Raw genomic sequence first — 288358 nt, forward strand, 5'->3', positions numbered from 1 at the left:
CACATCTACTTCATGTGGATCTTAATCCTGTCCTCTGTAATAACTTTCATTTATACAACACCTTTAACATAGAAAAATGTCCAAAGGCAATTCACAGAAGCATAATCAAAAAATGTATGCCGAGACAAAGGAGTGGTAACCAAAGGCTTGGTCAAGGAGGTGGGCTTTATGGGCAGTGTTAAAGGAGGAGAGGGAGTTGGAGAACTAGATGGGTTTAGGAAAGTAGTTCCCCCACTTGGAGCCTTAGTGGATGAATAGCTACCAATGAACGGCAAACAGAAAGGGGAATGCACAAGAGGCAATAGTGTTGCCATTGCTGAATCCCCCAACATCAACATCCTGGGGGTTACCAATAACCAGAAACTTAACTGGACAAGCCATATAAATACTGTGGTAGGTCAGAGGCTGGGAATTCTGTGGCAAGTAATTCACCTCCTGACTCCCCAAAGCCTGTGCACCATCTACAAGGCACAAGTCTGGAGTGTAATGGAATATTCTCCATTTAACTGGATGAGTGCAACTCCATCAACACTTAAGGAGCTCAACACCATCCAGGACAAAGCTGCCTGCTTGTTCAGCACCCTATTCACCACCTTAAACATTCATTCCCTCCACCAACAGCACACAGTGGCAACGTGTACCTTCTGTAAGATCCACTGCAGCAACTCGCCAAGACTCCTTCGACAGCACCTTCCAAACCCATGACGTCTACCACCACCACCTGCAAACTCCCGTCCAAGTCACGCACCATCCTGACTTGAAACTATACCGCTGTTCCTTCACTGTTGCTGGGACAAATACCTGGAACTTCCTCCCTAACAGAACTGTGGCTGTACTTACACTACATGGACTGCAGCGGTTCAAGAAGGTGGCTCACCACCATCTTCTCGAGGGCAATTAGGGATGGGCAATAAAGACTGGCCTTGCCTGTGAAGCCTACATCCCATGAACGAATTAGGCAATAGGTCCTTGGTCTGGTCTATGTTTACCTATGAAAGAAAGCAACCGAGACCAGATCTTATAAAAGATTATAAAATACAACTTACATTTGTGCACCACCTTTAACATAGTAAAACCATCTCAAAGCACTTCACAGGTGTATTCACAAACAAAATGTGACACCAAGCCACAAGGAGATAAGAGCACAGATGACAAAAAGTTTGGTCAGAGTAGGGTTTGAGGTGCTTCTTAAATAAGGAGAAAAAGGCAGAGAGATATAGCAAGGAAATTCTAAAGTTTAGGGCCTACACAGCCACCAGAATTGGAGGAGCGCAGAGATCTCTGGTGGGAGTAAGGGTAGGGGTGGGAAGATAGGAGGTCGGCCAGGAGACCGTTGGAATAGTTAAGTCTAGAGGCAACAAAAGCATGACTGAAAGTTTCAGCAGCCGATAAGACAGGGGCAGAGTCAGGCAATGTTAGGAAAGCACAAAGTTAAATTCAGAATACTACTTCAAGGTAAGCCAGGGCATTGCTTCAAACTAGTGAAAGAAAATTCAGAGCTGGTGTTAGGAAGCATTTATTCACACAGAGTAATCAATAATTGGAATGGACTTCCAGCTAGAATAAAGGAGCAATAAAGTTTAAAGTTATTCAAGCGCCACCTGGTGGTCTGAGGGGAGAATTGTAATTTTCTTTTATTTATTTAGAGATACAGCACTGAAACAGGCCCTTTGGCCCGCTGAGTCTGTGCTGACCAACAACCACCCATTTATACTAATCCTACATTAATCCCATATTCCTACCACATCCCCACCTCTTAATTCCCCTACCACCTACCTATACTAGGGGCAATTTATAATGGCCAATTTACCTATCAACCTGCAAGTCTTTGGCTGTGGGAGGAAACCGGAGCACCCGGCGGAAACCTACGCAGTCACAGGGAGAACTTGCAAACTCCACACAGGCAGTACCCAGAATTGAACCCGGGTCGCTGGAGCTGTGAGGCTGCGGTGCTAACCACTGCACTGACCTTGATAGATGAGCAAGACAGACTCAATGATTTTCCTGGTTTGTATTTATTAGACAGCTTTGAGTATGAATGCAACATTTTTCGTGAGGTCAAGCATGTTCTTCCTACATCAATATGTTAAATTAGAAACAGTCAAGTTACAGCAAAACTTTTTTTCTGATTATAACTAACCTTTGGCCTTAGCATGAGGTCATTATAGTACAGCACAGAAGGAGGCCATTCAGCCCATCAAGTCTGCACTGGCTCTTTCAAAGAACAATCCAGTTAGTTTAATTTCCCCGCTCTTTCCCCATATCCCTGCAATTTTTTTTCTCTTTCAAGTATTTATCCAATTTCCTTTTGAAGGCATTTGAATCTGTATTCACCACCCTATCAGGCTATGCACTCTAAATCTTAACCATACATTGTGTGAAAAAGTTTATCATGTCACCTCAGGTTCTTTTGCCAATCACCTGAAATCAGTGCCCTCTTATTAGTGATTCTTCAGCCACTGGAAACAATTTTTCTTCATTTATTCGACCTTAACTCTTCATGATTTTAAGCATGATATTCAGCAAAGAATCTCCAACTTGGATATGATGAGCTCCACTTCAGAACTTCTTGTCTAATAATAATTTCTAATTTATAGCCACGTGTGACAGCTAGAATCATCGATTCCTACTGAGGAACAGCCTAAAGTTCATTATTTCTTTGCAAAGCCATTTGGGTTTGTACTTGGGGTCACTTCAGAGAGCCAAGTAAGAAATGACAGAAAAGTTTCACAAAACAAACTGTAGGCAAAAGTGCTTGGATGTTATGCCATTTTGCTAGCAGCCAATTTTGGATGACAAAATCACCCCACATCCCAAGTCTTCCCTCACAATATCAGCATGTAATTCCTATACAAAGAGAGGGTGAAGCAACATCCATTTAAATCAAGAAATTTTGAACAAGCGATTTTTCTTTCCATCAAGTAAGTTCTCTTAAAAGTTCTGCTTTTCTTTCTACTTGAATTTTTTTCCCCAACAATATGAAATAAACATTTCAAAATATTAAATTTTGGAGTATAATTTTAAGAATAACAGTAAGCTATTAAAATCAGTATTTTATTCAGGAAATAATTAGCACAAATTCATAATTGGATCAAATGGTTTGAGACATGCAATTCCGTTCTATCCTTCATCACAAACTCCATTTCCAATCAGCTCTCTTGCTGACAATAAGAGCTGTCAACATTGAAAAAAAACCCACTTCCAATGAGATTTACAATCAAAAACTGCATAGCTGAGGTGCTACTTTGTATCAAAAACTAACAGTTAACAGTGCATGTTATACAGGCACAGGGTTAGTCTTGTATCAACATATTTCTTTATTCTGGTCCAGTTTTCATTTCTTTCTCTTTTTCTTTAAATTTATCTTCCTCTCTTCATTCTTCAAATTCAGTTAAGAGTAGCTTTTCTTGTCATGGGGCTAAGGTAAAATTCAGTTGCATTTTTATTAATTCAAATATTTATGCAAGATGGTGTGTCAAAGCACTCCTCTCCCTGAGCTCCCTCTGGTGTTGCCTAATATTGAGGTAATTTGTAGTGAGCTTTGGGTTAAACAGAAAAACCTTGTCACTCTAGTTTGGATATTGACTATAACACCTGATCTATCTCTTAGCAAGGTGCTGGAATAAAAGAGAAAGGACAGTTTTGTTATGTGCTGAGTCCCTTTGGAGGTGATAGACCTTATTGCTGTATATTGCTTGCATTTTCTGTTTTTATAAACTCAGCTTAGCCCTCACAAATATATTGGAAATGCTATAAAACCACTGCAATGCACAATACCCTGATCGGATCTTTCCAGTAGACACAAGTGGGAATATATCAAGAAAGAAGTACAGTTGTCTCTGTAGTATTTCATGGAATAAATCATACAATTGACTCATGTTTGGTCGTGTATAACAACCAAACTGGCTGCTAAATGGCTTCCTGTCATTTCTGTAGTGCAGGGATTTTCTATCTTGGCAATCACAAAACGATCTACTCAGTTTCTGAATTGATGCTCACACTTTTCAAGCAGACAGCTACAGAAGTTATGAAAAGATAGGAATTCAAGCTATTCAGAATTTTCCAAGCAGCTGGGTAAAATATTTACAATAAAAACAAGAAATGCTGGAAATGCTCAGCAGGTCTGGCAGCATCTGTGGAGAGAGAAGCAGAGTTAACGTTTCAAGTCAGTGACCATTCTTCAGAACTAGCAGATATTAGAAATGTGAAAGGTTTTAAGCAAGCAAAGTAGGGGTGGGGCAAGAGATAACAAAGGAGAAGGTGTAGATTGGACAAGGCCACATAGGTCATGGAGCAAAGGCAAACAATATGTTAATGGTGTGTTCAAAGACAAAGCATTAGTACAGATCGGGTGTTAATGGACTGAAAACTGAACAGCCAGAGGCACAAACATGAAAAAAACAGTGGCTAGGCAAACTGAACAAACTAAGATAAAATAAAGAAAACACAACAAAAGGAAAAAAGAAAAAAGAACTAAAAATAAAAGTAAAATGGGCCCGTCAAACTCTGAAATGATTGAACTCAATGTTCAGTCCGGCAGGCTGTAGTGTGTCTAATCGGTAAATGAGATGCTGTTCCTCGAGCTTGCGTTGATGTTCACTGGAACACTGCAGCAATCCCAGGACAGAGATGTGAGCATGAGAGCAGAGGGAGTGTTGAAATGGCAAGCAATTGGAAGCTCGGGGTCATGCTTGGGTCCTAGTTATGCCTGTCTTTTTGTGGGATATGTCGAACATTCCTTGTACCAGTCCTACTCAGGCCCCCTTCCCCAACTCTTTTTCCAGTACATTGATGACTGTATTGGTGCTGTTTCCTGCTCCCGCCCTGAACTGGATAACTTTATCAACTTTGCTTCTAATTTCCACCCTTCTCTCACCTTTACATGGTCCATCTCCGACACTTCCCTTCACTTCCTCGATTTCTCTGTCTCCATCTTTAGAGACAGGCTGACTACTAATATCCATTAAAAGCCCACCAACTCCCACAGCTACCTCGACTATGCTTCCTCACACCCTGCCTCCTATAAGAACTCCATTCCATTCTCTCAGTTTTTCCGTCTCCGATGCATCTGCTCTGATGATGCTACCTTCCATGACAGCGCTTCTGATATGTCTTCCTTTTTCTTCAACCGAGGATTCCACCCCCGCCCCCCCCCCCACCCCACTGTGGCTGACAGGCCCCTCAACCATGTCCGGCCCATTTCCTGCACCTCTACCCTCACCCCTCCCTCCCAGAACTGCAACAGGGTTCCCCTTGTCCTCACTTTCCACCCCATCAGCCTCTATATCCAAAGGATCATCCTCCGCCATCTCCAGCATGATGCCACTACCAAATGCATCTTCCCCTCCCTTCCAGTCAGCATTCCGAAGGGATTGTTCCCTCTGCGACACCCTGGTCCACTCCTCCATTACCCCCACCACCTCATCCCTTTCCCATGACACCTTCCCCTGCAATCGCAGGAGGTGTAATACCTGTCCATTTACCTCCTCTCTCCTCACTATCCCAGGCCCCAAACACTCCTTTCAGGTGAAGCAGCAATTTACTTGTACTTTTTTCAATGTAGTATACTGTATTCGCTGCTCACAACGTGGTCACCTCTACAATGGGGAGACCAAATGCAGACTGGGTGACAGCTTTGTGGAATACCTCTGCTCAGTCCGAAAGCATGACCCCGTGCTTCCAGTTGCTTGCCATTTCAACACTCCCCCCTCCTCCCACCCACTCTCACATCTCTGTCCTAGGATTGTTACAGTGTTCCAGTGAACATCAGCGCAAGCTCGAGGTACAGCATCTCATTTACCGATTAGGCAGGCTACAGCCTGCCGGACTGAACATTGAGTTCAATCATTTCAGAGCATGACGGGTCCCTCATTTTACTTTTATTTTTAGTTCATCTTAGTTTGTTCAGTTTGCCTACCCACTTTTTTTTCATGTTTGTGCTTGTGGCTATTCAGTTTTCAGTCCATTAACACCCTATCTGTACCAATGTTTTGACTTTCAACACACCATTAACATATTATTTGCCTTTGCTCCATGACCTTCTGGTTGGTTATTCTCTGTGACCTTGTCCTATCTACTCCTCCTTTGTAATCTTTTACCTCACCCCTGCTTTACTTGCTTAAAACCGTTCACATTTCTAATATCTGCTAGTTCTGCTAGTACTATGGCACAGTGGCGCAGTGGGCAGTGGTTAGCACTGTAGCCTCACAGCTCCAGTGAACCAGGTTTGGTTCTGGGGACTGCCTGTGCGGAGTTTGCAAGTTCTCCCTGTGACCGCGTGGGTTTCCGCCGGGTGCTCCGGTTTCCTCCCACAGCCAAAGACTTGCATGTTGATAGGTAAATTGGCCATTGTAAATTGCACCTAGTGTAGGTATGTGATAGGGAATATGGGATTAACGTAGGATTAGTATAAATGGGTGGTTGTTGGTCAGAGAATTGGTGGGCCTGTTTCAGTGCTGTATCTCTCTATGACTCTAAGGGTCACTGACCTGAAACGTTAACTCTGCTTCTCTTTCCACAGATGCTGCCAGACCTGCTGAGTATTTCCAGCATTTCTTGTTTTTATTTCAGATTTCCAGCATCCGCAGTTATTTTGCTTTTATTAAAATATTTACAAACCCAGGTTTACTGTGAATCCCAACCTACCTCCCGCTAAATCTGTAGCACATCAGACAATGCGTGAAATTATCCTGTCCAATATCCAATCTCAACATAAGTGCATAAGTAACAAATTACGGAACATAGAACACATACACTGAAAAGCATCGGACAAGCAAATAGTGGCCTGCAATTTGCAGTTAGATTAGAGATACAGCACTGAAACAGGCCCTTCGGCCCACCGAGTCTGTGCCGAACATCAACCACCCATTTATACTAATCCTACACTAATCCCATATTCCTACCAAACATCCCCACCTGTCCCTGTATTTCCCTACCACCTACCTATACTAGTGACAATTTATAATGGCCAATTTACCTATCAACCTGCAAGTCTTTTGGCTTGTGGGAGGAAACTGGAGTACCCGGAGAAAACCCACGCAGACACAGGGAGAACTTGCAAACTCCACACAGGCAGTACCCGGAATCGAACCCGGGTCGCTGGAGCTGTGAGGCTGCGGTGCTAACCACTGCGCCGCCCCAGTTGTTCTGATGTTGAAACAGTCAGTGCTCGCTGTCTTTACTGGATAAAACTGACAGCAACCTCTGGTATTGCACATGTGTAGTTCAACACAGAAATCACTGATACCCTGCTCCTCCACAGGGTGCACTATTGCAGCCTTCATTGAAGCAATCAACACAGGATCACTGATTTACCGCGAATTTCAACTTTTAACACGCTATTCTTGCCGTAAAAACCAATTAAAATGTTAAGCCTTGTTTGTTCAATCAGGAGTAGCTGAGATTTTGAGAGTGTTCTAAGTTATAATTACTGCTGAACTACTTCTCTGGCCCTGCAAAATCTAATTCTACAAGTATGGAGTCTCATGACCTCTGAAGAACATTTAAACATTGCATGATTCTTAAAATATGATTTTTTATTTCTAAGTTTGATATTTTAGCTTCTCCCTGAATCCCATGTGTATATCCCAATGTTTACTTTGCTTTCTGTACAATGATTGAAATGTGTATATTTTATGCTTTTTACTATATGCTCTGCTGTCTGAGAGGTTCCTTCAATCTGATAGGCTGATCAGCCTGGCTGCTGCCTGCCTTGTTGCCTGGTGTCACAGATCCCCTATAAATGGTGCCAAATTCAGAATCAAGGAAATCTATGCTCCAGAGCCCACTAAATCTGCGTGGGCAGCTTTTTTCAAGGTCAGCAGTGACCACAAAATCCAGGCCACTGTCCCTACGCACTTCCACAATACATTCAACAATGTAAATGACACAGAAAATCATGAAATGTAATAATTAGTCTTATCCATTATAGCTGTGCATGCTGGGGATATAACTCAGCTGATAGGTTCAAGCTTTTCCACATACCAAATATGACCATAAATTCAAGTCATCCTATTTAGAAAGTATCAATTTGTTGATTGTGTAAACTTGTTAATTCATCATTTTAATAAATTACACTTATAACTCAAATTTGCCATGCTGCTTCGGATGGTGGTGGTGGTGGTGGGGGGGGGGGTTGGTGGGGGAGGTGTTAGCTGTAGAGGAAGTGAGGGATCTTGGAGTAAATGTCCACAGATCCCTGAAGATAGCAGGACAGGTCGATAAGGTGGTCAAGAAGGCATATGGCATCCTTTCCTTTATTCGCCGAGGTATAGAATATGAGAAGGGAGGTTTTACTGGAACTGAATAAATCATTAGTTAGGCCACAACTTGAGTACTGTGTGCAGTTCTGGTCACCTCATTAGAGGTATGCAAAGGAAACCCGACCCAAATCTGAATGCTGCACCTGGAAGGCCAACCCAACCGACCAGAACCTGACACATGCCATCGGATCCCGCCGGGGTCAGGTCGGGTAGCAGGCCTTTACCCATGTACTGATGTAAAGGCCTGCTACCCAATCCGACATCGAAGGGTCCGGAATTCGGGCTCACGTCGGGTTTCCTTTGCACACCTCTACACCTCATTACAGAAAGGATGTAATTGCACTAGACAGGGTACAAAGGAGATTTACGAGGATGTTGCTGGTACTGGAAAAATGCAACTATGAGGAAAGATAGGATAGGCTGGGGTTGTTCTCCTTGGAACAGAGGAGATTTGATTGAGATGTACAAAATTGTGAGGGGCCTGGATAGAGTGGATAGGAAGGGCCTATTTACCTTAGCTGAGGGGTCACTGACTGGGAGACACAGATTTAAAGTGATTGGTAGAAAGATTAGAGGGGTGATGAGGAAAAGTTATTTCACCCAGAGGGTGGTAGGGATCTGGAACTCGCTGCCTGTAAGGGTAACACAGGCAGAAACCCTCAACTCATTTAAAAGGTATCTGGATATGCACCTCAAGTGCCGTAACCTGCACGGCTATGGACCAAATGCTGGAAAGTGGGATTAGGCTGGGTGGCCCGTTGTTTGGATGGCGCAGACCTGATGGGCCAATTGGCCTCTTTCTGCGTCGTAAACTTTCTATGATTCTAAAATACGTACAGAGCTTAAACTTCAATTTTGAACAAATACTGTAGTAAGTTTAGATAGAAGATACTAAGTTTCTTTTCAATTTACTTTCACCTGTTGAATACTACATGCATTCACAATATCCATTTAACAACTCTCCCTCAAACATTTTTTTAAATGGCATCTTTCTTTCAGCCACTTTTCAGCATTTTATCCTGGGTAAGAGTGGGCAACGTAGTACAAGTATGGAAAATGATTTCAACTTTTAAAGAGGCAGAAAGCCAACTAAAGGAGCTTGTAGTAAAGGCCAAAAATCAAGTGGAAAGAAAATGGCGAGTGAACTTGGGCTCCCCTTCCTATACAGCACCTTTTTTTGTCCTATACCACTTAGTGGCTAGCGTCCTTCAAATACAGGCTGACAGGTGAAAGTTTACGTAGCAATTTCGCACTCTAAATGCTCACATAAAAAGCATGGCTCAAAAGTCATGACACAGGAAGTAATGCTAAAGTTGACAGGTGGTGTGTGCAACATCCAAAACTTAAATGGTATACAACTAAATGCTGACTATAATGCCCAATCTTTAAGAAAGCGGAAAACAAAATGCAGTGTCGTCATTTAATCCACGACAACCAGAACATGTTAGCCAAATTTAGACTGAGCAAAAATTAGCAATAAAGGGTAAGAATAAATATGTGTAAAATTCAATAGAATCTGAGAAAAAGAATAAAACTGGTAACATCAGAAAAACTTTGCAATTTTACTCAGTAATACTCTCCCACTTTTTGGCAGACATGAGAAAGCTGCAAGCATTTAATTGGAGGGAACAGTCATGTGGTTACCAGGGACTAATCAGGGTCACTAGAACAGGATACCAAAACAGAGCAAATAGTTTGCTGGAAAATGATGCTCCTTTTAAAAAAATTATGCATTTTATTACTTTATTGAAATACTTGAGATATACATGCATTGTAATTACAGTTCACAATGAATCAGTACTATGCTTTACAGGGGATCAACACACAACACACAAGTTTCACCCAGTCTTTTTATCATTATCTGTATCTATAGGTAGATATGGTAGAAACACTGCACATTTTTCTTAGTTGCATAGGATATTTAAAAAAAATCCATTTGTTGGCCAACAGCAAACATATAATTTTATATTGTCTAAATTTAATTGGTAATTTGTTTCTTCAACTCTACAAGCCATCAAAACTGCCTTCCAGTTCCAGTAAGTCTCCAAGAGGCAGCGATTCAAAACCTAAAGGATCTGCACTTGCAGGCATGAGACCACTGAACCTATCTGGTGTTGCTGGTGACAGATCAGGCTGCAGAACAGGATGGCTGGGGAAGAAAGCGTTTTCATAGCTTGTGGAGACAAATGGAAAAAGTTCTGAAGGAGAATGATATGTCTGAAAGATAAGATAGAATGCAAAAGTTAATTTATTTTGCATACAATTCTATAAATGCCACAGAGCAACAGGTCCTAAAAATTTACAATTAGGAAAACATTTTTAAAGTGACTTACTTGTAATATTCATGTTAGCCACCATTTTTGATTTGTTAATTAGAGGTCAAATTGAAAGTAGGTTTTCAATCAAGTGCTATAAAATGTTTAGGTACTTAATGTAAAAGTCTAGAACATAACAAGATCTCAAATGTGATAGTTCCTGGTAACAAAACCTGTAACAAAAATGGAACTACATATCAGTTATATCTGTAAAGAAGTCCAATTTTTAAGGTTATTACCCTTTGCCTATTGCTGGGTTCTATTTCAACCCTGGTGAAGTACAATAATCGTATGTGTCATAGAGAAATACAGCACCGAAACAGGCCCTTCAGCCCAACAAGTCCGCGCTGACCATCAACCACCCATTTTATACTAATCCTACATTAATCCCATTTTCCCTCTCACATCCCCACCTTCCCTCAATTCTCCTACCACCTATCTACCCTAGGGGCATTTTTTACAATGGCCAATTTACCTATCAAACCGCAAGTCTTTGACATGTGGGAGGAAACTGGAGCACCCAGAGGAAACCCATGCTGTCAAAGGGAGAACTTGTAAACTCCGCACAGGCAGTACCCAGAACCGAATCCGGGTCACTGGAGCTGTGAGGCTGCGGTGCTAGCCACTGCGCCGCCCTATGTGTGTTGTTTTAAAAATAAAATCACCTTACAGGAAACTGCACCATACAACTAGGCAGCCACAGAGTTGGCGTTGGCAAAAAAAAATGGAAGATACAATATACAGCGGTGGTTCTCAAAGTGTGGTCTGCGGATCACGAGTGATCTGTGAGGGTCCTCCATGTGGTCTGTGGGCTGGTCCAAAATGCAAGTCACTGACGCTCAACGCCACAGCCGAGACCATACGAGAGAACAGCACAGAACCCTCATTCCCATCACTTGCTTGATGTTACAACCAGACAAGTTCCTGCATGCGTGGCAGGAGTAGTCATAAATAAGAGCAACAACAGTGCAGTTTCATAAGCAAGATTTATGCTACTGTTACAACATACAACTGTGAGATCAGATCTTCAATACCTGTAGGACTGACAACAAAGAGGAGGAAGTGGCTGAATGTGGAGCCCGACATGAGACTGAAGCTCTCCAGCTTGGAATCAGAGATCATCTCATTGGCATCCCATCAAAAGCAGCATCATTCTTCCCATTAATCCTGATGGATTTTTTTTGCAGGGGCGAGTGAAAGCAGGTGGGTAGGACTAATAGGTGGTCCATGAAATCTCGCCCTGCTCAAGTGGTCCACACGGAAAGGTTTGAGAACCACTGGTCTACAGTGATAAAGTTCAAGTAAAAATAAAGGATATTATGTAGTTCTGGACTGATACAGTAATCTTTATTAAAGGGAATCTAGCAGTCATTTCATTTCTCTTTTACACCACAGCACTTTTTTCCACAAGGATCTAATATGAATTGCTTTCATCTCCAGATTTCCTGTGTTGGGTCAATAACAGTTTAACATTAAACCCTGGAAATGTGAAAAACTTATGCTACACAGAGTAACACATTGGCCCCAATGCTATATGACATTTAAACGATGAGTGGACCTGACTTCAAAATATATTCACAACTGATCCAAGTCCATTCACCTAACTCAGTATCCTACTTATGGAAAGGTCAATTTTAATATTGTATCTGCTCTATGTGAGGAAAGCTGATCTGTTTTGTAGTAGTGGAAAAGGTCAGGAGACATAGCTGTTGAGTGTGATGTGCATCAGTGACAGTTCAAAGTAAGAAATAAGTGCAAGATTGATATAGTAATCAAATGACAGAGAAAGGGAGGTAGCAGCAATTCAATAACAGCAATGGAAAATTGTGTCAGTCATGTTGCAGGTGGTACTTGGTCTCAGCTTGTTCTCTTTCACAGTATGGCATGTGGTGACACTGTAATTTAAAGAAAATACTGGGATGTGATTAGGAATGCCACAACCATTGCAGGGAAAAATTGTACTTACTGTTTCAAGGTGGGTGTCCTGGACAATATGGTGAGAAACTCGTCTTACCAGGTCAACAACAGATAGGCCTGACAGAGTACCACCATTTTCCTCTTTTACTTTATTAATACATGAATGAAATACATCTCTGTAAGACAAAAACAAAGGATGAAACTAATGAGATTACTGACTTGCAAGATTAAGTTTTAAAAATTACAGATCACTCATTAAATTATTATTCAACAAAAAAAATTGGTAAAACCACAACACAGTCACTGAATGTCTGTAGTTTCCAATATGATCCTCACTTTTTGTTCAAGGCTTACCGATATATTCACAAATTTGAGGGGAAACTATACCAAAAAGTGATTTCATTTTTTTTAAATCGTCGCTTTTGCTCATAAGACACAGTAACCCATTTAACAGTAATTGTAAACAAGTTATTTCAATTAGTGAAATGAATCATATTTAATAAAGATATAAGAAACACCAAGAACTAAAAATAATTAGTAAGTTTTTATTACTCTGTTTCTCAAAACATGCACATTCTGTAGCTGACAAGCATCTGACTTGAAAATTGTTGCTTTCAAGCTCGCTATTTGGAAGCCCACAAGCTTATTCCTGAGTCATGACTCATACATGCATAAATGTGGGTGTGAGCCTGCATGTTACTACTCTATCACATCGCTCATCAGCACTTCAACAGGTTATACCATCAAGACCTACTGGTAGCATTCCCACGAGAGTCAGAAGATGCAGGGCTAGAATCCCAGTAGAGTTTGGGATCTCTGCCTCATGAGGAAGATGACCATTCAACATTAAGTAAATATATTTTTACTGTAAGCACTAAAAATAATAAAAACTTACTTGCTTGTTGTAGGGAATGTGAAGAAAAGTTGTTCCATTACCGCATGATAGGAGGATCTTGGTTCTGCAAGTATAGATAACCCACCATCAATTAGTGAACTGCTGGCAGTGGATGCTCCACCAAGTGGCTTTGGAGTCTGTAAAGTCTGGAAGTCTTTACTGCTCTGTACAATTGCATGTGCAGGCCGTAAATGACTGAAGTTTTTGTTAAAGGATTTAGTTGTTGAACCAGAAGGCTCAAATAAGTGGTTTTGAAGATTCTCAGAAACATGTGATGTCCGTAATGTAGCGAGAGAAATATCTGGGATTATTAATGATTTTGCTTCAGTTGAGGCAACCGGCATTTCCAAACCACCACTGGCAAGCCGAAGAGATGTATCAGGAAATGACCTTTTCTGACCAGCCAACATCCTAAACTCTAGTTCAAGATCAGATTGGCTACGATCCAACTGATCAATGGCTGAACTAGGCTGCATAGTCAGTTGTGTTGAGTAACTGGGTGGCCAAACAGCTGACGTGCAAAAGTCTTTTTTTGTTCTCAGTGATGTTTTTGCATCAAGTCCTATATTCCTGGATCCTGGTGAAAACCAGCCAACATCAGCGGTATCGGAATTTCCAGCAAATGCAACATTCTGACCCATTTTAATTGTTACTGGAGGTGATGAAAGTCTTTGTTGATTTGCAGAATACTTTTGATGTTCAGATTTGTACTGAAATGGTGTTAAATTACAAGAACAAGCGGAAGATGCACTGTCACTATGTATTCCAGTCTCCTGTAACCAAGAGGCAGCCTAAAAAAAAAATACAATTATTAGTAAACTCCTGTATAATCCAGCATGTTGGGCACATCATCTGGTATGTTTTCATTGCAGATATATGTACAGGGGTAACTTATACACAATTATGCAATGTCCACAATCTGGACAAGGAGTGGCAATTAACCTGTTGGGAAAAATTCATGGGTGCAGTGGTGCGTGGAGTGGATAGGTGCATGGCAAAAGTTAGCCCGCAGTTAGCAGGGGTGCTAGACATGAAGCCTAGCAAAAGAGGATTAAATAGTTTAGGTTGGCACTTGTGAGGAGGCAACGATGGAAGCCTCAATGGGCTTTTTGGGGAATGCAAAGAGAAGCACAGAGGGTAGTTGTGGGCTTATTTAAGGGGGAAGTTCAAGCCTGGGATGGCAGCAAGAGAGTAGGATGGCAAAAGAGTAATCACGGTTGGGGTAGGGATGAGACGGGGGGGGGGGGGGGGGTGCGGTGGCTAAGTACTGAAGAAGGGAGATGGCATGACTGACTGACAGGAAAGAGAGCAGACAGGCGAGAAAGGCCCAAGAGAGAAAGAAAAAGGTCAAAGTAATGGACTCTGGTCCGGAGCGGCAGCCAAAACATATACCACACACACCCAAATCATAGAATCAAACAACGTTTAAGGGACAGGAAGAGGCCACTTGGCCCATCTTGTGTAATGGACAGAGATATAATTCAATATCTAAAACATAGCAGAGAATAGGAGAGACATGCCCTGGCAGTAAACAAGAGACCTTCCTTCTTGCTCCAGCTACCTTTTATCAGATGGAACTTAAATATTACCACAAAATGTTACAATATCTAATTAACTAACCTGTCCGCCCAAATGTACAAAACTTCAACAACCTCAATAAATGTAATAAACAAAGCAAGATTCAAGTTCAACAGAAGGTGTCCTTTCTTTTTAATTTAGTCTCCCTCAGTTGGTGCCAGCGATCACTGGTCTATCCTGATTCTTGGATGGTTTACTGGGTAATGTCACCAATCTCTGGTCTCTGCTGAGCCTTCAATGGTTTAATGACTATACAATATGTTGCATATGTACATTTCTGATTCTTTCCTGATCCAGTTATCATTTCCTTGGATTCTTGCACACTAACAGCATACTGAAACAATAATAATTCATCCTATGATTTGCTGGTCTATCAAATACTAAAAAGTGGAATATCCTTGCTGCTTTTCCCACATGGCTATACTATTGTATGTTAACGATACTTAATGAGGCATTATTTTTATTCACAAAGTAACAATTTTCTTTAAATCTCAGCATTAATCTGTGGCAGAGCAACAATCATTCCCAAAGTGGTACAGGAAATGAAACTATTCTACACTGCAGAGATAATATTAATCTAATCATTCCTGTACTATATCTTTTTCATTTTTCAAAACACATGCACTGACTGCACTTTAAACAAAACAATTAATTAAATACAAAACTTTACTGCCTACTCTAAAGCTATAGAGGAAGGAATCAAAGGTGGAGCATTTTTAATCTGCAGACCTGTGATGTGCCCATGCACCCGCCTGTCACTCTCAATTAATTTTGCTTACCCTGCCACTCCCAAACTACTGTTTGTGTGAATGATTTATTATACTTCATATTAACGGCAGAAGGACTCAATAGAATTTTTTTTTTTACTTGTTCATGGGATGTGGGCGTCGCTGGCTAGGCCAGCATTTATAGCCTATCCCTTATTGCTCACTGAAGGCATTTAAGAGACAACCACATTGCTGTGGGTCTGGAGTCACAGACCAGGTAAGGACGGCTGATTTCTTTCCCTAAAGGGCATTAGTAAACATTTGTGTCTAGCAACATTTTTTCTATTACATTTGCAAATTACACATTCATAAAACAGCAAGTTATACTTCTTCTTTGGCCTCCTTGTCTCGAGAGACAATGGGTAAGCGCCTGGAAGTGGTCAGTGGTTTGTGAAGCAGTGCCTGGAGTGACTATAAAGGCCAATTCTAGAGTGACAGACTCTTCCACAGGTGCTGCAGATAAAATTGGTTGTCGGGGCAGTTACACAGTTGGCTCTCTCCCTGCGCTTCTGTCTTTTTTCCTGCCAACTGCTAAGTCTCTTTGACTCGCCATACTTTAGCCCCGCCTTTATGGCTGCCCACCAGCTCTGGCGATCACTGGCAACTGACTCCCACGACTTGTGATTAATGTCACAGGACTTCATGTCGCGCTTGCAGACATCTTTAAAGCGGAGACATGGACGGCCGGTGGGTCTGATACCAGTGACGATCTCGCTGCACAATGTGTCCTTGGGGATCCTGCCATCTTCCATGCGGCTCACATGGCCAAGCCATCTCAAGCGCCGCTGGCTCAGTAGGGTGTATATGCTGAGGATGTTGGCTGCCTCGAGGACTTCTGTGTTGGAGATACAGTCCTGCCACCTGATGCCAAGAATTCTCCGGAGGCAGCAAAGATGGAATGAATTGAGACGTCGCTCTTGGCCGACATACGTTGTCCAGGCCTCGCTGCCGTAGAGCAAGGTACTGAGGACACTGAGCAAGTTATAACTGAGTAGAAAATTACAAGCAGGAAATAGTCATCAAACTTCCAATGCAAACCTATTATAAAAACAAAGCAGTTCGCTCTCAGCAAACAGCTACCACTATATAAAAAAAGAGAACCAATGAAATCACTCCAAGTTCTTTTTGAAAATCCTTTTGGAAGCTAGTTTGAATTCTCATAGCTGACAAATTGGTACTGGAGATGACAAAAGCAAAAATAAGTTTGAAGTTTTCCATTATAACAAAAGCACCCTTGCTGCATCACAACAAAAGCTTTCTGCTATTTTTTGAAGGTTATGTGTTGGAAAAAATAGAAACACAGCACATTTTCTCATCAAAACTGCAAAAATTAAACCAAATTGGTTGATTAGGGTCCTTGCAAAAAAGCAAAACCAAAGATTTTTTTTTGAGATAACTAGGCCAAATGTTTATGAAGTGTAATGTGCACATTTGCCAATAATCTTGTTATACAAAATGAGAAAAACACAGTTTTTCATTGCTGTGGCAATACTAATGAAGTCAAAGTTGACTTAATAATTAAAAACTTACATTGACTCGAGTTATTTGTTCTTGAATTCCTTTCATTCTTTTTTCCCACATGTCACAAATGGCAATGAATTCTGGAGAATTAACATTCCTTCAAAGATGCAATCAGAAACATATGATGAAACAACTATACCAATCTCCTTTAGAACTGTTAAAGTGGTCATAATTTCTCATTTAAAATGAAGGAAACAATATTACTTTTACACCCAGTAAGCACTGGCCTACTCTTGGCAAGGTAACTTGGATAACAAATGGTAATGCAACCAGACTGGAACAAGTTTAGAACAGTCAGATTCTTACGGGCATGATAACAATGCTGTGTGTGTACCATAGTATCATAGAATGGTTGCAACACAAACATTTGCCCTTAATATGTATTTAAGATAAAACTACTGCTTGCTTTTAATTCTACAGCATACTTGTAATGGCAAGGTTAAGCAATTTAAATTGTATTAAGAATCACTAATTTGTAGTGCTTTAATTAGTAATTTAAAAATAACTTTTGCTTTAAAAGCTTTATAGTCATCCATCAGGTTTGCAGAAAACTTAATATGTCTTGCATATGAATTGGAGATTATTTAAATTCCTGGAGTTTTAAATGTTACTGTTGTGCCAGTGAAAGGTATTTTTAGATCCAAAAACTGCCTGATTCAAGCAACAGAAAATAATACAATTCTTAAACCGTGTACCATCCTGCTTGAGAGAAACACAGAAGCAGAAAACACTCAACCATAGCAATACCATCATTCAAATACCTTCTTTCCAAAAACTTCTTGAAATACAAATAGAAGCTGAAAAGGTAGAAAATTTATCGAAAAGTTGTCCTGTGTGCATGGCCATTTCAAATATTTGTTTTAATGTATTTTGTAAATATTTCAACAAACATTTTATTTTATACAAGTTGTTACAAATTATGAAAAGACAGTAAAGTGTAAAACGCCTTTATTCGATTCCTAATTCGGACATTTAAGTTACTGTGAAAGAAATTCAGCCACTACACAGAGATAAGAATAGATGTCATCACAATGGGGGAGGAGGAATAAGGAAAATAACGACCAAGTGACACTTCTCCTTTCAGAAACGTGTGCCATTGCATTATTATTTTGGTGACGGATCCGCCAGGGGTTCTTTTTATACAAGGCCTTTTTCTCAACCACATCCTTAATTCTTAACCACACCAAACAGGATTAATGCGACAAGAACAAAGACAGCAATTTCCCTTGCACAATTAAATAAGTTGGGTGGAACCCATGATAAGACAAATTGTACATGGCTTGTGGAAAGAACAGATTTGAAAAGTTGCATACCCTTTTCTCACTTTACGTTTAATCAAATTGGTATCAGAAAGTTATACGAGAATGAAAGGTCTGCTCATCCCACTATCAAGTCCCAATTCAAGATTTCATCAATTAAAAAAAAACTTCCCCAAACATGTCTCTATTCTCAGTTGAATCATAATTTGATTCAATCTTGTGTTTAAACATCTTACCAAAGTCAGCATTAACCATACTAAGTGAGCGATGTCCCACGAGTCAACAATCAAGTTATGCCTAGCATTCAACATGTGACCTTTTTGCTTGTGGCATCCACTGATTCTCCGAGCACTTTTTTTTTTACATCGGATACACTGAAAACAGTGCAATCTGTATTGAACACTTACCGAGTCTTCTGTGTAGCGCAAAACTTTACATTTTCAACAGCCTCCTGAAGTAGGCGATTGAGAAAATATAATCTTGTGTATTTTTTCCATTCTTGAATCTGAGTCTATAGCAGGAAATGAATTAAAATATTGAAAAGGCAATTTTACTGCCTTTAATTCATAAAGAATATACCAGATATGTAATTACAAACAGAAATGGTATTCTTCTTCTTCCATTAGTGCAGACTCCATAAAACATTTATCCAGACTGATTACAACCTTTATATTAATATGACCAAACCATCCACTAGGAACGCTGTGACCCTCAGATATCTGCGCTCCTCTAATTCTGGCCTCTTAGGCATCCCGGAATTTAATTGCTCCACCATTGGTGGCTGCACCTTCAGATGCCTGGGCGCTAAGCTCTGGAATTCCCTCACTAAGCCTCTGTCTTTCTACCTGTTTTTTCCTTTAAGATGCTCTTTCAAATTGACCGCTTTGACTAATCTTCTGCTCATCTGCGCTAATATCTCCATTTTGTAGCTCGGTGTCAAAATTTGCTGCATAACACTCCTGCCTTGGGACATTTTATTACGTTAAATACACTATACAAGTTTTTGCTGATTTATCAAATACTGTATTCAGTCTCAATGCACAAAGATAGAATTGAGAAATTTCATTCTGCCATTAAGAATTTATAACGTTAGTTCCATAAATATATGTCTGCATTGAGGACCTGCAGAATTCCCCAATGTATTATAGACCTGAAAGGCATCAGTTAAGCTGCTATTAGGCATAGAAGTTAAGTGAAGACATGCAAGTGGCTCCAAATTTTTGTGCGCCCTTAGAAATATAATGATTTATACAATGTTGTAGTGACCTAACAGCACAGCAATCTGAGTGAGCCATGGAATGGAAAGGTTCAGGATTGATAACCTGTTCCATTGCATTTGCAAGTCTTAGCCACATTCATGTGGAAAGATTCAAAATGGAAGTCAGCCATTTTTTTGCCACCAGGCCACCCTTGAATGCACCTTGGTGATTTATTCTGAGCAGAATTGGTACAGGCTTCGGAGCAGCTGCAGACAATTGCTTAAGCTTGAGAAACCAGACCTGAGAAAAACTGGAGAATAGGCAAGGACAATAATTTCTTTGAGAAAAACTATTTAAAGTTATTTTAGGAGTGAGGGATGCGGATCATCATAGAAACAAAACTGACAGTCCACATGAAACAGTTCAGTTTATCAGGCCAGCAATGGGATCACACCCATACTTTAAATCTTCAAATACTAGCAGTTTAAAAAAAACATACACAACAGATAAATTATAAATGTACAAAAGTCTTTATACATATTTGATCTAAAATAAACCAAATTTCTCTAAGCAATGATAAGTAAAATGCAAGAAAAAAATCCTAGCATCAGATTTGATCAATTCTGACTTGTTTTTTGCCAGTTTCACTCAAATATAAATGAAAATGTAATTGATGTAATCTTTCCCAACAATAAGTACCTCAACAGAAAGCAGTCTGCTTGTTGACTCTCTACAATTTTCCTTCATCACGTGACAAATTTTCTGCAATTTCTTCTTGTCGTTGACATATTTTTCCCTGAAAACAATAATCATTCTGATGAAGAAAACCTCAAAATGGTTGGCTGCTTGTGTGTAGTAGTAACAGTGCCATATATAGTACAGCTCTATATAAGCATTTGACTTCAACTTCCAATATTAAAAAGCTTAAATCAATAATAATGTAGCAAGAAGCAGTGGAATACCTTCCTTCTTTTATTTTCTGAACTTCAGTATCATTTTCATGAATAGTCTTTTTGGACCTGAAAAGAAAAATCACATTTCATTTGACAGTTTCTTATATTATAATCTACCTCTTTGATCAAGCTTTTGGCCATCTGTCTAATATCTATTATCTCATGTGGCTGGGTGTCCAATTTTGCTTTCTAACATTCCTGTGAAGCGCCTTGGGAGGTTTTATGATGTTAAAGACATGAAAGACGCCATATAAATACAAGTTTTTGTTGTTCCCAATTCCCTTAATTTAAGTAAACTCTAAATAGAACTGGCTGCTGTTTTCATTGACAAAACTGAGGAAACACTTGTTAGCAGCAATTATTATACTTTGGTCAACAAAGATGAAAATGATCACTTTTTGAACATTTAACTAAATTTGATAGACTAAGTTCAAAATAAAAGATGAAACTAAAGCAAAAACACAAATCAGTGATCCACAATTTTGGAATAGATGTCAAAAACTAAAATAGATGAATAAAATCTAGTTGTCAGTTTATTTTTTTCCAAAATGTTTGTGGCTTTTCAAATTGCATGCAAAGTAAAACACTTTTATAACACCATGTTACGCCAATGTGTTGGTTGAATGATAACTTTCTTTGGTCCACTGACTAGAGATCTGAATTTAAACTTTTTTTGGAAGAAATTTAAAAAGAACATTTAAAACAGAATGACTGCGAGCAGCTTAAGATGATCACCTAGTTTGCAACACTGCGTCCTACACTGCAAAGGAATGTGAGGTGGGAGACGAAATGTCAGCATTTCCCAACAAGAACCAAAATCAAGAAGTGTTCTTTTGAGCAAGCAGAGAAATACTGCTAATTGCGATGCCTGAATCACTGAGTCACTGCCATGTGACAAGTCCCTCCCCATCTGTGGTTTTTAAGCTGGTCGTTTTGTCTGCAGCAGAGAAAAAGCAACTAGATTCTGACATGTGCAGACCCTAAGTGGGGGTCCCTCTCTCTTTCTCCATTCTAGTTGAAAGCTTTCAAATCCTGCTTGTTGACTGACCACCTTTTCATACTCCCACTACAATCAGAAACCCCATTGAAAGAAATTATCCGCAGCGCTATCTTCAAGAGACTCACTGAACCAGACATCTACCTCTTCAAACTAAAAGCCTCAGGACCACTGAATTCAGGTAGAAGCTAGCCGAATCACCAAATGCCGCAGACTATACCTTTTTTATGGACTCGAACTCAACCAATCTACCTTTTCCCACTCTGTAACCTATTTGTATGTGTGTAAACCTCGAGGGCTGAATTTTACTGGCCCCTCAACGCCGCGGGCCACATACTGGAAGGGGTTGGGGTGGGGGGGAGGGGGGGCGTGATTCACAAGGGTCTCACACTGAATTCTTAAAGGGAGGGGGGCATTACAGGGGTCACACTCTGCATACTGGAAGGGAGGAGTGGGGTGGGTGGAATACACAGGGGTATCACTTTGCATTCTTAAAGGGAGGGTGTCTGGCATTACTGGAGGGAAAGCTCTGATGGCATGAAAGGAGGTACTGTGTACCATCCCTCCGTTAACAGTGTGTGCTCTGTGTTTGTGAAGGACCAGACAATGGCACACTCGGCACCCTGTGTGTGGGGTGGGTGGCAAAAAGGGCAGGAGCATTAAAGGTTATATGGATGGTGGGGGCAACCGATTCAGCTGGTAGGATCTTGATGTGGTCATGTTGTGCCTCTCTGAGTGTTGGCCAAGATGGGCAATGCCACAGCACGCCACATGGGTTGATCCAGGAAAGTAGCTGATGTACCCATCAACACCAATCCCTGCCCTGTTAGGAACCTTTGAATACATGAAGGGTTCAACTTTACTTATCACACGGAAATAGGTATGGCTCATTCTACATTGTGTGATGCTCTGCTCGTGAGGATCCCTCTGCGCCTGAGGCAATATCAACAGGCAGGTGTGATCTACGTACAGGCCCCCGGTCGTGAGCAGCAGCCCCCAAGGTGAGCTCGCCATTACGACTGCCGTGCATCTACAGGCCCCACATGACATGCCATCAGATGTCAGAGCATCAGTGTCAGGACGGTGGGGACACATCTCTGTGCCCTGCTCAAGGATGACCTGCAGCCCATGGGCACCAGTGGACATCCCACGCCTCACAGTGGCAGCCGTTCTCAAGCCTGACGCCTCTGCAGCTTTTTAGGGGCCCACCAGAGACCTTTGTGGGGTCTCACAGTCAGCAGTGCACCGCTGCATCAGGGAGGTCAGCAATGCCCTGCACCAGAGGGCCAGTGAGTAGGTCAGCTTCAGGACGGACTCACACTGCCAGGCCCAGAGGGCCATTGGTTCTGACATCATTGCCAGAGAACCATCGGTTGCCACGGTCATGGACTGCACTCATGGCCGTCAGGCCTCCCGCCAGGCTATCACCTGCAAACATCACCATGAAAAGAGCCCTCTTAATCTAGGTGAAGCTGGTATGTGATCACCGCAGATGCTTGCTACGAATGTGTGACCACTTCTCAGACAACTGCCGTGACACCTGGGTCTTGCGCCGGTCCTGGTTGCCACCACTGTTCACTGAACTGGCTCAGATAGAGGGGTGGCATCTTGGAAATAAGGGCTATCCTTTGCAGACATGGCTCCCGACATCAGTGAGAGACCCCACCACTGCTGCAGAGGGGAGATACAATGCCAGCCACTGAGCTACATGAGCCACCATTGAGCAGGATATCTGCATGCTGAAAGAGTGCCTCCAATGCCTGTATGGATAGGGTGATGCCCTGTACTACGGGCCAAAAAGGCCAGCTCCTTTCTTTGCTGCTCTGCGCAACTACGCTCCCAATAGGGGACAGTCCTGGCATGATGAGGAGAGACGTCAACAGGATTCCTCCTCAGACTAGGAGGACGCTGAGGACCTACAACATGAAAGACACATGGGAGGGCAGATGGCACCCAGGCTCTCCACGCAGGGCTAGCAGTGAGCTCGGATGTGCGGAAGTGCTTATCAGACAAAGGTTGTCTGCTCCTTAGCAACCGACATGAGCTCTGCAAGCCACACATCACCCTCGCTCACCTGCTGTGCACCCGTCCGCATCTGCAGCATCCCTGTGTAAACCATTAGAGGCAGCAGCTGACTGAGCCAATGTCCATGTCACTGCATCCGTGGAGACGCTCATGAGTAATGGTGGCATGGCAATGATGTTATTGCATACGTTGGCTCTCCTGAAGGGCCAATGGTGTAAAAGGATGTGACATTGGTGCTACATGCTGGCACACATCATTCCTCACATGTTGGTGAGGAACATTTAGTGAAAGACCTAGTTACATTGCTGCAACACCTGTGCATTCCCATTTGTGTCAGTGAGGTCTCTGTAAACCTCAGCAATACCTTTTATGGTCTATTTAAGTCTCATGTCCTGGAATGTGCAAATTCAAGATTATTCACCCAGGTGCGGCATGCCTACAAGAAGGAATGTTACACTTGAGTGGAAGAGGATCGCAACTTCACAGGACACAGCAGGGTAAGTATGTGGCAGCAAAGCATAAAGTGCTGGGGTCACTCAGCAGGTCAGGCAGCATCTGTGGAGACAGAAGCAGAGTTAACTTTCAGGTCTGTGAACTTGGACATGTTATCTCTGCTTCTCTCTCCAGAGATGCTGCCTGACCTGCTGGATTTCTGCAGCACTTTCTGCTTTGCTGCCAGATTGACAGCAGCCACACACTTCAGCAGTCAGGTAAGGATTCTTTGACAGCTGTCAGGAAGCAGGTGCTGGGGCGCTTAAAATAGGGCCCGAGCACCTGTTGCACAGCTGTCAAAAACTCTCTCACTGCACTGAATGTCCCGCCTCTCCCATGTAATATGGGGAGGCTGGCTTGGCACCGTGATTCTAATGAGCCCCGTCATGTAATATCACGGGGCCGCTAAATTCGGACACCCTGGTGAGTTTAGAGTATAAAATTCAGCACCTAATGTGAGAGTGAAAGTTGGCGCATGTTTCTTATTTTTTATTAGTTCAGCTTCGGTAAACATAGAAAATAGGAGCAGGAGTAGGCCATTTGGCCCTTCGAGCCTGCTCCGCCATTCATTATGATCATGGCTGATCATCCAACTCAGTAGCCTGGTCCGGCTTTCGCCCCATACCCTTTGATCCCTTTAGACCCAAGAGCTATATCTAACTCCTTTTTGAAAACTTACAATGTTTTGGCCTCAACTGCTTTCTGTGGTAGTGAATTCCACAGGCTCACCACTCTCTGGGTGAAGAAATTTCTCATCAGTCCTGAAAGGTTTACCCAGTATCCTTAGACTATGACCCCTGGTTCTGGACTCCCCCACCATCGGGAACATCCTTCCTGCATCTACCCTATCAAGTCCTGTTAGAATTTTATAGGTTTCTATGAGATCCCTGCTCACTCTTCTGAATTTCAGTGAATATAATTCTAACCGACTCAATCTCTCCTCATATGCTAGTCCTGCCATCCCAGGAATTAGTCTGGTAAACCTTCGTTGCACTCCCTCTATAGCAAGAACATCCCTCCTCAGATAAGACCAAAACTGCACACAATATTCCAGGTGTGGCCTCACCAAGGCCCTGTATAACTGCAGCAAGACATCCCTGCTTCTGTACTCAAATCCTCTCGCTATGAAGGGCAACATACCATTTGCCTTTTTTACCGCCTGTCGCACCTGCATGCTTACTTTCAGCGACTGGTGTATGAGAACACCCCGCTCTTGCTGCATATTCCCCTCTCTCAGTTAATAGCCGTTCAGATAATAATCTGCCTTCCTGATTTTGCTGCCAAAGTGGATAACCTCACATTTATCCACATCTGCTATGCATTAGCCCACTCACTCAACTTGTCCAAATCCTGAGGCCTCTCTGAATCCTCCTCACAACTCACCCTCCCACCCAGTTTTGTGTCATCTGCAAATTTGGAGACATTACATTTAGTTCCCTCATCTAAATCATTAATGTATGATTAATTGTGAATAGCTGGGGTCCCAGCACTGATCCCTGCGGTACCCCACTAATCACTGCCTGCCATTCGGAAAAAGACCAATTTATCCCTACTCTTTGTTTCCTGTCTGCCAACTAATTTTCTATTCATCGTAATACACTACCCCCAATCCCATGCGCTTTAATTTTAAATGCTAACCTCTTATGTGGGACTTTGTCGAAAGCCTTCTGAAAGTCCAAATAAACCACATCCACTGGCTCCCCCTCATCAACTCTACCAGTTACATCCTCAAAGAATCCGAAGAATAGATTTGTCAAGCATGATTTCCCTTTTGTAAATCCATGCTGACTCTGTTCGATTCTACCACTGTTTTCCAAGTGCTTTGCTATAAAATCTTTGATAATGGACTCCAGAATTTTCCCCACTACTGACGTCAGGCTGACTGGTCTATAATTCCCTGCTTTCTCTCTACCTCCCTTTTTAAATAGTGGGTAACATTAGCTACCCTCCAATCTGTAGGAACTGTTGCAGAGTCTATAGAATCTTGGAAGATGACCACCAATGCATCCACTATTTCTAGGGCCACTTCCTTAATTACTCTGGTATGCATACCATCAGGCCCTGGGGATTTATCGGCCTTCAATCCCATCAATTTCCCCAACACCATTTCTCTACTAATACTGATTTCTTTCAGTTCCTCTCTCTCACTAAGCCCTGTGTTCCCCAACATTTCTGGTATGATATTTGTGTCCTCCTTTGTGAAGACAGAACCAAAGTATGCATTTAGTTGGTCAGCCATTCCTTTATTCCCCATCATAAATACCCTGTTTCTGACTGTAAGGGACCTAAATTTGGCTTCACCAATCTTTTTCTCTTCACATACCACAGAAACTTTTACAGTCAGTTTTTATGTTCCCCACAAGCTTGCTCTTGTACTCTATTTTCCCCTTCTTAATCAATCCATTGATCCTCCTTTGCTGAATTCTAAACTGCTCCCAATCCTCAGGTCTGTTGTTTCTCCTGGCAAATTTATATGCCTCTTCCTTGGATCTAATGCTATGTTTGGCTACCTTTCCCATTTTACTTAAACAATTGTTGCAGTTCATCCATGCACTCTTTAAATGTTTGCCATTGCCTATCCACCGTCATCCCTTTAAGTAACGTTTCCCAATCCGTCATGGCCAACTTGCGCCTCGTAGTTTCCTTTACTAAGATTCAGGACCCTTGTCTCAGAATCAACTACGTCACTCTCCATCTTGATGAAGAATTCTATCATATTAAGGTCGCTCGTCCCCAAGGGGTCTTGCACCACTAAACTGTCAATTATTCCCCTCTCGTTACACAATACCCAGTCTAGGATGGCCTGTTCTCTAGTTGGTTCCTCAACGTATTGGTCCAGAAAACCATCCCGTATACACTCCAAGAATTCCTCCTCTATGGTATTGTGACTAATTTGATTTGCCCAATCTATATGCAGATTAAAGGCACCCATAATTATAGATGTTTCTTTATCGCATGCATCTCTAATTTCCTGTTTAATGCCTAGGTACAATAAAGTTAACCTCTTTCTTTCTAAACTCAAGAAAACCTGTCCGATTGGTTCTTGTTATGATCATAGCAAGTAAGTAATCAAAAACCTACTGAATTGGCCAGTACATTCAATTTAAGAAAGAATTAAACCTGTTGTGGTCAAACAAGGAGTGGGAAAAGAGGGAACCCCTTCGACCCCTCCTCACTTGACCATGACAATTTACACTGCAGTTGAAGCTGCAATGAATCACAGAATCGTTATCGTGCAGAAGGAGGCTATTCAGCCCATCATGTCTGCACTGGCTCTCTGCAAGAGCAATTCCCCCCCTGTTCCATTCTCCCCGTAACCCTGCACAGTTGCCCTTTTCATATAACTGTCTAATTCCCTTTTGAATGCTTCAATTGAACCTGCCTCCAGTACGTTCTCAGGGACCGCATTCCAGACCTTAACCACTCGCTGCGTGAAAAAGTTTTTCCTCATGTCACTTTTACTTCTCTTACCAAATACTTTAAATCTGTGCCCTCTCATTCTTGATCCTTTCATGAGTGGGAACAGTTTCTCTCTGTCTACTCTGGCTAGACCGCTCATGATTTTGAATACCTCTATCAAATTACCTCTCAGCCTTCTCTTCTCCAAGGAAAACAGTCCTAACTTCTCCAATCGATCTTCATAACTGAAGTTCCTCATCCCTGGAACCATTCTCGTGAATCTGCACTCTCTCCAATGCCCTCACGTCTTTCCTAAAGTGCAGCACCTAGAACTGGATACATACTCCAGCTGAGGCTGAACTGGTGTCTTACACAAGTTCAGCATAACTTCCTTGCTCTTGAACTCCATGCCCCTATTAATAAAGCCCAGGATACTGTATGCATTATTGGCCGCTCTCTCAACCTGTCACCTTCAATGACTTATGCACATATACACCTAGGTCCCTCTGCTCCTGCAGCCCCTTTAGAATTGTACCCTTTATTTTATATTGTTCTTCCTACCAAAATGAATCACTTCACATTTCTCTGCATTGAACTTCATCTGTCACCTGTGTGCCCATTCCACCAACTTGTCTAGGCCCTTTTGAAGTTCTACACTACCCTCCTCACAGTTCACAATGCTTCCAAGTTTCGTATCATCTGCAAACTTTGAAATTGTGCCCGGAGTCAGAAACAACTGACTTTCCCACCTGAAGTAAACTGAATTCCATTCAAGGTCAGAAGTTGTAAGTTAAGCCATTCACACTGGGCACAAACCTTCCAATAAATAATTACTGCAACGGTATATAGAAAATCAATAAGCCTCTTAAGAGGTTTTACTGAAATATCGAACGCTGATAAGACCAGGTTCCTGAAGCCTGTCAGTTGACTCCAAAAAGGTTAAATGTTTTGTAAGTTGCACACATAAATCTGTTAATGTGGATAATGTCGTCAAATCCTAAACCCATGCTTTTCCACTGGGATTCATTTAAACAAGTTATCTCTGAAACTGTAACTACATTTTTGTTTAAAAAAACATCCTTCAGATATGGGTGTTGCTATCATTCATTGCCAAATTTTGTAACTCGGAGAAAGGAACACCAGTTTCTAGAATCCGGGGTTCTGAGGGGCTTCAGGAGAAATGTATTAGATATGCAAGTCTGTCATACCTTTCTAAATTATTCTTTGTAGATTTAAGTTCTTCTTGTAGTGCAATGAGTTCTTGCGATTGATATTTTCTTTGATCATGAAGTTTCTCTTTTTCAGCCTCTAACTGCATCTTTATTGTTGCAAGTTCATCCCTCAGTTTCTATTACAAAGAGAGTTAAAAAGTGAAAAATATTACTTTATTTTGTTATATTCTGCGACTATTCCCATTGTCCACCATCTTCCACCGATTATTCCATACACCCTGGAAAACCCTGAAAAACTAATAGTTAAGCCCTGCTTACAGAATTTTCAGAGCTAAAATCTGTACTTTACAGAAGCTCTCCAGTCTTATAGCTGAAATAATTCCTTCAACCTCAACTAAAATAATTTCCTACCAGTCATATACCCATTCCTCTAAAGACTGCAGGAACAATTTCAATATCCTTTCCAATATAACGAAAAAAACCTTGTCCCCAGCAAGACTCAAACATATCGTTCATTATTGTTTGCAATTCCCAGTCTCTCATCATCTTAGAATGAGGATTAATGAAAAATCTATACAGTTCTTAAAATATTAAGAGATGTAGATTGATTAACATATATAATGCACGAGGTACAATGCAGTATATACTAAGGGTAATATGGGACTATAAAGTGACTTGTGGTGCCAATTTGATGATGTGATGATGTGATTTTACGACCTACCTTTGCTATTTCTCCAGTAAAATTTCTTGCATCAAAAACCCTTTTAGCCTATCTGAACACTCAAAATTCTTGTCAGCCTTTTGCAACACTCTCCTTTAATTCTCCCGATTCCTTTAAACGTCACTTGTATGTTAATGTTCCACTCCTGCAACTATGGGGTCACTATACATGTTCAAATTTGCACTTGGTACTATGCCAATGATCTAATCTTGCCTTCTGTTGGAATCTGTCCAAAACTTGTTCCGAATCATTTTGTGTATAAACAGAACCAGCATTGGAAAACCTAGGCCTGAGTCCACAAAAGTCTTGTAGATCCAGATAAGAGCTATCATTATTTTAAAGAAAATTAGCATTCCAGAATCTATGCAAAATGATGTTATGAAATATTCCAGTCACATGTTTCAAGTTACTAGCGGGTAAGCCGAAGTTTCATATTTTTATAAAATACTCAACTTTGACAAGAGCACCAGCTTTTATAATGAAGTAACTGTACCTTCTCATTGAACACAAGCTGCTCATGCTTTCCTTTGAAGGTTTTGATTTCATGTTGAGTGTCAGCACAAAGTTTAACATACAATTTTTGTGACTTCTCACAGTTCTGCAAAAGGTGTATGTTCTCATGGTAAAGGTACAAAAAGGTTCTCTGCAAGACAAAAAACAGAATCGCATAATGTGCAACTGATATCATGTTCCGAATAAAGACAATTTGAAGCCCCTATTATGTCACTAGAATTGTTGCTTACATTTTACTTTTTACATGATCACAGAGTACAGAAATTTCATTCAACTAGGAATATCTACAACAGAATCATTGGATTTTAGTATACTGAAGACCACTTGGCCCACTACTTCTTGCTGGCTTTCCGAAAATGCTTTCCATTTTGTCCAATTCTGTTTTTATAATACCCTTTTTTCCTGCTGTGTGTTACCTAAATGACTAAAAAATGCAGAGAATAATGGATAAGACAATAACTTGATCGGACTCAGGATTTAGATACTCAAGAGTTGTTCACACAGTTTATGTTGTTAACTGCAACTCCTATATTGCAGCTTTACACTCACTCCAAGGTCATCATGCTAAGCTGTCAATTTATATATTTACAATACAGTCGTTAGTAAGAAACAATTTAAGCTTCTCGGCTACCAACATTTAAAAGCTTTTTAAATGTAAAATTGGCTTGGAAAGTTATAGTTCTGGTTAGACAAGGTTCTAGCTTCTGATGTTACCTCTTTGTTTTCAAAAGGTTTTATAGGATCAGTGAGTACTGCGGCATTACTGGTCTTTATGTTCTGTGAGAAGTAAAAGGAAAGAAAAGAATCAGCATATCTTCTATAATTTATACAATTGTGAGAATTGGCTATGTACGAGCAGTGTGTACTCTGGAAACAAAGTATCACAACGCACTTGAGGCACACAAAAGAGTAATGGAAGATGACGAAAATTTCCATACTGTATCCCATGATTTTCTAGACATGTTATCTGTTCAGCATGTACAATTCAAACCAAGTTTATTCTATCCATTTTTTATTAAAATGTTGTCAAATGCTGGCTTAAACCTATGACTATATGAAAACGGTACAGTTTTTCTTTTCTTAAGTTGAACTATTAAGTGCAGTACAATATAAAAAGTACAAGTCAGGTTACTGGCAGATTTTTCTGTCTACAATAGAATCTAGTTATAATGATTGGTTTGGCCAGGTCTCTATGCCATCACTAAATCAGAAGATGACAATTAACATAAAAATTCAGAGCGCTGCTGTGTTCAGGTAGAAGCTTGGATGCTGTTCCTGATGTCTGAATGTAACAGTGTATGAGGCCAAAGACATTATTAGGTCTGACTAAGAGTGGGTTTAGGAGGGACAGGGCAGGGTCATTTCTGCTGGCAGAATGAACATGTTCAGTAAGGGATCACCCAACTAGCACTTTTCCCCATTAAGGGAAAACTGGACCATTGGCAGCAAAATAGTTTAAAACTAATTTCTGGCTTAGTTTCCACACAAAATCAAAAAAGCTGCCAACACCAGGTTTAAATGGGAAGGATGTTGCCAGGCTGCACAAACAAAGCTTGCCATTTGTTACCCTTTACAAACATACATTTCCATAATGTACAAGTATCCAATACAAACAGCGGCACAATGGTTAGCACCGCAGCCTCACAGCTCCAGCGACCTGGGTTCAGTTCTGGGTCCTGCCTGTGCGGACTTTGCAAGTTCTCCCTGTGACCGCGTGGGTTTCTGCCAGGTGCTCCGGTTTCCTCCCACAGCCAAAGACTTGCAGGTTGATAGGTAAATTGGCAATTATAAATTGCCCCTAGTGTAGGTAGGTGGTAGGAGAATGGTGGGGATGTGGTAGGGAATATGGGATTAATGTCGGGTTAGTATAAATGGGTGGTTGTTGGTCGGCACAGACTCGGTGGGCTGAAGGTCCTGTTTCAGTGCTGTATCTCTAAATAAATAAATAAAAAATAAAGACTAGAATACTGTAAAATGATTCTTCATTTGAAACACAGGCAGCTTAACATTTAAAATTACTTAGAGCAGCAGGATATAAAACAACCTAACTGAATAGGGTAAAGTCCCACCTGGAGAAAAATAGAAATCAAAATTATCTGTTCTCATAGAATCATAGAAACTTACAGCACAGGAAGGGGCCATTCAGCCCATCATGCCTCCTAAAGAGTTGTTGTGCCGAGTCCTACATTGCAGCCTTTTGTCCGTAACCCTGTAAGTTTCTCATCCTCGAGTACCTATCCATCTCCTTTTGAAATGATTTATGAAGTCAGCTTCCACCACTTTTTCAGGTTGAGTGTTCCAGATCCTGACCACTCAATAAAAACATTTCTCCTCATCTCCCCTCTAGATTTCTTGGCAATGATATTAAATCCATGACCTCTGGTTGTTGACCCATTCAACAGAGACAATAATTTATCTTCAATCTATCAAAAGCTCTCATCATTATTGAAAACCTCTATAACCCCTTAACCTTTTCTGTGCCAAGGAGAACAGTTCTAACTTTTCCAAGCTCTCTTCATAACCCAAGTCCCTCAACCCTAGTAACATCCTGGCCTTTACATCTTTCCTAAATTCTGGTGCCCAGAATTGTCCACAATACTCCAGCCATAACCAGTAATTTATAAAGGTCTAGTATGATCTCTTTGTTTTTATATTCTATTCCTCCATATGTACATATATAAGTCCAAGAAACGCAAATGTTTTTAATCACCTTATCAACTTGCCTCACCACTTTTAAGGATTTATGTATATGAACATCAAGGCATCTCTGTTTATCTACACTTTTCAAAATCATCCCATTTATAGCATACTGTCCTTCCATTTAGTCCTCCCCAAAGTGCATTACTTCACAATTCTCTGCATCAAACTCTGTCCTGCTATACTTACCCATGTCACCAACTATGCCATCCTGAAGCCTATGACTATCCTCATCACTAATTACTACTTGTCAAGTTTCGTATCATCTGTAAACTTCATAATGCTGCTCTCTGCACCTGAGCCTAGGTCGTTTATAAAAAAATGAAAAGAGTAATGGACTCAAAACTGACCTTTAGGAAACAAAGGCATTCCATCTCCCAATCTGACAAACATCCATGCACTACCATCCTTTACTTCCTGAAAACTGAGCCAATCTTGTTTTTATACTGCCACTTTTCCTTATTTCAATAGGCTTCCATCTTTTTAATATGCCGCCTGAGTGGCACTTCGTTGAATGCATTCCAGAAGTCTATACATACATTTATTGCACTATCTTGATCAATCTTCTGTTACCTCATCAAAGAATTCAATCAAATTAGTCGGACACGATTAGCCTTAAACAAATCCATGCCAGTCCTCCTTGATTAACCCATGCCTTTCCAAATGAAAGTTTATTTTGACCCTGACAATGGTTTCCACTAAGTTCTTCACAGATGTGAGGCTAACTGGCCTGTAGTTTAATGTTTTATCTTTCTCCCCTTTCTCAAATAGTAGCATAACATTAGCAATCCTCCAGTCTCCGGCACTACGCTACAGAAAAAAGTTTTGCCAATCTTAGTCAATTCACCTCAGGAAGGGCAAGAAGCTAAACAAGGTGATAAATGTCTCTACAGAACCAAACTACCCACTGTAAAAACAGACCACAGATTGTTAAACAGATGAACAGAAAGAAGGTAACAACAATAAGAAGAATTGACTTACTGGAATCAGAACAATTCACCTACCTTACTGGCAACACTCTGTTCAAGTCCTCTGCTGATTTTTAAAGACCGTGACTTAGAGTGAGAATCATTTGAGCTTGCTTGTTCCTCTGCTAACAAGGCAGATTGTGGATAATTCATAGGAAAGCGAGATTTATACAGAAATAGATGGTCAGCAGATAGCCTAACATGTTCTTCGTCTTTGTTTTGTGATGTTCCATATACTTCAGTCTTGCATTTACTCTTTTTATTGGAATACGAATCCAAATTAATTGAGTAAATTTTATCTTGAAGAACATCTAAATATGTATTGGTATTTGAGTTTTGCACCTTTTCTTCTTTTGATGCCCAATGGTAATAATCTGCCATCTCGGAATTTACATAACTGTGCTCATTCAGTTTAGGTGTTGTCTCTTCCAAAAATCTGAAAAATCAAAAGTTATGAACATTTTCGGCTTAGTTCGATGTCCTTAGATATGTAACATTTCAAAGAATATGTGTAGATAACAAAGGTATGCCAATTCACTCTCCAGCTAAAGAGAAAATAAAATATCCTTACAAACAAAGAATTTTAGATATGAATTACCTTTGAAAAGGAGACTGGTTTTGTAGATAGTACCTACTAAATTTTACCTTCAAATGTTTGTTCTAGGTCTCTCTATAAAGTTCAATAAAGCTCTGCAATAAAATTAATCCAGGAGTTGCCTGCCAACCCGAAATTGCATGAGTTTCTGATATATTATACTCCTGTAACATTTTTGAAATGCTTTTCATTACAGCTAACAAAAATATCCACATGACCCCAACCTTCCAATTAAAGGATGGCATTGGAAGCCAAGCAGGATTACTTTCTTGGGAAGGTAAGCAGGAATAGGTATTGGAAATAAAACTGCTTTTGAAATGATTTTTGGATTCACTAAAGAGCGTCAGAGCCAGAGTGTGCAACAGCTTTTTGTCCATTTTGATACCCAGGGTCTGGTACTCCCAGACCAGATATAACATAGCTAAACATGCAGGAAAGCTACACTGCCTCTGCTTCCTTACAACAGTATCTCATACTGTACCCATTGCAAATTCTTTCATTTCCCATAACCACAATATTTTAATGAGATTAAGAGATTAATTTAATGGTAATTTGTGTTGTGGTATTGTGCCCATCCGTTTCTGCGTTACAACTCTCCAAGCTCATTTACTGTCATTACAGCCATTGGGAAGGGGATACTTCCATTTAAACAGAAGTGAAAGGATTTGCACCACCCAAACCCTCAAACTTTAACTGGGAAAGTGAGCAATACTGCGCAAAATGTCCCTATGTAGAGAGTCCCAGTAGATAGGATAGAAATCATTGTAAAACAAGCTCAAAATGGAAGCAATAATGATTAGTATTATTTTGGAAACGAAAACCTTCTTATGCTAACCTCTGACATTGTTCGACTCAGTGTCCACTATCTAGCTCAATTCTTCCTTACACTTTTCAGCCAAATTTAAACTAATCTCCCTGTCACGCTTTTCAGAAAGCTTCTAACAATTTTCAACATCGGCCATTGGTGGCGAGGGTAAAGAGTTGTGGAGTTAGTGGCGAACAATGTCACTTGCTGGATAACCAGATCAAAAACAGGAAACAGAGAGTAGTCACAGTCATATGGAAAAATGTTCAAGCTTGAAAGCAGTTATGGATTTCCATGGCATTGTTCATGGTAAGTCAAATGATATGCTGTTTTAGAATAGAAACAAGATAGCACGTAATGGACAATCTAATTTTCTACTAAGGTGGTACGTTGACAAGGTCTAATTTCTGAGATTAAGTATATCCCAAGGCCAGTAAGACAGCAATATCCAAGATAGAATCTATGAGCTGCTATCATCCAGCCAATGAAGCTCACTGAACAGTACAAATCTCTACTGCAGGAAAGGACAAGGTGAGGAAGTAGAAAAAAAAGGGAGGGAGGGAATACTATACCTCCCTTCAGCTGGCACAGTCAATGGGGTAGAAATTGGTTTGTGCTAACCTGCCAGTGTGAACTGAGCACAGGAAACTATCCCTTCACTGGAAAAGGTAATGCTGAGAGCCAATCAATATTTGGTCTGAAACCTCATTATAATAAGACGAGCGAGGTCTGTGGACACCTACTGCTGCAATACTGGAAGTGGTTTTCAGGTACATCCTGAGGTGGGGGAGTGATCGGGAGGGAGCACTGGCAGAGACCTGCAGTAGTACTAACTTGCGTGGAGAAGCACATCTGCTCCTCCTGGCTCCAGATTAAAAGTTATTTCTTTTTAAACTTACTGTTTTTATCCTTATCCTTTAATGGTTAAGGACATGCAGATCAGGTAATCCTGAATGGAGCAGGCTAGGTGCCTACTCCACTCAGGGCAAATGAGTTTCTGTGATGAGTCCTAAATCAGGCACGGTCATGTCATTCGCACACTCAAGAGGCCCAACAACTTGTTTCAGGCTGGTGTAAGGGACACCTCTACAGCATCAAACGTGTTTTTGATGCTGTTTGGCATGGGAGGTTGGCCCCCTAAACTGGAACTCTTCATCCTATTTTTTGCTCAGAACAAACAAGGACAAGGAGGTCCAAATTTACCCTTAATATCTCTTCCAAGTTATTTTTTTTTTAATCCCTGGGGGGATCATCTGCATTAAGTATAACCTCCTCACCTCCATTTTTAAATGGATTTTAATCATAACCATTAAGTTTTAAAATGGATATGACTAATGGGGACAGCTGTTCTTTTAGCAAGAGTTGTGTGTGACAATTTCTGTGATTAATGTGCTAATGTTGGAGGGCTATTTATTTGAGGATCAGCTACAGTCAGTTTATGGTTTCTATCGGAATATAAGGCCTCAGCATTTTCCGTTAAAATACTGGCACAGTTGATAAATATATCACAGGCTACTTCATTACAGTGAGTTGGATCTGATGTTCTTTGTTTTTTTGGCAAAATATTGACAAGAATTCATCAGTTTAGTATTCTTCCATATATTTCGCCAACCTCGACGACAAGGAATTAATTACACCACAGCAGAGATTTTTACCTACGTTTTGCCGAATGCCTTGTGTGATCTGAAAATAACAGACTAGCTATCCCATCTGGCAATGAATACGTTTCTTCAAAATAAACACTTGTAAAGATCACCATGACAATATTTAAAGTAAGCTGTAGTTGAACAGTACTAGTTTTAGTCTCTGCCATACCCATATAAAAGCAAATACCTCCAGACTGGTCAGCTTCCCATCCTCCATGAACTTCACGCCATCCAAAATCTGCTGCCTCTATCCCACGCACCCATCCTCTTTCCTGTCCTCACTAACCCGTATTGGTTCCAAGTCCTCAACACGACAAATTTATTTTCAGATTTAAATCCCATTGTGGTCTTATCCCTCCCCATTTCCAACTGCCCTAGCCCTAAAAACATAATCCCACACACCCCCTCACCCCTGAATTCTCTGTGCCTCTTGAGCATCCCCGAATTTAATCACTCCACTATTGGTGGCCATGCCTTCAGTTGCCTTGGCCCTAAGCTTGACAATTCTAGGCCATTCAGCCCAACAATGGTGGGGTGGAAAATTTTAGAGATATTAATCTATGACTGAGTGAATTAGCATTTGGAAAAATATGCATTAACAAATGAAAGCTAGCATGGATTTGTTAAAGGAAAATTATGTTTGACTAAGAACATGGGTTCTTTGACTAAGTAACAAAGAGAGTGGATGAGCTTATGCTGTTGATGTGTATATGTACTTTCAAAAGTCATTAAAAAAAACGCACAATAGACTGATTCGCAAAATTGAAGCCCCTGGGATTAAAGGGCCACAGCCTGCATGGATGCAAAATTGGCTAAAGAACAGAAAACAGAGAGTATTGATGAATGGTTGTTTTCAGACCGGAAGGAAGTATGCAGTGGTGTCCCCCATGGGTCGCTGTTGGGACCATTGATGTTTTTGATCTATATTAATGATCTGAACTTGGGTATGCAGGGCATAATGCCAATTGCAAATGACACTAAACTCAGAAATGTAGCGAACAGTGAGGAGGACAGGAACAGACGTCAGGAAGCCATTGTTTTGTTGCATTTCCTAGGCAGGATTGGGAGAGACAGCCCTTATAGACTGAATCTAGAGGAAGCATGGGAGCCCCTACGTCTGGAGCCCGCTCAATTGCACGAGTTGCTGGAAGGTGCTCGCTTAAAGGGAATCATCAATCACCCATAGAAGTGTCTTTGACTCTCTTGAGCCAGACCCACAAGGCAGTGGGTATGATTTGACCCATAGCTGAGACCTGGTTGATGCACGCCAGGGTGTGTCCACATGACAGTGGGCCTGTATATCACATCTCGAGTTCAGCCTTAGGGTGCTTAGTTGCCATGTGTCACCGTAAGGAGTCACTACAGGGGGACATAGACTGGTAAAATGGGCAGATGCATGGCAGATGAAATTTAATGCAGAGAAGTGTGAAGTGATTCATTTCCTTAGGAAGAATGAAGAGAGGCAATATAAAATAAAGTCAGGGACATAAGGGCAATTGTACACAAGCCTTAGGAAGCCAGAATAAGTTGAGATGGCTGTTTAAAATGGTGTATGGGATCTTTGGCTATATAAGTTGAGGCATAGAGTACAAAAGCTGGTGTATTTGGATTTCCGAAAGGTGTTTGATAAAGTGCCATATCAAAGGTTACTACACAAAATAAAAGCTCATGGTATAGAGGGCAACATATTAGCACGGATAGAGGATTGGTTAGCTGACAGAAAGCAGAGAGTAGGGATAAATGGGTCATTTTCAGGTTGGCAAGCTGTAACTAGTAGAGTGCTACAGGGATCAGTGCTGGGGCCTCAACTATTTACAATCTACATAAATGACTTGGATGAGGGGACCAATGTATGGTTGCTAAGTTTGCTGATGTCACAAAGTTAGGTAGGAGAGTATGTTGTGAAGAGGATATTAGGAGTCAGAAAAGGGATTTAGATAGGTTAAGTGAGTGGGCAAAAATTTGGCAGATGGAGTATAATATGGGAAAATGTGAACTTATCCACTTTGGCAGGAAGAGTAGAAAAGCAATATATTATTTAAATAGGGAGATTGCTGAACTTTGCGGTACAGAGGGATCTGGGTGTTCTGGTACATGAATGTTAGTATGCAGGTACAGCAGGTGATTGGGAACGCAAATGGAATGTTGTCATTTATTGCAAGGGGAATGGAATGTAAAAGTAAGGAGTACTGTGTACAGTTTTGGTCTCCTTACTTAAGAAAAGATATAATTGCATTGGAAGCAGTTCAGAGAAGGTTCATTTGACTTATTCCTGGGATGAAGGGGTTATCTTGTGAGAAAAGGTTGGATAGATGTAAAGTAATTGGTAAAAGAAGCAAAAGCGCCATGAGGAAAAACTTTTTCACGCAGCGAGTGATGAAGGTCTGGAATGCACTGCCTGAGAGTGTGGTGGAGGCAGGTTCAATTGAAGCATTCAAAAGGGAATTGGACTAATCTGAAAAGGAAGAATGTGCAGGGTTACAGGGAGAAGGTGGGAGAATGGCACTAAGTGAATTGCTCATTCGGAGAGCTGGTGCAGACATAATAGTCCGAATGGCCTCTTTTTGCGCTGTAACCATTCTGAGATTTTGTGAGGTTGGGCCTGTATCCTTTGTAAGGGGCAGGTCATGCCTCACAAGCCTTATTGAATTCTTTGAAGATGTGACAAAACACATTGATGAAGGAAGAGCAGTGGATGTGGTGTATATGGATTTTAGCAAGGCGTTTGATAAGGTTCCCCATGGTAGGCTCATTCAGAAAGTAAGGAGGCATGGGATTCAGGGAAAGTTGGCTGTCTGGATACAAAATTGGCTGGCCCATAGAAGTCAGAGGGTGGTAGTAGATGGAAAGTATTCAGTATGGAGCTCGGTGACCAGTGGTGTTCCACAAGGATCTGTTCTGGGACCTCTGCTCTGTGATTTTTATAAATGACTTGGATGAGGAAGTGGAAGGCTGGGTTAGCAAGTTTGCCAATGACACGAAGGTTGCTGGAGTTGTGGATAGTGTGGAAGGCTGTTGTAGGTTGCAACGGGACATTGACAGGATGCAGAGCTGGGCTGAGAAGTAGCAGATGGAGTTCAACCTGGAGAAGTGTGAAGTGATTCATTTTGGAAGGTCGAATTTGAATGCGGAATACAGGCTTAAAGACACAATTCTTGGTAGTGTGGAGGAACAGAGGGATCTTGGGGTCCATGTCCATAGATCGCTCAAAGTTGCCACCCAAGTTGATAGCGTTGTTAAGAAGGCATATAGTGTGTTGGCTTTCATTAACAGGGGGATTGAGTTTAAGAGCCGCGAGGTTATGCTGCAGCTCTATAAGGCCCTGGTTCGACCACACTTGGAATATTGTGTTCAGTTCTGGTCGCCTCATTATAGGAAGGATGTGGAAGCTTTAGAGAGGGTGCAGAGGAGATTTACCAGGATGCTGCCTGGACTGGAGGGCATGTCCTACGAAGAAAGATTGAGGGAGCTGAGGCTTTTCTCATTGGAGCGAAGAAGGATGAGAGGTGACTTGATAGAGGGGTACAAGATGATGAGAGGCATAGATAGAGTGGATAGCCAGAGACGTTTTCCCAGGGTGGAAAGGGCTATCACCAGGGGGCATAATTTTAAGGTGATTGGAGGAAGGTTTCGGGGAGATGTCAGAGGTAGGTTCTTTACACAGAGAGTGGTGGGTGCGTGGAATGCACTGCCAGCGGTGGTAGTAGAAGCAGATACATTAGGGGCATTTAAGCGACTCTTGGATAGGTACATGAATGATAGTAGAATGAAGGGTAGGTAGTTAGTTTGATCTTAGAGTAGGTTAAAGGTTCGGCACAACATCGTGGGCCGAAGGGCCTGTACTGTGCTGTACTGTTCTATGTTCTATGTTCTAAACTCTCTGCCTCTCTTTCCTCCTTTAAGACACTTGGTAAAATCTACCTCTTTGACCAAGCTTTTGGTCATCTGATCTAATATCTCCTAATGTGGCTCAGTGTCATATTTTGTTTTGTAATGCTCCTGCGAAGTGCCTTGGGATCTATTACGTTAAAGGTGCTTTATAATATAACTTGCTGTTGTTGTTCTGGTCTCTCGTGCAATCCCCTCCCTTTCTCTTTGCCACTAACAGCCCTGCCTTCAGCTGTTGAGATCCCTTCCCGTCCCCTCTCCCCATTTCCAACTCCATTTCCTCCTTTAAGGGCCTCTATAAAATCCACCTCTTCAACCAAGCTTTTTGCCATCGCTCCTAATTTCTCCTCCTTTTGTTTGGCATCCTTTTTGCTTTGATTACAACACTGTGGGACTTTCGCCTACATTAAAGGCACTACATAAATGCAAGTTGTCTTCAAAGAAGGAAATTTCAGGGTTCTTGATCCACGTAATCAATCTATTAATTTCAAATAAAATGTCAGAACAACATGCAACACTATCCTGCCACTATTCCAAAAAGAGCCGAGCTCACTGGCTTATTTTCTAAGTTCACTGCTAGTCAACAGCAGACTTATTGAAGTGACTATCATGGCTTGAAGACAATTAAAATTCTTACCTGCTTTTATCATTCTTCACCAACTCATTTGAAGCTCCTGTATTCTTCTAAATGGAAGTGGGGAAGAACAGGGATAAGTAAAATTAGAGTGGATTTTGGTCAATAACTTACATCAATTAAAACATTTAGCATTTTTACAGAAAGACAGCTACATACGCCTGTCAACATCTGAGAATCCCATGTAAGTTCAAGTGGAAGTTCTTTAAAAATCTGTTTTTAAAAATGTAACTATGTTTAGCCAAACCCTCATGAGCATACTCATAGAATTGCAGAATTATTACAGTGCAGAAGGAGGCCATTCGGCCCATCTTGTCTGTACCGGCTCTCCAAACGAGCATTTCACCTAATGCCACTCCCCCATATTCTTCCCGTGACTCTGCACACTCTTCCTTTTAACATAACTGTTGTCATGCAGGCCCCCACCTGCCAAGAATGAGGCACATTAATTTCGCCACATTAACATTGATTTTTAAACTGTTACTGAAGTAAAGAAAGAACTTGTTTTTAAAGAACACCAGAACCTTGCATAGTAACACAGTACTTGGAAAGGACAAAGGGGCCACTCCCTACTCCAATTTAATCCACAATGGACTTTTGATTACCAGATGCTGAGGGTGGAGGAGCTCACATTCCAGGTTGGCTGCTAAGATGGCCGAATACACAACCAGACGTGGTCACAACCCCCCCAGTCACATGATTAACCTGCTGGGCAACCTGAGTTTTTCAATATGAACTTGCCACAGAGCATTTGAACTCAGAAAGCTCTTTGCTCCTGGACTGAGAACATCTCTCTCCTGTCTGCTCCCGTCTCTTTCGCACGGAACCGAAAACCCATTGAAGACACATGAACCCCAAGAGAGAAAAGTCTCCTACAGTGAACAAGGTTTAAGAATACTGGGCTCCTATGAAAAGCAAGACTACCCACAATCAAGGACTCTACAGCAAGCTCGAAGCACAGTAACAAACCCCCTTCAGAGATTGCCTCAAACTTTTTCACTTTATTTTTCTTCTGCTCTTCTCTGTCCTTATTTGAATGTGCGTATCGCGTATGCATGCTAGCATGGGGCGCGGCGTGTATCCGTAGGCGTTAACCAAACTAGAGTTTAAGTTTTAATAAATTTCACTTTTCTTCTTTAAACCTAAGAAAGCCTGTTTGTGCTCATTTCTTTGCCTTATAATTGGAAAGCAGTGAACAAGGATTCACAAAAGGGGGAGCTCAAAGCACACTGTGTTTAAAAATTAAGTCCTGTTACAGTAAGACCAGGTGAAGGCTGAAAGAGACCCCTAGACACCTTTCTCACCTGGTTGTAATACTGTCTAATTCCCTTTTGAATGCCTCGATTGAACCTGCCTCCACCACACTCTCAGGCAGTCCATTCCAGACCTTAACCATAGGCTGCGTGAAAATTCTTCCTCATGTCGCTTTTGCTACTTTTATCAATTACTTTAAATCTGTGCTCCCTCGTTCTCATTCCTTTCTAAGTGGGAACAGTTTCTCCCTATCTACTCTCATGACACCTCATGATTTTGAATACCTTTATCAAATCTCCTCCAAGGAAAATAGTCCGAACTTCTCCAATCTATCTTTATAACTAAAGTTCTTCATCCCTGGAATCATTCTTGTGAATCTTTTCTGCACCCTTTTGAACACCTTCACATCCTTCCTAAAGCGCGCTGCCCAGAACTGGATGCAATACTCCAGCTGAGGCCAAACTAGTGTCTTATACAAGTTCAACTTAACTTCTTTGCACTTGTACTCTATGTCTCTATTAATACTAATATTAATACTGTAGTACTTCAGTTATAATCATCTCAAACACTTTTTTTTTCATTTTCTTCTTGTAAGCTACAACATGGATAGCCAATTTGATGTGTACAATAGAAACATAATAATTTCAGCCCAAATATACCACCATGTACAGACCTGATTCAGCTTTTAAGCAATTCAGTGGCAAGAGAATGTAGAGCAGAATTACTGTTACATTGAACACAAACTTACAATGCCTGCAGGAAAGAGCCAACAGTTTAAGCTAGAATAGAGATCCTTGGGACCAACTGTCACCAGTAACTATCTGACAGGAAATGAGATAAAGGGAAGCAGGAATGCAAGACAGAAAAGGGTTAATGGGGGAATGAGAGAAGGGAATGAAAGCAAGAGTGGCAGAGAGTATGAGAGTGAGGTAGCAAAAGGGGAAGTGAGAAAGGTGGTGAGGAAGATGAAGAATGGCTGAAAGATGTGGGATTAGACAAAAGCACACACACAAACATGCAGGGCTAGATTTTAAGAACTCGCCGCAAATGGCGCCCTGCCTGTGCGGGCCGCATGTCATCGAGCCGCTGCTCATTTAAATAGCTGGGGTGGCGTGGCCCGCTCCCCCCCACCCCCAACAAATCTCGTGGAGGGGGCAGGCTGTCCATCCCCACCAATGGCATCAGCTGCCTGCTTGCCATTTTTGAAGGGCAGCCAGCCCTGCCGCCCAATTAAAATTTTTTAAATCCTACCCCCCCCCACCCGCAAAATTCGATAAATAAATTTCTAACGCCCCTTTGTTACCACCCCCCATAACAATTACAAGAGCGATTTGCCTTTTCCCCAAAACACTTCTTACATCTGACCTTCCCCCCCCGCCCCCAAACTGCACAAAGTTTAAGATTCAACCCTTCCCACCATCCACCTACACCCATTACGTGTATTTGACCCCGTTTCCCCCCCCCCCACCCCACTCCCCTCCCGCACTGACAAACTTACCTCCTTCCCTCTCCCCACCAGTGTGGTGCCTCGTTTCCCCAGACAGGAATCTGAAGGCGTGGGAGTGCCGGCTGCCACGCCAAAGATTGTTGCAGGCCCTCAAGATCTCAGGTAAGTATATTTAAATTTATTAATTTTATTAACTTGAACATTTAAATTGTGGTGCCGTCACCCAGCAGCAGGGGGTGGGGGGGTCACTATGGAGCCTCGCCGCTGCCGGATTGGGCCAGGCCCTCCCAGTGTCAAGGTCTGTGGCGGACCTCACCTGGAGCCATCTTCAGGCGTACCCCACCCCCCACAACGGAACCGACACCTGGGGAAAAACAAAATTCAGCTTGCAATTTCTGGATAATAATTTAAAGGATAGATAAGGTATGTTTTAAACTGAAGGTTGAAAGTGATACCTGTGTATCAAAATTTGTTGCACAAGCCAGTGAAATTTGAAAAATGGGGAGCACAAAATAATACACCTGCACAAAGGACAAAAAGTGAAGAGATACTTTTTGTATCACCATTTATATCACTGCAGAAAAAGCATCGGTATAAAAAATAACAGGTTGAGAATTTTTACAAAAAATATTGCTCCACTATGTTACAGCAAGAAAATAATTTAATTTAAAACAAAATAGGAAAGATTGAAGGAATGCTATACACGAAAAAAACTATTACAGATAATGCCACCATTTTTTTCTGAGGATGCTACTTTATTTTGGAAAGCATTTTAACAGGTAACTTTCTCCTTCTGGTCTCCCAAGCCATTCTGCAATCAACAAATTCCAAGGTACCTAATAATGCCACTTTGAGTAAGCCATATGTGTGACTTAGCAAAAGGTCTCCCTCAGATTGTCCCATGCTCCCGCTGGGAGATCCTTTACCCTCATTCAATGTTTCACTACAATGTCTCCAGCGTTACCTCCCCTGTCTCCCATCCCCCAATTTGAGGTCTTTTCTCTGAAGGGAGCTGTTCAGCTATCACCAACTGCAGATGCATCAGTGTCGCCATCTGGATAGCAATCAGGAGGCATTCAAATTAGGGCAAGTGTTACATTTGTAGAGTTCCAACAGGAACATTTACTGTTGACTGCAGAGAGATGTGACTTAACAGTGGATAGAATGCTTGCCTGGCTTCTTCCTGTTAATCCATTTTAGCAAGGATTATACAGTGAGGAAGTAATTATCTTCCTAATTATTTTCCAATAGAACTAATTTTTTTTTACATTAAATACAGCTAAATTCTGTTTAGTCTAACTTGCAAGTAAGTATTTAAAATACCTTTGTGTTCCCTTCCTTTTCTCGGGCTCCAACTGTTTCATCCTGTTAGGGATTTATTTTTTTAAAAGTCAGTAAACTCAGAAGGAAAAAATAGACCAGATAAAGAAGATTAGTGTTCCAATAACAAGACATCTCAGACAGCATCTGAGCTCAAGTGTTGACTGAATCTGCATCAGTAAGTGTTCTAAAGCTGTACACCAATTGCAGAGAGAAAAAAATCCATCTGTATAAGGCGCAGAATTGGCATTGAGGCTTTTCTTATTTGTCAACAATTAATACTTATTATAACCTTCAAGTACATTTTATAATTCATGGGATTGGGCTAATATAGTAGCATGGATTGAGGAATGGTTAACAAACAGATTTATATTCAGTGCTCTAAGTGCACAATCTGATGCTAGAGTATATTAAATTATCCAAGATAGTAAGGGCTACCCTCAACCTTTATGAAAAATATTGCCTCTAACATACACATTGAATCCTCTGACATACCACAGGGGAGAGAAAAATCCCTTAACTGCATAATTCCTTTAACATGGTCTATAATTTGCACTTGAATGAATCAATATAATCTGCTTCCAGCGTCTATAGGGAGCCTGTTCCATGTACTGAAATAATGTTTCCACTGATTTGTTTTGAATTTACCCTGGCTTCAAGCACAGGCTCTGTCCTCTGGTTCGACAGTTTTGGACAAGGTGAAAAAGTCAGCCATGGTCTACATTATCTAGCTCCTTTAGAATCCTACAAACAGCAATATTACCTTTCAAGCATCTCCTTTCCAGTGAGAACATGCCCAATTTACATAATCACTCCTCATAATCCAGAGATACACTCAACCAAGCATCATGTGGTTCTAATGTTGCCTTCTGTGGCTAGATGTCAATTCTGGTCTGACTGCACTCCTGTGAAGCTCCTTGGGATGTTTTGCTACATTAAGGGCACTATATAAAAGGCAAATGGTTGTTGGTTGTTGAACTTCTTTCAAGGAATGAGGAAGATAATAAATGTATACTATCTAATAGTTTACAAAGGAATCTGCCAAACAGGTGCAGAAATTGACAGTGGGAGCTCTTAGTTCACACTTCTACGTTAACTTGGACACTTTCCTGCTATAATGCTCCATTGTCTTGAGTTGTCAGGAGAAGGCAATGTTTGATAAAAAAAATACTCAGATTGTTCCAGGTAACAGTTTTCAGAGGAATAATCTACATTGAACAATCAAGATGGCCACTGCACGAATAGAATGAGCACTCATTTTCTCTGGCGGGCGCTGCCGTGAAGGGAACAAGTGCAAAGAGATGCACTCAATTAGAAAAAGCTAGTGCTCAGTCGACATCAATTGATTTCTTTTTCTACTGGAAGAATTATGTTGTACCAGATAAAATGAAACTTGGATACAAATTTCGATTTAAAAAAAAACAGAATGAGCTAAGAACTGTCCATGCCAAGCAAGGCATGGTGGGTCAATCAGCAGAGCAGGAAATTCTATCTTATTTGATAGAATGAGGGCTAGAACTGTCACCATTTTGAGAAAGAAACTGAAGTTCACATAAACCAACGAGCTCAAAGAGTGATGATACAAATTTACTTGGAACTAAATTCAAACCTCAAGCAACTACAACCTGAATGATTGTGTTTTCTATGTGCGCTTCACATCACTGGGTGTTTTCCAGTTGCTATAAAATAGCAAACAGTTTGACATGTAATCCTGATTCAGTGACCTTTAAAAACAAGACAAAATTGTTGGCTCATTACATCCCTATTTTGCATAATTATGGTGCCCACATCAGTAAATGAAGTTCTTTGGGCTTTACACCTGCAAGGAGGTCACTCTGCTGCTGGGTAGGCACATACTGAATGTACAACACTGAAAGCCAGAATACCTACAAATCATATCTTCCTCAGCCAGAAGGTTGTTAAATTACTAAATTACTGTTTGTTAAAAGATGCCTGGATGTGCACCTGAAGTGCCATAACCTGCAGAACCAAACACTGGAAAGTGGGATTAGGCTGGGTGGCTCTTTTTTTTCTGGCTGCGTAGACACGATGGGCCAAGTGGCCTCTTTTCTGTGCTGTAAACCTCCTACGATTCTATGACTGTAATTCTCTGCATACATCTTGTGAATGGCCTGTGCTATGAGTGAGAACTACAAAACAAATGTACAAAGGAATCTTTTTAGCTAAGAGATCAATAGGCCTATTAGGAGCACGACTCCATTGTCCTGAAGCTTGAACCAGAATTTCAGTAGCCCCTTGTTCTAAATAATAGTTATAAATATCTATATAGACTCATCTACTCAAAATTAGGAAGATCAGCCGGGAATAGAGGATCCCCTTTTGTGGCCAGCCACTGTCTACTCGGAGATAAATTACCATGTACATACTTATCGAACTATCTAACTATACTAATCTTTGGAATATCTCTAGATGCATCCCCACTGAAGTGTTTTCCAGCATTGTGAAAGACAATAACTTGGAGTCACTGTAGCTGAGCAGGCTGCTGAAGCTGGGGCTCTCTTTCCCCCTGCCACTTTGCCAAGCGCCCTGCAGGGGATGCTTCGCCACTACAGTAAATCCTCTAGAATCCACAAGGAGTAATGTCTTCAGAGTAAAGCAACTTCCTTTGGTATTACATCTATCAAATTGGATACACAAGGGTCATCCAATGGCTTACTTGCATGCTTTGCTCATTCCTTTTGAGGGCATCAAAGGCAACATCTCCTTTCTAAGAATGGAAGCTCCATCATTCTTTCTGCAAATCTGGTGCTATCAAAGCTGGAACATATCCAATTTGTATCTAAAGAACTAACTTGCGTTTATATAGTACCCCATCATGGCCTCAGGATGTCAAAATGTGAATTTGAACCAACTGACCACATTTCAATAGTGCTGTTGTTATCTAGGCAAACAGAGCAGCCTCTTTGAATTTAACAAGTTCTACAAACAACAAATAAATGAATGGCCAAATAACTTGTTTTTGGTGATGAAGCAGGGAAAAATCATGGCCAGGGCACTGGAAGAGTTACTGCTGTTCTGTGAACAGTGACAAAGGGTTTTTTACACCCACCTGAACAGGCAGATGGTCCTCTGTTTAATATCTCATCTAAAAACAAAAGAGCACTCCCTCAACAACAACTTGTATTTGTATGGCACCTTTAACGCAATAAGATGTCCCAAGGCACTTCACAGAAGCACAAAATTTGACACTGAGCCACATAATAGAGCAATTAGGGAAGACAACCAAAAGTTAAAAGATGACCAAAAAGGGTCTTGGCATCTGAAGGCATAGCCACCAATAGTGGAGTGATTAAAATCGAGAATACTCAAGAGGCCAGATTTAGGAGTGCAGATATCTTGAAAGTTTGTGGAGCTGGAGGAAATTACAGAGATCGGGAGGGATTTGAAAATGAGGATGAGAATTTTTAAATCAGGAACTAATACAGGTCAGTGAGGACAGGAGTGATGGGTCAACGGGACTTAATGAGAGTTTGAACACGGGCAGCAGAATTCTGGATGCCCTCAAGTTCACACCGGCCAACAGTACATTGGCACACACAATACAATACACTGGCATGTCAACCGATATTGTGCACTCACATTGACTGAGATATGAACTCACAACTGTGACTCTAAAGCAAAAGTGCTATTAGAAAAGCTAAGCTGACTCCATGGAGGGAATATGCATGGTAACTGAGTGGAAAGAGATGCAGTGGTTTTTGTCAAGGTTCATCCCAAGCAGCTCTGTAACACAGGAGTCTGTGCTCTACGGGCTGTTCCCAGGGATGCACACTGAGACAATCATCAACTGCTGCTGGAGGACTATCAATTCGGTGAAAGACGCCCTTTGGTCTGCCCGAAACTTGCTGGTCTTCCAGCGCAAAGAGTTGTCCACGACCGAATGTTGCAGACTGGCACATTCCAAGGTCCAGGAGTACGTGCTGAGGGACGCACTAAAGCTTGGGGCAGCCGCAGCAAAGGCTCAATGGGGAAAGACCACAGTGTAAGGTCCCCCCACCAAGCTGAACGGAGGGGCTGGATCCATGGGAAACCCTTCGAACTGTATCGGGAAAATTTTGTGTGCTGTAAAATGTATGTGGCATGGCAAATGAAATGGAGGGGTTGTGAGGCAACTCATGATTGTATTGAAAGAAACTGATCTCCTTTGCACTATTTGTATTTTTTGACTTGGTGCTGTTTGAAACTGTTTGGTAATGTATTTTTTGACAGATTTTTATGAATAAAGTATATTTTGGAAAAAAAAACTGAGTGAATTGAAGTTGTCTGCTTGCAAACTGCATGCAGTTTGTCTGACCAAGAAGCCACACACTATTGAAGCATTATCTGTAACATTTCTCTAGCTGTTTAAACTTTCTCACTGAGGAAAGAGAAGGAAAGATAGAGAAACTTGAAATGCTCTTGCAATTAAAATATGGCAATATATTCACTATACCTTCAGATCACTGTGGTCAGGCTTTTTGTTTGAAATATCTATTTCAGAAAGAAAAGACTTCATCAGTTTGTCATGCTAACATTGCCCTGCATGTCCATACAGCCGAATTGTTAAATATTAATTGTACATTACTTTTCCTTTCAATTCATCATGGTTCATTTTTGTTTTACATTTAACATTTTTTCAAATTAACCTTTTGTCACACCAATCAGTTTTTAAAAAGGTGCTATATAATTCTTATGACAAATATTAAAACATAGGCTCTGAGAAATCTTGAATTGAGGCTCCTGAACAGCTTCTTTGTTCCAGAATCTCAAGTTGATAACCAAAGAAAATGCATAGTTCAATGCAAGTCTGCCCATTTGAACCAGGCGTTGCATGGCTTAAAGAGACAACTGGATGCCACTCAAAAAGCAGAAGTTACAGTGCTCCACATGGCCCCACAAAAAAAAAACTCTGGCCTGATAACCTATTCAAGCCCCATTTCTCAAACTCCACACTAGGCCTGACCGACTGGCTGGCTCAACAAGGGAGCCAGCTGATTTTCTGCCCTCCCACACCTGGCAAGCTGCAGCGGGGGCACCCATTTGACACTCGCAGCTCACTGGTGGGAATCAAATGAGGCATAAAACCAAAGTGATTCAGGCCTCCCGATGCCAGCATTGGAAAAGTCTGTTCCATTGTTTCTCACGCATTTCTTCATCATCTTAAATTTGTGCCTTGTGTTTCAATTTTGATGACCAGTGAAAACAATGTAACATTGTTCATCTCATCATAAGCTTCAACTTTAATGCACTACACCAAGCCAACACAACTTTCTCAGCCCCAGTGAAAAAAGGACCAACTTCTTAAATGCTAACTATAACTAATCACCTGTGGCACCATTCAAGTGAGCCAACCCTGCACCTTTTCCATACATAAAGATATATATAAAATACACACACACCACAAAGTCTCAGATAACTGATTTGGTTCTCAGATTGTCTTTCCATTAAGGTGACTTGGCTACAAAGTGCAAATTTCTCATGAACCAAGCAAGTTCTCCATTTTAAAAAAAACTTAGAAAAAGTCAATACAGAGTAATGACCATCAAAATTCTTACGGGGTTGTTCACATATATAACCGCAGTTAAACTTCTCACCAGTTTGATCCTGGAGGATGTTAGAAAGTAGTTTTCCTGGATTTTGATGCTTCCTTTCTTTTTTTCTGGTAACCTTCAAGTTAAAACTAAAAAAAAGAAATACAATCTATAAGAATTTGGAAGATAACTTATAATGTTCCTTCACTATGCATATACTGAGTGAGGTGTAGAATTGTTGTGAAAACCAAATGTTGACAAGTATTGTATAAAAGCTCAACAGCAGATTAAATCTGAACAAGTTTATGCTGTTTTAAAAGCCTTTACCCATCAATACTGCATAAAACAAGCTGATAAAATTTATCAGTTGTCAACACTGAAGTTTAGCTAATGCAATTTTCAGTGGAACTATAATCTTGTACTTGAATGAGCAATACTTTTATACAATCAAGTCTTATGAATTACACGTTAAGCTCAACTTAGAATCACAGAATTGTTACAGCAGAGGTGGCTATTTGGCCCATCATGTCCGCACCAACTCTCCGAAAGAGCAGTTTACCTAATATCACTCCCCTGCCTTCTCCCTGTAGCCCTGCACACTCTTCCTTTTCAGATAAGAATACAATTCCCTCTTGAATGCCTCAATTGAACCTGCCTCCACCACACTCTCAGGCAGTGCATTCCAGATCCGAACCACTCGCTGCTTGAAAAACGTTTTCCTCATGTCGCTATTGCTTCTTTGGCCAATTACCTTAAATCTGTGCCCTCTTGTTCTCGATCCTTCCACCAGTGGGAACAGTTTCTCCCTATCTACCCTGTCCAGACCCCTAATGATTTTGAACACCAGCATCAAATCTGCTTTCAACCTTCTCTTCTCCACAGCGGCACAGTGGCGCAGTGGTTAGCACCGCAGCCTCACAGCTCCAGGGACCCGGGTTCGATTCCGGGTACTGCCTGTGTGGAGTTTGCAAGTTCTCCCTGTGTCGCGCGTATCCATTGTCTCTCGAGATAAGGAGGCCCAAAAGAAAGAAAAGAAAGAAGTATAGGTAGGTGGTAGGGAAATATAGGGACAGGTGGGGATGTTTGGTAGGAATATGGGATTAGTGTAGGATTAGTATAAATGGGTGGTTGATGTTCGGCACAGACTCGGTGGGCCGAAGGGCCTGTTTCAGTGCTGTATCTCTAATCTAATCAAAGAAAACACTCCTAACTTCTCCAATCTATCCACGTAACTGGCCGAACCAGTATTTTTATTCATTCATTCATGGGATGTGGGCATCGCTGGCTAGGCCAGCATTTATTGCCCATCCCTAATTGCTCTTGAGAAGGTGGTGGTGATTTGCCTTCTTGAATCGCAGCAGTCCATGTGGGGCAGGTACACCCAAGTATTGTTAGGAAGGGAGTTCCAGGATTTTGACCCAGCGACAGTGAAGGAATGGCGGTATAGTTCCAAGACAGGATGGTGTGTGGTTTGGAGGGGAACTTTCAGGTGGTGGTGTTCCCATGTATTAGCTGCCCTTGTCCTTCTAGGTGGTAGAGGTCTTGGATTTGGAAGGTGCTGTCTCAGGATCTTTGATGCATTGGTGCAGTGTATCGTGTAGATGGCACACATTGCTGCCACTGTGCGTCGGTGGTGGAGAGAGTGAATGTTTGGGGATGGGGTGCCGATCAAGCAGGCTGCTTTGTCTTGGATGGCGTCGAGCTTATTGAGTGTTGTTGGAGCTGCATCCATCCAGGCAAGTGAAGAATAATCACACTCCTGACTTGTGCCTTGTAGATGGTGGATCGGCTTTGGGGAGTCAGGCAAGTTACTCGCCTCAGGATTCCTAGCCTCTGACTTACTCTATAGCCATGGTATTTATATGGCTACTCCAGTTCAGTTTCTAGTCAATGGTAACCTCCAAGATGTTGATAGTGGGGGATTCAGCGATCGTAATGCCAGTGAATGTCAAGAGGAGATGGCTAGATTCTCTCTTGTTGGAAGTAGTCATTGCCTGGCACTTGTGTGGCACGAACGTTACTTGCCACTTATCAGCCCAAGCCTGAATATTGTCCAGGTCTTGCTGCATTTCTACACAGACTGCTTCAGTATCTGAGTCGTCGCGAATCATCAGCGAACATCCCCACTTCTGACCTTATGATTGAAAAGAGGTCATTAATGAAGCAGCTGAAGATGGTTGGGCCGAGGACACCACCCTGAGGAACTCCTGCAGTGATGTCCTGGAGCTGAGATGATTGACTTCCAGCAACTACATCCATCTTCCTTTGTGCTAGGTATGACTCCAACCAGCGGAGAGTTTTTCCCCTGATTCCCATTGACTGCCGTTTTGCTAGGGCTCCTTGATGCCATACTTGGTCAAATGCTGCCTTGATGTCAAGGGCAGTAACTCTCACCTCACCACTGGAGTTCAGCTCTTTTGTCCATGTTTGGACCAAGGCTGTAATGAGGTCAGGAGCTGAGTGGCCCTGGAGGAACCCAAACTGAGTGTCACTGAGCAGGCTATTGCTAAGCAAGTGCTGCTTGAAAGCACAATCAACGACACCTTCCATCGCTTTACTGATGATTGAAAGTAGACTGATGGGGCAGTAATTGGCCAGGTTGGACCTTTCCTGCTTTTTGTGTATAGGACACACCTGGGCAATTTTCCACATTGCTGCGTAGATGCCAGTGTTGTAGCTATACTGGAACAGCTTGGCTAGGGGCTCGGCAGGCTCTGGGGCACAGGTCTTCAGTACTATTGCTAGAATGTTGTCAGGGCCCATAGCTTTTGCAGTATCCAGTGCCTTCAGTCATTCCTTGATATCACACGGAGTGAATCATATTGACTGAAGAATGGCATCTGTGATGCTGGGGACTTCAGGAGGAGGCAGAGATGGATCATCAGCTCGGCACTTCTGGCTCAAGATTGTTGCAAAATGCTTCAGCCTTATCTTTTGCACTGATGTCTTGGGCTTCCCATCATGGAGAATGGGGATATTTGCACAGCCACCCTCTCCAGTTAGTTGTTTAACTGTCAATCCATTCACGACTGGATGTGGCAGGACTGCAGAGATTAGATCTGATCCATCGGTTATGGGATTGCTTAGCTCTGTCTATTGCATGCTGCTTACGCAGTTTGGCACGCATGTAGTCCTGCGCTGTAGCTTCACCAGGGTGACACTTCATTTTGAGGTTTGCCTGGTGCTGCTCCTGGTATGCCCTCCTGCACTATTCATTGAACAAGGTTTGATGCCCCTGGCTTGATGGTAACGGTAGAGTGGGGGACATGCAGGGCCATGAGGTTACAGATTGTGTTTGAGTACAATTCTGCTGCTGATGATGACCCACAGCACCTCATGGATGCCCAGTTTTGCATTGCTAGATCTGTTCGAAATCTATCCCCTTTAGCACGGTGGCAGTGCCACACAACACGATGGAGAGTGTTCTCGATGTGAAGTCAGGACTTGATCGCCACAAGGACTGTGCAATGGTCACTCCTACTTGTCATGGACAGATGCATTTGCGGCAGGCAGATTGCTGAGGACGAGGTCAAGTATGTTTTCCCCCCTTGTTGGTTCCCTCACCACCTGCCGCAGACCCAGTCACGAAGCTATGTCCTTTAGGACTCGGCCAGGTTGTTCAGTAGTGGTGCTACCAAGCCACTCTTGGTGATGGACATTGAAGTCCCCCACCTAGAGTACATTCTGAGCCCTTGCCACCCTCAGTGCTTCTTCCAAGTGGTGTTGAGCATGGAGGAGTACTGATGTCAGCTGAGGGAGGGCAGTAAGTGGTAATCAGCTGCAGGTTTCATTGCCCATGTTTGACCTGATGTCATGAGACATCATGGGGTCCGGAGTCGATGTTGCAGACTCCCAGGGCACCTCCCTCCCGACTGTATACCACTGTGCCGCCACCTCTGCTGGGTCTGTCCTGCCGGTGGGACAGGACATACTCAGGGATGGTAATGGCGGTGTCTGGGACACTGTCTATATAAGTTTAACATAACTTCTTTGCTTTTATACTCTATGCCCTTATCTTCTCCCTGCTGCTCTCACATGCATTCAAGTCTTCAGAAGAAGGAATTTTCCTCCACACAAGATCAGATGGCAGGTTGTTCAACCTAGCCTGTCTTAGAACGAAGACCAAAGTACAGAAGGTCCTCATCAGGGAACTCCTCTTTGCTGACGATGCTGCATTAACATCCCACACAGGAGAGTGTCTGCAGAGACTCATCAACAGGATTGTGGCTGCCTGCAACGAATTTGGCCTAACCATCAGCCTCAAGAAAATGAACTTTTGTGTTCTGTGTCAGTGCGCCATTTTCCCACACTCTCTTGGCCAGTCTGGACATAGCAGCAGACGCCTTTCCCATGCGTTTGTTGATTTCTGCATCGAGAGATAGGTTACTGATGGCAGTTGAGCCTAGATAGGTGAACATCATGGGACAGGACGTCAGAAATGCTCCATCCATCAATATCGGCGACCACGCTCTGCAAGTGCTTCAAGAGTTCACCAATCTAGGCTCAACTATCACCAGTAACCTATCACTCGAAGCAGAAATCAACAAGCGCGTGGGAAAGGCGTCCGCTGCTAAGTCCAGACTGGCCAAGAAGTGTGGGAAAATGGCACACTGACACGGAACACAAATGTCCGAGTGCATCAAGCCTGTGTCCTCAGTACCTTGCTCTGCGGCAGCGAGGTTTGGACAATGTATGTCAGCCAAGAGTGACGTCTCAATTCATTCCATCTTCGCTGCCTCTGGAGAATCCTTGGCATCAGGTGGCAGGATCGTATCTCCAACACAGAAGTCCTCGAGGCGGCCAACATCCCCAGCATATACACCCTACTGAGCCAACGGCGCTTGAGATGGCTTGGCCATGTGAGCCGCATGGAAGATGGCAGGATCCCCAAGGACACATTGTACAGCGAGCTCGTCACTGGTATCAGACCCACCAGCCGTCCATGTCTCCGCTTGAAAGAGGTCTGCAAACGCGACATGAAGTCCTCTGACATTGACCACAAGTCGTGGGAGTCAGTTGCCAGTGATCGCCAGAGCTGGCGGACAGCCATAAAGACGGGGCTAAAGAGTGGCGAGTCGTAGAGACTTCGCAGTTGGCAGGAAGAAAGCGCAGGGAGACAGCCAACTGTGTAACAGCCCCGACAACCAATTTTATCTGCAACGCCTATGGAAGAGTCTGTCACTCTAGAATTGGCCTTTATAGTCACTCCAGGCGCTGCTTCACAAACCACTGACCACCTCTAGGCGCTTATCCATTGTCTCTCGAGACAAGGAGGCCAAAGAAGAAGGATGCTCTATTAACTGCACTCTCAACCTGTCCTGCCACCTTCAATTATTGATGCTCATATGCATCCAGGTCTCTGCTCCTGCAGCCCTTTTAGAATTGAATCCTTTATTTTATATTGTCTCTCCGCCTTTTTCTTACCAAAATAAATTATTTCACAATTCTCTGAATTAAAGTTCTTTTGCCTCTTGTCCGCCCATTCCACCAACAAATCCATGTCCTTTTGAAGTTCTATGCTACCCTTCTCACAGTTCACAATGTTTCCAAGTTTTGTATCATTTGCAAATTTTGAAATTGTGCTCTGTACACCTAGGTCAATGATATGTATCAGGAAGAGTAAGAGTCCTAACACCGACCCTTGGGGAACTCCACAACAAATCTTCCTCCAGTTCAAAAAACATCCATTAACCACTACTCTCTGTCACACAACCAATTTTGCATCCACGTTGCTACTGTCCCTTTATTCCACGAGCTATAATTTTGCTCACAAGTCTGTTGTGTGGCACTTTATCAAATGCTTTTTGGAAGTCTATGTACACCACATCAACAGTATTGCCCTGATCAATCTTCTATGTTAGCTCATCAAAAAACTCCAGCAACTTAGTTAAACACTATTTGCCCTTCACAAATCCGTGCTGGCTTTTTTCAATTAACCTGAATTTGTCCAAGTGACTATTAATTTTGTCCTGAATTATCAGTTCTAGAAGCTTCCCCACCACTGAGGTTGAATTGACTGGCCTGTAGTTGCTGGGCTTATCTTTACATCCTTTTTTGAACAAGGGTGTAACATTTGCGATTCTCCAGTCCTCTGGCACCATCCCTGAATCTAAGAAAGACTGGAAAATTATGGCCCGCGCCTCTGCAATTTCCACTCTTACTTCCCTCAGTACCTCTTCCGGTCCTGGTGTCTTGTCAACTTTAAGTGCAGCTCATCTATCTAATACCTCATCAATTTTAAACCCTTCAAGCATCTGAATTACCTCCTCTTTCACCCTGACCTGTGCAGCAGCATCTTCCTTGGTAAAGACATGCAAAATATTCATTTAATACCTCAGCCATGCCCCTTGCCTCCACGTGTAAATCCACTAAATCCACTTTTTGGTCCCTAATTGTCTCCACTCCTCCTTTTACCAGCGTTTAACAATTAATATGCTCATAGACGACTTTTGGGGCCCATTTTATATTAGCTGCCAGTCTCTTTTCATACTCTCGCTTTGCTTCTCCTGTATGCTTTTTCATTTCCCCTCTGAAGCTTTTGTATTCCGCTTGGTTGTCAGTTGTGTTATCCACCTGACATAAGCACACTTTTTTTCTTCTTCTTAATCTCTATCTCTTTTGTCATCCAGGGAGTTCTGGATTCATTTGCCCTACCTTTCCGCTTCACGGGAACATACCTTGACTGTGCCCGAACTATCTCTTATTTCAAGATAGCCCATTGTTCAGTTACCGTTTTGCCTGCTAACCTTTGATTCCAATTTGTCTGGGTCAAATCCATTCTTACCTCACTGAAGTTGGGTTTCCCCCAGTTCATTATTCTTACCCTGGGTTGTTCCCTGTCCTTTTCCATAGCTAACCTAAACCTTATGATACAATGATCACCATCCCCTGAATGTTCCCCTACCGACACTTGATCCACTTGGCCCACCTCATTCCCAAGAACTAGGTCCAGTAGTGCCTCCTTTTTTGTTGAACTGGAAACACACTGCAGAAAATTCTACTGAACACAAAACACCTCGGAACTCTTGCCCCTCTCTGCCCTTTACACTACTACTATCCCAGTCTATATTCAGATCATTAAAGTCCCCCATTGTAACCACTCTAATTCTTGCATCTCTTTGTCATTTCCTTGAAAATTTGTTCCTCTACATCTTTCCCACTGGTTGGTGGCCTATAGACTACATCAAGCAATGTAATTGCAACTTTTTGCTCCTCAGCTCCAAGCAACATATTCTGTCCTTGACCCCTCTGGGACATCCTCTCTCTCTAGCTCTGCAATGTTCTCCTTAATCAAAACTGCTACCCTCCCCTTTCCTAAACACCTTGTATCCAGGAATATTTAGTACCCAGTACTGCCCTTCTTTCAGTCAGGTTTCCGTTTTTGCCACATCATACTTCCACGTGGCTATCTGCGTCTGCAGCTCACCAACCTTATTTACCATGCTCCATACATTTAGCCTTTATAACTTTCCCTTTTATTCTGACCCCACGTAATAACTTACTATTTCCTACTCGAGTGCAATCTGCCCCTCTCAATTCTCTGTGCACCTTGGTGTTCCTTTTTGTATTGACTCTTGGTTCCCACACCCTTACCAAGTTAGTTTAAATCCTCCCCAGTAGCATCTGCAAATCATTCTGCAAGGAAATTTGTCCCAGCTCTGTTCAGGTGCAACCCATCCGGCCTGTACAGGTCCCATCTTCTCCAGAACTGGTTCCACTGTCCTTGGAATCTAAAGCTCTCCCTCCTGCACCGTCTTTCCAGCCAGACATTCATCTGTTCTATCCTCCTATTTCTATACTCACTTGCGTGTGGTACCAGGAGTAATCCGGAGATTACTACTTTTGAAGTTCTGCTTGCTAATTTTTTACATAGCTCCCTAAACTCTGCCCGCAGGACCACAACCCTCTTCCTATCTATGTGGACCACGACTGCTGGCAGTTCACCCTCCCCCTTCAGGATGCTATACAGCCATTTCGTGACATCCTTGAGCCTGGCACATCTACGGTTGCAGAAACACCTGGCTATTCCCCTAACAATCGAATTGCCTATCACTGTTGCTCTTCCAGTTTTCTTTGTGCTCCATGTGCAGCCGATCCAACACTGGTGCTATGGCCCTGGCTGCACTCCCCAGATGAACCATCACTTTCCTCAATATTCAGAACTGAATACCTGTTGGAGAGTGAGACGCACTCAGGGTTCTCCTGTACTACCTGCTCGTTTCTTCTTGGATGCCTGGCAGTTACCCATTCCCTATCTCCCTGCATACACTTAAGCTGCATGGGTGACATCTATAAACGTGCTATCCACGAAGCTCTCAACCTCATGGATGCGTCTCAGCAACACCAGCTGTTGCTCAAGTTCCAAAACCCAGAGCTCAAGCTGCTGCAACTGACGACACTTCTTGCACATATCATACCCAGGTGAGGGGAAGTGTCCTGGAGTTCCCACATAGCACAGGATGTGCACTCCAGAGGTGGAAGCTGCCCTGCCATTCCTCTATCTGTTTTGATAATAAACCTTGGTACTATGAATAAACCTTGCTACCACTAATGAATTCCCCAAACTATATTCAAAGTACATGAAAAATATTTGCAATGTAACGATGAAGTATTATATCGATTCATTTTTAAAAAGTCACAGTTGCACAAGATCAAATACAGAAGATTCTACGAAGTCAATGCTTCCATTATTATCATGAAAAGTCATAAAACAAAGGTTGGCACTTGAGAGCTTCACACAACCGCACTGTAAAGACAATTTTCCCCACTTGGATTCAGTAACGGATGTAGGTGGACAAGTGAACTTTTAGCTCAACTGTGGGGAGGAAAAACACCCAGCGATAAATTTGTACTTGAATTATGTCTGGGACAGGAACATGATTTGTCTAAAAGTAGGAAGTATCTGCAGCTACAAATGGAATGGTAGCAAGGGTGTGAAGCAATTTAGGAGTGTTGAATACCATCACAGTAAGAATTTTATATAAAATTGAAACCTATAGGCTTATTTTGTAGCGTGATTTTTCCTATAGAATATTAGTACTAATACATTAAATAAATAAGCCTAGTGATATTACTTGCTATTTCTTGGATATTCTTAGGTTTGGTTGAACAAAGATCTTGATTTCAATCAGACAACACCACCAATATCATTCACATATCCAACATGCAATACCAGTAACTTAAATAAAGTTTTACATTCCCAACCTCTCAGAAGTAGGATTTAGAAACTCTGATTGTCTCAATCTATATCAATTAAAGGAGAACAATGCTTCAATATAAGATAGACATGCTGGCAGAAGCTATTTAAAATATCTCTAAATTGAATATTTATATTTTTAATTCTGTTTACAAGATACCTGAACTGAAATAATTTTGTATCGATTCAAGACGAGTAATGAATGGCCCGAATTTTATAGCCCCCCCCCCCCCCCCCCAAAGGCCGGGGGGGGGGGGGGGGGGGGGTGGTGGTGGAGAAGTGGTCGGGGGTAGGCAAAATTGAGTGGGAGGCAGGGGGCTGGCTGTTCCCCATCCCCTCCCACCCGCTGCAATTTTGCACGGGGCAGCAGCGGCAACAGAGGGCTCACCCAGCCCAGGCCACTCAAGGCCCTTAAGTGGCCAATTAACTGTGGCGGGCCTCCTGACTGTGTACCCTGTGCCCCACGGAGGGCACCCCCAAAGCCCCAACTGCAAACCCACAAACACTCCGCTCTCCTCCCCACCCAACTAACCGACTGTCCTGGCCTTGCCAGGGCCTGGCCGATTGTCCCCGGTGAGGCCCTAAAAACTACCCAAGTTCCAGGATCGTCCTTCCTCTTGCCTCTGATGACTGGGTATAGACCCAGCAGTGGTCACTGCTCCCGGTGGGTTACTAGGGTGTAGTCAGGTTTGTGAATGGGGGTACCCATGGAGACAGTATTTCTGGTGTGTCAGCATAAACTACATTTTTTCTGTAATGATGGCACGTATGAAAAGTCAACTGAAAAGGTGGGATGACTGTATGCTGGGAAAACTGCAAGCACCCAAAAAATTTTTTATTTTTAAATCTGATTAATGACAGGAGTAGACTATTCAGTCCGTCAAGCCTGTTCCACTATTCAATGAGATACGGCTGATCTGTAACTTAATTCCACCATTCTGACTTGGTTCCATATCCTTTTATACCCTTGTCTCGCAAAAATATATTGCTCAGATTTAAAATTATGAATTGAACTGGCAAAGTGATGCTTTTTGTGGGAGAGTGTTCCACACTTCTATCATCCTTTGTGTGAAGTATTTCCTAAATGCTCTTCTGAATGACCTGGCTCTAATTTTAAGGTAAGTCTCCTTGTCCTAGACTCTCCCACAAGCTGAAAAAGTTTCTTCCTATCTACCTTATCAATTTCTTTCAATATGCTAAAAACCTCAATCACCCCATAACCTTCTATAGTCCAGGGAATACAAGCCGAGTTTATGTAATCTCTCTTCATAATCTAACTCTTGGAGCCCTAGGAATCTTCTGGTGAATCTGCGCTGCATTCCTTCCAAGGCCAAAATAAAATAAGATGCAGTGCCAAGAACTGTACACAATACTCTAGATGCGATCGAACTAAGGTTGTGAATAGCTGTAGCAAAACTTCTTCCGCTTTATATCCTAACTCTCAAACCTTTCATTCGCCTTTTTGATTATTTTTTGTACCTATTACAGTTTAGTGATCCATGGCCCTCTAAATCTCTTTGGAACGCCACAGTTTCTAGCTTTTTGCTGGTTTATAGAATACTCGGATCTATCCTTTATTGGTCCACACACTTATCTACATTGAAATGCATCTGCCAAGTTTTGTTCACTCACTTAATCAGTACCTTTGTCATTTTATGCTCCCATCTACATTACTCACTATATCATTAATATTTACGTCATTTATCAGAAATATATAGCTCTCTATTGTGTTATTGATGTCATTAATAAATATAGTGATTAGGTAAGCCCACAGCGCAGATCCTTGTGAGACACCACTAGTTATTTCCTTCCAATTCAATGTACATACCTGTATCCCTGTTCTCGGTTTCCTGCCATCTAACCAAGTCATAATTTGCCTTCAATTTCATGAGCTTTAATTTTAGCTAGTCTCTTATGTGGAATCTTATTGAATGTCTTCCGGAAGTCCATAAAAACTACATCCATCGGTGTTCCCCTCTCTATTACTTGAGTTACTTCCTCAAAAAATTCAGTTTGTTTTGTTAGACATGAACTATCCTTTACAAATCCGTGTTGGCTATCTCCAATCAGCTCAAATTTCTCTAAGTGCTCAGCTACTCTGCCCTTAAGTAAATATTCCAATAACTTCCCCAAACAGATGCATTTATAATTTCTTGTTTTTTCACTCTCACCTTTCTTAAATAATGGGAGTTACATTTCATATTTTCCAATCTAAAGGGACAATTCCTCAATCGACAGTGCTAAACCATTTGCAATCTATTCACCGACTTCCATTAAAACAGGGGTGGTAACCATCAGGTCCTGGGTATTTTTTTAGTTTTGTGCCATGATTTTTTTCTCGTACTATTTTCTTACTTATGTTAACTTTAGTGAATTCCAATCCATGATTCATTATTAGTTTCCCTGGAATATCAGGTATATTATCCTCTTCCTCTACTGTTTCTCCAGTCGCTGCCTGACCAACTGAGTATTTTCAGCATTTTCTGTATTTAATTCAGAGCTCCAGTAGCTGCAGTATTTTGTTTGTGTGATTATTCAACAAGTCTGCCATTTCCTTAGTTCCATTTGCAATATTAACCCCATCTGTTTTCAAAGGTCCACATTACCCTTGTACTTTCTTACGTATACCAGAATGGTTCCTGATTAGCCCAACAGTGGCTCACATTAAACAGACAGAACCTGCATCTACATGCTTTTTAATTCTTAGAACATAGGTGATGCTGGTGAGGCAGCAGTTGTTTGTCCGTAGTTGCCCTGAGAGTACTGACAGCCAACCACATAGTGTTAGGTTAGAGCCACATGTAGGCAGACCAGATAGGAATAGCAGGTTTGCTTCCCTGAAGACACTAGTAAATCAACTGGGCTTTTGGAAAAGCAGCAGTGTTCAGTCATTTTTTGGTGCCAGCCCACAAATTACCAGATTAATTGAATTCAATCAGTCTGCCATCGTGTGATTTGAACACTCAAACTCTGGCTGCCAGCCCAATACTATAACCACTAAGCCAAAATATTCTGCATTCCGTGGACCCATTTTTTAACCATTAACTCTCAATATAATATTAAAGTTATTGTTTTCGCAGCTAGCTTTTCAAGACATTAAACGGTGATAACTCTCATCACAGTGCCACTTACAGGCAAAACAGGTAGTCATTAAATACTGACACATTTGTTATGAGTTTTTTCATATCAGAGTCTGAAGTAGGAATTTTCAACATGATTTGAAATGGAATGCTGCAATGCAGGACAGCAATTTTAATATACAATTTGATGCCTGTACGAAAAATGTACATTCTTTCTGTATAGAATATGAAAGGAAACGGATAATTTCATAGTTCAACTACGTCAAGAAAAATGTCTTCTGTGAAGGGAAATTGGTCTTGAATAACTGAGAAGTGGCATGAATGCATATTTGAGTCAGACTGAAATTATGGAGCATTTTCCTTCAGATTACATCAATATGATAGATTGGCACTGCAGCACATCTGGTGGGCTGACGATATTTTTCTCATTCATACTTCCTTCTGTTTGGAGAACGTAGGCAGATAGAAAGCAAAGCTTTCATTCATTAAACTGGTGAAAATAAATAAAACTGCATCAGGCTAAACTGATGAACTTACCTGCTAGCAGACTGCTTAGTTTCTGGATTCTGGCTAGTTTTCTTTTCTTTTGGCTTTGAACATTCAATCTGCAACAGATTTGGAAAGAACATGTTAAGCAATGCTGTTAATTTAGACTGTTAGTTTATTCTCCTTACAAAGTTGGCAATACCACATTTTTTTATCCAGACATATCTAGTCGCAGACGTGAAAACTGAAAGGTTTTCCACTTCCATTCAAGAGGCTAGAAATTGGGGATCTGTAGGCCGCTCATTACAGGGAAGGGGGGGGGGCGGGGAGGGGGGGGGGGGGGTTGTGAAGAGAGAGGCAGAGAGAAAAAATAAAAAATTTTCAGGCATTGCACCACCTATCACATATAGTGAATGAATCACGTACAAATGAACGAGTCCACTATAAGCTGTGGCGATATTCTGTCGAGAAGGATTATCAATTGTAAGTGTCAACCCATCCATCATATTCTTTTAAGCTGGTTTGATTAAAGTCTTTTCTTTAAATGGTAAAACTTCAAATCATACTTCATTTATCGCAGTAACCAACTGCTCTGCAGCTGAAAATATTAAATGGAAGCTTGCAGCACCTATGGGTAAGAAAACTTAAAATACAACTTACTGTCTTTTGCCGAGAGTCCTGAAAAATGTCCACTTTCCAGATGCACCCCATGCAGTCTGGGGTAAGACAGTCTAAACCCAAAATCTCCTGCAACAGTTAAAAAAAAAAATCAGTTTTAAAAGTGGAACCATGTGTAACATGCATTTGGGTCAATCATTACATCACAACAGGAAGTAAGAATATATTCAATATATTAAGCTGAGGGAACCTGGAAAGTCTGCCTCACTGTCAGTCACAAACATAGTGAAACAATCTGCAGGTTAGATCTAGTGCTGCTAGATACCCAAAGGTCACTCTAATCATTCTGTTGTTTTTAGTTGAATATCTTTCCTTTAAAAGAAACTGGCAGTTTGAAATACATGATACATTGCAGTTAAGTTCTTTGGAATGCTGTTATTTTCAAATGCAAAATAATGGAAGAAATGTTACTAACTTTTTCTACTTTATCCTGCAGCTCTTTAATTTTGCAGCATTTCCAACAGTATAAATGGTACTCAATATGGCAATCGTAGCTGCAGTGCACTCGAACAAACCCCTGTGGATAAAAAAAAGGATCTTTGAGTTCTATAACCAACAGAAAAGCACTGGGGTAAAACTAAAGTAACTGAACTTAAATCTGACAATATGAAAAAGATAATCCAGAATGATGTGCATGCCCTGAAGGTGGCTGCACAGGTAGATAAGATGGTCAAGAAGGCATATGGAATACTTACCTTTATTAGCCAAGGCATAGAATATAAGAGCTGGGAGGTTATGCTGGAACTGTATGATACACTAGTTAGGCCACAGTTGAAGTACTGCATGCAATTCTGGTCACCGCATTCCAGAAAAGATATGATTGCACAAGAGAACGTACAGAGAAATTTATGAGGATATTGCCTGGACTGGAGAATTTTAGTTACGAGGAAAGATTGGATAGGCTTGGGTTGCTTTCTTTGGAACAGAGGAGGCTGAGGGGAAACCTAATTGAAGTGTATAAAATTATGAGGGGTCTAGATAGAGTGGATAGGAAGACCCTACCCCTCTTGGTTTGTGGGGGGGGTGGGGGGGTCGATAACCAAGGGGCATAGATTTAGGGGAAGAGGTAGGAAGTTTAGAGGGGATTCGAAGGTAATTTTTTTCACCCAGAGGATGGTGGGGATCGGGAACTCACTGTCTGAAAGGATGGTGGAGCAAAAACCCTTGTAACATTTAAAAAGTACTTGGATATGCACTTGAAGTGCCATAACCTACAAAGCTATGGACCAAGAGCTGGAAAGTGGGATTCGACCCGATGGCTACTTGTCAGCCAGCCCAGACACGATGGGGTGAATAGCCTCCTTCCATGCTGCAAATTTCTATGATTCTATGAAGAACTGGACTATTTGTTCATTCTGGAAATGATCCAAACATAACAGCAATATAGAATGATGAAACAAACAGAAAAAGCGAGTACACCATTTAAAATATAATAAAGTGGTTAATAAAACCTATAGATGTGAATGACATTTCAAGGTGTAACGTTCCTGATAAAATAAATTGAAAAAGCCACTTGTTCTGAAAGTTCAGCTGCTCTATCCCCTTCCCCTCTTGGTTCCATCATGTTAGCTGCAAATCAGGTTAGGCAGGTGGTGTGCGAAATGGATAATTCAAACAAACACAAGAGATACGATGAGGTTGGGGTTAAGGCTCATTGTTGAAATGGTGACTGAAGGTTCAAACTAGTATGTCATTTGGGCTGATATTACATAACAGGAATGCTGGATGCCAAAAGTAGAAAAACACTGTTCAGGAGATGGTGGTATAGTGGTAATGTCACTGGACTAGTAATCCAGAGGCCTGTGCTATAGCCCTGGGTGACATGGGTTCAAATCCCACCATGGTAGCTGGTGGAATTTAAATTCAATTAATTAATAAAAATCTGGAATTGAAAGCTAGTCTCAGTAATGGTGTCATGAAACTAACATCGATTGTCGTAAAAACTTATTTGGTTCACTAATGTCCTTTAGGCAAGGAAATCTGCCATCCTTACCTGGTCTGGCCTACATGTGACTCCAGACCCACAGTAACGTGGTTGGCTCTTAACTGCCTTCTGAAAAGTACAAATGGCCCCAAAACATAAACACGCTATGCAGTATGTTAACGAACCACACCATCCCTGATGTGTGCTCAGACAGGTGGAAGCACCATAGATGTAGCTTGAATGTCCCATGTATGAAGGGCTGGGTGAAATCAGCTATAGTTGCTGCTCCTGATCAATTACCAGTGACCCTTTCTGTTAAGTGTGCTTGTGCAGACATCAGGTTAAAATAGGACTCTATTTAGCTGTGATTGCCTCAATGCCTGAGTAACACTGCTTACATTTGGACAATGGAACTAGAGGATAAGACACCATCTCAGGAAGAGTAAAGCTGGAGGAGCTACTACCTTTATCGGGAAGAAAAGGAGTTGCAATGAAGAAAACAAAATGCAATTTGCCATTTTGCCAAATTTGTCACATCCTCTGTTTCAAACTCCAAGACTAGATGGAGAAAAGATGCAAATCTTGGCTATGCCTTGATGATTAGAGCTGTTTCTGCAGCTGGCTCAGGATTTTCTTTACATCAGGAAACATATGAAATATAATGACATTACTGCACCCACATTCTACATGGATGAAGAATGATGCGACTGTGTCACAACTTCATCTGGAATTGAAAACTAGCCTCCTGAAGATTCAATCCAAATAACTGTTGAATATCTGCTTCCAAAACTTCAATTTATCACAACTAGAAAAACATTAACAAATTGAAATTAATATTTTAGCCCAAGTTATCTTGTGAGCATTGCTCTTGATAACAAAATAATGGGGAAGGTAATTTAAATTCAAATGTTTCAATGTTACAAACCAATATCTTACAATAGAGTAAAGCCAATACAACCCATAGAGTCATAGAGTTTTACAGCACAGAAACAGGCCCTTCGGCCCAACGCGCCTGCGCCGACCATCAAGCACCTGTCCTAACTAATCCCATTTCCCTGCACTTGGCCCGTAGCCTTGTAAGTTATGGCGTTTCAAGTGCTCATCTAAATATTTCTTGAATGTTGTGAGTGTTCCTGCCTCTACCACCCCTTCAGACAGTGTGTTCCAGATTCCAACCACCCTCCGGGTGAAAAATTTCCTCCTCAACTCCCCTCACCTTAAATCTATGCCCCCTAGTTACTGACCTCTCTGCTAAGGGAAAACGTTTCTTCCTATCTATCCTATCAATGCCCCAACTCAATGTTGTTTAATGTATAAATAAAAGCAAAATACTGCAGATGCTGGAAATCTGAAACAAAAACAAGAAATGCTGGAATCACTCAGCAGGTCTGGCAGCATCTGTGGAAAGAGAAGCAGAGTTAACGTTTCGGGTTAGTGACCCTTCTTCGGAAGGGTTCCGAAGAAGGGTCACTAACCCGAAACGTTAACTCTGCTTCTCTTTCCACAGATGCTGCCAGACCTGCTGAGTGATTCCAGCATTTCTTGTTTAATGTATAATTCATCTGAAGTTCTACCAACCATCAGGGACAGATATAATCACCAAAATATTCTCCCCAGACACAACACATCTTCGAGAATAAGAATTTCTAACTGCATTGTTTGGCTTTTTGATGGTTCAAATGGATATAACTTTATTGCATACACATGCAAACTGCATATAAATCAAATAATCCTACCTTAAAGTCAGGATCGGTTCTATAAATGTCACGTTTATTGTTGTGGGTATAACAGAATTGATAATGGCAGACAGCATCGGGCCGTGGGTGGTACAAACACTCTTTAAGAAGGGACTTCAACAGCTCCTAGGTTAAAATATAGTGCAATAATTCACAACAGAAAATTAAAATCAAACTGAGTTCATCATTGTAAGCTTTGAGCTCAACAAGTACCTTATGAAATACTAATTTCTGCTTTATTGCAGTTTTCCCAGAGTTAACATGACCTGATCCACAAGTGACTTCTACTAGCAATCCGGGCTCTTTCAAAGAGAAGGAACAAGTCAATGTTAGGAAGTACTTCCCATGCTCCGTAATTTACTGTGAACAGAATTTTTTTTCTTATATAACAAACGCTTTACCTTTTACAGATACTTGCCAAATCGCCTCAGCCTTGCTATGTCATGCTGTGATGTCAATGACAGTCAATATTTCAGACAGGTCTTTTGAAATCAATGGGGCCTAAAACTTCAGAGAAGCCTGAAAACTGATCTGGAGCGGATTTACCTTGGAAAAGCACAATCACACCGAGGAACATAAAAGGTCTTTTGTTGGTCATTCCCTGAAGCAGCTGAGCTGAATAGTAGACTTGGGGGGGTGGAAATTGGTTATGGTCCATGTTTCAGTCCATAACCAGCGGTACGCCAAGAATGCTAACCAGCCTAAAATTAGTTAACAGGCCCCATCAACGTTAGTTGCGCAAGTTTCAGATGCCTATTCTGCCTCCACAGGCAGCTTGTGCATTTTATTCCGTTGAATGTCAAGTCACCTGGCTTGCTAGCAGTGTCCCAAAGGTCAGACGGTGGGGGCAGTGCGTTTAAATTGACAAAAGGACAGGTGCTGAGGATGGCATTTTAGTCCACTTATCGAAAATTAATTTCCCAGACGGGTCCTAAAAACGTAACAGTCGCTCATCAACATTGGCAGAGTTCCTAATGCCTGTTTTAGGTGTCTGGCTGCAATACTTAAAAATTGGACCTGAAAAATTTAGCAGTGACCCAAACATAAATTCAGATTGGGTGTAGGCTATCTCAATGCTAAATGAGTCATTGCAACCTGCCCAAAAAACAGGTACAACACATACTAATTTCAAGCCTTTGGTCTGGCAGGTCCCTTGAGGTATCAAACAAACATCGAAGTGTATTCCCTCCACAAAAGTCAAAAAACTGGACAACTATATTACCTTTATGTTAAAATCGTTGGAGTACTATGAATATAAAAAAGAATGCCCTTGGACTTTCCTATCCCTTGCAGTGATTGCAGCTTTTGGAAATGTTAATTCATAAATATACACCAAAAATTCAATAAATTCTTGAATAAGGAACGTCTTGCACAAAGGATAGGGCTGAGTCACTCATCAGCAATGCAAACACACACGAGTTCTGCTCAACTGTGCAAATTCAGTATCAGCAGCTTACTTGGAATATTCATAAGTCAAATGTTAAACACTCCCTTGTGTCAGTATTTTTGAACTATTCCAGTTGTGACAAATGATTTAATGTTTCCTGTGTCTCAATCTGAATTGGCTTTCATATCAATCCATAATATTTTATCCCAGCTACTGAAATATCATAAAAGAATAGAACCAGAAATTATCACAGGGTGATGGCAGGGATGTTAGAATTAGTTTCAGACTCTCTCAGGTCCTCATCGCAATCCAATGCCCTCTGATTACCCTCCCTAACAACTATTCTATTGCATTCTTTATATTAACCTGCAGTTGTCTCCTCCACTTTAATGCACAGAGCACTTCACTGGTTTACGCATCTTAAAATAAATTCAGAGCTTTGTTACCTTCCAACTTCTTGATTTTTAATCAACAATCACCCACTCCTTCTAAACCTACACTGGCTTCCAGTTTCCGAATGCCTCAAATTTAAAATTCCCATCCTCATGTTTAAAGCTCTTCATGATCTTGTCTCTCCCTAGCTCTCTAATTTCCTCCAGTCTTGCACCATCTTCAGAACTGTTAGTTCATCTTATCTGACCTCTTGGCCTATGAAGCCCTCCTAACCCTTTCCCCACCACTGGCAGCCATGCCTTCAGCAGGCTCGGCCCTGCATTGGAAATTCCTCCATGTGTCACTCAGCCTTTCCACCTTCAAGAGCCTCCTTAAAATCTACCTCATCAACCAAGCTTCTGGTTGCCCCTACCAAAATCTCCACCTTTGACTTGGTGTCCATTTTATGAAGTACCCCGGGACTTTTCCATGTCAAATGTTCTATGAAATGCGAACTTTTGTTGATGCTGTCTTATCTGGATACATCAATGTCCCACAGATTGCTTGTTCTTGATGCTTTTGCTTCGGAATCCTGAACTGGCAGGGGCAATTTTTAACTCCCAGCTTCTTTTTGAACCAATAACTAAAAATAAAGCACTGCCCAATCTGAGTTAAGTCAAACATAAGCCTACTTTAAGTCAAAGACACTTTACCAGTAATCCTTCTCAACTCATCTTTCACAAGCACAAAATTTGCTTTTGCACCAGCAAGTACATACAAGCACATTTAACTCAGTGCCTTGACACTGACAAAAACTACATCTGGAATTCACAAAAAAATCTATTTCAATCAGCATTTAGAGGCCTTTCATTTCAAGAATGCAAGGTTATTTAATAGGTTAACTTTTGATCGACTAAGAAGGGACTTCAACAGCTCCTAGGTTAAAATCATTCCAAAGCTCCTGTTTAAAAAGCAGGCCTTATACTCCACAAAATGCAACACTAAAGCTAAAAATCTATATAACACTTTACTCTTACATGATCTCACTTAATAACAATTCGGGATAGTTCCATAACAGAAGGGGCTAATAGTCAGGTTCATATCAAATGATCAACTACCAATTACTGTAAAAGGTAAACACACAATTTTATTTCCTTACTTTCAGTACTCCGTCCCGAGTTTCTTCAATTACTGTATTTGTGCCTGGCCAAGTCCAAAGTCCTGGGACTAAATTACTCTCGATCAGTGCAAGAGATTTCTCTAACGTTGTCCTTGCTTCTTTATATCTAGAAAGAAAAACAAATTAAATTTATATTTTCCCTCCTTATAATTTTGGATAAGTCTTAGGTCAGTGGAGGCACAAACTTCCAGTCATCAGCTATCTGTAAACTATGATGCTGAAGTATTTCTAGTCATCGGCACTCGAGAAAGTTCCCAAACAAAAATGGCTGAATCAGGCAGAAATTTGGTTCTTCTGTTTTTCAAATTCAGGCAAGAACTGATTCAGTAGGTCGGTAAACCTCAACAATTGTCAAAGAGAAAATCCTGCACCTCCATCATAAAATGAAGCCAAATGAGTGATGCCTTTATTATTTTTTTTGATTGTATTGTTGTTATATGACCGCTCAAGACAAAGCCCCCAATCAAAATATATGATACTGATTGCAGTGGGAGCAACGCACTGGCAATTCAGTCCCATCACGCCACAGGTCGCATAACATATACCTTTAAGCTTTCCAAATCAAAGAAAGCAGCAGCCAAATTGAACAATCCAACAACCCCCAAATTAGGTGAAGCAAACCAGGTTATCTTTAGGTATTAACAAATTAACTGTTTATTAGAAAAACTAAAAAATCTTAAACACTACAGGGGCAGCGCAGTGGTTAGCACCGCAGCCTCACAGCTCCAGTGACCCGGGTTCAATTCTGGGTACTGCCTGTGCGGAGTTTGCAAGTTCTCCCTGTGACTGCGTGGGTTTTCGCCGGGTGCTCCGGTTTCCTCCCACAGCCAAAGACTTGCAGGTTGATAGGTAAATTGGCCATTATAAATTGCCCCTAGTATAGGTAGGTGGTTGGGGAATTGAGGGAAGGTGGGGATGTGATAGGAATATGGGATTAATGTAGGATTAGGGGTGGTTGATGGTCGGCACAGACTCGGTGGGCCGAAGGGCCTGTTTCAGTGCTGTATCTCTAAATAAATAAAAAAAAACAATATCTACAGTCCTTGCAGATTTACACTTCAGCCGAAATGGAATCTTCCCAATGTAGAAACGGTCTAAGGTTGCTTGAAGTCTTCGTAGTTGTCCAATGGGGAAAAAAAAGGTTCTTCAACAGGACAGTCAGTAGTCTAGTTCAGCAATTGAAGTGTTGCTCTTCTTCTCCAGCAATGAACACAGCAATAATTTGCTACCACTTTCAAAAGAATCAATCTGGCTTGACTTTTCAGAATTTTGAGACAGAATAATAAACAAGGCTTAAATAGACTGAGGGGAGAGCTCTTCTGTTTCCTTCACATGCCAGAACAGTCTGTGACCCAACTGTCTCTGAACAAACAGTTAGCCAGTTTTTCAAAGTTAAACAGCAACATTGTATGTCCTGTTCTCTCTCTCTGTACAGGGAGGCAGTGGCATAGTGGTAATGTCACTGGACTAGTAATCCAGAGCCCAGGCAAATTCTCTGGGGACATGGGTTTGAATCCCTGAAATTTGAATTCAATTAATATATCTGGAATTTTTTTAAAAAGCTAGTCTAATGATGACCATGAAACCACTGTTGTTTGTTGTAAAAACCCATCTGTTTCACTTGTGTCCTTTAAGGAAGGAAATCTGCTGTCCTTACCTGGTCTGGCCGACATGTGACTCCAGACCCACTGCCATGTGGTTGACTCTTAAATGCCCTAGCAAGTCACTCAGTTCAAGGGCAATTAGGGTTGGACAATAAATGCTGGCCTAGCCAGTGACGCCCACATCCTACATACGAAGAAAAAACAAAGGCAACCAAGATTCACCTTTACCCTGTAACCTCTGAAACTTGCTGCCTTAAAGAAGTTCTGATCTCTTACAGCCTTAAAGGCACACCGCATATTTCCTGAAAAAAAACCCAACAGGACCAGGTAATTTATGTAGGTTAAAGTACAAAAGTTAAGATTGTCCAAGTTGAACTCTTCCTTGGTCAAAATATCATCACTAAATGAACTGATCAACATTCAATTCAAGGAAAGCCATGCCACATTTTCACTTTTAAGAATTTTGTGCCATACAGGAACTGTGACAATCCTGTGGTCTTTCTCATCCTCAATATGTTCAGATAAATATTTTTATGATCTACAAAGGCCAACAGATGATCAAGGGTCTCTTGCTAGCTTTGGACAGTTAATAACTGTAGCTGTGCATCAGTATGACTAAGTGGATGGCACTTAACCCCGAGCTGAGATTCTTCCCTATCTGCAGTCCATGACCACCACCTGCTACCTTGATGCAAGGTCCATCTCTCACTTTCTGCTGCCAAAATCAAATCCAGGCCTTTACCTTGAGGAATAATTTCAAACGCTGTTCCAGCTGGCCTACCTGTCACCACATTACAGAAATGACAATGTATCTAGAATGGGACTGCCTGCATCCTCTCCTGCACATTCCAAACACCTCCATTCTTGCCAAGTTCCACCAGCTCCCCATGACCAATAAATTGACTTCAAGATCCTCCTTCTTTCTCTCAAATCCATCCACAGCTTCAATCAACCTCAGTGACATATTCTACTCTTTACCCATCAATTCCAATCACCCCCCCCCCATTACATCTGTTGCACCCTGCTCTCTGGAACACTCTCTTCAAATAGCCGTAAACTTCCATGCTTTCAAAAGCCTCATCGAAAACGCTCATCTTTAGCTATACCTTGGCCTCCTCAGATCTTCCTTCTATGCTTTTTCCATCCTGCTGTATCCAATGGTTTCCCCATCCTGTAAAGCACCAATTGATCTTTCCAAGGAGCACTACAAGTTGCTCTTGTTTTTGGAACAACAACTTGCATTTACACAGTGCCTTTAATGCATTAAACAAAATTTTGAAAATGAACCACATAAGGAGACATTAGAACAGATGACCAAAAGCTTGGTCAAAGAGGTAGGTTTTAAGGAGCCAAATGGATGCGACTGACCTCGCCTGGTTACATTCTTATCTATCCAGTCACAGCCAGAGAATTATTGCAATGGCTTCTCTTCGCCCTCCAGCACTGCTACTCTGGAGTCCCTCAAGGATCTATCCTTGGTCCCCTCCTATTTCCCATCGACATGCTGTTCCTCAGTGACATCATCTGAAAAAAACATCAGGATCCACATATATGCTGCTGACACCAAGCTCTACCTCAATTTTTATGCTTCTTGTGGCGAAAGGATGGTATGCTCACAGCATCAAATTAGCAGTTCCTGATGCTCATTAACATCGTAGGTGTGATCCTTTAAGCACTTGAAACTGAACAAATGATTTCTTCACAATGTATCTGAAGCGACCAATTGCTTGCAACAGTACTTAGTTTTCATGAAGTTATTTTATTCATCCCTAACTTCAACTTTGAAACAGGTTGTATTTTGGAAAATTAAATACTTTGAGAGTTTAACAAAAATTATACATCGACAAATAAGGTCATTGCAGGGAACAGAAGTAAAAATTGAAATTTAAGTTCCTTTACCTGAATGCACGATGCATCTGTAATAAGATAGGTGAACTAGTGGCACAAATAGAGGTAAATGACCTGATATAATTGCCATTACCATTACCGAGAGATGGTTATAAAGAGATCACGGTTGGGAAATGAGTAATTTCAGGGTGCACAATATTTCGGAGAGACAGGTAGAATGGCAAAGGAGGAGGCGTAGCCCTGATTGTAAAGAATGACATGAGGTCATTAAGAAGGAGGGATCTGGCCTCAGAAGATCATGAAGTAGAATCGGTTTGAGTGGAAATTAGGAATAGCAGGAGTCAGAAAACACTGGTGCAAGTAGTTTACAGGCCCCCTAAAAGTAGTTATATTACTGGACAGAATATTAAATGGGAAATTATTGGAGCATGTAAAAAAGGTAATGCATTAATTATGGGGGATTTTAATCTGCATATAGACTGGGACAATCAAATTGGCAACAGTGATCTTGAAGATTAATTTGTATAATGTTTTCGTGACAGTTTCTTGGAGCAATACGTTACAGAACTGACAAGGGATAAAGCTATCTTAGATCTCGCATTGTGTAATGAAACAGGGTTAATTAGCAAGGTCGTAGTAAAAGATCAAATATGAAACAATGATCATAATACCGTTGAATTTCATGTTAGGTTTGAAAGTGACACATTTCAATCACAGACAAGAATCTTAAACTTAAACAAAGTCAATTACGAACGTATAAGGGGAGAATTGGCTAAGGTTAATTGGGTAAATAGACTGGAAGGTCTGGTGGTAAATGAACAGTGGGAAACATTAAAGAAACAATTCAAAGGGTTCAACAAAAGTACATTCCACACAAAAACAATAAATCAAGAAAGAGTCATCCATGGCTCACTCAGGAAGTTAAAGAGAGTATTAGACTAAAAGAAGTAGTTTAGGTTTCCTATGTTCCTATTGCAATGTTGCAAAAAATAGTAGCAAGTCTGAGGATTGGGAGTGTTTTAGAAACAAACAAAGGGCCACCAAAAAGTTGATAAAAAGGGAAAAAATAGAATGAGAGTAAACTAGCTAGCAATGTAAAAACAGATTGCAAGAATTTTTATAAGTACATAAAAAGGAAGAGAGTAGCTAAAGTAGACGTTGGTCCCTTCGAGGCAGAGACAGGAGAAATCATCATGGGGAAATGAGGAAATGGCAGAGGCACTGTGTCTGTCTTTACAGTAGAAGACACAAGTTCCATATCAGTAATAGGCCGTAACCCAGGGGCTAAAAAGAATGAGAAAATTAACGAAATTGATATCAGCTGAGAAAAAGTATTAGAGAAATTTGTGGGACTAAAATTTGGCAAGTCCCTGGGAACAGATGGCTGACACCCTAGGGTTCTAAAAGAGATAGCTGCAGAGATAGAGGATACACTGGCTATAATTTTCCAGAATTCTTTAGATTCAGGAATGGTCCTGTCAGATTGGAAGTTGGTAAATGATATAGTGCTTTTCAAGAAAGGAGGTAGAGAGAAAACAGGGAACTACAGGTCAGTTAGCCTAACATCAGTCATTGGGAAGATGCTGGAAACTATTATTCAGGACGTCTTAACATTGCACTTGGAAAAGAAGAGTCGGGCCAATATATTAGCATGGATATAGGATTAGTTAATAGACAGGAGTAGACAGTGGGCATAAATGGGACATTTTCAAGTTGGCAGGCAGTAAGTAGTGGGGTGTCTCAAGGATCAGTGTTGGGGCCTCAGCTATTTAATTTAATGACTTGGATGAAGAGACAGAGAGTAATGTATCTAAGTTTGCTGATGATATAAAGCTTGGTGGAAAGGTAAGCTGCAAGGAGGATGTAGAGAGGCTGCAAAGAGATATAGACAGGTTAAGCGAGTGGGCAACACAATGGCAAATGGAGTATAAGGTAAGGAAGTGTGAAGTTGTTCACTTTGGTCATAAAAATAGAAAAGCAGACTATTTTTTTTTTTAAAAGGTGTGAAACTGTTATGTTATGATGTTCAGAGACACTTGGAGTAACTCATACAAGGAACACACAAAGTTAACATGCAGGTACAGCAGGCTATTAGGAAGGCAAATAGCATGTTGGCCTTCATTGCAAGGGGACTGGAGTACAAGAATAAAGAAGTCTTACTAAAATTATACAGAGGTTTGGTGAGACCACACCTGGAATACTGTGTGCAGTTTTGGTCTCCACAGTTAAGAAAGGATCTACTTGCACTGGAGGCAGTGCAGCAAAGATTTACTAAGTTGGTCCCTGGGATGAGGGGATTGTCCTATGATGAGAGGCTGAGTCATTTGGACCGAGATTCTCTGGAGCTTAGAAGAATGAGGGGCAATCTAATTGAGACATACAAGATTCTGAAAGGGCTTGATAAGGTAGAAGCTGAGAGATTGTTTCCACTGGTTGGGGAATCTAGAACGCGGGGGCACAGTCTCAGGACTGAGATGAGGAGAAATTACTACACTCAAAGAATTGTCAATCTTTGGAATTCTCTAACCCAGAGGGTTGTGGATGCTCCATCGTTGTATACATTTCAGCCTAGGATAGATAGATTTTTGGTCTCGCAGGGAATCAAGGGATATGGGGAGCGAGCAGGAAAGTGGAACTGAAGCCCAAGATCAGCCATGATCATATTGAATGGTGCAGCAACCTCCATGTGCCATACGGTCTACTTCTGCTCCTGTTTCTTGTGTTCTTAGAGGAGTCAAATCTCATTCGCTGTTTTAATGGAAAAAAATTGGCAAAAAAACTCAAAGGTCTGCAGTATATTACAAATTTCCGATCAGTATAGGTTGAGCAACACTTTCTACAAAGAAAGTGGTTGTCAGATAATGTGCTGTAGATAAGGTATCTTCACAACCTACAAATAGACAATAAATGTATTTCAAAGCTACATTAACACAAATCACATATTACTTCAATGTTAAATTTTTTTTAAAATAATTTGTCGGAAAAAGTCTTAAGGGACAGAGTTGAAAACTGACATTTGAATCTCATTTCAACTTATTTTTGATCTTTTCCCTTTGTTATCATTCTCCTCTGCTCTCCAACATTTTGATTCAAAAATGTCAACGGGGCGATAAAAATTTCTTTTACAGAAGCAACTTACTAAAATTACCCATCTCCCCAAAAGTCCACAATTCCATCTTTAATCGCTGCAGAATGCCACACTCCCTAAAGCCTCTCCCGCATATTCAAGGCACAGTACAATAGTATACTCTCCACTTGCTTGGATAGCTACAGCTGCAACAACACTGAAGAAGCTCAACACCCAAAAGAAGCCAAAAAAGTTTGCTTAATAGGTACGTCATCCATTAGCCTAAACATTCACCCCTGCTTTACTGGTGTACCATGGCTGCAAAGTGTTCTATCTACAGGATGCGCTGCAACAACTCAACAAGGCTCCTTCGGCAGCACCTTCAAAACCTGCAACATCCACCACCTAGTGGCACAAAATATTTTATCATGGCAAAGTTCCCTCCCTGACATATTTCATCATTGTCATCGTCAGTGAGTCAAAATATCCTGGAACTCCCGTACAGCATTGTGGGGGCACTTTCAACACACGAACTGCAGTAGTTCAAACAGGAGATCCACCACCAGCTAAAAGCAACTGGTAATGGGAAATAAATGCCAGCCGTACCAGTGACACCCACACCCCAAGAATGAATAAAAATATGATCTCACCTGTAAATTTTTGAAATATATTTTGATAAAGAACACATAGGAATGCCACATAAAACTTAACACAATTAATGTAATCAAAATATTCTGATGAGCTTTGTCCTCGTAGATTCTGATATTATATTGAAACCTGGAATACATTCACAGCCATCTTTCAGTATGTAGCGGGTGCTGCTACCACAGTCTACTGTGAAACTGAGCAAAGCAGAAAAAGCAAAGTCCCAAATACTATGCCATGCCTATGTTGCTTTATCTATCTCAGTCAGGGCGGCAGCATAAATACCACATTTCACCTCACCATCCTGTCATTAAGGAAGGACGAACAAAAATCAGGTATCCTGGTGCAATCACCATCCAGTGATCACTGCTGCAAAGTACACGTGTTATCAAATAAGGCTGGATCATGTTCAGCTGTGAAGTTCCTCACCAATTAAATTGCCTACACATGGTCATATCTCAGATGAAGAACAGCACTTGAGTAATGACAGCTGGTACTTGTGGAACTGTGCTCCAACACAATGAGTCATCGGGCTGAATTTTTAGTAGTTTTCCAGCGCGAGGGGTCATGGCAGGGGGGCCTGGAAAATTCTTATGGGAAAGGCCCACCACAACCCCCGACGCATTTCACTGGCAGCAGCGAGGCCTCGGTCCGGCCTTCATTTGCCTAATCAAATTTGTGCTAATAAATGTTAATTAACTTACCTGGACTGGGTGGCGTCCCACGCCGATATTCCAGCCGGTGGCTGGAAGTCCCGTGCCTTCCAAACCCGTTTGGGGATTCAAGGTGAGACACTGGTGGGGAGGGGGAAGGAGTATAATTTTTCAGGTTGGGGCGGGGGGGAGGAGGAGGAAACTTACTCCATTGGCTGAGGGGATGGTGGGAAGGGGTTGAAGGGCAAAAACTATAAAGTTTGGGGGTCAAAAGTCAGGACCAGCAAAAATGGTTTTGGGGAGGGGGAGTGGGGAGGAGAGGGAAATACATTTATTGGTTTAGAATTGCTGGTGGGATGGGGGGGGCGGGGGTGGAAGAGGGGCTTTGATCTGTACTTTCATGTTTTTATACAAATTAAAGGTAATGGTCACTTTAGAAATTAAAATTGCCAGTAAGGACTTGCAACCCTTTACAAATGTCGCCGGCGCCTGTGTGGTGGCGCTGGACACCATTGCCAGGTACGGAGTGGCCACCCCTGATGACGCAGAGGGTGCGACTGCTCCATGTCTTCCATTTAAATGAGCCCCTGCACGAAATATCTGCGCACGCAGACCGCCAAGATCATACTTTGCGGCATGCTCATGAAGTTCAGCCCATCATCTTCAAACAGAACGCGGAAATTTGGAAGGGGGCTTTTCCATTCAAATTCAATCTTTCAGGCTGATGCAAGCCATACGCTCCCCTCAAAATTATGAAACAAAACCTCAAATTACAAAGTAGCAAGATGCATTTTTATTGTAATATGTGGTCTTCTCCAACGTTATGAATAGCTTTCGTGAAAAACTTGCCCAATTAGGGTATTTGCTATCCAGAGGAAAAACTTAAAAAGAAAAATATGTTCACAACTTAATACAGACAGCTTGTGACTTTGCAGACTGGGTGACTGCTTTGCGGAACACCTCGGCCCAGTCTGCAAGCAGGACCCCGAGCTTCTGGTTGCTTGCCATTTCAATACTCCCCCCTGCTCTCATGCTCACACCTCTGTTCTGGGATTGCTGCAGTGTCCCAGTGAATATCAACGCAAGCTCGAGAAACAGAATCTCATTCACCGATTAGGCACACTACAGCTTGCTGAACATTGAGTTCAATAATTTCAGAGCATGACGGGCCCCCCATTTTACTTTTATTTTTAATTATTTTTTTCTTTTTCCTTTTTTAATTTTCTTTTGTGTTTATTTTATTTCATCTCAGTTTGTTCAGTTTGCTTACCCACTGTTTTTTTCATGTTTGTACTTGCGACTGTTCAATTTTCAATCCGTTAATACCCTTTCTGTACTAATGCTTTGTCTTTCAACACACCATTAACATATCTTTGCTCCATGACCTTATGGTCAGCTATTCTGTGACCTTGTCCTATCTCACCGTCTCCTTTGTTATCTCTTGTCCCACCCCCACTTTACTTGCTTATAACCTTTTACATTTCTAATATTTGCCAATTCTGAAGAAGAGTCACTGACTTGAAACGTTAACTCTGCTTCTCTCTCCACAGATGCTGCCAGACCTGCTGAGTGTTTCCAGCATTTCTTGTTTTTATTTCAGATTTCCAGCATCCGCAGTATTTTGTTTTTAATTTAACAGGCAGCTTTGTGTTCACAACGGATGAATAATTTAAAAGCAATAGTCACACTTCACTAACAAATGATTATTTTCACAATGAAAGCATTTGCAACTGTATTACCTATTCCATTTGAGATAGACTCGGCTTAGACCATAATATGAGAGGCAGTTGAAGTGACTAGAATCTTCCTCCTTAAACTCTTCAAGAATTTTCATGAAGTGTTGCTCAGCCTCCAAAATATCCTATGAAGATAATGAAATTCAGAGAAAAAAATTCACAAGTTTCCCCTTCAACTATTACTGGATGGCTATATAATTTCATTCATAATATTTTAATTGCAATACCTTTAAAAAACTGTTTTCAATATATTTTTAACCAATATTCTAAATTAATTAATGAATTCAATCCGTCTGATGAGATAACAGTCCACACTGAATCTTTATGTGACTGCCAAGCAGAACACTTTTCTTCCAGTGGTCAACGATGGAAATGAGCCATCAAACTATAGGAGCCACCTACTGAAAAAAGTCTTAACTACGACTCATTCAGTTGACAAAAAAGTTCAGCTATTCTTTTGGTTATAGTTTGATTTTCCAATTTTAATAATGTGTTAGAGTTTAATTGTTTACAACTTAAATAAAAAATATTTTTTACATATTCATAAAAAAATTAGGCCAAGTAATTACTCCCACAATAAATATTTAACAAAAATGTAGAAATTCATTTTCCTGTGGGAAAACCTCGAGCCTCTAATGGCATCTAGTAACCCTTAGCGAAAAATTGCAAATGTAAACAATTTCATGGTTCTGTACTAGCAGTCTCGCTTCCGAGTCAGAAGTTGTAGGTTCAAATACCTCTCCACAGGCCTGAGCACATAACCTAAGCTGACACTTCAGTGAAGTATTGAGGGAGCACTGTACTGTTGAAGTATGCATGCCAAGTGAAGCTCAGATCCAGATAAACAAGTGGAACTTCACCAAAGAATTATCTTTAACTTTCCCTAAAATACTAATCACTTGATTTGCTTGAATTGTTGGGCAAGAACAATGCTGAGTGCCTGTGAAAGTATGACAAAGCAGCACTGTTCATTTCCATTAGAAACAGTCACTTATGAAGTTAGCTGATGACAAGTAAATTTTGTTGCCAATAGGCCAAGACACATTCAAATGTTTGAAGATCATGCGAGATCATTTGCAATTCTAGATAACGCAATACAAACAATTCTATCAGAAATCTCATTTTTACTCAGCTCTACAATGTTGTAATCAGAACAGTGATGCAAATAATGGATAGCTCATGCAGAGCAGTTAGATATAAACTGCTGCACAATATAACAATAATTAGGGGCAGACTATAGCATTTAGACACCAATTATACTACAGGCTTAAATTGAAGTGGTTTTAGCTTTACATCAATATAAACCGTACAATGCAACACAAAGTTGAAATAATCTGAAGTGCGTTTCAGCAACTGGCTCAAATTCATTGGGCTGCATTTTATGGGCCACCGAGGGACCCATAAAATTGCTTCAGAAGGCAGGGGCAGAGTGCACTTAAGGGCCTCTTCCCAGCTCCACCTCAATTTAATAGAAGGCTGAGGGGCTCACTGCTGCAGGGGAAACCTGGCAGTCGCCTAGTGGGGCCGGAGGTCCCCCCCTAGGGGCAATCCAGGGCCCCCAGATGGCCCCCCACTAAGCCCCACCCTTGGCAGCGATTGCCACCTCCTCACCTTACCAACCCCACCCCGGGGCCTGCCTAAATGGCCCTGGCGATCCCAACACTACTTACCTCTCCCGGGGTCTCCAACATCCTCTTACCAGAAATGGCCACTGCTTCCAGTGTCAGTGCTACAGAGCTGCTGGCCTTCCAATTGGCCAGCAGCTCATCTCTTAAAAGGACGGCTCCCCAATGGCGGGCAGTTAATTGCTGCCATGAAAGAGCACCGGGGGTCCGATAGTGGGCCACGGCGGGGTCCCCTTCCACCTTGCCACTGGAACCCCCGTCACAGAACAAAATTCAGCCACTCATTCAGCTTCACACCAGCTGCTGTGTAGCTACTGGAAGTACCAAGCGAATTTAAATAGTTCTATGTAATGTGGTTTTGTTTCTTTTTATTGGTTCCCTTAACTTAAAAATCAACAGCATCTACTTTCCCCCAAAGAACCAGCAATATAATTTTGGCCCAGCGCTGTTCTCAGCAGTTCCTCTTCCTCAGCAATTTTCTCAGTTCCTATTCTCTTGTGCAGACATTGGCAAATTGCTGTGGTGATTGGTGCCAGTCACCCTCTGGAATATTGCTCATTATCTATGAGATTTGACAGTGAGCATCAGCAGGATATTTAACCATGGGCACAATTCCAGCAGAGTCAGCAACTAGTAGCAAGAACTCCAACTGATATTTTTCCCCAACCTTAAACCAGGGTGCTCTGACCAGGTTTAGTGTCTCACCACTGCCTCGGCTGACAGCAACGAACTCATGAAAGAGCAATACGAAATTATGAAACTGATGGAAAAGAAAAGACACTAGTTCATCTATACTCAAGAATGACATTCACCACCTGGAGCCATGCAATCTCCTGGAAGAGGCAAAAAAAGAGATATAAATCCAGGCCAATCACGGGGAAAAAATATTCCTCTCCGATCCCTTTAGGCAATTAATCGCCCAGATCATCATAAATGTATAGATTATTCAGCTCTAGCAGATAGCATAATATTTCTAACAAGTATTGTATAAAAATAATGTATGGTATTTGCATGTCCTTATTTGGTTCCTTTACATTACAATAGACAATTTAAGGTCATTTTCTGTGGTGGATCCATCATGAATGCCTCTTTAAGCTGCTGAGGCAATTTTGTACTTCACCCATTGAAGACCATGGGTATGATTGTTCAGCATAATGCTGCATACCAGAAGCCAGAAGAAATATACATCCATATTTATTGCCCCAAGCTTTACTGCAAAGATACATCCATTTACATTTGAATACTTTTGACAGTTAACCAAAGGGCAATTCAACACCAAATTAATTTTAAATGCTGAAATAAGTTTATTGAAATAATATTTTGAATTAAAGGAGGACACTGCATGAGCAATTCATAATACAGATAGAACACAAGTGCAAGGTTTTCCCTCCTTTGAATGAGTTCATCAATATTCATGGTTCGAAAATAAATGGAAGACATAAAATTAAAACTTAAGAGTTTTGGAATTTCTTTCCTCACCATATACAATCTACAGCCCCTCACCCATACCTAAATTCATCATGTGTAAGCTTCCACATTGAGTGCTCTCAGACTATTTCATCATATAGCATCACAGCTGAGCATAACCCTACCCTGACAATATGCCCAAACAAATACAGCTGCAGTTGTTGGATAATGATCAACAAAGGGAATCTATTGATTGTCCTCCCCAAACCCAGGAACACTGAGGCCAATTACCATTCCAGTTTTCTTACCTCCCAAATCCTGCTGGTATTTGTACATCAGCTGAGCATCACACTTACTATTCAATTTAGGGGAAATGTGGAAATCACTACCACAAGGAGGCAAATAACATAGATGCATTTAAGGGGAAGCTTGCTAAACACATGAGGGAGAAAGGAATAAATGGTTAGGCTAAAAAGGTTAGGTGAAGAGAGGTGTGAGGCGAACAACCGGCTAAACTTCATAAGCCATAGAAGAACCTTGCTGTTTGATTTTTTTTTTTATAAAGGGTCATTGTTGAAATAGTTTAGGTTTGTCAGTGCACTAGGGACAACCTTCATGGATTTTTTTGGGGGAAGGCTGATTTTCTCCCTCTCTCTCAAAGATTGTGGTATCATGTCAAAGTTGTCATTCTCTATGTGGAAGCTGAGACACAGGCCGAAACTTTTTTGTTGGGCGGGATGCCCTAACCACCAGCCAAAAAGTTGATGGTGAGCCTGCCTCTGCCAAGCCTGGGGAGCCAGACTGGAATTTTTCGCTCCCCAGGCCTTTAATTGGTCTTGGGCGGGTCACTTTGAGGCAGAAAGTTCTGCCTAATGGAGCTGCCACCCAATCAGTGGGCCGGCAGCTTAGTCCCAGCAACTCCACTGGGAGCGGTGGCCACTGCTAGGACTACACTCAGCCATCGGAAGAAGCTTACCGGACGGCCCCAAAGAAAAGGTAAGATTTCAGGGCCTCACCGGGGACAATCGGTCAGGCCACAGCGAAGCAAGGGGGGATCGGTTGGGGTGGGGGGGGGTGGTGTGGAGGGGGCAGGGGAGTGTTGTGCGTTGGAGGCAGTTGGGGCTTCAGGGGCAGTCCTCCATGAGGTGTAGGGTGCCGAATCAGGAGGGCGCCATGCCAGCCCACAAGGCGGCTGCCTGGTTTCACCAGCGTACAAATCAAGAAGGTGTGATTGCCTGTGCTAAGTTATCTGACGTTGACTTTTTTTTTTACACAGAACATACGACACAGAAATAGGTCATTCAGCCCAATTGGTCCTTTCTAGTGTTTATGCTCCACACGAGTCTCCTCACACATCTCTTCACCTAACCTTTTTAGCCTAACCATTTATTCCTTTCTCCCTTGTGTGTTTATCTAGCTTCCCCTTAAATGCATCTATCGGTAATATATCTGTTAAGTGCCAGTTAATTGGCCACTTAAGGGCCTTGATTGGCCTGGGGTGGGTGAGCCGTTTCTCACTAACACCACCCCGCAAAATTTGCAACGCGGGCGGGAGGGGGTCAGGAACTGCCCCCGCCTCCCACTCAATTCTGGCCAGAGTGTGTCAGTAGGCCATTAAACTGTGGAGGGTATTGCAGCAAACCTGAATTCTCTCCTGATCCAACCTTCACACACACACACACACACTGGGTATTTCAGAGATAAAACATACCAGGAATCAAATCTGGGACCTGCCTAGCTATACACCTTAATTTTACACTGGGGTCTCCATTATCCACTAGGCCATCAGGAAAGTTTGTTTATTAAAAAAGGGGTTTAATGATTAGACCCTCCACACTTTCAACAAGGAATGAAAGTACATACTTGAATTAAATTGTTTCCTAGAAATGACAATCCACAGGCATACTCGATAAGAATGTATTCCAGAGTAGTCAAGTTATATACCTGTAACAGAAAATCAGTTGCAATTAAGCAACAGTCCAGAATGGTAAGTTTAGTAGTTTACCAGTCCATAACTACAATTAAATATACAATACCAGAAATATAAGTCCGTCAACTAAACGAGTGGTGCAGCACACTGACCTACTCATTTCATAATTTTAAAATTAAATCTACTTCAATTTCAGATTTTGTACGAGGAAACTGTTTAGCAATGGGTCAATGTTTCAGACTATTTTTTATCACAAAAGACTTTGCTTCCTTACAAGCATTCTCAGAAGTATGTAACCCGGGTAAATTTTTTGAGGAAAAAATTTTTGTAGTGCAATGATAAAGTCTAGACTGAAAACTAGACTATGCATAAAATGGATTACATCATAAAACCACAAAATAAGGGCCAGTTTTAACATTGCAAATATTACAACATGCACACTGATCCAAAATACAAGTCAAGCAACTGGATACATACAACTAGATTGAATTTTAGCCTAACTGAAAGACAGAATACACTTGGCTGTATGAAGGGTACAGTTAGGATTTGGTAACTTGTGGAATTGCACACTGTAATCTATAGTAAGAGAAATGTAAAGCAGATTAAATATATTGGTAATGTAAGATACAGTGGCTCTAATGCGACAAAAAGTACAATACTTGAAAACATCTGTTGAAAAAATCACATGGCATTTCTCAAACAAATTTTATACACAAAGACTTCTCATTTCGCCTTGGTCAGGGTCAACTACCTTTACTAAAATATGTTGGCTGTGTTACCATCTAAAGACTGATGATGGATTTTACCCAATAGAAGTAAGTGTCTGCCATTATCTATTAATTTTGATTTTGTCTCTTAAAAAATTTACAACAGTTTTATTCGTTCTTCTTGACCTTTGTAATTGTACATGACTGAATGGAAGACTAATGTCTTCAACAACAACTTATATTTATATAGTGTCTTTAACGCAATGAAACGTCCCATGGTGCTTTACAGGAGCATTATAAAACAAAGTATGACACTAAGCCACAAAACGAGATACGAGGTCAGATGACCAAAAGCTTGGTGAAAGATGTAAGTTTTAAGGAGTATCTTAGGGAGGCAAGCGAGGTAGAGAGGTTTAGAGAGGGTATTCCAAAGCTTGGAGCCGAGGCAACTGAAGGCACGGCCACCAATGGTGGAGCAATTAAAATCAGGGATGCATGAGAGGTCAGAATTAGAGGAGTGCAGATATCTTGGAGGGGATTACCAAGATAGGGAGGGGCGAGGCCATGGAAGAATTTGAAAACAAGGATGAGAAATTTAAAATCAAGACATTGCTTGACTGGGAGCCAATGTAGGTCAGTGAGCACAGGGTATAGGGGAACAGGACTTTGTGCGAGTTAAGACACGAGCTGCAGAGTTTTGAATGGCCTCAAGTTTATGAAGAGTAGAATGTGGAAGACCTGCCAGGAATGCGTTGCAATAGTCAAGTCTAGAGGTAACAAAGGCATAAATGAAAGTTTCAGCAGCAGATGAGCTGAAACAGAAGCTAAGTCAGGCACTGTTATGGAGTGGGAATAGGCAGTTTCAGTGATGGCACGAATATGAGGTTGGAAGCTCATCTCAGGGTCAAATGTAATACCAAGATTGCCAACAGACTGGATTAATCTCAGACTGTTGCCAGGGAGAGGAATGGAGTTGGCAGCTAGGGAACAGAGTTTGGAGCGCAGACCAAAAACAATGGCCTCAGTCTTCCCAATATTTAATTGAAGGAAATTTCTGCTCATCCAGTACTGGATGTTGGGTAGCAGGCTGATAATTTAGCAACAGTAGGGGAGTCAAGAGAAGGGATGGTGAGGTAGAGCTGAGTGTCATCAGCATAGATGTGGAAACTAATAGCGTTCGGGTGATGTCGCCGAGGGGCAGCATGTAGATGAGAAATAGGAAGGGACCAAGGATAGATGCTTTAAATAAATAAAATTACTTCCTTTCACTGGATTTTTTTCAGCAATTAATGACAGATAATGTCAAATTGTTTTATAGAACGTCTCCAGCCTTCAAGATTGCATTGGCTTAAACAGGGATATTTCATAACATCAAAACAGGCAGTATTTTAAGTTCCAATAGCAATACTTACTTTTTTTTCTTTTATTAGTTTAAGGGCATTCAAATAGTTTTCCTGAGCATTTCTAAAATTAGATGCCATCAATGCCTCAGAGGCTTCTTTCAATTTACATCTTAACAATCCTTCCTCCATCTGTAACAAAGAAATTCATCAGTAACTTCAACTGATTAAAAAGCAGATTTGGCCTAATAATGAGACTGATCGTTTCTTATTTCGCATTCATGAAAGTTGCTCTATTTTATAAATCGTTTTACTGTTGGATCAGAAGTCAAGGTAACAGTAAAACAAAATTACTTCTGTGAAAATGGATGAATTTTGAATGCATTTATCTCTAAACCACTATACAGTATAAAGCAATAAGCCAGTCTTTTATAAATAGGCCATTTTTACAATTTCTCCCAATGTAAAAACAATTTTTTACAATCTTTACATTAAATGTACTCCTTATGAAGTGATATACATCTTTATCAAGCTGAAAAAGCCAAAATGTTCTATAGATAGCAATAACATGCTGCATTTAAATCACTTCACAGGATCAAATCTTTTTCTAAGTTGATAAGAAAACTAGGCCTACTAGATGAATAGAATTCACAAAATTTAGAAGTTTTTGCACAAGCGACATTTTCCAAGATAATTCCTCAGGTATTTAAAATAATTATAAATAATCAAAAACACAAGTCAGGTCCCCTCTGTTAGTTACACCTATTGAATGAGGCAGACGAGACGGTATTTGGGAATTTCCCTGTCATCCCACTGCAGGAATGACTAAAATCACCAGCTCCCTTTAGGGAGTGTACTTGAAGGTAGTTCTCCAACTCATGTTCTCCTGTCAGCAAGGCTTCCATCTGAGATCATAGAATTCCTGGCCTGTTTCCTCATAGCCAGTGCTCAATAATGGCAGCCACTTTTTTTTCCTAGACAAAAAGTTTGTGAGGAACTCCTAAAGCAGCCATCCTTAAACAGAAAATTACATTTTATATCAGTTATAAAAAGGTTTGAAAATTTGAAGTTGAAGTCATCTGTTTTTGCATGCTTAACACTAGTGACCTCTGATCTCACCCCAAAATTCTAGATTTGTGAATGACTAGTTTTTTTTAAAATTTGAAACATGAAATAGCAAGGTTTCCATTCCATTCCAATATATTGGAAATAATCTTTTCCTTTCAATAATACTGCAACAAAGTCAACAACCATCCACGATAAAGAATAGTGTTATGAAAGTGCTTCTGTTTTTGTTAAAAATATTTTTTGAGGATTCATAGGCAAACTGAAGACATGTTGGATCAGTTTTTTTTCAAGTGGGTCATCAAGAGGACACTGAAAGGGCTTGCATGACAACATTATTTACTGGTTGTCACATGACTCTAGCTAAAAATAGAACAGAAACCCTGGTAACTGGGTAAGATGTGTGCAGAGAAGTGATAAGTCAGAAGGTGGACTTTCTGTTTCTGGCTCCACTTTTGAATTGTTTGGAGTTGGGAATGAACTGCCTAAAAGGGTTTGGAGTTTTAAAAAATAAAACTGAAGGACAGAACACCAGCTGTTCCATCTCTTTAACAAGCCTGCAGAAGAGAGCTTCCAAGGAGAAGAGAATTCCCAGGAAGAAAAGACCAGAACTCAGCTCAGCTTTCCAGCACCTCTTTAAAAGACCCTGAGAATTCCATTGTGTCAAATCATCTCATCTCTTGGCTTTGAAGAAAAGGCTTTGAAATTAATTCTCAATGCCGCCTCAAAAGAACCGTTCTAAAATATCCCAGTGACCCGTCTACGTGTACTCAGAGGCCAGACTATATGCCAGTTTTGGAACACAACATATCTTATCTGCTGTTTCTTCAAGAATGAGCCAGTATTCAGTCCAAGTCTTTCTTTGTCTGTAACAGAGCTCTAAACAAAAATCTCTTATTTTTCCGGTTAACCATTGTATGTGTATGTGATTGTGAGGTGCTAAGGTGAAAAGGGAACTTTAATATTTCAGTCTGTGTGTTCATGCTTTACTTCATTACTGGTTAAGGCTTTTTTAATAATAAAATGATAATTTTGTTGTTTATCAAAGAAATCTGGTTCATGTGTTTTATTCTGGGAAAAATAAGAGTACATGAATGACCATATCGGTAAGCGGGAAAATTTTAATATAGGTTGTGAACTGTGGAGGAATGGGACTAGACCAAACAGTATACTCCTCCCGCCTCAGTCGAAATAATAGATAATTAAAACAAGAAGTTTAATTTTTGGGAAGCTAACTTCATGCAATTGTTATTGGAACCATTCCAATGACAATGCCAGAAAATCAGATCTGCCTCTAAGGAAAAGGGAAAAAGTAATTGGAATTACTTCAAACTTCATTCATAAAACTCTCCACTTAGCATTTTTGTGAACTTATGTGTCCACTTCAAGGAAGAATGTCAGGGGCGTAGGCGGAGATCCATTATAAATATAAAGTCCATCCCAATAAAGATTCTCATCAAACAGAAGGACATGACACTGTGAATTGTGAAGTTTGTGCATCTGCTTATCATCTCAGTGGTAAGTAAACTAAACACGAAAGTTACTGCAATTTTAAGTCAATTAAGTACATATATTCGTAATGCACGGAATATTGTAAAATTAAACACACTCTATCAGATTAATTTGAAGTATTTGATGTTGATAATTGCTTGCCAAATGGGTCATTTTTTTCTGCAACGGAGCCAATCATTCTAGTGGTTTGAAACTCCACTGAGCTGTCAGTAATAACAGCTAAAAGTTTGCCATCAGTTTTAGACTAAAGAACCTGCTTACAACTATGCACTGCTATTTTTTCTCCAATTTGTGATTTAAACCCTTTACCTCCCTTTACCTAAAGGCATGCGCTCATTCTACATTGCAACTGTATGGATGATGGTCCTCTAACACCTCATCCTAAATACAAGCTCTGACAGTGAGTTAGTCAGTAGATTACTCCACTGAGAGGCCCTCACAACCAAGTTGGATCCTATTCCTTTCCCCACATCCAGGCATATACAAGAGCATTGCTACCAGAATGGGATGTTCTCTAGCCCAGGGGGTTCTCAACCTTTTAGCTCTGAGGCATCCCCCACTTCCTGTGTTGCAAAGATTCCACCGATCCCCTGTAACACAACACAAGCTTTTACGCTGTGTAAAAATTAGTTACGCAATTAATATATTCTTTAAACTTAATATGAAACTTGTTCCTGCTGTTGGGCACCAGACTGAGGAGAGATTGAAGGGCTTCCCTCTTTCCCCTCTCCTTGTTAGACCACAACGGGTTTAATTTTTTCTTAAAGTGTATGTACTGGTCAATTCAGTAGGTGTTTGATTACTTGCTATGATCACAACAAGAACCAATCGGACAGGTTTTCTTGAGCTAACAAAGGAAGAGGTTAACTTTATTGTACCTAAACCGAATTAATAATATAATAAACAACACACCAACTTTCACTCACACACACAAATAGGTTACAGAGTGGGGAAAGGTAGATTGGTTGAGTTAGAGGCCATAAAAAAAGGTATACAGTCCGTCGAGTTTGGTGACTCAGCTGGCTTCTAGCTGAATTCAGTGGTCCTGAGGCTTTTAGTTTGAAGAGGTATGCAAAGGTGGTCAGTCAACAGCAGGATTTGGAAACTTTAAAGGTGGAATAGAGAGAGAGGAGAGAGAGGCAAGTGAGAGAGAGAGAAGGACCCCCACTTAGGGTCTGCTCATGTCAGAGTCTGGTTGCTTCTCCTCTGTTGCAGAGAAAAAACACCGGCTTAAAACCACAGATGGGGAGGGACTGAGTGATTCAAACAAAGCAGTTAGCAGTATTTCTCCCAGCAAGAAGAACAGGTAGCTCCTTTAAACTTCCTAGGTCTTGGTTCTTGCTGAGGACTTAGCAGTCATTTCATCTCCCCTCACAAGCACTGCAGTGTAGGATACAGTATTGCAAATTAGGTGACCATCTTAAGTTGAAAGGATGACTTTGCTGGCAGCTTGTCTTTTAAAGTCTTAAAAAAATAAAAATTCAGATCTCCAGCCAGTCGACCAAAGAAAATTATCATTCCAACAAAACACACTGGCGTAACACTATATCAGAAAGCGTAGTTTAGAAAGTACCATTCATGCAACACAACACACACTAGGGATCAAACCAGAAACAATCTAAATTTGAATTGACCTCACCAAGGTACATTCATCAATTTGAACAAGCACAAAGTTCAACAATAAGCTTGCTCCCTCTTGAAACTAAGTAGTAGCTCAACTGTTGTAAAATTGATTGAAAAATTGGGAGGAAGGAGTGGAAGCTGCAGTCAAGAACAACTGCAGTCTATATTATTGTGAATTCACAAGAAAAAGTTGAACACAGAAGTTATCTCAGAACCAAGAAAATCAAACTGAATCACAGAATTGTTACATTGCAGGAGGAGACCATTTGGTCCATTGTGTCCGCATCGGCTCTCCGAAAAGCAATTCAATCAGTTCCATTCCCCCGCCTTCTCACCATAACCCTGCACATTCTTCCTTTTCACATCAGTCTAATTCCCTTTTGAATGTTTCAATTGAACCTGCCTCCACCACACTCTCAGTCAGTGCATTCCAGACTTTAACCACTCGCTGCGTGAAAAAGTTTTTCCTCATGTCACTTTTGCTTCTGTTCTCAATTACTTCAAATCTGTGCCCTCTCGTTCTCGATCCTTTTACAACTGGGAACGGTTTCTCTCCATCTACTCTGTCCAGACCCCTCATGATTTTGAATACCTCTATCAAATCACCTCTCAGCCTTCTCTTCTCCAAGGAAAACAGTCCTAACTTCTCCAATCTTGAAGTTCCTCCTCCCTGGAACCATTCTCATGAAATCTATTATCTTGTACAGATCTCCATAATAAAAAGGTCATACCGTGGCCTCGGGTTTCTACAGTCTTCATTTAGATATGTCTTACCTTTGCAAGAGCTGCAAAATCTTGTTGCTTCCAGCAACTCTCACAAGCTAGGTTTGCAGAATTCCTGCTGTAAATTGACAGCAGCTTTCTTTTTAAGGGAAGGGTTACTTTGCAACTTGTGCAGTTCATAAGAATATCAAGCCACAAATATCTTGTCTGTAATAAATTCCAACAAATGCTAATATAAAATGCCTGGTCATAAATAAACTGATATAGAATTTAAGATCAGCTTTTAAAAGCTCTTTAGATAAAAGGCATTAACCAAATATGATTTACGTAAAACTATACAGCTAAAACAAAGTTAATTCCATGGCCAGTACATGCACTGTGTCGAAAAGAAAAGCTGCAGACTTATTTACTGTTTGCCAATTTCAGTTAAAAGATAAAATGTTGCTCATTTTACGTTATTTTTGTTGCAACTCAAGGGGCTGCATTTCTATGAAAAAATAATAAAAATGCAGTTAAGGAGTTCTCATGAGGTTTAGTTGTTTATGGAATTTTCTGAAATATTTTATATCAGTTTCAATAAACAAACTTACAACAGATATATTAATAAGATAATAAATAATTCCAATAGTTTATAGTTATGTTACGTATATCAAAAAGCCCTCTATCAAATTTTAGATATGACAAAAAACTATTCTCAACTCTTACTCATCTATCTGTTCTCATTTTTTCATCCGACAAAAGTTGTGTGTGGAACCTGAATAGTAACAAGAACTGACTGATCTGATACGATTTTCTGCCTTATTGCACTCTCACTGCAACCTCATATTCCATCAGTTAGAACCCAAACAAAATGTATTTAAATAAATTGCTGATCACACCAATACCCTCTGAAATGGCCGAGCAAGACACTCAGATGTGTGAAACCAGAACAGAAAAGTCAAAGAAGAATAAAGCTAGATAGACCACCTGGCATCAACCTAGGACCTAGAAACAACAAAGGCACACCCTGCCCAATTAACGCTGCAAAGTCCTCCTCACCAACATCTGAGGACTTGTGCCAAAATTGGGAGAGCTGTTCCACTGACTAGTCAAGCAACAGCCTGACACAGTCATAGTCACCCAATCATACATTACAGCCATTGTCCCAGACTCCTCCAGCATCATCTCTGGGTATGTCCTCTCCCACTGCAGGACAGACCCACCAGAGGTGGCCACACAACGGTGTCCTCAACAATGACTCTGGAACCCATGAAGTCTCAAGGCATCTGGTCAAACATGGGCAAGGAGACCTCCTGCTGATTACCATTTATCTTTCTCCCTCAACTTGTGAATCACTGGTCCTCCATATTGAACAACGCTTGGAAGAAGCAGTGAGAGTAGCAAGAACACAATGTCCCTGGGTGGGGAACTTCAATGTCCATTACCAAGAATAGCTTGATACCACCACTACTGACCAAGCTGGCCGAGTCCTGAAGGACAGAACTGCCAGACTGGTCCTATGGCAGGTTGGGAGACAACCAACAAGAGGGAAAAACCTACATGACCTTGTCTTCACCAATTTACCTGTCGCAGATGCATCCCTCCATTACAGTATTGGTAGGAGTGACCACCGCACAAGTCCTTGTGGAGACAAAGTCCTAAATTCACACTGAGAATACTCTCCATTGTGTTGTGTGGCATTATGACGATGCTAAATAGGATAGGTTCAGAACAGATCCACGTGGCACTGTGTAACCTCATGGCAACGCATACCTAAAAATGAGAGGTCAGCCCTGTGAAGCTACAACACGGGACTATTTGCATGCTGAATAGTGGAAGCAGCATGCTACAAACAGAACCAAGCGATCCCACAACCAAACAAAGCTCTGCAATCCTGCCACATCCAGTCGTAAATGGACAATTAAACAACAAACTGGAGAAGACTCCACAAACATCCCCATCCTCAATGATGGGGGAAGCCTGGCATGTCAGTGCTAAAGACAAGGCTGAAGCATTTGCAAACATCTTCAGCCAAAAGTGCCAAGCTGATGATCCATCTTGACTTCCTCCTGAGTTCCGCAGCATCACAGGTGTCAGTCTTCAGCCAATTCAATTGACCCCACATGATATCAAGAAATGGCTGAAGGCACTGGACATAGCAAAGGCTACAGGCCCTGACAACATCCAGGATGTAGTACTAAAGCTGTTCCAGTACAGCTACTACACTGGCATCTACCAGACAATGTGGAACATTACCCTGTCCATTAAAAGGAAGACAGGGCGGCACAGTGGCGCAGTGGCTAGCACCGCAGCCTCACAGCTCCAGCGACCCGGGTTCAATTCTGGGTACTGCCTGTGTGGAGTTTGCAAGTTCTCCCTGTGTCTGCGTGGGTTTCCTCCGGGTGCTCCGGTTTCCTCCCACAGCCAAAAGACTTGCAGGTTGATAGGTGAATTGGCCATTATAAATTGTCCCTAGTATAAGTAGGTGGTAGGGGAATATAGGGACAGGTGAGGATGTGGTAGGAATATGGGATTAGTGTAGGATTAGTATAAATGGGTGGTTGATGGTCGGCACAGACTCGGTGGGCCAAAGGGCCTGTTTCAGTGCTGTATCTCTAAATCTAAATCCAATCTGACCAATTACTACCCCATCAGTCTACTCTCAATCAGCAAAGTGATGAAAGGTGTTATCGAAAGGGCTATCAAGCAGCAATAACCTGCTCAATGACGCTCAGTTTGGGTTCTACCAAAGCCACTCAGCTCCAGACCTCATTACAGCCATGGTCCAAACATGGAGAAAAGAGCTGAATTCCAGAGGTGATGTCAGAGTGACTGCCCTTGGCATCAAGGAGCCCTCGTAAAACTCAAGTCAATGGGAATCAGGGAGAAAACTTCCCACTGGTTGTAGTCAAACCTAGCACAAAGGAAGATGGCTGTGGTTGTTGCAGGCCAGTCATCTTGACCCTAGGACATCACTGCAGGAGTTCCTCAGGGCAGTGATCTAGGCCCAACTATCTTCAGTTGCTTCATCAATGAGCTTCCCTCCATCATAAGATCAGAAGTGGGAATGTTTGCTGATGATTACACAGCTTTCAGTTCCATTTGGAGCTCATCAGGTATGAAAGCCTGCATGCAAGAAAACCTGGATAGCATTCAGGCTGGGCTGATAAGTGGCAAGTAACATTCATGCCACACAGGTGGCAGGCAATGACCATCTCCAACAAGAGAGAATCTAACCATCTCTCCTTGACGTTCAATGACGTAATCATCGTTGAATCTCCCATCTTCAACATCCTGGAGGTTACCGTTGACCAGAAACTTAACTGGACCAGCCATATAAATACTGTGGCTCCAAGAGCAGGTCAGAGGCTGAGAATTTTGCAGTGAGTAACTCAATTCCCCAGAGCCTGCCCACCATCTACAAGGCAGCAGTCAGGAGTGTGATGGAATACTCTACACTTGCCTGGATGACTGCAGCATCAACAACACTCAAGATGCTTGACACCATCCAAGACAAAGCAGCCCACTTGATCATCACCCTATCCATTACCTTAAAGGTTTACTCCATCCACCACCGGTGCACAGTAGCAGCATTGTGTACCATCTACGAGATGCAATGCAGCATCGAGCCAAGGCTCCTTCGATAGCACCTTCTAAACCCACGACCTCCAAAACCTAGACAAACAAGTGCAGCAGACACATTGGACCACCACCTCCTGCAGGTTTCCCACAACCAAGTCACACACCATCCTGGCTTGGAACTATATTGCCGCTCCTTCACTGTCAATGGGTTAAAATCCTGGAACTCCCTCCCTAACAGCACTATGGGTATACCTACACCACACAGCGTCCAAGAAGGAAAGAATTTTTTTAAAAGTCAGATGTGCTATTTGGTGCTTTTATAACTTAGGAGTTGCAGTTTGGAAAGGGTCAAATTTTTCACAACTTTGGGGTTCAACTCAAAGGCACTACTAATATGGAGTCTCAAGTAAGTCTTTTGTGCCTCTAAACAGAAAAATACAAATCAAATACCTTCAGTTTCCAATTTCTCATTCTTGCAAAACATTACTTTCTTCCTGCTCCTACCTCTGAACTCATTTCCAATTTGTTCTGCTCTTCCTGCTGCACTTCCTTGGCATCGTACAAAGTATGCTGCTTGCTCTCTTTGCTTGCTTGGTCCATTTTCTCAGATATTAGACCACTATAATACAAAGAATGTGACAGGCACTTCTGTTTTAAGTAAAAATTAATTACATTTACTATCATCACGATTGAAGGAGCTACAACTTTTTGGGAGGAAATTTTTTCAAAAAATCACAAATGCTTATTAAACTAATATGCTTATGATCTTGATTATGATTTGACAGTAAACAGTTCATATTTCCAGGTTACCTCAGTTTTAAAATGACTAATGGGAATGAGGCAAGCACTAGGTCTACATCTTTCATTTAAAAAGCTACAATTACTTAAAGGTATATGGAAATTTCCAGCTGTCATTTTAAATATTCAGCCATTAAAATCCATATGTCATTAAGCTTAAACTGATAAAGTCACTTCCCCTCTTGGTACTATTCATTGTGAAATTTAACCATTCGAGCTCGAAAAGTCCCGAAGTCCCAAGTTCAATCCCCAGACTAAGCTGAGTTAGCTGATCTCAGTCAGCGCATAGCAGATTGCTACAATCGATCTCTGTGTCATTGGGCAATGATGTGGGAGTTTTAAAAAAAGAGAAAATAAAATTCAGCTAACAAACTGCTTCTGAACTCATATTTGGACACTAGGCGAGACCAGAACGGGCTTGGGCCCAACACCCTTATGGTAGAAATTCCTGCCCACACCCAGATGATTAGACTCACACGAGAAAAAGACTTGCACTTATGGCATTCCTTTCACAAACTCAGGGCGACAAAGTGCAAAATGACTGCTATGTTTTCTAAATTACAACAGTGTCCACAATTCAAAAGTACTTTGTTGGCTGTGATCCACTTTAGGATGTCTTGAGGTCATGAAATGCGCAATTCAAATGCAAGTTATTGCTTCCTTTCAACTATGCTGCAATATTTAACAGGGTTAAATTTCTAAGAATGCAAATTTAAATATAAAATGTAAAGCTCCACCTTGGAATAGCAAGTGGGAAAAACAAAATCACAATTTTGGTTCAGTCAAAAAAGCATTTAAAATGAGGTAAAAAATTATTACGGATGACTGAATAAATACAAGCAGAAAAAACTTGCATTATATTTACAGGAAATAAGAATGATGAATTTCAGTAATTATCCAATAACTATTATTATTTTTTTAATTATTAGAGATACAGCACTGAAACAGGCCCTTCGGCCCACCGAGTCTGTGCCGACCATTAACCACCCATTTATACTAATCCTACACTAATCCCATATTCCTACCACATCCCCACCTGTTCCTCTATTCCCCTACCACCTACCTATACTAGGGGCAATTTATAATGGCCAATTTACCTATCAACCTGCAAGTCTTTTGGTGGTGGGAGGAAACCGGAGCACCCGGCGAAAACCCACACAGACACAGGGAGAACTTGCAAACTCCACACAGGCAGCATCCAGAATTGAACCCGGGTCGCTGGAGCTGTGAGGCTGCAGTGCTAACCACTGCGCCGCCCAACTGAAGCTATCAGGATGACAGGCAATGTCTAAATATAGGATATTTACAGACTCATGGTTCATTGTGCATGCGGTCCCAAACGCGATGTTTATCGGAAGGAAACCAGAAGGTGGTGAAAAGAAAATCACACATCAAGTGAAAATCTCCAAAAGGATTTGAGTAGTCAAGCGACATTTATTTCCATTATTGTTAGGCACTCAGGGACCTAAATTCAACATTGCTGTTGTAACCAGTGCAGAGGCATGACCTTCAGGGGCCACTATTAAACTGGGTTGAGGCATATTTTTAAGTAGTTCTCGTGGCCATCTGAAGTAAGTGTAGGCCTCATTTCAATAGTGAATTCAGATTCCTGTGTCAATTTCAAACCCAAACTACTAAATTAATTTCAGTACTGCTGAAAATAGAGACATGTTGTCAAAGCTTTTCATCTGGCACTCACCAGGACAATCCGCAAGAATACCAACGTAAGGGAAAATAATAACTTTATACTGTTTGAGAAGAGAGTGCTGATTGGTTGACAAGTGAACTCTGATTGGTAGAGGCATTGCCATGGAGAATGCACCAGTTTACGGTGACTGACAGTTAACTGCCAAGCTTTGTTTGAAATTTAAACAAGGCAGCTTGACTGTGACTGGTCAAGGCATTGCCCTGAGGAATGAACTAGCAAATGGCTGTCATTTATTTTGTTTAGCTGAAACAGGCACAATGTTTGTACATGTTCTTTCTGTCTGCAAAGGATACTGCATATTAATATATATATTAATAATTCTTAGCACACTGAGGATTATTTAGCTAATATTGTCCAATCGCAGAATCACATCTAATGTTGGACGCTCTGTTTTGAGTTTTGCAAGCAGAGGTTGGTTGGGTACAGCCTGTACCTTGCCCGTTGAGAACGGCAGAAGGGACATGTTGTTTGATACGATCTGCCAATCTTTGGGACGTATGGCCTATATACCTAGCATCATGCTGGCATCGAAATTCATATATCACATTACTCATTTGTGTGATAGGAAGGACGTCTTTTTGATGCCAGTGTGATGAGTTCACGGCATATTTTAAAGAGCCCGTTCTCCATGGCAATGCCTCTACCAATCAGAATTCACTTGCCAACCAATCAGCACTCTCTTCTCATACAGGATAAAGTTGAAGTTTTTCCTTATATTGGTATTCTTGTGGATTGTCCTGATGAGTGTACGATGAAAAGCTTTGACAATATGTCTCTATTTTCAGCAATCCTCAAGTTTTGTAATACCAAACTATTAAATCAATTTCATCTAGTTAGAGTATGCAACATGTAAGCTCTACTATTCCTGGGTCTTGAGCTGCCTGACCAGTGGTCCTGTTGGCTACTCTAAAAAGGCTACAAAATTTCAGAAATATTTTCTTTTTCTACAAGTTGGAAGAAGCAGGGAGTGTACCTTCTGGTTCCATGAAACTACTATAGCTACCGCCAGCCCAGCATTTTCTGATCCCCTCCCCTCCATGGGCTCTGAAATTGTAAGCGAGCTGCATTAGGGAGTCAGATTGGGACCCACAAATAACCTGGATGGTAATGATGAGGCCCGAAGGCAAATTACGTTGTTCTTCAGACCTCTCTATTCTTCCATGTCTTGACTGTGCACCACTGCAATTGCACCTTATTTAAATCGCTAACAAGTTTAAGCCCCTCAGTATCTGATGGAGGAATTACATACAAAGATTGGTGAAAATCTAGGGAAGCAATCATAATCTACTTTTGTGTTCAAAAAGACAACTCCACTGCATAGATTAAAATTTGGGTGCTGAGGGGTAAATAATTCTTATAAAGGGTTCAATTTGAATCTTACCTTTCATAAGATGATCGTTGCGCTATTGAGGTTACAGAGGATAAGAACATGTCCTTACTAGGATCTGTAGAAGGTGATGATGCAGCTGTTCCAGGATGTAAGGAAGGCAAGGGTGCAGTTTTTACAGGATTCGTAGAAGGTAACGATGTCACTTGTTCAAGATCCAGAGAGGAAAAGGATGGAATTTTTGTAACAAATAAATCTACAGCTGTTTCTAGGCTGTCAGATTCCAAAGAATTACATGGAATTGCAACACCTCTCTGGTCTTGTTTTGAACTGGAGTTTGACTCTGAATTAGAATTATCACCTTCAGATGACATCTTTGATTCCTGTCCTTGGTTTAGCTTGTCAAGACTATCATTTTCCGACTCAGAGCTGCTAGCTTTGAAGTTCATTGACAAGAAAGGAATCTGTAAAATAGAGTCAAGTCATTTTAAAAAGCTGCTTTTAAAATATGTAATTCAACATATGTGGTTTCAGGTCAAAGACAAGATACAAGTTAATTATGTAAATGCAAAAAACGTCCAACATGAACTGAATCTAACAAAGTATTTTATCCAAAGATATAACTTAAATAGAATTAACGAAGTTTACAAAGGGAGGCCTACTGTACCTGTGTAGCTCTTTGTTAGAAAAATAGTTAAAATATTTTTTCCACCCAAGTAAATACTTTCTCTTCTTTTCTGTCACTTGTCTCTAAAAGGCAATTACTCAAGCTTTGTAGTTCTGTAGGCATAAGCAGCCATTCTTAAACTATGAACTCACACTGTAAATGGCAGGACAATATTTTTAATATTCATTATTGGGATATAGGCATTGCTGACAAGCCTAACATTTACTGTCGATACCTACTTGCCCGAGGTGGTCCTGATGGGCCTCCTTCTTTAACTACTGCAGTGTGTGTGGTGAGGGTGCTCCAACTGTGAGGTAGGCAGATCCAAGAATTGGACCAGCGACAATGAAGGAACAAATTTTTATGTGCAAGTCAGGATCCTGTGTGACTCGGGAGGCAACTTGGAGGTGACCATGTTCCTATGCATCTGCTGCCTTTGTCCTAGATGGTGAGCTTCTCTTATTGCATTCATGGACCCAACTGCACTTCCTGCAGGGGTCACTGGAAAACAATTGGGTGCAGATCTACTTCTTGGCCTAGGGTCACTGAGGACAACAGCCATGACCTCACAATGAACTGGAGACATATAGTTAAGGTGGCTCAGGCTTTATCACACACTAATTTAACATTGAGATCAAATTTGAATAGATTATTTTTTAAAACTGTATTTTTTGCATTCACAAAGTTAGTTTATAAAGCAAAAACTGTATTCCAAGATACCCAGAGTCAGCACTTTGCCAGAACGCATAATACCTGAACCTGTGCCCTTGCGTATTAATGCTGCAGTGATAGGGGTTTTATGCAATGAAGTGACTCTTATCGCAGCGGCATGTGCACGCATTGGTGATTACCATCACAGGTATGGACCAAGATGTAAAAAGCAGTGACATCTGTGCAGACCAGAAAACAAGCTCAATATTTATTTTTTATGTCGTTGGAAAGTAAATGCTGTCACATTTGGGTCTTCATTGTATGCATGGACCTCTATTTGGCAGCACTTAACTTTACTGGACAAATTGTCTGGCATGGATTCAAGATGGTTCATTTGCAGCAGGTCACTGAAACACAACAGAAATAGACAGCTGACATCAGCTAATTCAGCAGAGAGTAGGAACTGAACCTGTGACTTCCACAGTCTGTGTGGCTCACAAACACACCATTTGGTGTATTTACTCAGCTACCTAGTCATTAGTAGGGTGGGTGAAGGAGACAAACTCCTCTGGAAGTTAAGCGACACTTTGACACTTCCTCTGGAAGTTAAGCAGGCTGAAAAAACGACAGGGTCATGTAATTTTCTTCCAAAAAGATTGGCTGTAATGACAAACTAAGACAGTAGATGGAGCCAGACATCATACTTAAAAAATGCCTCCTTTAGAAAACAGTGTACTGCTACATTATTGTACAGCAATGTGCCAACTGTGATGAGTTTAACCCATTTGCTCACAATTTTTTAAAGACTTATTTTTGTTCATTCATGGGATGTGAGCATCGCTGGCAATTATTGCCCATTCCTAATTGCCCTTGAGAAGGTGGTAAGCCGTCTTCTTGAACTGCAGCAGTCCATGTGGTGTAGGTACACCCACAGTGCTATGAGGGACAGAGTTCCAGGATTTTGACCCAGTGACAATGAAGCAATGGCAATATAGTTCCAAGTCAGGATGGTGTGTGACTTGGAGGGGAACCTGAAGGCGATGATGTTCTCATGTGCCAACTGCCCTTGTGCTTCGAGGTGGTAGAGGTCATGGGTTTGGAAAATGCTGTCAAAGGAGCCTTGGCGAGTTGCTGCAGTCCATCTTGTAGATGGTACACACTGCTGTCACAGTGCGCCCATCGTAGAGGGCATGAATGTTTAAGGTGGTGGATGGGGTACTGATCCGGGGGCTGCTTTTTCCTGGATGGTATCAAGCTTCTTGAGTGTTGTTGCATCTGCACTTATGCAGGCAAGTGGAGAGCATTCCATCACACTCCTGACTAGTGCCTTGTAGATGGCGGACAGACTCTGGGAAGCCATGAGGTGAGTTCCTCATTGCTGAATTCCCAGCCTCTGACCCAAGCCACAGTATTTATATGGATGGTCCAGTTAAGTTTCTGGTCAATGGTGACTCCCAGGATTTTGATGGTCATGCCATTGAATCAAGGCCAGGTAGCTAGATTCTTTGTTGTGACTTTCAAATCTCATTTGATGGAAGATTTTCGGCACATTTCTTATGAGTATGATACTTGATTGGGCTCATAACTGATGCTTAACATAGTTACAACATGAATTTGTAGAGCTCATTTAATTATAGAAAATGCTTCATGAGGAGAAACAGATGCTAAGCCAGTAGAAGAATTTGAAGAAATTACCAAAGCAGGCTGAAAAAATAAGTTTTGATGTGGCTAAACTATGTGATGGAATTCAGAAACAAATGTACTTATGAATATATTTATAGTTTCTTGGGATTCTTTTACACAGTGGTATATGAACAGTGAACAGTCAGAGCTGTGAGTGAGGCACAGTAACAGTAGCCATATGCAAATAAATATCCCATTTCCAATTGAATCGGGATGAACTGAACAGTAGTGGCATACCCTACCATTTGTAATAATCTCCCACTAGAATTACTAAAGTAATTTTCTGACCTTGTACTCCAAGTAGACAGCAAATTTCACATGTTTGTGTGCATGCAGCACATGGTTTTCTAATCATTTAAATTAATTATTAAAAAATGATTTACTAATCAGACTCTGGCAGCGCAGTGGCTAGCACCGCAGCCTCACAGCTCCAGCGACCCGGGTTCGGTTCTGGGTACTGCCTGTGCGGAGTTTGCAAGTTCTCCCTGTGACCGTGTGGGTTTCCTCCAGGTGCTCCGGTTTCCTCCCACATGCCAAAGACTTGCGGGTTGATAGGTAAATGGGCCATTGTAAAAATTGCCCCTCATGTAGGTAGGTGGTAGGAGAATTGAGGGAAGGTGGGGATGTGAGAGGGAAAATGGGATTAATGTAGGATTAGTATAAATGGGTGGTTGATGGTCGGCGCGGACTCGTTGGGCCGAAGGGCCTGTTTTGGTGCTGTTTCTCTCTATTTGTCTGTTTTGCTAACAGTAACTTTTATGCTTTATTACAGGAAGGATTAAAATCTGATCAACATGTGTTGCTTTGTAACCTGATCAAAATAACAATGCAAAACCATTCAGCATTGTGTAGGATAAAGTTTCATGAAGATTTTTGGGGAAAAAATGTAAATACCTCAAATTAAATGGGATATTAAGGATTTGTTGTATACTTACATCCAAATGTAGAGCTTGCTCATTTCTCTCCCGATCAACGTATATGTTATCTTTGCTATTTTTTACCCAAACATCCGCAGCTTCTACCGTAGGGATCACATCATCATCTTCACTAGATACATCATCTTCCTCATCATCCTCTTCAACTGCAGAACTCTCAGAATCACAGCTTTGTTCTTTCAAACTTTACATAGACATGGTTTTCCCAACATTAGTTTTACGATTTTCAGAGTAAAAGCTCAACATTTAACCAGCACAGAGAAACATCTTTTCTTTTTGAAAATCTATTCAACTTGCTTTTGTTTTAAACTTATAAAATGACAGTCAACGGGTGATTAACTGTAATCAGGAAAAGCAATAATTTAAATGTTTTACCTGATGTCATCGCTTTCCCATTTGCCAACTGTTTTTTCTGAAAATAAAAAAACACAGAAAATACTTTTAAGTACAACACAGATCAGAATATTAAATTCTGCATTAAAACCTCAGTCCCTAAACATGCTGAAATAATGACGTATACAAGTGGCCTTACTTATTCATTAATTTAGGTTTGCATGATAGAATTGTAATTAACATTCCTTTTGTCACTGTTTCTCCCCCACCTTGCAAATAAAATCTTTTACTAACCAGACCTCCTCGGGTATAATTTTTTCTTTGTAAAAAAACAAACACTTCAGGACTCGAACAGGACTAAGGGCCTGGAGCTCAGTGTTTGTTTCTGGCAGAATTCAAAGTGGGCACCAGGGTGTGGGTTTTGTTGAATTTACTTGATAGCACTAATGTTGACTCTGTCCAGCTTGCTGATGATTGGGTGAAGGCGAATAAGGGCAGTAATTGGTCACGTTACATTTACCCTTGATTGTATAGCATGATCTTTTAAACTGATGTAAAAGATGAGAACACCACTGCTGTTTTGAGAAATTACAAACATATCAGGGTCATCAGCTTCAAGAGATGGGCTCACACTACCATTGCTGTGCATCAGATACATTAAACTGGAGACAATTTCATACATTTAATTCTTTAAATAGCAAAGATGCCATTAGATCTTATGCAGGGAACACTGAACATGAAGAAATATTATTAATTTCTATTATATACAATAGTACAAGTCATAAATATTTTTAAATCACAAAAATTTAAAATTTGCAAGTTTAAATCCTTTTCCCCAGGATTTTCCAACCACGTGTCAGATAGATGCCAAAATACTGACACTAGGATTGCTTTAACTGCTTCAATTTCTTGCAACAGGTTGTTGGGTTACTGTAACAATACATTCTTCTTCTTTGGCCTCCTTGTCTTGGGAGACAATGGGTAAGCGCCTGGAGGTGGTCAGTGGTTTGTGGAGCAGTGCCTGGAGTGGCTATAAAGGCTCTTCCACAGGTGCTGCAGAAAAAATTGGTTGTCGGGGCTGTTACACAGTTGGTTCTCCTCTTGCGCTTCTGTCTTTTTCCCTGCCAACTGCTACACTCGCCACACTTTAGACCCGCATTTATGGCTGCCCGCCAGCTCTGGCGATCGCTGGCAACTGACTCCCACGACTTGTGATCAATGTCACAGGACTTCATGTCGCATTTGCAGACGTCTTTAGAGCGGAGACATGGACGGGCGTTAGGTCTGATACCAGTGGCGAGCTCGCTGTACAATGTGTCCTTGGGGATCCTGCCATCTTCCATGCGGCTCACATGGCCAAGCCATCCCAAGCGTCGCTGATTCAGTAGTGTGTATAAGCTGGGGATGTTGGCCGCCTCGAGGACTACTGTGTTGGAGATGCGGTCCTGCCACCTGATGCCAAGGATTCTCCGGAGGCAGTGAAGATGGAATGAATTGAGACGTCGCTCTTGGCTGACATACGTTGTCCAGGCCTCGCTGCCGTAGAGCAAGGTACTGAGGACACAGGCTTGATACACTCAGACTTTTGTGTTCCGTGTCAGTGTGCCATTTTCCCACACTCTCTTGGCCAGTCTGGACATAGCAGTGGAAGCCTTTCCCATGCGCTTGTTGATTTCTGCATCGAGAGGCAGGTTACTGGTGATAGTTGAGCCTAGGTAGGTGAACTCTTGAACCACTTCCAGAGCGCGATCGCCGAGATTGATGGATGGAGCATTTCTGACATCCTGCCCCATGATGTTCGTTTTCTTGAGGCTGATGGTTAGGCCAAATTCGTTGCAGGCAGCCACAAACCTGTAGATGAGACTCTGCAGACACTCTTCAGTGTGAGATGTTAATGCAGCATGGTCAGCAAAGAGGAGTTCCCTAATGAGGACTTTCTGTACTTTGGTCTTCACTCTTAGGCAGGCAAGGTTGAACAACCTGCCACCTGATCTTGTGTGGAGGAAAATTCCTTCTTCTGAAGACTTGAATGCGTGAGAGAGTAGCAGGGAGAAGAAAATCCCAAACAGTGGAGGTGCGAGAACACAGCCCTGTTTCACGCCACTCAGGATAGGAAAGGGGTCTGATGAGGCGCCACTATGCTGAATTGTGCCTTTCATTCTTTGGGCCTCCTTATCTCGAGAGACAATGGATACGCGCCTGGAGGTGGTCAGTGGTTTGTGAAGCAGCGCCTGGAGTGGCTATAGAGGCCAATTCTGGAGTGACAGGCTCTTCCACAGGTGCTGCAGAGAAATTTGTTTGTTGGGGCTGTTGCACAGTTGGCTCTCCCCTTGCGCCTCTGTCTTTTTTCCTGCCAACTACTAAGTAATACTGTGCCTTTCATATTGTCATGGAATGAGGTGATAATACTTAGTAGCTTTGGTGGACACCCGATCTTTTCTAGTAGTCTGAAGAGACCACGGCTGCTGACGAGGTCAAAGGCTTTGGTGAGATCAATGAAAGCAACGTAGAGGGGCATCTGTTGTTCGCGGCATTTCTCCTGTAGCTGACGAAGGGAGAACAGCATGTCAATGGTCAATCTCTCTGCTCTAAAGTCACACTGTGCTTCAGGGTAGACATGCTCAGCCAGCTTCTGCAGCCTGTTTAAAGCGACTCGAGTGAAGACTTTCCCCACTATGCTGAGCAGGGAGATTCCACGGTAGTTGCTGCAGTCACCGCGGTCATCTTTGTTTTTATCGAGGGTGATGATATTGGCATTGCGCATGTCCTGTGGTACTGCTCCCTCGTCCCAGCACAGGCAAAGCAGTTCGCAGAGTGCTGAAAGTATGGCAGGCTTAGCACTCTTGATTATTTCAGGGGTAATGCCGTCCTTCCCAGGGGCTTTTCCGCTGGCTAGAGAATCAATGGCATCACTGAGTTCCGATTTTGTTGGCTGTACGTCCAGCTCATCCATGACTGGTAGAGGCTGGGCTGCATTGAGGGCGGTCTCAGTGACAACATTCTCCCTGGAGTACAGTTCTAGGTAATGCTCAACCCAGCGGTCCATTTGCTTGCGTTGGTCAGTGATTGTGTCCCCTGATTTAGATTTGAGGGGGGCGATCTTCTTGATGGATGGCCCAAAAGCTCTCTTAATGCCATCATACATTCCTCTGATGTTTCCGGCCAGCTGAATATGACTGCATAGGTGTTGCCAGTAGTCATTTGCGCAGCGCCTGGCTGTTCTTTGTGCAGTACATTAGTACTTAAAAAACAAGATTTAGGGATAATGGTGTTAAGACTTGTTAAAGTATCTAGATGTTCACGTTGTCTTAAATGCAGCATTATCAATTTACTGGAGTTGTCCAGGTAAATAGACTCATCAAATAGAAAGGACTTTGCACTAACCTTTTGATGCAAGTATTTGTTCAGTTTGGATCAGTTCTTGCTGTTCTGTCAAACCCTTCACGTTCAGCCCTTTCCACTGACATACTTGAACTGCCAAAGAATTAGCCTTCAAAGCACGAGTATACCAGCCCTTTCCACATAATGCTCCTGCAAATAGATAATGGCCCTAAGAGGGAGAGAAGAACAATATTAAAAAGTGGAATTGTAGTTAACAAGTGTGCTTTTTAAATCTGTTACGACACAAATGCATGAAAACTGGAGATAAGCAAATTGCTCCTAATATTTTATGCATGATCATTCTGGTTACATATAGCTAACAGAGGTACAAAGCTTTACCCCAAACGATTACAGACAAAAAGTTCAATGTGCATATACTTTAGAATCTGAGAATTTTCAATGGTGCAACAGTGCCCAATGGAAAAAAAGCATCTGTGAATGATGTCAAGCCCATTGACAGTAGGCCTGCCAACAAACATAACCAGCATTTCTTCTGCAAGATACAAATATTGATGATACTGAACTGACAGGTGTACCAAGAAAAAAAAATAGCAATTTATTGCTCTTTTCAATATTGCTCCAAGACACAGGGCATTTCTATTTGGGCTCTGCCAGAGTTGTCACTAGAATCTCAGTAAACTAAAATGGTGCACGTGTGGAACGGCTGCATTGTGTCCATATGAAATGTGCAGAAGTTCCCTCCCTGAGCATGGCAGCACTGTGTTCGCGTGCAGCCCGACCCGAGCCAAGCCCGAATGCCAGACCTGAAAGAGAGACCCGACCCGAACCGAACACGTCGTTCCCTTTGTTCCCTTACTTTACAACTGCTGATTGCTTTCAGGCTGCAGTTAGTCATTTATGTAGTATTTCCCCTTCCCTATCTGACATTATGAAGTCCCACTCCAATGATGCCATGCAGGGCAACTCTTCTCATTCGTGCGATTGTTATCAGAACTGCATAGTCATGTAAGAGCTCTAAGCAAAACATCTATTCCTGAGCTACTTAAAACTAAGGACAGGATTACAAGGGTGATTAAGACATACCAGTAAGTGTGTAACTATATGGTAATTCTATGGAAATACTTCACCTGAAAATACTATTCAATTGGAATCATGCATATAGTTAAAGCAAACAACTTGTGGTTGTAACATAATCTTATACTACCTTTGTCTCAGTAACTCGAGTACAAGAGACTGAAAATTTATGTCACCTATTTATTTCCTGGCAATGACTGCAGATATTACTGAAGAAGCTTAAAGTGCAAGTCACACTTCCTAAGTTTCAGTAATGATGTCATCAAGCAACTACACAAAGCATCCGAACAACTGCCACACCAATGTCACAAAAAAAGGAGACAAAAACTGCCTTCCCTAACTCATACGTCATGTAACATGTGGGATGTGACTTCCAAGCAGGATGTTCTGTGCTTATGCTGATATCGAGTGAAACTCTCAATGAAATCTAATTACTACCTGAATGCCTGTTATACCTACCTCTATAGAATGAGGCCTCAGAACAATGCACCGTTTAGCATCACTCCATGCTTTTCTGTCAAATATAAAGGGGCACAATGTGAACAAAATGTAGGGTGAAAATACAACATTATAATAGAGATTATACTGTTATAATGAAGAGATTAAGATTAACGTATTCAAACAGGTTGGGTTTTTGTTACGGCCACTTACAAAACTAATTTTAAAATTCTATTTTCTGAAATAAGGCAGAACACCTCTCAAAGTATTATAAATATTTAAGCAAGGGCATTTGCAATAGAGAAATTAGACAAGGAATCTCAAAAGAGAATGATTGGAAAGGCCCAGTTTAGCCATTTTTTAAAATCTGTAAATGGGAACATTTTATTTCTTAAAACCCGAGAGGTACAAAGGAAGAATACAAGGCCTTTTAGCAGTGAGTCACAGAATTTAACATTATTCTATTTTTGTAAGAGCAAAACTTTTGCTCATGGCAAGTAAGGATTAGATTGAGCAATGAGCAATAATGTGGGACATTTAATATGCCAACAGTATGTTAAAAATCTAAATGCTGCTGTAAAATGTCACAGCTATTATTCAGTATTTAGTTTAAAATTAGTTTTGTAAGTGGCTGTTTGAAGCATATTTGAAGCATTCATGATTTAGAATTCAGAGTGAAGTACTTAGCCCAATGATATGTAGTGTGGTCATTACATTTGTCCATTTAACAAAATTAGGAATGGTACTTAAGCAATTCCACCATCAAAAAGAATCAGAAGTGTCCACTTGCTGGAAGAAGTAGTCCAATACAGCAGAGTCAGGAAAATTTATAATGGGGAATAGAGAAATGGCAGAGAAGCTAACTGATTACTCTGTGTCTGTCTTCACTGAGGAAGATACAAGAAATCGCCCAGAATTAGAGATCCAAGGGATTAGGGGGAATGAGGAATTGAAGAAATTAGTATTAGTAAGAAGGTTGTATTGGAGAAATTAATGGGGCTGAAGGTTGCTAGCTCCCCAGGACCTGATATTCTACATCCCAGCGTGTTGAAACAGGTAGCTATGGAGATAGTGGATGCATTGGTAATCATCTTCCAAAATTCTACAGATTCTGGAGCGGTTCCTGCAGATTGGAAGGTCGTAAATGTCACCCTACTATTTAAGAATGGAGGGAGAGAGAAAACAGGGAATTACAGATCCGTTAGCTGTACATGTCATTGGGAAAATGCTAGAATCTATTCTAAAGGATGTGATAAATGGACACTTGGATAATGACGATCTGATTGGGCATAGTCAACATGGATTTATGAATGAGAAACCATGTTTGACGAAAGCTGTTCAAGTTTTTTTTGAGAATGTTACTTATAGCATTGATAAAGGGGAGTCAGTGGACATGGTATATTTGGATTTTCAAAAGGCCTTTGATAAAGTCTCCCACAGGAGGTTAGTTAGCAAAATGAAAGCACATGAGATAAGCATGAATTAAGGATTGGTTAACAGGCAGAAAACAGAGAGTAGGAATAAATGGGTCATTCTCGCATTGGCAGGCTCTGACGAGTGAGGTACCGCAGGGATCAGTGCTTGGACCCCAGCTGTTCACAATATATACCTATGATGCGGATATGGGGACCAAATGTAGTATTTCCAAGTTCGCGGATGACAAAAAGGTGGGAATGTGTACTGTGAGGAAGATGCAAGGCGGCTTCAAGGGGATTTGAACAGACTTAGTGAGTGGGCAAGAACGTGGAAGATGGAATATAATGTGGAAAAAGGTGAGCTTATCCACTTTGGTAGGAGGAACAGATGTGCAGAGTATTTCTTAAATGGTAAGAGATTAGAAAGTGTAGATGTACAAAGGGACCTGGGTGTCTTTGTCAATAAGTCACTGAAAGCTAACATGCAGGTGCAGCAAGTAATTAAGAAGGCTAATGGTATGTTAGCCTTTATTGCAAGAGGATTTGAGTACAGGACTAGTGAAGTCTTGCTTCAATTGTATAGAACCTTGGTTAGACCGCACCTGGAGTGCAGTTTTGGTCACCTTACCTTCGGAAGGATATTATTGCCAAAGAGGGAGTGCAACGTAGGTTCACCAGACTTGTTCCCTGGATGGCAGGTCTGTCCTATGAAGAGAGATTGGGGAAACTGGGCCTGTATTCGGCAGAGATTCGAAGAACGAAACCTATAAAATACTTAGAGGGATAGACAGGGTAGATGCAGCTAAGATGTGTCCCCTGGTTGGGGAGTCTAGAACCAGGGGACACAATTTCAAAATAAGAGAGTAAGAAACCACTTAGGACAGAGATGAGGAGAAATTTCTTTACTCAGAGCATTGTGAATCTTTGGAATTCTCTACCCCAGAGGGCTGTGGAAGTTCAGTCATTGAATATGTTTAAATTGAGATTGACAGATTTCTAAACACAAATGGCATAAAAGGATATGAGGATAGTGTGGGAAAAAGGCATTGAAGTGGATGATCAGCCATGACCATACTGAATGGCCTACTCCTGCTCCTATGTTCCTAAGAGGCCACACCGCATTCACATCAGCAATTTCTCTGCGGGGTATGCCCAGCATTCACCATTGACATTACAATACCTGGACTATTTCTGGATCGAATAAAACAAGGCTTTTAATCTCACCTTTGGCTGAAATCAATGATAAAGTGAAAACTGCGTTTTAATTTGACCAGAAAGTTAAATTTAATAGTGTCTATTGGGCAGTGCAAACTGATGCACAGCAATTGTGTGCAAAATCAGCCAGATTTTGGAACATTTCAAAATAATATTAACCAGACGTTCCTGATGACTCCAGAGCCAGTCTTCTAAAACATCTGAAAGCCAGGCTCCAGAGATACCCTGCTTGGTGCTGTTTGATCCTCGTATCATATTGCAAGACATGAATATCTTATAGACTCCTCAAATACTACCACCCACCCATGTGTGATACATTAAGAAAATTATTCCATATGGCATATCTAAAATTAATATGTTCAATTGCAATGCATTATCTAGAATTACTTACATATTGTTATTTTAACAAGGAAAAGAATAGATGCAAACTTACTTGTACTGACACAACTGGAAATAGCAATAAGATCTCTTCTCATACAGCAAATGATTAAATGCACTACAAGAAGAATTTACACAAATCAGTTCTTCATACCTTAACCTTTTACAGAATGCAACAAAATCGCATAATGCAATAATTGTGGTAACAGACACGTAGAACATGTAATTGGAATGGTGGATGCAAGCAAACAGAATCCAGAATTTTTTAAATCTATCTGATGTTTCAATAGATAATCTGAGCTACATCAGTTGTCTTGCTTCAGAAGGTTCAGAACACCCGTGAATGAGTCACAAAATACATGATTATGGGGTGGGGGGGGGGGGGGGGGAAACATATGCAAGAGAAAAAGCTCCAGGCATCTGTAGTTCCATTAGCCCAGGGAGAATAGAGGTTAGAAACCTATGAAGGCTGTTACGACCAGGCGAGAAAGGACTCTAGGGTTCCCTCTCAGCCTTCACCTGGTCTTACCTTAACAGGGTTTAATTTTTAAAACACTGTGTTTTTAGCTCTCCCTTGATGAATGCTGGTTCACCGCTTTCCAATTATAAGGCAAAGAAACCAGCACAAACAGGTTTTCTTAGGTTTAAAGAAGAAAGGTTGAAATTTATTAAACTTAAACTCTAATTCAGTTAACGCCTACGGATACACGACGCGCCCACGCTAGTATGTATACACAATACACACTTGCAGATAGAGACAAAAAAAAAGAAAAATAAAGTGGAAAAGTTTGAGGTAATCTCTGAAGAGGGTTTTTGTTATGATTCTTCGAGCTCACTGTAGAGTCCTTGATTGTAGGTAGATCTTGTTTTTCGTTGAGGCCGAGTATTCTTCTTAACCCTTGTTCGCTGTAGGAGACTTCTCTCTCTTGGGGTTCATGTGCCTTCAGTGGATTTGGAGATCCGAGAGAAAGAGATGGAAGCAGACAGATTTGACGCCGTGGCAAGCCAGCCAGATGAGATCTTTTCAGTCCAGGAGCAAACAGGCACACTCAGTTCAAACTGTTTGTACATTCAGAAAAAAACAGGTTGCCAAGCAGGCTAGTCATGTGACCAGCTGGGTTAAATTGGATAAGGGAGTAACCCCTTTGGCTCCACAAGCACTGTCTGTTAATATACAAATGTCTTTTCAGCCAGGGCCTGGTGATTTTTTGAACAAGTCCTTTCTTCACTTCAGCAACAGTTTTCAAATCAATGTTCATATGACAAAATTAATATGCCTCATTCTTGGCAGGTGGGGGGTCTAGCATGATAAGGCTCTATCATCAGACAGTAAAAGTCTGGAAAAGCAACCTGGGGTAATTCGCCACAACCTCAGTGCCTCTGTTGAAACCACAAACTCACCATTTGAAATAAAATCACAAGCACAAATGGACACTTTTACTACCTTGGGCCTTTTCATCCTTCCAATGCACTTTTAGCAAGAATTGTTGTACGGAAGCCAACAACTGGAGGAATTCCAGATGAAATACTACGAAATTCATCTGGTGCACACAAAATGCCTATATGGCCATGGTAATTCATCAGTCTCATTCACAAGTGTTGTGCAAAAACCTTCTAACCTGTTCTGTGTGTTGTGTGAACCTTACATGGAAAACTTACCATACGCTTATTGCTTCATTCAAAGACTTCACTGCTGCTTCGTAATGCTGCTTTTTCATGTCTGATTCCCAATGTTTGTGAAATATTTTTGCTCGCTGATCACAAAAAGAAAGTTAAATTCATTACTAACACTAACCCTCAATTTTACAGTCAATTTGCAAGACCTAATGGAAAATCAAGCAAAGGGGATTCTACAAATCTATCCTTTTTTGGCAGCACTTTTTTATACACTGGCCATTAGGACGATGGACTTGAAAATGGAAAAATGCATGCTGCAATAGGTTGGTGATGAGGCCAACAGCTGAGGAAGCTTAACTCTGCATCAAACCTGTACAACTAGAAATAAGGAGTGCACGATGTTAAGGGTGGATGCAAAACTGGAGAATTATGTCCTTCATTTTAATGAGCAAAGAATGGTTCAATATACATTTTTAAAATACATCTTTTTCTACTCCATCATGAGTTGCTCATGCTCTCTGTTAAGTGTGAAGGAACTGTAATTAGAGTGAAATATGATTACCAATACTAGTCTCAATGGTACTTTGCTGCTCTGCTGACTGTCAACAGTACTGTCTGCATGTGTGGGACAGAAATTGACAAGGGGAAGGTTAATTTCAGCATGGCCCAAAACCTGCTATACTGATAGGTATTTTTTGTGTTTCAAGGAATAGCTTTTGTTTAGAAAAGTATGCATCTTCCCAAAATTAAGTTTTTCTATATTCCTAATTTTAGGATTAGAAAATAATTAACAACTGAAACATATTTCCAATTTCATAGCATCTTGTTATAAACTTTAAGAAGCGGGGGGCTAAATTATTACTTTCAACAAAGGGTCAGTTGAATCTCTTACCTCCTCTTCCTGAAAGCACTGATCTTCAAATTGTTCAAACAGATCATTATGATCTATAGAATATTGCTTTATAAGACTGAAATCTGCCACAAAGAAAACAACCATGAAGTTGCAGCTAAGAAAGTTTGATCCTAAATTGCTAATGCTTAGCTTAACAGTAAATCCAGATCACATCAAAAGATTTTCTTTCAAGGACTCAACCCAATATCTTGACAAAAGGAATTAAAAGTTTCTCCTTATACGCCCTCACAGGTAAATTGAGTGAAATTTCAGAACATTTTGCCTTGCATCATACATTGTTCAACCTTAATCTGGTGCACAAAATTTCCATGTTGTCAGGAGCTTTAGTAGCTATCAGGTTCCAGAGTATTTAAACATCACTAGCTATACTTATCCTTATAATTTCAATCTTTCTTCTTTGGGTTCAACGCAGCATTAACTGTTTTGGTTGGAAGTCTGCCCCTTATAATCTCTTGCTTAAGTTTGGAAATTTTGAATTTGAGGAGCAACTGAGCTCAACCACGAGGGAGTTAAATTGGCACCAGTACAATTATCCCAGATGTTGCAGTTATCTTGTAATTTCAATTTTAAGAACCAATTCAGTTCCCTCGCACTAATGGACTCAGTTACTCTTCCAAATCAGTTCCTTCATGAAATCGTCAGCACATTACTGGAACACATCTAACAAATAAAAATGGAACAAAAATTAAATCATAATTTTTTCATAACCACTCATTATTTTAAAAAAGTATTAACAGTACACTGCTTTATTAAGTATTTCCATCAGGTTTTCTAGTAAATCGTATATACTGTAGCACACAAGTAGGCCATTCAGCCCATCGAGTTTGAGCCAGCTTTTCGAAGAACAATCCAGTTAGTCCCATTCCCCTAAATTTTCCCCATATTCCAGCAATATTTTCTCCTTCAAGTATTCAATTCCATTCGAAGGCTGCTATTGAATCTGTATCCCCCCACACTATCAGGCAATGTATATTCCAAATCCTAATCATTTGTTGCATTAGAAAAAAACTTGGTTATTTTACCAGTCACTTTTAATTCGATAAACAAGGTATTTTAAAAAGAATGACAATAAAATTTTCAATCGCTCAATGACCTTAAAAGACCAGAAATTGAATAAAGCTCAAAAATTAGATGGATAAACTAATTCATATTTCATCCAGTTACCGAAAACCCCGGAAGGCCCTAGATAGATAAGACCTCCCTGTTGTTAAGACTTATATGGTACAAGAAAAACAAAGGGAGAAAAATTAGATGAGGCCAAAAAAGGGGTGTGGGGATGTTGATTACCTGTTCTTTTGTGATGTAGGCAACACACAAACTGCACATTAGCAGTAATCTCTGCTGTTGCAGTACATCTCAGCATTTAGATGCAGCGCCCGCAAAGCCAAGTGCATGCAGTTGATGGCACCTTGCGCCACGGTGAAGCCCGCTATCCTGGCACAGCCACATGTGCGCTCCACCTGCTTCTCTTTGGTCAGGGAGAGCACAATGAACTCCCTTCTCCTTGCATAAAGAACATCTGTCACTTCTCTTATGCAGCAGTGGATTGCAAATGGGGAGGCACCACCTACTCCAGCCTGGAAGGGTCCAGCTGCAAAGAAATTCATGGTCACAGCCACCTTCGTAGCCACTGGTAGAACCGTCCCTGCCTTGCTCTGAGGTTGCAAGTACGATTGCAAGAGATGACAGAGTTCAGTAAGCATGTCCTTCATAAAATGCAGATACTGAACACACTGCTCCTGGAAGGCCCTAGATAGATAAGACCTCCCTGCTGACAGCCCTTCTCCCCCGCCTCCCTCTGCGAGCAGCTTGTCCTTTTCTTTGCCCCATCTCTAGCATGCTGCATCTTAAGAGGGATGGCATGACTGGGAGCAAGTAGTATGACCAGAAACCTAGAAGTCAGAACTATGGCCTTCTCCAGTGCAGCACCATTCCCCGTCAGCCTCATCAACTTTAAGCAATTCTGGAAACCACTTAGCACTTCTACAAATTCAAATAGCTAATGGAAATTAATCAGCAATTAACCTGGGAGTGGTTGAAAATCCCTTTAAATAGCACTCGTGGAGGTCCTTCAGTTCCTGAACATTTTCAAGAGAGGGCATGAGGTGAAGTAGAAAGGTCGAAAACGGCAGGGCTGGTATCAAACTAGTGCTGCATGCTGACTGATGTCACGATCTGCCTACTCTGCATATTTTCAACACCAGTGCTAATACCTGCAACAAGATGGTGGTCAGCACAGGCTGCGCCCTAAGTGTGCACATGTGGTGCAGGCAGCATTTTGGCAACAAAACTAAAGGCGCTAGGCAGCCCAATTTTGCAGCCAAACCTCTATCATGGGTCAATTTATGTTTAGATAGTACAGAGCATATTCTGGACAAGCAACAAATAAGATATATATCACATAACCTGAAGATTGATTGGGCTGGTACCATTAATGTTATAAAACAGTATGGTTGCAAGATTATAAACTATGCACAATGGAAATTATAAAGTCTGGCAAGTCTATTCATATAAATAAAATACTACTGTTACATAATTTGAGTGGTGTGTTTTTGTAAACTACACAAGATGTTTCATTTAAGCTTATAATACAGCAAGATAATAGCGGCCATGAAGCAAATAGCAAATTCTTCTGTATCCCTTCTGCTCTCCCCGTTCCCCTGCCCTCCCTTCCCTCCTTGATTCGCCATGTGCAGCACCACTGGAGAATGTCTAATGGGATAAATACATCCCAAGGCTGACCCTAAACTCTCAACTGCTTAAATAAATACAAAACCTAAGATTTGTTAGGAGATACATAAAGTACATAACACAAAGAAGACAGCAAATCAGAGACAAAGACACAAGTGAATTAAATGTGCCATCAAATGGTGCATTCACAGTGCAAAAGTTTAGCATCAGCGCACAGTAAAAAAGCTCTTTGCGCCCATGCTTTCCTGCCATTCTATTTTTGCCAACCAACATTCAATTACAAGTACTAGTAACTTGAAATATTTATAATTTAACAAAATTTTAAGTGGTTATAAAATCCTTCTGGATTGAAAGAGAGAAGTTCACTTTAAGCAATACATAAATTATCAACTGGAAGCAGGAAATGGAGTTTCGAATTCTTGACAGACAGTATCATGTAATCAGGTCATACTCACAATGAAGACCAGTAAGAGCAAGGACAGTAGCCGTTTGCATTTTATTCCCAAAAGTTAACGTCTTCCAGGCATCCCGAAAAATCATCTGTTGCTTTACTACTTGTACTGCCTCTTCCAAAGTGGAACACTGAAAATAAATCTACTTTAATTCCTGAATTAAAATGTGCATTGCATCTCCAAGAGGTAATGAAGCACAGAAAAACTCAGCTATCATTTTAAAAATAGTAAGTCTACATAGTTTCAATATACTGTAACTTACTCATAGTTCTATCAGTATATAAAGATTATGAGTAAGAAAGTAATCGTCAAATACTAAGACACATCCAGAGCATCTCTTTTTCTCCATTTCAAAGCAGTGATGCATCGTTTTTAGTCAATTTTTCGATGAACAGCCAGGAAATTTGCATATTATATAATGAAGAAAAAGCCATGAGCACAGCAGAGTCACTAAGATTCTTTTTTCAAAATTTTCTTTTAAAGGATTCAGATCTGGTTCTGATAGAGTGTTGTATAACATTTACCGCACTTTGAGATGGCCCAATGGACTGTAATGGCTTTGTTCAATCCTTCACAATTCTATGTTCCTATCAGTTTTACTTCATGAACTTATACTAAATAATGATACCTAATGTTTAGGTGTTTAGTGTGTTTAAAAATCAGTTTTGCAGAAATGGAAAAATAACTGGGCTTTTACCTGAACAAGATTGTCACCAACAACACGAACAAATTTTATCAGCAGTGGCCGCTTCAACTGCAAAATGATTTGAAAATAGATTAGAAATTAGTATTTAGGGGCACAAAAAGAGAACTAGGCCATTCGGCCATGATTTAGGCACTTACAGCATAAACAAGCAGAGCCCTGTGTGCAGATTCCAGAAGGTCGATGACCTTCAGTGTTTTGAGATCAAGGTCCCGCAGTTCGTCACAACTGCAAGGAAAAAAAAAAGTGGTTTGCGAGCGGCTTTCCACTATTGGACAAAGTCAAAATTACCCCCCCAAAGTCAGCCTAACACTTGACTTTTCTGTGGTTGAAGTCATGCTCATCAAGGTAGGTAATATCAATGCCAAAGAATACAGCATTCATCTTCCAGGTGAAAATACAGGCTTTTCAGTAAGAAAAATAACTACAATGATTTGTTGTTCTGGTATCTTTCAAGCTATAGTTGGACTTATGAATGTCAATGAACCGTAATAACTATACAAAGAGGAAACACACCATTCCATGATTATTTTTAAAGTGCACAATATTACACTTTGTAGCCTCTTTAGAGTAGAAATACTATAGGCTGCAACTAATACGAGCAAATCAGGACAAAATGCAGCAGATTTTTTTTGACGGGATGTGGGCATTGCAGGCTAGACTACCATTTATTGCTGATCCCTAGTTACCCTCGAGAAGGTAGTGGTGAGCCGCCTTCTTGAACCATTGCTGTCCATGTGGCGTAGGTACACCCACAGTGCTGTTAGGAAGGGAGTTCCAGAATTTTGACCCAGCGACAGTTAAGGGACTGCCATACAGTTCCAAGTCAGGATGTTGTGTGGCTTGGAGGGAAATTGCAGATGGTGGTGTTCCCATGCATTTGCTGCCCTTGTCCTTCCAGATGGTAGAAGTCGCGGGTTTGGAAGGTGCTGTCGAAGGAGCCTTGGTGAGTTGCTGCAGTGCATCTTGTAGATGGTACACACTGCTGCCAATGTGTGTCAGTGGTGAGGCAGTGAATGTTAAAGGTAGTGGATGGGGTGCTAATCAAACGCACTGCTTTGTCCTGCATGGTGTTGAGCTTCTTTCGTGTTGTTGGTGCTGCACTCATTCAGGCAAGGGGAGAGTATCCCATCACCCTCCTGACTTGTGCTTTGTACATGCTTTGTAGGCTTTGGCGAGTCAGGTGGTGAGTTACTGGCCGCAGAATTCCCAGTCTCTGACCTGCTCTTGTTGTTACAGTACCTATATGGCTGGTCCAGTTCAATTTCTAGTCAATGGTAACCCGCCCAGGATGTTGATAGTGAGGGATTCAGCGATGCTCATGCCACTGAATGTCAAGGGGAGATGGTTGGATTCTCTCTTGTTGGAGTTGGTCATTGCCTGGTCAATATAGAAATTATAATGCCAAAATAGAAAATTATTTTTTTTTACCAATTTTCTCCCTAGAGGTAGTGACTGTTACATCAAGTATATGGTTCCAAAGGCCCTCAAGTACCTCTCCCAAGTAAGAGTTTCTTCATTGTCAACTTAAACAGGGAGTGTCAAATCTGACAAATGTCTCAGCTGGAGGCGGTCTTCAATTCGTTTTGCACTCTACATATTTTCATTATAAATATTCAATGTTCCAAAAAATTTCATGAACTATTCTTAAAGGTGTGTATCCACTGCCATCATAAACATAATGCTTTGTTCTGTCTTCTGGTTAGTCTAAAAGTCATGCAGTTACATCAAAAGATATGGGTGAAAGTACAGTAAGTGTATGAATTAAAGGGATGAGCCGAAATGGTAGAAGTGTCTTGTAAAGCTCATTACGAGAATTATAGCAGAAGAAAACAATGCTTTGATTGATGCAATCATGCCAACAGTCCATACAATGTCAGCATTTCTGTTCTTATTTGATTTCCTAAATTCAGTTTTTCTTGTTAAATCACAAGGTGGTGTCCCATGATTCACTATGACTCAGAGGACACCTTGTTTTGAGACATATTGTCCAATTGTGTAGCAAATGCAGTGATTTCCCATGGAGAAGCTCAAAGAACACTGGTCCAGAAATTCGAGTGCACGGAGGGTGCAAGGATCCCTTCGGCCTGCAGATCTTCTGGCCATCACCAGTATGGCAGAAGACGAGCTTCCAGCTTGTAAGGATCACGCATTTTCTGCCCACCATATAGTAGGCTTAAGAGGCTGCCTAATGCCTGAAAAATGGTTGACTTACAGCCGAATTTCTAGGCCACTGTCTCTCTTCCTTGAACACATAATCTAGACTGACACTCCAATTCAGTAACAAGAGAGTTCTGCTGTTGGTGATGCCATCCTTTGGCCAAGAAGGCAAACTGACAACCCTTCTGCCAGTTCCAGTGATTCATTTGTACATTAGAAATGTTTCGAAAACAATACTCAAAGACAATCAGGGACTTTAAAGCAACATTCTGGCACTTTGCTGCCACATTTGCTGGCCTAAAAGTTATTGCACCTATATATGTAGCATGCAGATGGCAGCCACATTCACAAAAACCCAGAAATTAAAATGGTGGAGGTTAGGAGCATTGCAGTATCGCTGCGGGTTCTGGCAGGCCGTCATTTTGACCCCCACAATGCCCCCACCCACCAACAATCGGGGATATAATCTCTGATTATGGAAGTACATAATGCTATAGCAAAATGGAAAATTTTACTCATTACCCAGCAAGTTGAACTTCAGGTACAGTTTATAAAAGGTGTACCATCCAAGTGGCTCAGTTACAGCCAATTTTCTGGTGTATGTTTGTTTTAAAAACAAAATCATTAGGGCTGCAATAATCAGTGACCTTAAATCACCAAATAGATGGATTCCCATACAATGGCAAAGCATAAGTACTCCCACACAGATCATGGACAATTTCTGTCTGTAATTGGAAAACAGCAGGCAGTCTGAGTCATCTTCTGAACATCTACTTGACATAAACATTCCCAGAGGCCTTTTGATGTCCCTTTAAGAGATGTTAAGCCACACAATGACAGCAACAGAAAAAAGCACTCCACCTCAAAACCCTACAATAATACAAAAGCAAAATACTGCAGATGCTGGAAATCTGAAGTAAAAACAAAGAATGCTGGAAATACTCAACAGGTCTGGCAGTATCTGTGAGAAGCAGAGTTAACGTTTCAGGTCAGTGACCTTTCATCAAAACCCCACAGTGTAGGTTGATAAAGTACTGGTCATGTACCCCTGTTAATCCTTAGCCAACAACTCATTTCAACCACCTCATGCACAATATCACCTGGCAAATACAGCTTTGCATTCTGCATTTTTTTCAACTTTACCTCAATTATAATTTTTTTGATGATATAATGGGAAAGCGGCGAGAAAAAAATGAAGACATAATTTCTGTGTAGCTGAAACTGATGCACAGAATTAAAATTTGAAAAGATAACAAAAATAATCACAATCTTGCAATAAGTCATAAGGGATTGTAAGACTCAATATTTTGGTTTAAATATCAGTAAAAGCTAATTAAGGATGTTAAAATTTGAGCAATTTATCTGTAAAAACTGAAAATGGCACGCTTCTCAAATTCACATTTAAAATTTTTAAATCATGTTGAATCCCAAATAAAGATACCTTCTTATTAAAAAATAACAATCCTGAATTAGAATTCACAAACAAAATTATTGTCTTATCTTGGGTTTAGAATTCTATTATGGATTAGTGATATGGATTTATCTGTTGTGTTGTTTTTAACTCATTATTACTGCAAAACTTACTGCTCACGTTGGATGAGCTCTGCTTCAGCAGCCCAGTTCCTGTAGCGTTCATCCAGGTGAGGCCTGCCAAAAAGAATTGGGCTCAGGAGCTGAACTTTGACGATGTGGCAATACCTCTTCAACACGGACATCCTCAGATAACACCATCTCTTGGGAATCAACACTGGAAACAAGAACACACACCACCTTAGGAAAAAACTTGCTAGTTGGATAACTAATCGAATCGATCTTTCAACAACACAAGCGCAACAGAGTCAAGATAAGCAAAAATAAAAATAATGCAGTTAGCATCTGAATAGCCAGTACCTCCCCCATTACTATTCAAATAGCCTTTTCAAGCTGTTAGTACCTGCTGTAGCTTTCAAAATACAGCCCTCCTTTCCACAACAAGCATTGCATTTCTCATCCTGAATAGTATAAAGCACTGGGAGAGAAATGTACAGAAAGCATTCAAAATGAATGGTTCTAAAAATAAAACCATACATTTAGCATGCATCTAATAGGTATTTCTGAATTTCTTCCCTCCTTACATCTTCAGACTGTTAGATTGGTACAACTATTGGTGCAGCAACATTTTGTGTTTCAGAATAATAAGATCAGCAGTTTGCATCAGTAAGTTCTCAACTCAGTTCATTTGTCAGGAAAGAGGTGAGCATAGCCCAGCTGCATCTGCTCAGTGAGGGGGAAAAACACAGGAATGAAATAAAAGCTCATTTTAAATCAGCAGCCTAGTCAGGGCAGGTTGCTCTGGCCCATCTCACAGCAGCAGCTTAAAGAACAGTAATTGCTATAGCATGGGCACAGCTGCCTGCCCAGTGCCTGAATGAAGGAATGTCAAGTTTGCACCTAAATCTATAAAAAAGTACAGTATGCTAGCAAAAATTATTTTATTACTGCTTTGCTCTCCATCGTAAATACTGTTCAAGTTTAATCAAAAATGTAGTGGGATTACAGGGAAGTCTGTACTACAGAGCTGTAAATATCCTCACAAAATATTTTGCAATATTTAGAATAGTCAACAGATAATAGTGAGAAATATCAAAGTTATAGTTACAGTACAATAACCTTCGACAATAAAATGAATAGACGTAACAGTAACTTTGAAAACATTCTTCCACTGTAATTGGTTTTGTTCATCAAACTGGCATCCTACTTCATTTAAGAAATAAGTGAAACTGAAATCCTATGACATTGAATTTTGAAAAAACTTAAGTTCTTTGTTCTAAATAACGCCATTAGTATACACGGGTAACTTCACAATGAAGCAATAATTGCTTTCGTCATAATTTCTAACACTACAAAATTCTAAACCTGACAAAATATGTTTAGAACAGGATAGACTTCTAAGCGTTGCCTAAGACCAGTTGCATTTGTTCTTCAAATCACAAAAAAAGTTATTCAAATATACTTTATACAAGGCCTCTATAACTGAGAGAGGGGATGCTTTCATCCCATGAGTAGGGCCACAACAAATTCACGGTCAAATTTTAGGGTCACTGCATTTTAAGAATCGTGAATTTCACGATTTCACATATTTAAATCGTAAATTTCACAGTGCCATAAACCATGAAAATGATCTATTTAAAACAAAAAAGGCAAAGGAAGTTTCTGGTTTCAAATGGCATTTATTGTATACTCAAAACTATTGTACTTCATCTCCTCACAATGTGCAGCAAATCCTTTGGTAGGTAGTCCTGTCCTAGTTTATGTGCACTTGGAATGCAACCACCATTTTGCACATTACGTTGAATACCCACAGCTTTGGATGATCAGGTTTTTCCAATGGTATGTTAGCACTTGCAAAAGCATCCACAAGTTCCACTGTAACCAACTGAGGATTTTCTGAGCTCTGTCGACTTCTCAAAAAGAGATGAAATCGTTGCTTGTTTTTTTGCGTGTTTGTTTTCCAGCAGTGCGGTATCAGATGCTCTCTTTCTGCTGCAATGGCTTTCAGACTCTTAGTGGTGCTGAACCACTGTCTGCCGTGTGTGATCCAAGGAAACATTGCAGCTTGCACAAAACAGTATTCAACCATCAGCATGCAGATTTTGGCTTCCAAATTCTTTCACTCGATGTTCCCGTTTTTGATTTGCTCATTCTGACATTTGCACTTTTCTGCTACAGTTGAGACTGCTACTCTCAAAATTGCATCGGAAGCCCTCACTTAGCTACCAATCAGCGAGTTGAGTCTGTGTCAATCAGTAAAACACACACTGTTCGCAACATGCCCAGCAATCAGTGAGTTCAGCATTGTGTTAATCAGTAAAACACGTGAAGTTTGCAAAATGGCCGATTTCACGGAGTACCCAAGATTACACTGTTTGTGACACATTTTTCATGGCCATGAATTTGGTCCTACGAGTCGCTGCTGGATTTAAATCCAGTTTTAAAGATTAAACAAAAAAGGGTCAGTGTGCTCATCACTCAAACCTAAAACATTCGAAAATGTTTAAATATTTCCCTTCTGCTTTGGTCCACTAAACTATGCACCATTCTCCAGCTGAACAGGTTAGTAGGTGGTTTGCTTCATTGTGTCAGTAAATGCTTTCAGAGGTACACAACAGTGATCTGCATTATGCATCCTAGAAAATTATTTTCCTTGGGGAAGTAACTCGTTTCAACTTAGCAACTCCACAATAGCACAAACCATTTACAACTTCACCATCTGAAAATTAAAGACACAAACTCATATTCTAAAATCCCACTGACACGCCAACGTGCTGCCTGTTTCTGTAATCCATAAATAAAAAAATTGACAAAAACACTGCTAAAATTAGAGTAATTACTTTTGTACCTGGCTAGCTGTACATTAGACAATCTTTTCTCTCAAAACATAGTTGGAGTCCTTTTGAGTTTGCTTACCTTCATAGTTTAGCTGTGGTGGATCAACTGGAGGAAACCATGGTTTCAAATCCTGGAATTATAATTAAACAACTCTATTAGCTATCAATGCCAAAAACAACCAAAACTAAATAGCACAAGGTTTGAACTAAGTTTAGGACACTTACAGAAATCTAAAATACCCTTTACATTTTCTCTGCAATAAGTAGAGGCTGCTTTCCCTGGCTGAAGAATCTAGAATTAGAGATAATCGACTCAGGATAAGGAGCTGCCATTTAGGACTGAGATAAGGAGAAATTTCTTCACTCAAAACATTGTGAATCTTTAGAATTCACTACTCCACAGAACTGTACATGCTCAGTTGTCAAGTATACTTATGAATGAGATCAATAGACATTCGGATACGAAAGGAAGCAGGGAATATGGGGATAGGGGAGGAAAGTGGAGCTAAGATAGATAATCAGCCATGATCTTATTGAATGGCACAACAGGGCCCAGAGGCTGTATAGCCTGCAGCAGCTATTTATGTTCTTACACAGGGTGCAATGTAATCTGCTGGTACCACAGCATCGAATGGAAGAATTTTATTTCTTCTAGTCACTCAGCCACGTGTACTGATTAAGGATGATATAAAGCAGACTTGAACAGTCAAAGGTGCAGAACCTGAAGGATGCTGGAAACCGAAAAATCAAACAACCCCCATGCTACTGCAGGCCTGTTATTCTGACTGCATATTTTGCATCACCAGCTATTAAAGGAATGTTGAGATTTTTATTTTTGACATTTCAAATATAATACTTTTATAGTCATTATGAATCATTAGTAGATTTAAAAGTGCACTGCAGGTGTTTATGTGCATCAAGGCAATGGGGACTGGTACACTTGCCCATTTTTTCGATTCTTTCATGGGATGTGGGTGTCACTGGCAAGCCCAGCATTTGTTGCCCATCCCTAACTGCCCTTGACAACTGGGTGGCTTGCTGGGCTATTTCAGAGGGCAGTTAAGAGTCAACCACATTGCTGTGGGTCTGGGGTCACATGTAGGCCAGACCAGGTAAGGATGACAGATTTCCTTCCCTAAAAGGACATTAGTGAACCAGATGTGTCTTTATATCAACCAATAATAATTACATGGCACCATTAAGGGCATTTAAGTGGTCATTGGATAGACATATGGATGAAAATGGAATAGTTTAGGTCAGATGGTTTCACAGGTCGGCGCAACATCGAGGGCCGAAGGGCCTGTACTGCGCTGTAATGTTACTATGTTCTATTACTGAGACTAGCTTTCAATTCCAGATTTTTATGTTAAATAATTGAATTTAAATTCCACCAGGTTCCATGAGGGAATTTGAACCTATGTCCCCAGGGCATTTGCCTGGATTCCTGAATTACTTGTTCAGTGACATTACCACTATGCCATCTCCCACCCTGTGTCAATGTCATGCAATCGCACAACAGGTTCAGAATAGACCGTTTCTGCCCTGCCCAATGGAAGAATTTCTGAAATAAAAACAAGAAATACTGGAAATACTCAGCAGATTTGGCAGCATATGTGGAGAGAGCAGAGTTAATGTTTCAAATCAGTGACATTTCATCAGAACTTCTGAACCAGTTGTGCCTGAAACGTTAACTCTGCTTCTCTCTCCACAGATGCTGCCAGACCTGAGTATTTCCAGCATTTCTTGTTTTTATTTCTGATTTCCAGCATCTGCAGTATTTTGCTTTTATTTATATGAGGAAGAATTTCTGTTTGCCATGTGTTCTGACACAATAAACATTATTCTTCAATGCATTAATGATATCACTAGTGACCAGATTATGTCTTTCCACAAAGAATTTTAAGCTATTCTTCAGTCATCCTCAATGAAACTGTAAATCTGTACTGAACTGAGCTTGTACTAAGGAACCACAGTAGCAAGGAAGTGGTTCAGAATGTATGGGCGACCAAAAAATCAAAAATTGAAATTCAGCCACTGCATGAGTCCCTGTCAAAATACTAAGTTTTAATCGATTTTCTTGGTCTGGCCTTTTTCAAGCACTACCAGGGCTAATGTTTTCAAAAAAGCGATACTGAAATCATGCATTGTTACATTTGGTCCTTACCAAAATCTATATTTAAGGATCACACTTTACATTTGTGCACTGATCAGAGAGTAAGTTTTTTTTTAATTGACATAAAACATTTTATTTAGGGATCAGAGGGCAAGATGGAAAATAGAAGCTACAAGCTGATGTCTTGTTCACCTGAATCACAATCCCCATTTATTATGAACAAACTATGTTCTATATGATCAAGCCTGCAGATTGTTTGGAAAGAGTTTAAGATTATCAAATCTGGTGTTGTATGTGGGCCTTCACAATGAGAAGGCTGTCATTATGCACTGCAACTTTTGTGACTCCTGTAAATGGATTTTGAACAAAGGAGTTATATTTAAACAGTTGTGACTGAACAGAAATTCCTTCAGCTTGTCAAAATGCACTTAGATCAGGAAAATTACTGGATTCTACTCTTTCATGATTACTTACTTCGTCCGAGGAAACTATATCTGGCAAGTCACTTGAATCAGAAGTAGTACAGCCATCACTATCCCAAATCCCAGGGTTCATAACTGAAACCTAGGAACAGCAATGTTAAAAATTGTGCATATATAATGTTTTCCAGCACCTTCTGTCAAACAATTTCCTCCTGTCCAAACACAATAAGAAAAGTTAATCAACAATGTCAGCTACATATTATTAAACCTCACACAAACAACTCCTTTACAACACTGGCTTATGCTACATTAGTGCATAGGCGGATGCATGGACAAACTCAATGGGAATTAACATGCAGGTAAAAGCAGGAAACAAAAGAAACAGCTCCTCCACGAAATAAACATAATAAACAGGAGGATCTGTGTGTGTGTGTGTGCATAATGAACGAGATTGAATATAAACAATAATCATCCAAATAAAAGCATGCAACATCACTCCGCAAAGTAAACACAACAGTTGCGATGTGTGCGCGTATAGTGGCATCACCATTTTAAACCCAGGACAGAATTGTAAACATTGCTTTCAAAAGGCTTGTTAGAAGGGGACTAAAGGGGGAATATATGGAATTGTACTTCAGAGGGAGGCATTTTGGTCCACATCAGACTTGAAGCCAAATCTCGATCGGGATTGGGTGTATTTAACATATCTCGCTCTTTGGAGAAAGGAAACATAGCTGCAGGGTTTTTGAAAGGGTTTTTTTTTTTGTTCCTGCCGCCAATGGCAACTGCGACTTGTGCCAAGTCCATGGAGCCTCTCAGGAGCCTCCAGTAAAGTTTCCCCGAACACAGCCTGGAGCCAGACTGATCCCTCGGGAACCCCTCCGCCCTATCCACGATATCGAAAACCCTCACTTATTTGGTAACTTAAAGCTGGTAATGCGATGATGCAACAATCCCCACCGACCCCAATCGCCTATTTTTTTTAATATACGTATACCGAAAAGAAACCCCCCGCCGCACACAGTTTCAGACTCACCGGCTGCCAACGTTCACCAGCAAAATGGAGGCCAGCTCTGGCACAGCTCGCGATAGCCAGCCAGCGTCTCACCGCACAGCACGCCGGGAGTTGTAGTTCAATCAAACTGTCCCTTTGCAAAAGACGCATGGCCAGCCTTGGGGTTGCCAGTCCTTAAGCATTTTCCTGGAACCTCCAGTCATCAAAAATTAGTCCCCTGCACGCTGCTGCGAGGAGCCCGGGAGAAAAGCTAAAGGACAATTTCAAGAAATTTAGTTTTAAAAAAAATAATTATTTGAACACTTTATTGTCAAAGTATTGGAGATGCGGATGGGGGGTGGAAAAAGGCTGTTTTACAGGTTGGGGCGATTGGAAGCTGGAGGGCATCCAAGAAAACCACCCGAAATACTTCAACCAAAGTTGGCATCTCTATGTGGAACATCTAAAAATTAAAAGGACACTGCCAGGATCATCCTGCACTCTGCACTGAAAATGCCATTAATAAAACTGCAAATACTGAAAATCTAGAATAAATGCAAAAAAATGCAGAAAATACACAGATCTTGCATTGGCTGTAAATAGGTTAAAAGTAACAGGAGCTTTGACAAAGGGTAAATGTCTGAAACATTCACCTGACTTTTCTCTTTACAGAGAGGCCAGCTGTGTGTTTTGAACAATTCTGTTTTTGTTTTTATTTATGTTTCCAATTGACATCCATTTTAATTTGGCACTGTCATGGTATTTAGGCACTTTAAGATGGATGGAGATTCTCTGCCAAGAGGTAAGCTTACAATAATCAAATCAGCTGTGTATACATTATTTCTCAGCTATCTTCCACTTTATTTTATTCATTCTTGGAATCTGAGCATTGCCAGTAAGGCCAGTATTTATTGCCCATCCGTAATTGCCCTTCATAAGATGGTGATGAGCTGCCTTCTTGAACCACTGCAGTCCATGTGGTGTAGGTACATCCTGAGTGCTGTTTAGGGAAGAACTTCCGGGATTTTGACCTGGCGACAGTGAGGATGGTCATAGTTTGGCTTTGATGTGGCGCAAATGTTACTTGCCACTTATCAGCCCAAGCCTGAATGTTGTCCAGTTCTTACTGCATGTGGGCATGGACTGCTTCAGTGTCTTGAGTGGCAAATGGTGCTGAACCCTGTCCAATAATCAACGAACATCCCCACTTCTGACCTTCTGTTGGAAGGAAGGTCATTGATGAAGCAGCTGAAGGTGGGTGGGCCTAGGACACTATCTTGAAGAACTCTTGCAGCGATGACCTGGGGCTGAGATGATTGGCCTCCAACAACCACAACTATCTTCCTTTGTGCTAGATATGACTCTAACGAGTGGAATGCTTTCCCCGATTCCCATTGATTTCAATTTTACTAGGGCTCCTTGATGCCACACTCGGTCAAATGCTGCCTTGATGTCAAGGGCAGTCACTCTCACCTCACCTCTTGAATTTAGCTCTTTTGTCCATGTTTGTGCCAAGGCTGTAATGAGGTCTGGAGCCGAGTGGCCCTGGTGGTGCTCAAACTGAGCATCGGTGAATAGGTTCCTGCTGAGTAAGTGCCGCTTGATAGTAAAAGCCAAACCAGGAGCATTCTGTTGAGATTTAAAGTATACCTCTTCATGTTCCGTTAAGATTTTAAGCTTAAAAAATAGGTGATTTCAAATTGTACTGTTGGTAGTTGCGCTTACTTTGTTTAACTCTTGTAAAGTTTTTTTGTTTAAAAATGTGAAATCTTGTGGTGTAATTCTTTCAGTAATAACTGGGAGTTCAAATTTCTTTTTAAAACATTACTGGTCTCAAACAAGATCCTAACAAAAAGATATGCAGAAGAGTTGTCCCAAAACTGCTCTTGTGCACCTCAGATGCCTCATTAATAATAGTAACTTGGGAGAAGGTTGCATGGCCACTTGCAAAAGAGGGTGAAAAATCATTGAACAAAACAAAACTGGAAACATTATTGCCTGCATAATTTACAGAAATAAATATTACTCCTATACTGTTTCTTGAAAGTTTTTTTTAGAACTACTTTATGTTTAACCCACATCACACATATTTGCACTGCTAAAATGACACCTGGGCTACTTGCTTTCAGATATCCATAATACTGTTTAATTGGCCACAGGTGACACACATACAAGTACAGGTATGGGTTGACTCATACTTGGGCACACCTTTCCCAGCTAACATCTGTTGCAACAGCTCCTAATCTCCATTTGATACTTTCCTAATAACCTGGCCAAGATAAAGTTCTGCATTGTGAATCATTATTCTCAAGATAAGGTAGCCTTGATTTAACTAACTTCTAACTGTAGGTTATAGTCATTGTTAACCACATGAACGTACACAACAATTTGTTTAATACAGTATTGTTGAAAATGTGATGTGTCGCTCATGAACTATGACTTCAGTCTATTATTACTTTTGGTTCATATATGTGCAAAAGGTTAAATTCTAGCAATTCTATTGCCACTGTTGCATTTGTGTACTGGAGAACAGTATATGCTCAGAGACAAACTATATCAAGAAACAATAGGGAATCAAACTGATTAAAAGATTCAATGGAGCAAAAGCAAATGTAAGAAAGAAAGCACATTATCTATTTTCTTTGGCAGCCCCTTGGGATCAAGGATGACTTGCTTTCACAACTGTACGATGGGTTCTGAGATATGACTGATTAAGTCCAATGTGTGATCTGTGGACTCTGCCACGAGGGGCAGGTGGTGCTTGAAGGGTCAGGAAGATGAGTAGTTTGAAGGTTTGTTTGCTCCCTCAGATGCCTCAACTTCTCCTCTGCATGTTCCCGACAAAGTCCCTCGAAGTGTACGATGCCTTCCTCAACGAGCTTTCTCCATCTAGGATGGTCACGAGCCAGGGACTCAGTCGACAAGGATGTTTGATCTCTTCAGAGACACTTTGAGGACATCTCTAAAGTGTTTCTGCTGTCCTCCTGGGCCAGTCCTGCCATGACCATGTTGTAACACAATAATGTGTCACACCAGCAGACAACACATTAGGTTGACTTCAGTTTGTTTATTTTCTGACACATTCAAATCAGTTATTTATAATATTTGTTAGGAAAAATGTCAGGGATCCACTGCATATATTTATCCCAATTGAATAGAATAACACGTGAGTACAGTCTACCATTATTTTATTATAAATAAGCTAAATAATGTTCTCTTGCCTTTTAGATATAACTTTAAGTACAGGGTTAACACTTTCAGTTTAGGCACCTGCTGTGAAGACATTGAACTCTTGCGAAAAATAAACAATCATTGCAAAATGTGGAGAGATCCTGTTTACACAAGGTGAGAGCGCAGCTCTGGGGGCTTATGTGACCTTCTTGCTCTCTAACAGAAGCAGCCTTGGAATCTTATTCTTTAGAACTTGGCTAAGATATAGTATATATCAGTACACAGATATGCTGAAATGAACGTTAAGCAGGCCTTCGGGAACGAGGATGACTTTCTTCCAGGCTAGGGTTGTGTGCCCTTAAGTAACTGAAAGCTCAAAAGTCTAAGAAAATAGAAAAATGAAGCAACGGGGTATGACATTGTGTTGACATCCTTCCATCTACTAAAGATTATGAGCACAGAAAACAATCCAGTTAGATGGGGCAATTTCTCTTAGTGGACCTCTGCTGATGGCTATGAAGGTCAATTCCAGGACACAAACCTCACATTCCAGCTTCGAAGGTGAAAGGTTGCCTTTGCTTGCTGCATTGCCGAGGCATGGTTTTAGGAGATGCAGACTTGCCAAGCATCTGCACCCACCCCTCAACCTTGTAGGCTGATGCCCAGAGGTAAGACAAAAGCCTAAATGTCTGGGGCCTAGTCAGTTGCCGGAGTTACCAGAAGGTGCTAACTGAAGGGAAACACTAACTGCCTAATGGGACACCCCGTGCTTGAGCTTATCAGGTTTACTCCCTTAGCCATTCACTCTTGATGTTGCTATTGCCAAAATACTGACAGTGTATATTGTGATTCATTTGTGACTAAGAGAGCCTTAAACAAACTGTTGCATCAAGAGTTTCCTCACATCAGTGATCTGGTCAAATCCAGAAAGTCAGTAAAGTAAAAATCAGATATTACATTGAGGTTTAAGTGCACATCCTGGCATCCAATTTTGCAAAGGCAGCAGGAAGAGGGGACAGTTAAAACTTAAAAAGGCGATTGCCTGAGTGCAATTACCTATGATTGATTGCCCCAGGCAAAAGCAGAAAACATTCTAATAATTTTTCTTACCTGGCACCACTGAATCAGAAAACCCAAGCCTAGTGCTGGCAGGTTACCTGGCTTTGGAAACTATTATGCCTCAACCTGATCCCATGTTCATTCATTGTCAGCAGTCATACATTAAAAGATGAGTATTTCCTGGCCAGGAGTGGCAATTTTTTTTTTTAAATAAACAGAGTCTATAGGCCAAAGTCAATTCAACCTAGCTGTTTCTTCCTAGCTTTTATGCTACACATACTCCTTTCTCAGATGTGTACTTTTTTTTTGGCTTCCCCTTAAATGTTTATTTGGTATTTTTCTCATCTACTTCTCATTCAATAGGTTTCACATTCTCATTAATCTAATAGGAGATTGAGAAACTCCATTTCAAATCATACTGTATTGTGAAATAAAAGATTTACAAACACTGGTAATACTTGTGCAACATCAATATCCTCCATATTATGGCAGCACTTGTGAAATTCACAGCAATGTTGCACAGAAGACATGAGCAGGACTTCCTATCTTATCATGAGACCCATTCAGTTGCAAGCTGCTTTCCCCTGCCCTGTCCACAACTCCCTCTACCATATCACTGCAACACTTGTACTTGGGAGAGGAAACCAACTCAAATATATTTTTACCAAGAAGCAAATTGTATAGTTGTACTGAGGTATTAGCACCAGAAGATCCATTTGAATGATATGCCTTCTTCCCAGAGCAGGCTGCTCACAGCTTTGAAGCAGACCTGAAATCATGTTAACTCCTTTTGATAAAAGGCATTTGAAGAACATTAGACCTACGTGCAAACTGTCTCCCATGGTATACTACAACTGACAGCTTATCGGAAGCTTTTTTCTAGTTTGCAGGCAACAATCCCACAAATTATAGCAGCCCAGCACCAAAATACAACTATTTGATGAAAGATCACTGACCTCTCCACAGCTGTTGCTAGGTGTGCTGAGTATTTCCAGCATTTTCAATTTTTATTCCAGATTTACAGCATCCACAGTAACATTACTGCTGGAGTTCACAGCAATGTCCTCAGCCCCACTATCTTCATAAAGACAGTCAAAACTGGTTGGATTACAATGTGGCTCCATTTCAATTCCTGATAATGAAGCCATCCACACCCCTATGCAAGACCTAAACAGCCAGGCTTGGGCTGATAAAATAATTCAGTCCAACAGTCTACTAGATGAACAATCCATCTACCACCTCAAATAGACATTGCTAAAACCCCACAAACTTGACCACCTAGGACAGGGGTTTGAAACCTGTGACTCTGGAGCAAGGAGGACTGCATTGAGATTTTTGCTCAGGCCAGGGGGCTGGTGAGCAAATTTTTAAATTTAAAAAAAAAGACAGACTAACTTATTGGCTTACTCCATCACTATATTGAAAACCTAGCATAGTCTTAATTGGCTTTAATCTGCCCACAGTTGATGCAGGGTATTTTGGATTGATACCTGTGAGGATTGTTCCTGACCTAGTCTGTGCTCTCCCCCCATCCCCAACTCTTGACTTTGCACGAAGGGAATACTCAAAACTGCAATATTGAGCCATTAGTTGGTTTAAAAACATCATGCCCAAGTCTCAACAGGAACAGTAAATAATTAGGACATCTCATGTAGATGATTACAACATGGAAGCAAGTTAAGCCTATGTTAAATGGTGACAGTTCCAAACCAAGCAAAAGACCAGATTGAAGATAAGTCAGACTAGAAGTCAAATGGTCCATTTCTCAAAGCCCAGTCAGAAATATGACATTTGGCAAAAATTTCTCATGCCTGGTAAACCAGACATTTCCAAATGCTCTTTATGCATAGAGAGAATACCCACATGACAAAGCCTGGCATGGGTATAAAGTTAAAACCTGACCACAGCCAACCCAAACTTAAGCTTTCTTCTCTCCCACCACCATGTTATCTGGCTCTCCTTAATCTGTTCTGGAAGCAGGCTAATCCTGCAGCTGGAATCATGGGAGAGACTGAACTATGGCTTCCTAGAAGCTGTGTCCAGCCCGACCCCAACTGGCATGTAGTCATGTGACCAGGCTTTATTACATGACCACCAGTATGGTGCATTAGAATTCCATCATTTTTTAAACTCCTGTGGCATACAGACCACTGCCGAGCTCTATCCGTTAAAAGTTGCAAGAAACCCCTTCACCTTCTGAATTCCAGGGAATACAATCCTTGTTTGTAAAACAACTGCCATCATTCCATTAAATTTACACTGCACACTTCAGTGAGTCTCACATCATTGTGAAAAGCAAAGCTTTAAAATGCTTGCCCAACAACCTCCCCCTTAAAGGGCACCTTTCAATTTTATGTAAAAAGGATCATACACCATTTTTGCAGCAAAGGCACAAAGTAACTGATTTACAACCAAATGCTCAACTCCCTCCACCCCCCAAAAAAAGGCACAAACATGGCAATTTCTGGTCATCAGTTTTATTAAAGACTGACAAGTATTCTTTCTAGTGATGTTCAAGTGCATCCAAAATTTTGGCACTTAACTAAAATCTGTTCATAGTCCTCAAGCAGTTTAGACAGTTTTAAGTGCACTTATTAGCCAATCCTAGTCAAACACTAATGACCTATAAAGACATGCTATGTACTTTAATCAACCTCCTCAATTGTTGGACCAGATGCTGCACCTGCACCAGAAGGAGCACTACCAGCACCAGGAAAACCACCTGGTGGACCACCAGCTCCCTGATACAACTTTGTGATGATAGGATTGCAGATTTTCTCAAGTTCCTTCTGTTGGTGCTCATATTCATCCTTTTCAGCAGTCTAAAAAAGGGGGAGAAAAAAAAATCAAATTAATTAAGTTTAAAAACATTAGCTGGGGGGGGTGGGGGGAAAAAGAAGACGCTCAGACATCCAAGGAAGATTTGCCATCACAACCCTTGACAGAGTTCTAGTGGAAACTACGAATGGTTATGGTTTACACTTCATCATAGCGCATGATTCAATTTGTACCTAAAGTTGAAAAACATCTGCCCTGGTAATTTACCTGGTTTTTGTCTAGCCAGCTGATAACTTCATTACATTTGTCTAAAATCTTCTGCTTGTCATCATCACCAACTTTGCCCTTTAACTTTTCATCCTCAATTGTGGCCTTCATGTTGAAAGCATAAGATTCCAAAGCATTTTTTGCAGCAACCTTTTCACGTTGCTGGTCATCTTCACTTTTGTATTTTTCAGCTTCCTGGACCATGCGTTCAATATCTTCCTTGCTCAAGCGACCTAAGAAAGAAAATTGGTGAGTTCAATGCAATACATGAGATTTAAGTTGGAGGACAAACTGGAGAAAAGACATCCAAGAAAGGTGGTTTGCCAGCTTTGGATAAGACTTCTGGTGCAAAACAAATTTGGGATTCTTCACATCACAGAAGTTTGAAGCTTAATTAAAATTAGTGCACAGATATCTCTACCTTTGTCATTTGTGATGGTGATCTTGTTTTCCTTTCCAGTGCTCTTATCCACTGCAGACACATTCAAGATACCATTGGCATCAATATCAAATGTCACCTCAATTTGAGGCACACCCCGTGGAGCAGGTGGAATTCCAGTCAACTCAAACTTGCCTAGCAAGTTGTTATCCTTAGTCATGGCTCTTTCACCCTCATACACCTAAAAAGAGATCATACATATTTTGAACTCATACACTTTACGCCTTTATGCAGAGTATGTGCTAGAGTAGAACTTGTTTGGTTATGCAACTCCAAAAAAAAGTCAGATTTTACCTGGATCAGCACACCAGGCTGGTTATCAGAGTAGGTAGTGAAGGTCTGTGTTTGCTTTGTTGGAATGGTAGTGTTGCGCTTGATTAGTGTAGTCATTACACCACCAGCAGTCTCAATGCCCAGTGATAGAGGAGTAACATCCAACAGCAGCAGATCTTGCACAGCCTCAGACTTGTCACCAGCCAAAATGGCAGCCTGCACAGCTGGAAGAGTACACAAGAAAAATGTTATGCTTCAAATTGATAAAAGGGAACACATTAAAAGGAAGACTGCACAAGAACTAGATTCAAGTCATTTCCATACCATCAAGGTATTGAATTCATAACTACCTGCACCATATGCAACAGCCTCATCAGGGTTGATGCTCTTGTTCAATTCTTTGCCATTGAAGAAATCTTGCAGCAACTTCTGGATTTTGGGAATGCGGGTGGATCCACCAACTAGTACAATGTCATGGATTTGAGCCTTGTCAATCTTGGCATCTCTCAAGGATTTCTCTACAGGCTCAAGTGTGCCACGGAAGAGGTCAGCATTGAGCTCTTCAAATCGTGCCCTCGTGATGGAAGTATAGAAATCAACACCCTCGTACAGAGAATCAATTTCAATGCTAGCTTGCGTACTGGATGACAGCGTACGCTTTGCACGTTCACATGCGGTGCGGAGACGGCGAACAGCTCTCTTGTTGTCAGTAATGTCTTTCTTGTATTTGCGTTTGAATTCTGCAATAAAATGGTTGACCATGCGGCTGTCAAAGTCCTCACCACCAAGATGGGTGTCACCAGCTGTAGATTTGACTTCAAAAATACCATCTTCAATTGTTAAGATGGAAACATCAAAAGTACCACCACCCAGGTCAAAAATTAGGACATTTCTTTCAGCACCAACCTACAGTAAAAAAACAATCAAAAGTTATGATGCCTTGAAGCAACCTACAATTGAAGAGGACTAACTATTCAAGAACTGCTGGGAAGGTTTTAGACAAGCATCACAGCTCCAGCGACCCAGGTTCAATTCTGGGTACTGCCTGTGTGGAGTTTGCAAGTTCTCCCTGTGTCTGCGTGGGTTTTCTCCGGGTGCTCCGGTTTCCTCCCACATGCCAAAGACTTGCAGGTTGATAGGTTAATTGGCCATTATAAATTGCCCCTAGTATAGGTAGATGGTAGGGAAATATAGGGACAGGTGGGGATGTGGTAGGAATATGGAATTAGTGTAGGATTAGTATAAATGGGTGGTTGATGGCCGGTACAGACTCAGTGGGCCGAAGGGCCTGTTTCAGTGCTGTATCTCTAAACAGAAACTAAACACGTAGTTAAACACATCTTTGTTGTATTAAATTCAAACTTATAGTTGCATTTGGCTTCACTGCTGTATGAGTATTTATGCAACACCAAAAGATGTAATGTGCTGAAAATGGACATTGGGTCATGGAAGTGGCCATCAGCCCAGGGGGCAGGGTGCAGGAGTTTGGGGAAGAATTCTGGGAAGTATGACAAAGCACAGTTGCCAATAGAAATATGAAGTAATTTGAAACTAAACACCATGGTATTTGCTGCTCAGTGTGCCTGGTCACACCTGGTGTGAGATAAAGTTAATTAAATTGATACTCTGGTTGAAAAGCATAGCCAGGGGTCTTCACAGCAGGCCAAGGTGGTCAGATATGGCCATTAAAAATAGGCACTGTTTTACAGTGCCAAGAATATACCCCAACAGAAAATGGAAATTCTAAGTAAAATCCAAGTAAGATAGTGGGAAGACAAGTCTAGTCATAAATGAGAACTTACATGTACATTTACTATTTACACTCAATATATCCTGGAAACATTACAATTGCTCACAAAGCAATTACAAGTTGTTCACCACATACCTTCTTGTCCAAGCCATAAGCAATAGCAGCTGCAGTTGGTTCGTTGATTATACGCAGCACATTGAGGCCAGAAATAGTACCAGCATCCTTTGTAGCTTGTCGTTGAGAGTCATTGAAGTAAGCTGGTACTGTGATGACTGCATTTGTAATAGTCTAGATAAGGGAGAAAACAGCATTTAGATATCACTATTGAACAATTTTAAAACAAAATACTTGAAGTGAAAATTGTACTGTTACCTTCCCAAGATATGCCTCAGCAATCTCCTTCATTTTCGTCAACACCATGGAGGACACTTCTTCTGGGTAAAAGGACTTCTTTTCAGCTTTGTATTCAACTTCAACCTTGGGCCGGCCACTATCATTGATGACACAGAATGGCCAGTGTTTCATGTCAGACTGAACCACAGCATCTTCAAACCTGCGGCCGATAAGGCGTTTGGCATCTGCAATACAAGATATTAGCTCAGGTGTCTATGTTATGCACACTAGGAATGCATCAAACATTGATCCAACAGAACAAACCAATTTTTAGCTGCCCAAAGACAGCAATACCAACAGCAATGGAGCACAAGTCCTAGTTTTTCATTCCTTACTTGGCATTCTTTACTCTCCCCCACCCCAGTAATTGCTTTGGGAACAGATGAATCTGCAAACAAATATTTTTAATGACATCCACTAGAATTACAGTAGATGGCATGTTGAAGTCCCTGGAATTTACCACAGATCCAGCTTAATGTCAATGACTAATAAACCCAACCTTTACTAAATGGGTTCAAAGATCAGCTGATCAAATAAACCTTCCCCTCCAGATTACCATTATAAATACCCAAATGAGGAAAATCAAAGTGGGCAAAAAGCCAGTACACAGTTAACTCACCAAAGACTGTGTTGGTTGGGTTCATTGCCACTTGGTTCTTTGCTGCATCACCAATAAGCCTTTCTGTATCAGTGAAAGCAACATAGCTTGGAGTGGTTCGGTTGCCTTGGTCATTGGCAATAATTTCAACTTTTCCATGCTGGAAGACACCTACACAGGAGTAGGTTGTCCCAAGATCAATACCAATTGCTGGTCCCTTGGACATTGTGCCTGAAAAAAAAAAACTGTTGAGTTAATTTGTATGTCCAAGTCAGCTCAACATCAATGAACCCAAGATATCTTTACATCCAACTTGTGTCTCAGAACTGCATTTTATTTTGCCTGATTAAATACAGCATGCCTTGGAAAACTACAAGCAGTGTGCCAGCTGCACCTGCTCCTTGGCCACTGCAGGTCACATGGTGTTCATAACTGTAAAATCCAGTTTGAGACAAAAGTGAAGTGTGCTATGAAAAGAGCAGCCTACTTCTCAGCAGAAATTCTATAAGGAGCTACAGGTACCGTTAATGCCCCAAGCAGGGACAAATCCTGTGAATAGACTATTGCTGGAGGTAGCAAAATTCCTTCTCACTTCCAATTTAAGAGTCTTCGCTTCAAGATTGAAGTTTTCTTGACTATTTTCTAAATTCCACAGTAAAGCTTCAACCAAGAGACTTTTAAACTCAGTGGATCCATTTCTATACTTTAGAAAGAACTGTTTGAAGCCTGCTGCAGCCAAATGCCTATCTACCAACTTTCACCAATTCCATGTGGAGAATTGAAGTAGCATCTAATTATTTTTAGACTAGGATATCTCACCCATCAGGAACGTAACCCACAAAGACTTTTATTTATTCAAATGCAATTTGAGTGAGAATGGAGAGTTAAGTTAAAAGTAGCTACAAGGCCTTCAACCACAAGTTTATCTTACTGCTCAAAAGTTAAATTTGTTGTTCTTGAAAGATAACTGGTTTGGTCCATTTTATTCTGGGGATTACTAGAGTGTTTAATTTGGCTATTCTCCAGTTGGGTGGGACTGAATTGACAGTGCATTGCTCCTGCCTCAGTCTTAAGACTTGCAAATAGTTATCAAAAGAGTCACCAAAATGGAGGTGCGTACATCATACTTTGAGTAATAATCTGACAAGATTAACAATTCATGTAACATGACTGGTGAAAGCCATACCTCGAGTTTCCTCCTGCCACTCAGCAATGCTGAGATGAACTACTACCTCTGTTTTAAACATTAATTAAGAACAGGAAGTGCTGGAAATACTGAAGTCTGGCAGCATTTCTCCACAGGTGTTACTAAACCTGCGGAGTATTTCCAACACCCGCAGTATTCTGCCTACATGTTAAATACCAATGCCTACCGGGATGAAAATCATAAGTTAATTTTGGTAGCCGAAGGAAGAGTATTGGAAATCTAAACTAACTTCCCTATCCCAACAAAGCACGTGTCCGGGCGCAACACGTGGTCTAACAGCACGGCGTCACATCTGGCACAGAAAGACCGATTTGACTAGAAAGGTTTCGATTTTGCTGTGAACTCAGCATTCCCCAGTGGGGTTGCAGTTTTGAGGCCTTTATTCGCCCTCCGGAAATCAAGGCCTTTAAAGCTTCCCGAAACTTCCTCCGATCTCATTTATCCATAGAGATTGAAAACAAAACACCATCAATTGCTGAGGGCAGAAAAAGTGTTAACAAGCAGTTAGAAGGCGCATCGAGGAAAGCGGGGGCTCAGGCGAATAGGGAATCAGGAGAATAGGGAACTTTCTTGTTCCAAACACCGGTACCATTTCCCAATGAGAACTGGGCGGATGGAGGGATAATAAAATCATCAACACTCGCACTCTAATCGGAATGAACAGTTTAGCAACTAAAAACACGGGAAAAGGGAAAAAAATTAAAGCGCAAAAAAAAAAATCGACGCCAAGCGCTTAAGTAGGCCCTCAGGTTCACCCCCCAAATAGAAAAGCAAATTTACAGCCATGTGGCGGGGCACTAAACCTTGTTACGGTTGATATTTTACCTGATGGTTAATGCGTGTCCTCACACAGAAAGCTGTTGGCGATGTCCGCAGCGCCGCAATGAGACCGAGCCTCGCCCCACCCCGGGTTTTAAGCCTCGGCAGAAAGTTCTAGAAAGCGGACTGCGTCACTCCTTTCCTCCGACCAATCAGCGCCGCGCCAAGTTGGGTGCGTCAGCGGGAGTGGCGGGAACCGACGCGAGGAGCTGATTGGCGGAGGTCCAAAGGTTTTTTTCAACCGTTGTATGTTGCCTTTTTAGGCTGTTGGAATGGCGTCGACCAAGACAAGCTTTTGGTCAACTTCAAGCAATATGAACAAACGTTCATTGTATATTTGTAAAAATATTCTCCCATCTTTTCAATAAGTGCGGAAAAATAATTGACTTTTTGTTGGAAAAATTTACTTTTGATTCCATCCCCATTGTGTTTGACAAATATTTTGCAAGTATCATTTTCAAGTGAACACGCAAAGCACTTGAAGTATGCATGCTAATACAGGAACAATACTAAGGAAGCTGATTGCTACCTACCTTTATTGTTCTTTCGATCTCATGGATCATTGCTTAAGTTTATCTGTCAGCATGCAGCAAAGTGAAAGCACACTTTTTCTCTCATTCATAATTCTTGTTCTCACTGATGAGGCCAAATGAAGAGGAAATCAGTAGCAAGGATAGTGCAGCAGCAACTTTGCTGGAGTATGACATTTATTTAAGGTGACAAAATTATGATCTTTTCATGTGTAAAATTAAAAGCTGCATTTTAGGACAATATTGCAAGTGCGCCATAGTTACAATGATCCGAGAATGCACTAATGTTTGCCAAACGTTTCTTATGCATTGCATTTCCAGTGTCTAAATATTTTATCACATTTCAAAAATATCTAATTTATCTCATGGTTTTATATAATTGAAAATGGTGACATGCTTACAGCATTTCCATTTTTTTTAGAGATGTTATTTACTTATACTTGAGACATCTCTCAAATTTGCCTGAAAATAATACAGCTTCATCTTTGCGCACACAAAATATGTAGGCAGAAGGAACAATGATGAAAAATATGCATAGGAGTAATACTGAATATGTGGGAGGGGGGGGAGTAGCAGATATCTCCATGAATAGCATTAAACTAAAAGTGAAGATAGAAGAGATTTAGGGGTGTTTGTAGACTCATCATGTAACATGGTAATTCATTGCAGAACAGCAGCAACAATAGGATGCTTTATTGCTTAAATAAGTATAGTGCAAGTTAGAGCATGGCTACCCGACGGAACCTGACGACATGTGTTGGGTTCAGGTCGGGTCGAGTCGCTCTTTCGGCTCTGGCATTCGGGCTCGGATCAGGCCAGGTCGGACACACTCTATCACCACCTCCGTTATGTGACTCCAATGTTAATGTACTTTTTGGACTTGAAAGGTTGTTTAGTTACAGTTTTTTTAAGCTTGTGCAGAAAAGCAACAAAGTGGAAAACAGAAGCTAGGTTAACTGATGGTCAGGTCGGGTCGGGCCGGGCGCGGAAAAAAATGAAAGGGCTGGGTCGGGTTCGGGTCGGATGTGGTTCTGTCAGGCTCAGGTCGAGTATCATTTGCAGACCCGAGCCGGCCTTTAGTGCAAGTAAGGGAATGTGCTAAAATTGTACAGGGCTCTGGTCAGGCTGCCCTATTTTTACTGTAACTAATTTTTCTCACCAATACATAAACTTTAAAGTTCTTTGAAACATCTTTGGACGAGGATTGAGTTATGACTGAGGAATGGCTGGAGAAAAGTGAGCTTTTCAACCTTAAAAGGTGACTGAAAACTTTTTAGATATGTATTAAATTGTACAGAAATCGATAAATCTGGTATCCTACTTCTGAGTAAACTGTGACAGGACAAGACTGCCATGTTCAGAGTTTTAATTTGCAGCTATGACGACTCAGTAAGACCACATAGTCTCAGCAAGGTCACAAGAAGCTTTCTGTGACTGGTTAACTCCACAGATTTACATGCATTATCAATCCAAATTTTTTGATTCTAATTTGAGTTACCTATTACTGATTTTAGTTTTCACAGGCTTCCCATATCATTTTAATAGCAGCACCCTCTTGTAGATGTTTGCATTGCTCTGCACAAAACAGGAGGGACAAGGGAGCACTGATTCAAACTGAAGACAAATTTTGAACTGATGGCAGAAAGGGGTTTTACACGCAGTGATCAACACTTGGAACAGATTCACAGATAGGATAGTGGATGCAAAAACCTTGGAATTATTTAAGATAGTTGAATGCTATGGCGAAGATTATAGATTTTTCTAGATGGATGAAATAAGATGGGTCAAATAACCTTGCTGAACCATATATATATACATTTGCCTTTTCTTCCCTTATTTTGAATATATTTAACACACAGATATTGATAGTTCCTATTTATGCCATGTTTGTGAAAATATCCCATTATACTCCTGGGCTGGCAGCTACCTAGGGAGCTCCGTTGCTGTGCAACTGTATCCTTGGCCATCTGTTACCCCAATCTCCTCAGTTTCACTATTTAAGATCCCCTGGCTGTACTAGTGGGTGCATAAGTTCAAGCTGCTTGTTTAAAGTTAGTTTGTCCCACTTTCCATCCCCTGACTGTGCCTGCTCTTTGTTTTCATCAGTGAGCACTGAATCTTTGCTCAAATTTGACTTCCAAATTCCTCAACTGCGTTGCTGTCAAGACTTCGCTACTGCACTGGACTACACTGTAAGGCTCAGCTGCTGTGACCCTGATCTTCTATTCAGTTGCTTAAGTTTTAAAGTAATTTTTTCTATAGCCTACAACCCATCCCCTACCTCTGCAGTTTGTTGCTGAGCTTTGTCCTGCTGATTTTTCAGCTTTATTTTGCTCCAGTTGATCCTTCAGTGCATTCAAGACCATTTACGGCCCAAGTACCCAAGGACCTACCCCAGTGACAGCAAAGAATGGAGTGGCGCAGATCAAGGACAGAGAGGCAGTCAGTGCTTGTTGGAAGGAGCACTTCGAAGATCTCCTCAACCATAACTTGGTCCTTGATGTGAGTGCCCTTGATCACATTCCACAGCATGCTACCCACCAAGACCTTAGGCACAATCCCAGCAAGACAAAAGATTGAAAAGGCCATCCAACAGCTAAACAAACAATAAGGCCGCCGGCGTAAATGGAATTCCCGCCGAAATTCTAAAATATGGCAGAGAGGCACTCTTGACAAAAATACATGGTCTCATCCCCCTCATCTGGAAGGAGGAGAGCATGCCAGGGGATCTCAGAGACTCCATAATTGTGACCATCTTCAAAAAAGGTGACAAGACTAGAGAGGGGTATCCCTGCTGTCCACCACAGGGAAGGTCATCGCAAGAGTCCTTCTCAACCGCCTCCTCCCCGTGGCTGAAGAACTCCTACCAGAATCACAATGCGGATTCCGTCCATCAAAAGGCACAATGGACATGATCTTCACAGCAAGACACCTCCAAGAAAAATGTTTAAAAATGTAGGGAGCAGCAGCAACCTTTATACATGGCATTCTTTGACCTCACAAAGGCCTTCGACTCTTTCAACCTGGAGGGATTATGGAACATCCTTCTCAAATTTGGCTGTCTGGAGAAACTCGTCACCAGCCTCCGCCTGCTGCACAATCTCATGGAAGCTGTAATCCTTGCCAATGGATCTCCCACTGACCTAATTGGAGTGCAAATAGGGGTTAAGCAAGGCCGTGTCATCGCACCAATGCTCTTTTCCATCTTCCTTGCTGCAACACTCCACCTCATCTCCTTGAAGCTCCCTGTGGGAGTAGATCTACTCTACAGGACGAGTGGGAAACTATTTAACCTATGTCGCCTCCAGTCCAGAACCAAGGGCACTCCAACCTCTGTCATTGAACTGCAGTACACTGACGATGCTTGCGTATGTGCACACTCAGAGGCCGAGCTTCAAACCCTTGTCGATGCATTCATGGAGGCGTATGAAAGAATGGGCCTTAAACAAAACATCCAGAAGACAAAGGTCCTCTACCAGCCTGTTCCCGCAGTGCAACACTGCCTCCCGATCATCAAAATCCACGGCGAACCACTGGACAATATGGATCACTTCTCATACCTTGGGAGCCTCCTCTCAGCAAGGGCAGACATCGACGATGAACCTCAGCATCGCCTTCAGTGTGCCAGCGCAGCCTCGGTCATCTGCGGAAAAGAATGACGACAAAGACCTCAAACCTGGCACCATGCTACTGGGCCGCAGTGTTACCTGCCCTCCTGTATGCGTCGGAAACATGTACAGCAGACATCACAAAGCCCTGGACAGATAACACCAGAAGTGCGTCTGCAAGATCCTGCAAACTCAGTGGCAGGATGGGCACTCCAATATCAGTGTCCTTTCTCAAGCTAATATCCCCAGTATCGAGACACTAATCATGGCAATTCAGTTACGTTGGGTGGGCATTTTGACTACTTCTTCATACCCGAACTTATCACTTCTACTTCTCCTGTTTTTCCAAAGTCCTTGAAGGTGTTGTCACCACCAAATCCTTGCCCAGCTTTCTTACACCTCCATGCTTGATACCCTCCAATCAGGTTTTCACCTGCTTACAGTGCTGAAACGGCCCTTATCAAAAATCACAAGTTACACCGATGTGACTGTGAACGTGGTAAACTATCACCTCTCATTCTCCTCGAGCTGTTTGTGGTATTTGACACCGTTGACCACACCATCCTCATCCAATGCCTCGCCTCCATTGTCCAGTTGAATGTGACAGCTCACGCCTGATCAGACTCTTACCCGTTCAATTGTAACCAGAGCATCTTCTGTAATATTTTCTCTTTTCGCCTCACACCATTACCTCGAATCCTCCAAGTATCTATCCTTCGCCCTCTCCTATTTCTTATCTGCAAGCTCCCCCTAGGCAACCTCATCTGAAAACACAACGTTTGGTTCCACATGTACGCTGACGACAGCCAGCTCTACCTTACCTTCACCTCTCGACCCCTCCACCGTCTCTGATTTGTCATGCTGCTTGTTCGACATCCAGTCCTGGATGAACAGAAATTTCTTCCAACTAAATATTGGGCAGACCAAAGGCATTATTTTCAGTCCCTGACTTTCTCCCTCTCTCTGGTCACCGTCTGAGACTGTCTACTACCTTGGCATGCTATTTGATGCTAAGGCAAGCTTGCAAGACTACCTTCCTCCACCTCTGTAACATCTGACTCTACCCCTGCCTAAGCTCATTTGCTGCTGAAACCCTCATCCAACCTCTAGACTATTCTAATGCACTTTTAACTGACCTCCCCTCTTCCACAAATTCAAACTGATTCAAAACTCACACCAAGTTCTGTTCAGACATTACCTCGCTGACATTTGCTCCTGCTCCAGCAACGCCTTGACTTTAAAATTCTCAACTTTGTTTTCAAGTCCCTCCTCAGCCTCACCCCCTTATCTCTGCAACCTCTTCCAGCTCTACAACTGTCTAAGCTATTTGCACTCCTCCAATTCTGACCTCTTGTTCATCTTTCCACCATTAGTTTCAGCTGCCTGAGCCCTCGGCTCTGGAATTCCCTTCCTAAACCCCTCTGCCTCTCTATTTCCTCCTTCAAAATGCTCCTTAACATCAACCTCTTTGACCAAACATTTGGTCATCTGACCTAATACCACCCCCTGTGGCTTTGTGTCAAATTTTGTTTGATAATGTTAGTTAAGTACCATGCTAAAGGCACTATATAGATGCAAGTTGCTGTGCATTTTTATTCATTTTCAGGATGTGTCGCTGGCAAGACTGGCATTTCTCACCTACCTCTTGCCCTGAGGTGGCAGTAATGGGCTGCCTTCTTGAACCTCTAGTAGCTTGCTAGATCATTTCCCCTAGGGAAGTCAAAAGTAACGCACATTGATGTGGGACTGGAATCTCACATAGACCACACTGGGTAAAGAAAGCACGATTTATTCCATAAAGAACAGTAATGAATGAGTTGGGCTTTTACGTCCATTCGTGTCCACATTTTGACTACTGCTTCATACCCGAACTTATCACTTCTACTTCTCCTGTTTTTCCAAAGTCCTTGAAGGTGTTGTCACCACCAAATCCTTGCCCAGCTTTCTTACACCTCCATGCTTGATCCCCTCCAATCAGGTTTTCACCTGCTTACAGTGCTGAAACGGCCCTTATCAAAAATCACAAGTTACACCGATGTGACTGTGAACGTGGTAAACTATCACCTCTCATTCTCCTCGAGCTGTTTGTGGTATTCGACACCGTTGACCACACCATCCTCATCCAATGCCTCGCCTCCATTGTCCAATTGAATGTGACAGCTCACACCTGATCAGACTCTTACCCGTTCAATTGTAACCAGAGCATCTTCTGTAATATTTTCTCTTTTCGCCTCACACCATTACCTCGAATCCTCCAAGTATCTATCTGTCCACTGGTTACTAACCCTTCTGCCATTGGAAACTACCAAAACCATTCACAGGCTTTAACATCTATCAAATTTCCTTTTAAACTTCTCTGCACTATTGGACTGTTTTGATTCACTGGGACCTTCTACTTTCCGGAGATATTTGCTGCAGAGAGACAACTGTCACCTCATCACATCTTAAGAACATGCAAAAATGACAGGCAGAAATTGGAAAGTGCTAGAAATCTGTGGGGAGAGAAGGTTAATGTTTCAGATCTATGACTTTTCAACCTTTGATATTGGATGCAAGGTCACAGACCTGAAATGTTAGGTTTCTCCACAGATGCTACCAGACCTGCTGTGCAATCCTAACTTTTTATTTCAGAATTCCAGCATCTGCAGTATTTTGCTTTTATTATATAGGCAGAAAACATCAGATGGTCCATCAAGACAGCCCCACACTCATGATACATGGAGCATTGCATGATATTTCCTGGCCCTGCTAGGTAAAAGCAAGAAATCAGGAAAGCAGCTGACATATCAGTGTTTATTGCAAGGGGGTTGTCATTTTACAGCAAAGAAATTTTGCTGCAATTAACCTGGAGTACTGTATAGTTTTGGTCTTCTTACCCAAGGAAGGTTATATATGCCTTAGTGGGGTGCAATGTTGGTGCACGTGATTGATTCCTGGGATGATAGGGCTGTATTGTGAGAGATTGAGTAGAATGGACTCATTCTCTGGAGTTCAGAATGAGGGGCAATCTCATTCCAATATATAAAACTCTTAGAAGGCTTGGCAGGGTAGATGCTGACAGCTTGTTTCCCTTTGCTGGAAAGTCTAGAACTAGGGATCAGTCTCAGGATAATAGGGTCAGCTATTTAGGATTGAGATGAAACATTTCTTGAGGTATTTATCTTTGGAATTATCTACCTCAGAGGGGTGTGGATGCTGAGTCTTTATTCAAGACTGAGATCAAGAGATTTTGGGCACTAAGGTAATCAAGCGATAGAAATCAGGCAGGAAAGTGGACTTGACAGTTTATCCTGGTCCTTATTGAATAGCAAAGTAGACTTTGTCAGCTCACATGGTGACCTGAAAGCAACACTAGGTTGGCAGTTTAGTGGGAATGTGGACAATGGAGCAGGACACAAGAACTTGCATTTATAAAGCAAGTCAAGATGTCCCAAAGTATTCTACAGCCAATTAAGTACTTAATTTTAATGCAGTCAAACAATAGCCAATTGGTAAACAGCAAGGTTCTGCAAAACAGGAATATAATAATGATCTTTACACTTTGTGTAATGTTGATTGATGGAACAAGCTTGAGCACAAGGGAAGATGGGAGGAAAAAATTGAAGATATGGATTCAAGTGTAAGCAGTGGCAACCTGTGGTGGAAAGAGGCTAGTCTTGGTTGACAAAGCAATGAGGAAACAAGGCATGCAGTTGAACAAAGTATGAACCTTAGTGGCAAATCCACAAAATCCTCACACTTGTAGTAGTAAAAGGTGGAAAGTGGGCAAGTTAGTTATATGGAGAAAAGCAGCTGGAAGGTTATTTCTGCTCTCAAAAGGATTCTGAAGAGTAGGCCAGAGTACTTGATGTGAATGAAACAGATTGCTAAGTCATTTGTGCACAAGATAAGCTCAAGTCAGCACTCCTTGGACTTGGAGGAAAGATGGGGCTATACTAAGAATAGCAAACATGATGCAAGATAAGTAAAGGTTGTGATGCAAGAGGGGCATTAAAAAACATGGACAGGGTGCATTGGATAAGCAGAGCAACTGCTGTAGAAGTATTGTGCAAATGTAGAGCTAAAAGTTAGGTAGTTAGAATTTAGGAGGGGCAATTTTAAGTGACTTTTTTTTTTAAAACCCAGTACAGACAGAAGTGCAGTTGGGAAGGGGGACAGATGGAAGTACAGGGAATGCGTCGAGATGGCTTTTTATAAAATTAAACCCATATCTTGTATTAAAAGAAAAGCACCCTTCCTCTTCTTGGAGGAGATTCAAATCAAGGTTCCAACAGCCAAAATATACTTCTAATTATTATTCTGTTTAGTTTTAGGTTTAAGCTCTAAATTCATCCTTGAATTCAAAGAATAAAGGGTGTCAAAATACAGTGTAATGAACCACACAGACACAAAAAAGGTTTCTAATTTTGATTAGTGGGATGTGGTAAATTCTACTTTAGTAGGCAGAAAGGAAGAAGTTCAGAGCACCTATCCTGGATTGGGTTCAGTAAATTCTGCTACAAGTATACAAAAGGAGATTAAGAGTACAGGATTGGGTTTAGCTGCAATGCTTGGTCAAAGCCACTGTCTAAGTTCAAAAATGAAAAATGGCCACAATGTACTGGAGCCTTGATCACTCTGTAGTACAATTCCAGCCACCACCTTTGAACAAATGGAATATCAAGGCTAGGAATGAAGGAAAGCAACTTTTGGTATATGTATTGCTCTTTTATTAGAAGACGAGAAGTTGTCAACTAGAATTTAAGAAGATGGTTTTCAGTCTCATTAAACTTCACACATTTAGTTACAGGGCAATAGTACATTTTGCATTCTTAAGTTACAGGATACAGAGGAACACCCAGTTTTCTACTCATTGTTTTAGTCAACTTCTTCAATGGTTGGTCCAGATGATCCTCCTCCAGGAGCAGCACCAGTACCAGGAAAGCCTTCAGGCATCCCACCAGGCATGCCACCAGCACCCTGATATAACTTGCTAACAATTGGATTGCAGATCTTCTCTATTTCTTTCAGCTGATGTTCATATTCATCTTTTTCTGCAGTCTGAAAAAAAAAAAAAAGGCATTTGACAAGCCAGCCTAATACCATTGGTACAAGTACACCCTTAACTAGTGCTTTTACTTGCTAATTACATTAAGATTTAACTGCAACTTAATAAAGCTTCCTTTAAAAGGATGTCAAGCTTGTGACTCCAGAATTAAAGTTACTCAAATGGAAAAATGACTAGCATTTATAATCACAAATGCTTACCTGCCTGCTCTGGTCCTTCCCTTCCTCTTCCCTACTCTTCATTCAAAATAATTTCTGAAAAATGTCAGTAAACCAAGCAGGAGTCAAGACTCATTTATTTAGTGCCTTAGTGGAAGAAACCCAGGCTCCTAGGGATAGGTCATTCAGCCTCCTCAAGCCTGCTGCACCAATTATCAGTTAAAGGCAGATTTATACCTCAACTCCATTTACTTGTCATTGCTCCATATTGCTAACAAATTAAAATTTGAATTGATCCAGCACCCAAAGCATTTTGGGACAGAATTCCAAATTTCAACCATCTTGTGAAAAAATGCTTCCTGTTTACACCCCTAAATGGCCTAGAGCTAAATTTTACATGTTCTTATTCTGAATTCCTCCATTGGAGTCAGTTTCTCTGTACCCATATCAGATCTCATTTTTCAACTCAATTGAGTTGCCTCAATCTTCTAAAAAAAAAATACAAGCCAAATTTATGCAGCAAGGTACTTACTTTAATCTAAGCCCTAGTGTCATTCTAGTGAACCTTCACTGTACCCGCCACCCCCCCTCTTGAAGTTTAGTTCCCAAATAGCAAGTAGTACTTCTTTAATGGGGTCTAACCAATCTCCTGTGTAACTGAAGCATCATTTGAATTTCAATGCTCTAGATAGAAAAGCCAACATTACATTTGCATTCGAGTACTTTGTATGCATGCAGTAGCTTTTAATGACCTGCACTTTGGACACCATAAAAAGATTTTTGCTCTTATTCAATCCTGAATTTTCATTCTTTATTCCTCACTTACCTAATTCTTCCTAGAGAGAGAGAGACAATGAAATTGTTTTCCAAACTAGCTCAGAAGTCAATTGCAATACCTGATGTGGCACTTACCCATAAACATTAAGAAAGTTCCAGGTTTGAGCGCATGTATCTGCCAAATCAGCAAAACAGAGACTACAATTAACTGGTCCTTGGTGGGGTTGGGGGAGCCAGGATTCTCATGAGTTGTCTTCCACTCAGGAGATGCAGATACTGAATTGAGCAGAGATCAATAAGCCTTGAAAATGCTTTACTTTCCCCCCCCAAAGACAGGACTTGTGAACACTAACTGAGTTGAGCAACAGAAGGAGATGTCCTGGCATCATATTTCCCAGTGGAGTAAGAAAAATTGGGGATAAACATCTGAAGTAATATGGGACAGCCAATGGAAATTTTTGGTCAAATGTTTTCTTGTTCAAGTTTTTAAAATATTCAAGTGTTCTTGCTAAAGGAATTGGGGGTGGAGATAGCAGAAGGGCTTGCCATAATCTTCCCTTGATACAAATGGGACTAGAAGATTGGTGTGGCAAATGTGACAGGTCAGTTAATGGTGGGTTAAGATTTTAGCATTAATAATGGCAGAAGAAAAAAAAAACAGGTTTGGTTTAATTAAACAGATTTTTAAAAAGCAGATTGTGCTTAACTACTCTAATTTAATTTTAAATGAATTAAGGAGAAAGTAAGTTGAAGGTAATGTCATGGATGCTGTCTGTATGAATTAAGAAAGTTTTTGACAAGGTATCACAATAAGCTAATGAAAATTGATGCTCAGAATAGGAGGGTCAGCGTCAGCTTGGATAAAAATAAATTGGCCTTAAGAACAGAAAACAGCATACTGGAGAATGGTAGACAGTGGTGTTCTTCAAGGGACCTGTGCTTTTCTTTGCTATAAAATAACTTGGATCTTGGAATACAGTAAAATTTCAAAATCTAAATCAAACTGGGAGCTATGGCAGACAGAGATAATTACAAATTGAATGCAACAGGATATCTTTTCTTTCTTATCTTTGGCCTCATCTCGAGAGACAATGGGTAAGCGCCTGGAGGTGGTCAGTGGTGCAACAGGTTATAGGCTAAAAAATGGGTGGATGGAATTACTGAAGTGAAGGGTGATGCATTTTGGCAGAGGCGATATAGACTTAATGGCACAGTTCTAACAAGTGTGCAGGGGCAGATGGACCTGGGGGTTCATGTGCATCAAGCTCAAGGTGGCAGGACAGAGTGTAAGTAGCAAAACATAAGGAATCTTGAGCTTCATCAATAGCGATGAGTACAAAAGTAACAAAGTTATACTGAACATGTCTAAAGCTCTAGTTATGCTACTAGTGTATCCAGTTCTGGTCACCATATGTTAGGAAAGATGCGAGTCCTCAAGAGGATTTACCAGTATGGTTCCAGGGATGAGGGATTTTAGCTATAAAAAAGGGTTAAGTTGGAGAAGCTGGGGTTGTTCTCATTGGAGCAGATGCAATTTGATAGGTGTACAAGACTTGAGAGACTTTGATAGGATAGAAAAGACAAGCTGCTCCCACTAGTTGATAGTACAAGGATTAGTGAACACAGATTTAAAGGGATTATGGTTTGGTGGGGGGGAAAAAAGAGAAAAAAAAGAGGAAGAAACACGAGGAAGAATTTTTTAAACCCAGCAAATGGTTATGACCTGGAACTCCATGCCTCCTATCAGGGGGGGTGGAAGTGAAGATGAATGACAATAAAATATGATGAGCTTGAGGGAGATAAACTGGCTAGGCTAAGAGGATAAAGTGGGGGAAAATGGGACTGATTGGTTAATAATGGCACAGCCAATGACGTGACAGAATAACCTTCACAAAGACATGCAATTTACCTGGTTCTTATCCAACCAGCTGATAACTTCATTACATTTGTCTAAAACTTTCTGCTTATCATCGTCACTTATTTTGCCTTTTAGTTTCTCATCCTCAATGGTAGCCTTCATGTTGAAAGCATAGGACTCTAGAGAATTCTTTGAGGAGACTTTATCACGCTGTTGTTCATCCTCAGCTTTGTACTTCTCAGCTTCCTGGACCATACGTTCAATGTCTTCTTTGCTCAAGCGACCTGTTGATGCAAATAGCATTTGTAGATCATTCTTTTTATAAATACTGAGCTACACTTAAAATCCCCATTATTAAAGCTGGTCAAACAGCACAGGAATAATTAACAATTTTGCAAGGCCTCTGTTCCTAATCAGTTTCCAGAAAGCCCTGTGGAAAAGCTTGGAGTGATTAGTGCTTCAAATAATCAGTTGCCTTTTGTCAGTAGTCCTCAGGGAGTAGCATAGGCCCAATTCCTGCACTATATCATGCCATCAGTGACTTTACACTTTTTTTGGGCACATGTTTGATACATTGACTAAATCCAAATAATGAACCAAAAAACTTGAGCATTTTGGCTGCAAGATGTCATGAGGCATTTGAATGTGGTCAAAAGCAACTGCACACATCAGAAAAAGTTATTGAAGTTTAACATAATGACCAAAGTTCTTTTAGCTCAATGTAGTTTTCCACCAACCTCAGCAGCAATGAGTGTTAGCTAGCTTAGGCACTAAAGAAATTTAAAACCCATCATGCAAGGACTGGAAGTCTACTTGTGGGCATTCTAACATAACATGAGTAAGCATCTTAAAAAAAAAGGAGACAAGTGCAGTGACCTCGACTAAGTGTTAGCAGCTTTGAACAGATACAGTATCATTCTAAAACATTCCAAGGGGCTTCACAAAAGTGTGATCAAAACAAAAAAATTGACCAAAGCAAATTCGGACATGTGACCAAAATTAAGAGAATTAGATTTTAAAGGGAGGTGGAGGAAATTCTAGGGCTAGATGTCTGAAGGCATAACCAACTATGGGATGAAGTAAGTGGTGGATGCAGAAGAGGCCAGAGCTGGAGTAACAGTTTTAAGGGCTGTATGGCCATAATGCATTTGTACATAGAGTACGAGAATTTTAAAATTGAGGTATTGCTGGAACAGTAACCAATGTAGGTCAGTGAGCTCAGGGGTGATCGGTAAATAAGACGTTGGGCAAGTTAGGATATGGGCAATATAGATTTAGAGGAATTCAAATTAATGGAGGGTAGAAGATAGGAGGCTGGCCAGGTTACACACCAAGGCTCTTTAAACAACACCTTCCAAACCCACGACCTACCACCTCGAAAGACAAGGGCAGCTGATGCACGCAACACCACCTGCAGTTTCCCCTCCGAGCCTCTCACCTTCCAGACTTGGAACCATATCGCCGTTCCTTCACTGTCGAGGTCAAAATCCTGGAACTGCCATCCCAACAGCACTGTGGGTGTACCTACCCCACATGGACTGCAGCAGTTCAAGAAGGCGGTTCACCACTACCTCCTCAGGGGCCATTAGGGATGGGCAATAAATGCTGGCTTAGCCAAGACGCCCACATCCCATGAATAAAAACACTGGAATATAGTTTAATCTAGAAGTGACATAAGCATGGATGATGGGCGGAGACTGAGGCAGCGCAGAGACAAGCCACATTCTGGATGTGGAAGTAGTCTGTTTGACAGATATAGGGTTGGAAGCTCAGGGCTGAACAGGATGCCAAGGTTGTGAACAGTTTGAGAGACAGTAGCCATGGAGGCACCTCAAATAAATTTGCATTAATTGCATGATCACTAAAATGGCAGAACAGTGATTCACCTTTGTCATTTGTGATGGTGATCTTGTTTTCCTTTCCAGTGCTCTTATCCACTGCAGACACATTCAAGATACCATTGGCATCAATATCAAATGTCACCTCAATTTGAGGCACACCCCGTGGAGCAGGTGGAATTCCAGTCAGCTCAAACTTGCCTAACAAGTTGTTATCCTTAGTCATGGCTCTTTCACCCTCAAACACCTAAATTGAAAGAGATCATCCTAACTGAGTTACAGACATACAGACAGTTTAATCAACTTTCAGATACTGAATGTACACTTCCAACAATGGTATATGAATCTTTCCTTCAGTTGGTTCAATAGTGAAATTACATAAAGGTGTACAACTGTCATGGCTCAAGACCAAAAGTTTCATTTGTTTAATGCATTCACAAAGGAGGAAGACAAAAAAAAACTCATCCACAGTTGTTTAGGTCAATGTGGTAATTTTATTTATTTTATTATTTTTTTTTTATAAAGAGATACAGCACTGAAACAGGCCCTTCGGCCCACCGAATCTGTGCCGACCAACAACCACCCATTTATATTAACCCAACAGTAATCCCATATTCCCTACCACCTACCTACACTAGGGGCCAATTTACCTATTAACCTGCAAGTCTTTGGCTGTGGGAGGAAACCAGAGCACCCGGCGAAAACCCACGCAGTCACAGGGAGAACTTGCAAACTCCACACAGGCAGTACCCAGAATCGAACCCAGGTCCCTGGGCTGCAGTGCTAACCACTGCAATACTTTCATCTTATTTCTGACAAAAATTGCCCCAAGAGTAAACTTCTAATGACCCACTGTAAAGAGCACCTGGCCTCTTGGTTCACCTTACATAACAGAAACTTAGGTGCATTTCCAGTGTGTTGCATTCTCTCACAGCTAGGCAGCTGAAATGTTAAACCTGGCTCCACCCTAAACTCAGGGAGGAGGCAACCAGACTTCCTGCTCTTTGTTGGTTATTAATCCCTCCTGGAAAGTGCAACTATGTGACTATTAGGCAAGGACAGATCTAGATCAGCTACAAATGCTAGCATTCTAACAAAAATGCAATAGTCACAGTACAGGAAGTGAGACAAGAGAAACAACACAGGCAAATAATTGGAACACTCGCATGCTGTGTGGAACTACAGATCAATCTTCAGAATGTCGGGAAAATTAAAAATTTGTCTTATTAGAAAACAGTGCATTTCTTTATGTCATTATACAATCTTGGCATTCAATTAAGGCGAGCTGAGCTTTGCTTGACCCCATTGGCCTCACCATCACAAATAAAATGCATATTTCTATCTCTGTATAAATCTTCCTCCTCCACCTATTTACCGCTAAAATCTTCATCCATGCCATTGTCACCTTCAGAACAAATCAAGGTTTTCCTGGCCATCCTTTTTCTTTTGGGCCTCCTTATCTCGAGAGACAATGGATACGCGCCTGGAGGTGGTCAGTGGTTTGTGAAGCAGCGCCTGGAGTGGCTATAAAGGCCAATTCTGGAGTGACAGGCTCTTCCACAGGTGCTGCACCACCTAAGTAAATTCAAACTCATCCAAATTCTGCTTTATCCTGTCCTATTCTCCCTTTATCTGAAGCAATAAAAGTTTAAAGTTCCCAATCCTTCAAAGGCCTCACTCCTATCTGTAACTACCTGCAGTCTTCAGGCACTGTCCTCTAGTGCATCCCCTGCCCCCTCACTATTAATGGCTATGCCTTTAACCTGTTTTGGCCCAAACTGAATTTCCACCTGAATGCTGCTTCACTGCCCACCTCTCAAGCAACTTTAAAAACTGAGAAAAATGGGGAGGAGTGACACTTTTCCTTTAATTACTCAAACACCATGAAATGTTTTTCTAAAGGCACTATATGAAAGGATATTACTGATTAATATTCTGCACGATTGTACAGAAGCCTATTAGACATTTTTCCAAAATATAGTCACACCCAGTTTAAATGCAAAACAAAAGTAGGTTCTCACCTGGATGAGCACACCAGGCTGGCTGTCAGAGTAGGTGGTGAAGGTCTGTGTTTGCTTTGTTGGAATGGTAGTATTGCGTTTAATTAAGACAGTCATTACACCACCAGCTGTCTCAATGCCCAGGGACAGAGGAGTGACGTCCAATAATAGGAGATCCTGTACATTCTCTGACTTGTCACCAGCCAAGATAGCAGCCTGCACAGCTGAAAGACAATACTGTCAAATAGTTATGTTGCTATTACCAATAACAGACTTGGAAAAGATGTTTTCGATAAGGAGAGCAATATTTCTAATCATGAAACAAGTGAGCATCCCAAACCATTCTCCAGCCAAAAAAGATGCCCACAGCAAGACCTCCACTATTGTGTTTAACAACCAAGAGAATGGGGGAACACAAAATAAGTGAATATTTCCTGGCACCTGCTGTTGCAACAAAAAAATATACAAATCTAGATTTTCCATTTATACTAGCTTCACTCAGATTAGTACAGTCTGAAAATTAACTCATTCGATTTAAAACTCATTGTGGTATCACGAGATTGATATTTTGCTTTGGGAAACAAACATTTCCCCTTCCATAAAAATAAATTTGGTTACCTGCACCATATGCAACAGCCTCATCAGGGTTGATGCTCTTGTTCAATTCTTTGCCATTGAAGAAATCTTGCAGCAACTTCTGGATTTTGGGAATGCGGGTGGATCCGCCAACTAGTACAATGTCATGGATTTGAGCCTTGTCAATCTTGGCATCTCTCAAGGATTTCTCTACAGGGTCAAGTGTGCCACGGAAGAGGTCAGCATTGAGCTCTTCAAATCGTGCCCTCGTGATGGAAGTATAGAAATCAACACCCTCGTACAGAGAATCAATTTCAATGCTAGCTTGCGTACTGGATGACAGTGTACGCTTTGCACGTTCACATGCGGTGCGGAGACGGCGAACAGCTCTCTTGTTGTCAGTAATGTCTTTCTTGTATTTGCGTTTGAATTCTGCAATAAAATGGTTGACCATGCGGTTGTCGAAATCCTCACCACCAAGATGGGTGTCACCAGCTGTAGATTTGACTTCAAAAATACCATCTTCAATTGTTAAGATGGAGACATCAAAAGTACCACCACCCAGGTCAAAAATTAGGACATTTCTTTCAGCACCAACCTGCAAAAACAAACTAGTTTTAAATGGTGTTCTCTTGACATGCAGTGCCAGCATACAACAAAATCTCAAACTACGAGGTAGGTGACCATTTAAAATCGGTTTTTGGGGGATATTGATGGAAAGGGGAACAAATGTTCATCAGGCAGAAATAGTACCATGAAATCAACTATAAAAAAAACATATGGGCCCTTTGTTTTCAGTTGATCACAATGACCAAAGCCATCTTTTTTGGCCCTCCTCCATTGCCTTGCAATGGATTCACTTCTCAGGGACTTGGAGGCAACCTGAAAATTCCACATCTTATCCATTTACACTGCAACATCCCTTGCCTTCAAACCCTTTATCCATATATTGTCCTGTTTGGACTCCATTATCCTTGTTAGCTTCCCAGCTGCCATCCTCCATGAACTCCTCTCAAACTTAAAATGCCTGTACTTCATTACATGCCATGTCCTAATCATCCTTTACCCAACTCCTCACCAACCTATGCAGGGTTCCTGATCCTCAAAGCATGTTAAGTTTTAACTTTTCTAAACCTTCCATGCTCAATCCCACCCTATTTAGAAACTTCTTCCAGCCTTGCACCCCCTCCCACCTATTTGTCTTTGATTCTGGCCATTGATTCATGACATCACAGCAGGGCAGGGAAGAAAACACCTTTCAGCAGTCTCTGTTCTACCCTTCAAAATTCCTTTTCGACTTTTAAATATCTTTTTTCTGTTTTTGTTTTTCTCCAGCTTCTGTAAAGTACTTCAAAGATCAGTTGTCTGAAGGATGGTAATTCCAATACTACAGCATTTTCTCATTGGAGTGGTCAATCTAGATTATGTCCTAATGCAAGATGTTGCTTGTGCATACAATTTCGTTACTCAAGCAAAAACAGCCAAATGTAGTCAATTACTAACTAGTTTAAACCTTTCTGTAGGAGGTTCCTTGCAAACCTGGAACATAATGTGCCAACTTCTGAAAGGCAGATTGGATACTGCAGTAATTCCTTTACTTTGGGTAAGTGTCAACAAATAAGACTTGCACTTATATAGCACCTTTCATAACCACTGGACATCTCAAAGCACTTTATAACCAATGACATATTTTGACGTGCAGAAACTGTTGTAATGTAGCGAATAGCAGCCAATTTTCACATAGCAAACTCAACAGTAACGTGGCATGACCTGATTTTCTGTCCTGTCATGTTGATTGAGGGATAAATATTGGCCATAATACCAGGGATAATTCCTCTGCTCTGAAATAGTACCATGGGATCTTTTACGTCCACTTGAGGGCAAATGATTAATGTTTCACCTGTGAGACAGCATTTGACAGTGCAGCACTCCACTCTCAAGGTTGTCACTCCAATGCAGTACCAATTTTTCTGATCACATCCTGGATGGGATTTGAACCCACAACCTTCTGACTCAAGGGAGGTGCAAGTGCTACCAACTGAGCCATAGCTGACACTCAAGTTATTGTCAAGAACAAAAAAAACTGATGGACTGAAATTTGTTACAAGATGCTTCATAGTCAAGGACCCCTGAAAACCCATGGATTAAATTAATAAGATTTTAATGTGTAAATACAATGTCATAAATAGAACACATTGTTTTGACATACCTTTTTATCCAAGCCATATGCAATAGCAGCAGCTGTTGGTTCATTTATAATACGGAGAACATTAAGACCAGAAATTGTTCCAGCATCCTTCGTTGCTTGGCGCTGAGAGTCATTAAAGTAAGCAGGTACTGTAATAACAGCATTTGTAACAGTCTGAAAGATAAACAGAATTAAATCCAATAATGTAGTATGCTTTAGGATATTGGTCCTGCATAGTGATGCACAAGGCAGCTGGTTTGTACATCAAAAGCCTTTTCAACACTGCCATGGACCCAAATTCTACCTCAGCCTTCTGTCCCTACCCCATTACTTCAGTCAATGCAGTCTGCACTCCGCCCCTCCTCTTGATCACTGTTCTTCACCTCCCAATTCATATTTAACGTGTTGGCTGCTCCTTCCACCACCTTCCCTGCCCCCAAAATATTCCATTTATTCATCAATGCATGAAGAAATGCTTCCATTAGCAGTTTAGGCAAGTCCAATCATTTCTTGATGTTATCACAAATTCCCTTCATCTGTGAAGCTGCTGCATCAAGTTAAATGTTTCATCAGACACTTTGCTCTCATGTCCTGTGTTGACAGGACCCTCTCTGCTTCAAAAGTAAACTTGACAGAAATCTCTTCTCTCCCTTGGAGTTGCTGCTCAGTGTAAACACGGTGATTTGAACCTTGACCTAGCTTCCTCCAGTCTATCTTCCAATTTCTCGACACTCTTGGCATCAGTCGTGCATGGACCCAGTTATTTCATGAGGCTATGCAAACTCCAAGGTTCACTGAAAAAGCCATTAATTTTGCTTTTTTCTGCCTACCTACGAATTACCCATCACCCCTGGAAACTAGCCTTGGCTCTCAAGATCCAGCTTCTGCTGTCCTTTTCATCCATTTTAACCTTGCTGGAGCTCAGCTGGTGATAATCTTGACTCCTCCCTCCCCAAGTCCTTCATTATTTTCAAAACTCATCCTTTAAATCATTCAGCACTAGATCTGGTAAGTTCCCTTCAATAGTACACTTGCCTCTCCATATGGAAATTCTCCAATTACTCTAGGATTATGTTGGCAGTTAAAGACAACTCGCTCCTTTCTCCATGACTAGACAGCTCTTCTGATCCCCTAATCAAATGAGGGGAGCTTGGGGGATGGGTTAAATAATGTACTCAGCTGTCCACCCCAACCTGATTCCCTCCCCCCCACCCCCCCTTCTTTGACTCCAGCTTCTCTCATGTTCACCAAGCTTGTTTTCCCATGAGACAGTGGCTGGAACTTTACACCCACCAAATAAGCAGGCTGGTGATTGGGGGCGGGGGAGTGTATAAAATGGAGTGGGAGGCAGGGGAAGCGTTCCCAACCCCCTCCCACCCCCGTTGCAAATTTACAAGGGGGAAAAGCAAAAAAACTGCCTGCCCCAGGCCACTCAAGCCCCTTAAAAAAGGTGGCCAGATAACTGGCACTTAAGGGCCTCCGCCTGCCACTACGCATTTTTTACCCTTGGCTGGAGGACGGCTGAGGCCTCAAAAAGCCTGTCTGGTGAAACCAGGCAGCCTTCTTGCGGGCTGATGGAGGGCCCTCCTGATCAGGCACCCTGTGCCCCATGGAGGGCCGCCCCCAAAGCCCAATTGCCCCCATTCCTCACCACTCCCCGCCCCCCCCCCCCCCAAAGATGCCATTTGCCTCACCCGGGGCAGACCGATTGTCCGCAGCAAAGCTCTAAATCAAGAAAAAATTACCTTCATTCCGGGGCTGACCTTTATCTTCCTTCCACTGGCTGGGTGTAGTCCCAGCAGTAGCCACTGCTCCTGGTGGCGCTGCTAGGAGCAAGAGCTGCCAGCCCACTGACTGGCTGGCAGCTCCATTAAGTAGGACTTCCTGTCTCAAAGAGGCGCAAGTTCTGCCCAAGACCAATTGAAGGCCCGGGGGAAGCATAAAATCACCACCGACTTTGCGGCCAGTGGACAAGCCCTCCCCCCGCCAATGAAGAATTCTAGCCATTATTCCGCTAAAAACCCAATGGTTCCCTTCCCCTATTTTGTCCCCAGGCCAGAATGCAGCCATCATGCCCTTTAAGTACTCCCCTGGCCAACTGTTCCCTGCTCACCCCACCCACTAGCTCTAGGCCATGCTGCTACCCTCTTCTCAGCCACTCGCTCCTACGTCGCCCAGTCACCCCTTGCAGCCCACCTTGCTTCTTCTTCAGGTGGCGCCTGGTGACTGATGAAATGCGGGAGCAAGTGGCCGAGAGCAGGGAAGCAGCACAGCCTAGAGTTAACAGCTGGAGCTGGGGGGAGGAGGGCGGGGAGACGCAAACAGGGAACAACTCGGCCAGGGAAAGGAGGGGTGGGGAGAGGAGGAGAAGCAGCCACTGGGGCGGGAGCTAGTAACTGTGTTTGGGTGAAATCAGTCCTGATCAGTCATATAAACAAGTCACAACGAATTGGCAACACATTATATACTCTACCCGATTTTCTTTTCCATCGATCGGGAGTGCCAATTCACTATCTTCCAATGGAAATTCAATCATAAAATTCCTTTTGTATTTAATAGGATTACTGGAATATTAAATGGATCTGATGATTGCAATTAGTATCCTATAACTACATAGCATATTACTAGGCTTCCATCCAACTTAATGCAAGGTTAGTTTGCTATCTAGCCATAAGCATTTCCTGCGATAAATTGAGCAGCGCCATCTTCAATCCTGGCAGCTGCCCGAACGTCGCAGTCACTGACATTCCAGTTGAAGAGCCTGCATTTGCGCCACCTAGTGGTTATGATGTCAGCAAATGCAGCCAAACAGATCAGCTGTGGCTGGAAAAAGGTATTTGCATATTACAGAAGGTGACTGGAAAGATAAAGGACCATTCCCTGACACATTCAACCCACAATGGACATTGATCACCAGGTATTGTGTGTAAGAGGACTATTCTGATATTGTTAAAGTGAACTGACCACATTGTGGTCAGACCAGTTAGTCACAAGACTAACCTGCTTGGCAACCTGGATTTTTTCTGAATTGAACAGTGAGTGTCTGTTTGCTCCTGAACTGAACAACTCTTGTCTGCTCCCATCTCTTTCTCACAAGCCTCTGAATCCACTGAAAACACTGTTAATGACATATTGTTTGCCTTTGCTCCATGACCTTTTAGTCAGCTATGTGGCCTTGTCCAATCTACACCTTCTCCTTTGTTATCTCTTGACCCACCCCCACCTCACTTGCTTATAACCTGTCATTTTTAATATTTGTCAGTTCTGAAGAAGGGTCACTGACCCGAAACGTTAACTCTGCTTCTCTTTCCACAGATGCTGCCGGACCTGCTGTGTGGTTCCAGCATTTCTTGTTTTCATTTTATGTTTAAAAGTAAAACCCTGTTACAGTAAGACCAGGTGAAGGCTGAAACGGAACCTTAGACCTCTCACCTGGTCATAACACTCCAATGTGCTATTTTCTAGCTCAGTGGCCAGATTTCCTATCAATCCCCTTTCAAATTTCTATGTGCATTTGAACCATAACAAAATAGTTTGATAGAAACAGATGGCATTAGGAATAAAGTAGTTACGAAAAGCCTGAACAAACTTGCCTGCAATATTACTTAATACCTGCTCATCTACCATAGATTATACAGAGTCAAGACAAAGTACTACCTTTAGGTAAATTTGGATAGAAACTAGGGGATAAATGGATCAGGACACTCCGATCTCATTCAATCCCCATTTTCAAAGTTACAGTCTATATATAAATTTTTATGTCCACATTATAGAAACTGTCTAAACTAGCCTACTCCTGTTCATGACCCTGATTGTTAGTGCACAGTACAGTTCAACCATAATACAAAAGGAAACATTTAAAATTTGAAGATTTTTCAGCTTTTGCCTCATATTTAACTAAAGATGTCAAAAACATTACTTAGGGTATGGCCTTATCACAAGGTTTTGTTATATACCTTTCCCAAGTAGGCTTCTGCAATTTCCTTCATTTTTGTGAGCACCATAGAAGAAATTTCTTCAGGGTAAAAAGACTTGCTTTCTCCTTTGTATTCTACCTGAACCTTGGGACGACCTCCATCACTTACTACATCAAAAGGCCAGTGCTTCAAATCAGCTTGAACTACTGTGTCTTCAAATCTACGTCCAATCAGGCGCTTGGCATCTGTAAAATTTCAACCATTTAAGTACAATTAAACAAAAAAAAAAAGTTAAAATATAGAAAACAGAAAATATTTCTCCTGCCACAAAACCATGTGTTGTACTAGGGTATGTTTCCATGTTATAGCAGTGTTCCATTTCCACTTTTCCCCCCCATCTGTGGCCTGTGCCACAGGCGGCACAGTGGTGCAGTGGTTAGCACCGCAGCCTCACAGCTCCAGCGACCCAGGTTCAATTCTGGGTACTGCCTGTGTGGAGTTTGCAAGTTCTCCCTGTGTCTGCGTGGGTTTCCTCCGGGTGCTCCGGTTTCCTCCCACATGCCAAAGACTTGCAGGTTGATAGGTTAATTGGCCATTATAAATTGCCCCTAGTGTAGGTAGGTGGTAGGGAAATATAGGGACAGGTGGGGATTAGTGTAGGATTAGTATAAATGGGTGGTTGATGGTCGGCACAGACTCGGTGGGCCGAAGGGCCTGTTTCAGTGCTGTATCTCTAAAGCCAATGATGTGGGGAAAACAGTATTGAAATCCTGTCCTCAATCTCACCCATATACAACAAGAAGGCTCTCTTTCTCCTCTCCAACACCACCCCCCACCAACCCTTGGGACCAGTGATCCTCCAAAAGCTGCAGTCAACTTAGCGGAAAGAATCAAAAGGAGGGGGTGGAACTACCCAATCTCTAATTCAATACCACAATATATTTACCCAGTAAGCTGTAGTGTTAAACAAGTTTGTTAACCTGGTTACTCAAGTACACCACAGCTGTTATCTTAAAAGACTGAAAATTAAAAGCACACAAACACATTTCTGGATGAGAACATATAATCAGAGGAATTAGTGTACCTTACATTGCAAAACCAAAGCATACTTGATGGTATCAGAACTTGTTCCTTTAAGTAGAGAACTTTGTTGACTCACCAAAGACTGTGTTGGTTGGGTTCATTGCCACTTGGTTCTTTGCTGCATCACCAATAAGCCTTTCTGAATCAGTGAAAGCAACATAGCTTGGAGTGGTTCGGTTGCCTTGGTCATTGGCAATAATTTCAACTTTTCCATGCTGGAAGACACCTACACAGGAGTAGGTTGTCCCAAGATCAATACCAACTGCTGGTCCCTTGGACATTTTGCCTGCAAAAGAAAAAAGTAGTCATTCTTAGTATCTATTCAACAACATAGACTGAACCTAATGTTTTAGGAAGGTTGTATGAATTTCCAAAAGGAATTTTTACAAAATTGAGTAATATCAATAACTAAATGCTATGTACACTTGAGAGTTAGGATACAGAATTACCTCAACTCCTCCCAGTAACAAAATCAATCAAGTCTCAAGATATATTCGTATAAGCATCAGTCTCCTCTTTCAACAGCCACTGTGCAGCCAAATAGCCTAACAGGGAGCAGACAGATCACTGAACAAGACCTTGATGATCTCCCACTAGAGCAGTATTGTCCACTACATTAGCCACAGGTAGCTAATTGGAATCCAGATGTGGAAATCACATTTCTAATCAGTTAATTAAAAAAAATGAGCAACAGAAACATTGGAAGCAAACTCAATAACCATTCACACAGTATTTGCATTTCAACTTGTTCATTTTGTTAGTTAAAACAGACAAAAAGCAGAATGCACATGTGTTTTGATCACTACGAGTAGGCCATTCAGCATCAAGCCTATTCCACCATTCAACACCATGGCTGAACAAGACCACTTTTACTTCTGTGGTTACTGAATGGTGGTGTTTAAGTGTACATATAAACATACTTGTACATCAATGCAGATATGCACTTCCTACTAAATAAATACATGTGGCTCATCAGCAATTTCTACTGGACAGCAGTGAGCTATAAAACATCCTAAATCAAGAATAGAACACATTTTAAACATAATCCCAGTTTTGAGAAAGGTAATTAACTGCTGTCATCTCTTGGATTATAATTCTTCAAATCCACATTGGACTGCAAATAGAACAATCCTCAAGCATCCCATTTTCCTGCTGATTAATTCTCAACATCTTCCAAAACTTATTTGGACATGAAACAGACATTCTTCAAATATAGCAACTCGGGCAATTTACCGCACCAGGCTTCACACATCTGCAACAAAACTCATTTACCCAGTGACTAAAAAAAAATTAATGAAAACATTATTAGTGTTTCATATGCAATTATTTTATTTCAATTCATTTAAGGTTACAAGACCAGACTCACAAACCACGAGTAGCAATCTTAATAAGGCAGCATGTGCCTATATCCCTGAATTAAAATGATTTGCTAATAAAAGACGGGAGATAAAACACTGAGGTTGGTTAACATGCTTTTAACTTTCAGCTCTCAAAAAAAACTTACACAGAAAAAAAACCCCAAGTCTATTCTCACTTTGTGCGAATGAGAATAAAACCCGGTTTATTGAGGGGAAAGGTCACATTTATACATAAAGGATGCAAAAGATGTTGAGATTAGGATTTGTCTAAGGCAGTCATCTCACCTCTAGATATCCACAACAGTAGTAAGTTTAACTACTTAAACCATGGTCAATGGGAAAAAATCCTAATAAATTAAGTGCAAATTTTCAAAAATAAATGCAGAAAACGACAAAAGGATGTTTTCCATGATTCATTCAATAACAATTAATTCAATAAAAATGTTTTAACTGGCTACAGCCACACTAAATGCAACACATTTTTGGAAATAAGTTATCATATACAATACGTACTCTTTTTTTTCCCCCAAAAAATAGAATGGCAATTTATCACCGGCTCTTTAAATTGTAGGAAATCTTCTCCCGCTACTCTCTGCAAACTCGCAATGCGGCTCAAAGCGCTTTTGCCAATCACCGCAGAAGCTTCTGGAAAGAACTGGAACCTTCTAACCAATTAGAAATGCGCCCTCCAGCATTACGTCACACACTCCCGCCCCACCCCCACCCCCACCCCCAAGGCGCTGAAGCGACCAATCGGAGGAAGCCGCCGGTCACCCTGTGAAAGGTGAGCGGTTTAGCGGCTCGGGCTGTGGAACGATCTGGAAAGAGCTTGATGTTTTCAGGTTACCGTCAATGGCTGCTCCTTCAAAGGGAGGCTTTTAGCTGCAGCTAAGGGTGTAAGTCTCTTAAACAAAGTAAAAGACTTATTAACCCATAAATTACTGCCCCCTCAAAAAAAACAGTTTCTCATTATCACATTTTAAAACCCTCTGTATTGGATTCATCATCCAATAAAGAAACCAACAATAGGAATTCGTCATTGCACATGCTTGCCAGCTTACATCTTTCAGCTGAGTCCGAAGGATGGGTTATAATTCAAAACTTTCCCAGACCAATATTTCCTGCAGTTTCAGTTTTTCCCCCCCTCTTATTTCAAATTGAAATCATTCAAGTTATGATCTGGATCACTTCGCTTTTGTTTAGAGTTCGCAGTTACGATGCACCGCCTTTTAAAGTGCCCCATATCTTATTTTATCTCTTCCAAGCCAGAACAGAGTTGGAGTACATTCGTCCTGGGTGCAGAACGTCATTAATAGGGATGAATGCTGAGATTATTTTTGGGTTGCAGTTTCCGAGCCTGTGAAATGTGAGGCCAAAGATCCACTCCAGTATGGACTTATTCTAAGCCCACTAGCAAACACAGATGGATCCTTCATTTTAGCATGGGGAATAGGATTCACAACAGAATGCTTTGTCTGCACAGAAATGGAATGGATGCAGGCACCACCATCTAAACCAATCAGCGGACTGACGTTGACAGGGGAAATGGATGTCTCTTCAGCAAGCAGCAGTTCTTCATCCATCAGGCCACGAGGACTAAAACATTTACATTTTATTTGTCTGGGATCCTGAGAAGGGCAGATGTCACTTGCCTCTTGCTGTAATGACAAATGGACTTCCAAATGCCACTGAGCAGAATAGAATGCGCCAACATAAGGCTCTACAACAGTTATTAATATATTTCTCCGTTTTGCTTCTGCCACATTCCTTTCTGTCCAGAAGCTTGCTGATTTAAGGCTGGGATACAGTTCCATGTGTTCTCCCCCCGGTACAGTTTGAGTTGAGTCTTTACCTTGAGTGGGACAAGCTACTCAAATATAGGGCAAATCACAGTTGAGCCCAATGCAGTTCTCAATGTCTACACATACTGTTATTTCTTTTTTTTATTCTAGTTAGTATTTTATGTACTTCTATAAGATCTCTTTCACATTCTCTTAATTTTTTCTTGTCTTTCCTCATTGTTAAAAATTTGGGTTCAGTGACAGCAGTCACTACCTTAAGACCGTGAACATCCTACTTTTATGGGAGGTGATCTTCATCGTCCTTTATCTACTTTTAAAATAGTGTAACCTGGAAGTGTAAAAATAACATCCATTTTATCACCTGAACCACACATTGATGTCTTTTGAATAAGTGCTTCTTAAATCTCTGAAGGTGTATCAAGTATAGTAATCACTTGGTGAGCGGAGACCAGTCATGAATAGGTCAAATGCTTTATTTCACAGAAAGCTGAACATATAGAACAGCAGTTATGGTTATTAATTACTACACTATATTTTAGTGTATTTATACAAAATAATGAAAATGCCAAGCAGGATGATGCTTAACTGTCTTCCAGCATTCTAACCTCTTAGTTTCAGCGAAAGGCCTTGCAGCTTTCTCTTTAGAAACCTGATTGAGGCATTCAAAAGGGAATTAGACAGTTATATGAAAAGGAAGAATGTGCAGGGTTATGGGGAGAAGGCAGGGGAGTGGTACCAGGTGAAATGCTCATTCGGAGAGCCGGTGCAGACACTAGGGCTGAATGGCCTCTTTCTGCACTGTAACAATTCTGTGATTCTTGTTCTTCTGTCTTTGTTTCTTTAACTCCCTTTGTGGCTAGCAAGGAATCAAAGGCTTTCCAACATGTGTGGGTGTGAGGTGTTTTCTAATTGCCAAGGTAGGTGAAAAAGTTACATATTATTTACTACTTTCTGGCCAGAAGATGACACAAATGAACAAACAGATAGGGAACATAGGAGTAGGCCATGCAGCCCCTCGAGCTTGCTCCGAAATTTAGTTAGATCATGGCTGATCAATATCTCAACCCCATTTAACCGCTTTGCTCATTAATACAAAGCTATCTCATTGTCATCTTAACCACCTTTTGTCTCAGAGCCTCTTTTAATTTAATTCATGTGAATACAGTATGTTTGAAAAAACAACCAGTGGGGTTTGGAGTCCACCAGCTGCACTCAGGAAAAACAGGCCTACGTACAGTCTAACAGATGTGCTAAAAGGAACCGCTTGTTAGGCCGCACCCAACAAGTTGTTTTTTAAAAAAATATACTTACCTGAATGTGAAGCCGAGAAGAAAAATAAAAATTAACTTCTGTTTATACAGTGCTTTTCATAACTTCTGGATGTCCCAAAGCCCTTTACATCTGATGAAGTACTTTTTGAAGTACAGTCACTGCTACAATGTAGAAAACGCACAGCCAATTTGTACATGGCAAGCTCCCACAAACAGCAATGAGATAATGAGCAGATAATTTGTTTTAGTGATATTGGTTCATGGATGAATATTGGCCAGGCCACTAGGGAGAATTCCTCTGATCTTCTTCAGAATTGTGCCATGGAGCCTTTTGCACCCACCCAAGGGGCAGACAGGACCTTATCTTACATCCCATCTGAAAGGCAACATTTCCAACATTGCAACACTACCTTAGTACTGCACTGAAGTGCCAACCTAGATTTTGTGCTTGAATCTCTAAAGTGGGATTTGAACCCACCTTCTTCTGAGTGAAAGGCAAAAGTGCCACCACAGAGGCACAGTTGACATGAGAATCGACAGAAGCATGAGTGGTTTTCCTAATTCTCCTGACCCAATGTTTCTTTTTCCCTGTCAACTCCTTCCTCACTTACCTGAGGGCCACTGCAACATCATTGGCCGGATCTTCAATTGTGGGAGCTGCCTGTTGCTCTCTGCAGCTCACTGGCTCAATGGAAATTATACAATAATGCAGCATAGAAGGCGGCCATTTGGCCTGAGGCCCAATATTGGTAGCTCCTTGTGCCTTACTGTTTACATGCAAGGATTGTTACCTGTGCCCCACCTACCCAAAAATTAATGCGACCTAATTTCTAGAGTATGAAGAATATCTACTATTAATTTCACAAAGGAAGCATAGACTCACTTTGGAACCCTGAAAGTGGTAGGCTATTCTTTTCCCTTCAGCACCACTCTTGAGTGCTGTTGCTGACAATCCTGCTCCACCCCACTCCCCCTGCCATAGCTGCACTAATGGAAGAGTTTCTCACTTCTGTAAGCAGTGAGTATGAAATCTTGCAAGAGCAGGAGCCATTGTCCCAGATGCACAGGTACTTTCAACCAGCAACAGCATTGAGGCAAAGTAGCCTGTTCCCATCCATTAATGCTGGCAGTGAGGTAGGAATAGTCCGAAAGGAAGAGGAAATGAATGCCAATGAAGGGTGGAGGAAAACTGAGGGACCTGGATAGTAATGTAGAGGGAGGGAAGAAGGCAGAAGGTGGGAGTTGTGCTTTGGTAGGTGGAATGCTGGGACAGCTGTGAGTGACACTGGGGGTGAGACAGGAAGGAGAGTGCTAACATTAACTGAGATGCAATGAACAGGGATAGTGCCAACATTAATTAAAACAGGAAGGTGCTAGCGTAAACTCAGTATGGTGATCTTCTCGTCCAACTCTCCAATCCACACTCCCTTCAACAAGACTGCTGCCGCGTCCAAAGAATTACCCCATAAAGAATCAAAAAAAAGTGTTACATTTCCCAGCACTGACATCTAACACTTAAATGAGGACAAATATTGAAAATAAATGTATTCTTAAAAGGTAAAAAACTAGTATTTAATGTGCAAATAGCAATAAATATAGGTACAACTCATGTCCAACAAAAACATTTAAACTCATATACATTTTACAGTTTGGAAAAAAAAAATTAAAAGATGCATTTCTGATTCACATTCAGTTAACTGTTGCAGTATTTTTTTCATAAATTATAATTTTCCCCAAAATATACTTTGAAATAAGTGCAACAAAGGCAACTATATGCAAAAATGCTTTAAAAAATTACAAAGTAGAGACAAGTTTTGCATTATAATATAATGCAAATATAAGTTGTTGTTATAACAAAATAACTTATACTGTGCTCTCCTTATCCAATGTATTTATTTGATCTTCAGAGATATTGTTAGTATATCGCTTCATTTGTTCCTCTGAATGTATCTGACTTGTGTAATGCATGCCAAAAGTGGGTTCTGTACAAGAACAAAAACAAAGAAATAGTTTTAATTTCAAATTTGCAAAACTTAACTCAGATTTAACAATAATGACAATTCCAGCACTCATCACAACTATGAAGCATTTCTAATTATAGAATTGCAACTTAACAAATTTAGTGCAGAGATTTCATGAACCTTATTAAGAATATTTGTACCAGTAAACTGAAGCAAAAGCTTCATTTAGGCCAACAAGCTTTAATGTTGTGGTACTGTTCTTATCATAATTTTAATTCATCACTTCAAATTGGTCCCATCACTATTACTACCAGTGGCAGATCTGTAATCGCCTCAGTGTTATGCAGCAGTTCAAGATGCTCTCTTGAGAAACAAGCCAGGTTTATAACTGCAGTGCTAGCATGTTTCATAAACCTGCCCTTAAGCTTCGATGAAACACTGTTGGGCTTCAGTGCTGAATATGGAAATAGGATGGTAAACAACAGTTTAGAAAATTCAATTTGAGGTGTGGAGTGAGACCATGTGACCTGAAGTCCCATCATTTAAAGAACCTATGGACAGAGGTGCTGAATTTTCACTTGTACTTCAGTGTCATCAGTAAAGATGATTGTAAACAGGAAATTGTACTTGGAAAAACAGCAAGGACAATTTCTGCAAGTTGAAGAGAGCTGTGCTGTCAATATAGATAAGTAATAGATTACGAACAGAGGAAAAATTGTTTTGTCAAGAACACCATTGTAACCAATTCAATTCCATCATAAGTATACTAAAGTTATGATGACTCTTGTAAAAATAATTTGTACAGATGAAAAGTAGCTCTTTTGAAATTGTCTATTGTTAGGTGAAAGTACTCTGAATACCGAGGTACCAATATCATTCACAACTTACATTGCCTAATTTTGAAAACTGATTTATTTTAATCTTATTGAACAAAATTAAAGTTGATTTAATTTTCTTTGAGTTTGAGGTTTATGGAAATGATTTTTCTCAAGTATAAGGGGATGTTGTAATCTTAGTGTCATATATGCTAACAGACATGGATTGTACCAGGTCTCTTTAAACCCTTGGAAGATGAAAGCTGGTCTTCTGAGAGACAGTCTCTCTCTTATCAATAGTTTCCGACCCCTCCCTCCCCTCTCCCATCTTCTTTCTCTATCTCCCTTTATTGTTTATCATATCAGTATTAAGTGTGCAGCAAATTCAGGTCCATTCTTTCCTTCTTTCAATAATCCATAGGCTTTTGAAATCCAAGCTTGTCATCACTTAGTCATTACCCCTTGCTTTGCTTTGTCTTTGCTTGATAACTCCTTTCAACCCTGGTGATGTCTATGGGCCTTGATATTTCTCCTAACTTGTCAATTTAAAAAGAATTAAGTGTGAATTTAATATATGTGTCTCATTTTTTAAATACTATTTTTGAAGAATTCCAAAGACTAATGCTCCAAAGTAGAATTGATCAATTGCAGCAGGACAGTCAATTCATAGTAATCGTGGAACAAATTCTAAATGATTCATTTGAAATGCTACCAAAGTCCTTCGGAGATCATCTTCCCTAGCTTACCTCGATTATTGTTTTCTGGTCGAACATGTTCTTCATTACTTGACTTGTTTGATCTGTTACTTTCCACCGTTAAATCAGAGTCATCTTTTTCTGAAATAAGTGAAAGCAAATTGTAAGCAGTGACAAAGTCTTCAGGGTTCTTTTTGTTCTACCATGCATTAGACCCTGTATGGTAAATTAACCTAGCCTGTGCTCTCAGTGAGAACCACAATTGTAAAAGGCAAAGGTGGGAGATAAAGTACCGAATCTTAGCACCTTTGAACAAGATGGTAGTACAATTGGTAGTGCAGGATCTGTGAATCTACTCATATCCATTATATTGAGCATTGGCTGTAATGTTCAAACAGTTGGATAGCTTGCCAACTCTCACTGTCAAAGCTCATACCTATCTAATGGGTACTAGGGTGAGTTAGTGAAGGGCAACTACAAGTGAAACTGTTTTCAGCAGAGAAGCCTGTACTTATCATGGGGTTGGAGAAACAGCAGGAAATTTTCAAAGTTTAAAAATTGCATTAAAAGTACACTTACGTTTTCTCCACTTTAAATGCTCCTTCCTTATTTTTAGCACGAACAATTGGAACACAATGAGTAAAGCACAGATCAGGAAAGCTATGAGTATCAGTAACAGGGCACTGCTCTGCTTCATTTGTTGTTTCTCCTGCTTTCCATTATTTTCCACTGTAAAGGATACAAGCAAGGTTAATAATGACTGCCTGTTAAGTAGAAACCATACAGCAATCCTTTTTTTGCCTGGTCTTTATATTACTGACAATTGTAGTAAATAATCCCTCCAAGAGCATAAAGACACAGTAATTGCATTCAGGCACCACTTCCCCGACTGAATTAATTAAAAAAAAATTCCCATCACTGTACATTTTCCATAAAACAGATATGTTAGGATGGGCCAAAAGGCTTTCCCTGCCCATATTTATCTTGGGACGCTTGTCAAGGCTTTGCCTCTCTGCTCTGTGGACAGTGCAGAAACCCATCCATTCAGGGTAGTGAAGACCGAATGCGGGTAAAATTGGTCATGGGCTATAGTGAGTCAACAGCATGTTTTAAACCCTGATTTCATTGAAGTCAATGGAAAAGAAAATTAGACTGTGTATCAAACAGACTTCCAATACGCTATTACACATTTCGTGCCATCAACCAAGACCAATTTCACACTCACTGTTACTTGAGGGTAATACTGAAACTTTAAACTCTGTAAAGGAATTCTTCTCCGCTTGTAGAGACAGAGTTGCTCCAGGTATCACTCATTACAATGAATAGTTATTTCTTGACTATAATATTTCTTCCAGTGTCTTTTTGCCTATTTCATTGTGGATTTTATAATAGCATAAAAATTAATTTGTAAACTGACTTACTGATTTGAGTGTTTCCACATTTTACTGTGGAAATAGTTTTTTCTTGTTCCATTGATGAAGTGTTTGTTATACTCCAGGCACTTGTAGAGTTGAATATGGTCCCTTCTGAAAAATACGTGCAGAGTTGTACTTTGCATTAATGCACAGAACAAAGTAAAATAATTATTGATGAATGGATACTTAGTATAAACATATTGAGCTATGTAAGGAGTGTTCAGGCTAGGCTGAATCATGGTCTGAAGTACAAGGTTAAACTCTATCACTCCATGAAATCTGTTTTTCATAAGACGCACAGTTTTAATTTTCTGTGTGTTTGTAGTTACAGTCTATGCCAATTAATTTAAAGTCCTTTTTGCTTGCTGTTTTTGGTCAGTTATCTACTAATTTGAATTGAGCATTTTCATAAAACAGCACAGGAGACCTTTTTGTACAACTTCGATTTAAGTAATGATATTTTGAATTTAAAAACTTCATTCAAGTTTGAGGAGTAAACTTTAACCTGTTACTTAGGATGTCAGGCAATATCAGTGAATGTTTGTTTGCTGTGTGATAAAACTGTTCAAGAGTATTGCAACTGTGACCATCAGTATTTCTGTTGTGATAAATCACCAGTTGACTATGAGTAAATTCGACATTCAACATTTCAAGTTAAAGAATTTTCTGAACTGATCAGTCTCTTAATACTGTTAACTGCAACTCTTACATATTTTATATTTTATAACTGATAGTTTGAGGACTCAGTATGTTCAAAAGCAAATACAATACAACTCTATGTTTTATGATTGTTTTCAAACTTTTCTGTGTGTAAGATCCCTTGAAAGTATTGACACACTCCCAAAGACCACTAGTCCTAATTTCTGAAAGATAATGGGCAGGGTTTTGGGTCAGGACCCCAATGTCAGGATCAAATGGGGGTCCCTACCCTGCACTGTGCCGGGGGCAGTAACCCGGCAGTCATTTTCCTTGAATTGGCCAATTAATGGCCAGAGGGCATGCTTGCCTCCAGACAGCTGGCCTTTTCCCAATGCTGCAAAGGGTTCATAAACCAAGTGGAAAATTCCAGTCTGCCTCTGATAATTGGCCTTTTACTTACCTTCATTGGCTACCCACCACATGTGGATGGATAGCCCTTCTGCCCCCGATTCTGTCTCTGAGAAAGTGACCTGGGGGTTGGATGGTGCCAGCAAATTGGCATGCTGGCCGGCAGTGCGAAACTACACACCAACTGCCTCTGTTCTCACCCCCATATTGGGGCACAAAATCTGCCCAATGTCACTACTCAAAGAAAAACAGCAATATCACTGCAGAAAAGGTACCAGACTCAAACCAGGAAATGAAACAAAGCAACAAATTGCATTGAAATGACACATTTATCGCAAGGCTTTTCACAGAGGTGTAATCAGACAAAAATGGATGCAGAGTCAAAGGAAATATTAGGAATGGTTGATCAAAGAGATGGATTTTAAAGAGAGTCTTAAAAGAGGTGAGAGAGGTAGAGAGGCAGAGGGATTAAGGAATGGAATTCCAGAGCATAGGGCCTAGATAGTTGAAGTGGTGTCAGCGGTGGATGAAGGGAGGGAGGAATGTGCAAACGTCCAGTCAGAATAATAGAGATTTGGAAGGGAGGGGGAAAGGCCATGATAGGATACAAACACGAAGATGGAAAATTTAAATTTCAGATTTTGGGGCTTGGTACCCAATGTAGGTCAGCAAGGACAGGGGTGAATGGTGTGTGTGTCCTCATGTGGGATAAGTTACAAGCAGCAGAGTTTTCAATGAGCTGTAATTTACAGAGGGTGGAGAATGGAAGGTCGGCCAGGAAAGCATTGGAATAGTTCAGCTCGTTTATGCCATTTCTCTAGAGTTTCTGCTGATTTCCTATTGAAGTTACGGAAGGAGATTGGGAGAAGTTTATGGAATTTCAGGACCAATATATTTAACCAGTACACATTTAAATCTCCTTTATTAGTCCATGCTTATCTGTGTGGCTGTTCATTTTTGCTGAGATTATTGTTTCTAAAAGCTTCCCCACCACCAACATGAAACTGATTGGTCTGTAATTGCCAGGTTTAGCCTTCTCCACTTTTTTAAACAAGAGTGTAACATTTGAATTCCCCAGTCCTCTGGCATGACCCTTGTATCTAAGGGGAATCGGAAGATTGTGACCAGTACCTCCACAATTTCGACCCTGACAGCTGCATTTAAATTACTTAAAAAAGGGGAAAGTTTTTTTTTAAAAAACCTTCAGTGATAAGGTGAGTAGTACTACTTAAATTAGAGTAATTTATTAAGGACTTTAGATTGTAGTGGGTAGTGTTTGGAGTAGAATAAGACCCCTCGTGTAATTAGTATTTTTTAAAGGGAGTAACTAAATTAATTTAAAGGTAAGTCATGGCAGGAGAGCTCAGACCCGTGATATGGTCTTCTTGCGTTATGTGGGAAATCAGGGACGCTTCCAGTGTCCCTGACGACCATGTGTGCAGGAAGTGTATTCGTCTGTAGCTAATGGCTACCCATATTACAGAGCTGGAGCGGAGGGTGGATTAATTGTGGAGCATCTGCGATGCTGAGGATGTCATGGACAGCACATTTAGTGAGGTGGTCACACCACAGTTAATGGCTGCACAGGCAGAAAAGGTGACCACCAGACGGAGTAGTCGGCGCAGGCAGGTAGTGCAGGAGTCCCCTGTGGCCATCCCCCTCTCAAACAGATATACTGCTTTGGATACTGTTGGGGGGATGACCTCCCAGGGGAAAGCAGCAACAGCCAGGTCCGTGGCACCACGGAGGGCTCTGCTGTACAGCAGGGAAGGAAAAGGGGTGGAAGAGCTATAGTGATAGGGGATTCTATTGTAAGGGGTGCAGATAGGCATTTCTGTGGCCACAAACGAGACTCCAGGATGGTATGTTGCCTCCCTGGTGCTAGGGTCAAGCGTGTCTTAGAGCGGCTGCAGGATATTCTGAAAGGGGAAGGTGAGCAGCCAGAAGTCATGGTTCATATTGGTACTAACGACATAGGCAGGAAGAGAGATTAGGTCCTGCAAAGTGAATATAGGGAGTTAGGCAGAAGGTTAAAAAGCAAGACCTCAAGGGTTGTAATCTCAGGATTACTCCCTGTGCCATGTACTAGTGAGGGTAGGAATAGGCAAATTAATGCGTGGCTGAAGAGCTGGTGTAGTTGGGAGGGCTTCAGCTACTTTGATCATAGGGATCTCTTCTAGTGCAGAGGTGACCTGTACACGAGGGACGGGTTGCATCTGAACTGGAAGGGGACCAATATCCTTGCAGGGAGGTTTGCTAGTAATACTCGGGAGGGTTTAAACTAGTCTTGCAGGGGGGTGGGACCCAAAGTAGTAGTCTCTCCGATGAGATAGTTGAGGCAAATGTAGAGGTTAAAGCAAGCAAGTCCAGTAGGCAGGCTGGGCAGGGGCAGGATAGGGAGCGTGGAAGGTCTGGTAGGCTAAACTGCATTTACTTTAATGCAAGAAGCCTTACAGGTAAGGCAGATGAACTCAGAGCATGGATCGGGCTATGGGATTGTGATATAGCTATTACGGAAACGTGGTTGAGGGATGGGCAGGACTGGCCGCTCAATGTTCCGGGGTACCGAAGCTTCCAGCGTGACAGAGGTGGAGGTTAGAGAGGAGGGGGAGTTGCACTATTGATCAGGGAGGACATCACGGCAGTACTTAGAGAGGATATCCTGGGGGGAGCGTCCAGCGAGGCTATATGGGTAGAACTTAGAAATAAGAAAGGGGTGATCACTTTGATGGGATTATACTATAGGCCCCCCAATAGTCAGAGGGAATTGGAGGAGCATATATGTAGGGAAATCACAGATAGGTGTAGGAATTATAGGGTTGTAACAGTAGGTGATTTTAACTTCCCTAATATTGACTGGGACTGCCTTAGTGCTAAGGGATCAGATGGGGAAGAATTTGTTAAGTGTGTCCAGGATAGTTTTCTGAAGCAGTATGTGGATGGCCCTACTCGAGAAGGAGCTACACTCGACCTCCTCTTGGGAAATGAGGCTGGGCAGGTTGATGTGTCAGTTGGACAGCACTTTGGGACCAGTGACCATAACTCTATTAGCTTCAAGATCGTTATGGAAAAGGATAGGACTGGTCCTCAGGTTGAAGTCCTAAACTGGGGGAAGGCTAATTTCGATGGCATCAGACAGGAACTCTCAAAAGTTGAATGGGAGAGGCTGTTTACAGGTAAAGGGATGTCTGGCACGTGGGAGGCTTTTAAAAATGAGATAGGAAGAGTTCAGGTCCAGCATGTTCCTGTTAGATGGAAGGGCAAGGCTTGCAAGTTTAGGGAACCTTGGTTGATGAGGGATATTGAGGGTCTGGTCAGGACAAAGAAGGAGGCATATGTCAGGTATAGGCAGCTGGGATCAAGCGAGTCCCTCGAGGAGTACCGGGATGTAGGAGTACTCTTAAGAAGGAAATTAGGAGGGCGAAAAGGGGCCATGAGATTTCCCTGGCAGGTAAGATAAAGGAGAATCCTAAAAGATTCTATAAGTATATTAAGAGTAAAAGGGTAGCTAGGGAGCGAGTAGGTCCCCTTAAGGACCAGTGTGGTAACCTATGTGTGGAGCCACGGGAAATGGGCGAGGTCTTACATGAATACTTCTCGTCTGTATTTACCATGGAGAAGGTCATGGAAGATAGTGAGTTCAAGGGAGGGAACGGCGATATCCTGGAGCATATCAACATTACAAAGGAGGAGGTGTTGGAGGTTTTGAAGCGCATTAAGGTGGATAAATCCCCAGGGCCTGACCAGGTGTATCCTAGGATGCTTTGGGAAGCAAGGGAGGAGATTGCTGGGGCCCTGGCAGAGATTTTTGTATCATCATTAGCCACGGGTGAGGTACCAGAAGACTGGAGTTTAGCTAATGTTGTGCCTTCATCCAAGAAGGGCAAGCAGGGATAAGCCAGGGAACTACAGGCTGGTGAGCCTTAACATCAGTGGTGGGAATGTTATTGGAAGGGATTCTGAGAGACATGATTTATATGCATTTGGAAAGGCAAGGTCTGATTAGGGATAGTTAGCATGGCTTTGTGCGTGGGAAATCATGTCTCACGAATTTGATTGAGTTTTTTGAGGAGGTGACCAAGAGGATTGACGAGGGCAGGGCGATGGACGTTGTCTACATGGACTTTAGCAAGGCCTTTGACAAGGTGCCACGTGCAGATGACACCAAAATTGGTGGTATTGTGGACAGTGAAGAAGGTTGTCTAAGGTTACAACAGGATATAGATAAACTGGGAGAGTGGGCAAGGGATTGGCAAATGGAATTTAACGCAGACACGTGCGAAGTGATGCATTTTGGGAAGTTAAACCACGGCAGGACATACACTGTGAATGGCAGGGCCCTGGGGAATGTTGTTGAGCAGAGAGACCTTGGGGTGCAAGTACATAGTTCCCTGAAAGTGGCAACACAGGTCGACAGGGTGGTGAAGAAGGTATATGGCATGCTTGTACTCAATGCCTTGGCCGATGAAGGCAAGAGTTGGGACGTCATGTTACAGTTGTACATAACGTTGATTAGGCTGCACTTGGAGTACTGTGTGCAGTTCTGGTCGCCGCACTACAGGAAAGATGTGATTAAGCTGGAGAGGGTGCAGAAAAGGTTCACAAGGATATTGCCTGGTTTGGGGGGCTTGAGTTATAAAGAGAGATTGGACAGGCTGGGTCTGTTTTCCCTGGAGCGAAGGAGGCTGAGAGGGGACATGATGGAGGTATATAAAATTATGAGAGGCATAGATAGGGTAGATAGCCAGAGTCTGTTTCCCATGGTAGGGGTGTCTAAACTAGAGGGCATAGATTTAAGGTGAGGGGGAGGAAGTTTAAAGGGGATCAAAGGGGTACATTTTTCACACAAAGAATAGTGGGTATCTGGAATGAGCAGCCTGAGGAGGTGGTGGAGGCAGGAACAGTAGCAACATTTAAGAGGCATCTGGACAGGTACTTGATTGAGAGATATGGAATTAATACAGGCAGGTGGGATTCGTATAGATAGGCATTATGGTCGGCATGGACGCGGTGGGCCGATGGGCCTGTTTCTATGCTGTACGACTCTATGACCTCCCTCAGTAACCTAGTATGCATCCTATCCAGACCAGGTGACTTAACCACTTTTATAACTGCCAGCCTTTCTCATACCTCCTCTTTATTCCTTTTTATCTCATCTGGTATCCTAACAACCTTCTCGTTTACTGTAGCTTTGGCAAATTTCTCTTCTTTGGTTCACACTGATGCAAAGTACTCATGTATTACCTTAGTCAGCCATGCCCCAACTGTCCAATTCTGGGCTCCACCCTTAGGAAGGATGTAAAAGCTTTGGAAAGGGTACAGAAGAGAAGTACTAGAATCGTTGTCGGGATGAAGGATTAAAGTTACATGGAGACTGCAGAAACTGGCGTTCTCCTTAGAGCAGAGAAGGCTAAGAGGAGATTTGATAATGTGCTTAAGAAGATAAATCTTTAAGTCAGGAAATAAGGAGAAACTGTTTCCAGTGACTGAAGGATTGACTACTAACGGGCACAGATTTAAGGTGATTGGCAAAAAAAAAGCGGCGGCATGAGAAAAAAATGTTTAAGGTAATGAATTATTAGGATTTGGAATGCATTACTTGATAGCATGGTGGATACAGATTCAATAGTAGCCTTTAAAAGGGAATTGGATAAATACCTGAAGAAGAAAAAAAATGGATACAGAGAAAGAGCAGGAAAATGGAACTAACAGGATTTCTTTTCGAAAGAGCTGGCACAGACCCGATGGGTAGAATGGCCTTCTGCAACGTGGTACTCTATGAATTGGAGAAGAGCAGAAGATGGAGAGGAACATCAGGGCCAATATTGACATTTGAAGAGGGGGACATAATCCATACGAAAAATACTAAGAACAGAGATACATTATTCTCATCCTGCTGAACTGATTGATTACTCCTATTGAATAGAGTGTATAAGTAGATTAAAGAGCCATTACATTTACAGACACCTGTATGTTAAAAATTAGAGTGCATTACTAATTCATATTTATGAATATTGAGGAAATATATTTGATCAACATATAGAATATGACTATTGCATACCATTTGTCTCTGTGTTGTTTTCAGTTGAATTGTGGAGATTGCTGTTACTTACTGAAAAATTAGAAAATTGAGTTAAAAAGATATCATGGCTATAAAAATTATAATTTTAAAAAGAAGATATTTTTGTTTTATAAACAGCTAACTCACAGGTGAATGCGTCTGTTTTATGCTGAAAGGTACTTTGTTGAATCTCTGTGATAGGTAACTCCGTGCTGGGTGTTGAGTTTCGACTCGATGCTGTCTCACTTATTGCTGGTGGGGGGAAAAAAATCTCAGGTTTCAATCCAAGAAGGGGTAGTAAATGTTTTCAAACAAATAATATAAATGTTCATTTGGGTCAGTTGGCAGCATTCTCATTTGGGGATTAAAAATTGTGGGTTCATGCCCAATACCATAATCTTGGCTGACACTATTGTCAAATATGCCATCTTTTAGGATATTAAATCAAAGTCTCATCTGCCCGTTCAGACTTAAGAGGACCTATTGCACTTTTTCAAAGATGAGTACAGACTTCTCCTGGTGTCCTGGGTAACATTAATCCTCAGCCAACACCACAAAAAACAGATAATTTGCCATTCATTTCATTTTATTTGTGGGATTTTGCTTTATACAATTGGCTGCTTATTTGTCTCCAAAATAACAGCAACTACATTTCAAAAAATAATTAATTGGCTGTGAAGTATTTTGGGATGTCTTAAAGATGCATAAGGTGCTACATAAATGCAAGCCTTTCTTGTTTAAATTTAGACTGATACTTGAATGCAATACTGAGGGAATGCTGCATTGTTGGAACTACTATCTTTTGAACCAGATAACAGCCTGTTCTGGAAGTGCAAGTGGCTGTTAAGATCTCATTGGCATATTCAAAGCAAAACAAAACAGAGTGTTTTTCAGCATTTTTCCCTCAATCAACACTATCAAAAGAACATATTTATTGGGAGTTTATCTCATTAATATTCACGAATCATCGTTATGAAAAATGTCTGCTTGTGCACCTAAGTAAGTCAGCACTTTTGAAAAGGTTTTTAGAAGTGCGAAGTGGAGATGTTTAAGCAGAAATGCAAGTATTATTTAATACCATTAAACTGTTTTTCCATTTGTTTCTGCTACAGCTCCAGTAAAATGAAAAGAGGCAGTATGCTGATACTGCTAACTGGAACACTTCATCAATATTTCATTACTCTGACAGTAGAAGAGGCAGTGCATTGAACAGACAAAGACAATACTGCATAACAGCTACAACTAAACACAAAATAGGACAATCATCATATAAGAAATAAACAACTGGACAACTTCATTTTAACTTCAACCAAAAATATTTACCAAAGAGGGTAAATTCATGCCTAAATGAAAAAAGGAGGATTTTTTAAAAACAGAATTGAAAAATCCCTACATTTCTCAGTAAAGAACCCCATAAAATTACATTGTTTTGTAAAGTACAATATCTTTTTGGGCCATTAATTATAGAGAAAAAGCAGGAATTCTGCTGTTCTGCATTAAACAAATAACATCACTGCTTGAGTCTTTAATTTTATATTTCTGTATAGGTCATTGTAATTTGCGCCTTACCTAACATGAGTGTTACATATAGTGCAAAAAAAAACAGATCTATGATTTGTTTTCCTTCTGCAAGCTCAAGAGAACTCCACCTTAGATATGAAGACTACATTCAGACATGAATCAAAATATGGGCCGGAATTTTATGCACGTCGGACAGGAGCCATCCACCGACTGAAAAGTCGGTGGCGATCCCGCCCCCGCTGGGCCTGGGGATGCAGTCTGGATTTTACAGTCCCCAGGCCCTTAGTTGGTTTTATTGGAATGGAGCTGCCGGTGAATCAGCCGTTAACTGGCCACTTAAGGGCGTTGATGGGCCTGGGCCAGGCGGGCTGGTTTTTGCCACCGCCGCCCTGCGTAAAATGGCGGCAGAGGAGGGAGTGGGTCGGGAAGGGCCACCCGAGCCTCCCACTCCATTCCCCCCCACCGCCCCCGCAGCCACCATCCCACTCTTTAGGGGATGTAAAATTCCGGCCATGGGAACTATTACATTAGGCACATGGTATTCTATAACAATAGCATTTCAAATGTCACTACTGTTTCTATGTTTCTAGTGGTATGGTAGCATTGTGGTTATGTTGCAGGGCTAGTAATCCAGAAGCCTGGACTAACTAAGCAGAGACTCAAGTTCAAATCCCCCACGGCAGCTGGAGAATTTAAATTCATTTAATTAAATAAATCTGGAATAAAAAGCCAGCAATAGTAATGGTGACCATAAAACTACTGGATTGTGGTAAAAATCCATCTTGCTCACTACTGTCCTTGAGGGAAGGAAATCTGTCACCTCACACATCTGGCCAATATGTGTCTCCAGACCAACAGCAGTGTGGTCGACTCTTAACAGCCCTTTCAAATGACCTAGCAAGCCACTCAGTTGTACCAAATCACCACAAAAAAACCTCTCAGACTGCAGTGGTTCAAGAAGGCAGCTCAACACCACCTTCTCAAAGGATGGGCAATAAATGCTGGCATAGTCAGCAATACCCATATCCAGTGATTGAATAAAGCAAAGAATCTTCCACAGCTCTTTATTTGTTCTACATCCTGAAGTACATTTTGTTCAAAGTATAACATTTGTATGTAAAAACACTTTTGTTTCAGATCTGAATGAAAAATACGCAAATAAATCTTGTGCTTGTTCTAATTGTTTTACATAAGGGCTGAATTGACAGGTCTGGAACAGACACGCACTTTGGAAAGTAGAGCTGTCTGATAACTGTGTACTTAATACCTTCATTTCCTTGTTTCAGTTTAGTTTATGAACCAGCCAGGATTATCTGATAGCTGTATCACTTTAAGTGAACTTTGCACTGTAAGTATAATTCAATCCACATATCCTTTATCGTTATTGAGAGGTGAGGATGGATAGAATTTCGGATTATCAAAATTGTTTGTTTTAAAATTATTATAAGGTGGTGTGATGCCACATTGCATTGGCGTGCCATTGTGCAATGCTATCGAGTTATAGAATATGGCCTGCTATTTTTCACATAAGTGGCTTGCTGACAGGAAGAGGCAATGTGGAGAACCGTCACTAGCTACAGTAAGAGGAAAAAGATTCAGTGCACCGCCTAGTGGCCAATTATTGAATAGCATATAGAACCCTGGAACTGGTTGCCTGCTCACCCAGACAAACTAAGAGGAATGGGACAGAAAAAATACAAAATAATTTAAGCATTAAAGGGGCATTGACAACAGAGATACAAAATTGGCTAAGAGAAAGAAAGCAGAGAACAGTGGTTATCAGACTGGAGGGAAACACACAGTGGTGTCCTCCCAGGGGGCACTAATGGGACCACTGCTCTTTTTGATATATATTATACAGGGCATAATTTTAAAGTTTGCAGATGACACAAAGCTTAAAAATTGAGTAAGTAATGAGGAAGATAGTAGCACACCTCAGCAGGATATATACAGAATGATGAAATGGGCAGACACATGGCAGATGAATTTAAAACAAAGAACTGATGCATTTTGGAAATGAAAATAGAGGAGAGGCAATCTAAAATAAATGGTATAATTTTAAAGGAGGTGCAGGAACAGAGAGATCTGGAGTTCACATTACATCTTTGAAGATGACAGGACAAGTCGATAAGGCAGTTAAAAAGCATACTTTCTAAATAGAGGTATGGAGTACAAAGCAAGGAAGTTATTGTAAACCTTTATAAATCACTGGTTAGGCCACAGCTAGAGTATTGTGTCCAATTCTGAGCACTACACTTTAGGAAGGATGCTAAGCCCTTGGAGAGGATGCAGAGGAGATTTAGCAGAACTATTACCAGGGATAAGATACTTGAGTGATGTGGGGAGACTGGAGAAGCTGGGATTGTTCTCAGAGCAGAGAAAGTTAAGGGGTTAATAGAGGTGCTCAAAATTATGAGGGGGTTCTGATAGAGTAGGTAAGGAGTAACTGTTTCTACTGGTGGGAGGTGGGGCGGGGAGGGTGTCAGTGATCAGAGGTTACAGATTTAAGATAATTGGCAAAAATACATGGGGAAAATTTAGATTTTTCTTTACAAACTGGAATGCACTGCCTGAAAGAGTGGTGGAAGCAGTAACTTTCAAAAGGGAATTGGATATATACTTGAAAATGAGAAATTTGCAGGGCTATGGAGAAAGAGCAGGGAGTGGGTCTAATTAGATAGCTCTGTGAAAGATCTAGCACAGGCAGAGTGGGCTGAATGGCCTCTATCTGTGCTGTATGATTCTATAATATTTTTAAACTCTAACATCTATTGTGAACGTTTCATCCACTCAAGTTTTAACTTTGCATACTGGACACTTCTGGATCACATTTCATCACCACTCTCGCGATTAATGGGTTTGATGAATATACAATTTAATGATAAAGGTGATCGTGGGAGATGTTTTGAAGGCATAATCAAAATATCTGTTTTTGAATTTTTTCATAGATAATTGATCTGTAGTTTCAAACCAGCTGATAACAGGTAATGGTATTGAAGTAAAGTTCTGCTTGCAGCATTTGACTAAAAACAGTATTTTACCCCATTTATGGGACAATGTCAGCTCAGTTTGTATGTATCCATTATCTTGTATCCTGTTCAAGTAACAGTCTTTACATTGAGCAGAATGGGTCTCAAACTGAATACAGTTGCCAGTTAGGCTATTTTTAGTGCTGCTGATAAGTACTGATTTCTGTCCGGTGATACAGAAGTTCCCAGTGTGATCTCGACTGGCTCACTTAAAATTGACATGTTCCATAATACGTGGGAGTGAGAGAGGGGGAAACAGAAAACTATGAGGGGATTTGATGCAAGCTATTTACAGTTTAAATTATTATCATTAGTAGCTGCTTTGCAAAACCTGCATGAGTTATGCATGTGTGTTCCAAAGTAATAGCAAATACATTAATAGCATATTCCCACATATACTATACTGAGTAACACCTACTAATGAGAAGTTGGAGAAAAATATAACTTGCTGTGTGCAGGATCACTTTCATATGAATACTCATGTCTTATTGGTCTGAATTTTGCAGTCAGCAGTGAAGCAACAGCATTTACTGCTGAGCTCAAAGAAAGCTGCTCACAAAGATCTAGCAATCACTGTAACATGGATTTCACTTTTCCCAATGTTAATTTAGTTCTGGCACTAGCAATAGGGGATCTCTAACATCCAGCAGCAGTGATAATATCAAGCAGGCTAAGCAGCCAATCACATTGAAGAATTCTCACAGCCAGCAAACAAGATGTTAAAAAGCGCTCATTACCTTTCACTTTTTAATCATTTTATGCACAGCGAAATAAAGATTAGGACATACAGATGGGATTATGGTAGAAGCTAAAATACCATAAACTTTTAAAAAATGAATATTTTAAAAATCTGTGGCATTCTTTATCATAATGGAGTATAAAATTAGTCTTTTCAGGGCCCAAGAGGTTTCTCAGTATGAACTTAGTATGCTAGTAAAGACTGGGTTACACCTCAATCAACAAGGCATAACTTTTTCAAGGGTTTTTACACCGAGACTATTAGCTGAAAAGTGGAAGTTCATGCCAAATCAGGTGATATACAGATTTTTGATCTCAGGGAATCAAGAAATATGGGGAGCGGACAGGAAAGTGGAGTTGAAGCCGAAGATCAGCCATGATCGTATCGAATGACGGAGCAGGCTTGACAGTCGTATGGTCGAATCCTGCTCCTATTTCTTATGTTTTTATGTTTTCAGAAGATTTCCATCTTCAGGGGCTTCAACAGCACACCCTGTGGAGTAACAGGAAATCACTGACAGCAACTTGTGGATTTCCGTATTTAACTGCAGGTGTACAAGCACCGGAAGTTGCTGTCAGTTTCATAGTTGTAATGATGGTGAATGCTGACAGTTTCACTGAATGCTAACAGTTTCACCATCATTACAGCGGCGAAATCTGGGCTAATTTTTTAGAGAGAAGTACTGGAACTTTATTTTGCCTGATAGTACAGTGAGGTGCTCTTATATTAGAATAGTACAGGTGACAGGAGATCTGCAGGTTGCACTTCATAATATAGAGGCCCCCACACTTACAGTGTGTGGACATGCCATCAGATTGAGTTTGCTAATCCTTTGCATTTCCATTGATACAACAACCAGGTCCTTACATTGCGGAAGAATCCAACATAACCAAAATCTATCTTTATAAATAAAAGGAAGTGAGTAACACATAGAGGCCATTCGTTCCAGAAGGAAGCAACTAGGCCAAATTTGGTCTGTCTGATCTGCAGCACTTGAAAAAAGGTAATGGTCTCAGACAAGTACACATAGTAAAACAACTGTTCAGTAGAAATGGATGAGCATAATAGTTGCTTCTATAAATAATACATCCATCAGGTACACATTTAATGGAGCCAAATGAATAAGTAGATGTTAAACAAATTTACTGTCACCCATATGCTGAAACATACAGAGCATGTTATTTATAATTTCCATTAACATTCTGCTCCTTTTCCACAAAATTCTTTGCATTTTTAAACAATGAGAGAGCATGTTTGGTTAACATGAAGATTAAAACAATTACATACCATCTGACTCTGTGGTACCTTCAGTTGAATTGTGGAAATTGTTTTTATCTGTTGAAAGATAAGAAATCAGATTAAGGAGATGTCAGAGCAATAAGACAATTGCATTTTTTTCAATAAAATATTTTAACGTACAGGTGGATGGGTCTTCTGTAATCTGGAAGGTGCTTTGCCCTGCCTTTGTTGTAAGTAATTCTGTGCTGGATGTTGAGTTTAGACTGGATTCTGTTTCACTTTCTGTTGGTAGAGCCAAAGTCGTGTTAGAAATTAATTAAAGGGATCTTGCTATCTTTTAAACAAATAACCTTATTTTGTATAAACTTATTTATGTATTGACTTGGCTCAGTTGGTAGCACTCTTGCCTCTGGATCTGAAAGTTATAGGTTGGAGCTCTTAATCATTCCAGCCGAATAAGCCAGTGCAGGAACAAGGGAGTGCTTCGTTGTTAGAGGTGCTAATCTTCAAATAAAATATGGAACTGAGGTCCTGCCTCTTAGTTCAGATGGATGCTATGGCCGGAATTTTACGGTAGGCGGACGGGAGCCAGCCTCCAACATAAAGGTCAGTGGCGAACCTGCTTCCGCCTCGCCTGGGGATCCGTTCCATATTTTACCGGTCCCCAGGCTTTAATTTTTCTGAGGCGGGACTTCCACCTGCTTGAGGGAGGAGGTCCTGCCTCATTGAGCTGACAGCCAATGAGGCGGGCTGGCAGCCCTTAGTCCCAGCAGCGCTACCGGGAGCGGTGGCCACTGCTGGGACTGCAGCCCAGCCAAAGTTATAAGAAGACGTGGAGCCGGGAAGAAAGGTAAGTTTTGGTTGCCTCGCCGGGGGTAATCGGTCAGGCCCCAGTGAGGCAAGCGTGGTCAGTTGGGGATATGGGGGGGGGACCTCCATCCCCCACCCCCCAGGACGATTAGTAGCCGCCGAGTTTTCCCAGGTGGCTTTTCCCGGCTCCAGGACGCCCACTTGCCACGCGTAAAATCTGCGTGGAGACGGGCGAAGGCCCTTAAGTGGCCACTTAATGGCCTTGATTGGCCTGGGGCGGGCGGGCCGTTTTTCGCTCCCCCCTGCCCTACATAAAGGGCGTGAAATTCCAGCCTATGTCTTAGTTCAGATGGATGCTATGTATCCCATGGCATTGTTTGAAAAGTAGCAGGAATTTCAACTAATCAACTTTCCTCCCTTATTCAGCGATTTCAACCAGCCAATATTCTACGCTTAATCTAAACTGCCAAGAAACCTAAATGAACTGGACATTCATTTCATTGCCTGTTTGGGATGTTGCAAATGCAGAATAGGTGCTTTATCGTTATAGCAACAGTTACTACTACAATTTCAACAGCATCTTGAGTCACTTTGACATGCAATTATTCTATATAATCATCAGACAGATTCTCCTCCAGCTGCATTAAAGTCTACAAGATGAGTTGATGTAAAAAAATCCCTTTGTAATAATAGGGTTTAACATTACAAAGAAAAATCAGGAACAATTTAAATCCTATTTTATGATACTCCTATTTATGATATTAGGACAGTAAAATTATTTTTGCAGAACCTATGGAATGAAACAAATGTAGTAAAGATGTTTTTTAATTAATGTTTTGGGTACAAATCTTTTTATTTAACTACATTAGATGTAGTTTTGGGCTGAATACTCACTTCAGACCATAAGTCATTCGGTATAATTTATGTTGGACTGCAGCAGTTCAAGAAGGCAGCTCACCACCACCTTCTCAAGGGTAATTGGGATGGGCAATAAATGCTGGCCTTGCCAATGACGTTCACATCCCATGAACAAATAAAAATAAGTTCTATTTTATAATACTAAGACAGTAAAATTATTTTTACAGAACTTATGGAATGAAACAAAAACATTTTTTAATGAATTTTTTGCGACAAATCTTATTATTTAACGGAGTTTCTCCTGGCAAAGCAGAGCATGCGGAGAGCGATTGCCGATGTCATCAGTACATCCAAACATTTGCCAGTGAGTCTGCACATGCGCGCCGTGTCGTCACCACATAATGACACCAGACACAATGACATCCTTATCCCTAATTGGCCTCCATTCTCCCCAACAGTACCGCGCTCCCTCCCACAATCGCCACCTCAATTGCTGCATTCATTTTCCTGCTCACTCCTGTGATCGCTGCTTCCTCTTGTGCCCACCTGCTCGCCACACAGACTGCTTGCCATTCCAGACTGCTTGTTGCTCCTTCCCGCTGTTCTCTCCTGCGTCTGCCTGCTCGCCATTCCATCTTGCGCCCGACTGCCCGCCGCTTCCTCCTGTGCCTACCTGCTCGCTGCTCCATCCCACTGCTCCCTCCTGTGCCCGCCTGCTTGCTGCTCCTTTTCACCGCTTCCTCCGCTTGCACCTCACTCACTCGCCCCCCCCCCCCCCCACCCACCCCACTGCCTCTCCAGGTGGCGAGACGGGAAGTGAGTGGCAGGAGGGAACGGTGAGTCGATGGGTGCAGGAGAGAATGGCGGGTTGGAGCAGTTGGGAGTGGGAAGGAGCAGTGAAGGGAAGCAGCGTTCGCTGGAGTGAGTGGGGAACTGAATGCAGTAATCACAGGAGGGAGCGGACTACTGTTGGGGGCGTGCAGTGTGGAGGAGGCCATTGAATGGTGAAGGGTTTGGGTTCAATTTGTTCCTTTGTGTCAAATTGAGCAGTGCCATCTTTATTACTGGCAGCTGCCTGAGACATCACAGACAGTATTGTATATGTTGATGAGGCTGCATTTGCACATGTGCCAGTACTGTGCGATCTAGTGATTGCATTGTCAGCAAACGCAGTCTTTATTTAATTGCATTAGATGTAAAGCATCTTTGGCTGTAAATCAAACAGTATAACTTATACCAAATTCAGAAGAGGAAGGTCATCAAAAATTAAGACATTTCTAATGATTTTAGAAGCCTTATTGGATAGTTTCTGACAACAAGGGAACAGGAATAGGCCATTTAGCCCTTCAAGCTGGTGCCTTCATTCAATGATATCATGGCTAATCTGTGACATCACTCTATATACAGGCAATATTTTGCAGTGCTGTTTATTCTGGTTTGGATCTGAGGCTAAATGGGTTAACTTCTCTTTCAGTGTGGAAAGAATAAATTGGTGATATTTTCCTAGATATAAGATGCACTGCAGCAACTTGCCAAGGTTTCTTCTTTGACAGTATTTTCCAAACCCGCGACCTCTACCACTTAGAAGAACTGGCCAGCAGCCACATGGGACCACCACCTGTAAGTTCTCCTCCAAGTCACAAACCAACTCGACTTGGAAATGTATTACTGTTTCTTCATCATCACTGGGTCAAAATCCTGGAACTCAATACCCGACAGCACTGTACATGCACCACAAAAACTGCAGTGGTTCAAGAAGGCAGCTCACCACCACCTTCTGAAGGAAAATTAGGGATGGGCAATATATACTGGCCTTGCCAGAGATGCTCACATCCTATGAAGAAATAAAAAAATTCTTATATGGGAATGTTTAAAAAAATTGCTTCATACGTAATTACTGCTAACTGCTTTAACTTAATCACAATTAATTACCATTTGTAAGCAGCATAGAATCTTCTGTTGATGTGAGGAAATCATCTGTTAAATCAGAAGGGAAATGAATTAGTTTACACATTTTTTCTAATAAATTTCTAAATCTATTTAAATTTTGTATTACAAACCTACAAGTTAGACAAATTGAGTGCATAATGTTTATGTTATGAGCGGTTTGCAAAAATATATATATTTCAGATTTATTCATGGGTGTCACTTTTTTGTATTACATTCTTGCAGATACTCTCACAGTCTCTGAGTATCATTCTGTTATCAATTGATTGGTTTCAATAAATTTGGCTTGGTCATATGTGTAGTATTATGAGCTCTAGTGTGACAAGAGTATTCAACACCTGAGGCCAAAATTTTTGAATTTGCCTGCAGTCACACAATTCATACATAAAATAATGCTCTGTTTATTTATATATACAGCTACACTGCTTAGAGTTGGTGTCAACAGATTTGTCCACAATATATGGTGTACAGTAAAACTAAAAAGCTAAGCAACCGGCATTTTTAAAAAACATAAATCTCTATTTCTGGCACAGTGGCGCAGTGGTTCGCACCGCAGCCTCACAGCTCCAGCGACCCGGGTTCAATTCCTGGTACTGCCTGTGTGGAGTTTGCAAGTTCTCCCTGTGTCTGCGTGGGTTTCCTCCGGGTGCTCCGGTTTCCTCCCACATGCCAAAGACTTGCAGGTTGATAGGTAAATTGGCCATTGGCAATTGCCCCTAGTATAGGTAGGTGGTAGGGAAATAGAGGGACAGGTGGGGATGTGGTAGGAATATGGAATTAGTGTAGGATTAGTATAAATGGGTGGTTGATGGTCGGCACAGACTCGGTGGGCCGAAGGGCCTGTTTCAGTGCTGTATTTCTAAACTAAACTAAACTATTTAGCAACTGCCTCTCCTAATTGGTAGCAGTCACAATCAGAATTTCATTACGATAATGAGGTGCAAACAGCTGATTGAAACTGGTTGGAGACTCAGTTTATCTTGAAATCAGGAGAACTTCTTAAATTGGTAAATACAGGGTAAGTATTTAATTGCCCAAAATAGTCCAAGGTGCTCAAATACATAAAATTACGTGGACCTTTACAGCACAGAAAAAGGTCATTTGGCCCACTGGGTTTACACCAGTTTATGCTCCCCATGAGCCTCCCTTTTACCTTACTTCATCTCACCCTATAACCATATCCTTCTATTCCTTTCTCCTTCATGTACTTATCCAGCTACCCTTAATTGCATCTATACCATTTACCTTAAACACTTCATGTGGTAGCGAGTTCTAGATTCTTTGAGTAAAGAGGTTCCCCTGAATTTTTATTCGATTTATTAATGACTATCTTTTATTTAGGGCACCTTGATTTCGATTCACTCATGTTATCAGTGGCATTTTTTATTTAACTCCTACGCTAATGGCAAATGGTTAACGTCATACATATGTATCTTTCTGTTTTTTCGATACAAAGAAAACACTCACAATTGGTTTTCCGAGTATCTAGGGTGCTATCCTCCTCTTTGCCTGTCTTAGGTTGCTCACTGTCAGTTGTTGATTTGGGGATGAAAGTTGTGGCAAAGTCTTATCATAAAAAAATTGATTCAAAGATAAGGAAAACTGAATAAGGATAAAGTAATATCATTAATAGTTGTTTAAAAAGCTGGAACATTGCTTGCTAGCACAGTGAGTTAGTGAACTCGTATATGCCATGCAGAAGTACTTTGGATCTGGATTCCTGCAATTCCACAGTCCATTTTTGGGGGATATGCCAAGTGGAATGAAGGCAATTCCCAAGAAGGATGGTGATCAGAGAGAAAAATAAAGGATTGGTCAGTCTGCTGCATCCTGGAATACCCCCCCCCCAATGATATATTCAGAACATCAGTGGCAGAATCCTTTCATATATTGTCTGTCACTCTCAATCACAGAATCGTTACAGTGCAGGAGGCCATTCAACCCATCATGTCTGCACTGGCTCTCTGAAAGAGCAACTTCCTCAGTTCTGTTCCTCTGTTATCTCCCCAGAACCCTGCACATTCTTCCTTTTCATGATGGGAAGAACTCAAGGTTTTGGAGTAAAGAAAAACATAAATGGGCTAAAATTATTTTTTTAAATGTGAAAATGTTAATATAAATGCTGGAAATTATGGTTTGGCAATTAATGGGCAGAAAATAGGTCGTTCCTTTCTGTTGCAAGTGTGATGATGTTGATTAACCCTGTTCAGCCACTAGGTGGAGCATCTTAAGAAAAGGGATGGTCGCGGCTCAGGAAAATGCAGCTCATGGGTTGAGGACAAAGAGCTGGATTTTACAGCCCCCCTGACGTTGGGGGTCGTGGCAGGGGGCCCAGAAAATGCCTGCGGGAGAGGTCTGCCACGGGCCTCGAATCCTGGAAGGCCTGGCCTCATATTGCCGGCGGCGGTCAGGCCTCATGGCGGCCCCTCCCCCGCCTCCGCTCAGCGACGGGTGCCAAATTTACATATTTAAAAAATGCAAATTACTGAATTAAATACCTGCTCCCGCCGTCTGTTCAATTGTCATATTGGAACCAGCGGTCGGCACCCCTGCGCTGTTGGATCTGTGTGCGTTGATGTAAGGCGGGACACTGGTGGGGAGGGAGGAGCAGGTAAGTTTCTCAGTGCGGGGAGTGGGGGGGTAAAACTAATTTCATTGGTCAAGGGGGTTGTCCGAATGGTTAAAGATTAAAGTTTCTGAACTTTGGGGCGGGAAGGTCAGGTGCACAAGGTAAGTATTTTGGGGCGGGGAGAGGGCAAGGAATGAATTATTTGGTCATTGTGAGGGTGGGAGAGAGGCTCGAAACATACATTTTATCTATTCGAATAAATTCCAAGTGACTATTTCTTTAAAAATTCAAATTAAATGTAAGGGCTTGAAGCCCTTTGAAAATGGAGTTGGCGTAAGCGCAATGGTGCCGGACGCTGTCGATGGGGACGGACTGCCCGCCCAATCCACGTCACCAGGGGGAACGGTGCGCCCCAGCCATGTAAATGAGCCATCGCGGTTAATATTGCGGTGGTTCTGCAGGGTAAAGCTCGCGCTGGCAGACCGCCATTTTTTACCGTCGCCGCCAATTACAGTGGCAACATAAAATTCAGCCCAAAATCTCATGGCCAGTGGCAGTTGGGCATCTCATGTAATATTTCATCTCTGTCACCCTTGCAGCCAGTAATCAGCCCAGAGTGGGACGAATGCCAAAGAAGTGGAGTACAGGGCACATTAACTCTGTGCCCACGTTAACACAGGTGGACAAGGCTATTTGCAGTTCAGCCACATTGACAGAAAGGGAAAAATGGTTTTTTTTCTGACGTCAAATATATAATTTAGTTGGTCCAAGGGAATTCTCTGCACCGAACATATATTGTGAATATATACAGGCTGAAGAGCCAACTTTTTGTGTAATGATAGTTGATAAACATATTTAGTTCACAAGTGAAAGAGGTGATGTTTTCATCCACCTTAATCATTTCTGAGGATGTACAAATGTCTGAGAGAAGAGGTGACAATATCAAATTACATACTGAAACAGATTGAATCTGACCCTTCCCGCCCCTCCTGCTTTTAATGAGTATAAATTTCTATGGAATTTCTCTTTCTTCAGTCATTAGGTGGGCTACCTGAGGCAAATATCTCAAATCAGGAAAATGCAGCAATGGTGGCTAGAAGCAGCTCTGCAGTCAATCTTAGGAGTGCTAAAAATCAGAGCTAGAGGGAGGATGATCAAGTTTGCTGCCATGATGGAACATTTTCAAAAATGAGCTATGAATAGTTTTTTTTCACTATTTCCGACATTGGCTTTTGGTGGCACTGGATTTAATTGTATTGCCAAATAACTGGATTTCAGATTCTTTGTTACTGCCCCTAAACTTTCTATTTTGGAATAGTACGGAGAAAAATGTCAGTATACATCCACTATCAGTAGTTTCAAATGAGACAGAATGAATTACCATTGACAGTCTGTCACTTGTAAAATCAATAGCAAAAGAAAAATACTTGCATAGACATTTTAAAAAAAAATCACTCTGTCCCTTTTTGGTTTTTTTTGTGAATTTTATGCTCAAAGTTAAGTGATGTTAGTACTGGGAAATGGGACACTTTCCGTTTTGTTAGCCTGCATCGGTTTCATGCATTTTAAGGTCAGGTAGGATGGAAGTAAACCTCTGAGCAAGATTTCCAGATTGGGCCCAACGTCTTTTAGGAATAAAAGAGAAGCTATCCAAACTAATTTTGCTTCTACAAAGCTGCAAACTCACAGTTGGCTGTGGGAGTATTTTCTGTGCTGTTTTCCTGAGTGACTGATTGGAATGATTCAATGTCAGTTGCTAATTCTGGCATGGAGGTCGTGTTCATTTCTGATCAAAAAAGCACAATGGGAGGATGAGAAATTAATGTTTAGTTGCCCATCACTAAAATTAGGTATAAACAGAAAATAACGCCTGCACAATCAAAATGCACCAACATAATAACCCAATGCTTTAACTCAACTGTTTAACAAACAATAGTTAAACTACTGGAATTATAGAATACATTCAATTTTTCTGAAACATTTAGGCTACCTTTATTGCAATGCAGTAAACAAAAAAAGTGCAAGTAATGTGATTATGTAATTTTAAAAGAAATTCAAGCAGAAAATATATTTTGTTTAGATTTAACAAGTTTATTTGAAATATGCAAATAATTGCTGCCAGGGGCCAACATAGTTTGCTTTGAGCCTTTTAAAAAATATAGTACATTGTTACTAGTTGGCACCAATTATGTTTAAGTCAATCATGTACATCTTCAGTGATAGTCTTAAGTTGTCATCTAAAATTGCTCCCTCCCCTACCACTAGCAGTGACAAATTTGTAATCATAATTATTTCACCCTGTGTTCAGTAGCTCAGACACAACCAAGGTTTGGAAAGACATGGGCCAATATATCCTACTGCCCCTTTGAAGCAACAGAAGTGAAGCAAGCTGTGACTTTGACCTGCCAATGGGATAGATTTATTTAAATATTTAGGGTGGGTGTCCATGCCTGTCGAAGGACAGCAGAAACAACTACCTCCCAGGGAATGACAGGGCACTATGTATACTATCATTTGGAATTGATTCCTTTGTTTTCTTCATTCAATGAGCCTTTGTAAGACTCACAACAGGACCTATGCCTGCTCTCTTATAAGTTCTGATGGCCTAGCAGTTACAGCACTGGACGAGCGATCCAAAGCTTGTGAGTTCAGATTGCACTTTGGCAAGTTAAGAAACTGAATTCAATATCTTGTGGGCAGATACCAGGAAAAATGACCATGAAAGATGTTGGATTGTCATAAAAACTCACTGGTTCTGTGAAGTCCTTCATGAAAGAGAAACTACCATCCCTACCTGGGCTGACCTACATGTGACTTTAGTCCTACACTACATTGTCATTTTCTTGTTCTGTTCCATGCCTAGTGAATATGAGGTCATTCATTTCTTCTGTTGCTTTAAATCTAACAGTCCATGCCCTGGGCCATTTCCCATAACAAAGGCCTTTGCTACGTGGACAGGTCATTAGCTCGACTCATAACATCCTACCAAGAGAACTAGCTAGATCTGATGTAGGGTGGGTTTGGGGGGGAGCGTTTCCATCCCAGTCCTATTTTAAACAATTACACTGCTGGGTGTCAACCCAGTATTCAGAGATCGAGCCTCTCATTTCCGTTCACTCCGCTGTCTGGAATGGTCCACAAACCCATAACTTTCTGACTTGAAGGCGGAAATGTGACCACTGAGCCAAGGCTCACTCCGTTACACTATGTGGTTGATTCAATCCCCTAAGAGTGACTAGGAACAGACAATAAATGCCAGCGCTGCCCAAGAACAAATTGGGAAACAAAATGCTCCTAACGGGGCAAGCTTAGTGGAATTACCAGGAAAATCTGGGAACACCTTGCAGAACCCAGTGCTTTGTGATGTCACAAGAATAGGCTTTAGAAGTACCTACATGCCCTGAAGTGCAAGTTGCGGAGGAAAATCTGGAGAATCCAGGTTTTGCTGTAAATTGTGCCTTAGTTTCCCCTGCTGCCAGAATTTCTGCTGTAAGATCTGTAAGTGGGGTGCTTACACAATCAGAATTTAACTGCACAGAAAGAGGCAATTGGCTTCAACATTCTTTCAAAGAGCTTATTTAGTTCATTTCCTTTTCTCATTCTGTTTTCATTTCTGGCTTTTCAAAATAGTTATCCAACTCATTTTTAAAAGATATTATGAATTCTGCTTCCACCACTGGTAGGGAATTCTATGTCCTAACAATACTGCAATACAAAGTTCTCACAACTTGGCCTTTTGTTGTTCTGCTTCTAGTCTTAAATTTATACCTTCTACTGACTGTCTCAATGAGCAGTGAAAAGTTTTTCTCTATTTACCTTATCAAAACCCCTCCCCTCCCTCCACATCCACCAACCTATTCACCACCCTATCCCCCTTTTTGCTTCCTACCCTGATCTCCCCCTTCTTTCACTCTTTCCCCCTTCCTTCCCGCTGCTTTCTTCTCTGACTCCCCATCCTGCCACTATCTCCATTCTTCCCCCTCCCCACATTGCCTCCTCAATCTCCTTCCTCCCAGCCCTCCCACCACCATCGGGATCCAGTTATCCTTCGCTTGATCTGAACTGCACTTGGTCTTGATTCCCCGTGTGCAATGACCCATGAGATAATCTATTACTTGAAAAAAAGTCAAGTAATATTTTCTTCCACACCCTTGCTCGAGTGTGTGGAGTTTTTTTCAAAAGTTTATGCGGGTTTTTGCAGGGATTGCGACATAGGAGTGGATTGTCTCACTTAACATTTGCCCTGCGTCACTCTTGTAGCCTGCGCCTCTGAACAACTGAGCTCAGAGTGGGCTAGATGCAGTAAAGAGGGTGTGCAGGCCTAGCTTCAATCTGCACCCACATTACCACAGGTGGAGGAGGATGTGTGCAATTCAGTCACATTGACTGGTTGGGGGTGGGGGGGGGGGGGGGGGAGGGAGGGAGGCGTTCATGAAAAAGTCATTGCGTTGAAGGCTTTGTATACTCGTCTTTCAATTTGAAACAAAAACTTACCATTTGCAGTTTCAGTGTATGATTCGGTTACTCCAAGGGAATTGTCTGTTATAAACAAAATATTAATTATATTCAGGTTGTAGGGATGAAAATGCCTGCTAATTTTTTTATTATATAATTCCTGATAATTTTTTAAACTATATATATTTCATAAATATTTAAGTCATAAGTGACAGTGCTGATGTTTTCAAAACATTTTCTTGAATCTCACAATGCTTTTGCTATTTGTACCCAGTTCTGGAGTTGGTATATATGTTGCTGTGAGAGAAGAGCTTTCAACATGGCCTGAAACAGCACACAGTGAATCTGGTCCCTAACTAATCACTGTCATAGAGTTATACAGCACAGAAACAGGCCCTTCGGCCCATTGTGTCTGTGCCGACCATCAAGCACCTATCTATTCTAATCCCATTTTCCAACACTTGGCCTGTAGCCTTGTAGGCTATGGCATTTCAAGTGCTCATCTAAATCCTTCTTAAATGTTGTGAGGGTTCCTGCCGTCAGGTAGTGTGTTCCAGATTCCAACCACCCTCTGGGTGAAATTTTTTTTCCTCAAATCCCCTCTCAACCTCCTGCCCCTTACCTTAAATTTATGCCCCCTGGTTATTGACGCCTCCGCTAAGGGAAAAAGTTTCTTCCTATCTACCCTGTCTATGTCCCTCATAATTTTGCATATCTCAATCAATTCCCCCCTCAGCCTTCTCTGTTCTAAGGAAAACAACCCTAGCTTATCCAGTCTCTCTTCATAGCTGAAATGCTCCAGCCCAGGCAACATCCTGGTGAATCTCCTCTGCACCCTCTGAAGTGCAATCACATCCTTCCTACAGTGTGTTGACCAGAACTGTACACAGTACTCCAGCTGTGGCCTCACTAGCTAGCATTTTATACAGCTCCATCATAACCTTCCTGCTCTTATATTCTATGCCTCGGCTAATAAAGGCAAGTATCCCATATGCCTTCTTAACCCCCTTATCTACCTGTGCGGCTGCCTTCATTGATCTATGGACAAGTACACCAAGATGCGTCTGTACTTCTTAGGGTCCTACCACCCATTGTATATTCCCCTGCCTTGTTAGTCCTCCCAAAATGCATCACCTCACCACTTGTCAGGATTAAATTCCATTTGCCACTGCTCTGCCCATCTTACCAGCCCATCTACATCGTCCTGTAATCTAAGGCTTTCCTCCTCACTATTTATGACACCACCAATTTTCATGTCATCTGCAAACTTACTGATCATACCTCCTATATTCATGTCTAAATCGTTATGTACACTACAAACAGCAAGGGTCCCAGCACCGATCCCTGCAGTACACCACAGTTCACAGGCTTCCAATCGCAAAAACAACCCTCGACCATCATCCTCTGCCTCCTGCCACTAAGCCAATTTTGGATCCAATTTGCCAAATTGCCCTGGATCCCATGGGCTCTTACCTTCTTAACCAATCTCCCATACGGGACCTTATCAAAAGCCTTACTAAAGTCCATGTAGACTACATCAACTGCTTTACCCTCATCTACACATCTAGTCACCTCCTCGAAAAATTCAACCAAATTTGTTAGACACGATCTCCCCCTGACAAAGCCATGCTGACTACGCCTGATTAATCCCTGCCTCTCCAAGTCGAGATTAATCCTGTCCCTCAGAATTTTTTCCAATAGTTTCCCTACCACTGATGTTAGACTCACCGGCTTGTAATTACCTGGTTTATCCCTGCTTCCTTTCTTGAATAATGGTATCACATTTGCTGTCCTCCAATCCTCTGGTACCTCTCCTGTGGCCAGAGAGGATTTGAAAATTTGTGTCAGAGCCCCTGCTATCTCCTCCCTTGCCTCACGTAACAGCCTGGGATACATCTCATCTGGGCCTAGGGAGTTATCCACTTTTAAGCCTGCTAAAACCACTAATGCCTCCTCCCTTTCATTGCTAATTTGTTCGAGTATATCACAATCCCCCTCCCTGATCTCTACACCTACATCACCCTTCTCCATAGTGAACACAGATGAAAAGTAATCATTTAAAACCTCAGCTGCGTCCTCCGGCTCCACGCACAGATTGTCACTTTGGTCCTTAAGCTGCCCTTACTCTGCATCAATTGCTAAAATCATCTAGTTTTACATATATATAATTGTAAATCTAAGCACTGTTAATATAATAATGATGATGAAGTTTCTACTCACAGTTGTTATCAAATCTGTAGGTTACTCTAAGAATCTTGTCCATTAGACTTTCATGACGGACCAAACAGTCAACTCTGGATTCCTGGTCATGCGCTTTTATTTTCAAAATACTGATTGTTGTAAACTTAGTCCCTTTGTTTTCTGGTTTATATTCTGTATGTCCTGTGTTTATAAAAAAAAGTTAGTGAAAGTACAGATCACGGTGAAGTTCCTGTAGGTGGTTAACCCTGACATGCAGCACTTAGACTCCATTCATTAGCAGCATTTGTGCTGGACCTATAGCACCCTCTAGTGTAATATTTTTTATATTTATTCTTTATGTTATCAACAGGAATTAGTTGCTCACATCAGGTGGAAAATGAAAGCTGCCTGCAGGCATATAAATCAACAGCAGCTTTTAAAGTGCATTCATATGTTTCCGAGCAGTCAAAAAATGCCTGCACAAAGATAATATTTTTGAAACTATTTAAAAGGATATTATTCTCACAACTGAGGTTGAGATACCAACCTTGGCTCAGGGACAACACTCTTTCCTCTGAGCCAGATAGTAGTGGTTGCGATAGGGAATATGAAGCACTCTGGGGAATTTGGTCTGCATAAGAAAAAACTACGAGGAGACCTGATAGCGGTTTCTAAAATTGTGAAGGGGAAATTGTGAAGAAACTGCTTCCACTTGTGGATCAGTCTCCTTACAGATGCTGCCAGACGAATGTGGTTTTTTTTTCAGTTTTTATTTCAGATTTCTTGCATTGGCAGTTAATTTTTTAAAATTTGAGTTGGTTCATGGAATGTTATAACTGCCAAAGAAGTACCATTATGGGTAAGACGCTGAGCATATAGTTGTGATAGAGTCTACCACCACATCTTCACACTGCTGATGGAAGGATGGTGTGTGCAAACATGATGGGGTTGAAGAAAAGGGAGAACATGGAAAGAAAAATAAATATATAATAAAAGGGATTCAAATCCCAGTCACTATTAAAAAGTTCCTCACCATGCAACTCCAGTTGGTTGTTTACAAGCCAGGTTATTTGGGGCTTTGGCTTGCTTCCAGTGGTGATACAACTGATCACCTTCTCCTCTCTTCCCTTCAGCAAATGTTTGGTGATGTTGAGTACAGGAGGAGATGGTGGTGCTGGGGAGATAAGAAAAGATGCACAATTGCTTTGAAATGCTTCCAAGCAAACTAAATGCCAAATAAAATAATAAAAGCCAGAAAAAATAATTAATGTTTTCCTTAACACTGGCTTTCACTTCCTTCAATAAAATGATTTGACATATTACCACTTTCTTATCCTTCCAATATACATACCTAAAACAGTGAGGTACACTTGTTTGGTTACTATTTGATGGCTATAATATAAACAGGTATACATGCCGTCATCTTCCACTGTGGTATTGAGCAGGGTGACAATTAACTTTGCACTTGAGTATTGCACTAATTTGTATCTTCTGTCCCTTAGCCCTGTTGGAAAAATAATGTCTTAATCATAATCTTTGTTATGAATATCCAAACAATCATACATATATCTGAGAATAAGAATGAGCTGTCTCCATTGAAAGATGAAACTTTAACATTCTAAAGTAGAACATATTTATTTCTATAGAATATTTTATTCGTTTTGAATGATATTTGTTCTTTATCCAGCCATTATACCCACAGGAGGGGAACAGTAGAAGTGAAAAATGCTAGTTTAAAAATGGCTGCTTTACATGATGGCAATATGATCCAGATTAAGAATATAGCAGTAGTCGATGATTCTAAAAGTATATCTATATTGTGTTGCAGTAAAACACCTCCATCTGTGGTCAATTCTCACTCCAAGATCAGTTAGCTTACTAATTAACTACAACATGCTATGATTTAACGATAACTACCAGTAAACCGATGACTGATGCCAGATTTGGGTTTGCCTGCAAACTCATGAGAAACAGCAACAGAAAGATATAAATTGTATACTATTGGCCTCACAAATGAACTGTGCTTACACTATATTATAAGACTAATTAAAGTTATTTCGGTAAAAGCAGAAAATTATATTCTTTTTACTGATTGATTCCTGTGTAGTTGAAGCACATCATTGTTGAAGCAAAAAAAGCAAAGTACTGCAGATGCTGGAAATCTGGGAAAAAAACCCTGGAAATGATGGAAGTACTCAGCAGTTCAGTTAGAATCAGCAGAGAGAAAAAAATAAGTTGTGACATTTCGGTTGTACACCCTTCTTCAGAATGATAAAGGGTCCACATCTGAAATATAAACTTGTCTGCTCCCTCCAAAGATGTTGGTTGCCCTGTTGAGTGTTTCTGGCATTTTTGTTTTTTTGTTGCAATCATTATGGACAAGGGTTTAGAATGTCTATACTTCAAATATTATCAACAGTATTTCATAGAAAAATCCACTCAAATAGAAGTAGTATTGTCAAGTATGATATAGATTTCTGTAATGGTACTTTCAAGAAGAAAACCCTCCATAACAGATTGTACGGTACCTGTCATTATTAATAAGAAACTGACTTTTAAATAGACTGAAGTATTGGTGTAATTTTTCGTGGGATGGCAATGCAAACTCAAGTCCCCACACAGAGCTTTATTTCACTGGATCAAAATTGACGTAGATGAAGAAACGTGGAGAGAAGAGAAATTCAGAGAGCAAGAGAACCATTTGGTCTCATGGATTTATGTTCAGACTGGTGTTGATTTGTAAAATGACTGATTATAATGTGTGTAACTTTTAAGAATAAATACAACTTGATAGAGGGCTTATATGTAATTCTTTTGCGAAAGGTAACTTTCATTGCTAACATTTCTTGCTATTCGTATGTGGCATAAAGCAATTATAGAGGAGGAGGCACTAATAACAAATGGAGAAGAAGTGGTGAATACGGTGTAAAAGATAAAGCAGATCATTATTTTATAACTATATTTAGAACAAGCTAAGTTGTGTCAGACCACAGTGAAGTCGTACAATGCTGAAATGGGTTTCACAGGCTGTAGGACAGGAAGACCTTAAACATGCAGACACTGCATTCACTGTCCACATACAAAATGTGCAAGCTAAAGTTCTGGTCACAACAAAAGTATCTAATGCAGCTTAAGAAATACTTCCGCATGACTTTGACCTTAAAACCTAGCTCTTTCGCCAAGTTTTTGGTCACCTGTCCTAATATGTGGTTCAGTGATAAATTGTATCTGATGCATGGCGCAGGCACGACAGGCTGAATGGCCTCCTTCTGTGCCGTAATATTTCTATGGTTCTATAACGCTTCTGTGAAACACTTTTTTACTATGTTTTACTATGGTAAAGGTGTTATTTAAATGTAGGTTGTTGCTGTTGGGGGCGATCTGATCAATTAATTCTGCACAGCTCAAGGACTGAAGCTGGAAATTTCTTGCTCTTAGTATATTTCAGTCCCAAGACTGTTTCTGTGAGGTAATTTCATGCCCTAATAATATTGTGTAAAAACAAAACCTCAAACTGCCCCCTTCATTGTTTTGTTGCTGAGTTTAATTTACTGACATGGAAATAATTTTTTTCCTATTTACCTTATCAAAACCCCTTATAATTGTTAACACTTCTATCTCTGCTGTAGTGAAAGGAGCCCCAGTTTACCCAATTTTTTCTCATAAATAGAGAGTCTTTGTAAATCTCTCAGGGAATGATAAGACCACTAGTTTGATTTCATTAATAGATAAAATGCTCAGAGGGATCATTAGAAAAGCTATTTTGATCACCCGAAGTAGTCACCTGGAACAGTCAACATGGCTTCTGTTTCTGGAAAAGAAACTTTTATTGCACTAACTTCATCGAATTTGTTGAAGGAGTGAATAAGGGTAGTCATTGTCTACCTAGACTTTCAGAAAGCCTTTGATAAAGTACCTCACAATATAATGCTCTACAATATAGAACCTTGTGGAATTTCTCTCCCAAAAGGCTATGGTTGCTGGGTCTTTGAAATTTTCAAGACTGAAACCTGTAGATTTTTGTTGGGTAAGGGTATCAAAGATATGGATCAAAGGTGGATAAATGGAGCTGAGGTACAGATCAGCCATGATCTAAGTAAATAGCAGAACAGGCTCGAGGAGTTGAACAATAATACTCTTGCTTACCTTGGATATTATTGAAGTATATAACTTGCCACCGTGGATTTGTCCACTCAATAAATGAGTCCTTACTTCCATCCATTGTACAATTGAGAACTACTGATTCCCCCTCGAGCACGGTGATGTTCTCTGTCTGCAGGGAGGCTGAGCTTGCTGGAAATAATAAAGGTATATGAAGATTTTCTCAAATGAGCACTTGATTTATATGCATTTCATAGGAAATGTGACCCTTTACAATCCTACTGTGTGAAGAATCAATCTCTCTGACAAATCCCAATTGATTATTCCAAGGTCCTTTGTAAAGGCTTGTGAGTCAAAGATTTATTTTAGAGCAAAAATGGTATTGTAATTGTCAGTGTGCAAGGAAGCTGGATTATTGCTTTTTGAAGATTTTCAGAACTATTTGAGGTAATTTTATTGAACTCAATGGAAATGAAAATCAAGCGAGGGAGTGGTTGATTTTATACTGTGCATTTTACACTGTATAATGTATTTTTTGAAAAGATAAAATCACCCTCTCTGTGTTAACCATAGACTCACTCAGATACTGTCTTGAATTAATCAGGAGTCTAAGAATTTCTGGCTTAAAACCATAAGTTCTTAACAGTAATTTCCCTTTAACAATACTCCCAATTGTGAAATAACTGACATTTTTGATTTTTATAATACATACAGAAGATGCTAAGTAACCGTGTTTTTCCCCTAATCATCTTCCCCAAGGAAACAACAACAACTTATATTTATATAGCACCTTTAACATAATAAAATGTCCTAAGGTGCTTCACAGCAGCATTATAAAACAAAATATGACACTGAGCCGCATAAGAAGATATTAGGTCAGATGACCAAAAGCTTGGTCATAGAGATAGGTTTTAAGGAATGTCTTCAAGGAAGAAAGCGAGGTGGAAAGGTTAGGAGGGTTATTCCAGAGCCTAGGGCCCTCCATCAATATTCAGCAATTCCTTGCATCATGAAGAATTGTAAAAGGGTTTCACCATTTCATTCCTTACAGATCTGAGGTAGTTTTGAAGACTGGTTTGTTACCAGTTACAGTGACAGTCACCTTTGGTCCTTTAATGCCTTAATGTCAATTGGTAAGGAGATCATGCTGGACATGTTTTACTGTTAATGTGTGAGTGAAAATGGAGGCACTTTACAATCAGGGTAAATATGACTCTCTAGAAATTAGGTAAAAGTTTCAAGACACACTCTTCAGTAACCGTATGCCATGTGGAGATGCAGGGTAACATAGTGTTTGCACGACTATGGTTTTTCAAGTTTTGCACAACCCACAAAATGTCTTCCTCTCCTCTCCTGAACCCAATGATTTATGCTGGATGCAATTCCAAGCTGCCACATGTCCCCCTCCCCCCCACCCATGCAGCCAAGTGGTCATTCTTCATGTATAACATGAGACAGTGACTGCTGACAAGGTATTTGATCTTGTGGGTTTTACAGCAGAACCTCACCACTTAATTCAGTACACAAAGGGAATTGAACCTAGGCCTCTTCCTGCTCTATTTGTTTGTCAGTTCCACATTGAATAGTTGCTTTAACAGTTAGACCATTGAAATGTGGCAGAACTATTGTATCTGCTCAGTTCTCAGGAAAGATAACAGTTGCACATTTTTGGAAAAATCAATGTGCTTGATGACTTTAAATAAGATGTCTCTATATACAATACATTTCTATGTATGATATATACCCATATAGATTACCATTGTGAGAAGCCATATGAATTAAGACTCTTCTTGGGTAATTTGGGAATTCCCAAGTTTATATGGAGTACCAAAGCTCTGCAAATTCACAAAATCATAGAAATTCCAATTTGACAACTAAAATACAAACTGTGCAGCATGATGAGAGGAAGTGAGAGAAAAAGCAGACTGTTTAAGGGGTGGTCACATGTGTGGAAAGTTTGTAATATGACCACTCTGCAAACTCTGACTTTCCAAGTCATCTTGTCTGCAAAAGCAAAAGAAAAAGGCATTTAAGAAGAATGTTAGTGTGTAAGATTGTAATCCACGTGACAAAATGTGAAAAGAAGGAACTGCTAAATAATTCAGGGTTTGTAATGTTTAATCCTGTGGTGTTTTCTAAAAATAAGGTTGCTATACTGTAACCTTCCCTCCCCCACCCCATCTCACCTCTCTATACTTCAGACTTGGTGACCACAGTGGTCTTTCTGGTGTGAAGGCAACTACGAGAAGATATGATTCATTGTTAACACTTAAAAAGCCCCCTCTGGAAAATTCTGTAGCTGTTAATCTATGAGTTTGTCAAAGCTACGTAGGCTACAAACCTTGTGTTATTCACATTTCTATTTTAAACACATTAGGAGGCAGACTATTTTCATTTTGCAATGATTCACCCCCAGTTAAAGACAAGACAAATGTTTCAATGTTGCAGGTTAAACCACAAGCTACACTGTAACTTCACTTAGTGAACCAGTGGAGTCTTTGATAAGCATAACTCAAGTTACAAATTCCCAATTGCTCTTTAAATATTATTATCAGTTAACCACATGGGATATCCCAAGCAATGGTTTTGCCAGCAAGGACTGTGTCATCCACACTTGGTAAAATAAAAACCATTGTTGGCTTCTTCAAATGTTTGCAAATGGAACAATTAGATGCTATGAAATCCTAATACAATTCCATATGGAAGGTGAAAACATTTATCACTGACAATACTCCACTTGCCCTTAGAAAGAGTACATGGCATAAGCCAAGTGGTCACTTACATCACTGGAAGAGGACACGACCTCGTCCCCTCAGAGGGCCAACTAACAATCATAAATGTAGTCACACAAAAATGATCTAGAGAACAGTCTCAAGGGATGAGAAATGGGAAGCAATAACTTGCCTCGAATCAATTGAAAATATTACACAACACTATCACTTCATTACATAGCTCCATTACTCAAATCCCTCGATACCAGATGTATGTAGGAGGGCTGTGGAGAAGTTGTTGGGTGTGGCTGTGTTTTCTGGACATGTCTACAGATTCAACTGCACAAAAATAGAATCAAGGCCATTGCTCAAATAACAGTTAAGCATTTAAGGTTCACCAAGACTTTGACATTATGAAGAGCACATAAACGGTTTTGGATTGATATCTGGAGCCTTTTCTGCTGAGGAACTGAAGACTACCAACAGTCTTGTCTGCTATGTTTCAGTAAAATTTTATCAAGCCTTTTCAGAATTTGACTGGTTCACCCTAAAGTTCAACATTGGCATCCTTATGATGATTGCTTGGATCCTACAGCCATTAATAGATTATCGTATTAGAATGTAGTTAATGGTGTTTGACTTTGATGCACTAAACCTAATGGCAAGTGCTATTAAAATATTCTTACAATGTGAAACTTTAGTACCCGCATAAGAGGGGAATCTAACAGGATTGATTGTAGAACAGGTGAAAGTGAGCAAGTTAAATGGTAAGGTGACATTCTTTTCCTGTTATGCGAAGGGAAGTACAAATAAATATCTGTTAAAGCCTGTCTTCCTGTCATGCTTTGCTGTATTAATGCGAACAGGCAAAGTAAAACATAACTCATCACAAGATATGAATCAAAATCAAGATATGAGAAACCCCTACAACAAATCAGTCTGAAGCCACTATTTTTATTCTCATTCATAATAGCTAGTTTGTCACTCTTTGGTACAAAGCTGTAGTATATTCCTGGGATTTAAATGACTTATATAAATTATTTCAAATCATGACAGCATCTAAACTCTTTAATGATGTTAAAAGCTTTATGGCACACTACAATTATCATTAATTTGTCGTTAGTAAAGCACTGGCATAGAAATAATGTGCTGTAGTAAATTTGTTTGCATTTTAAGTTGTTCGTGCATTAAAACTATAGCATTTAGCAACAGTGTTAAGACAGTGTTAAGTCCTTATGGTCATGAAAAGATATGGGACATGTTGCAAAGTTCCTCAGATCCAGTATGGTGAATTCGCTAGTCCTACACTCCCATGTGTGAAGGGAGCATGAATTGGAAATAGGGCTATAATACTGTAGCAATATCATAAAATGTGTACATGTTGATTTCCTCAGATATCTCCAGTGAAATTGTAAATGTGCTCATTTATAATATGCCATAATTTTGCTGGAAATACTAAACAGAAGAAGTTCTTCACAAACACATTACACAGTGACTGAATGAATTTTATCCCAATATTTCTAATTGGCTGCTATATAAATTCTTTGGATGATTTGTCATGCTAATCCATCTGCCTCAATTCAGATGAGCTCTTGTCAATTCCTACCCAGCTCACAAGATGAACGCTCAGTAGGAACATAATCCAATCCAAAAGCAGGGTAGAGAAAAATCTGAACTTGTCCATTTCTCATGTAAAAGATGTGTTTTGAATAACTCTGGACTAGTGCCATAAACTCTGCAATAATATTTAGAACCTTCAGTAGTTTCCATAGAGTGTCTAATTTAATTTCAAACATACCAACTGGAGTTTCAAAGTAAAATAAAAGGAGAAAAATTAATGTTAAAAAGCTTTTTGACCTGGTTTTTGAGGGGGGGGGGGGGGGGGGGAAGCAGGGGTGGTGGTGGAGGGGGTGGGGGGTGGTGCTGGGGGGGTGTAGTGGCATGCTTCACAGCCAAGGCTTGTTAGCTAACTCAGCAGCAGAGATTAAAGTCAAGACTTTTATATTGTCTGTGTCTCTGTTTTACTTCGGACACTGTCAACTGATCCACCATATGAAAATTCAAGTCTGTAACCTGTACAATTTCAATTTTGAAACTTGTTTTTGTCATAGCAAATTTATCAATATTTTCACTGTAATAATCCATTTTACAATTAAACAAAAAATCAATAAACTTTAATTATTTTAAGGTAAATGACATGGGCTGCTATTTATTATATAAACAATGAGTAAGTGAAGAAGGCCTTTGTCACTCATGCATTACAATGATGACTTTCCCATTAAGAGGATAAACTGGATAATACCACTTCTCCATATTAGCCATCTTCTCTGTTTATTCACCATTACAATATGAAGTATCAAATTTTATTCTAAATTTTAGACACGTGATCATGTCACTAACAAGAAGTACCTGCACTATAATTAAACATACATCTATGCAAGTGCATCTATCGTGGCTTCAGAGAAACCAATCTGATTTTATTTAGCGTACTATATCCAGGTGAGTAGCTTTAATGAAAGAAATCAGGGTTGTTTCAATGGCTTTTTCAGTTCATTTCTTTAGTGATTATGATAGTATTTATTCATGTATATTGTACTATTTTTAAAAATTGCCTCAGCTGTGCATGTAAGCCCACTGCACCATTGCATTTTTCATTCAAATGCATTTTAGGGTCCTGTTCATTTTAAGTTCACGTATCTACAGCAACTGTTCAGATCAATATTGGTCACTTCTGCAAAAGGCAGTTGTGGGTGAAATTCAACTTTGCCTCCTTTGCAAAACAGGAGGTAGCAAATTGGACTCCCATTTATACAGCCTGACTTTTTTTTCCCCGAATTTGCTACTGCCTGTTTTGCTGCCCTCCTGAAGTTGAATTTCACCTGTTCAGCATTTTAATCAGATAGAAAACCAGCAGTAAAACACAGCCTGAAAATGCATTTCAGCTTTTTTGAAAAAAAAACTTTTTCCCTTGCCAGTTTTTTAAATCCCTCTCTGTCAGCAGTGGCTCAGTGGGTAGCACTCTCAGAAGGTTGTGAATTCAAGTTCCACTCCAGAGACATGAGCACAAAATCTAAGCTGCCAGTTCAGTGCAGTACTGAAACAGTGCTGCACTGTTGGAGGTGCCATCTTCCAATCTTCCAGCTGAGATGTTAAACCGAGGCCCTGACTGCCCTTTCAGGTGGACATAAAAGTTCCCATGCTACAATTCGAAGAAGAGCTCGGGAATTCTCCCTGGTGTTCTGGCCAATATTTATCCTTCAACCTACATCATCAAAACAGATTACTTGGCTGTTTATTGCATTCTTGTTTCTGGGACCTTGCTGTGCACAAATTGGTTGGCACATTTCCTGTACTACAACAGTGACTACAGTTCAGAACTACTTCATTGACTGTAAAGCATTTTGGGATGTCCTCAGGTTGTGAAAGGCACTATATAAATACAAGTTCTTTCATTCCTTTTTATTTGTTGAGACACAGCTCTATAAGCACTTGGTGCCCTCAGATATCATGACCAAATTGCCATTGTGTGCAATTTGGCAATGAGTGACAAAAGGCTATTTAAATGTGACAGCTCACCCATCATTCACAAATGACAACTTTCTTTAGGCATTTCAGAATAGTAATCAAGAATAAAAAATTAATTTGATCTTTCTCTTCCCAACCCAAGTGTGTTCAGCCCTATTATAGTACCCCTACCAATTGAAGTAATTTAACACAGACAAGTGTTTGAACCTGACATCTCACTACACTGTAGGACCCAACTATGCACTGGATAAACACAAATGAGATATCATGAAAGACACCTGTTTTAATCTTGTAAATGTACTGGCAGATCTCTTGTAGTATTGCTCATGCTCAGTTGGAAGAGAATATTGGGGGAAATGTGCTGAGAAAGGTGCTGCAGGAAGTAAATGTGACATGCACAGGAAGTGCAATGTGCACAAGACTTTTAATATTGATTACTTTTACCATAACTTTAAAAGCACAGCAATTAAAATAACTGAGATGAAATAAGAAATATTACCATCATTTAAAAAAAGTCATAGTATTCTGAATGATTCTCCCTGATCTTGAATTTTGTTCTGAACTGTTTGGTAATAATAACAATGATGACAATATTATAAATGTTTCCACAACACCCACAGTGCATATTTCAGATAAATTCCCATCACTGAAGGCAAAATAATTGTGTTATGAAAATACCAGATGGAAAGAATGCCAATGTGATTAAGAACAATACCCACAAGTTGACAGCCTTTCATGCTTTTTAAAGAAAAGTATTAGGGTTTTACATTCAACAAATTTATCTGGTTCTTTCCTGAAGGCATTCGTTCTTCCTGGGATGCAGTTCCACAGCCAGTTGGTTGGTTTGGAAACCTCATTCAGGCAGCCAATCCCCTGGCAGTGAAAGTCAGTAGGATATTTTCTCAGAGGAGCATTATAGCTGAGCCTGAGCTTAAGCCTGGGCTCACCTGATGTGCACAGTGGGGTTTACACACTAGCGGTTGGGAACTACATCCTCACTGATTTTTTTCTGTCCTCAGGTATGTACACAAATTGCAATACCGTTACTGCTGCTTTGGTCGATATAAACTAACTCAGCACAGACTAAAGATTGAATTTCCTGGTGCCGAGGTTATTCACTGTATAAACTCACTGCTGTCTGAGAGAGAGTTTATAAATAATTCATACTTATTCCTCTGAGAGGAATTTTTTCAACATAGGAGTTCATACAATAACCACAGTGAATCACCACTTTCAATCTTACTATCAATAAATATAAGATATAAATATGCAACTAATAAAACATCAATATTAACCATGTAACATTTTCACAGATAAGTGCCTCTACCTCAAAAACCTCTTTCTGTATTCAAAATCAAATATTAGTTTTCATTATAAAAAGCTTAATATAAAAGTCTACAAACAGAATGCCAACTAAGTACATCTACACCGCAGCCTCATTATACACATTATGCTGTGGTTTTCCAGCATAGTTAAAAATAAAATTATTTTAATTTTACTTGTGAAAAGTCAAGTTTTTGATTTACCTTGCAGCACTAAAAAGGCTAGAAAATACAGCACTGAATGAACAGCCATGGTATCCTTTCACAAACCGTACACTGTCTGGTCTCTTCCTCTACGACTGTATTTAGTAATGTACCCCGGTACAAGACAGGACGTGGGTTACCGTGACATCACAAAGCCATAAGTGGTAATGGACTTTCCACCCAGTTTTAAATCTATGTCTAGTGCAGACATCAGACTGGGTAAACAGTACAATGTTTCAAATGCAATGTTTCGAATGCAGTTTGTTTCAAAAACAATGTGACATTCTTCATCACCAAAATGTTACAAAGAATGGCTACAAATTTCCTCCTATTGTTCAGTGCAACATTGGAGCAAGTTCAGCATAAAAGACCAACTCAAAAGATTGAGGAAATTTGGGCGTAAGTAATTTAAGCCTGTTCTTACACTACCCCCAAGTTTCCTCAATCTTCAGTAGAACCTCCACTGCAACCCTCTGCTGCTCATTGGCATAGCCCTGCGCCAACACAAAGGACTGGAGAACGCTAATTTCCTATATCTACACCAGTTCCGAATAGGCTGTAAAAGTATACCTGAAATTTTAGACACAGCAGAACACAAAGTCATATTTCTAATATTTTATAGTGTTTTTTTTCAAAAAGGAGTTTTTAAAAATTTTGTCTCATTGAATCCTGCACTTCCTGTATTTTCTGTTTCTGTAAATGCAATTTCAGAATGAATTATGCTAAAACTTGAAAAGCTTAAATTTTTAAATATTTGTTCATGGAATGTGGGCATCATTGGCTAGGTCAGCATTTATTGCCCATCAAATAAGTGGCTGGCTCTCAGCCTAGGTGTCCATCTCAGAGGACATTTAAGAGTCAACAACATTGTGAATCTGGAGTCACGTGTAGGCCAGACTAGGCAAGGATAGTAGATTTCTTTTCCTAAAGGACATTAGTGAACCAGATGGGTTTTCACAACAATCAACAATGGTTTCATGTTCACCATTAAACTTGCTTTTTTAATTCCAAATTTTTAATTGAATTTAAATTTCACCATCTGCCACGGTGAGATCTGAACTCATATCCTCAGAACACTAGCCTAAGGGCTACTAATCTAGTGACATTACCACTACACCCCCACCTCCCCTAGATTGTCCTTTTTAAAATATGCAGTGCCAATTTGAATAGCTGCCTTAATATTTTAATTTTCATACATAAAGAGGGATTTAAACAAGGAATATTGGGCAAGTTCTGCGCTTTCCTTGATTTCTGCTTGTTTTTCACCAGCTTTTATGTTCCACGTATGCTAATTAAATTCTCAGGAAAATTTTAATCTAAGTTGCATCCAGCAAGTTTGCTGAAAATTTTGACATAAATTCCATCTAAACTTTCTGGTTACAGTTTTGCTGGAAATTCCGGGCCCATACTGAGCCAATTGTTACTGCTCCAGTCGGGTGAGAGCAAGGCAGTTAGTTACAAGAATCGTGTTGCTAAATTTACTGCCCCGTCCTTATTCGCCTAATGCCATTTTACTGACATTCGGAGGACATCAGTGCTATTTTCAGGTACCAATGGGTGAAGCGTGTGCCATTCATGTTCTGCCCATCGGTACTTTACACAGAGCAGCCTAACCAGCAGTCCTGAAAGAGACTGCTGCAAACTGTTCACAAATGCCTGGAAAAGAATAAATGTCCTGGCTGCATGGTCCTCTCATTGTGCCCTCAGTGAGTACCTACCCTCCTTCAACTTCAGCTCAGCAAAGAAGCCATTGGATTTTGCACTCCCCCTGATCAGCGAACTGCCTCTAGGGTGGTCTCCTTTCTCAGAATGCCATTCCAATACTATGTGCTTAATTCGCTGGTGATGCAATGGGCCTCATTAAGTATACAGGCATTAAATTTTGACTTTCAATATTTAAAACAAAGCAGGAAATAAGGTCATTTTTAGGGCTAAATAAAATTAGAGGCTATTCAATATAGGTATCTGCTGTTTGCTGAATTTCCCACATGTTACATGGAAACTGGACTGAAGTGAACTGCCCACACTGTACTTAGATCATGGCCATGGTCTGGAAAAAACAGAAAAAGTGATAGCCCATGCAGAATGATTTTGAAACTGATGTAAGTGTTGGTGGTGAGAACCACTGTCCACCAATGACCTTAAGTTGTTCCCACCAGCAGTGGAGTCAGAGTTGAGTTACTATAGTTTATATTCAAGAGTAGGATAGAGCTTCACACCCCCTCACGGGTTCTCACTGTAAGATTTTCTAACCCACAAGGAAAAAAGACACAGAAGCCACAGGGTTACTCATGAGTGGGGGCAACCTCTCCATAGCAGACTGCTTCCTGTTCAATAGTTTGATTATACTGTTTGGTTTCAAAAAGTGTGCATAATGACTTCTTTCCAAAGAAAATTGCATGGTGTTTGATTTGACTAATAAGTGATTGACTCTTCTTGATAAGTAACGTTTAAATATAAGTCTGGTTGTAAGTATCTTTTATCTACGTCTTAATCCATTATATGTGGCATGATTATACTGTTTATCTTTTCCTATAGCTATGCTTAATCAGAGTTTTTGTTCAAAATTGACAAGTTGGTGAAGACTAAGAAGTTAATGGGCTGAAATTTATGAGCGCGCCACAAATTGTGGATTCGCGCTCTGCTGTCGGCGATCTTCAGGGGTGGATGCGCCATCGCTGAGCCCCCATGATATTTCACACAGGGGTTCATTTAAATGGAGGGGGTGGAGTGGCCGCCTCTGATGATGCTCCATCCCCGGCAATGGCATCCGGCTTCACTACGGAGGCGCCGGCACCATTTTTAAAGGGCTTCAAGCCCTTCAGGTAAATTTTAATCCCCTCTCCCACCAGCATCCCCCCCACCCCACCCCCCCGCAATGAGATCGAAATAAATAAAACTACCTATACACCCGGAAAACACATTTTTTAAATGACGAACTTTAACACCCCACCTTCAGAACAATTGACCCTCAACCCCTTCCCACCATCCCCACAACCAATCAGAGTGGTTTTCTCCGCTCTCACACCCCTCCCGACCTGAAGATTTCACTGCTCCCCCCCTCCCCACCAGTGTCACCGGAATATCGGCGTGGGATGGCCGCGGGATAAGATAAGTTGAGTTACATCTTTTTAACTTAATATTAATATTGAATAGCAGGCTCCACCACAGAGCAGCTGGGGTGGGGGCAGCACCGAGACCTCGCGCCGCCCGTAAATGCGATGAGGCTTTCTCGGCCTGGGGTCCTCTCCTGGAAGAATTTGCCAGGCTTCCCCACCATGAACCCCAATGCTGGGGGACTCATAAAATTCAGCCCAATTTTTCACAGACATACGATGGCTATCTGGCAACATGGATGAGATATGTCAAGCGAAAGTATACACAGCACAAAGCAATGAGGCAAGGGAGGAAATAAAAAGATTATTTTTTTAAAAAGGAACATTTAGAAGTTAAAAGAGCAGAAATGAGACATGGTGACTGTGGAAAACACTGAAGGAAATGAGAAAAGAGGAGCTAAGGGACAGTAAATGAGATAGAGAGAGAAGTTAAAGGGAGAAGATAAAAGAGAAGGCAATGAGGAGTACATAGTCAGCAAGGAGGAAAATGGAAAGTGAAAGATATGTCAAGTGACAATAACTAAAACAATAAGAGATGAAGAAAATGCAACAGGAAGAGACCACAGTCATAAAGATGCAAAATGTAGGGAAAAGAGACAATAAAGAAAGAAAAACAGAAAATCTACAGGAAGACCAGTAGGAAAAGTTAAATAAGATGTTTTGAAGATGGGATATAGGCATAGAAATTTCCTTATGCCTGTTTTCAGACCTGAAATGGGAACAGAGCATTAGCCCCAACCAAGAGGCTCGTGGCCAGCCTGAAATTAGGCCTTGGTCCTCATTGACATTATTTGACTGAGCTGTTAGCATCTGCCATGCCTCCAAAGGCAGCACTCCCATTTTATAAAGATCAATTTTAAGCCATTTGCCTTGCTGGTAGCAGCCCAAAGGTAAAACTTGGGTGGGTGTGTGTGTGTAAAGGGAATTGAGGAGGGAGGAATTGATCATGGACAAGCAGTGGGAGTGCTATGGAGCTGGAAGGAGCATCCCTGATCCTTCTGGCTCCATATGAAACCTAAAAAGAAAATGTTCCTTTTTGACAGCGGCTGCTTGCTGGGCAGCATCCATGCCTAGAAAACCTGAGGGAAGGAGGCTTAATGTCTGTTTCATGCAGAGAAACCCAATTTTCCTGAAGGGTCCTAAAGCAGGCATTTAGGCCTTCAATAACATGCAAGCTCTAACAGATGTTTTAGGGTGGCCATCTTAGACACCTGAAAAAATGATCCACCCTAATAGTGCGTCTGATGTACTTGGGCTACAGAGCTTAGGTACCCCAAATTAACCCTTCTTGTGCCCATTATACATCCACACTATCTCCCAATGCTATAAGAACATGAAATTCAGCCTTGAATGTATCAACCTTAATTCTGAATCATCGTTATGTCTTTAGAGTACTTTGACATTAAGAATTGAATAGGACAACACTCAACATAAACTACCAATCTCACACACATTCTGTGCATAAAACTTGTCAAGTAAATGATCAAGCACAGGTCTGGAAATACACGCTGGGAGCAAAACCTCTTAATGGCTACTGGTGACAATATGCAATCTGTGTGAAGTAGATATGCAGGAATTTTGTTTCTTCCCTATTACTTTCATGGCCTCCATTGAATAACCACAGAGAACAACCTAGATCTGTTCTTCATGGACCATAAAATACAACTATCTGTAGAGCAAAGTTCTCCTAAAAATAAAAATAAATCTCTGCAGGTATTACTGTGAGAATGAACAGTATCTGTGCAACTGTTGCGAATTTCAATCATGTGTCAGTAACATTGTAAATTTGCAAGAACTTGGTTGTTGGGAAAAATCTGTTAAGTTAACCTCCTGTAACTTGGGTGTTTTGGGGAAATAAACAGCCTTATGATGTGAAATTCAATTAGAAACATGGAAAGGAGAAGTTTAAATATTAGCATATAGCTAATGAGAAATAAGTAGATGTGTGGCAATTAAAAATAATTTAACTAGTTTCACTATCCAATGGATAGGTGTTGAATTTGACAAATATTCTGGACTCTGACTGATAGTCTAGAGTGTTAATTATCTGAATGTTTATCCCGTAGAATAAATAGAGAATTTAAATTAAGCCAATAAATTACAATGTTCTCCAAATAAAAATTGTTAATTCACAAAGGCACTTCTTGGTAAAAAATAGCATGGATTAGAGCCTATATTTACGAAGGAAGTGTCAAGAAGTGAGACCTTTCACTGGATTAGTGAAGGTTAAGAAAAGATTTAACAGAGGTTTTCGAAATTATGAAAGGATGAATAGTGAAAGATTGTTTCCACTGGTTGGTGAATCAGTAACAAGCGGCATAAGTTTAAGATTATCACTAGAAGAATGAAGGGGGAAGTAAGAAAAATTTTTTTCTCATAGTTATTGGGGCATAGAAAACTTTACCACAACTGTCTATTGAGGCAGAGACTATAACATAATTTAAAAGGAAAATTAATATGCATCATATTTGACAAGAATGTAAAAGGACACAGGGAAGCATATGGGAATAGGGTTAGAGTAGCTGCTCCAAATGAGGAGTGAGCATCTGTCCAGTGAACTGAATAGACTCTTCCTGTGCTGTCATTTCCATTAATCGACCATTCCATGAAAGGGATAATCTTTCCTGAAGGAGCACTCCAGCTTATACCGGCCACACAAAAGAAAGCTTAAAACAGTCCTGGAATGGTTTCTTTGGTTGGCTGGCCAGATTTCAGCTCTCAGGACTGCCACTGCGGGCACCCCCCTTACCAGCGAACACAGATTGTGTCAGGGTCCTATTGACCTAATGGACACCCAATTTTCATCAACGTATGAGACTCCTGCCTGACTCAGGTGAACATCTCACATGATTGAGAAAATAAGTATGTCAGAATTGGAGACAAGCTTGAACGGGTTGGGTATTTCACCGGCTGTATTTTAACTGCAGCTCCATCCAGATTCCATCTGTTGGGAGAAGTAAAAATTCCTTCTTCAGTAAAAGTAGGTACTTTTTTATTACAGCTCATGGGTTGAAAAGGTCATTTTCAATCTCGTAATTGATTAGAAATGTGGCATTGCCTTCAGGAGTTACAGATCAGTCCAATATATTTGGTCTTTAGTTCGCAGGTTTTTTTCCCAAATTACTAACTAAGTTCTAGTGGGAAGGTGCAGTTAAGCTGTAATCCTCCCAGGTGACTCTGTTTTACCATGCAGGAAGTAATCCTTCAGCTGAGTAAATGATTTGAGGCCCAATTTTAACCCACAGTGGGAATTAATCAGGCAGTGCGGGAGGTGGGGTTGGCAGGGCAGGTGGTGGTTGGGCGAGGGGGTGGGGTTTGTGTAAGGGCCAGGTGAATGGCAAATCCCTAGACCTTGGCAGCATGAGGCCCAGGCGATATTAATTTCTGGGCCTTATTTGCATGCAGTTGCTCAGCTGCCCGGCCACGATGGGTAGGAAATGGCAGCTGGCAAATGGATGGGTAGTGGTATTTTGGGCAGCAAAAGGCCACCAGTTAACAATCAAAGGACCAGTCATTGTCAAGTAGTGGGCTTCAGGCAGGGTCGGCCTGAAATTTCCTTCAGGGCTCAGAGGAGCATTCCTGCTCCTCATGGCTTCACAAGGAAAGTTAAAAAAGTTTTAACTGTCTGGTGCCTTCTTGCCATGGATCCTCTTCCTGCCGCCTTCACTGGGCTGGAAAACCACAATGTCTTCCACACAGTCAAAATTGCAGTAGAAACCTGATGGCGTCATTGCATATTTAATGAAGGGCCCCTCTGGATTCATCTACTCAGAATAGGAAACAGTGTGCTTGGTGTGGGATGTTAGTGAGTAAGTGACCAGACCGATTTTCACTATCTGGTTTCCGCTGGCCAGGTAGGGTTAAAATTGCACCTTGAGTCATTGACTAAAAATAACTTTAAAGAATTTATTTTCTCACCAGACACGTCTTGAAAACATTGTTACTGAAATGCATTTAAAATTTTTGCTCAAACCAGCCTCAGCGTAAATTTGCTCTGTCATTTGGTAAAGTTCTATTGTGATCATGACCTTGAGCAGTGTTCATTTCACATGTTTGTTATCAAGCACAAAAGTTGAAATTGGAAGTACAGGAAAAAAAACAAGTGACTGATCTTCTGATTAGCTGCACATTCTACTTATTGGTAACTTATTAGAATTACCTCAAATGCATCCAATTGTGCTAGTTGACAACAAATCCAGTACAATCCGTCCAGTGCCTGAAGTATTTAGTGTAAAATATGTTCAAACCCTTCAGAAATATTGCAATTGAATAGAGATTGGAAACACCTCCCACTGACCATAATTGCTTCTCTTTCTGTTCATGCACCATTACCTCTGGAGTCCTCAAAGGATCTATCCTTGGCCCCCTCCTATTTCTAAGCTACCATGCTGCCCCTAGGTGACATCATCTGAAAACATAGGGATGAATTTTCAATCAGCCATGGGGAATGAGTTCAGGTATGGGCGCGCCCGGAAAATCGCACACTCAGAAGGCGTCACTGGTTCCCGATACCTCAGTGATGCAATTAGATTTTCAAAGGGTGTGCAGGAAAGGGGAGCCGCCAACCTGCATGCCTCCAGTTAATTGTTTGTTGAGCTCGTTGTGAAGCTCATTAGAAGTATGGGGAGCAACAGTTAGCAATTTTCAAATGGCAAGCACAGGGAATACAGAGGGTCTGGGACATGTTTGCGCATAGCTGTTGGGAACACAGCCAGAAGTCATTAATGCTCATGACTGCACTGTGAAAAAATTCTATGAAAGGGGAGATTTAAACTCAGTTGCTCATGCAGTAGCACAGAGTTGCCATTGCGAGTGCTGAGAGGCTTGATTTTGTGAGGAGAGACACTTGAGAGGAACATGAGGCTGCTGGTATCCATGGCCACCTCTAGCCATGCCTGCTTGGTCTGGCTCGCTGCAGCTCTCCTTCTAGATGGAGGGATGAGTACACCTCTCCTGTCCACCACTGCCTCGATCAGGGCCTCAAGGGAGGTATCAGAAAAACGTCGGACTGCACCGAGACGGCTGCTCTGAGACGGCTGCCCAAACCACCAGTGGCTCTCTGCTCTCCATTTCCAAAGCAATGGCAAGCCCAGTCATGGCTGCCATTTTACTTTTAAATTATCCCTCTGTGCTTAGCTCCTGCCTCCTGCCCTCAACTGACACCCCAAACTTGGCTCCAAATCAATTAGTGGCTGAGACTTTGAAAAATTGCATTTTATCACTGACATGGTGCTGGGTCAGGACCTGGAAATATTCTGGGCCTCCGGTTCCCGATCCTGGAATGAAAATTCGACCCTTAATGTCAGATTCCACATGTACGCTCACAACACCCAGCTCTACCTCACAAAACTTCTCTCAACCCCTCCACCGCCTGTGATTAGTCACACTGCTTGTCTAACATCCAATTTAGGATGAGCAGAGATCTTCTCCAATTGAATATTGTAAGAGCGAAGCCATTGTCTTCGACCCTTGCCATGAACTCATTTCACATAGCCACTGATTCCTTCCCTCTCCCTGGCCACTGATGCTGCCTAAATGAGACTGTTTGCAACTCTGGTATCATATTTGACCATGAGATGAGCTCTCTGTCAACTGGACCATCTATTTCCACCTCGGTAATATTGCCCATCTCAACCTCGCCTCAGCCCATCTGCTACTGAAATCCTCATCTATGCTTCTGTTACCTCCAGATACGACTATTCCAGTGCTCTTATGACCAGTCTCCCACCTTCCACCCTCCATAAACTCCAACTCATCCAAAACTCAGCCACCCACATCCTAACTTTCATCATTCTGTTCACTCATCACTTCTGGGCTCGCTGAACTACATTGGCTCCCAGACCAACAGTGCATCAAATCAAAATTCTCATCCTTCTGTTCAAATCATTCCATGGCCTCACCCTTCCTTATCTCTGCAATCTCCTCCATTCCTACAACCCTCTGAGACTCTGCATTCTGATGATGCACCCGAGATTTCCTTCATCCCATCGTATCTTCAGCTGCCTGGACCCTAATCTCTGGAATTCCCTCCCCAAACCTCTCCACCTTTCTCTTGAAAACTTACTTCTCTGACAAAGCTTTTGGTCAGCCATCCTAATAGCTCCTTATGTGGCTCAGTGTTAAATTTTATCCTCTTGTGAGGCATGTTGGGATGTTTCACTATGTTAAAATGCTATATAAATGCAAGTTGTTGTTGGTTGTACACTGTGAGACATTAGCATTTTTAATACTCTTTTAGACTTGCTCATGCTCTCTTATGAAAGATCTCATGCACCACATTAAGTTTTAGTTTTAAGCCATCAAAACCTGGAATTTTATGATACTTGTTTCTCAGTACTTCTTTGGAAATCCCCAATAGGACAAGGTTTAGTTTCTAGAAGGAAGAAGTTATAATTAAGTGGTGTGAACATGTAGGGAAGGAGCTTAAAACTGAATCTAGCTTAGGGAAATAGCTAATGCAGCAGAACGTGTTCATCGTGGTTTCCAAAGAAAAATCCTATATTTGAAAATCATAACATTTAAGCTATTAACTGTGAAGTAATTTATATTTTATATCAGTTTATTTTCTGTTTTCCATTTTTGTGGTGAACTTTATTCTCACCAAGGGGCTACGGGTGCGCTGCCTGAAGGACCCTAACCTTAAACAGCATTCTCCTTCTGTCCTATGAATGCTCCATTCCTTATTTGTTCCATGCCTATTGGTGGATTAATGCGCACCAGCAATTTTTAAAATCATTTCACTTACAAACTCTTACAGTTAACAAAATAAGTAGATTTTCATTCCATTAGTCAGGACTGAACTCCAGGTTATAGCGATAAAAGGAACTGTGTTCTAACCTCTGGAGTAGGTTTTAACTAAACCACCCAGCATGAATGGGTCATTAAAATAATGGAGGGGGTTTATGCCTTGTTCCCGAACTATTCTTGCTTGCTCCCCCACCCCAGCATCTAAACTGACCTCAAACAAGCATGGAAGAACCGCCCCCCCCCCCCCCCCCCCCCCCAAGGCAGTTAGGGGACTACTTTACATTGAAAGGGCACAGCCTGATGACATCATTGGTGCTGCAACGCCATGTTAACCAAAACATTGGGAGGCCTGAAGGGGGCCAAATCTCACAGGCAGATCTGGCGACAGTCAGCTTAGTGGCAAGAGTGGGCCAATAGTTCCCTTTATTTATCTTTTCTGAGGAGTGTTCCCCAGGCCTCACAAGGAATCCTTCAGCCCCCATAATCCCGGGCTTGCCACTTCCTCTCAATGGCGGCATCTCCTATCAAACCCCAATCCCAAGCTTTTACATCATGTCATGGACCATCCCCTTGGGAATCCAGTGTCCTCATGCTTCTTTACCAATTTTCACCCCTGTGTGCTGGCCCTGGTATCACTTCACTCAGGAGACAGCTGTACCACATGCTAATGAGGCGTTCACCCACGGCCTCACATTCAACTCTCTATTGGGGTTTTCTTCCCACCCTGCACTCCACCTGTCCTGACCTAAGATCACCCTCCTATGTCACAGTCTCATTGTTTATTCAACATTCATCAAAAAAATTCACAAAGAAACATAGGTGAATTTCTTTCATAAAAATACCAACAAAACTAATGTCAAAGCTATTACGAAAAAATGTCAAAAGTATTTTGTAGCTCCATCCAACATATAGATCCCATTAGGACGACTACAGATGGATCAATTTTAATTAGTTATTATTCATCAATTTGCGATGGTCTGATACCTTTGGTTGAATAACAAGGGCTGAAAAGTACTGAGATCTTGCTGTGATGCTGCAAGTGTAGTGGGTAGGGACTTTTATCTGCTGCTTGGAGAAGATGCTAACCCTATTCTAAACACTCTGATGAGGGCATTTTAATATTTGAGGGGTGGGGGGAGGGGGGGGTGCAGCCCTTAAAGGGCCAAAGAGTGAAATTAAATAATTCTTCTTTCCCCACTGAGAAACCAGGGTGAACAGTCTGAGGTACTCCTGGCCGGCCTCCCACCTGGCACACTCCAAAAACTTGAATCAATCCAAAATGCTGCTTGTATCCTAACTCGAACCAAGTCCCATTCACCCATCGTATCTGTGCTCGCTGACCTCATTGGCTCCTGGTCCGGCAGCGGCTCGATGTTAAAATTCTTATCCTTGCCTGCAAATTCCTCCATGAGCTTGCTCTTCTCTATCTCTGTGATTTTCTCCAGCCTGACAAACTTCCAAGAAATTTCTGCACTTTTCCAATTCTGGCCTCTTGAACGTCCCCGACTTTAATCGCTCTACCATTGGCGGCCGTGCCTTCAGCTGTCTAGGCCCTAAACTCTGCCTCCCTAAACCTCTCTGGCTCTCGCTTCTCCTTCAAGACGTTCCTTAAAAAGCACATCTCTGACCAAGCCTTTGGTTACTTATCCTAACTTCCTCTTCTGTAGCTTGATGTCAAATTTTATTTGAGAATCGCTCCTGTGAAGCACATATGTTCAATATGCGATATAAATACAAGCTGTTGTTGTAATCGATCCCTTTGAGATTGATTAATGCAATAACTTACAAGTTAAATTTAGTGAGGGTGCAAGGTGGAGGTAAAGTGTGTACAAGTAGCTGCCACTAGACGGAAGTGAGGGTTCACCCAGCAATGACAAACATTTTACACTATCAGATTGCAGACAGGAAACCATGATACGATAAGTCATGAGAATAGGAATGGCACATCATTTCCTGAGGTGCTTTGCTCGACAAACTATACCTCAACTTGCACTATGCAAAGTTTGAAAATATAAAGCTTTGAGACAGATAGTTATCACTTATCCATTACTAGACCAGCCAATATTTATATATAATTATCACTCTCTAGGGGGTCCAAGTGTGGCTTTCTGGATTACAATTTAAACAATAAAAATAAACATTTCCTGAAATTTAGGCAGATAGTTTTGAGAGAAAAGATACATTGTGAGTATAATTTTCTGTATGCTGTCATCAGATAATTGTAGTCCAGGTGGTGCATTTTGCCTTTGTGTCTCGGGTGGGCGTTTGCTTGCAAGTGATAATTTGCTTTATGCAAATAGTTGCATTGCAGCAGTTTTGATGTGTATTGATACATGTGGAAATGATAAAGAAGACTGATTTCTACACAGCAAAGGAATTTAAGGATATGATCAGTGAGTTTGCATTGCTGGTAAAATTCTCTATTCCTATTTTGTGGAGACTGATAAACCCATGCCATATATTAGAATTAGAACATTAGAACATTACAGCGCAGTACAGGCCCTTCGGCCCTCGATGTTGCGCCGACCTGTGAAACCATCTGACCTACACTATTCCACTTTCATCCATATGTCTATCCAATGACCACTTAAATGCCCTTAAAGTTGGCGAGTCTACTACTGCTGCAGGCAGGGCGTTCCACGCCCTTACTACTCTCTGAGTAAAGAAACTACCTCTCACATCTTTCCTATATCTATCACCCCTCAACTTGAAGCTATGTCCCCTCGTGTTTGCCATCACCATCCGAGGAAAAAGACGCTCACTATCCACCCTATCTAACCCTCTGATTATCTTATATGTCTCTATTAAGTCACCTCTCCTCCTCCTTCTCTCCAACGAAACAACCTCAAGTCCCTCAGCCTTTCCTCGTAAGACCTTCCCTCCATACCAGGCAACATCCGAGTAAATCTCCTCTGCACCCTTTCCATAGCTTCCACATCCTTCCTATAATGCGGTGACCAGAACTGCACGCAATACTCCAGGTGCGGTCTCACCAGAGTTTTGTACAGCTGCAGCATGATCTCGTGGCTCCGAAACTCGATCCCCCTACTAATAAAAGCTAACACACCATATGCCTTCTTAACAGCCCTATTAACCTGGGTAGCAACCTTCAGGGATTTATGCACCTGGACACCAAGATCTCTCTGTTCATCTACACTACCAAGAATCTTCCCATTAGCCCAGTACTCTGCATTCCTGTTACTCCTTCCAAGGTGAATCACCTCACACCTTTCCGCATTAAACTCCATTTGCCATCTCTCAGCCCAGCTCTGCAGCCTATCTATGTCCCTCTGTACCCTACAACATCCTTCGGCACTATCCACAACTCCACCGACCTTAGTGTCATCTGCAAATTTACTAACCCACCCTTCTACACCCTCTTCCAGGTCATTTATAAAAATGACAAACAGCAGTGGCCCCAAAACAGATCCTTGTGGAACACCACTAGTAACTAAACTCCAGGATGAACATTTGCCATCAACCACCACCCTCTGTCTTCTTTCAGCTAGCCAATTTCTGATCCAAAGCTCTAAATCACCTTCAACCCCATACTTCCGTATTTTCTGCAATAGCCTACCGTGGGGAACCTTATCAAACGCCTTACTGAAATCCATATACACCACATCCACTGCTTTACCCTCATCCACCTGTTTGGTCACCTTCTCGAAAAACTCAATAAGGTTTGTGAGGCACGACCTACCTTTCACAAAACCGTGCTGACTATCTCTAATGAACTTATTCTTTTCAAGATGATTATAAATCCTGTCTCTTATAACCTTTTCCAACATTTTACCCACAACCGAAGTAAGGCTCACAGGTCTATAATTACCAGGGCTGTCTCTACTCCCCTTCTTGAACAAGGGGACAACATTTGCTATCCTCCAGTCTTCCGGCACTATTCCTGTCGACAATGACGACATAAAGATCAAGGACAAAGGCTCTGCAATCTCCTCCCTAGCTTCCCAGAGAATCCTAGGATAAATCCCATCTGGCCCAGGGGACTTATCTATTTTCACACTTTCCAAAATTGATAACACCTCCTCCTTGTGAACCTCAATCCCATCTAGCCTAGTAGCCTGAATCTCAGTATTCTCAACAACATTTTCTTTCTCTACTGTAAATACTGACGCAAAATATTCATTTAACACTTCCCCTATCTTCTCTGATTCCACACACAACTTCCCACTACTATCCTTGATTGGCCCTAATCTAACTCTAGTCATTCTTTTATTCCTGATATACCTATAGAAAGCCTTAGGGTTTTCCCTGATCCTATCCACCAATGTCTTCTCGTGTCCTCTCCTTGCTCTTCTTAGCTCTCCCTTTAGATCCTTCCTGGTTAGCTTGTAGCTCTCAAGCGCCCGAAACTGAGCCTTCACGTCTCATCCTAACATAAGCCTTCTTCATCCTCTTGACAAGCGCTTCAACTTCTTTAGTAAACCACGGCTCCCTCGCTCGACAACTTCCTCCCTGCCTCACAGGTACATACTTATCAAGGACACGCAGTAGCTGCTCCTTGAATAAGCTCCACATTTCGATTGTTCCCATCCCCTGCAGTTTCCTTCCCCATCCTACACATCCTAAATCTTGCCTAATCGCATCATAATTTCCTTTCCCCCAGCTATAATTCTTGCCCTGCGGTATATACCTGTCCCTGCCCATCGCTAAGGTAAACCTAACCGAATTGTGATCACTATCACCAAAGTGCTCACCTACATCTAAATCTAACACCTGGCCGGGTTCATTTCCCAGTACCAAATCCAATGTGGCATCGCCCCTGGTTGGCCTGTCTACATACTGTGTCAGAAAACCTTCCTGCACACACTGGACAAAAACTGACCCATCTAAAGTACTCGAACTATAGTATTTCCAGTCGATATTTGGAAAGTTAAAGTCCCCCATAACAACTACCCTGTTACTCTCGCCCCTGTCGAGAATCATCTTCACTATCCTTTCCTCTACATCTCTGGAACTATTCGGAGGTCTATAAAAGACTCCCAACAGGGTAACCTCACCTCTCCTGTTTCTAACCTCGGCCCATACTACCTCAGTAGACGAGTCCTCAAACGTCCTTTCTGTCGCTGTAATACTCTCCTTGATTAACAATGCCACACCCCCCCCTCTTTTACCATCTTCTCTGTTCTTACTGAAACATCTAAATCCCGGAATCTGCAACATCCATTCCTGCCCCTGCTCTACCCATGTCTCCGAAATGGCCACTACATCGAGATACCAGGTACCAACCCATGCTGCAAGCTCACCCACCTTATTCCAGATGCTCCTGGCGTTGAAGTAGACACACTTTAAACCAGGTTCTTGCTTGCCAGTGCCCTCTTGCGTCCTTGTAACCATATCCCTGACCTCACTACTCTCAACATCCTGTACACTGGCACTACAATTTAGGTTCCCATTCCCCTGCTGAATTAGTTTAAACCCCCCCGAAGAGCACTAGCAAATCTCCCCCCAGGATATTGGTACCCCTCTGGTTCAGGTGAAGACCATCCTGTTTGTAGAGGTCCCACCTACCCCAGAAAGAGCCCCAATTATCCAGGAAACCAAAACCCTCCCTCCTGCACCATCCCTGCAGCCACGTGTTCAACTCCTCTCTCTCCCTATTCCTTGCTTCGCTATCACGTGGCACGGGCAACAACCCAGAGATAACAACTCTGTTTGTTCTCGCTCTAAGCTTCCACCCTAGCTCCCTGAATTTCTGTCTTAAATCCCCATCTCTCTTCCTACCTATGTTGTTGGTGCCTATGTGGACCACGACTTGGGGCTGCTCCCCCTCCCCCTTAAGGATCCCAAAAACACGATCCGAGACATCACGAACCCTGGCACCTGGGAGGCAACACACCAACCGTGAGTCTCTCTCGTTCCCACATAACCTCCTATCTGTTCCCCTAACTATGGAGTCCCCAATGACTAATGTTCTGCTCCTCTTCCCCCTTCCCTTCTGAGCAACAGGGACAGACTCTGTGCCAGATACCTGTACCCCATTGCTTACCCCTGGTAAGTCGTCCCCCGCAACAGTATCCAAAACGGTATACCTGTTGTTGAGGGAAACGGCCACAGGGGATCCCTGCACTGCCTGCTGGTTCCCTCTCCTTCCCCTGACGGTAACCCATCTACCTACTTCTTTTACCTGAGGTGTGACTATCTCCCCATAACTCCTCTCAATAACCTCCTCCGCCTCCCGAATGATCCGAAGTTCATCCAGCTCCAGCTCCAGTTCCCTAACGCGGTTCTCGAGGAGCTGGAGTTGGGTGCACTTCCCACAGATGCAGTCAGCAGGGACACTCTTGGCGACCCTTACCTCCCACATTCTGCAGGAGGAACATACAACTGCCTTAATCTCCATTCCCACTATTCCAACTTCCCAACAAATCTACTGAAAAACCAAAAACAAAAAGTCAAAACTTGTTAGGTTAGCAATCCAACGGACAGAACTTCTTAAATAAAAAGCTTACCTTATCAACACACCAGAGTCCTTTTTTTTGGTTAGAGGAGGAGGGTGGGTGGGAGACACTACACGTGTAGTGTCTCGGGTACAGCCACCACACAAATATATACTTTTTACTTACCCAGCAGTCCCCTGGTCCTCTGTGATGGGACAGAGGGGGGAGAAATTAAATGACAGGTGTCATGGAACAGAATGCAAATGGAGTTCTAAAGTCCAACGTTCTCTGTTGTTTCTTGAGCTGGAAGTCAGATGGTTTCCCGGAAAGGCTTGTTGTTGTTGCTGGACACCAGGTGGTTTCCCGGAAAGACTTGTTTTCCTCACAAGACCTCTCAGTGCCCCTTTTAAAAAACATTTCCAGGGACTGTTTTTCAGAGTCAAGTGAACTTTACATTACCCTCTTTGAAAACCCCACAGTTTAACATTTCCTCATTCTTTCAAAAATGAATCCTCAAAAAATATATTTAACAAAACACAGAAGCACTTTTGGAACAATGTGGCCAGAATTTTGGCTCTTTTTCAAATGGTCCTTGACATGTTTAGGGCCAATTCATCTACATAAGATTCGTATCACTTTTCTCTCCATCAAGTTTCTCCATCCTGAATAGGAAGAAAAAGCTTCCAATATCATCGTAATTTAATCAAACTGCGTTTTGCCCACATTTATCAGCAGTGCACTATTATTTTGCCATGTGCAAGTCGGCAAACAAAATTCGATGCAAATGAAAGTACCAAGCTCACCGAGTCTCAACAAGCATGGGATGCAATAAATAGAAAAACGAAATTTCAAATGAATGTGAGGAAGGATCAATACTATGGTATCGAACATAATTTCCAATCAGAGTTAACATATTTTTGGCACCCCAAGAAAGTGGAACATCCCCAGCCTGACATATTCATATTTGATCTGATCAGTAATTATCTGCGGTTAGTGTTTTAATCAATTTGACTTGTTTTGTTAATGCTGACTTCAATGATTTGTATAAAATAACCAACTGTGATATTTGCTTTCAATACTAGATTACTGACTGAACCAGAATCAATTTTATACTTGGTGTTTTCTCTTCTTGTATATACAGACAAATACAAACAGATCAAGGATTAGTATGGGAACAACTGAATGTTGGATAAAATGAAATCAACTTAATATATCACTCCATTTTCAAATCATGGGCAGAGTAGGTAGATTAGGTAGATTACTTGATTTTGAAACAAAATAAACTGCAAATGCTAGAAATCTGAACAGAAATAGTAACTCAAGAGATCAAAAAGCTTCAAAAAGAGGAAAGACAGGTATCACAGCACTTGAGTGCATAAGGAAAAATTCAGCAATACAGAACTCCCTGACCTGAACCTGACGGAACCCGATGACATGTATCGGGTTCAGGTCGAGTCGGGTTGCTCTTCCGGGTCCGGCATTTAGTCTTGGGTCGGGTCGGGCTGGGTCGAACACAGTGACAGCCAGGACGTCAAGGCAGGAAACACTCCGCACTAGTCTGCAGTAAGCGATTCCATCCAAGGTAGAGCACAACCTTTGCAATAAAGTTGATTATATTCCGGTGGTCGGGTCAGGCGCGGGAAAAAATGAAAGGACTCGGGCCGGATGTGGTTCTGTTGGGCTCGGGTCGGGTTTCATTTGCAGACCTGAGCAGGCCTTTATCGGGAGTTGGACTCAAAGGGATTGTGGGTTGGCGATGACACTACAGTGTTTGATCCCTGACTATGATTCCATGCCTCCTCTTGGTGTGGCTCCTCACTGGGAGCACAGAATTGCTTAATTTAGCACGCAATTTAGATTGACACATGAGCGCGGTGCTGAAAAAGTGCTACATTGTTTGGACGAAGTTTAAACTGAGGCCCTGTCTGCCTGTTCCAATGGTTCAGCTGGCTGTTAAGTTGCCACTTTTGGCATTGCTGTTCTTGGTCACCATATTTGCCGACTTAACAGTGACAGCTCTTCAAAGTACTGGATGTGAAATGCTTTGAAATGTGACAACACCTCAATTTTAAAATCCTCATCCATGTTCTCAGCTCCCTGCATGACCTTGCCCTTCCCTATCTCTATAGCCTCCTCCAGCCCCACAACCCTCCGAGATTTCTGTGCTCCTCCAATTCTGGCCTCCTGCGCATCCCTGACTTTAATCACTCCACCATTGGGAGCTTTGCCTTCAGCTGCCGAGGCTCTAAGTTCTGGAATGTCCTCCCTAAACCTCTCCACCTCTCTACCACGCTCTCCTCCTTTAAGATGCTCCTCAAAACCTACTTCATTGACCAAGCTTTTGGTCATCTGTCTTGATATATCCTTATTGACTGGATTTTGAAAATGTTTTTCTTGATAATGCGGTTGTTAAGCACCATGGAAAGTTTACAATATAAATGCAAGTTGCTGTTGCAGCTGCTGAGAGATTTAATAACAACAGGATACAATATGAATGGATCTCCCTTTAATGTTTTGGCAGAAATGATTACGAGGTTTCCTGTCCCATATTTGTACATCAATGTAATTGGGTGCAGTCCAATGAGCTGTCTCGGCATTTATAATAACAAAGATGATAGATTTGCAGACTCTATATTCTTAAAAATAACAGGAGCTTTCGTAACTCATTTTGTAGTTTTAAAACTGTGCTATCGGAATAGATCTGAAAATCAATCTCTCTTGCCCTCTAGTGTTTACATGTTGATAACCCCACAACTATTAAACGGTACTTCAGTCTGGTCTGATTCGCATCAGCTATTCAGGGGCAACCCAATGTCTTATGGGCAGATTAAAAAAGGCATCAGCTATTCTCTAGTTTTAAATGTACATCAATGCTTGAATATTAATTTGAGACTGACAATGGATATGTAGGTTTTTTGCTTGGTAAAATGAAGCCCATGAGAATCAGTATTATTAGAGGGGAATTAGAAGGGATACATTTGTGTTTTACTCAATACTGTATCATAATTCATTCCATCTCTGTTTCATACTGCAACTGTAAGGAGAGATGATATCTTAGCAGGTTCTTCAAATGAGGCCATATGGGTAGAACTTAAAAACAAAAAGGGAGCAACAAAGGGAGTTCCAGGACATCACTGCATGAGTTCCTCAGGTAGTCCTAGGCCCAACCATCTCCAGCTGCTTCATCAATGACCTTCCTTCAATCATAAGGTCAGAAGTGGGGATGTTCGCTGATGATTGCACAATGTTCAGCACCATTCATGACTCCTCAGATACTGAAGCAGTCTGTGTAGAAATGCAGCAAGGCTTGGACAATATCCAGGCTTGGGCTGATAAGTGGCAAGAAATGTTTGCAACACACAAGTGCCAGGCAATGACCATCTCCAACAAGAGCGAATCTAACCATCTCCCCTTGACTTTCAGTGGCATTACCATTGCTGAATCCCCCACTATCAACATCCTAGGGGCTACCATTGACCAGAAACTGAACTGGAGTAGCCATATAAATAATGTGGCTACAAGAGCAGGTCAGAGGCTAAAAATCCTGTGGCGAGTAACTCACCCCCTGACTCCCCAAAGCCTGTCTACCATCTACATGGCACAAGTCAGGAGCATGATGGAATACTCTCCACTTGCCTGGATGGGTGCAGCTCCAACAACACTCAAGAAGCTCGACACCATCCAGGACAAAGCAGCCTGCTTGATTGGCACCCCATCTACAAACATTCCCTCCCTCCATCACTGACGCACAGTGGCAGCAGTGTGTACCATCTACAAGATGCACTGCAGCAATGCACCAAGGCTCCTTAGACAGCACCTTCCAAACCCGCGACCTCTACCAACTAGAAGGACAAGGGCAGCAAATACATGGGAACACCACCACCTGCAAGTTCCCCTCAAAGTCACACACCACCCTGACTTGGAACTATATCGCCGTTCCTTCACTGTTGCTGGGTCAAAATCCTGGAACTCCCTTCCTAACAGCACTGTGGGTGTACCACATGGACTGCAGTAGTTCAAGAAGGCAGCTCACGACCACCTTCTCAAGGGCAATTAGGGATGGGCAATAAATGCTGGCCTGGCCTGCGATGCCCACATCCCATGAATGAATTAAAAAAACACTTGGCTGGGAGTGTACTACAGGCCTCCAAACAGTCAGGGAGAGATTGAGGAGCAGATTATGTAGGCAAATCTCAGAAAGGTGTAAAAATAAAAGGGTAATAATAGTAGGGGATTTCAAAATACCTACTATCAACTGGGATAGTCTTAGTGTAAAAGGCTTAAAGGGGGCAGAATTCTTAAAATGCATACAGGAGAGATTTTTGAGCCAGTACGTAGAAAGTCCTTCAAGAGAAGGGGCAGTACTGGACCTAATCCTAGGGAATGAAGCTGGACAAGTGGTAGAAGTGTTAGTGGGGGAGTATTTCGGGGATAGTGACCATAACTCTGTAAGATTTAAGGTAGTTATGGAAAAGGACAAAGATGGGCCAGAAATAAAGGTACTGAATTGGGGGAAGGCCGATTTCAATATGATAAAACAGGATCTGTCCAGAGTGGACTGGGAGCAGCTACCTGTAGGAAAGTCTACATCAGACCAGTGGGAGTCATTCAAAGAGGAAAAGTGAGGGTTCAGAGCCAACATGTACCCGTTCAGGTGAAGGGTAGGACCAACAAGTCCAGGGAACCCTGGATATCAAGGGATAGAGGATTGGATCAGGGAAAAAAAGGAGGCTTATGGCAGATTCGGGGTGCTGAAAACAGCGGAGGCACTAGAGGAGTATAGAAAGTGTAGAGGGTACTTAAAAAAGTAATTAGGAGAGCGAAGAGGGGACATGAAAAAACACTGGCGGACAAGATGAAGGAAAATCCTAAGGTGTTTTATAAGTATATTAAGGGCAAGGGGATAACCAGGGAAAGAGTGGGGCCCATTAGGGACCAAAGTGGCAATCTGTGTGTGGAGCTAGAGGACATAGTTGAGGTTTTAAATGATTACTTTGCATCTGTGTTCACTATGGAGAAGGATGATGTAGATGTAGGGATCAGGGAGGGAGATTGTGATATATTTGAACATATTAGCATTGAAAGGGAGGAAATATTAGCTGTTTTAGCAGGCTTAAAAGTAGATAAATCCCCAGGCCCAGATGAGATGTATTCCAGGCTGTTATGTGAGGCAAGGGAGGAGTTAGCAGGGGCTATGATACAAATTTTCAAATCCTCTCTGGCCACAGGAGAGGTATCAGAGGATTGGAGGACAGCGAATATGGTGCCATTATTCAAGAAGGGTAGTAGGGATAAACCAGGTAATTACAGGCCGGTGAATCTAACATCAGTGGTTGGGAAAATATTCGAAAAAATTCTGAGGGACAGACAGGATTAATCTCGACTTGGAGAGGCAGAGATTAATCAGGGATAGTCAGCATGGCTTTGTCAGCGGGAGATCTACTTATACAATGGATGGTAGGACCCTAAGAAGTATAGAAGGTTAGAGGGACCTTGGTGTCCTGTTCATAGATCACTGAAAGCAGCAGCACAGGTAGATAAGGTGGTTAGGAAGGCATATGGGATACTTGACTTTATCAGCCGAGGCATAGAATATAAGAGCAGGGAGGTTATGATGGAGCTGTATAAAATGCTAGTTAGGTCACAGCTGGAGTACTGTGTACATTTCTGGTCGCTACACTATAGGAAGGATGTAATTGCACTGGAGAGGGTGCAGAAGAGATTCACCGGGATGTTGCCTGGGCTGGAGCATTTCAGCTATGAAGAGAGACTGGATAAGCTTGGGTTATTTTCCTTAGAACAGAGAAGGCTTAGGGGGAACATGATTGAGGTATACAAAATATGAGGGGCATTAATAGGTCAGATAGGAAGAAACTTTTTCCCTTTGTGGAGGGGGTCAATAACCAGGGAGCATAGATTTAAGGTAAGGGGCAGGAGGTTTAGAGGGGATTTGAGGAACAAATTTTTCACCCAGAGGGTGATTGGAATCTGGAACGCACCGCCTGAAGAGGTGGTAGAGGCAGGAACCCTCACAACATTTAAGTAGTATTTTGATGAGCACTTGAAATGCCATAGCATACAAGGCTACAGGCCAAGTGCTGGAAAATGGGATTAGAATAGTTCGGTGCTTGATGGCCAGCACGGACATGATGGGCCGAAGGGCCTGTTTTTGTGCTGTATAACTCTATGACTTACTCAAGCCTCGATTATATGGAGTGCCTCATTTTAGAACTGATATTCTGATTTTGATTTTGAATTGTAAAAATGTATTTACAACATTCTAACTTTTATCTGGAAATGGATAAATATTTGAAAAAGAAAACAATTAAAAGGGCACAGAGAAAGCAGAAATGGATAACTTCTTCAGAAAGTCGGCACAGTGTAAAGGTCTTGTATTGTAGAATTATGAAATTCTATACAAGGATATGGGTTTCAGAGTAGAGCTAAGTTTCAATGGCTCTAGTTGGTTCAAGTTTGTAGGGATAATACTGCACATCATAATGAAATTTCAGTAAATTTTGGAACTACTTTACATCTTTTATCCAACTCATTTTGTAATTTTTATATTGCCTCTTCTAATTCCACTGCTCCATCTAATTTGGTGTCATCTCCAAGTTGGAGCGCTTTGCATTGAGTTTCTGAATTCAATGTCCAATATAGAGACAGTAGTAGTCCTCATGAGAAATCTTAAAGAACCCCACTCGGTACTTCCACCTCACCCCTGCCCCCACCTTCTTCTCTGTGACATAATTTCTCTCATGAGTATATGTTTTTCTTTTACCTACAGCTAAATTCTTACCCATTCCCAGAGTTTACATTGACTCCTACCGCATTGAGTTTAACTAATAGCCTTTTGTATGAAACTTTCTCAAATGTCTTTTAAAAGACCAGGTATACCATGTCATAGGCATACCACAGACCAATTGGGATGCCACATCATCAGAGTATTTGAGGAAGTTAGTCAAGGACGTTCTCCACTGAGTTCATGTTGACTACTGTATAGTAGGTAATTATTGTATAGATATTCCTGAAGTTTATTCTTAATAACTGATTCTGTTGTTTTACACAGTTTTGCCTGCATCAGTTTTGACACCCTATTTTTTTGAATGTGGGAACTATATTAGCATATTTCCAGTCCAATTGTACTTTAACAGTGTCCAATGTCTCCTTCATAATGATTGATAGTGGCTTCAATTCCTAATCTCCCAACACTCTGCGGATTGATTTATATTGAGCCCCTTTACTTTATATTAAAATCATTGCATTTATTTTGATGAAAATGTTCAGGTGTTAATCTTTGTAGGAGCTTTTGACCAGTTTGATTTACCTCAGCAATTGAACTGAGAAAGAGACTGATCTTTATCTCTTGCTCTGCCTTCATATAATCACTTCAGTTAATTGATAGCTCCTTTGCCAGAGATGTGCTGTCCTGTTTTTGTAAAGGGGTGAACGTGGTTGGAACATGCTTTTGAAGAAGAAAAAAATGACTGAAAAGTTGGAATGCTGGCAAAAGCTAAAAGCTAGAACCTGTTATTCAACAATGGCAATCAGCACTGGAATTGTAAGTATTTTACAAACGAAACAGTTTCATTTGTCTCAATTCAGTGTTAAGCTGTAACTATTGATCAGAATTTGTTGGATTGTGTTTATTACAGATGAGATAATCATGACAACCTAAACTCCCTTCAGGTTCAATAATTAAAGCAGCAGTGTCTCATGAAAATGTCTTTGGTAAACCTTCATTAATACTTTGACAATCATGACATGAATTAAATTGAATTGTGTCACTGTACATACCATTATAAAAATGACATATGGTTCTTCACACCCTTAAAAAGAAACTTGGCAGAGATTTTTTCATAACAGGTGTCTTTAATATAGTGTTTATATTACAATGTTAGCCTTCAGCAATAATAAAGCTTCAATCTTATTTAGGAGTCTGATTCTGAACTGCCAGTGTGCTATGATGCCCCTCTGGAGAACATAATCTCACACTGCAGAGCTTTACATTGCCAGGAGTACAACTTGAGTGTGGTGTTGTAGGAACTAAGGGGTTAACAACTGCCATGTTTAATCTGTTGTTACTGGACTGCTTGAATGAACCTGTGCAGGTTATGGCCTGCTGCAGTTTACATGAGGTGCTATATTTTAAAACGAGAATGCTTTTAAGAAGTGATGCGATTATACTCGGGAATAGTTATACTTTGTATGCGTATCAATGCATTATATTAGATTAAGTTGTGTACCTTGTGTTTGGAATCATGTTGTTATGTGAAATGTAAATTCGTATGCTGTACTGCAAAGATGGTGAAAGACTGTTCTCACTCATGAAAGGATCAAGAACTGGAGGTCACAGATTTAAAGTAATTGACAAAAGAAGCAGAAGCCACATAAGGAAAAACTTCTACACGCAGCAAGTGATTAGGATCTGGAATGTACTGCCTGAGACTGTAGTGGAGACAGGTTCAGTCGAGGCATTCAAAATTAGAATTAGACTGTTATCTGAAAAGGAAGAATGTGCAGAGTTATGGAGAGAAGACAAGGGAATGGCATTAAGTGAACTGCTCATTCGGAGAGCTGGTACAGAAGCGATGGGCCCAATAGCCACCTCCTTCTGCACTGTAACAATTCTGTGATGCTGAGACTGTGTCTGCTGCAGCAACAATAGCATAAGTGGCTTTTGAGATGAGACAGTATGTCAGATGACTGCCCTTCTCCATTTCAATTAAGACAGACTCAGAGTAACAATAACTGATAGACTTACAGGCCTCATGGGGATGGAAATGTAACTAAAGATCTTCAGAGGCCATTCACAACTGGAATCTTGATAGGGATGGCAAACATTCCCCATTGTGTGACAATGACTAAGGCCATCAAAACATTTGTAGAGACAATGTATGGGAGGTGAGGTCATACCTGACCAATCGAAAGGGTCAAGTTGGAATATGACCTAATATGGAATGAAGAAACCCTCAGAGGGTGATCAAAGAAAAGTGCTGAGAGACATCAGCGTGCATCATCGAGAAGAAAAGAAAGAAGATAGACTTCAATCAAGAGACTAGCGCCGCAGTCAACCAGCTAACGAGGACTGATGTTCCACAATGAATGCGACTGCTTACCACTGCCTTTTGTTAAGTAACATGTTTTTGTGCTCATTGTAATAAACTTAATAAATTCTGTGAAGCCTGTGAAAATACACTTGCACCCAGTGTGGTTTGTAGCTAGTGTGAACTGAAAGTCCCTTTGAGATCAGCTCTCCCACCTTAGTCTGTAATTGCGAAATAAAAACAGGAAGTGCTGTAAATACTCAGCAGGTCAGGCAGCATCTGTGGAGAGAGAAGCAGAGTTAACGTTTCAGGTCTGTGACCTTTCACCAGAAAGTATTTCCAGCACTTTCTGTTTTTATTTCAGATGTCCAGCATCTGCAGTATTTTGCTTTTATATTAGTCTGTAATTATAATTGACCTAAGTCTTACAATTAAATTAAAGCAAACCCCAGATCTTACAGTGTCAAAGTAAATGTACAAAGTGTTGATGGGTAGGTCCTTTGGATCCCCTGTACACTTCTGAAATTTATTCAGAGCTTATATAAATTCAGAGCTCTTAAAATTCAATGGCCTGAATTGCAGGCTAGTATATATATGTCAGCAATGTGTGAAGAGCTCATGCCTGTATTGGATATTCCAAATTATAGTCAAGCAGTATAACCAAGGCATTGGTCTGTGAAAATGGATATTATGGGCTGAGTTTTACCAGCCCAGCGGCATTGTTGGATCATGGTGGGGACGCCCGTAAAATACTTACGGGAAAGGCCTGCCTCGACCCACGACGCCAAGAAGGTCCCGCCGCAATTTACTGGCGGCGGCGGGACTTAGGTGTGGCCACTCCCCCCCGCTTGGTGGTGGCGCCCAATTATAATATGCAAAGGACTACTCACCTCTCCTGATTATGCATCCTGCCGCCTCTCGATCCACACTTCTGCATTTTATGTTGAACGGGCGGCCGTCACGTGCCGTCTCGTTCATGAACCTGAGAAGTCGACGGGACATCGGAAGCAGGAGTACTCAACAGCGAAGGTAAGTCTAGATATACAGGGGTCTGAACTCTGCATACTTGAAGGGAGGGGGAGGAGGGTGGGACTATGGGAGGCAAACTCTGTAGTGTTACGACCAACCACTCCAGTCAAAGCCCCCAATCAAAATATACAATTCTGATTGTGGTGGGAGAAATGTACTGTTGATTCAATCCCGTCCCTCCACAGATCGCCTAACATATCATTTTAAACTTTCCAAATTAAAGAAAGACACAGCAAATTGACCATCTATTAACCCCCAAATGAGGCGAACCAAACTAGGTGTCTTTAGATCAACAAATTAACTGTTTAATTAGAAAAACTAAATTCTTAAACACTACTAAGATATAAATAACATTTAAAATAGAAACATTAGTGTCCTTGCATATTTATGCTCCTGCCGAAGTGAAATCTTCCAATGAGTAATAGTCCAAGGTTGCTTGAATCCGATGGAAAAAAAAGGTTCTTCAACAGTAGAACAGTCCATTGTCTAATTCAGCTGCTGAAGTGATGCTTTCCTTCTCCAGTGATGAATTTCAACAATTACAGTTCAGTAGTTAAAGGAATTGGTTATTTTCTTTTAAGAAATTAGCCTGGCTTGACATCTGAATTCTGATTCTAATAAATAGGGTTTACATAAACTGAGAGAGAGAGCTCTCATTTCCTTCAGTATATGCTGGTACAGCTATCTGTCTGTTTCTCTGTTAGCTGTCCCTCAATAACCAGTTTTTCAACTTGTTTCAAATGTCAATCAGCAACAATGTATCTCTCGATCCTCAGACTCTGAGTGGCTGTATCTCGGGCAACCAGAACGCACTCATTGAATCACAATCTCTCAGTGGCTTGTTGTCTGAATGGCTAGATCCCAGCAACGAGAATGCATTCTTTGACTCAGTCTCTGGAGCTTGTTGCCTTAAAGCAGTATGGCTCTTTTTCCAGTCTTAAAGGTACACTGCATTCTTCCCGAAAAAAAAAAGTACAGGATCATAACAGTAGGTATGAAGGGAGGTATTGCATACCCTCTCTCTATGAATGGTGTCCACTTTGCGCCATTGTACGCTTGTGTGTGTGAAGGAGCAATGGCATTCTAGTCACCCTGTGTGTGGGGAGGGTGCCAGAACTGGCAGGAGTGTAAAGGTTACCTGGCTGGTGGGAGCACTCAACACAGCTGATAGAATCTTCATGTGGTCATGCTGTGCCACTGTTAATGAGAGCAAAGATGGGCGATGCCATGCCACGCCACATAGTTGATCCATGAAAGCACCTGATGTACCCGTCGACAACAATGCCTGCCCTGTTAGGAGCCTTTGGTTAAATGAAGGAAACAACTTCATTTATCACGTGGAAATGGGTTTCTCATCCTAGATTGTGTGATCCACTTCTCCTGAGGATCCATATGCGCCAGAGGCAAAATCAACAGGTAGTTGCGGTCCATGTAAAGGCTCCTGGTCGTGAGCAGCAGCCCCCAAGGGGAGCTCGCCATTACAGTTTGCTGTGCCTCTACAGGCCCAACATGACATGCCAGCAGATGTCAGAGCACCAGTGTCAGAGGTGATTGTGCAAGTAGAGAGGGTGGTGACTTGTCTTGATGACCTGCAGCTCATGGGCTTCGGCGGACATCCTATGCCTGTGGTCCCCATAGTGGCAGCGGCTTTTAAACAATGCCAATGCAGCATTTCAGGGGTCCACTGGAGACCTTTGTGGGGTCACACAGTCAGCAGCGCACCGCTGCATCAGGGAGGTCACTGATGCCTTGCACCAGAGGGCCAGTGAGTGTGTCAGCTTCAGGACGGACTCTCACAGTCAGGCTCAGAGGGCCATCGGTGTCAGCACCATTGCTGGATAACCAAAGGTTTTAGGGGTCATAAACTGCACCCATGTGGCCATCAGGCCTCCTGCCAGGCTTCCACCTGCAGACGTTACCATGAAATGAATCCTCTCAATCTAGGTGCAGCTGGTATGTGATCACTGGAGATGCTTGATGCAAATCTGTGCTTGCTTCTCACGCAGCTGCCATGATACCTGGGTCCTCTGCAAGTCCCAGCTGCCACTGCTGTTCACTGAACCAGCCCAGATGAAGGGGTGGCTTCTTGAAGACAAGGGCTATCCCTTGCAGACATGGCTCCCGACACCGGTGAGACACCCCACCACTGCTGCAGAAGAAAGACACAACACCAACCACTGAGCTACAAGAGCTGCCATTGAGCAGGCGATTGGCATGCTGAAAACGTGCTTCCAATGCCTGTATAGATAGGGTGATGCCCTGTACTATGGGCCAAAAAGGCCAGCTCCTTTCTTTGCTGCTCGCTGTGCTCTGCACAACTACGCACCCAGTAGGGGGCAGGCCTGGCATGATGAGGAGAGGCGTTAACAGGATTCCTCCTTGGACTATGAGGATGCTGAGGACCTACAACAGGAAAGGCGCATGGGAGGGCAGATGGCACCCAGGCTCTGCATGCAGGACTAGCAGTGAGCTAGGGATGTACGGCAGTGGCTTATCAGACAAAGGCTCTCTGCTCCATAGGAACTGACATGAGCTCTGCAAGCCACATATCATCCTCACTCACCTGCTGTGCACCAGTCCACATCTGCAGCATCTCTGTGTAAACAATTAGAGGCAGCAGCTGACTGAGCCAATGTTCATGTCATTGCATCCGTGGAGACGTTCATGTGTAATGGTGGCATGGCAATGATGTTATTGCATACATTGGCTTTCCTGAAGGGTCAATGGTGCAAAGGGATGTGACATTGGCGCCACATGCTGGCACACATCATTCATACAGAGAAAGGACACACATGTTGGTAAAGAACATATCGTGAAAGAGTAATTAACATTGCCGTGACACTTGTGCATTCCCATTTGTGTCAGTGCGTTCTCTTTAACTGCTTGCGAATGCCCCTTCTTGGTGCAACCTCTTCACGAGCAGACTAACTGGAGGAAGGCTGCTGATCTGATTGCCCTTTGGCTGTGGGTGACTTTGGCAGTCGTCCTCTGCATGACGGGGCCTGGAGGACCCCAGCTGGCTGGGGGAACGATTATTCATCCTCTTCCCGCATTGACCCTTTGATGCTGGACGGCCCAATGGCTACTCACCTCCCCTGCCACCTCCAGCCAGGCTACCAGGGCCTCTTCTTACCATCGCTGGGGAAAAGGAGCTCCTGTCTTGCCTGCATAGCCTGGAGAAGAGTGAGCAGGGAGGCATCGCTGAACTGTGGGGTCACCCTAGAGTACCTCTCTGCCATCCTCGGTTTTTGGTGTAGTTCTTTAAATGCAAAGGTGACTCCACAGTGTAACTGCTCCAACTTCTGACTGCAAGATTAGTCTTGCACATGTTTGAAAACCAATGTAGGACTAATGAGGAAATTTGTTCTGTTACAGATCGACACATGTTCACATACACTTTGCTTCTGCAGCAGTTGATCATAATTATTGATGTGATATTTCTAGTTGGCAATGCAGCCAGAATAGGAACATATCTTCCTGGTTCTTTACAAAGATCATTTAATAGCAGTTACATGTCTTTTCACATAACAGTTAGCAGAGAAATGAATACAGATTCCGAGTGCATATTAGTCTACGGCTTTTCAGTCAAATGATTAGAAGCCCATAATATGTAGATATTCTTCAGTTATGGTTTTATTTCTGTTGTGTATTTGCCTTTTATGGTATATTTAAGTCTCACGTCCTAGTATGTGCAAAATTAAGATTATTCACCCAGGTGCAGCACGCCTACAAGAAGGAATGTTACATTTGAATGGAAGAAGAGGATCGTAACTTCACAGGACACTGGGAAACAGCAGGGTGAGTATATGGCAGCAAAGCAGAAAGTGCTGGAGAAACTCAACAGGTCAGGCAGCATCTGGTAGAGAAAGAAGCAGAAAGAAGAGAAAGAGCATCTCTCCCCACAGATGCTGCCTGACCTGCCGAGTTTCTCCAGCACTTTCTGCTTTGCTGCCAGATTGACAGCAGCCCCACTCTTCAGCAGTCAGGTAAGTATTTCTTTGGCAGCTGTCAGGAAGCAGGTGCTGGGACGCTTTAAATAGGGCCCCAGCACCCGCTACACAGCTGACAAAAGGTCCCTTATTGCTCCGGATGTTCTGCCTCTCCCCACGTAATATGCGGGGTGGGGTTGCTGGCACTTTGCAGTAATGATAATGAGCCCCCTTGCGAAATATCGCGGGGGTTCGGTGGTGGCTATTCAGTACGGGCAGGCCACCTCTGAAATCAGTTGTTGTGGCATAATTGTATCCTAAGATAATAAAAAGGATCTTAGAACTTTATGTTTATAGAAAATGAACCCTGTTTTTATGAATGTTTGCTCTTGATGTGGAGCCTCACTGGGACCAAAGATGGAACTTATGTGCATAATTTCCCTCCCCCCATGATTTTCTGTTCTGCAAAATTAATGGTGGTGTGCACTTATAAAATTTACAGGGATGAGTAGAACTATGATACATAGAACAGCAAACACCAACATTAATGAGAAGATGAATGAAGAGAGCAGTCGAACAATTAATTGTCCAATGTTGATATCTGATTCCTGTAATTCTGCAGTATCAGGAGGTTGGTGCATTGCTTTTAACTATACATACATTGAACGATGAATCACAGGTGACTTATAAATAGTTAACCACTATTTGCACAGATTGGTAATTATTAATGACATTTGCAATTTTATGAACCACTATTTCATTGGCCTCTCTCCAGTGACACTCCTGATGTTACAAAGGGTGAGCCATTTGCTATGTGCAAATTGCCTATGCACATGTGTGCAATTAGCCAGGACTTGCTTCCAGTAAGAGTGAAGCATTACAATTTTAGGATTAGGATTCAAAGATAACTTGATCAACTTCAGCACCTCTGGACTAAGGAGTGGAAAAACAAGCCAGAAATCCCTGGGGTAGGAATTGGTATATGTTGCATTAATTTTTCAGGCATAAAATGGGCACAAAACACGTCAACTTTGCAGTGTGATGGTTGCACCCAATTTAGGCAGGAACTTATCCCATTGATAAATTTTTGGGACCTATTTTAGATGTCCCAGGTGGATGCCTAAAACAGAAATTACAGCCCTTAAATATATATGTTAGGCACCTCACACCTGTTGAAGGACCTCATTCAGAAATCTGTTGCTGGTGAATGGAGCAGGTGTTGGATCTACCACACTCAGGATTTTTCAGTGATGTCAACCAGAAGTGTGTGAAATTATTACTTTAAAAATACACTTTGAAGCCAGGAGGAGCAAGTGTGCAATTCTGGTCGCCACACTACCAGAAGGACATGGAGGCTTTGGAGAGGGTACAGAGGAGGTTTACCAGGATGTTGCCTGGTCTGGAGGGCATTAGCTATGAGGAGAGGTTGGAAAAACTCAGATTGTTTTCACTGGAACGACGGAGGTGGAGGGGTGACATGATAGAGGTTTACAAAGTTATGAGCGGCATGGACAGAGTGGATAGTCAGAAGCTTTTTCCCAGGGTAGAAGAGTCAGTTACTAGGGGACATAGGTTTAAGGTGCGAGGGGCAAAGTTTAGAGGGGATTTGCGAGGCAAGTTTTTTACACAGAGGGTGGTGAGTGCCTGGAACTTGCTGCCAGGGGAGGTGGTGGAAGCAGATACGATAGCGACGTTTAAGAGACATCTTGACAAATATATGAATAGGAAGGGAATAGAGGGATATGGGCCCCGGAAGTGCAGAAGGTGTTAGTTTAGGCAGGCATCAAGATCGGCGCAGGCTTGGAGGGCCGAAAGACCTGTTCCTGTGCTGTACTATTCTTTGTTCTTTGTTTGTTCTTTGTGTGCTTCCCTGGCTCCACAGGAGTTCTGATCACTGTTCATGCCCCACCCCAACCAATAACCTGCTGTAAGCTCTGTCACCTGCCGAGCCTTATCTGGGGCCACTGCTGGCGAGTCTGGCAGTCCAACTTTGATCTCTTTGCCTGGGCAAGCTGCCTGTGGAGGCGTGACCTGAGCTAGCAGCCTAGTTATCTGATGAGGCACGTTGGCCAATAACAGGACCAGATCAAAGTCTACCCACTGTCTTTATTGCTATCTTGTGATCTTGGAAATTGTGGGTGTGAAATGTAGGGGAGAACAGAATTATGTCTTGCTAATGTCCTTCAGCTGAGTAGACCTTTGACACTGAGAGACCAGGCTTACTCGTGAAAATTGATCATTGAAGAGAAATATTGCGCTTAACATATCCTTATATACAAATACAAATCAAACTCCACTAAAAGAATGTTTGTATGCTATCTGTTTCTATGCTTTTGTATGTTCTGTAACTCAATGACCTTCATATAATTCTTATGTTATGTAACACTCAACTACAAGCTTTCTCAATTCAATGACAAGGCAATGGTAAACTGTTGGTGCCTGTGGAATTGTACCCCAGCCAAGATTGATGCCTCTGAAGAAAATTGTGGTGGGTAGAGGTAAGAAACATAATTTATTCCCTCCTCTCCACCCACCCCCATTCTAAACTTGCTTTGTGCTGCTGTTCAGAGCTTTCCCAATTGAAAAGTCTGGGCAGTCAGTGTAATTGTGTATTGCAAAATTTAGCTGAATCAGTCTTTAAATACCATGGTAAAGTGAAGATTTTTGCAAGAACATATTAGATACTAAAAGAATAATGAATAGGCAGGTGCGCTTGGAGAACTCATTGTTGTCATCCTCCCTCAGGGGCCAATCCTATGATGCAGAAATCGCTCCTTCAAATGATGATGAATGAACTGACGGTGATGAATAATGGTACTACAGTGCATTCCAGACATTGTGGAGCATTTGTAGGGAAGTGATGAAGGATGGTTGAAATTAACTCCAATGGAAAGAAATTGGTTACAATATTTCTGAAGTAACCATTTAGATATGTTGACTGCTGTGGTGTTACTAAATGTGTCTATATTTTTCTATTATTTTGGGAAAAAGGCATTGATTCACCCATGTTTTCCCTTCCCATTCAAGGGCTTTAGGTCATTCCTCATCTTTGTCCATCTGGGAGAGTGGGAGATTTTGATGCCTGTCATAATGCACTTGGTCAAATGACTTGAGCAGGGCAAGGTGTGAAATGGCAGTTATCTCCATCTTTGCAACCTCTGCCCTACAATTTGACTTTAGCTTTAGTGCTATGGCTGAGAATTCATAATTTGTCAGAGTTCGGCATGCACATGTACATGCACTTTTTCTTAGCAGTGAACCTCAAACATTTTACAGTGATTCTAATGTGGAAGAATAACTACACTCCAAGGCCGATTTTAACTACAGGTGGAGAATGGATGCGTGGGAAGGAGCACCTTACAAGTGGCCTCCTGGATCTTATCCAAGGTGGCAGTGGCCATAGCAGCAGCATAGACAGTCCATTGAGTGAGCCCATGTCATTTCTAGGCCTCTACCGGCCTGTTCACATCCGGTGAGAGAGTTACAATGGCCCTCCCAAGATTTGCTCACCATCTGGAAAATCAAGGCAAAAACTGCAGGGATTTTCCTCATCTTTTGTAGAGAAATTACAGTCTGCTGGGGACATGTATGGGTATTCTTTGTTGCTGATGCTAACTATTAAATGGTTTTTAAATTCAAAATTATGTGTTAAGACATCCTGGACCTGTGCTGTGCTTGTTCCCAGGCATGGTGCTTAAGCTGGATTCCCAAACAAAGCAGAAGCAGGGCTGGAACATGGGAGCAAGGGTAGGCCATTCAGCCCATCATCGCCTAATTCTCTATTCAATTAGAGCATAGCTGATCTGAACCTCAACTTTATTTACCCGCCTTTGCTGCATATCCCTCAACCCCTTACCTAACAAAAATCTGTCAATCTCAGTTTTCAAAGCTCCACTTATCTCACCGTCTGCAGCCTTCTAGGGGAGAGAATTCCAGATTTCTCTGCCCCCCCCCACCCCGCTTTGTGTGGAAAAAGTGCTTACTGATTTCACTCTTAAATGGCCTCGGTCTAATTTTAAAACTATGCACCCTCATTATGATTCCCCCACGAGAGGAAATGATTTCTCTGCATTTACCCTTTTTTTCCTACCCTTTTAAAATTTTAAACACCTTGGTCAGATCACCCCTCATTCTTCTTTACTCAAGAGAGTGCAAGCCAAGTTGATGCAAATTGTCCTCATAATTTAATCCTCTCAGCCCTGGAGTCAAGAGCAGCAACAAGATGCAGATTGGGGTGGAGGACAATAATTTTTGATTTTCTCAGGGGTCAGAATCTTCCCAGTGTTTCTGCTCATGACTAAAGTAAAGTATTGGAGTGGCCACTCGTTTTGCTTGTATGTACAAACCTGACGCATTCAGATTCTAGTTCAATTACATTTTTTGAACATCATTAATTTTCATGATATTTGTTATGTAACTCCATGAACTACGTTATAGAACAAGTATATTTTGGGTTCTGATTTGAGCTGCAGACTATGGCTGAGTTGCATTTCGTTCCTCTGCTTCCTGCAGCACAGATAAGTATAGCTCATTCATTCTATTAACTCTAAAATTAATTGATTTCTGCCATCTTGTGGTGAAAATAGACTGCAACTCATAAACTTTGTTGATACACTGGATACCACTGGAAATATTTTTCTGTCCCAGACAAAGCAATTAAAACTAGGACTATCTAATGAAAAATAATTGAAATTGCTAACTGAAAATGTGGAAAGTTTGAATGACTTTACATGACTCATGATGTTATCCCACTCAATAAGCTCCTGGTTTAAAGGCATCCTTCAGCTTCAGGCCCCAGGTTGAACAACATGGGAGCCGGTAGTATAACTTGGGGTTATCCCAAAGGGAGGGAGGAAAGAAAATTTAAGGGAGGCAGTCACTTAGGGCTACTCTCAAGTAATTCCTTGTGGGTGGATTTTCAGTGGTGTTGGCAGAGACCTGGGAGCAGGGTTGTCAAAGCAGCCTCTTGGTTGCAGTTAGGTACAGAATGTGGAAACCAAGGGAGTTGAAAGGGAGAAAAAGCTTTTTTAAAAAAGGGTGAATGTTATCTGTAGAACGGTTCAAATAGAGGTTAATGCTAATGAAAGGGTTAAGACAATCCAATTATTTTTCCTGAAAAGAAAGAAATTGAATGAATCAATCTCAATGCTTCAAGTACCGCTGTTCCAGTTCATCTACAAAGAGATTAATTCTTGCTCTTTTCAAACAGTAATTAGCCAAACCTCATATTTTTTAATATGATGCACAATACACTTCCAGATTCGAACATATCGATCTATCACATTGCTCAGTTAATTGAGCAGCACACCCCCCCCCCCACTTATTTTCCAATTCCTTTTCACTTCTGTCAGCGAGTGATTAAACCAAGCTTTCTCAGAAAATGTAATAAGGCAACAGTCCATGTTATTTATGGCGGGGACAGCAATTAGACTTCACATAATAATTAGATTTTTCTTGTGTGAAGAGCTCGTCAGTAATTCTCTAATTAAGATGAGAAGGTTATGTTGACTTGAACTTAATGCACCACTGACCATTCAGATGCTCAGGATAAGAGAGGACTGTTCACTGAGGGCGACAGGGCCTGTTAGCTCATTTGCAAGCCAAGGCAGAATGGGCTCCATCAGTTAATAAACTGTCACCAGCTGTGGTGACGATGTGCTCCCAATAAATCTATCATGTGCTGTTACTTGATATGAGGTACAGGTGCATGCGCAGTGACCCTCATAAATCCAGACTTAAGAACATATCCCACCACCTGATTCCCTGCTTGTCAGCTTTTGTCAATTGCTTGACTGAACAGCTGGTGTCTTTCCGCACTGTGGGAGTTCTGAAATCCAGTGACGGCTCTTGGAAGACTTGTTTTTTAATAGTATGTCATTAGGAAGACTTAATTATATGGTGCAAAATTTTGTAACTTTTACTTTATAAAATTATAATGACTTCATTAAGCAGAATGTCCAGAACAATTTAGCTTCACGCTGCACACAGTTATTTTTTGTATGTGCTTGATGTGTTCTATGTAAAATATTGTAAGATTAAGAATAAAAGAACCCTGAATAAATATGGCAGATCCATTGTTTTCTCTTGTAGTCCCTTTTCCTTGGGATTTTAACATACTTAATTTAACGTCATTATAATTTTATTACCATACCAGTTAAAGGAATGTGTTGGCTGAAAACTGGCAGTTAATTTGTTGTAGATTAACTGCTGATTATATTTTTTTGTTAATGTATCTGCATATGCCAACATGGCCTATGTTTGATAAAGCTTTAAACGTCAATGTCTAGTTGAGTATTGACACCTGTACCCTCCCGCTACATTCATTTACTTTCTCACCCCGCAATTCTTCTCCCTTTTTTTGCTGACTCTTGCTAGGATACAGCTCTGTCTTCCGGCACCTCACCTTTGACACGAGACTTGCACAAAAAATTAGTTATAATTGCTGTCTCTCAGGTCTTCAGCCTAGAAAGAAATCGTGACTGTGGTATGTCAACATGTGTCATGAACTGTAATTACCAATTCTTTTATTGACTCATTTCAAAAATCACTACTTTGAAATTAGATTTAGGAAAATTCATGCTACTTGCAGTACAGCTCCTTAAATAAATCCTGTTTAGAAAGTAGGAAATAAAGATATTTACAGCGATACTAAGGAAACTTAGTTCTGTGACAGATCCTCCCCTCACCACATTGATGGGATGAGGGTTTCTTCCTGTGTCCGCTTTAAGGGTCCTACTGTGTAGTCTCAACCGAATTACCGAGATGCATGGAGCTACAGCAAATAGAGTCACAGAGTCATAGAGAGATACAGCACTGAAACAGGCCCGTTGGCCCATTGAGCTGTGCCGACCATCAACCACCCATTTATACTAATCCTACATTAATCCCATATTTCCTACCACATCCCCACCTTCCCTCAATTCTCCTACCACATACCTACACTAGGGGCAATTTACAATGGCCAATTTACCTATCAACCTGCAAGTGTTTGGCTGTGGGAGGAAACCGGAGCACCCGACAGAAATCCACACGGTCACATGATTGCTTCTAATTTAGCACTGACCTGACAGTTTCAGCCAAGTATGTTTGTTTTACATATTTGTCCTCAGGATGTGGTTTCTGTTGGCCAGGCTGTATTTGTTGACGTTCCCTGGTTGTCCTGAGAAACTGGTGCTGAGCTTTCTCCTTGAATTGCTGCACTCTTTGTGTTGATAGCACCCCCAGAATGGTGTTAAATAGGAAATGCCAGGATATGGATCCAGCAATGATGAAGGAACGCTGCCATATGTCCAAGTCAAGACAACATGTGAGTTGAATGGGAATATGGAAGTGATGGAGTCCCCATGGACTTGCTGCTCTAGCCCTTTTTGGTGGCAGAGGTCACAGGAGAGAGAGGTGCTGTCAAAATGGAAATGTTATTGTCACAATGTCGTGCTAAGTGGTACTATCCGGCAATGGTGTCTGGCACCGCTGGGCAGGCGCCGGCGCCATTTTTAAAGGACTGCAAGCCCTTACCGACAATTACATTAAAAAAAATATTTTTATATATATATATAAAAGATCAAAGGCTCTTCCACAGCCCCAGTCATAAACCAATAAATTTATTTCCCTCTCCTCCCCCAATAAACCATTTTTGCCGGTCCTGACATTTTACCCCCAAACTTTATGATCTTTGCCCTTCCATCCCTCACCCAATGGAGTAAGTTTCCTCCTTTTCCACCTCCCCCAAAACATGAAAACTAAACTCCTCTCCCCTCCCCACCAGTGTCTTGCCTTGAATCCCCAAACGGGGATCATCCACCGACCAGAATGTCGGCATGGGACGGCTGCCTGGTCCAGGTAAGTTAATTAACATGTATTAGCATAGATTTTACTAGGCAAATGAAAACCCGCCACCGCGTGGCGTCTTGGGGGGGGGCGGTGGCGGTGTTGTGGGGCGATTGGGGGGGGGTGCACACCATGGCCTCGCTGCTGCTTGTAAAATGTGGCGGGGCCTTCTTGGCATCGGGGGTGGTGGCAGGCCTCTCCTGTAAGAATTTTCCGGCGGCCTCACCACGACTTCCAACACCAGAGGGCTAGTAAAATTTAGCCCCATTGTTGGGGCTTGCTAGGAAAAATTATTTTGCAGCTATATGTTAATATGTGTTAATATAGTTTTTATTTCTGTCCTGTGCAGGTTGATGTTGTTAATATTCTAGTCCTCCATGCTGCTACTTCTTTTCTTAATGAATAGATAATAGATAATAGAATATATAGAAAAGGCAAATCATTAAAAGAAATAACCCCGGGAAGTGATCAGTAAATTACCTGGCTTCTCTGAGAGCACTGTCTCCATCTTCTTCCAAAGTAGTTCAACTCATTTTACCACTAAACATGCATTTTTGTGAAAATGCTTGATGTTTGTCTCTGCTAGTTTTATTTAGAAGTCTTTCTTTAAAAGGGAAGCATTTATAATGCTTAATGCATTATTTTCAGTACACAACTATAAACACAACAAGATTTTACACCTCAGCAAGCACCTGCAAAATCCCTGAGGCTAGACAGTTAAAAGCTAGTCTGTCCCCATTGCTATCAAGTCTTGTTATTGCAATCTTAGTGTATTATGCACAACAGTAGTGTTCACTATGATGTTCTCTGGAGGATGTCAGATCATGTAAACACACGACTATATACGAAAATGTATGTCTTTGGTAAAAAATATCATTTTAAATGTGCACCATTTAATTACCCATTCAGTAATCAAATCCACATTATAGCAAGATAGATTGAACTTAAATATGCATTTTGTGCAACTATGATTGGACTTAAAATATCTAGTTGTCATCAAGAGAAATTTTGTTGTGAATTGAGTATAATTAGTGTCAGGGCTATGAATAACTGGGTAGTTGGGGAAATGTTATGCTTGGATAAGGCAGCCAGTCTTGAATAGTCTGCTTGTGTCTTGGTGAGGTGTCTTGCTTTTCTGTGAAGCCAGCAGTTTCCATACAATAATGCCATTCAGCTTTTGCAGCTATGTTATTATCTTTTCAATACATTGATCTCTATCTCAATCTCCATCTATCTCTACCTTAATCTCAGCATTTTTTGACCCTGGGGCTTCCCCATGGTGATAATGTTCCACATCCTAATCCTATTCTACTTCTAAGTGACACACTTAAATAAGGTGGTGGGCTGCAAGATGTCAAAGGGTATTTCTACCTGGATATGCAAATTAGCTGAGTGCAGTTAAAAAACATTTCACTCATCACAGAAATATTTTAAATGGGCTCAGATCAACACTGCTGATGTTGAATAAACAATTTGTTACAAAATTAGAAATTTCCCCAGAAAACCAAAGCTCTCAGATATTAAATAATCTGCTTTACAGCACTTTCTGTGTTTTTGGCAAGACCAGACATATACCATTAATACAAATTATAATGCATTTTGCAGCTTAGCAGGGGGAGATAGCCCACAGTTAAATCAGTGTACTGTTCCATATGGTGAGATGGAGGTTTTTAAAGTGAAACAAGAAAGATTAAATTTTCTTAATCTTTCACCAGACATGCCTACAGCAGTACTTGGTACCAAGGCTGCAACAGCAAGACCTTTTACACAAAGCTCCTCCTCCTTCCTGAAATCATGATTGTTCCTTTCAGAATGTCCCTCCTTTAGACTAATCTTCTTTCTGCTGTTCTTCATTTCGTATTCCGATATACACAAGTTAAAAAAAGATCCAACTTCACCTAACTACTCCTTGCAAAATAAAGAAGACAATGGGCTGGATTTTGTGCAGGAGGCAGGGATCCCAGCCCGGGCTGAAAAGACAGTGTGGTGGGGGGAGGGGAGGGTTGGACCCCAGCTCTGCATTTTGTCAGCCCCCCCCCCACCCTGGAGCGATCCTCTGATCTTTTGGGGTGAAAGTTTCAGGAGGCGGGATCCCCGTTCCTTTAAAGGCTTTATAGGGATGGGGATCCCGCCCCCAAGAGCCCCCCGGTGAGGGGGTGTGGGGGGATGGGCGTTTGGTCCAGGGGCATGGGTGTCCCATTTGGGGGGGGGGTGGAATTGGTTTCTGGTGGGAGTCTTGATGGTAGAATCCCAGCGGTGGCAGGAAGAGGCCCTTAAATGGCCTATCCCACCCCCGGGAGAATCGGAACCGGGTTCAACGGCGGCTGCTGCTGCTCCAATTCTCTGGTCCCTCCTCCATAAAACCCACCATTGGGAGGAGAACAAGATCCAGCCCAATATTTCAGATTCAAAGTTACTTTTGAATTGGTAATTTGGTGCATTTCTCATAATGGGAAGTAATTTAGTACAATGGATCAACCAAGCACTTACTTGGATTGAACTGTCAACAAACTCAAATATAGGGCTGAATTTTATCAGCCCTCTAGGAATGAACAGGGTGGCCTGGGGGCCTATAAAATAGTGAGGGAAGGTGGGGGTGGAGTGCCCGTCACCTTTCCAACATCATTCAATTTTGTTAGGAGTGGTGAAGGCTGAGGTTGGCCTTCCTGCCCAGAGTCCAATTGAAGCCCTTAAGTGGCTAAATATGGGCATTTAAGGGCCTCTTCCCATTGCTGCTGGCATTTAACCAGTTTGGGAGGACATCTCTGCCACAAGGGAGGCTGCCCAGTAACACTAGGTGGCCTCACTGTGGGCTAGGTAGGGGTTGCCCTCTTGTTTGGGCATCTGAGGCCCACTGAGGGTTCACGGAAGGCCCCTTGTCTGCAAAGGTGGCTCCTGCACCAAAACACCTCCTGCCCTCAACAACCACCAACTTCCCCACCTCGTTGGAGCCTGCCTGACTGGCCCCAGTGAGTCCATCCCACTTACCTGTACTCTGGGCCTCCAGCGCCACTCCTGCTGCCAGGCCTACTGGAATACCACTGCTCCTGGTGGTGCTGATTGGCCGGCAGCTCTTGGTGGTGAGATTCCAGTATTGACGGGATAGGGATCTCAGTGCCATGCAGTTAACTGCCTGAGCGCCGTAAAATACAGCCAGGGGTCTCCCAAACTGCCAAGGTGGGGTTCTCCTTGCCTAATGGCCTGGTGCCGGGACCCCGCTGCCTGGATAAAATCCAGCTCACAAATCCTTAATGACTTCACTAATCAAGAAATTGCACAAAATATCCTTTTTATAACCATGTGTTGCCATGCTCCCAAAACCAGTGTTATAGAACGAGCTAAATGTAGCGTGACAGTTGATAAGATCCACAAGACATGCAGTAACAACCCAAGAAGAAGATTCTTCATTGATGTGAGATGGAAATGTCACCGGAACCAGATCTCACTATCAGCCCTAGGATGGCAAAAATAAATTGAATGAACTGCTAACCACTAGATTGTGTTGTCACCTGTACTAACCGCCTACTTGCTGGTTTGAATAATATGTGGATTTTCTTTACTTGTATTCTTGGCACCACAGATTTCTACTGACAAAGGCATTCAGATTAGGGGACCAGATGCTGTTGTATCATTTACATTTTAATGGCGTTCCCAGGAATGTGTGGGACGATATAGCGTCTTGGTTACAACTCATCAATCAATTTCATTCCTCACATAAAGATGACCCTTTAGATCTTGCTCATCTATCTTTTAGCTGATTTGCAGAAAAGTAAAATTTCCTCCTTTGCAGAGGATGTAGGGCACTTTCCCCAACCCACCTAATTTTCCACAATGGTGAAATGTTTACATTCCTCTACAACTCCCTGGAGATTAAACTGGTATATGCATCTAGCAAAATCTTGAGGTCTGGTCTGTCGCGAGGCCTTGTGAAGTAAAATAATGTTCTGATCAGGTGATTGGGTGAACAATATTATCAGGCTTTTGTTTGGAGTGAGACCACTGAGTTGTTCTGTACTGTTATTGTGGCTGTCTTGGGGCACTCCCGAGATATCTAAAGCTCATTGGCCTACATTAGGAATCCCTGTGTAAGAGTGTTTCCTTGCTTGATGCTGCTATTCATCCTGCAGCATATCTGTTATTGCAACTGCAGTTTACTACCTAACACAGAACATGCTATTGTATAGATATCCAGTTTGAGGAAAAGCCTTCCAAATACTTTCCTTCAGTGTTCCTTTCACCAATAATGTATTGCTGCTTCTTAGGTCAATTTTATATATTACAATTCATCGATCAAGTGATTCCTCTTCCCTCAGCTGAGTTGGTAATTGAGACCATTTATAAATGGATTGACAACATGAACTAAATAATTTTTAAAATGAAAAACATTTTCGAACAAAGTAAGTATAGAATTTTAGTCAAGGGACTAATCTACCTTCCATTATATAACTATAAAAGGATACTATAACTTTAATTCAATTTTATGGTCATGTTTTGAAATGTATTCATGCTTTTTATGTGTTTCTCCAAATCCCAAGTGCTACTAATCATAGCATCAATTAGCATTATTAAAATAGATGATGCCCATTCTAATGAAATGCTTCAATTGCCAACATAACAGCAAATATGCCAACTCTCCGAGGGGCTGATGCAAAGCATCCAAACAGCAATTACTTCCAACTTAAAATTATTAATTACTGTCAGAAGTTGTGTTTGAGAGAACACAGGAAAAAAATAACCATTGCACACATCACCCAATGGGAACAGAGAATACATTGCTGATGCAATGTTTTGAGGGTTCATATTTCATCGTGCACTCATCACAATTTTTAAATGGGATGTTAAGTGCAAGTCCATTTTTCATTCCATAATTGCACAAAGTATGTGAACAAGAATAATATTTTTAGGCAATAATGACTGTTATTGGACTGGGGAATTGCAGGTAGGAGGTTGAGTGAAGGACAGAACCATCAATCAAGTTCTCCAATCAGTCCGTCTATTCTCAATTTCTTGGTTCAGTAGACATGGAAATTCAGCATCAATTGCTAGTAATTTGTGGCATTTTAGAAACATAGAAACATGGACAAATAGGAGCAGGAGTAGACCATTCAGCCCTTCGAGGTTGCACCACCATTCAATATGATCATGGCTGATCATCCAAACTCAGTACCCTGTTCCCGCTTTCTCCCCGTATCCCTTGATCACTTTTTGAATGACTCCTTCTGATTTTCTTTGATTTTGCACAGCTCCTCCCAGATTTTATCAATATTAGCCATTGGCATCGGGATCTGTTGACTCACCACTTCTTGGGCTATTTTACATGAGGGTATCCTTGGTGCAACATTCAATTAGAAAACAGTAGCGGATAAGACACACATAATCTAATGGTGAAAATGGTGCTTGCAAAACTGCTCTCAAATCAGAAATGAATATAATTATATTTCAGTAGATTTCAATATGATGTCTGTTAGAAAATGGTTATACTGTTATGTACCTTCCTAACATTGCAGATGGAATTTACAGAAAATATTTAGTTCAGCTATTGTTTATTCGATTTCTGCAAGCCAAAGTAGTCCTTTCTGTTTAGGGTTAATAATGAATAAAGGCCAAAGACACTAACTACTTGTATTTTATTGCCTTTTGTGAAGGATGTTAAAATACACATGAAACCAAGCATTTAACAACTCATGGGCCTATTTATTCAGGTAGGGATTGGTGCTAAGATAATGTCAGAAAACTGAGGAATGTTAACTCCTGTCATTAGTAGCATCATTGCTCCAACATAAAACATAGAGAAAGGAGGAATGATAACTAGGATTATTGCAGGAGCATATTGTCCTGAATCATTCAGTATGCTGTAGTTTAGAAAGCTATCTCTCTTGCTCTGTTTCTTGTATTGTGATATCTTTTGTAAGGTTCTTTTCACTCTTAATTTTCATTAGGTATAAATTGTTCAGCATTGGCTACTTAGAACACTGGCTAATTTTCCTCCTCTCCGAACCAACCAAGGGATGCTCAGGCCAGTTTAACACTCTAACCATTGCCTGAGCAGAGATCAGCTAGTTAAGGGTAGATTGGGGATTAAACCTGGGACCATCCTGTTCTGCATAGTTCTATTTCACAGTGGCTAGTTCTCTTTACCAACTGAGATACCAGGGTGATGTTTAAAGTTTACATAAATATCATAGTTGTTTGAGTGTGCACTAGTGTGCACTCCCTTTGACTGTTCTGGTGTATTTTCTGCTGAGCCACTTCACCACATGGTAATTGACCTTTAGTTATCATTCTATTGTAAATTTGGCCATCCATTCTTTTTGATGCTGCAGAAATACCTGACTGTAAAATAGGTAGGTATTTCTGATTACCAAGGCAGCTGATGCTTTTTATTTGGGCTGAAAATTTATTCACTATGCGAAAGTATTACTTAGAATTATCAGTTAATTTTGTTAGAGGTGATCTCTCATACGTGTTTGATGTGATGTAAACAACATCTGTTCCTGTCTTTCTGCATTAAGTTGAGGCCCAGAACATCAAATACACCATGGAACAATGGTTCAAAATAACAAAAATAATATAGCTGCAAAGCAACAAGCCAGAGTTAAATAACGAAGGTTCTAAAGTTAGATAGATGTTCTTGAGTTTTGCTCAATTAAATTTTGGAGGTCAGGAAAAAAAATTGCTATGTGTTCCCTCAGGCAAATAAATGGATAGAATTCATGATGAGGCAGATTGCTCGCGCTGTTTAGCAAAAATGGGCTTGACGGACTTAAAGGCCTTTTGATCTTTCTCATATTATTGTTTTCATATCTAAACTTGTTCATGTTCATCACCTTTCTGTCATTGTGGTCCATGCTGTCTTTTTCTTGCTGTTTTAGCATGAATTGTACTATGATACATGCAAGCTGATCTTTTTTTTGTGCATCTATTTATAATACCCTGTGAGTCCCATTTCATTATCGAATGTGATGTGCCTTGGGACAGTTTATAAATGAACATTGTTGTTGTTCCTTCTGATTCATTGATGCCCTTTGACCTGCATTGCATGTTATGACTGTTGATTGCCTTTAAGATCTTAGTATGCTAATGAGCCAAGTGCCAGGACACTGTCATGTGACCACAAGCCACTCTCACTCTGTAACTGTAACACCAAGAGGCAAGTCCTGTGAATAGTTTGCTCTGTACTGTATATACTTGTTACTTGTTAATGAACTTGTTTGAGATCTTCAATCAACTGAACTCAATGCATCTCAGGGGCAGAAATACCTCAGCTACATGTAGGAGAAAAGGTCAGGGTCATACACCCCACAATGAAAACATGGTTGCCTGCAGAGGTGTCCGGAGTGTGCGGTGAGCATCAGACCTATGAGATTACAACTTTTAGTGGAGCGGTGTTGAGAAGGAACCGAAGCCAACTGAAGCCAAGCAGTTCTCCAATTGTGCATGGCTGACTCGAGGGAGGGCGCTCCGATGATGGGGGTGTGACAGAACAATAGATGGCAGTCAATGCATTGACAACATGCTGGCAAACTCAGGACAACCAAGGGTGAAATCCATATCCCCAGAAGGTTATACCATAACCAGATCTGGAAGAGTTGTCAAACCACCGAAACGATATGTGGACTCCTACGCCTCTACATTTGTAAATTTCACAATCTCTATTCATGTGTAAATAATTTTGTGATCTAATTTTATATATTCTTACTTTTAACATACAATACTTACCTTTGGAAAGAAAAGGGATGTTGTGTGATTGCCTTGAAGTGTGATGTCCCTTTAAGATCTTAGTATGCTAATGAGCCAAGTGCCAGGACACTGTCATGTGACTACATGCCACTGTCACTCTGAAACTGTAACACCAAGAGGCAAGTCCTGTGAATAGTTAGCTCTGTACTGTATATACTTGTTAGCTGTTAATAAACCTGTTTTGAGATCTTCATTCGACTAAACTCCACTCATCTCATTTCTGTTGCATCAGACGACATAAAAAGCTTCTCATTACAACTATTGTCACCTTCAAATATCATCAGAATCCTGCCTAGCCCCCAACCCCACGACTTATAAATGGTCAGTTGTACTGATTCAAGGGTCGGAAAATAATTTAAATTCAATAGTAGCTGTCAACAGTATTATGAACAATTACAATATTACAAAGCGAATTTAAGACATACATTTTAATTATGATGTCTGTACACTGTTTAAACTTCATCTGACTGAATGCAAATCCCTGATTTAGCTCAATGACTGACTTAGAAAGTTAGCCATTATGCTTCAAGCTTGTAAAAACCATCTTATCTAAATTTTTGCATAAGCTATGTAACTGATGTGAAGGAATTATTATAATTATACTATTTATATGGTGTTGATTTTAATCACTTGATTTTCATCTATGCAAGGATGTAGAATAATTTTTAACAAATGCCCCTTTTCTGAAATACACAGAGAAGGTCGGGACAGTGTTCTGATCTTGTCTTCAGTGGCTAGCCATTAGAGGGCACTGCAACACCATCATTTTAACACTATTGAGTTATTAAGGATCTTGCGAATGATTACATTTCAGTTAACTTTTGAAAATATCTTCAAAACTGACACATCTCAAAACGATTGTTGCAATATTAGCAGATGAACACAATGGTTTTGTTTGCTATTCCTCTGCCATCTATTTTTTTGGGGGTGTAAACCTGTTTTAACTTAACTTAATGGAGCTGGTCACCTATTTAACGTATAAAGGAATGGCATTTGAATTAGTTAAGCTTTCATTTGCTAATATCGCAACAGTGATTTGTCGGCGATATAATTTACATGATTCAATCAAAGCAGTATTCCACTTACTGACTGATACATAAAGCTACTCGATTAGTGCTCCCAGGAAATAATAATATATAGTGAGTGCTATAAAAATGTTTTATAAAGCTAATCATCTGCACTCGTTAATGACCAGAGTCAGAACATTATGCCCCATTTTCTCTTCCATCCCCATGGGTTTTACTATTAGAAAATCATGTAAACCACAATTTGTACCAGAGGTAGCATTCCCCAAAGTCATTGCTTCCACTTTCATTGAGTATAATTGATGAGTGAGATTCATCTATCCCCAGGTTAGTGGATATTTATATGGAATAGTACAGGAACGATCAACTCTAATGCCCACTTGAGTCTTCTCCAATTCAAAATCATTAATAAACCTTATCTTGCCCTTAATAGATTATTCTCTATGACCTCAAGACTGTATTAGAGATGTCATATTAAAAATGGCTTCCATTTACTCAAGCAATATAATGGATACATGCCTGTGCTGACCCAGAGGAATTGTAGATGAGCATGTCAAGCAGATGAGTGAGGTTACAGATCGAATATTTTGATTGGTTTGCTATTCTTAATACCTCGGTCCATTTCTGGTAGAGTTCATCATAATTATTCAATCACCATTTCACCTAATGTCTTGTTTCATGGCTTCCTTTATTTTAAAAATCAGAATCAAACAGCAGTACTGACATTCTGAAACAGTGGTAGACTTTTACACATCAGATTCCCTTGCATGAGTGAGGTTATATTGGACCTGTTTGTCCTCAGTCAGGTCTGAACATAAAGGCCGAGATATTCATTGGCCTATTTTACAGGTGCATCCGCCTGGTGCTGGAAGTGAGCTGCCTGCCAATTTGGATCGGGCTGTTCCATTGGTGTCCAGGGTGCATTCTAGAACAATTCAGGGAATTCTTATAATGCTTAAATAACTGTTCTACACTGGTTATAGGATCTTTTGTAGAATTGGTCTTCTCCAGTGCTTGACTTGCCAAATTTTGCCAAGGACCCATTCAAAGAACAAAGAACAACGAAAATTACAGCACAGGAACAGGCCCTTCGGCCCTCCAAGCCTACGCCGATCCAAATCCTCTATCTAAACCTGTCGCCTATTTTCTAAGGGTCTGTATCTCTTTACTTCCTGCCCATTCATGTATCTGTCTAGATACATCTTAAAAGACGCTATCGTGCCCGCGTCTACCACCTCCGCTGGCAAAGCGTTCCATGCACCCACCACCCTCTGCGTAAAGAAATTTCCACGCATATCCCCCCTAAACTTTTCCCCTTTCACTTTGAACTCGTGTCCCCTTGTAATTGAATCCCCCACTCTGGGAAAAAGCTTCTTGCTATCCACTCTGTCTATACCTCTCATGATTTTGTACACCTCAATCAGGTCCCCCCTCAACCTCCGTCTTTCTAATGAAAATAATCCTAATCTACTCAACCTCTCTTCATAGCTAGCGCCCTCCATACCAGGCAACATCCTGGTGAATCTCCTCTGCACCCTCTCCAAAGCATCCACATCCTTTTGGTAATGTGGCGACCAGAACTGCACGCAGTATTCCAAATGTGGCCGAACCAAAGTCCTATACAACTGTAACATGACCTGCCAACTCTTGTACTCAATACCCCGTCCAATGAAGGAAAGCATGCCGTATGCCTTCTTGACCACTCTATTGACCTGCGTTGCCACCTTCAGGGAACAATGGACCTGAACACCCAAATCTCTCTGTACATCAATTTTCCCCAGGACTTTTCCATTTACTGTATAGTTCACTCTTGAATTGGATCTTCCAAAATGCATCACCTCGCATTTGCCCTGGTTGAACTCCATCTGCCATTTCTCTGCCCAACTCTCCAGTCTATCTATATTCTGCTGTATTCTCTGACAGTCCCCTTCACTATCTGCTACTCCACCAATCTTAGTGTCGTCTGCAAACTTGCTAATCAGACCACCTATACTTTCCTCCAAATCATTTATGTATATCACAAACAACAGTGGTCCCAGCACGGATCCCTGTGGAACACCACTGGTCACACGTCTCCATTTTGAGAAACTCCCTTCCACTGCTACTCTCTGTCTCCTGTTGCCCAGCCAGTTCTTTATCCATCTAGCTAGTACACCTTGGACCCCATGCGCCTTCACTTTCTCCATCAGCCTACCATGGGGAACCTTATCAAACGCCTTACTGAAGTCCATGTATATGACATCTACAGCCCTTCCCTCATCAATCAACTTTGTCACTTCCTCAAAGAATCCTATTAAGTTGGTAAGACATGACCTTCCCTGCACAAAACCATGTTGCCTATCACTGATAAGCCCATTTTCTTCCAGATAGGAATAGATCCTATCTCTCAGTATCTTCTCCAGCAGCTTCCCTACCACTGACGTCAGGCTCACCGGTCTATAATTACCTGGATTATCCCTGCTACCCTTCTTAAACAAGGGGACAACATTAGCAATTCTCCAGTCCTCCGGAACCTCACCCGTGTTTACAGATGTTGCAAAGATATCTGTTAAGGCCCCAGCAGTGCTATTTAAAGGATTCATCCACTACATACAGGTTATCTGTTGTTTTGTCGTTTAAGGTTGCTGGTTAACCTCTGGGATTAATTCTGCCTTCTGAAAATATGTTTTTTCTTTTGCTGGACTGCTTTTGTCTGGCTTCGAAAAATAGTTTTACTGCAGTCATGGGCTATCTGTCAGAGGTGTCTTTGCGGTTGGAGGACAAGGGGGATTAGTGAATAAATCATGAGAGAGCAGGAGTTTATGGGAGAAGATGGAGGAGGACGGGTACACTGTGCAGGAGGCCAAACCCACAGTGGGTCTTCAAGGAGTACATCTCCCATCTGAACTTCTCTGAGGAGCAAGATCTCAGGCACACGGCTTCACAAAGAAGGCTAGCTATGGTACCTTGCACCAAAAAGGTGGCATACACTGAGAGACATGCTGCCACCAGAACCATTGTGCAGCAGCCAGTCAGCTTGCTCAAGCAATGGTTCCATTATTGCCTGAATCATTAGAGATGAGCTATTGCAGTACAGCTCTGATTGCATAACAAGATTGGTGGACATCTGCTGTGAAGGAAACATATGTTTTAAACATCCCTAACAACAAGGAGAACTTTAATGCAAAAGAGGGACTGAATTTTACACCCTCTACCCCCAGAGAGCGGAATGGTGGGGGGAGGGGCGTCAATGGGCGGCACAGTGGCGCAGTGGTTAGCACCGCAGCCTCACAGCTCCAGCGACCCGGGTTCAATTCTGGGTACTGCCTGTGTGGAGTTTGCAAGTTCTCCCTGTGTCTGCGTGGGTTTCCTCCGGGTGCTCCGGTTTCCTCCCACATGCCAAAGACTTGCAGGTTGATAGGTAAATTGGCCATTATAAATTGCCCCTAGTATAGGTAGGTAGTAGGGAATTGAAAGGTGGGGATGGGGTAGGAATATGGAATTAGTGTAGGATTAGTATAAATGGGTGGTTGATGGTCGGCACAGATCCGGTGGGCCGAAGGGCCTGTTTCAGTGCTGTATCTCTAAACTAAACTAAACTAAATGGAACGGGAGGCTCCGGGAGCCCTTCCCGACCTGCTCCTGCCTCTGCTGCCACTTTATGCAGTGCGGTGGTGGCAAAAAATGGCCCGCCCAGGCCAATCAAGGCCACTTAAGGGTCTTTGCCCGCCTCCACGGGGATTTTACCCGTGGCTAGTCGGGTGGCTGAGGCCCGAGAGAAGCCGCCTGACAAAAGCAGGTGGCTCTGTGACAACCCGGAGGGGGGGGGGGGGTGCAGCCTCATGATCGGGCCCCCGCTGCCCCAACCACCCCCAACACTCATCACGCACGCACCCCCCCACACTGTCCACCCAATCAACCATCCTTGCCTGGCAGGGGCCTGACTGATCACCCCCAGCGAGGCAACCAAAACTTACCTCTGTTCCGGGCTCCCCAACATCTTCTTCTTCAAGCTGGGTGTAGTCCCAGCAGTGGCTACCACTCCCAGTGGTACTGCTGGGACAATTAGTTGGCGGCTCGCTGATTGGCCGGCAGCTCCATTAGGTGGGACTTCCTACTTCAAACGAATGGAAATCCTGCCTCACACCAATTAAAGCCTGGCGACCTGCAAAATATGGGTCGGATCCGCAGGTGAGGCAGAAGCGGGTTCGCCACCAACTTTTCAATCAGTGGCTGGCTCCTGTCCGCCCAGGGTTAAATCCCAGCCAAGAACTTTAAAGGTGGTTAAACAGGAACGTTTAATAGACATTGACTTGTCAGCTGGTAACCAAGAACAAATCTTAAGTTGCTATGGGACTAGCAGAATGGAGTGGTACAACCTTGAGATAAAACCCCTTTAAATTGCAACAAGAGACATGGTTGATGAAGTAACCCCACTAAAGTTTGCCCCAATCATGAACAACAAGGGGTATAGGCGTGCCTGAATGAACCATTCATTGAGATGTGCAAGTGAGAATCATGAACAAAGTGTGGACTCAAACAACGTAAGAGTTAATACAATATCTGGCATTTTCACTACAATCAGTTAGGACAAACGTGTCCTGGTCTAATGGGGAGAAGATGTCTAAAGATTCACAGACTTTAAGTGATCATCAGCTTGTCCACCGGGCACTTGAAGACTCTAAGACAGGTCCAGTTGTGTTTCCTAAGTAATCAGTGTGTTAATGGTTAAATAGAGAGACTGTATTTGTGTGTTCCCGTCCATGCACTTCATTGCAACACCCAAAGTGGGAGGTATTAAAGTTATAAATAATTCCGAAAGCTGCATGCTATATAACTTGTTCTTACCATCTGGACAGCAAGAAGTGCAGCAGAAGGAGGAACAAGAGCAGAACATTGCACAAGAGCAGGAACAGCATTGACCACCAGTGCCTCGAGCTGCCAAAGCTCTTAGAAAGCAGCTCATCCAAAAGAACTTCTAAGATGATAATGATCTGAACTTTCATGGAAGCAGTATGAGCTGCCATAGTAGCCCAAAGAGCCTCCTTGGTGGCAACAACCAGAACAACATGCATTTATATAGCGCTTTTTAATGAGTTAAACATCCCATGATGCTTTACAGGAGCGTTATCAAATAGAATTTGATACTGAACCACATAAAACTTGGTGAAAGAAGTAGGCTTTGAGGAGCATCTTAGAGGACGAGAGAGGTAACGGCAGAGATGTTTAAGGAGGGAATTCCAGAACTTAGGTCTCAGGCAGCTGATGGCATGGCTGTCGATAAGGGCTGATAGAAATCAGGGATGCACACGTGGCCAGAATTGGAGGAGGGCAGAGCTCTCAGAGGGTTGGAGGGCTGGAGCAGAAAACAGAGATAGGATCGAGGGAGGAGGCCATGAAAAGATTTGAACACAAGGATGTAAATTTTAAATTTGAAATGTTGCAGAACCAGGAGCCAATGTAGGCCAGTCAGCCCAGAGATGATGGGTGAATGGGACTTGGAGTGAGCTCAGGTAGTGTGGCAATTTGCCATAGTAGCTGTCTGAGCTTCCATGGCAGGAGTTTCTTGGGGAAGGAGTGAGAGTGCCGACTGGCTAAAGGGTTCATTGAGAGTCTTGACCTTGGTGATGACGTGCATCGTGAGGGCCCTGCACCTATCTTAGTCTTGTCTGATCCTTCCTGCTTTACATGACTTCGACTGTCACTTGTGCAGGGATGGTTGATGGTCGATGTAACGTCATAATGAGCAGCCAGCCATGTGATCAGTGATTACTCCAGGCATGCCACTGCTGCTGGGCAGTCGCTCAACATCTCCACAGCTCTCTGTGAGAGTAGAGCATTAGGTGATGGTGTGATCAGTAATCCTGCCCTCCCTTACTGTGCAATGCTCAATTCTTCAGTAATAAACAGCTATCCTGGCCTCCCAGTGCTATTTCAGTTGTTTAAACGGCTCCTAATTGCAGTTCACAGCTGATTGTCAGGATGATTTCTTCTGCTGTTTTACTGGATAGACCGCTGTGTGGGTGATAAACTGAATATTTTAGCACAGCTCCAGGACACTGTAAAATAGGGAAGTGTTAAAAAGCCAGTTAATATCGCTGAATAACCATAAGCCACAATCAGTTAACCATTTAATGGCATGCAAATGGTGTAGAAAACAAAAATATATAAGGCAGTGGGCATGGGTGGGTGGGGTGTGGTGCTCAATATTAAAAATCCCCCATGGAATGAGTATACCATTATGTAGTCTACACAAGGAAGCGAGTTCATAATTCATTGGGAATAATTTATATTGAACTCCAGTGTTTAATTTGATGGTTTGGACACTCTGGAATCCTCGCTACAGAAATTAAATTACAGAAAGAAGTAGTGATATTTGGAACCTTTCTTTAAACGACCTGTCATATTACAAAATTCGTAGGCACAGTTTTCCTCACAAACTTATGTCGTGTATAATCTAGGCACTGCGATCATGTGGTTTTACCTTATCCTATTCTTTCCCTGTATGTCAATGCACAGGGTTGGTTTGAATGCTGCCCAAGAGACATTGGTTCAGAACGCCATCCTAATGGTGTAAAAGTTTTCTCCTCTCTAATAATTAAAATGAGCTTCAGCAATCTAAATCCATCTTGTTGTGGGAAGGATTAATCCATAATTCTGCACTAACTTCAATTGTTTGATTCAGAAATAATGAAAGGCAATTTCTGATAGAAATGCTATGCTGGTGCAACAAGTGCGGCTTCTAACACAAATGCTCTGATTTAAAAATTCTCCCTTTTTGGGAAAGATTGTCCTTCCCTGAAGTACCCCACACCATCTTTGACCAAGCAACTGCCCATTTTTCTATAACTGATGTGAGGAACGTGCCGACATTTCATTCCCTCCTGATGACAAAATGCAGAATTGTGGACCCAAACCTGCAAGGTACCCATATCATTTTATGCCCTACTGTATAGCATCCAAAGCTAGATTGTTAAGTGGGCCTGCTATTTGTACAACTAAACAGAACATACGGATTGGCTGAGCAAATCAATAAACAAGCAAAATTCTAATTACATTTTCATTTTATCACACAATTGCTTTCCCAGCTCTCAAAGGGTGATGCAGTTCAATTATTTGACATTTTACCATACTATTTTACAGCTTTAAAATGGCAACGCAATATGATTTTGCCCCATTCATGAATTGATACTTGCTGTAATCAATTGTCTTGCATACTTGCTCACTCCCTGCTATATTAATGTGTTGTACCTTGGAAAATCCATTTATCCTCTGTGAGTTCTTGCCATACAACACAAATGTTTCACATTTTAAAAGGAATATAAATTATATGTTATGCAAATGTGATGTGCTTTCCATTAATGGATTCCTGGTTAATGTTATGAAATGTCAGTTGTAAAATATTATAATGTCATTTGAATCCCCATTACTGCAACCTACATGTTAAATACCTGAAGCTCTTTAGATATTTAGATATATTTATATCTTTTTATGATTTGTTCTGTGTTATGTACCGGTAGTTGTTTTTTATTACAAATATGTTAGAATATTACTTCAAAAAAGCTAGCTTAATGAAAAATGAATACAGCAAATAACATCATTTTGTCTGGGTATTATGCTCATTACTGGCCCTGGGGTATTTATTATGAGCACTTCAGGACCAGTAATGACCAAAATGCTCAAATAAAATGATACTATCATTACCATTATTATCTATCAATGTGTCCTTAGCATGACATTCTTTCTCTTTTGTTATCATAGCTTTTCTGCGGCGGGCTTTGATGGATTTGCAGTCTTGTTGCTCTGTTTTTAAAGTTTGTAATAAATTGCTGCTCCTTTGTTTATTTCTTGAAGCTCCAACACTAAGCACAGCTTGACTTTGGCTGTGTTGCACATCCCTTTGCTGATTAATCTAGGTGACAGGTCAAAAACAGGACATGTCGAGCGGGAAAAGCAGAAAGAGTAGGAGTGTTGTTGTATGTGTCGGAAAACTGCTCAATTTATTAACTTGATATGATTGAATAACTCATACTACCTAGAATCTTTTTTTGAACCATTTCATCCCATAGACTGACATCGATCAGAAGCTGAAGCAGCTGCATTATGAGTGATTCTTCTGCACAGCCTTTCATACCTCTAAATATTTATGCCAGTATTCTGTCACCAAAATAGGTAGCAGGTCATTGTCCTGTAAAACAGTTCATGATCAGGGATTTCAAGAGGGGAGATGGTCGAAGTGATAATTTTATCCTACTGTAGGATGTTACAGCATGCAACTCAAGTGAAAATTGATAAAATGCGTCATACATATTGCTGGCAATTTGGGAAGTCAGCAGACCTGTCAGGTTTCACTCATCAAATGCAAGATTCATGCATTTTGAACACGTTTTATGCTCTCCTGACTAAATGTTGCTGCCTCATCCCAAATTATTCATGTCGAAAATGCTTTTCAGAAGAACAATTGTGAAGTCGGGACTTGAATCGATTATGACATTTAAAGACAATCCTTCACCACCCGTCACCACCACCTGCCACCACCCCCGCCCCCCCACCCCCCCCAACTCCAAACCCCTAACTCCAACCTCACCATCCCCAGTCTTTTGAAAAAGAAAGATTGTTTCATCTCTTTGCACTGCCCGACTAGCAGACAGTTCCTTCATTGTGATGCCCTCAGGACCTGAGCGAGAGCTGGCCAAATATAGTTTAAGGTAGAAGGCAAAGACAGAGAGACCAGGACTGCAGCAGCTGAGTACAACGGCTTCTCTATTTATTCTCCTGTTTTAGCTTCACTTTCAGCTTGCTAGCATGTGTGTTCTACAGCAGCCTCTAGAGTATAAATGCACAATGCAACTGCAATTTCAAAACACGACAACACTACATCCCTCCCCTTCTGCGTAAATGAGAGACATTGCATGTTTCGGTGGTTTGTTTCTAAAAATGTAAACGATAAACTTAAACATAAATAGTTCACTTCATAACAGTCACTTAGGTATGGTGGGCATTTTCTCTTACGAGGAGGCAGCAGATGTCGTGAAAGATATTCCACTGGGTTGAACTTGCTGATACTCAACTTGGAAGTCATACTCTTGTAGTTTGAGTATCTGACATTCTATTCGAGTGGGTGGTTTGTTACCTGGATTGTTGAACAAGCTCGCTAGTGGTCTACGATCAGTTATTACTTTAAACTTGCTTCCATATAAGTAGAGATGAAAGTGTAAGATACCCTATGTGATTGAAAGTGCTTCTCTCTCTCTTTGTAAATAATGTTGCTCTACAAGCGTTAGTGATCTGCTTGCCATCGCAACGATTGATGGGTCACCCGTCTTATCTTTCTGTACAAGAACTGCACTTAAGCCGACCGTGCTTGCATTCACGAGTAAATGGGTGTTTTTCTCAAGGCTGAAATAAGCATTTATGCAACTTGCCGACAAATGTTGTTTGATCTGGTGTACCGCCTGTTTCTGTGATTTAGTCCATTCCCACTTGGTGGTCTCATTTGTCAGATCGCGTAGGAGGGCAGAGAGCATAGCGAGATTGGGAATGAAACGACTGCAGTACGTGACGGGTCCTAGCAGACGTACTTCTTGTACGTTTGTAGGATCCGCAGCATTTGCAATGACTTCAACATTCTGTAGATCTGGTGATGCTCCTATACCAGGGGAAGTCGTGGTGTAGTGGTAATGCCACAGGACTATTAATCCAGAGCCCAGGCTAATGCTCTGGGGACATGGGTTCAAATCTCACCACCACCACGACAGATAGTGAAATCTGAATTTAAAGCTAGTCTAATGTTAACCATGAAACCATTGTTGATTGTTGTAAAAACCCATCTGGTTGTAGAATGTCCTTTAGGGAAGGAAATCTGCCATCCTTACCTGGTCTGGCTTACATGTGACTCCAGACCCACAACAATGTGGTTAACTCTTAAAATGCCCTCTGAAATGGCCTAGCAAGCTGCTCAGTTCAAGGGCAATTAGGGATGGGCAACAAATGGTGGCCTAGCCAGCAACTCCCACATCCCACAAACGAATAAAAAAAACACTGAACACATGACCAAAGATTTCAATTTTGCTTTCATTGAACAAGCACTTGTCTTTGTTCAAGGTGAGGTTACATTCTCTGAGACATTGTAGGCATGCATGTAGGCGTGTCTCGAGTTTCTTTTTGTTGCTGCCATAGATAATAATGTCATCATTGATGGTCAGCATGCTTTCAAGTCCTTGAAGTGCAGATTGAATCAAGTGCTGAAATACCTCACTGTCTGAGCTGACTCCAAAGTTGAGCCTCTTGTATCGAAAAACACCGATGTGAGTAGAGAATACAGTGAGATATCACGATACTTCTGCAAGCTCGATTTGATGGTAGCCTGCATTGAGGTCAAGTTTAGTGAAATGTTTAGCACCATTCACTTTCTCGATGATATCACTGATTATCCGTGTCAAGTGTCCTTCTCGTTGTATGGTCTGGTTAGGCGATCGCATATCAACGCAGATTCTACTCTGGTTCTCACTCTTGGGTTTCTTGACGACTTCTATCGGTGACACCCAAGGGGTAGGCTCAAACCCAACTTTCTCAATAATGTCAAGGTCCAGTAGGCATTGAAGTTCCTTCTCTGTCTGTTTCTTGACATGAAATGGTATTTGTCACCGTTGATGCACAACTGGGGGCACCATTAGGGTCTACATGCAGCTTCCACGTAACACCTTTTAGCTTGCCAATGCCAGTGAAGCAATCAGCATGCAGTTCGAGAATGTTTTTGTTATGCGACGGAATCGTGTATGTGACAGCAATCATGCCAATCTGTTGCTGTGTGGAAACTGAAAAGTGTGTCACATTCTTCAGATATGGCGTAGAATACAGCTTTCATTCTAGTGTCTTTGAATGAGACTGGCATTTCAAAAGTCCCGAGGGTTTTCAGCGGTTTGTCACTGTTGTAAAGGAAAATTTTCATATTCCCTGGTTTGCAGAGAATGGGGCAATCCTAATGTTTAGTGAATGTTTTGTCTCTCATGACATTGACAGATGCTGCTGTTTCTATGAGAGCATCTACCTCTGAGCAGCCAATGGTCAGTCACATATGGTTGTTTGCTGTGTCTGAGAGAAAGGACAAAAGTATGTTCAGGGTCATTTGCCTCTACTTTGGCTACATTCTCTTGCCTTTTTGCTGTGGTACACATAGTGCAGAAGCAAAGCCTTTCTTCTTGTGTCATCTGTGATTGTGAAACCTACCATCGTGCCTTCGAAATGTCGCAGCCACTTTTGCCAACTTGGGGATACAAATAATGGCTCTGAATGCACATCAAAAGCTGGTATATTGGGCATACACAATGCCATATTGATCAGCAATAAGGGATCAGGGATCGCATTCCTTTCAGAGGAAACTTCTCTGCAGTGATCTGATATTGTAAATTCTTTTGATAGGATGGCTATTTTGGAGCGATCAGTGTGTGAGTATACACGGTACAAGCTTCCTGTGTGTGCCTAACACAGTCTCCAACAGTGAAAGTAGACAAAAACCTTCCAAACCTTTCATACCTGAAAGCAATGTGTCCATTTTTTTCATCCTTTTTCTGTTTACCATGTCACCATTGTGATATCCTTGGGTCTTGCGTGAGGTTTAGACAAATTTGGTATAAGGTATGAGGCAAAGAGAGAGACAAAGACTGCAACATCTGAACACAAAGGCTTTTCCATTTTATTTCCTGTATTTGTTTCACTTTCACTCTGGCAGCATGTGTGTTCTACAGCAGCCTCTAGAGCACATAATGCACAATGCAAGTGCAATTTCAAAACACTACAACATGACAGCCTACAGTTCCTTGTCTCTAATGTCATGCATTTTTGGTTTCTTTGTATTGGTATTCAACTGAGAGTCTCATACTCAGGACCACAGCAATGTAAAGCCAGGTCCTTAGCCTTTTAAGAGGGCTGACCTCTCAATGTAAAAATAGTTCTCATGTTGAAAGGGGATTGAATTTTTGTGTCAGATTGTATGCTGGATTCTTTTGGAATAACATGGAAAGATTAGGTTACTGGTCTGCTGTACTCTGGTAAATACATGCATTCTCTGGAAAGTATGTTTAAAAATAATATTGTAGATACAAATTACATGGTGATTACTCCAACGCCAGAGAGAGAGAGAGAAAACAAATTGGTATGAACATCGGGATGGGTGGGGCATAGAATTTCTTTTACCTTTGCTTGAACATAGGATCACTGGGTGCAGTTTATAGAGGGAAATTGGGTGGGTAGGGTTTTATGTCTGTAATGAAGCCCATTCAACTTTCTTGCCATATTAATGAATGGAGGGAAAATAAGTCCATTACAGGCATGGAGGGCACTTGATTTTCTTCTATATGCTGTGCCCAAGTGATCCTTCCAAGTGCAAGCAGAAGAACATCTGCTGAGAATGTGTTAGATGGGCAGGAAATAGCATTTTGGGAGGAGAGTATCTGCAACACTCCATCTTTTTTAAAGGATGTATGGAACTTGCTGAAGAGAGGTGTAGTAAACCAGGAAGTAGTGATTGGACAGGACCAAGCTTGGGTTTTAAAAAGATTGTAGAAGGTTTGAAAGGTTCATATATCTTTGAAAGAAAAAAAAAGTTGTCATGTCAAGCCATGCATTTAAATAAGTGAGCACCAAACACTTTAAACCAAAAGGAAAAACAGCCACTAAGAAGCCTTCAAATGATTGAAAAGAGCAAGGATATGTTCTCCAATGCCTGGACATGTTAAGTGCCAAGTCTACCATTTAAATTCATCCAAAACTATTTCTACACCTTATCTTAGAGTGTGGCAGTGACTTTCCTCTTTGGGAGCAATCAGTGACCCAGTTGCAAGTTGTGGCCAATATTACGCCAGCTTTGCAGAGTTTTTTTTTCAACTTTCCACTCAAATCCATTTTCACATCGCGGAATGTAAAATCTGCCACGAACCAGTAAATTTTTAAAAAATCAAAAGATTTGAAGGCGTGCCTATTCGTGTCCTTGCACTTAAAATGTAGCTTAGTTTTAAGAGCTTCCTCAAAGGCCCGCATCAAGCACAATTAGAGGAAACGCACAAAGGTGATTAATTTGATTTGGGGCATGTCCTGTTTTGTGGGCGGGCTGACTTCTATCACGATGGTTTTTAAATTAGCACCAAGGATCGCAAAACTTGATTTACACTGAATGTAATTTACACTTAGAATTCCACAATCATTTGCCCTGGTTTGGCCAATTTCATGTGAGTTGCACTGAAACAAAGCAGTACAACCGAGCGAAACTCCAGCTTATTATGTTTACTTGCCCAAGAACACTTTGTAACTAATTTATTGAATGTGAAGTGCAGAGGAGCATCCTGAGGACATGGTAAACTCCTAAGAAATACAAGTTCTTCTTTAAAAATTTCATCCAATCTTTTTTCTTCGATAGATAGTCCCATGTGAGTACTATACTTGCACTGAATTTCATCTGTCAATGTTCTGTCCATGTACAGATATCATCCAGCATCTTTTGTAGATCCTTGGTTGTCAAATTTAAGATGTTTTTAGCATTTTACTTTTAATACTAACTTTTGGATTATCTTCCAACTGTCATATAAAAATGTCAAGTCATGATACAGCAATAGGTTTACACTAGGTCAGTAAAATAATTAATTCTCTAAGCTGAGGAAATCAGTATGCGAGAGCAAACCCCGATTCTCACGTCTTCCAGTGTAAAACTATTTTGCATCTGAGTCAGAAACTGGTTAATGATGAAATTTACTCTACTTATATACTATCATTCTTTCAGTGAATTAGTATTAAGAATATATATTTCTAAATTTATGTGTAGTTTTTGTCTCTTTGTGCTTGATTATGTCCTAATTATTCTGCACATCATTTTCAATTCTTCATAATTATATTACCTGAACTCAATAATGTAGTATGTAGAATGAATCAAATGTCAAAGACAGGGTGTAGGGGGTTGCTTCAATCAAAATTAAAATTTGATTGATGAGCTCCTTGAGTAATGTGTGTACCTTAAACAATGATAGTCTTGCCTTTAAAGGAGAGCTATTACAGTCAAGGATGAGAGATAACCAAGTCATAAATTAGTTTGAGGTTTCAGCAATAGGTGGGGATAAATCAATTTAGGTTCATGCGCCATAAACCATTCATAATTATTCATTTAATAGCAGATTAGGGATTTCTGATCAGTACTCAATAATTAAGTTTATGAAGGGAAAAATTATGTAATGAAAGTAAGAAAACAAGACTTAAGCATTGCCTGTAACAGTAATGGGAAAAGTATATGAATAAACATTATCCATACCACATAAAGATGATTAAGAGAAAGAACATGCATTTTCATAATGCCTTTCACGACCTCAGGAAGTTCTAAAGTGCTTCACAGCTAATGAAGTACCTCTTGAAGTTTGGTCACTCTTGTAATGCAAGGCATGCGGCACTCAATTAGTGCACAGCAAGGTCCCACAAACAGCAATAAGGTAAATGAGGAGATCTTTTTTTTGGTTGTGTTAGTTGAGGGATACATGTTGGTCAGGCCATTGCAGAACGCCCCTGCTCTTCTTCAAATAGTCCAATAGGATCTTATGCTGCTACCCGAAAGAGTAGACAGGGCCTTCATTTCACATCTCACGCAAAAGGCAGCCTAGATGATGTGTTCAAGTCTCTGGAGTGGGATTTGAACTCACAACCTTCTGACTCAGACAAGAGTGCTACTACAGATCCAGGTTTGACACTTAATAGCAGCATTAGCAATTCCAGGTTGAATTGGATGGGGAAAAGTGGAAGAGGAGTGCCAAGACTCCTTTGACAGCACCTTCCAAACCCGTGAGCTTTACCACCTAGAAGAACAAGGACAGTAAATGCATGGGAACAGCATCACTTGCAAGTTTCCTTCCAAGTCACACACCATCCTGACTTGGAACTATATTGCCGTTCCTTCATTGTTGCTGGGTGAAAATCTTGCCTATAACACAGGGGCTCCAGTGGTTCAAGAAGGTGGCTCAACACCACTTTCTCAAGGGCAATTAGGGATGGGCAATAAATGCCAGTGACTCTCAAAGCCCATGAAGGAATATAAAAAGGATAAATAGGGAGTAAACAATGTGCATATGAACATGAAATTTATTGTGGATTAATGATAAGCACAACTGGATATTTAACCTTCATTAATACTTTAGCCTCCAAAAATGAAGAGTGGACATACATCAATGCTAACTATGTTTGATGTACTAACAACAAATATCAGGCAGGATGGGCCTTTTTCTGCTGTGAAAGGGTTATGGCCTCTGCATTGTGCGAGTTTGAATTCTCACTGGAAACAGAAATCCCACTCCCTCTGAGTATATAGTGGCTGAAATCACTCCAGGAGCAGCAGGACTCTGGTAGAAGTAAAGACAGAAAATGCAGGAAATACTCAGGAGGGCAGGCAGCATTTCTGGGGAGAGAAACAGAGTTAACATTTCAGGTCTGTGAACCTTTCATCAGAACTCCTGGTAGAAGTGGTGTAGAAGGTGGCAAGATGGAGGGCTGGAAAGGAATTTGGGGTAGGAATGGGGTATGTGAAGGGGAAGAAGGCCAAAGGCAGAAGCAGTGCCCTGGAATGGGCTAGAAAGGAGAATGCCAACATGAATTGAAAAGAGAAAAAGTGCTAGCTAGAACTTATGGCCTTGGAGATGGAGTAGCATGAACTCAGGCGGGTGAAAGAATGCTAATTTGAATTGAGTTGGGGGTGGGGTGGAATAAGAATGCCAGGGGTAAGATCTCACATGGTAGATCTGGAATCTCTGGAAGAAACACGTGGCACTACCTTCTGGATTGCTGCTGTAAACTTGAACATTTATAATTAACTTTATCATCAACTCCCTCTAGTGGCGCACTGTGGGATGAATTTTATAGGCCCTCCAACGTCGGGGGTCATGGCGGGGAGAATTTTTCCAGGACAGGCCGCGATCTTAAGCACAGCGGCTCATTTAAATAGCCGGGGTGGCCTACCCCACCCCCCATGTGGAGGGGGCAGGTTGTCCGTCCCTGGAAATGGTATCAGCTGCCTGTGTGCAGGCACTGATGCCATTTTACAGGGCAGCTAGCCCTGCCGGCATATTTAAATGTTTAAAGAAAGATCCCCCAAAATTTGCATACTTAAATTTTGGTCCCATCACCCAGGAGCCTCGCTGCAGCCCGTGACGGGCCTCGTCCAGGGAGAACTTCAGGCACCCACCCCACCCCGCAACAGATCACAATGTCGAGGGCTTGTTAAAATCCAGTCCACAGAGTCATAAAGTCATTTATGTCACAGAAGCAAGCCATTCAGACCTACCCCAAGCATGTACGGTGGCCTTAAATGAACAATACACTACACCAGGCTGAACTGGAAAGGGAAGAGTAGAGGAGGAGTGCCAGGCACAACTGAGAAGATAGAGGAGCTGGGAAGTTTGCAGGTGGAGAGGGCTGTGTAAAAATAAAGTTGGATTGGGTAGTGTCTCCTGGGACTAGTTCTTGAGTGAACAGAGTGCTTCTGTGCACTGAATTAGGATGAAAAAGGAAGTGTACGTGAGAGGATGTTGCTCTGATTGGTCTCTTGAAAATCTAAATGCCACTTTGATTTTTAATCTTATAAAGAAAAGCAAGCAATTGCAAAATATAAAAGTACTTCAAAAAGTAACAAGAATTCACCACTTTAAACAAAAAAAATTGAGATTTTGGAGTGCTCTAGAAACACACCAACAATTTTGTGCCATCATAATTTGCAGTTCCCCTTACAGGCTTTCTTCAATTTGTGTTATATTTTGTCTACAGCTGAATTTATAAAGTCCGTGCAATTACTTGTTTTCCTGCGTCAAAGGCTTGTAATCAAGACCGCGTTTTAGTTTGGGGGCTGTGTCTGTGCTTTTAAAGCTGTTGATAAGCTTTTTCTAATTTTTATAGGTTGTTATGCATGAATATATTCCATACACTTTATACTCAGTATACTGAATAGCTCCATGGAGAGCCAGCATGGACTCAATGGTCTGAATGGCTTGCTTCTGTGCCGTAGATGACTTTATGACTCTGTGGGCTGGATTTTAACAAGCCCTTGACATTGTGATCTGTTGCGGGGGGTGGGTGGGTGCCTGAAGATCTCCCTGGACGAGGCCCGCCACGGGCCTTGACGCTGGCAGGACCCGTTCCCATCCTCTCAGCTGCGGCGAGGCTCCTGAGTGATGGGACCAAAATTTAAATATGCAAATCAATAAAATTAATAAATTGAAACACACTTACCTCCAATCTTGAGGGCCCGCGCGATCGTTGGAGCAGCGGTCGGCACTTCTGCGCCTTCAGATCCCTCTCTAGGGAAATCCAGCGCCACGTTGGTGGGGAGGGGGTAGGAGGTAAGTCTGTCAGTGCAGGGGTGGGGGACAGGGTCAAATATATGTAATGGGTGTAGGGGATGGTGGGAAGGGTTGAGCCTTAAACTTTGTGCAGTTTTTGGGGAGGGGGAGGAAGGTCAGATTTAAAAGGTAAGTGTTTTGGGGGGGAAAGGGCAAATAGTTAATGTAATTGTTTTTGGGGGCGTTGGGCAAGAGGCACAAGAAATTTATTTATTTAATTTTGGGGGATCTTTCTTTAAACATTTAAATATGTCGGCAGGGCTGGCTGCCCTGTAAAAATGGCGTCAGTGCCTGCACACAGGCAGCTGATACCATGTCCAGGGACAGACAGCCCGCACCCCACCCCCACATAGTTGGGGGGTAGGCCACCCTGGCTATTTAAATGTGGCCCGCACGGACGAGCCGCCATTTTTTGAGCTTGCTGCCCAGATCGACAGAGGGGTCTTAAAATCCAGCCCTATGACTCTACTGCCCACCACACCCTGGTTCTGTTAGTCAGGGTGGGAACATTAAATGAGGCATACAATAATAGGAAAAATAAAAGGCTACCATAATATTCTAACATATAAACATTGATTGGCTCTGTTTTGTGACCCAAGTCACTTTATCCATTTCATTTTTTCAAATCGTGTTCCTATCATTCCCATTTCTGGTTATATCAATTTACTATATCTTTCGAAAAAAGTTCACATCTTTTCAACAATTTTTCCTGTGGAAGGGAAAATTCCTTTTTGGTAGACTTGACTGGTATTCAAGTAGCTTTAGCTACCAACAGAACCTGGAATTCCATAGGATATTGGAGTGTAAACCTCAATAACATAAATATTCAGCTATTCCATGTTTTCATGTCCAGATTAAAAAATGAAAATGGTCTCCTAGTTCTGAACTCTGAAAGCACCTCATCAAGCATTTATGGATTCGAGCATTAATTCAATGGTGAATGATTTATTCCCTCTGCAAGAAAAAAACAACAATTTCAATTTTAGGTTAAGTAATTAATAAATCTTGGCATTTACATCCCTGTTCACTGTATAATTACTTTCCTTAGTGGAAACAATATCCATTGTCTGTCAGGAGCTCTAACTGTTGTGTGCAATGGGAAGTAATAATGGTCGGACATTCTCTAGAGTTGACAGGAGAATTGCCATATGGTTACAGAAATGTATTCTGGCAGGTTCATAAATCTCACTGTTGTAAACTTCCTCATGGATCCACTGCTACATTGTTTCTTCTCTCTGTCTTCCACATTTTAATTCCCTCAAATTAGCTTCTGCCTTTTTCTCTCTTCCACCACCTCAGTCTATTATTGTCCTTCAGCAGGTGGTGGTTTGGCACATGGACAGCTCCCTTCATGCTGGCTATGTTACAATCCAAAAGGTCAGCTTGAGTGGAAGGGGCTTGATAGCTAAAGTTAAGACTTGGAGGGGAGTGCATCTGGTAGTGGATAGAGTGAGCATTGATAGGTCCATCAGTCTTTTCTTGCTCTTCTTTTTTTGTGTTCCTTTGAACCAGTTTCTTTCCCTTCTGGAATAAGTGTCTTCTTCAAGAAGCTCTTGTGTCAATGCAAATTTATTTTACCAGGATTTGAACTTTGAACTCTGATCTTTTCATTAATTGCCTGACACTTTAGTGCCGTAGATGCTGAGTTATAAGGCTGTAAAGAATTTCTCTGCACCGTTGTCTTTGTACAGTGATGTGTCAGCAGCATTTCATAATTATATATACACGGAATATCAGCAGGTTCAACATTGGTTTGGTCAATTTCCCAACTTGTGAGCAAATGCAATTAGCAGCCATAGGTTATTTGTACAATGGGGGAAAATTAGCAATGACATGCTTTTTTAAGGTACAGATTTTATCTGGTAAAGCTTGTGTGAAGTATTGTGCAGGCTACAGATACACACAGTCACACTGAAGATCTTGTATGGCTCTGTACCTTTCTAAGCAGCACTAAGTATTCATTGTTAATGTGGTCAGGATTTTTTTTGAGAGTAGTAGAACTGAAAGTTCAATTTCCAGGTTCAACTGGTATTAGCACAGAGGCTACTTGAATATCAGCTGGGTTGTTCCGGGGAGGAGTGAAATGGATTCATAGAAGTGTCTCCTATGTGGTTTGAACAATATGGTTCTCCATTAGTTGAAGGGTGAGAGAGTTGTGATAATGGCATCATTGCTATTTTCTTCGAGAAAGTCTGCCCATATTGCTGCTATTCATGTCAGCCGTGCCTTAGTTGGTAGCACTCCTTAAAGGCCTGCTTGGGTCTGCAAAAAAAACCCCCACCCGAGCCTGACAGAACCACATCCGACCCGAGCCTGACCCGGCCCGAGTCCTTTCAATTTTTCCCGTGTCCGACCCGACCCGACTATCAGTTAACTTACCTTCTGTTTTTCACTTTGTTGCTGATTTGCGCAAGCTTAAAATAACTGTAACAAAACCACTGTTCAATCCAAAAATTAAATTAACATTGGAGCCACTTACCTGTGAAAGAGTATGTCCGACCCAAGCCCAAATGCCGGACCCGGAAGTGGAACCCAACCTGACCTGAACCTGACACACGTTGTCAGGTCCCATCGGGTTTGGGTTGGATAGCAGGCCTTCAGTACTCCTACCTCTGAGTCAGAACGTTGTGGATTCAATTCCCACTCCTGCAGCTGACACTCCAGTGCAGTACTGAGGGAGTGCTGCACTGTCAGAGGTGCTGTGTTTTGGATAAGATGTTAAATTGAGGTCCTGTCTGTCCTCCAAGGTGGACATAAGAAATTCCATGACACTATTTGAAGAGGAGCAGTGGCGTTACTCTTAGTGTCCTGACCAATATTCACTGCTCAACCAGCATCAATAAAAAATACAGATTATCTGGTCATTATCACATTGCTGTTTGTGGGAGCTTGCTGTGTGCAAAGTGTCTGCCATATTTCCTACATTGCAATAGTGACTACACTTCAAGAAGTACTTCATTGACAGTGAAGTGCTTTGGGACTTTCTGTGGTTATGAAAGGCATGATTTCAATGGAAGCTTTTCTTTTCTTTTTGAATCCAGGCAGCTAACTGGTTAATGCCGGTGCTAAATTGTTCATTTTTGTGTGACTATAACAAAACCACAGGAAAAAAAACTGAACTACTTTCTATGATTAAATTGTTAGATTGAACATCTAAGATACAATTCAGATCCTCTGATGAATTATGACTTATCCAGTCATGCACAGGATTTGTTCTAATAACGTCTATGGGATTCTGTAAGGGTGCATTTATACTGTCATTTTTGCATTGATGCAAAATGGTTTTGGGTGCACTTTAATGCAATAATGTCACTATAACTCTTAAGATTACAGAGCATAATGTTGTTTCCCACAATACAATTGGGTGCTCTGGGTAGGAGAAAGACTATTTCAGGTATTGTGTAAATCTTCCTCTACTGTTGCATTTATTGAAATTGGACTTGAAATGGTAGAGAAGACAGGAAAGTAATTTGTATTACTTCTGGGAAAGTGTGTGTGGGCTTTTTATCTATATATATGGTTATAGCAGTTCATCGTGGGAGTGCTCTTTGCTTCTCTATTATGTCTGGGCCACATTGTTGTTTTCAACATAATTCTTTAGAAGGCAGGCCCCTTGAGAATTGTAAACAATTTGCTGTGCACCTGGATTCAGGAGCGTTACTCCATGTATCAATGTGGAGAGATATTCCTCTCTCTCAGTATCTTTTTAAAAACCTTGCTATTCCCATGCTAGGGGAAACCAGATGGTAAAGATACTGGTAAAGGCCTTTGCCTCTCCCTTTTTGTCTTTCTCTTTCTTTTCCCCTCTTCTTTTTGTTCTCCGTCTCTCTCTCATATATGTCTCTGCATCTCTCTCTGGTTTATTTCTCTGTCTCTGTCTGTCTTTTTCTGCTTTCTGTCTCTGTTTGTCTTTCTCTGTCTCTGTCTTTCTTTCAGTTCTGTCTGCCCATTTCTGCTCCTTTTTCTTTAACTACTTGACACACACTGACATCATTGTCCTTGTGGAAAGAAAATCCATTGACCCCCTTGTCTAAATTTCCAATGTGCATTCCCATGAGGCCTAACCTGGAAGATTTGTTGTGGAATGTATGGTTTTACATTCCAATTGGAAAATTGACCTTGGACTATCTCTGGCTGTGAGTCCTCTCAGACTTCACAAAAAGAAACTTCACAAGCAAAATTAATCTTTTTCAAAAAGATGGACTGCATCGTCTGAACTCGAGTGGAGTTTCGAAATGAAGTGCGTTGCCTCTCAAAACCCAAGGTTTCCAGTGTTTTTTACTTCAGCAATATAGATTCTTTAGTAATATGAAGGTAAGCAGTTATAAGGTGACATGGTGAAGTAATAACAAAAAGAACATTGAGGCATAATCTGCCATCCAGAATAAAGTGAAATGGCCAGCTAGCAATAATGGTTTCACTTTTAGATTTTGGTCTGAAGGACAAACAGTGCAATATTGGTTTGTCTATTAGAGGATATTAATAGAAAAAAATCCAAACCAGGAGCTTTTGTAATATCCTTTATAGATTAAGCCAGATGAAAAGTATTTACCTATCCTTATAAACAGGATATACTTGAAATGCACAGGAAAGAAATGTTGAGACACAGTAAGCTCTGTGCCAGCAATAACTGAGCTCCTTCCTTTTCAATTTGCCAAGTCTAAAGGGCTGGACCTGAGCTGAGTAAATCCTATTCCTCCGAGCAATCCAAGGTTATATTGCTATGTCATTGAGTCTGGAGCAATGCTTCTTTCTAGGCTAAGCCATTCAATGGTGATTCAGTTCAGCATGCTCGGATGCCCAAGCTTCACCCTGAATTCCTGATTGATAATATTCAGTGTTGGTCTTCACCTATGGATCAACACTGGTGTTAAAATAACGCAGAAGGTAAATTGAATTGAATATAGCATCTGATTAGTTTCCATAGGCTTATTATGCATAGGATTTTAAGTCTATGAGCTAATGGTGGGACCATTTGGAAAAACACAAAATTTGAAGGCCATAGACATAGCAATTATATTTTGCGAGAGTGTTAGCTCTCCAGGGTACATCTGCAGTTTGATAGGTTTTCTCATTTTCTGCTCTGGGGTATGAAGCATCTGGTTACAGCAGTTCACTGGGTCTATGCCAACTGGTGATGGAAGTAATTGGAGCAGGGGAGAACTCAAGGACAGCAGAAGAGAGTGATGGCTGCTTGTCACCATGCCTTGACAGCTCACAAGGCTGTAGGTTTGCAGACATTGCAAAATAGGACAGAAGATGTGGGTGTAGTTACTGAGTTGTGTTTAGTATTACTTAGAAACCCAATAGATATGGGTGAATCAAAATGTGATGGGGTGAAACCTAAACTGGTGGCAAAACTAAGGAGTGGTTCCTGGGCCAAAAGTAGAAAGGAAAATTTATTTACTTTGATGCAGGTGGACTGAACAGGCTCAACAGTTTGGGAAAAAGTTCACCCTCAAACTCCAACATATTCATCAGCGAATTTATTGTTCCCAATGTGAAGGATCTGTCAGCTGGCAAGCCTATGACAAAATTACCTGACCAAGTAATTCCATCTTGACTGTCCTCCATCTTTCTACTATGGGCAAAGATCTTTGCTGATATATTAATTTGACTTTTTTATTTTTAGATAAATGTCCAAATGATAAATTTTACAATTGACCCGAAGTGCTCCCACCCAACCTGTAGCATCCTAGTTCAGATCCAGATCCTAGGCATGCATGTCTGGAGTCATTGTCCTTTGCGTGATCTTGAGAAGTTCTCTTCAAGGAAAATGTCTAACTGGGAGCTTGTTCTGTTACTGGGTGGGAAATTGCATGGCGTGGAAGTAACAGCTTAAAGGGGCAGACATCGAGGTTTACAAGGCAGCACCAAAAGGATTTGAAAAATGGCTGAAAGCAGTTTAAAAGAGCTAAGAATGGTCTATTTCTTTAATGGGGCCAGAGAAATTCTAATGGAGGACATGATGTACAGAAAGGAGGTTTTCTTCTGGATGGAGCACAGCCAAGCCTCTAACAAGAATAGCAGAAGGTGGCAAGCAACTTGAGTGCCGTGAGCAACATATCATGGACTGAATTCTATAAGCCTGCCGCTGAAAATGGCAGCGGGCGAAAAAATTGGCGGGCCGCATGCCAAAGAGCCTCTGCGATTCAAAGCGTGGCGGCTCATTTAAATAGCCAGGGCGGGCCACCCCTCCCCCTCCCCCCCGATCACGTGGAGGGGGCCGGCTGTCTGTCCCTGGAAATGGCGTCAGATGCCTATGTTGTCAGGGCCCATAGCCTTTGCAGCATCCAGTGCCTTCAGTCGTTTCCTGATATCATGGGGAATGAATCGAATTGGCTGGAGACTGGCATCTGTGATGCTGGGGACTTCAGGAGGAGGCCGAGATGGATCATCAACTCGGCACTTCTGGCTGAAGATTGTTGCAGTTGCTTCTGCCTTGTCTTTTGCACTGATGTGCTGGGCTCCCCCATCATTGAGGATGGGGATATTTGTGGAGCCACCTCCTCCTGTTAGTTGTTTAATTGTCCAGCACCATTCACATCTGGATCTGATCCATTGATTATGGGATCACTTAGCTTTGTCTATTGCATGCTGCTTACGCTGTTTGACAAGCAAATAGTCCTGGGTTGTAGCTTCACCAGATTGATACCTCATTTTGAGGTATTCCTGGTGCTGCTCCTGGCATGCCCTCCTGCAGTCTTCATTAAACCAGGGTTTGTCCCTCAGTTTGATGGTTATGGTAGATTGGGGAATATGCCAGACCATGAGCTTACAGATTGTGGTTGAGTACAATTCTGATGTCCCACAGCACCTCATGGATGCCCAGTTTTGCATTGCTAGATCTGTTTGAAATCAATCCCATTTATCATAGTCGTAGTGCCATACAACATAATGGAGGGTATCTTCAATGTGAAGATGGGACTTCATAGAACATAGAACATAGAACAGTACAGCACAGTACAGGCCCTTCGGCCCACAATGTTGTGCCGAACCTTTAACCTACTCTAGGATCAAACTACCTACATACCCTTCATACTACTATCATCCATGTACCTATCCAAGAGTCGCTTAACTGTCCCTAATGTATCTGCTTCTACTACCACCGCTGGCAGTGCATTCCACGCACCCACCACTCTCTGTGTAAAGAACCTACCTCTGACATCTCCCCGAAACCTTCCTCCAATCACCTTAAAATTATGCCCCCTGGTGATAGCCCTTTCCACCCTGAGAAAAAGTCTCTGGCTATCCACTCTATCTATGCCTCTCATCATCTTGTACCCCTCTATCAAGTCACCTCTCATCCTTCTTCGCTCCAATGAGAAAAGCCCGAGCGCCCTCAACCTTTCTTCGGAAGACATGCCCTCCAGTCCAGGCAGCATCCTGGTAAATCTCCTCTGCACCCTCTCTAAAGCTTCCACATCCTTACTATAATGAGGCGACCAGAACTGAACACAATATTCCAAGTGTGGTCTAACCAGGGCTTTACAGAGCTGCAGCATAACCTCACGGCTCTTAAACTCAATCCCCCTGTTAATGAAAGCCAACACACCATACGCTTTCTTAACAACCCTATCAACTTGGGTGGCAACTTTGAGCGATCTATGGACATGGACCCCAAGATCCCTCTGTTCCTCCACACTACTAAGAATCCTGTCTTTAAGCCTGTATTCTGCATTCAAATTCGACCTTCCAAAATGAATCACTTCACACTTTTCCAGGTTGAACTCCATCTGCCACTTCTCAGCCCAGCTCTGCATCCTGTCAATGACCCGTTGCAACCTACAACAGCCTTCCACACTATCCACAACTCCAGCAACCTTTGTGTCATCGGCAAACTTGCTAACCCAGCCTTCCACTTCCTCATCCAAGTCATTTATAAAAATCACAAAGAGCAGAGGTCCCAGAACAGATCCCTGCAGAACACCACTGGTCACCGAGCTCCAGGCTGAATACTTTCCATCTACTACCACCCTCTGTCTTCTATGGGCCAGCCAATTCTGTATCCAGACAGCCAACTTTCCCTGTATCCCATGCCTCCTTACTTTCTGAATGAGCCTACCATGGGGAACCTTATCAAACGCCTTGCTAAAATCCATATACACCACATCCACTGCTCTTCCTTCACCAACGTGTTTTGTCACATCTTCAAAGAATTCAATAAGGCTTGTGAGGCATGACCTGCCCCTCACAAAGCCATGCTGACTGTCTCTAATCAAACTATGCTTTTCCAAATAATCATAAATCCTGTCTCTAAGAATTCTCTCCAATAATTTGCCCACTACCGACGTAAGACTGACTGGTCTATAATTCCCAGGGTTATCCCTATTCCCTTTCTTGAACAAGGGAACAACATTTATCACCCTCCAATCATCTGGTACTACTCCAGTGGACAGTGAGGATGCAAAGATCATCGCCAAAGGCGCGGCAATCTCTTCCCTCGCTTCCCGCAATATCCTTGGGTATATCCAGTCTGGCCCCAGGGACTTATTTGTCCTCATGTCTTTCAAAATTTCCAGCACATCCTCCCTCTTAACATCAACCTGTTCAAGCATATCAGCCTGTTTCACGCTGTCCTCACAAACGACCAGGTCCCTCTCACTGTGAATACTGAAGCAAAGTATTCATTTAGGACCTCCCCTACCTCCTCCGACTCCAGGCACAAGTTCCCTCCACTATCCCTGATCAGCCCTACCCTCACTCTGGCCATCCTCTTGTTCCTCAGAGAAGTGTAGAACGCCTTGGAATTTTCCTTAATCCTACCCGCCAAGACTTTTTCATGTCCCCTTCTAGCTCTCCTAAGTCCATTCTTCAGTTCCTTCCTGGCTACCTTGTAACCCTCTAGAGCCCTGTCTGATCCTTGCTTCCTCAACCTTAAGTAAGCTTCCTTCTTCCTCTTGACTAGCTGTTCCACATCTCTTGTCATCCAAGGTTCCTTCACCCCACCATGCCTTCCTTGCCTCATCGGGACAAACCTATCCAGCAGTCGCAGCAAGTGCTCCCTGAACAACCTCCACATTTCTGTCGTGCATTTTCCTGAGAACATCTTTTCCCCATTTATGCTCCCCGGTTCCTGCCTAATAGCATTGTAATTTCCCCTCCCCTAGTTAAATATTTTCCCATCCCGTCTGCTCCTGTCCCTCTCCATGACAATAGTAAAGGTCAGGGAGTTGTGATCACTATCACCAAAATGCTCTCCACAAGGACTGTGTGGTGGTCACTCCTACCAATACTGTAATGGACAGATGCATCTGTGGCAGGCAGATTGGTGAGGATGAGGTTAAGTATATTTTTCCCTCTTGTTGGTTCCCTCACCACCTGCAGCAGATCTAGTCTAGCAGCTATGTCCTTTAGGACTTGGCCAGCTCGGTCAGTAGTGATGCTACCAAGCCACTCTTGGTGATGGATATTGACATCCCCCACCAAGTACTTTCTGTGCCCTTGCCACCCTCAGTGCTTCCTCCAGGTGCTGTTCAACATGGAGGAGTACTGACTCATCAGCTGAGGGAGGGCAGTAGGTGGTAATCAGCAGGAGGTTTCCTTGCCCATGTTTGACCTGATGCCATGAGACTTCATGGGGTCTGGAGTCCATGTTGAGGACTCCCAGGGCAACTCCCTCCTGACTATATACCGCTGGGTCTATCCTGCTGGTGGGACAGGACATACCCGGGGATGGTGATGGCAGTGTCTGGGACATTGTCTGTAAGGTATGATTCCGTGAGTATGACTATGTCAGGCTGTTGCTTGACTAGTCTGTGGGACAGCTCTCCCAACTTTGGCACAAGCCCCCAGATGTTAGTAAGGAGGACGTTGCAAGGTCAACAGGGCTGGGTTTGCCATTGTCATTTCCGGTGCCTAGGTCGATGTTGTGTCATCCGTCCAGTTTCATTACTTATTAACTTCGTAGCGGTTAGATACAACTGAATGGCTTGCTAGGTCATTTCAGAGGGCATTTAAGAGTCATCCACATTGCTGTGGGCCTGGAGTCACATGTAGGCCTGAACAGGCAAGGACAGCAGATTTCCTTCCCTGAAGGACATGAGTGAACCAGATGGCTTTTTACAACACTTGACAATGCTTTCATGGCCATCATTAGACTAGCTTTTTTTCGTTCCAGATGTTTATTCATTGAATTCAAATTCCACTTTCTGCCGTGCTGGCATTCAAACTCATGTCCCCAGAGCAATACCCTGGGTCTCTGGGTTACTGGTCCAGTGACCATACAACTACGCCACCGCCTCCCTGCTCGGCTCTTTGATAAGATCATGGCTAATCTGATTGTGGCCTCAACTCTACTTTCCTGTCTTCCCCCATACCCTTTGACTCCCTTGTCAATCAAGAATCTATTTAACATAGCCTTAAAAATATACAGTAACCCTGCCTCCACTGTTCTCCGGGGAAGGGAATTCCACAGACTAAAGACTCCCTGAGAGAAAAAAAATTCTCCTCATCTCTGTCTTCTATGGGAGACTCCATAATTTTAAACTGCGTCCCCTAGTTCTAGTCTCTCCCACAAAGGGAAACATCCTCTCAGCACCCACCATGTCAAATCCCCTCAGGATCTTATGTGTTTCAATAAGATCACCTCTCATTCTTCTAAACTCTGGATACAGGCCCAATCTGTCTAACCTTTCCTCATAAGATAACCCCTTCATCCCGGGATCAGGAACTCATTGAAATAAAAGCAAAATACTGCAGAAGTTGGAAATCTGAAATAAAAAAAAAAGTGCTGGAAATACACAGCAGGTCGGGCAGCATCTGTGGAGAGAGAAGCAGAGTTAAGTTTCTGATGAAAGGTCACTGACCTGAAACGTTAACTCTGCTTCCCTCTCCACAGATGCTGCCTGACCAGCTGTGTATTTCCAGCACATTCTGTTATTATTTCTGGAACTTTTTGGTTCATTTTCAAATAGAGAGAGTTTTCTAATAATCATGTGTTGGTGCAGTCACTGCGGACCATCTTATGCAGCATGTTGCAGATGGCACCTCCTATAGAATAGTCCATTTTCTGCATGTGCACAGTCTGCTAGCTCAGCTTTCCAACTTTGCAGTCCACCATGAAGTATATGGAAACTCTAGGCATACATGGAGACCCCACATGTCACTGGCTATAAGACAGTTAAAGTTTCTGTCATGGATGCTTAAACTGCTGCTGTACACACCTGGAGTTCCAGGATGCAATGGTCCTCAACTGTTGCCCACACTTATACACATGTCTGGCAAGATTTACTGGATAGCAATTGACAGCAGAAACTCTGGATGATATTTGTTTGCTCTGCTAGACCAGGGACACTGAGATTATGCAGCTGCTGCCACCACTGTCGGACACAGCTAACTCTGCGTAACCCGGAATTCAAAGCTGGAACCTTACGGGTCTCCACAGCTTTGATTCGCAGAAGGCAGCTTCTTGACTGGCTGAACCAGTGGGTCACTCTGTGAGTCTGTTTGAAGTTCATCTTTGTTTGTACCAATGAATATTTAAAATTGTATTTTAATAATCTTTCACTCAGCTACATCTGTTGCATTTGCTTTTCACTCACAGAATGGCACACAGCTGTTATAACGTGAGTAGAGGCCCGTAAAGAAAAATAACAGCGCAAATTTAAATAAATTAATGCCATCCTGGAGGCATTGTGGTCAAATGTATCCAGATTTATGACAGTAAACAGATTAATGCAACAATCTGGTTGCCACTTGTGCTTGAGGTAATACAGCTAACTGCGAAGAGTTGAATCAGAGCCCACATCATCCTGTGCTAGCTTTTTACCAAGAAGCAGATTTAAACCCTGCTCACATAACAAACTCAGGGGGTGAAATTGGTCTACACCAGCAGCACGAAATAAGTTTGTAGCGAATTGGCAGACTATTTTTCACCACCTCCGATCTTCGTTCCACTGAAGTTCACAAAGCGCTAGTTCAAGCTCTTTTTGGAGACTCATTT

General features: G+C 41.5%; 4 protein-coding genes across 5 annotated transcripts; all 4 read right to left on the minus strand.

Moving 5' to 3' along the window:
* Positions 1–9997: 9997 nt before the first annotated feature.
* Positions 9998–128421, minus strand: LOC137381566 (uncharacterized). The gene is made up of 39 exons (XM_068054257.1): positions 128293–128421; positions 127309–127398; positions 124801–124852; positions 121939–122101; positions 118335–118422; positions 118189–118245; positions 117495–117621; positions 114328–114410; positions 113478–113572; positions 111874–111936; positions 108832–108886; positions 107341–107506; positions 103999–104035; positions 103624–103807; positions 99742–100151; positions 96359–96473; positions 87443–87562; positions 85257–85337; positions 80365–80486; positions 70788–70914; positions 67870–67995; positions 64625–64726; positions 64192–64278; positions 63583–63650; positions 50833–50918; positions 49692–49729; positions 45242–45283; positions 41221–41267; positions 33686–34085; positions 30699–30761; positions 29965–30114; positions 28787–28926; positions 20675–20731; positions 20412–20508; positions 18921–19024; positions 17264–17351; positions 13389–14179; positions 12543–12669; positions 9998–10478 (listed from the first exon to the last, which is right to left on the minus strand). Exons 1-39 carry the CDS (start codon positions 128419–128421, stop codon positions 10266–10268), a joined length of 5190 nt encoding a protein of 1729 aa, XP_067910358.1. The 3' UTR covers positions 9998–10265.
* A 6520-nt stretch (positions 128422–134941) lies between these two features.
* Positions 134942–141117, minus strand: LOC137381403 (heat shock cognate 71 kDa protein-like). The gene is made up of 9 exons (XM_068053946.1): positions 141011–141117; positions 139000–139209; positions 138360–138565; positions 138123–138275; positions 136588–137143; positions 136259–136461; positions 135947–136145; positions 135526–135758; positions 134942–135302 (listed from the first exon to the last, which is right to left on the minus strand). Exons 2-9 carry the CDS (start codon positions 139202–139204, stop codon positions 135126–135128), a joined length of 1932 nt encoding a protein of 643 aa, XP_067910047.1. The 5' UTR covers positions 139205–139209; positions 141011–141117; the 3' UTR covers positions 134942–135125.
* An 8720-nt stretch (positions 141118–149837) lies between these two features.
* Positions 149838–166578, minus strand: LOC137381404 (heat shock cognate 71 kDa protein). Its single transcript, XM_068053947.1, has 9 exons — positions 166456–166578; positions 164661–164870; positions 163541–163746; positions 159606–159758; positions 157439–157994; positions 156842–157044; positions 154869–155067; positions 153034–153266; positions 149838–150182 (listed from the first exon to the last, which is right to left on the minus strand). The coding sequence occupies exons 2-9, from the start codon at positions 164863–164865 to the stop codon at positions 150000–150002; spliced, it is 1938 nt and encodes a 645-aa protein (XP_067910048.1). The 5' UTR covers positions 164866–164870; positions 166456–166578; the 3' UTR covers positions 149838–149999.
* Positions 166579–170602: 4024 nt separating this feature from the next.
* On the minus strand, positions 170603–212310 carry LOC137381633 (cytotoxic and regulatory T-cell molecule-like). 2 transcript variants are annotated; one of them, XM_068054336.1, is made up of 16 exons: positions 212221–212310; positions 204504–204650; positions 201709–201861; positions 201391–201531; positions 200397–200558; positions 198216–198260; positions 195409–195507; positions 191138–191182; positions 187718–187819; positions 187586–187633; positions 181157–181261; positions 181010–181060; positions 173908–174012; positions 173066–173215; positions 172538–172627; positions 170603–170997 (listed from the first exon to the last, which is right to left on the minus strand). In XM_068054336.1, the coding sequence occupies exons 1-16, from the start codon at positions 212267–212269 to the stop codon at positions 170879–170881; spliced, it is 1611 nt and encodes a 536-aa protein (XP_067910437.1). In that variant the 5' UTR covers positions 212270–212310; the 3' UTR covers positions 170603–170878. The 2 variants fall into 2 exon arrangements, with proteins under 2 accessions (XP_067910437.1, XP_067910438.1); XM_068054337.1 differs by lacking the exon at positions 187718–187819.
* Positions 212311–288358: the final 76048 nt, after the last annotated feature.

The sequence above is a fragment of the Heterodontus francisci genome, chromosome 22 (assembly GCF_036365525.1).
Source record: "Heterodontus francisci isolate sHetFra1 chromosome 22, sHetFra1.hap1, whole genome shotgun sequence".
NCBI classification, from domain to species: Eukaryota; Metazoa; Chordata; class Chondrichthyes; order Heterodontiformes; family Heterodontidae; genus Heterodontus; species Heterodontus francisci.

Excerpts from the sequence above, each read along its gene's own strand:
- LOC137381566 (XM_068054257.1), bottom strand. The coding sequence starts at position 128,421 with ATGCGTCTTTTGCAAAGGGACAGTTTGATTGAACTACAACTCCCGGCG. Across the intron at positions 127,399-128,292 it reads CTGGTGAACGTTGGCAGCCG|GTTTCAGTTATGAACCCTGG; the intron begins GTGAGTCTGAAA and ends TGCTGTTCCTAG. Across the intron at positions 34,086-41,220 it reads GTGAAGAATGATAAAAGCAG|ATTTTTGGAAGAGACAACAC; the intron begins GTAAGAATTTTA and ends TTGATTTTTCAG.
- LOC137381633 (XM_068054336.1), bottom strand. The coding sequence starts at position 212,269 with ATGGCTGTTCATTCAGTGCTGTATTTTCTAGCCTTTTTAGTGCTGCAA. Across the intron at positions 198,261-200,396 it reads CTACAGATTTGATAACAACT|ACAATTCCCTTGGAGTAACC; the intron begins GTGAGTAGAAAC and ends TGTTTATAACAG. Across the intron at positions 191,183-195,408 it reads AAATACTCCCACAGCCAACT|ATGATTTCCTCACATCAACA; the intron begins GTGAGTTTGCAG and ends CTGATTTAACAG.
- LOC137381404 (XM_068053947.1), bottom strand. The coding sequence starts at position 164,865 with ATGTCCAAGGGACCAGCAGTTGGTATTGATCTTGGGACAACCTACTCC. Across the intron at positions 157,995-159,605 it reads CATATGGCTTGGATAAAAAG|GTTGGTGCTGAAAGAAATGT; the intron begins GTATGTCAAAAC and ends TTGTTTTTGCAG. Across the intron at positions 157,045-157,438 it reads GGCTGTTGCATATGGTGCAG|CTGTGCAGGCTGCTATCTTG; the intron begins GTAACCAAATTT and ends ATTGTCTTTCAG.
- LOC137381403 (XM_068053946.1), bottom strand. The coding sequence starts at position 139,204 with ATGTCCAAGGGACCAGCAATTGGTATTGATCTTGGGACAACCTACTCC. Across the intron at positions 138,276-138,359 it reads CTGAGGCATATCTTGGGAAG|ACTATTACAAATGCAGTCAT; the intron begins GTAACAGTACAA and ends TCCCTTATCTAG. Across the intron at positions 136,462-136,587 it reads GGCTGTTGCATATGGTGCAG|CTGTGCAGGCTGCCATTTTG; the intron begins GTAGTTATGAAT and ends GTACTCTTCCAG.